Source organism: Rana temporaria, chromosome 1 (assembly GCF_905171775.1).
Source record: "Rana temporaria chromosome 1, aRanTem1.1, whole genome shotgun sequence".
Classification (NCBI taxonomy): Eukaryota; Metazoa; Chordata; class Amphibia; order Anura; family Ranidae; genus Rana; species Rana temporaria.
The window spans coordinates 575,389,020-575,677,377 of NC_053489.1; the positions used below are offsets into that span (position 1 = coordinate 575,389,020).

The 288,358-nt window shown below is 43.9% G+C and overlaps 2 protein-coding genes across 6 annotated transcripts; one reads left to right on the forward strand and one right to left on the reverse strand.

Moving 5' to 3' along the window:
• Positions 1–14,430: 14,430 nt before the first annotated feature.
• On the reverse strand, positions 14,431–42,141 carry EXOC1L (exocyst complex component 1 like). The gene is made up of 3 exons (XM_040334749.1): positions 41,489–42,141; positions 21,318–21,448; positions 14,431–15,082 (listed from the first exon to the last, which is right to left on the reverse strand). The coding sequence occupies exons 1-3, from the start codon at positions 41,607–41,609 to the stop codon at positions 14,819–14,821; spliced, it is 516 nt and encodes a 171-aa protein (XP_040190683.1). The 5' UTR covers positions 41,610–42,141; the 3' UTR covers positions 14,431–14,818.
• A 27,492-nt stretch (positions 42,142–69,633) lies between these two features.
• Positions 69,634–192,284, forward strand: LOC120922705. 5 transcript variants are annotated; one of them, XM_040334756.1, is made up of 18 exons: positions 69,634–69,725; positions 69,798–69,871; positions 76,816–76,927; positions 80,856–80,930; positions 84,664–84,752; positions 87,449–87,605; positions 91,542–91,622; positions 111,538–111,602; positions 118,966–119,043; positions 149,733–149,793; positions 150,446–150,593; positions 155,406–155,485; positions 160,214–160,277; positions 170,456–170,496; positions 174,603–174,665; positions 178,259–178,306; positions 190,811–191,054; positions 192,090–192,284. In XM_040334756.1, the coding sequence occupies exons 1-17, from the start codon at positions 69,696–69,698 to the stop codon at positions 191,027–191,029; spliced, it is 1,485 nt and encodes a 494-aa protein (XP_040190690.1). In that variant the 5' UTR covers positions 69,634–69,695; the 3' UTR covers positions 191,030–191,054; positions 192,090–192,284. The 5 variants fall into 5 exon arrangements, with proteins under 5 accessions (XP_040190690.1, XP_040190698.1, XP_040190684.1 ...); XM_040334764.1 differs by having other exon boundaries at positions 190,811–191,034; XM_040334750.1 differs by lacking the exon at positions 192,090–192,284 and having other exon boundaries at positions 190,811–191,090.
• The last annotated feature ends 96,074 nt before the right edge of the window (positions 192,285–288,358 follow it).

The window sequence follows — 288,358 nt, forward strand, 5'->3', positions numbered from 1 at the left end:
ATATTTACAAAAATGTGAGGGGTGTACTCACTTTTATAATATACTGTATATATATATATTTAAAAATGTATGTTTGGAAATCATGAAACAAGAATAATGTGTGCAAGTCAAGTAAACAACGTGCACATCGGTTTATTGAAAACCTGCAGCACATGGTCTTTGTTTCAACATTTTAATATGTTGGAGATGATAAGTATTATTTTTGATAATTTAAGTCAGGAAGCTGTGAACAGTCAGGAAGCGTTCAGGACATCCTCCTACACTGGAATGTTGTGTTCTCTATCTGCTTTTCTGTATTAGTAACGTCCTTGCAGTTTTGTAACAATCACAACTAGCAACAGTTAACAACAGTTATAATTAGCAATAATGGCATCTGGGCGGCTTCAGAACAAATTTCCGGTAAATAGAATAGTATTGAAGTGGAGCACTCTACATTTTTGTTTGTAAAAAGGCACATTTGTTGCTGGAGTTAGGTACTTTTTGTTTTTGGTACTTTTTGTACTGTTTGTACAACTATCTACAACCACCATAACTGTAAAATATCTGTACATTGGCTTTTGAAACAACATGTAAAATGCACCCCTTCCTGGGCTATCAGAAACCTCTTGAGGACGGCAGTCAATAAAAGCATTTTAAACAACTCTGCCATTAATAAAAAGCTGTCAGAGATAATGTGCAGGGGCCATATTCCCGTAGATTTCGGGCGGGCGTCGCGTAAGCCATTTACACTCCGCCGCCCCAACCTACAGGAGCTAAGTGCTGTATTCCCCAAACACTTGCTCCGTAGTTTGGGGCGGCGTAGTGTAATTGGCCCGGCGTATCCCCGCGTAACTCCAAGGGGGCGGCTTGTATTTAAATTAAGCGCGCCCCCATTTCGAGCGAACTGCGCATGAGCCGGGCTAAAAATAGCCCAGTGCGCATGCTCTAGTTCTCGGTGGAAAACGTCAATGACGCCGACGTGTGCGTCATTGACTTAAAGTCGTATTCAAGAACGACTTAGTAAAACGACGTACCCGACGGGAAAAGACGACGCGGACTCGACGCCATACTTAACATGGCATATATGGGACTGGCGTAAGGTTACCCCTCATATAGCAGGGGTAACCTTAAGCTTACGCAATCGACGTTAGCGACGGTTACGCGACGCGATTTCGTTCGGGAATCGGCGTATCAGGCTCATTTGCATAAACAAATGAGACCTGAACGCAAACGCCACCTAGCGGCCGGCGGCGAATTACATTTAGGATCCGACAGTGTAAGTGACTTACACTAGTCGAATCCTAGCCTAAATCCAGCGTATCATGTTTTGTGAAGGTCCCTGGTCTTACCCAAAGCAGCATCTAAGTTACACTGCTATACCTGAATTCTGGAAGGTTTGAAAGATAAAGGCTATAGCTTTACTACCCCTATGCTTCCTCACACACATACTTATTGGCCACTAATGCCCCGTACACCAGATCGGAATTTCTGATGGAAAAAGTCTATCTGACTTTTTCCATCGGAAATTCCGATCGTGTGTATGCCCCATCGCACTTTTTTCATTGGAAATTCTGAGGAATTCCGTCAGAGTTTAGATAAAGAACATGTTCTCTTTTACTTCAATGGAATTCCGTCGGAATTCCAATGTGATTTTGGCTGGTCAAAAGTTCTGACCGTGTGTACGGGGCATAAGAATAAAAAAGTATTAGGTAGATTAAGAGCGAGTTACGTATCAGTAGATACGCCGTCGTAACTCTGAATCTACGCCGGCGTTAATTTAAGTGTATTCTGGAAACCAGATACGCTTAAATTAGACTAAGATACGTAAGTCTCCTACGCCGTCGTATCTTTAAGTGTAATTTTTAGGCTGGCCGCTAGGTGGCGCTTCCGTTGAGTTCGACGTATAATATGTAAATGACTAGATACGCCGATTCACGAACGTACGCTTGCCTGTCGCAGTAAAGATACGCCGTTTCCGTAAGAGATACGCCGCGTAAAGATAAAGCTGCCCCTAGGAGGCGTAGTCAATGTTAAGTATGGCCGTCGTTCCCGCATCGAAATTTGAAAATTTTACGTCGTTTGCGTAAGTTGTCCATGAATGATGCTGGACGTAATTTACGTTCACGTCGAAACCAATACGTCCTTGCGGTGTACTTTGGAGCAATGCACACTGGGATATGTACACGGACGGTGCATGTGCCGTTTGTAAAAAACATCAATCACGTCGGGTCACGAGTAATTAACATAAAACACACCCCCCTTCTCATTTGAATTAGGCACGCTTACGCCGGCAGCATTTACGCTACGCCGCCGTAAGTTAGGAGGCAAGTACTTTGTGAATACAGTACTTGCCTCTCTGACTTAAGGCGGCGTACCGTAAATATGATACGCTATGCCGCCTTAAAGTTGCATCGGCGTCTTTAAATCTAGGTATATGTGTATAAGGCAGGAGGGAACAGGTGTACTTGTCCACTACATCCCCATTGTTTCCAATATCCGCTATGGCGGATGGGGCTTACCTATGGCTATGGTACAGAGGGATCAGGCAACATAAGTTTTCCTAAAAGATTTTTTAATTTATTTTATATATATATACTAGGCTGTATATATATATATATATATATATATATATATATATATATATATATAATACACTGCAACTAACCTGCCTGCCTAATCTAGCTTAATCTATCTCCATCCACACACTATACACGGGCACTATGTAAGAAGTCTTATATAGTGTGGAGTATGGACTTTGTCCCCCTGAGCCTGAGCCATGATTGGCCAAAGGCACCCTGCCTTTGGCCAATTGTGGCTCTCTTAACAGAGCATGCTGTGATTGGCCAAGCATACAGGTCAGGTGCATGATTTGGCCAATCATACAGCAATGCACTGTGATATCACAGTGCACTATGGGGCATTCCTCTGCGCTCAAATTTCCTGTGAATGCCCCATAATTTTCACTGTTCGGCGAACGGGCAAACACCCGATGTTTGAGTCAAACTTACGTTTGATTCGAACATCAAGCTCATCCTTATTGCCTTTACTCATGCTAAAGCTACTTCATGGTCCCCAGCCATGAACCTGTGGACTGTTCCAGTCTGCCTTTACTTGTACTAAATCTACTTCATGGTCCCTAGCTGCAAACCTGTTGATTTTTGAGTATCCCAAATCACCACACAGCCCCCTCCTCCATTACCAGTTCTGCAAGCAAATAAACTTTCAAAAGACATCCCCATGACCACATATGTCAAACATAAGGCCCATGAATCCCTGCACCCACTGATGGTGGGGAGAGAGAGAGAGAATACAATCTCCCTGAAAGACGAGGCAGAGACAATTATGCATGGAAGTACTAGAGCCAGGTGAGGCAGGAGAGATTAGAGATATGAGGACGTTTTAGGGGGGGGGGGCTGGTTGGAGCTGTGCATATCGTACCCCTAAACCCTGCACTCTGTACATAACAAACTCTTGAACTCAGCACTCTGCATGTAGAACGCCCCTGAACTCTGCACTCTAAATGTAGTGTACTCTTTAACTCTGCACTCTATACATTGCATTCCTGAACCCTGCACTCTGTACATAGCGCACCCATGAAATCTGCACTCTGTACATGGCTCACCCCTGCACTCTGTTCATAATACACTCCTGATTTCTGCACTCTGTACGTAGCGTAATCCTGAACTCTGCACTCAGTATGTAATGCACTCCTGAACCCTACATTCTGTACATAGAATCACTCCAGATACAACTGGCCCTTTGAGGGCAACCATACTGCTGATGCGGGCCGCAATAAAATTGAGTTTGACACCCCTGCTTTATACTGTTAAATAAGACATAGTGAATGGACTCTTGTTGGGAAAGCATTAATGCAGCATTCTCTGCATTAAGATAAAAAACCTTCTGTGTGAATCCCAAAATACCTAACCCTGATCTCGATTCAGAGCTGTGTCCCAGAGCAGCGACACTACTCTATCCTACCTCAATGGATTCAGTGAGAGCAGAGCGAGCTATTCTAAGATTATAACACAGAATAGTTTTTTGCTGTGTTGCCTTGGTTTCTTCCTATCCTTAATTAAAGGGGTTGTGAAGGAAATTTTTATTTCCCCTAAATAGCTTCCTTTACCTTAGTGCAGTCCTCCTTCACTTACCTCATCCTTCGATTTTGCTTTTAAATGTCCTTAGTTCTTCTGAGAAATCCTCACTTCCTGTTCTTCTGTCTGTAACTACACACCGTAATGCAAAGCTTTCTTCCTGGTGTGGAGAAAGCCTCTTGAGGGGGGAGGGGGTGAGCAGGAGAGTCAGGACGCCCACTAACACACAGCTCCTTTCTCTATCTATCTAAGTAGAGAGTGTCCTGACTTGCCTGCTCGCCCCTCCCCCCCAAGAGGCTTTCTCCACACTAGGGAGAAAGCCTCGCATTACAGTGTTGAGTTACAGACAGAAGAACAGGAAGTGATAATTTCTCAGAAGAAATAAGGACATTTAAAAGCAATATCGAAGGATGAGGTAAGTGAAGGAGGACTGCACAAAGGTAAAGGAAGCTATTGAGGGGGGGAATCCTTTACAACCCCTTTAAGGCTTATTACTGCTTACACACAAATCCTTTATTTTTTCAAAAACTACCTACTTCAAAGAATTATGTATTTTTATGTTGTCGTGTAAGCCACTCTAAAATGGCCTCTCCCCGTCGACCTACAATTTCTTTAAATGTATTTTCTTTGGTACATGTTCCCCAGGTGAGTGCCCAGCCCCCCACGCTCTTTCTTTGCCAATTCCTTGACTTTTAGCTTGGAAAATGGACATTATTGGAAACAAACATTTGATTCCAATTGATTTTAATGGGGTTTGGATTCTAGATCTGAACTTTAATAACATTTCTGAACATTCACAGAATGGAACCTGAGTATATTCTGCTACTCAGTTGAAGAGAGCTTCAGACTTGTTTTTACACAGGAGCCTTCTGTACTCTGATGCCCTGTACACACGATCGTTTTTTCCGTCGGCATAAACTCTGAAGGGTTTTTCCGAAGGAATTATGCTCAAGCTGTCTTGCATACACACGGACACACCAAATTCTGACCGTCCAAAACGCGGTGACGTACAACACTACGACAAGCCTAGAAAAATTAAGTTCAATGCTTTTGAGCATGCATCAACTTGTTTTCGAGCATGCATGTTCCATACAGAAATTTCCATACAGAGTCTGATGGGGCATACACACGGTCGGAATATCCGATGAAATAATTCCATCAGACTTTTTTCATCTGAAATTCCGATCGTGTGTACGAGGCATGAATCTGCCAGTGTCTGCCTGTTCAACTTGTGTCAAATGCAGCCAGATCTAGTGAATAATTAGTAAACAGCAGCTCCCAAATTTTTGATCTTTCTGAACATTTACATGTAGACCTTTCACACAGTTAAGGAACCCAGGTTATCATTTAAAATAATTCATTATATAGTTCTTCTGAAACAGGTTGCTGTGGTCCTGATCATGGGCATCCGCTGAACTTTTTTCAGGGGGGGCATCATTTTTAGGTCATCCATGCTCGGTCCCTTTTTGACAATGTCATTAAGGGGAGGGGCTTAGTCATTTGTGCGGGTACAGCATGGCTCTCAGGTTGGTACGGGTACAGCATGGCTCTCTGGTTGGTGCGAGTACAGCGTGGCTCTCTGGTTGGTGCGGGTACAGCGTGGCTCCTCTTAAGGGACTACACTTACCGCCCCTCTTAAGGGACTACATTTCCCATGATGCCCCCAGTCCCCAAAATCTTCTGATTGGCCCTCTGCTGTGGCCAATCATGGCAAGGAAAGCAGGAAGCAAGGCGGCGGCACGACAAATCTAATTAGAGACGCTCTCTCTCTCTCTTCTAGCTCCAGCTGACAGAGAGGAGGAGGGGGGCGATCGGGGGAGATATACAGTACAGCCAGCCCGCGGCTCTCCTCTTCCTGTCACAGCGCCGCTGCCGAGTCCTCTGGTAAATGGAGCAGTGGCACTGTGACAGGAAGAGGAGAGCCGCGGGCTGGCTGTACTGTATATCTCCCCCAATCGCTCCCCCTCTCTGTCAGCTGGAGCTAGAAGAGAGAGAGAGAGCGGCTCTAATTGGATTCGCCGTGCCGCCGCCTTGCTTCATGCCTACTGTTTTTCTCCCCGAGGATCATGGCACTGGTTTCTAGGGGGGGCAAGCGCCAATGGTCCTGGTTATCAGCAATGTATGCTTTCGGCACAGAAACGGCATGCTATCAGAGAAGAGTATTCAAGTTCAGCACAAAGTGAGTATTTAGCAGAACACAGGTTTCATATTCCTTATTAGGTGTTTAGGTAAGGATAGTGTTAAAAGTAGGATTCCCATTGGATCCTGAAAAGTGCCTGGAAATAACCCAGCAGATGGGGAGGGCATAGTTCCTGTGAGGAAGAGATGTGGTGCTAGTGCGCGAAGTGATATGTATGTTTTAATTTGGACCACTTTACCAGTTCATTGAAAAAATTGAGCTTGCCGGTGAAGCATACTTCCGCTTCTTGGCAAATCCCAGCTTGGAGCGAACTGCTCAGACTCCCTGCGAATGTTTATTTTCACAAATGGATTTTCTCTTCCTTATTGACATACACGTTAATCTTTCTTTGCAATTAACAGCACACACTGTAACCCCTATGTTGAAAACACATGCTCTTTACTTTTTATTTTTAGAGACTGCTGACAACTCACAGCTGTTGGAAGGCATTTCAGATCTATGCTGGTCCTGTCTGTTAGCGCTTTTAAAATGCATTATGATATAAAATTCATGAAGTGAGAGACATGGTAAAGTACTGAATATATGAACAGATAAATCATCTTGTCTAATTTACTGACAATTTGTTATATTGCTGCACTCAATTAACTCTTAACAGTTCATCTTGTTTAGGAGAATATAACCAGTAAGTAAAAATATATGCAGCATTTGTACAGTGTACATAAACAAATAATAACACTAGATACATCATTTCATTTTCCAAGTAAGTTATATTTGCTTATTTCTTTATGTACTATGTACATTCATGCACTTGGAGAATGCGCTCAGTAATCCAGGGCCCTGTGACAGACCCAACTGGGACAGGGGCTTTTGGAGGGGACTGCAGAGTAGTCTCTTGCCTACTGACTATAGGCCCTGGCTTTTGAAGGGTCTTTATTCTTTGGGAGGTGTGTGCCTGGGGGACCTTTGGAGTTGTTTTGCTTTGTATTCAGGTCCATGTCTCCCTGAAACACACAGACTCTGGGAACCTAGGACCTGAATACAGATTTGGGGCCTCTATGCCCAAACCAGCATTAACTGCTTCACCCCCCCAGACTCATAGCAGATGTTAACGAAATCAGCCCAAAACAGCCTGATACTGGCATCTCCTGCTATAATCTGTTTCCTAAGGTGTCTTTCTCCCACGTGTGCCTCCTATTTGTGAATTGCCATTGTTCATTGAGTCACCTATTGTTTCTGTCTGCCTGCTAATCCCCTTCGACATGTGACTGTCATTGTGTCCACTTTACCTTGTTACCAAACCATTGTGGGATGTTTATGTTAGCTGTTCATTAGATGTACTGTTAGATGTACAGATGACATTACTCAGGTTGCATTGTGTGGGAGAATGTGATCAAGCTCTTACCTGATTTTGTGTGAATTTACAATAAAGCCAGTTCCAGTTTGCACCTAAGCTAGTGTCATCTAGTTCTTGGGTGCAATATTCAGCTATAATACCTGGTTCCTGGTTTCAGAGTGGAGGAATCTGTATCTTGACAGAGGCACCCAGGCTGGGTGCCAGGCGATCCGGCACAGGCTCCACATAGCATTTGCGGCTTTTTTTAACCACTTGCCGACCGGCCACCGCCGTTATACGTCGACAAGTTGGCTCGGCTGGGCGAGAGCACGTAATATGACGTCCTCTCTCCCAGCCGCCACTAGGGGGCGCGCGCGATCGCCGCCGGGCACACGCGATCGCTCGGTACAGAGCGGGGAACGGGAGCTGTGTGTGTAAACACACAGCTCCCGGTCCTGTCAGCAGGGGAAATGCTGATCTTCGGTTCATACAATGTATGAACCGAGGATCAGTGTTTCCCCTAGTGAGGCCACCCCCCCCCCCACAGTAAGAACACACCCAGGCATACTTAACCCCTTCCCCGCCCCCTAGTGTTAACCCCTTCACTGCCAGTGGCATTTTTATAGTAATCCAATGCATTTTTATAGCACTGATCGCTATAAAAATGCCAATGGTCCCAAAAATGTGTCAAAAGTGTCCGAAGTGTCCGCCATAATGTCGCAGTACCGGAAAAAAAAATCGCTGATCGCCGCCATTACTAGTAAAAAAAATATAATAAAAATGACATAAAAATACCCCCTATTTTGTAAACGCTATAACTTTTGCGCAAACCAATCAATAAACGCTTATTGCGATTTTTTTTTACGAAAAATATGTAGAAGAAAACGTATCGGCCTAAACTGAGGAAAAAAAATGTTTTTTTATATATTTTTGGGGGATATTTATTATAGCAAAATGTAAAAAATATTCATTTTTTTCAAAATTGTCGTTCTATTTTTGTTTATAGCGCAAAAACTAAAAACCGCAGAGGTGATCAAATACCACCAAAAGAAAGCTCTATTTGTGGGAAAAAAGGACGCCAATTTTGTTTGGGAGCCACGTCGCACGACCGCGCAATTGTCTGTTAAAGCGACGCAGTCCCGAATCGCAAAAAGTACTCTGGTCTTTGGGCAGCAATATGGTCCGGGGGGTAAGTGGTTAAAGAACGCTTAAATTTGGTATACCGACTATTGGAAATTACAAATGGCTGGACACCATCCATCATTATTTTAGTATATCAGCGACCGTTAAAATGTTCCCTTATCAGTTTCTTGCTCCAATTTTAATATGCGGAACAATGTACCATATAGACATGTTCTTCTTTCTATCATTTTTTTATTTAATTCCAATAAATGTAAAATTTTTCTCTTTATGTGAGACCCATTTCTTTTCCTGTTTTGGCTATGGGACGGGATATGAAGAGAAATCTTCACAATGGAACATAGATGGCAAAAAGAAAGAAATCTAAAATGAGAAAAATGATTGCCTTTAGTTTTGCTTTATGTTTCTTTTTGTAAGGATGCATCTATCCACTCCATGCTGAACGCAAAGATTTGTTTATCCTAGAATAATATTATGAATGGAGGTTCACAGTAAATACATTTACACAGTATTGCCTTCTTGGCGACCATATAGACCCATCTTGATAAGCCTTCTTACCTTGAAGTTGAGTCAGTCAAGTTACACAAAGTAAGTTACAGCAAGGTAACTCATAAATAACATAATTTCAACCTTAAAGGGGTTGTAAAGGTTTGTTTTTTATTTTCTAAATAGGTTCCTTTAAGCTAGTGCATTGTTGGTTCACTTACCCTTTCCTTCGATTTCCCTTCTTTATGTTTTTTTTTCTTTGTCTGAATTTTCCACTTCCTGTACCTCCTCAGTAAGCTTGCCCGTATCATCTGAGCTGTTCTGGCTGGGGGGTTAGTCAGCGTGCTCGCCCCCTCCCTTGGGACTACATCCCTGCGGGGAGACGCTGTGTTTACATCATCTCCCCGTAGGGATGTAGTCACAAGGGAGGGGGCGAGCACGCTGAATCACCCCCAGCCAGAATGGCTCAGATGATGGGGGCAAGTTTACTGAGGAGGAACAGGAAGTGAGAAATTCAGACAAAAAAAAAAACATTTATAGCCGGATTCAGAAAGACTTACGACGGCGTATCAGTAGATACGCTGTCGTAAGTCCGAATGTGCGCCATCGTATCTTTGCGCGCATTCTTAAAATGAGATACGCCTCACTGTTGCTAAGATACGACCGACGTAAGTCTCCTACGCCATCCTATCTTATGTGCATATTTACGCTGGCCGCTAGGGGCGTGTAAGTGGATTTACGCGTCAAATATGTAAATGAGCAAGATACGCCGATTCACGAACGTACGTACGTACGTACGCCCATCGCAGTAAGCTACGCCGTTTACGTAAGACATACGCCGGCGTAAAGATAAATCACCAAAAAGATGGCGCAGCCCATGCAAGGTATGGACGACGGAACAGCCGTCGTATTTTACGTCGTTTACGTTGTTTGCGTAAGCGTACGTGAATGGGGCTGGGCGTAGGTTACGTTCACGTCGAAAGCATTGAGCCGACGTCGTTTCGTAGGGAGTATTTGCGACGTGATTCTGAGCATGCGCGCGCATGCGCTGTACGAACGGCCCTCATTTACATGGGTCACGGTTAATTTAAATGTAGCCCACCCACTACATGCCTACTTTGAATTAGGTGGGCTTACGCCGGCCCATTTGCGCTACGTCGACGTAATTTACGGAGCAAGTGCTTTGTGAATACTGTAGTTGCCTCACTATGTTACGTCGGCGTAGTGCAAATGGGATGCGCTACGCCGGCCAAAAGATACGCCATTGTATCTGAATCTGGCCCTTAGAAGGGAAATCAAAGGAAAAGGTAAGTGAACCAACAATGCTCTAGCTTAAAGGAACCAATTTAGAAAATAAAAAACAAACTTTTACATCCCCAAGAATCTGCAAGTTGGAATACTTATGGGCCATTAGTTATCACAAAGGAAGAATCAGAACTGAAGTTCTCTGAAGAAAATGTTATATCTTTAAAATGGGCCTACTGCAAAAGGTAATGTGGAAAGAGTCTCCTGAAAGTACAAATTTTGGAAATGATCGTCTATCTTCTCAAATCTTTATTTTGTTAACTGAAATTTGTTTATTCTCACAGATTATGTAAAAAAAAAAGAAAAAAAAAAGAAAAGTCGCTCACAGTAATTGTACTTAACAAGAAAAGTGCACAGAAATATTTAAAATAATGAATACATAAACATGACCCATTTGTTAATAAATGTTATATGTTTACATTTTTTATACAAAATCTTTTTGTGTTATCATCTTGAAGTTTACACATATTTACATTAGAAAAGACATCTTTCAGTATAGGATTTAACTACAGCTTAATACGTTTTTATTTCAAAGTGCTAAAACCATTGAAGTAACGAATGCAAATTTCTGACTGCTATGACCCACAAACATTGCTTTTTCCACTGTTCAATAAATGTAACATTTATATACATTTTTTTTTTTTTCACAAGAAGAAAATTTATATATGTATTTCTATCAAATCAAAGTATGATTAACAATGATCTGATCTGAGTATAATGCCCTGTACACACGATCAGTTCGTCTGATGAAAACGGTCCAATGGACCGTTTTCATCGGACGAACCGATGGTGTTTTGGGCCCCATCGTTTTTTTTCCCATCGGTGAAAAAACTTAGAACCTGTTTTGAAATGATCTGATGGTTAAAAAAACGATAGAAAAAAACGTGCGTCTGTGGGGAAATCCATCGGTCAAAAATCCACGCATGCTCAGAATCAAGTCGACGCATGCTCGAAAGCATTGAACTTTTTCTCTGCACGTCTTTGTGTTTTACGTCACTGCGTTGAACACGGTCGATTTTTTTTTTTTTTTTTTTTTTTATGATTTAAACCTTTTTTTATTTGAATACAAAATAATAATACATTATACAATTGTAGTAGTGCTTAATACTGTTATGGTACACAACTCAAATAAATCCACTAATCATGCAAATGCATACCGTCATATGTCCCCTCTAACCTGTGGGTACCTGTGGGTACCATCCAAAACACTACTGCAAAACTGGGAGAGGAAAAAATAAATAAATAAGTAAATAAGTAAATAAATAAAATAATATAGACATTAAAAAAAAAAAAAAAAGGAAAAGGGGGGAAAATCCGCCTACACTCTCTCCATTGTCCCGCATTCCCACTCTCCCCCCTCCCTGTTCAAATTACCATCTGTAATATCAATCCTTACCCCCCTCCTCCCCCCTCCCTAGAATCCAAAAAGGATTTCCAGGAGGTCCAGATTCTTAAATATCTTTCCTTTTGGTGTTGTGCTGTCTGTACTAATTCTTCTAATTTACTGATTTCTTTTACTTTGTTTACCCACATCTCTATTGTGGGTGGAGATGGTGACTTCCACTTCTTTGTTATGCACGCTTTTGCGGCATCTAATAGATGACCTAAGCTTGTCTCCCTATACGCTTTCTCTTGAATTTGATTCACGTGTAAAAGGTAAAATTCTGGGTCTTCCGGAATCTCATATTCTGAACAGGTCTGAAGTACCCTTTTAATCTCCAGCCAAAAGCTCCTTAACACGGTCGATTTTTAACTGATGGTGTGTAGGCAAGACTGATGAAAGTCAGCTTCATCCGATATCTGATGAAAAAATCCATCGGTCCGTTTTCATCAGATGAACCGATCGTGTGTACGTGGCATAACTTCTTCCAATATTCAATATGTTATGCTCTCTATGAACAGATATAATAATATCAATAGCTATCGTCTATTTCTCTCTAGCGTAAGTAATTCAACAATGGTACATGATATTTGAAGAAAAATGCTTAGATATTTTTGTGATCACTTTATACACAGGTACATTTTTGTAGGCAATTTAGTTGTGGAAAATCTGCAGTGATCATCAAGAAAATTAGACCTGTAAGTAATGCTGGCATTAAATGTGGGTTAATTATTTTTTTAATCAGTTGAGAAGGACAACTGTGATCTAAACTGTTCACTTCTAGTGTTGCACAAGCGATCATTATTTCTTTATACAAAAATTGGAATTTACAATCACTCCCTGTTCTTGCTATGCAGGGCTCAGTACCCGAGTGACTTATCATCTGGCCCATGCAGTGTCATAAGGATGGGGGCATGAAAAGTGAACATTTGTGTAGGGCCTTTGAGGGGCTGCAGCAGGGCATCCAGAAGCAGTGCAGGCTCTGGAATGCTGAAATGTGGCACAGGAGGGTGCAAAACTAATAAACAATCCATGCCATTACTTTGCTTTGCAGACCGTGGGCCGGATTCAGAAAAGAGATACGCCGGCGTATCTCCTGATACGCCGTCGTATCTCTGAGTCCGGCCGTCGTATCTATGCACCTGATTCATAGAATCAGGTTACGCATAGATGGGTTAGATTCAGATAGGTTACGCGGATCTAAAGATCCGCTCACCTACAGTATCTCATTTACGTTACGCATGCTCCAAATGACGTCGGCAACTCGTCATGCTTTCGTCGTGAACGTAAATTACATCCAGCCGTATTCACGAACAACTTACGCAAACGACGTAAAAAATTCAAAACTCGTGGCCGGAACGACGGCCATACTTAACATAGGATACGCCGCACATACCCCTCATATAGCAGGGGTAACTATACGCCGGAAAAAGCCGAACACAAACGACGTAAAAAAAAACGCCGGGCGGTCGTTCGTTTCTGAATCGGCGTAACTCCTCATTTGCATATTCCTCGCGTATACAAACGGAAGCGCCACCTAGCGGCCAGCGTGAGATTGCAGCCTAAGATCCGACGGTCTCCTCCCATCTCCTCCATGCCCACTAACCAGCTAAACACAATGGGGGCAAGATATTACATGTAGATTCATGAAGGCTTTGACTCCCTCTTTTTACTAAGCACATACACCCAATAGACACAGACTGGAGGGACACACCTGCAATTGGAAGAAATCCACCAACACCCTGTTATTGCCAAAATAATAAAGATTTGATTTCAAATACATATTTGTATGACAGATTAAAACAGTTTATTAATACAAAGTCTGTTTTTTATTTTGAACACGTGACCAGCAGTACTAGAAGCTCCTCCTGCTTATGTTTCCCTGCAGACAGGCTGGGAAAGAGCTGGGTCATGTGACAGCTGTATATCACTTAGGAAAAAAGGTATTTAGATTTTTTTTTATTAAAATAATCACAGTGCCATCATCCATATACAGAAAGAGAAGGGATAATGTAAATGAAACAGTGTACGTTTAGTATCACTTTAAATGTCATAACCAGGGGTCAAGTCCTGGGGAAAAAAGTGTGGAAACTCCCACCCAAGATCCACTCCCCCACCAAAAAAAAAAAAAAGGTTTACGCTCATATGCATAATTACTAAACCGCATGTTTTTATTTTTTTTCGATCCACTGTACCTTAGTAATCCTTTATGTTACTGGACGCTTCCTGTATATGGATTCATCGGGTAGTGTGCGGGTATTCCGTCACTTCCTCGATGCCGCAATGTCTCTTGGGAGCTTTTGTCATTGTTCCCAGGAGACATTGCGGAGGTCTGCCGCGAGTTATCACGGGATTTAGAAAGAAGGAAGTGACGGAATACCCCCACACTTCCTGATGAATCCATATACAGGAAGCGGCCAGTAACAAAGGATTACTAAAGTTCTCCTGCCCCTGACAGTGACTCGAGCTGGGCATCGCCGCTTAGTGAAGGATTGGCTCGGGCGGCTCGGCTGCTCTAGTCCTGCAAAGGGAAGGAGTTCCTGCTGTGAAAAAAGTGCAGGAACTCCGTTCCCGCAGGACTTGAGCCCTGGTCATAACATGTTAAACCCACTATGTATGTATGACACTTTTGGATACTTAGATTGTTGAAACTATGAATAATAGATTACCTTGTTAAATGTTTCTCATTTATATGACAACAGTCTGTCCGTCCATTTATTGATTCGTCCATCCAGTCAGGATGTGTATTGTTGTCTTTTTACTATTTCCCCAACATATTTTAGCACCTCAAACAAGGTCAGTAGCAGTTACCATTCAAAATAAACTCACTAAATCTTGAACCTTGATGGTACATGCTGAACTCTACCAAAGTTAATCAGTTAACAGACTTAGCTATACCCATGATACTTGACTTGACATGTATTTAGAAATACAACTTCATTATTTTACAACTCTACCATCTATGGAATAGGACATAAAGATAGACAAAGAAGATTAGAAGCATAAAAGCATATTCTCATAAGCACCAAGCAGTCCCCATTGTTTGAAGACCAGATCACTCCATCTTCTATATAGGAGGAGTCAAAATTAAACACTTTGATGTCCGTCTTGGTGTGCTGAGTGTTCAGTTTAATTACACTTCGAGCAAAGGCATATTTCGAGGCACAGCTGTAAGCTTCTACATTGCAGACTTCATCGAACATCATGTCAAAATGTGGGTTGTCCTAAAGTTTACAAAAATTAGAAATGTTACTGAAATAATTCATCCATCAGCTGGAGCACAAAAAAGCCATAGTTTAGGTGTGATTTCCCATATTTATACAAACAGTCAATTAAACGTAAAAGATACAATATACAACACTACACTCTCAACCTAATTCCTAGTTTAGAAATGCAGAATCTTTTGTGATCAATCATGCCACAATAAGCACAAGTGGCACAGGTGAAATTGACTTTCTTAACCTTCCGAGCGGTATTCCCGAGTCTGACTCTGGGTGAGATTTTTTTGCTAGGATCGGTAACCCCGAGTCAGACTTGGGCTTGCCTCGCAGCATCCATAGGCTTGGTTTACTTACCTTGTCCCTGGATCCAGCGATGCCACCGCGCTGTGTGAGCGAGCGGGACCGCGCTCGATTCACACAGTGCCTCTGTGTGCCGCCGATCTCCGTTCCCTGCAACGTTACGACGCACGGGAGCGGAGAACGGCACCAAATTCAAAAAGGTAAACAAACACAATACATACAGTATACTGTAATCTTATAGATTACAGTACTGTATGTAAAAAATACACACCCTCTTGTCCCTAGTGGTCTGCCCAGTGCCCTACATGTACTTTTATATAATAAAAACTGTTCTTTCTGCCTGCAAACTGTAGATTGTCCATAGAAACCAAAAGTGTCCCTTTATGTCAAAAATGGTTTTAGAGCAGCTAGAAAACAGCGATAATAAATTATAATCACTTGCAGAATTGTGCAATAGCGATTTGTGGGAAAATTCGTCATAAAAAAATAAAAGTAATGACAGCGACAATTCTGCAACTGAGCAAATTTCAGTGATTTTGAGTTGATTACATTATTGAATAATTTTTATTAGAATTATATTATTATTTGTTATAATTATTTATAATTATTTATATTATAATTTATAATTTTGTTTTTAAAAAAATGTCATACCCGGGATGCCTACTAGACTCTTGTTTGGTCAGATTTAAGTGAGTTATTCCTAAGAATTACAGGCCTCCAGTATAAAACGCCAAATTTCCTTGCAAATAATGGTACCGCTTTCAGCACCTTTTTTCTGAAATACTCATACCGTCAGGGAGGTTAAAGTTGGGGGAGGGGGGGAAGCAGGTACCTGTTTTTGATAGGTACCCTTCCCCAGGCCCTGATGACCTCATAGCAGCAAAGTCCCCCTTCCTCCTTCCCCCACTGCTGGGCCATTCACAAAGCGCAGCATGCTTTGCAGTAATGTGCAGTAGTGAACCGGCTGTGAAGCCACACCCAAGGGCCGTTTGAAAAATTGGCTAAGGTGCCGACATCGCCAGATTCATTGACAGGTATGTGTCCTAATATTAAAAGTTAGCAGCTACAGTATTTTTAGCTACTTACTTTTAATATTTTGGTAGGAGGGCTGGAGCTCCGCATTAATTTGTCAGTGTCCAATCTCCTGAAGACAGCCGCTTAACTTAATGTACCTGAATATTCATCCTCTGTCCTGTAAAGTATAATTAGGAAACATAAACTTTTTCATGATTGGATGATTGAAAAATAAACTATAAGGCCTCCTTCACATAGCCGTTTAGCTGCATACACTGGATTCCAGTGGCAAGAACCAGCAGATTCTTCTGAATCACAGGTGCATGCCAATAGCCTATATAAACGAATGACAGACTCACGGCGGCCGCTGCTGTTCGCACATAGTCACATACCAAAACATTTACCCGTGGTTAACAAATTTATGAGCCTGGACACAGGCTTGGACAACCATCCTAACTGCAGGTAACCATATGTAGACTGGGTAGACTACATAATAATTGTATGCAATATTTCCTATTTACTTGATTAATAACATTTTTTATTTTAGTCCTGGCCAAAATATTGAAATAAAAAAAAGATTTGTACAAAACCAATATACATTCCATTGAATGAACATAGCTTTATATTATTTAATAAACACATGTACATTAAAATTGCATTTTTTTTACTCTACAGTCCCTACATTTACAGTCCCCCAACATTTTTAAATCAAGTTTTTGTAGATACTGTACAGGTCTCAGTGTATTCCACAGATGGTGTAGCAAACTTGACACACTACATAACTGATAAGTTGTGCAGCATCAGGCCCCATACACACGAGAGGATTTATCCGCAGATACGGTCCAGCGGACCGTATCCGCGGATAAATCCTCTCGAGGATTTCAGAAGATTTCTATGCGATGGCGTGTACACACCATCGCATTGAAATCCGCGCTGAAATCCTCTGGCGATGACGTGTCGCGCCGTCGCCGCTATTATGACGCGGCGACGGGTGCGACGCTGTCATATAAGGAATTCCACGCATGCGTCAAATCATTACGACGCGTGCGGGGAATCCCTTTGGACGGATGGATCCGGTAAGTCTGTACAGACGAGCGGATCCATCCGTTGGAATGGATTCCAGCAGATGGATTTGTTGAGCATGTCAGCAAATATCCATCTGCTGGAAATCCATCCCAGGGGAGATTTATCCTCGGATAAATATCCGACGGAGTGTACACACCATAGAATCTATCCGCTGAAACCCATTTGATGGGATTTATCTGCGGATAGATTCTATCGTGTGTATGGGGCCTCAGAGGCAGATGCAGAGCAGTGACACTACAATGTAGAGCAGAAATGTGACATTTATATAAATATTCCAGCAAATGAAAAACCATACTTTTTTTTCATCATTAGACAAAATGGTATCGTGCCACAATAAGCACAAGTGGCACAGGTAAAATTGACTTTCTTAAAGCGGGACTAAACTCTCTCAATCAACATTAGCCATTTTTAATCCTTACAAAAAACACAATGGCCAAGACGCTAGATCAGGAAAAAGGAAACACTGGGGGTTATCCACAAAAGGGATACGCCGGCATATCTACTGATACGCCGTCATATCCCTGTTTCTATCTATGAAACTGATCCACAGAATCAGTTTACCATAGATAGGCAGAAGATCCGACATGTGTAATTGAATTACACTGTCGGATCTTAAGGATGCAATTCTAGGCCGGCCGCTAGGTGGCGAGGCCATTGCGGCTGGCCTAGAATATGCAAATGAACACTTACGGCGATCCACGAACGTTCCGACGGGCCCATCGCGCTAAATCTACATCGTTTACGTCGAGTTACGCCGTGTAAAAATAGGGCTAAGTCCTATTTGACTAAGCCCTATTAAGTATGGCCGTCGTTCCCGCGTCGAAATTTTAAAATCTACGGAGCGACGTCTGTTAGCGCAATGCACGTCAGGTAAGATACCCGATGGAGCATGCGCAGTACGTCCAGCGCGGGAGCGCGCCTAATTTAAATGGGACTCGCCCCATTAGATTCGGCACGCCTTGCGCCGGACACATTTAAGTTACACCGCCGCAAATTTCAAGGTAAGTGCTTTGTGGATCGGGCACTTAGGTAGAATTTTTGCGGCGGTGTAACTTAAATCGGAAGATTTAAGTTACGCAAGATATTTGTGGATCTGGCCCACTCTTTTTAAAGCTGGATTCACATATGGATGGCTGCAGTTTGCAGTCCGGAGTCCGGTGTGGTTTTGTTCAACGGTTCAGGTCTATTATGTATTATCAGTAACTAGCGCTAATAGCGGTGTGAGAAGCAATAAGCAGACAAAGCTGGTCCATTGCATGCTGCCTGCATGCTTGGGCTAGGGACAGATGGATTTCAGGAAGTAAATGCTACACGAATCAACTGCAATTACTCAAGATGACCACAGGTATAAATGCTGGGCTGGGGAGCATGCTTTGGTACCATGAGTTACTGCAATGCAGAGATGTGAAACTGGTCTAGCATAAGACAATTTCCATAGATTCATAAAGAGATGTCGAGTTGCATCTTGATATAGCGCGGTCATTTACCCTGTAGGATCTCGATGCGCTTACATACACATACTAGGGCCAACTTTAGACAGGATCTGATTAACCTACCAGCATGTCTTTAGATGTGAATTATATCTTTGTAAACAGTATCTTGCTTGCTGGTCACAAGGTGGGTTCTTGGTGAATTCGATGCATTTTGCAGGTCACTAGACCTGCTTTATCAGGAACTATTAAGGCTGTGTCACATAATTTTTCAACAGAGTTGAACTATCAACCAAGGGTTGGATGCCTCCACCTTACTAAAATCTTCTCCCTGGGAGGAAAGCATTTAAATCCCAACAAGAAAAGGGATCCCAACATCAATGAGTTCAAAGCGGCACAAGGCCAAAGCCTTGTAACATCACTCGATGTAGGTTACTGCATAAGCATGGATATTTAGGGCTCCAACCACAATTATTTCATCCTGTCTAAATGGGACTTTATATTAATCTATCCGATGTATCCAAAGAATGCAATGGGATTTAAGTTTCACACATCCTAGTAGCACTGCTCTATGATTCCCTATTGCTATAAAAAATATTCATGCTATGCCAGAAAGGAGCCATGTGTATTTCTGCATTCAATTGCTTTTTCTACACTTGATCTCAGTATCCCCTTCCAAATGGAGAGGCAGGGGGGAGATGACTGGATGGATCACAATTCCCTTAGTCTAAATGCTAAAAAGACAGAAATTCTCATCTCTGGATGTATTGATCCAGCTGTGTTTCTGGGAAAATGGCCCACGAGCCTTGGGCCGTGTCCTGTTCCAGTGAATCAAGTCCGCATCCTGGGGACAATTTTTGACTGTAATCTGAATTGGATACCCCAAGTCAATCAATGTATCCGCAACGCACTGTATTACATCAGGTGTCTGAGAAAGGCCAAGAATCTGTTTTCTCAGTACCACCGGAAAGTCTTGGTTCAATCTCTCGTCAACTCCCGGATTGACTTTAACAACATTGTGTATTTGGGTATGCCTCTAAAGTGGCTGAGGAAAATCCAGCTCATCCAGAACCAGGCCGCTAGACTAATCTCCGGCCTAAATAGGCGGGAGCATATAACCCCTACCCTGCGATCACTGCACTGGCTCACTGTGGTAGATCGCGTTGAGTTTAATGCTCTTTGTCTCGCCTATCGCGCTTATCATGGGACGGGCCCGCAATATCTGAATTCCTTGATAACGCGATATGCTCCTGCACGAGCACTCAGATCACTAACAGCTGGTCTTGTCACTTGCCCATCTGCCCGTTTGCTTACCTTTGGGGGCAGACGCTTTTCTGTGAGGGCAGCGGCTCTATGGAATAGTCTCCCTGTTTCCATTCGGTCTCTCCCCTCTATTATGTCCTTTCGTAAAAGGCTAAAAACTTGTTTTTTTCAGGAAAAGCAGGCAGAGTCATGTTAGTTCTCCCTATTGTTCCCTGGTGATCTGTTTTTTAGTTTTTTTTTGCTCTCCTTTTTTCTTTTCCTTCTATTTCTTTCCCTCCCTGACTTGATTTATCCATTTACAGTTATGTTTTCTGCGCTTAGACACTGCCCTGACGGGTCAGTATTTGGCGCATTATAAATCTATTAAATCAATCAATCAATCAATCACCTCCTCCATCTCTGGTGTCAGCGATGTAAGAAAACTTTATCAGATTGCTGCTGCTTACCTTAGAAGTACCAATAGTGCCAAGCGTTCATGAAAAGCGCAGGATGGCACACATGGCTCGGGGTGGTCAGATTGTGTCTGCACATCCAGCTGCCCTACTATATCTGTGGTTGCACTTGTAAAGTTTTTGTAAACCCTTACACATACCCAGTGAAGTGACTAGACTAAGTTAATACACAGAGATGAAACCAATCATAGTTGTACCTATTTCTCTGCAGCCATTTCTACATCGGATTAAAGTCCAGTATAAAAGTTCCTCCTTAAAGGGGATAGCAGAGAAAAGTTTATTCTTACATTGGTAGTCAGTAGAGGAGCCCCCCCTTACATTTGTGGTCAGTTGGGGAGGTGCCCACTTACATTGGTGGTCAGAGTGATGTTGAAACAGGAACTATGTAGACACCGTCAGGTAAAAAAAACAATTAACGTCTGCTCTCTGCTCAATGAACCCCTAGCGATCGCTGGAGGAACCCAAGGGTGCCATAGCATGCTGTTTGGTAAATTCTGATGCAGACACATAACATTTATCTCACAATGCATAACCTGGTGCACCAGCCTGAAAGATTCAATTTTAAAAGATGCACCCATTAGTGTATTTGTGAGAGTCATTGTACAGTTCATAGGCAAAGCTTCTGTTAACTGTTTTAATTTTTTTTTTTTACCCTGTAGTACTTCTTAAAAATGCAAAATTAAAACTGCTTACTGTTTCTGCTTCTTTCCCATCAATGAACTTGAGATCTCTGAGAAACCACATCTCAGCCACTTCATACTTCTCATCTAGACACGCTCGGTAGTGTTTAACCAAGGATATATGGACTTCTTCCTCTTTAGCCACTGAAAAACATGATTACATTGATGTTACACTGTGTTCTTGTAATTTTGGTGTATGTAATAACTGAAATGTCTCCATACTTCTTTGTTGCTATGTAAATTCTTAAGAAATAAATTGTTAATGAAATAGCTTGAAAGGCATTATTATGTTATTGTGTGTCATGAGGCGATGCATTACAGCAGCCCATTAATTTTACATGGACTAGTAGCTCATCACAACACACAAAATGTTGGAAATTACCTTTTACTGAACTTGGCTGTAGCCACTGCTCCATTTCTTGGTAGTGATGTGGACTTGTAATCATAGTAAACTGATAATAAGATAGCCTGAAGAACATTGTTACATTATTGTGTGTCATAGCTTTATGCGTTACAGCAACTATTAGAACCGTAATACCATGATTCATTAGCATTAGCAGGCATTGTAGTACCATGTGGTGAAATTTATTCTTCTACTTCTGACAGTTTCACTTTATAGAGATGGTTCCTCTGCACCCAGCAATAGCAAAAAAATTTGTTGTGCTAACCCACCTAAAAATTCCCTCTAAATGGAATATCGTAGGTGAAAATAAAAATATAATTATAAATGAATTGAGGCCAATTCAATAAGACATGAGTGAATAAACGAACTGTGAAGAAATAGGTCAATGAGGTCAATAAGGTCCAAAACTGAAATGATTCAATTGACACAAACAGCGATATCTTGAATGAGTGAATAGCATCAGAGGGAATTCCACCACCAAAAGACGATGTCATTTGTGTGACGAAACGTGCGTCGGGAGGAGTTGATGTGCTGACATCACCCCGTTCCAAGTCAGAGCGGACGGGTGTTCGCATAGCCGGCCGGCTATTATTATACATGCTGTTTTTACTTTGTTTTTTTACCATAAAAAAAATCCTACTGTTCTACGGATTAACACTATGCTGAGCCCCTTTGTTCATTACTGGATGGTAGAAAGAATCACTTCTGTTAAGCAGAAGAAAGCCAGCATAGTTATTTCAAAACAAGTTTCTAGCTATTATCAAGTTGATATAGTTCTCTGGTATAGAATTGTTTTCATAGGTGTGCGCAGCCTATTGCATTAGGGTGTGCACACCAAAGCTCAAACACACATGTGTTTGTAATATACCATATATGGCAGTGGGCAAGTCAGTAGGGCTTTTTCAGCAGGGCAGAGATCGGTGTCAGTAGTATCTTTATTTGTATTATTATTATTAGTTTTTTTACAATTTTATTTTTATTATTAGTTATTTTTTTTTAATATTAGTTTTTTTAGGAGCCCTGTTTGGGGGCTTTGGTGAAATATCAGTGGTCTAAACAGACCCCTGATGTCTATCTTTTGAGGCAGAGAAAGGGACTGAGGACAGAGATTCCCCAGTCCCTTTCTCTGCAGCCAGGCAGCAGGGGGAATCTGCATAGTACAGGGTGATTAGGGTGTGCCCAGGCACACCTTACACCCTATGTGTGCACGCCTATGATTGTATTTAATGTTGACAGAAGAAAGCAGCTTCTTTAACATGCATAACTAAAAAGCTGTAGCCATTTTGGCAAACACCTGGGGACCTTTATCCAACGTGCAACTAATCATTCCCTATAGCAAAAACATATTATTAAACATATTATTAATGGTAGCAGCCTCCTTCAGACTTGTCTGCTTCAGACTTGGCCAGCATGTCCTCCAGTAGTGATAAAGGGATTCACACTGACCAACAAGACTTACAGGCCACAACAGTCCATCTGGTGTACAGAGTATGACTTATCTTCAGCAAACGGCTGTATACTTCTTTTTCCTTCATCTTCTCCTGCTAAATCCAATTTTCACCCCACCTCTGTTAAAGAATGTATGGGCAGGAGGCAAAAAATGCACTCTTGCCAGGACAGAGCTGTAATTTGTGTTCTACAAGTTAGTGAAATTTAGCTCCCTCTGAAAATAGCTTGTACCATGACTTGGTGAAAGACCCCTAGTCACTAACACTTCAGTAAAGCCATTTCAACACATCACTGCCACATTTCCATCAAACTGCCAACTTCTTGCTGTGCCTACAGGGCCATATCACTGCCAACAAATGGAGCAGAAGCTAGAGCCAAGTTCTGTAAAGGTCCTTCTTCTATGTGTGCTCCAGCATCTCTCTGTTCTAAAATTTTGACACGGTAAAGGAGTCTTTTTTTCACTTTTTCTAAACTTCTAACTACAGAAAGAGTATATGGAAATCAAAACTTTAATGCAGCGTACACGCGATCGGAAATTCCGACAAGAAAAGTCCGATGTGAGCTTTTGTTTGGAAATTCCGACCGTGTGTATGCTCCATCGGACTTTTGCTGTCGGAATTTCCGCCAACAAAAGATTGAGAGCAGGTTCTCTATTTTTCCGACGGAAAAAGATCCTATCGGAAAATCCGCTCGTCTGTATGCAATTCCGACGCGCAAAAACACAAAACACGCATGCTTAGAATCATGCAGAAGAGCCAAACTGCCTATTGAACTTCATTGATCTCAGTTCATCGTACGTGTTTTACGTCACCACGTTCTTGATGATCGGAATTTCCGACAAGATTTGTGTGCAACACAAGTTTGAGCCAACATTCCGTCAGAAAAAATCCATGGTTTTCTTGTCGGAATTTCTGAACGTGTGTATGTGGCATTGGACAACCTTTTCTCCACTAAAAATAAATAAATAAAACACCTGAAAAACAAGATTTGTGGGATATATATTCTTCAGTAAAATTAATGTTATGTCACACCCACTAAAATTGGTGGCAAAGCAAATTCCGATTTGGTCGTCATCCTTAGCTATTCACCATTGCTCTAAACACCCTCTACTAAAATGTATTTCTTTATGTAGCGCCTGGTTTCTTTTCAGTACCGGTGCTATTTAAATTTAGAGGTAGATCAGAGTGTAGTTAAACTCTGATCCAAATTGTTATGTCTAAAACAGGGTCTCTGTTTCAGCTTGGCTGTGCTGTGGGCTCATTCTGTTGTACTGGGGTGTTCTTCCCACCCCAGTGCAGTAGGTGGCAGAAGTGGAGTCAAGGTTTGGGTGCTCTTCCCCAACAGCCAATCAGGAGGGTTGGGCCTCGCTGTGCATGCTGGGGGAGGGTATTTATGGGGCAGACGCCATTGGTTCGAGGTTCGTCTTCTTCGTCCAGTGTGGCACCCACCTTTAGGGTGGCCACATCACGGCGCCCTGGCGTTATGGCCTACCCGGTCGAGGCGTGCATGCCATTCGGTGTTCCTGGTTCTGGCGCATCTGAACAGCGACGGGGACCCATTGAGCGACTGGGTTCCCACCTTTGAGGATCCCAAGCGGTATTGCTGTTCGGTGGGGAGTCCGTCTGAGGAGCGCCAATGAGAGGCTGGTGGTCCAAAAGGATTTCTACAAACCACTGGGGATCAAGGTAGCCGGACACGGAAGGATTGATCACCTGTCAGTCGGTACCTGAGTGACATTAAGAAGGAGATCCAGGCGTAATTCACCTAAGGAGGATTGCCTCCGTAACTACAATCAGAGAGGGCCTGTGACAGAGGTGTCTCCCTAACGTTCACCAAGGAGGGTTTGTGGCAGAGACTTTTCCTCAGGTTCAAGTTCACCAAGGAGGGTCTGTGGCAGAGACTTTATCCTACAAATGTTCGAGTGATACTCCGGCTGCCAGGTCAGTGAGAGAGGCCTGTCCGGGTACACTAAACCCACTCAGGCAGGAGTGGTACGGAAAGTGTTGCATACGGGAACAGGACTGTTCCAAATACTATGCCTGAATCTGCTGTTCTTCTTCTTACAAACTCTATCCCTTTCATTACCAGTAGGGATGAGCCGAACACCCCCCCCCGTTCGGTTCACACCAGAACCTTTGATTGGACCGACCATTCGTGCGAACATTTAGAACCCCATTGACGTCTGTGGGACTCGAACGTTTGAATTCAAAAGTGCTCATTTTAAAGCCTAATATGCAAGTTATTGTCGTAAAACGTCTTTGAGAACCCGGGTCTTGCCCCAGGGAACATGTATCAATGGAAAAAAAGTTTTAAAAACAGTAGTTTTTTCTGGAGCAGTGATTTTAATGATGCTTAAAGTGAAAAAAAAAATATGAAAAATTCCTTTAAATATTGTACCTGCTGGGTGTCTATAGTATGCCTGTGAAGTGGCACGTGTTTAGAACTGTCCCTGCACAAAATGAGATTACTATAAGAAAAAAGTAATTTAAAACTGCATGTAATGTCTGGTCCCTGCAATATGGATGAAAATCATTGAGAAAAATAGCACAGACACAGACAGTACACACACCACGTAGCTTTAGGTGCACACTGCAGAGGACACGGGCAGTACACACCACGTAGTTTTAGGTGCACACTGCAGAGGACACGGGCAGTACACACACCACATAGCTTTAGGTGCACACTGCAGAGGACACAGGCAGTACACACCACGTAGCTTTAGGTGCACACTGCAGAGGACACAGGCAGTACACACCACGTAGCTTTAGGTGCACACTGCAGAGGACACGGGCAGTACACACACCACGCAGCTTTAGGTGCACACTGCAGAGGACACAGGCAGTACACACCACTTAGCTTTAGGTGCACACTGCAGAGGACAGGGGCAGTACACACACCAAGTAGCTTTAGGTGCACACTGCAGAGGACATGGGCAGTACACACACCACGTAGCTTTAGGTGCACACTGCAGAGGACACAGGCAGTACACATCACGTAGCTTTAGGTGCACACTGCAGAGGACACGGGCAGTACACACACCACGTAGCTTTAGGTGCACACTGCAGAGGACACGGGCAGTACACACCACGTAGCTTTAGGTGCACACTGCAGAGGACACAGGCAGTACACACCATGTAGCTTTAGGTGCACACTGCAGAGGACACAGGCAGTACACACCACGTAGCTTTAGGTGCACACTGCAGAGGACACAGGCAGTACACACCACGTAGCTTTAGGTGCATACTGCAGAGGACACAGGCAGTACACACCATGTAGCTTTAGGTGCACACTGCAGAGGACACAGGCAGTACACCACGTGAGAATACTGCAGCTAGCACAATCACCTGCCTGCCAGTAAATTAGGAAGTGCGGATGTAGCTAAACTATACAGTGTATAAATATATATACCCACAACACCTGGGATGCATATATATCCTCTACACACTGTAACTTTAACTGACTAGCCTGCCTGCTCTATCTACCTACTAAAAATGACACTCTCTCTCTCTCTCTGTCTTCTCTCTCTTAACCACCCAACACACTACACAAGGCCGACCTGCAGGTGGCCTTTTATAGTGTGGGGCATGTACTAAACCCCCTGAGCCATAATTGGCCAAAGCCACCCTGGCTTTGGCCAATTATGGCTCTCCATTTTTGAAAGCTGTAATTGGCCAAGCATGCGGGTCATAGTGCATGCTTGGCCAATCATCAGCCAGTAATGCACTGCGATTCCGCAGTGAATTATGGGCCGTGAAACGCCACTCAAATTTGGCGCGAACGGCCCAAAACATTCGTAATTCAAAGAAACATGAGTTCGACTCGAATACAAAGCTCATCCCTAATCACCAGTTCATTGTTTTTACCCGGCTGGGTAATAAAGAGCACAGAAAAGACACTTGTTGCGGACATTCTTTTACTATTGCTATATGCACCATTCACCCCTAGGAATTCGGAACAGCCACGAGGTAAATGTGCCACCCAAAACAACCAGCAGCTCCTCCGGGGGTAGTGCTACATTTAAATAGTGGTTTTGGCCCACATACACGCCTGCACACAGCAGACATATTGAAACAGTGGCTTAATTTTTCAGTCCATTTGCTAGTCACGACCAAAGGAATATAGTCACGACCAAAAGGCCACCTTGCATACCAAAATACATTTCAAAATAAACAACAGGTAAATGAAAAGTACCTAAAGGTGTAAGATGATTGAAGCCCAATACAACAGATTAGGGCCAGCTCAGAAATCAGTCCTGTTACTTGCAGATTCCAGCAGACAACATGAAATATTCTTAGCTGACTGGTCCCGGGGCATTAGCAATTTAGCTAAGCACTATTGCTTTTCTGACTTGTGCTGTCAATCTTTGTTTTGTATTACAATAAAACACACACCCCAATGCTAAATGCTAAACTGCAGACAACAAGCAATTACATAATTAAAATATACATCTATGAACATGGGCGTCCACTGAAATTTTTTCAAGGGGGGGCGCTTCGGCAGCGGCAATACATAGTCACATTTAACCCTGTCTTCGACCACTAGCTGGGGTTTAAACCCCCCCCCCCCCCCCCCAGCAGCCGAATAGGATGGATGGTGTCAGTAGGGCAGTGGGCGGTGTTAGAAGAGCAGTGGACGGTGTCAGTCGTTTTTTGATTTTGTTTTTTACAAGTTTATTTCTTTTTACATTTTTTACCAGTCTTTTGGGGGGCTTTTGTGAAATATCAGGGGACTAAACAGACCCCTGATAGCTCACTTTTGAAAAATAGAAAGGGACTGAGTGTGAATTCTCCAGTTCCTTTCTCTGAAGTATAATAAACATAGTAAATTGGAACAAATATACTCTCTGTGTACCAAACTTTTCCTGATTCCCTCAATCTCCATTACTGGTCCCCTGCATCTTCTGTGAAAGTTGTGACAGGCTGTGGTGGCACTCCATCATCCTCATTGTACAATACAGGGTTAATGTTCCTGTATGGTATGCAATGATGCTGAGGCTTTGGGTGGAGGAGGAGAGCAGTGCAGCTGGCTGGAACATGGAAGTAAAAGTGGTATTTTCCCCCCAGCAGTGCAAGGGTGGACTTTTCCCTTTCCTGGAGGTGGGCTGTATTCTGTATGTCTCTTTATACTTATGACAATGTCAGGAATATACTGGGACTTTTCAGGTTCTACATAGAAAGTATTCCACATTATTAAAAATAATAATTTTTGTTAAGATATGGTGTGTGTGGAATGCATCCATGTGGAGCCTGAAAAGTGCAGTCCACTCTGACTTCCAGAGGGGGGCAATTGACCCCCCTTGCCCTATGGAGCGGAGGCCCATGTCTATGAATTATTTTATAGGCTGAGGATTTGCAATTCTTTTTAGCTAGGTTTGTGAGTCAGATCCTTTTTTGTTATGCTGGATTCACACCTATGCATTTTTTGTGCTTTTTGCATTTTGCAGATTTGCACTACAGAACATTTAACATGGTTTCCTATGGAACACATTCTTTAGTACAAATCTGCAAAATGCAAAAAGCACAAAAAATGCATAGGTGTGAATCTAGCCTTAGATAGCAGAGCCCGGTCCCAGACCTCTTATCATGCTACACTGCAGTTTAGCACTGCTGTCTGGTGCAGAACCTTCCCCAGTCAGGGAGTGGACATTGAAAAAAAGCAGGATACTGCTGAGGTTATCCTCTGTTCTTCCCTTCTGTAAACATGTACACAGACCGCACTGCACACATTGACTCAAAATGCTGTCTCTTTGAATGGTGTTGTGAATAATAGAACAGATATAAAAAAACATTGAATTATTTATGCTGGTTTTGTGTAAAAAAAAATGCCGAAATAAAAGACACAAAAGAATGCAACTTCGTATTCAATAATAAATCAGTAAATAGGTTTATATTTTTTAAATGGAATGTGTCCACTTCTGAATTTGACCTGATATAAGCCTCTTTAAATTCCTCGTACAGCAAAACTCAGGCTGGGAGAGGGAGAAATAGAACAAGCAGTCAATCTTCAATTGTAATCATTTGGGGCCACAGGGGTTAATAAGGGCCTAGAAACCAATCATATGAACTCATAAAGAGTGCCGACTATGCCCCTCCTCCATTCTCAGAAGCTGTACAATGGCTTCCATGAATGAAAAGCAACCTATGAATGGATCTATAAATACTGTAGCTTCTATGAATTAAAAGCAATCTATGAGTGGAGGAGGCGGACCTTTCATTCATCACCCTCCTACATTCAGAGAGAGCTTTACATTTATGGAAGTTATTGTATAGCTTCTGTGCAGAGGCCACTCTCTAATTAGGCCAATTAAGCAGTCACCTTAGGCCTCGCCCCCACAGGGGCCTCGCGGCCGCCTAATTTGCCTAAAGTATTGGTTTAGAATTATTTGTCCCATTATGCATGTGAATGGGGCCTCATGTCTCAGATTTACCTAAGGCCTCACAAAGCCTAGAGCCGCCTCTGCTTCTGTGACTGCAGAAGAGGGGTGTAAAGGTCACTGATTGTCAGCACTCTTGATGAGTGCCTGTGACAGGTCCAGCAGCTCATATTAAAGGGGTTGAAAAACCTTGGTGTTTTTTCACCTTAATGCATCCAATGCATTACAGTGAAAAAACATCTTGCTGTCTCCAGCCCCCCTGAGCCCCCGTTTTACTTACCTGAGCCCCGAATTTCCGAGGTCGTGATCCTGCGCCGTTCTCTCCATGGCTGATCGGCTCCTCATTGGATAGATTGATAGCAGTGCAGTCATTGGCTCCTGCTGCTGTCAATCAAATCCAATGACGTGGCCACTGGGGGGGCAGGGCCGAGTCATACACTCGGCGGCACCGGAGAGTGCCCGCAAGGTAACCCCCTCGGGAGAGGGCTTCCCAGAGGGGGTTAGCTCTTGCAGGGAGGAGCTGAGACAGCTGCCGTGGGACCCCAGAAGAGGACATCCGGGGCCACTCTGTGCAAAACTTTTTGCACAGTGGAGGTAAGTATGACATGTTTGTTATTTAAAAAAAAATAAAGAATAACGAACCCATAGCATCACTTTAAGCCCCGCAGCACCAGAAAATTACAACTCTGGTGGTATGTACAGGGGAAGGTGGTTCCCTGTGGACTGAAGATTTCAACTTACAGAACAGCCACCAACACAAGTGACACTTCTCATTCAATGTAAGTCTTGTCTCTTGTGCCGATTTAAAAATGAATACAGTGCCTTGAAAATGTACACATTTTGCCATGTTACAACTAAAAACATAAATGTATTTTATTGGGAATTTATGTGATAGACCAACACAAAGTGGCACATAATTGTGAAGTGGAACAAAAATGATAAACGATTTTCATTTCTTTTACAAATAAATATGTGAAAAGTGTGGCGTGCATTTGTATTCAGCCCCCTTTACTCTGATACCAATAACTAAAATCTAGTGGAACCAATTGCCTTCAGAAGTCACCTAATTAGTAAATAGAGTCCACCTGTGTGTAATTGAATCTTAGTATAAATACAACTGTTCTGTGAAGCCCTCAAAGGTTTGTTAAAGAACCTTAGTAAACAAACAGCATCATGAAGGCCAAGAAACACACCAGACAGGTCAGGGATAAAGTTGTGGAGAAGTTTTAAGCAGGGTTAGGTTATAAAAAAATATCCCAAGCTTTGAACATCTCACGTAAGACTGTTCAATCCATCATCAGAAAATGGAAAGAGTATGGCACAACTGCAAACCTACCAAGACATGGCCGTCCACCTAAACTGAGGCTGGGCAAGGAGAGCATTGATCAGAGAAGCAGCCAAAAGGCCCATGGTAACTCTGGAGGACAAATATACAAAAGCCTGGGTGGGAGCCTGAGGAGGGGAAGGCTGATCCCAGGAAAGAGGTTACTATTGGCAAATAATGGGCTATACTCAGAATATGCGAATATATAAATAATTTATTATGGTACTACAAAACATGAATACAAATTAGTCTGCTGTAAAAGTAGACAACGTGGCAGAGCAAATATTTGGAATAGTATGCTACCGCATAGGCGGTATAGCTGATGGAAGACTCACGAACAGAAAACAAATAACAAACATATAACAATGAACCCAGACAGTCCGGACACAATAGCGTTACTTCTGTGGTGGTTCACCTGGGGGGGAGCCCCTGATCAAAATGGATCAATGTGGGACTATGGCAAGTTAGACTAATTGTTGGTGAGCAAACCACAGAGGTGACACTGCGGGGGGGGGAAGCAGGCTATGGTGAAGGTTGCCCTGAACATCTAAAATTGTTGCACATTTGTAAACAGCAATTCATGACTGGTACGATGGACATGGATAGTGCCCACCAATATGGTGAGTTGTGTCCTGTGTGGAAGATTATCCAAATCTGCCAGTAAAGTAAGTTCAGGGTATCAAAAGGACTAAGGAACTGTAGTTCTGCTGCTGCAGAATGATGGTCAAACCAGGCTGGTTATAAAAATGTATAGTCTTACTCTTAAAAACTTGTTATTAAGAGGAGCCAAGACAGTTCCTAAGAAAGTACACAGTTCCTGTATGGAGATTCCTGAATGAGCACATCTGTGCTTGTCAGACTAGACACCGTTTGAGAAGATAATCAGAATGGGCTTACCAGTTGCATGGATTGCAAGGTGGACTATGACCGAGCTCTTCAGGTTGCATGCAGGGGTTGTACTCAGTCCTCTGGTAGTCCTAGTATGTAGGAGGACATACCAATGAAGATGAGGCTCTCGGATAGGCAGGTGACTCCGTGGGTCTAATAGGCAGCTAATGCCGTGTGCTGTATCATATGCAGTTGTCTGCACCAGTGAGCACGGGGCCAGCAGATCTCCGGGAGAGTCCTTCAATCACGGATGCTACGCAAGTCAATTGCGAAACGCGTTGACGTCATCACGCTCAGACTCCAGACACTTTCGCATACCCCTCCTTCCAACTGGGGGCGGGTGTCGGAGGAAGCATCCGTGATTGAAGGACTCTCCCGGAGATCTGCTGGCCCCGTGCTCACTGGTGCAGACAACTGCATATGATACAGCACACGGCATTAGCTGCCTATTAGACCCACGAAGTCACCTGCCTATCCGAGAGCCTCATCTTCATTGGTATGTCCTCCTACATACTTGAGGTGAGGAAATAAAGGTAAGAAAAATTACGGGCATAACTAGAGAATACAAGTCAGAAAACATTGAAATAATTGATAGGAAACTCTGGGCCAGATTCAGGTAGAATCGCGGCGGCGTAACGTATCGTAGATACGTTACACCGCCGCAATTTTTCATCGCAAGTGCCCGATTCACCAAGCACTTGCGTAAGCCTGCGTAATTTAAAGGGGCGTGTGCCATTTAAATTAGGCGCGCTCCCGCACCGGACCTACTGCGCATGCTCCGTTTCGAAATTTTTGCCGTGCTTTGCGCGAACTGACGTTATTTTTTCGATCGGCGACGTGCGTAACGTACTTCTGTATTCCCGGACGTCTTACGCAAACGACGTGAAATTTTAAAATTCGACGCGGGAACGACGGCCATACTTTATACAGCACATACGTGTGCTGTGTAAAGTTAAGGCACCAAAAACGACGACTAACTTTGCGACGGGAAACTAGACTAGCGGCGACGTAGCGAACGCGAAAATCCGTTGTGGATCGCCGTAACTCCTAATTTGCATGCCCGACGCTGGTTTACGACGCAAACTCCCCCCAGAGGCGGCCGCGGTACTGCATCCTAAGATCCGAAAGTGTCAAACAATTACACCTCGGATCTTAGGGCTAACTATGCGTAGCTGATTCTATAAATCAGTCGCATAGATACTCTGAGAGATACGACGGAGTATCTCCGCTGTGAATCTGGCCCTCTGACTTTTAGGGTCTTCTTTTATTTCATTGGTATATGACGACCTGCTGATTTATATCTGTGAAATTTATGAGTTAGTTTGAATTTTTCTTTATAGTATTGGGGCTATACATGCTCTAATTTTATTATCCCACAATGTGCAAATCGATCATAATGACTGAATTGGAAAACAATCAAAAAATATATACCATCTCTTTTGATCAATTTAGACTTGTTTTAGATCGGATTCAATCAAAATGAGTTGATTAGCTAGGGTGGAAATATATTGATTGTATCGATCAATCATTATGAATTTGCACGGTAGAAACAAAGATACAATCAATGGCTTATGATTGCGTCTTCCAATTTTTGGTTTGAACCAACTTCATAGTGGGGGTTATTTACGAAAGGCAAATCCACTTTGCACTACAAGTGCAAACTACAAGTGTAAAGTTCACTGGAAATTGCACTGAAAGTGCACTTGGAAGTGCAGTCGCTGTAGATCCGAGGGGGAAATAAAAAACAGCATTTGAGCTTGCACATGATTGGATGATAAAATCAGATCTACCCCTCAGATTTACAGCGACTGAACTCCCAAGTGCACTTTCAGTGCAATTTCAAGTGCACTTTGCACTTGCAATGCAAAGTGGATTTGCCTTTCGTAAATAACCCCCAATATGTAGCATATCGGTCCTTTGGGTTGTCACCTTAAGATTGATTATTCCTAGAGTGATAAATTAGAAAAATAATTGATAATTTATCAAAGTATGTATTGCTACCATAAGGCTTTTATTACACAGGCTGCAAAGGAGCTGTAAAAACAGCTAACCTGAATATTTACTGCCACGCAACCAAAAATCTACCTTGGCTGTTAGAGGGGTTTGTAAAGCACAGCCAGAGCAAATTTAACTCAACATGTCAAGTTTTACAGACAAATTCAGTCAATGGGTCTACAATGCAACCGCAAGCCAAACACTTGGCCTGCAGCTCAGTATGCAAATGCAAAATCCTCATTCACAGGAGGCAGAATTAGGGCCCTTTCACACGGGCGGATCAGCAATGATCCGCCTCCGTGTGTCCGCTTTGCTCAGCGGGGATCCTCCGTAAAATCACAGCTGAGCCGTCGGCTGACAAAGCGGTCCCAGGACGGTCCCCTATGGGGGATCGGATGAACACGGACCGTATGTCCGTGTTCATCCGATCCTATCCGCCAGACGGAAGAAAAATAGGATTTTCTTCCGTCCGATTTTGCGGAGCTTTGCGGAGGCGGGTGATTACAGGTGTCAGCAGATGGTCATTCGCTGACACCCGCAATCACATAGGGACCAATGTATGTCCCGTTTTCATCCGCAACGGATGGATGAAAATGCGGACATACGGTCTGCACGTCTGAAAGGGGCCTTAATCTGCAATCCGCTGCCCTACCAGAGGGGAGGTCGAAACTGCTAGCCATGTAAACAAGGCCTAAAAGTACTTTAGGTCTTAGTGACAGTGTTAGGCCCTGTACACACGGTCGGTCCATCCGATGAGAACGGTCTGAAGGACCGTTTCCATTGGTTAACCGACAAACTAGACTGATTGTCTGATGTGCCTACACACCATCAGTTAAAAAAACGCTTGAGTCCAACGCGGTGACTTAAAACACAACGACGTGCAGAGAAAAATTAAGTTCAATGCTTCCAAGTATGCGTCGACTTGATTCTGAGCATGCGCAGGTTTTGAACCGATGCTTTTGCGTACTAACCATCGGTTTTGACCTATCGGTTAGGCGTCCATCGGTTCAAATTTAAAGCAAGTTTTTTTTTTTTGGACCGAAGGACAACTGACCGATGGTGCCCACACATGGTCGGTTTGGACCGATGAAACTGAACTTCAGTCCATTTTCATCGGTTTTGTCCGATCGTGTGTACAGGGCCTTAAAAACAAATGTTCATTGCCATGAACCCATCATAGAGCCTAACCCTAACCTCTAACATGGCCAAATGTACCCTACTCTAACCTGCACCCTATCAATGACCTAATTTTAAATACTCCTTGATCCTTCACTCCACATTTAGAGTTCTATTTGTAAGCCTAGGTTCACATTGGAGCGATTTGTCATGCGATTTAAGAGATTAAATCGCATGACAAGTCGCAGCCTATTGGCGGCAATGGCACTGTTCCAATCAGTGCGACACCGATTTTGTGGCGCCGCACCGATTTGCAAAAGTAGTTCCTGCACTACTTTTGCCGATTTCAGGTGCGATTTCTATAGACATCTGTGTATGAAGCCACACAAATGTCTATCAAGTAGCACCTGAAATCGCGCTGACCTTGCTACTTTGAAATTGCGCTACTTCAAGTAAAGTAGCGCGATTTCAAAGTAGCATCAGTGTGAACCAGGGCTCAAGGTGGAGAATAAGTCACTGCAATTTAAAATACATTAACCTAGAAGATTCACCTGCAAAGAATGTTTGCTGATTGTCAGATTCTCTGCTTTTAAAAATATGCTTCCTAAAGCAGAACTATGGCCTCCCATTAAGAAAAAAAATGTGCTGTAGCACCTAATGATAAGTTCATCTGCTTTTTCAATTGTCTCTTTACCTCCACAAATAACCATCAAGACTACCAATGAAGTGCGTCTAATGCAGCTTCTTGTGATGGTATGTCAACAATGAAGCACTTCTCCTGAATTTAAAGCAGAGTTGCTCTGAATTGAAGAGGGGATTCAAAAGTGTTGCAGGAGGTGTGGCTATCAGCGTTGTCACTGCTGATTCACAAGCTTGTAATTGTCAATCAGCACCTGATCACACCTAGTCCTGCCCATTGCTTTCGGAATTAATAGCACTGCCCCATTGCCAAAACTTTTATGAATTGTCGACAAGGAAGAGCATGTGAGACACAAATTCTATGGCTTGGTCAGGGGAGGTAAAATACGTTTTTTGTTTACTTTATGAGACTCGCATAGTAACTGAACTTTTTGTGTTTCAACTGTTTTACAGAAGCCATTTATTGTTCTTTAAACTTAACCTTTAACACAACCCTTAAAATGAATCATTAGAGAGTACCTTCACTCAAAAGGGGAAGGTCTGCTTTTCCACCTCCTCTACTACTCTGGACACATTTTTTTTGGGGAGGGGGGGGGAGGTGCCTGGTTTTAACAGGTGATCTGAACGGAAGTTGTCCCCCCCCTTGCCCGCAGCCTTCTGGGACACATCATAGGTCCCAGAAGGCTGCAGGACCATTCTTAAAACACAGTGTAGGTCCTGAATGCTCAGTGGGAAGCCAGCTGTGAAGCAACAAGGCATCACAGCTGATTTTTCACACTAAAAATGCTGATGCTGGGGACACGAAGACTGCAGAAGACTATGCGAGGACAGTGCTGGATCCCTGGACAGGTAAATGTCCTTTTTTTTAAAAAAACATTGCAGCTATAGTTTTTGTAACTGCTGAATTTTTTTGGGTGGGGGGACTGAAGATCCTCATTAACACATAACATTAACACTTATCCCAAATCCTCTCCTAACCTTAAAAGACAAGTTTGGAAATCACAAATAACAAATAATTATAGTCACCTAGCTAGCTGCAGCACCAATCCCAGGTGCAGTTGTCCCCTCCACCTCTATACCAATAATTGAGCGATCAAAGACCACTGATTGCTCAGTTCTCAGCAAATAGTCTGCAGAGAGCTGATGACTGTCAGTCAGTGGAGGTGGCCGGAGCTGCTTAATGAGAGTCTGAGCCAGTCCAGGCATGTGAGTGGATCTCGACTGTAAAATCAGGATCGATCCGCAGGTTTTTGGCCAAATATAGTTCACAGGAGTGCAGAACTAAGTGCAATCCTGTGACCCATATGAGAAATATAGCCAAAATAATTTTGGCCATACTTATCCTTTAAAGTATAACTAAAGCCTGCATTTTTTTATTTTAGATGTAGAGAATAGTGATATTTGTGTTCCATTCAAAAATGTGTCTTCTTTTCCTGTCCTGTAAATACAACAGAAATCTTTCTAAAGTTCACTTTAGACAACTGTCACTAGAACCTGTTGTGGTGACAATCCAAAATTTCAGAGTTTTCTTCACTTTTAGTCGTGGTGACAATGGTCACCAGAACCAATAGAAAGAATGGATCTCCAAACAGGCACAGAAATAAGCCCTCATTTCTCTGCCCAAAAGGATATATCGTATTTATTGGCATATAACACGCACAGGCATATATCACGCACCTTCATTTCATTGAGTGAAGTTTCAGGAAAGAAATCAAAATTTTAAGTAAAGAACTTGGAAGCAAAATAGGGGCCAGTGCCCATCAATGCAGCCTGATCAATCCCCTTCTGCAGCTTCACAATTGCCCATTAATGCAGCTTGATCAATGCCCATCTGCAGCCTCACCATTGCAGCTTGATTAATGGCCATCTGCAGCCTCTCCATTGCCATGAATGCAGGCTGAACAAAGCCCATCTCAGGGAGGGGGGCGGGATGAGCACCGTCAGATTACATACAGCGAGAATCGCCTGTTTACTCAGTGGCCTCTTTGATACAAAGTCTCACCTCCTGGACTGGCTTCTATGATAGACAGAACATTGGTGACAGGACTTCCTATTACAAAGGCCACTGAGTAAACAGAAAATTCTCGCTGTATGTAATCTGACGGCGCTCGTCCCGCCCCCCTCTCCGTTCCCTCCGAGGCAGCCCAAATTGCAGTATCGGCGTATAACACTCACACACTATTTGCAACCAATTTGCAGGCTGAAAAAGTGAGTGTTATATGCCAATAAATACAGTACTTTAATCTATCCCCCCCAGATCACCTGTGCAATTAGTGAACATTCGTAGAAGCTCCTCATCTTTAACTTAAGTTTACCAGGTTAGTTTGGTTCTCAAGGTTATGTTCTCCTCTTTTCCCGAAATTTTATTTTTTCATACATTTCAAAGACCAATTCATTCTTTATTTTGTTTTTATCTTACTTCTTATGGTCTAAAAAGCTACAACTTCAGGTTTACATTTAACACCTAGTTTAGCTTTCACTTTGCCAACAATTTCCAGCTCACTTGTCCAATTTTTCCTTCAAGATGTAATTTGTTGCAAAAGTTTATAGGTGGCCCATCAGTATTCAAGGCTTTTACAATGGTCAGCTGAGATGAAATCTCATACGTGTATGGTCAAAATCCACCACATTGTAATTACTGGATATACCTGTGGGTATAGAGCAAAAGTAACACAATGACAAGCACTACAAACAACAAGTATAACTGGAGCTCCATATATCATATAAGATACCATAGGAGGGTGTTATTAAAGGGCAGTGGGCCATTTACGTTAACGTTGAAACCAATGACGTCCTTGCGACGTCTTTTAGCGCAATGCACGTCGGGTAATTTGACGGACGGAGCATGCGCAGTACGTTCGGCGCGGGAACGCGCCTAATTTAAATGGTGCCCGCCCCATTTGAATTAGGCGGGCTTGCGCCGAGCGGATTTACGTTACACCGCCGCAAGTTTACAGGTAAGAGCTTTGTGAATCAGGCACTTACACTGTAAACCTGCGGCGGTGTAACGTAAATGGGATACGTTACGTCGCCGCAGCGTAACGTATTTGTACCTGAATCTGGCCCAGTGTTTTTAATTTCTCTTCTGTTTCACATTTCCCTGGTTGACTACATACCACACCCCAGGCTGCACTTTACCTCACTTTATGCATTTAAGAATTGGTCTATTCCTAAAATTTGCCATATTTGCTGTGTTCATAAAAATTTATTTAGTTTTTTTCTAAATTGTGCATTATATAAATATATGGTAAACAAAATCAATGTCTGTTTTCTCAGAGTAGACTACAAATAATAATAAGTATGGTAAATTATATGTAATGTAAAATAGATGACATTTTTAGTTCAGCAGGGATAGTGGCATTCCCTTGGCATCAGCAGGCATTCCTATAGACATATAATAAGTTATTATTATTATAATACAGGATTTATATAGCGCCAACAGTTTATGCAGCGCTTTACAACAAAAAGCAGATGCTTTTACCATACAAAAATGAATACAGTAGGAATCAGAGGTTTCTGCTCGTTAGAGCTTACAATCTAAGTTGCTATGTTAACCAATTTCTTGGCTTCTATAGAAAAAGAAAAACATACGTTTTTGTACTGACCTTTTAACCTTGACTTAGATAATGTGTTATTCATTCTTCAACTCTACTTGACAGAAACCATTACTGAATTAATTCTTGGCATACAATAACTCATTTATTGGAACTTGCAGTGAAAACTGGATTCATATAACATTTTATATTTATGTGAACTAAAAGGGAAATACTTAAAGTGTAACTAAAAGTAAACTTTTTTGACTTTTGAGTAGAGAGAGATTAGAACAGCTGTCAGGTTTTATTGCTGTCTGTGCCCCCGTTAGGGAGGTTCACTCTTTCTATTTGTCCCATTTATCTTCATCATGGAAAGTGAAAATTAAAAAATCCCAAATTTTGGGTTGACATTGGAACATTAATAGAGGGGAAATATTCAGAACACTAGTTCTGGTGACCCTGGTGACACACCGGGATTCCCTGTTTTTGGAGGAATTTCCTCTTATTTCCTGCTTCGGCTATGGGGCAGGAAGTAGAGGGAACACAGATGGAAAAAAAAATCTCCCCAATGTCTATTTTCACTACTCTATATATTTTCTATACATTTATTAGATTTACAAAAAAAATCTGATTTTTACAAAGCTTGAAATCAATAAAAATATAAAGCTTTGAAAAAATATTAACATTCTTTTGCTGTCTATATAAATAAAACTCTTTGTATTTTTTATAATGCTTGTTGAGTTATGTGATCACAAATGTGATTTTAAATTTATATTAAAAAAATATCTGGAAGTCACAAAACTTTGCAAAATAGGCTCCTATATCTAAAACACTCATTTTTAATGAGTACCCATGAAGAGTCAGAACCAACTGCACCTACTACATACACAGTTTGAAATTTTCACTGCAGTGGTTATCTGCCTACATACATAAGAACCAGTTGGTATTGAAGCTGGTAACCACATTTGTGCCATACCAAGGATTTTACATTGCCTTAGTGACTATAGGCAAATCCTATAGTCAGGTTTCACAGTGAATACATGGCACATTACTGTGATTTCTCATGTGATCTCTCATCACAAATAAACAAAAACTGTTTATTAGAGATGACTCAAAAAAAAAATTCTCACATTTTGGTGAAGAGTCAATTGGAAAAGCAGAGTTAAGTGATTTTGGTGTGTTTTTCGGGGTTTCAAAGGGCTTTAAATAGCTCCTGGGGGATATCTAAGCTTCTTTCAACTATCCCAGACTTGTCACTTGTTCTTGTGCCAGTCTCAGTCTCTCATCATCTTTTTTTTTTTTTTACTCTTTTTTATTCCATAGAGAGAAAACACAACAAAGTAAATAAAATAATCCTTAAAAAAAAATGTAAGTTATGGTACACAAAATAACAATGAAATACACAAACAATATGAACAATTCAAAGAACTTTAAATTAAATCAAATAAACTTTGCCAAAAGAACATAGCCTCTTAATAAAGAAAACAAATAGTAGATTATTTTTTCTCACAAATATAACCTGAGCAGCTCATGGACAAGGGGTAATGTCTGAGAAATCAGTAATTTTGTTGCATAATATTTTGCTTGTGCCTACTGTTTCAATGTGACAGCTAATGCTTCCATGAACCCAATGTATCCTTCAGGGCAAAGTGAAGATGTCAATGTGCTACAGCTATTATGCTCACCAATACTATATTGAATATACACACATTAATAATCATCCTTCTATGTAACATGGCTAACATGGATAACTAATCCCACCACTTAAACAAGACCAGGTGGCCATGCCTATAGAACTATAGGGTGGCCAGTCTATAGAACAACAACCGTAAATATAACTAGGAAACTGTAGTGGTTTTCTACATTTAGCAAATACTTTTTTAATCCCTCATTAAACTTTACCTCTCTCCCTGCTCTTTGCTCATTACCCCTACCTTGTTACTTAGATTTAGCATGGAGTTGAAATACCATTTCAAAACTGCCAATACTATTTAAAAAAAATTACTGTGTTTTAGGAGCTTGGAATTCAAATCAACCAACTTAGCTCATTAAAACCTGCTAGGTTTATATAGATGAATATAAAACTTCAGAACAATATGATTAACAAGAGCAGGAAAGATGATTTGCGTGATCTTCCCTCAGCTTTGTCTCTTCTTGTGTTAGCTCTTACAGTGCGTGAATTACACAGAAATAGGAATTAGGATATGTTTGCCTGGAAGACTGCCATCCTTGCAGACTAGTGCCTGGCGCAGTTCTGTAACACATACATGTGCCATGGCACACAAACTGGGAGATGTTAGTGCACTAAACCTACTGCAAATTCTCACTATTATAGTCAACAGCGTTGTTATTCTACCTCTTTACACAACAATAGTAATACAACTGTAAAACAGAAATATTATCCTACATGGAAAAATGGAATCACATATTACATGATGTACACTATTTATGAAATGTTCATTACCTGATGTGCACAAGTAAAACCTCTCCTTGTGTTTCGACCTTGTTTCAATGAACTCATATAAAGTGTGTCCTAGAGGCTTAAAAAGTTTCTTTGCCATGTCTTCTTTTAACAGTGACGACATGTCCACAATCTGATGACCCTTTGTAGATGAATGTCATCCACATACAGATGGGAGATCTTCTGTGTGTCCTTTCTGCGAGTTACTTCTTGGGCCTTCAAGTAAGAGATGAGCACCTTATCCACCTCTGCAAGTCTTCGCAGGACAGCTCACACAAGACTTGTTATATCCTCCGTACTTATGTTCTGGAATCCTTGGATCTCTAAGCGTTTGTACAGGTACTCATGTTCTCGCGTTTAGAGATGCACAGCAGTAATGTTATTGTCATTCAAAGAGTTTTTGTAAATTTGAAAATGAAAGAAAAGACAAGATGTTTAGGCTCCATTATAATAATCTGTTAACAGCTGTCCTGATGTATTGATTGAGCTCCTCTTCCATTAAGACTATTATTACAAGTAGCAAGTGACGGCACAGCCTCTCTGTTCTAGTGCTGAACACTTAACGCTTCCCACAAGTCTATACCCATGGCGTTGCCTTAGAAAAAGGAGCCAGACAATTCCCAGTTCAAAACCACTTTCTAAAACCATGCAGCATCCCCCCTACATTATCGCTAAGAGCACCACTTCATGAAAAGAGAGCTGTATTCATTTATATTCGTCAGTGCCTTGTACACGGGCCAAGAGTTATTTATTAAAAGTCACTCTCTTAATCAATTCACATTAACGGAGCACAAATCAGTGCACTATTTCTCTATATGCCTAAATTTCACAACTGCTGCTATTTATCTTCCCTCGTTGGTCTAGACTGATTTCCCAAAAATGGCCCTACCAATATGTTATAGCTAAGTTTCTTCAGAGTTTTCTGGTCATCAAAGGTTACAGACTGTCACCTAATCAAGAAACATAGGAAACATTTTAAGAAGCAATTTTGTACAAGTGTATATCCCCTTTATTAAAAAATTTGAAGATTTCTGAAATCCTTATTTATAAGCTAGATGTCGGCTGGAAGGTAAAATAGAAAACAAAAATCCACACATTAAAAACTTGTGTGAAACAGTGCTAAAGCCTAGTAGTTAAAACATAGCTCCAAATCAGGGACAGTTGGTCCCTGATTTCAAGGGACTGTCCCTGATTTGGAACAATGTCCCTCTGTGTCTCATTCCCCCTCATTTGTCCCTCATTTTGGTCTCATCTATACTTTTCATCAGATTTCTAAATTGCTGCATTTGTAAATTACAAAAGCCAATATAATGGAATAGTAGTGGTAAAAAAAAGCACTTGTGTGTTTAACCAATCTTGTTTTTTTGCACAATTCTTTAAGGGGGCATGGCAAGGGGTGTGTACTACGTCTGCATACTTTTGCTGATAGGTATCCCTCACTCCCATCTCAGAAACTTTGGAGGTATGGTTAAAACAAGTGGTGAATACCACACACACTTTCTGGAGTCCAGTAAATAATCAGAAAAAATAAAAATAACATCAATAAAAATGTATATGATAAGTAAATTCCAAAAATAGGTTTCTAAAAATAGAGCAGTCAATATATTTTATATATATATATATATATATATATATATATATATATATATATATATATATATATATATATATATAAAGTCAATGTTCAAGAAAGTTGCTGTACGGGGGTGTGAGCCCCTAAAATTAGTCTCTGGTACAAATGATGTGAATGGTGGCGAGGCGGCTTCAGGCATGGGCTGGGGACCTGAGAACTGTAAACATGAGAAAGGGAGAAATAAAAAGAGAGAGAAGCGCAAGGTCGATCCTAGTGGAACATATTTTTTTATTATAAAAGGCAATTCCAGTATAAAATGCACTCATATAGTGCTCAGTAGGTGGAAGCTATTTGGTCTGGCAAGATGACACACTGCCGTTTGAATCCCTGGGATGGAACGTCAAAGGCTACACATGCACCGTCTAGCAGCGGAATTTTCACCCTTGAGTACTTCAAAGTGGAGGTTCGGGGGTTCAGAGCTGTCACACAGGATGTGGTAGGCCAATCAGAATGCTTTTCGGAGGAAAGGCCACGCTTCCTTCATCAGCTCTAAATGTTTGGAAGTTAAAATAGGGCTTGCACAAGAGTGCCTGCTCTGTAACCAAATGGGCTGTATGGAAGGGTTCTTTGGGTGTAAAAAAAGGGTTTCAAATAGCCATTCCAACTGAGGTGATTTTTTTAAAGTGTATGTGTATCCAAAACAGAAAAAAGGAGAAAATACTGTGCTCCCTAGTAGTGATTAACCACTTACCCCCCGGACCATATTGCTGCCCAAAGACCAGAGTACTTTTTGCGATTCGGGACTGCGTCGCTTTAACTGACAATTGCGCGGTCGTGCGACGTGGCTCCCAAACAAAATTGGCGTCCTTTTTTTCCCACAAATAGAGCTTTCTTTTGGTGGTATTTGATCACCTCTGCGGTTTTTAGTTTTTGCGCTATAAACAAAAATAGAGCGACAATTTTGAAAAAAATGAATATTTTTTACATTTTGCTATAATAAATATCCCCCAAAAATATATAAAAAAAAATTTTTTTTCCTCAGTTTAGGCCGATACGTTTTCTTCTACATATTTTTCGTAACAAAAATCGCAATAAGCGTTTATTGATTGGTTTGCGCAAAAGTTATAGCGTTTACAAAATAGGGGGTATTTTTATGTCATTTTTATTATATTTTTTTTACTAGTAATGGCGGCGATCAGCGATTTTTTTTCGGTACTGCGACATTATGGCGGACACTTCGGACACTTTTGACACATTTTTGGGACCATTGGCATTTTTATAGCGATCAGTGCTATAAAAATGCATTGGATTACTATAAAAATGCCACTGGCACTGAAGGGGTTAACACTAGGGGGCGGGGAAGGGGTTAAGTATGCCTGGGTGTTTTCTTACTGTGGGGGGGGGGAGTGGCCTCACTAGGGGAAACACTGATCCTCGGTTCATACATTGTATGAACCGAAGATCAGCATTTCCCCTGCTGACAGGACCGGGAGCTGTGTGTTTACACACACAGCTCCCGGTCCCCGCTCTGTAACGAGCGACCGCGTGTGCCCGGCGGCGATCGCACCCGCCGGGCACACGCACAGGAGTCGGGGGCGAGCGGGGGGCGCGCGCGCGGGCCCCCGGCGGCGCACGCGCGCCCCCTAGTGGCGGCTGGGAGAGAGGACGTCATATTACGTGCTCTCGCCCAGCAGAGCCACCTTGTGGACGTATAACTGCGGTGCGCGGTCGGCAAGTGGTTAAACACAGTAAAACATATGTGTATAATGTGTATAATAATGTGTATAATATTGAAAATGCATCTAGCCTGACAATAAATGCAAAAATAAAAATATAAAGCAGCAGTGGAAAAATGTGCAACAACACAAATAATTAAACAAAAGAAAATACGAAAACTGCGCTATAAACCAACATGTAAATAAAAATTGTGGAAAATATCTTAAATATAAACAATATAGATACCACACTAAGTGCATAAGTGTGAAGATAAACCATATAGATTTATATCAGATGATATAGGAGTCCAATTGCCAACAACTGAATGGCAGCAAAAAGGAAAGTCCTGATATGTGTCAAACAAAAGTGAGTCCACAATAGCAGAAACGTGAAAAGAAGCCTATGATGACACCAATATCACACGTGCCCCTTCACCAGATGTACAAGCCTGCTTACCAGAATGCAGGCTATGTGGGCCTGGAAATCAAACACACTCTAGGCTGGCATTGGTCGTACGACAAGGAGATGAACACGGGTAATCCGAACGGATGCAGACCGATCACCTCAATCTCAGCGGCTGGAGGGTGGATGGAAGTAATCCGAACGAGTGGAAACGATCACTCACAACAGATGTCTCGTACAGTACCGAGGGAAGAACTACTCGCATAGCATAATATTGTATGCACAGTGTTTAATATAAAAAGAATCAGATATACTTACAAAAGCATCTGAATAAATCACTATTAAAAACAAAAGAGCCGGTCGGCAAGCGGACACCCGTCCTATGGGCGAAGACGTCAGCGTGTCAACCTCCCAACGATCGTTTTGTCTCACAAAGACGTCGTCACAGGGGATCAGGTGACGCACTGAGGCATCGCATATAAAGGAAACGACGGGAACCACACCTCGATGTGACTTTGAGACGACGGAACCACGACAATACGATTGAATAGAATCTCCAAATGGGGATAGCCATAATGGAGAGCTGTAAGACACAACAAATATATAAATCAACCAAATGAGGACTAGAGAATTTGGAATTACTAACTAAAATGTTGTTACACAGGCTCCCAGCCTATGTACCCATAGAGAGAGATATTGCTCCTCCACTGGTTAAATAGGAGAATGCAATTGGATGTTACTCCAAAGTCTTGTAAAAAGATTGCAAATTATATGTATACACCTAGAAATTATTAAGATGATATAATATTCCATAAGATGTAAAATATGGACACAAAAAAGAAAATACACCAAGTGTACATCGATAAGAGGAAAGATGTTAGAATAAAAAATAATTATTACATTATCAGTGGATAATAAATAAAAGAGCAATCACGAGTTATCAATGAATGCGTTAAGGTCAACCTCAACATTTAAGCCAAATGGAGTAAAACAGTTAATTTTATTTCTAGCCTGGATATACTACGCACCATTGAGTCGCCTCTCCAATGTGGAGCATATTTATCTATCCCTAGAAAAATGGTTTTATCATGGGCCTCCAAATAGTGCCGAGAGACTGGGTGTTTTGGAAAACCTGTAAGGATGTTAGTTATGTGCTTGTTTAGTCTCACACGTAAGGGTCGTTTAGTTCTGCCCACGTATTGAAGCCCGCAAGGACATTGGAGCAGATAGACAACTATTTCGGTGGAGCACGTTATGAAAGACTTTATTTCAAACTCAAGTCCAGTGCTAGAGGAGATAAATTTGTGAGTACGTCTGTGGTTGCATCCACTTAATGTACATACTCTACATTTTCTACATTGATAAAACCTTGTGATATACTTGAAAAAAAACTCTCTTTATAGGGGGGGATCCAAAATGTTTGGTGCCACTTTATTTCTAATAGATGGAGCTCCCTTAAAAATGACCTGTGGCCTATCTGGAAGTGCAGGTTTAAGAATTGGGTCATTAGTAAGGATGTGCCAATGTTTCCCTAAGAGTTTCTTGACACTAAAGTGTTGCACCGAATGGGTGGTTGTAAAAGGGACAATAGGTGCCCTGTTGATTCTCCATGGCCTTTCTGTAAATAAGTCCCTCCTATTAAGCAGAATGACTTCGCCCAATGTGTGCCTAAGGGAGTCCTCTGAATACCCCTTGTCTAGGAAACGCTTGAGCAATACATTGGCCTGATCTCGAAATTGTTAGAACAGTTCCTTTTTAGTCTAATGAACTGGCTTTTGGGTACAGACCTCAGCCAAGGTGTATGGTGGCAACTCCCAATAGGGATAAAATAATTCCTATCGGTACTTTTGAAAAAAGTAGAGGTGGTAAAGGCATTATTATTGATCTTAATTTTTAAATCCAAAAAATGTATCTCAGTTTGACTAGCCTCAAAACTTAGAATGATAACTCTGTTGTTATTGTTTAGATCTGCAATAAAGAGATCTAGTGCATCACGGTCGCCATCCCATAGGAGGAGGATGTCGTCGATGTATCTGCCCCACAACACCACCTCTGGTCGTTATTGGGCATAGACGACATCCTCCTCCCATAGAGCCATAAAAAGTCTGGCGAACCTTTTTATGGCTCTATGGGAGGAGGATGTCGTCTATGCCCAGAGGTGGTGTTGTGGGGCAGATACATTGACGACATCCTCCTCCTTTGGGATGGCGACCGTGACGCACTAGATCTCTTTATTGCAGATCTAAACAATAACAACAGAGGTATCATTCTAAGTTTTGAGGCTAGTCAAACTGAGATACATTTTTGGGATTTAAAAATTAAGATCAATAATAATGCCTTTACCACGTCTACTTTTTTTCATAAGTACCGATAGGAATTATTTTATCCCTATTGGGGACCTTGGCTGAGGTCTGTACCCAAAAGCCAGTTCATTAGACTAAAAAGGAACTGTTCTAACGATTTAGAATTTCGAGATCAGGCCAATGTATTGTTCAAGCGTTTCCTAGACAAGGGGTATTCAGAGGACTCCCTTAGACACACATTGGATGAATTCATTCTGCTCAATAGGAGGGACTTACTTACAGAAAGGCCATCGAGAATCAACAGGGCACCTATTGCCCCTTTTACAACCACCTATTCGGTGCAACACTTTAGTGTCAAGAAACTCTTAGGGAAACATTGGTACATCCTTACTAATGACCCAATTCTTAAACCTGCACTTCCAGATAGGCCACAGGTCATTTTTAAGGGAGCTCCATCTATTAGAAATTGAGTGGCACCAAACATTTTGGACCCCCCCCTATCGAGAGAGTTTTTTTCAAGTATATCACAGGGTTTTATCAATGTAGAAAATGTACATTAAGTGGATGCAACCACAGACGTACTCACAAATTTATCTCCTCTAGCACTGGACTTGAGTTTGAAATAAAGTCTTTCGTAATGTACTCCACAGTCGTCTATCTGTTCCAAAGCCCTTGCGGGCTTCAATACGTGGGCAGAACTAAGCGACCCTTTTGTGTGAGACTAAACGAGCACATAACTAACATTCTTACAGGTTTTTCAAAACACCCAGTCTCTCGGCACTATTTGGAGGCCCATGACAAAAACCCAGAAAAAAAGATCTTTCTAGGGATAGATAAATATGCTCCACATTGGAGAGGCGACTCAATGGTGCGTAGTATATCCAGGCCAGAAATAGCCTGGATCCACAAAATTAAGTGTTTTACTCCATTTGGCTTAAATGTTGAGGTTGACCTTAACGCATTCATTGATAACTCGTGATTGCTCTTTTATTTATTATCCACTGATAATGTAATAATTATTTTTTATTCTAACATCTTTCCTCTTATCGATGTACACTTGGTGTGACTTTGAGACTTCGCTACCAATCGTTTCACATATATTATGCATGAGCTTAGACTATATGCATTGTTACACATATTTTTATTCACGCATAATTTTTATTTATTTTTCATATTTTATGTTTCCATATTTTACATCTTATGGATTATTATATCATCTAATTTCTAGGTGTATACATATAATTTGCAATCTTTTTACGAGACTTTGGAGTAACATCCAATTGCATTCTCCTATTTAACCAGTGGAGGTGCAATATCTCTCTATATGGGCATCATAGGCTGTAACCACATTTTAGTTAGTAATTCCAAATTCTCTAGTCCTCATTTAGTTGATTTATATATTTTTTGTGTCTTACATTCCCATTTGGAGATTCTGTTCGATCGTATTGTCGTGGTTCCGTCATCTCAAAGTCACATCGAGGCGTGGTTCCCGTTGTTTACTTTATATGCGATGCGTCAGTGCGTCACCTGATCCCCTGTGACGACGTCTTTGTGAGACGAAACGATCATCGGGAGGATGACGCACTGACGTCTTTGCCCATAGGACGGGTATCCGCTTGCCGGCCGGCTCTTTGTTTTTAATAGTGATTTTATTCAGATGCTTTTGTAAGTATATCTGATTCTTTTTATATTAAACACTGTGCATACATTATGCTATGCGAGTATTTCTTCCCTCGGTACTGTACGGGACATCTGTTGTGAGTGAGGTGATCGTTTCCACTCGTTCGGATTACTTCCATCCACCCTCCAGCCTCTGAGATTGAGGTGATCGGTCTGCATCCGTTCAGATTACCCGTGTTCATCTCCCTGTCGTACGACCAATGCCAGCCTAGAGTGTGTTTGATCTCCAGACCCACATAGCATGCGTTCTGTTAAGCAGGCTTGTACATCTGGTGAAGGGGCACGTGTGATATTGGTGTCATCATAGGCTTCTTTTTACGTTTCTGCTATTGTGGACACACTTTTGTTTGACACATATCAGGACTTTCTTTTCCTTTTTGCTGCCATTCAGTTGTTGGCAATTGGACTCCTATATCATCTGATATAAAGCTATATGGTTTAGATTCACACTTATGCACTTAGTGTGGTATCTATATTGTTTATATTTAGGATATTTTCCACAGTTTTTATTTACATGTTGGTTTATAGCGCAGTTTTCGTATTTTCCTATATGTATCCAAAACCTTTTTGAGTTGGTATACAGAAGGAAAGTGTCATGGTCTTACCTCTTTGCAGGCTTCTCATCACTGACATGTGCTGGCGGCCATCTTGCTTCATGGGGTTCTTGTAACCTGCCTCACTCTGCGGCTCCTCCTTCCCACTGGGAGGAGCTGGCTGCTCTGCATATATATATGATGGCAGCTGCAGCATTTCCTTGCTTGGGCCTCTCGTCTGTTACCCCTTCAGTGATCGTGCTGCTTGTTCCTGGTTACCGACCCGGCTACGGACACTCCTTCTGGTTCCTGATCCCCGGCTTCGTTTCACCCCGTCTCTGGCTACAGACTCCGGCTTGGCTGATGTTCTTCCCTGGCTATCGACCCTGGCACTGTTGGACGACTCTTCTAGCGGTTACGATCGTCAGCGTGGACTTTGACCTTGCTGTTTGGTTTTCAATAAAAATCCTCTTATTCATTTATCTGTTTGGTACGTCTGATTCATGCTTCCATGACATTAGGCCCAAGCCATGAATCCTGACAGTGCAGGGCCATCCTCTCTACCCATGCTGGTTGCCAGACTTGATCAGCAGTATCACCTGCTGGGTCAGTTCGCTCAGGCGTTGCAAACCCTGCTTGCACGCACTGCTCATCTTGCTCCTGCTGCTGTTAGGCCAGTTGTCGCTCCTACTGCCGCTCCGGTTGTTGCGCCAGAGTCTACCCCGGCACCCGTTGTTGCGCCTGCGGTGTCTCGGGGTATGACCGGTTCTGCCCCCCTCCCACAGCGCATTGGGGTGAGCCAACTCAGTGCCGAGGCTTCCTTAACCAAGTGGGCATTTATTTCGAGTTGCTGCCGCATGCCTTCCCTACTGAGAGATCGAAGGTGGGCTTCCTGATCTCGCTGCTCTCGGACAAGGCCTTGGCCTGGGCAAGTCCTTTATGGGAGAACAATAATCCAGTGGTTGCCGAGTTTTCCGGTTTTGTTGCTTCTCTTCGGAGGACTTTCGATGTGCCGGCTCGCTCTGCCTCTGCTGCGAAGCTCCTCATGTCCATCAGACAGGGTTCACGATCGGTAGCCAAATACGCCATTGAGTTTCGTACCCTGGCAGCAGAGGTGGGCTGGAATAACGAGGCTCTGGTGGCTGCCTTCTCCCATGGTCTCTCTGACACCTTGAAAGATGAGATTGCGGCTAAAGACCTACCCATGGAGCTCGAGGCTCTCATTTCTTTCCTGATATTGATTGACACCAGACTCAGGGAGAGACCTTCCTTTAAGGAGAGCCTGCGGAGGCCTCCCAACAGATTGGCGCCTACGTTTGCTTTCCCACCCGTTCCTCCCTCTCCTCCCACGCCTCCTGGGGTTGACGTGTCTGGAGGTGAGCCCATGCAACTGGGGTTTGCTCGCCTGTCTGAGGGGGAGAGGGCACTTTGGAGACGTGAGGGTCGTTGCATGTACAGTGGGCATTCTCAGTTGTCATGTCCGAACCGTCCGGGAAACGCTCGCACCTGAGATCCTGTCGGGGACAGATCTTGGGTGGAGTTTCCTCGTCCCCGGGTTTTCCATGCTGAGAAACCACTGCTCACCGTTGTCCTTTCCTGGGCCGGGGGCTTGGTGACGGCCCAGGCGTTGGTGGATTCTGGTGCTGGTGGCTTTTTCATCAACAGTAGATTTGCTGCCGCAAACTCCATTCCTCTGCAGGTTCGAGCTTCTCCGCTGGTTCTTGAGGCGGCAGACCCCATTCAGCCGCTGCAGGTGACTCATGAGACCCTTCCAGTGGAGATAGCCATTGGGGCCATTCACAGGGAATCGGTCTGCCTTCAAGTCATTTCGTCTCCTCACTACTCGGTGGTCTTGGGGTACCCCTGGCTCCAGAGGCATAATCCGACTTTCGATTGGAGATCGGCCGAGATCCTCTCCTGGTCCCCACAGTGTGGGGCTAGTTGCATCCATGGGCCTGTCAAGGTGTTGTGTGCCTCCTCGGACTCTGTGTTGCCTTCTGAATATAGGGAGTACCTAGATGTATTCGATAAGGTGCGCGCGGGTGCTCTGCCTCAACGTCAGGGCGGATGCCTTATCACGTCAATTCTCCGACCTGTCCAGGGAGGATTCGATACCGACTTCAGTCATACCTCCAAATCAGATCCTGGCCGCCATCCGCACCAGCTTGACCTCTCCCCTTGGAGAGCATATTCTGGCGGCCCAATCCGGTGCTCCCTCTGGGAGACCCAATGGTAGATGTTTCGTGCCTGAGGAGTTGTGTACCCGGTTGTTGCGAACCAACCATAACTCCAAGACGGCGGGGCATCCTGGAAAGAATCAGCTGTCCTGGGCTGTCTCACGTTTGTTCTGGTGGCCTTCTCTACGGTCTGACATTGCCGCATATGTAGCAGCATGCTCTGTTTGTGCCCAGAATAAATCCCCCCGGCACCTTCCGTTGGGACTTCTACAGCCCATTCCCAATGGGGAGCGCCCATGGTCACACCTGGGGATGGACTTCATTGTGGACCTTCCGGTGTCCCGAGGCCATACGGTCATTCTCATGCTTGTGGATCGGTTCTCCAAAATGTGCCACTGTGTTCCATTCAAGAAGTTACCCACTGCACAGAAGTTGGCCACGGTTTTCGCCAGGGAGGTCTTCCGGTTGCACGGTTTGCCTAAAGAGATAGTTTCGGATCGAGGGAGTCAGTTTGTGTCCAGGTTCTGGCGTGCTTTTTGCTCTCAGTTGGGTATTCGACTCTCCTTCTCTTCGGCTTACCACCCTCAGTCCAATGGGGCCGCAGAGCGATCCAATCAAGCCCTAGAGCAATTCCTTCGTTGCCATGTCTCCGATCATCAGGACGATTGGGTTGACTTTCTGCCTTGGGCTGAGTTTGCCAGGAACACGGCGGTTAACTCTTCCTCTGGGATGTCTCCCTTCATGGCCAATTATGGATTCCAACCTGCCGTATTACCGGAGTCATTCTCTCCCCAAGATGTTCCGGCTGTGGAGAACCACCTTTCTGCCCTACGTGCTTCATGGGTACAGATCCAGAGGTCCCTCGGGGTCTCTGCGCAGCGCCAGAAGCTCCAGGCTGATCGCAGACGGTTGCCTGCTCCTTCCTACCAGGTCTGAGATCGTGTATGGTTGTCCACTCGCAATCTCAACCACCGAGTGCCTACTCCTAAGCTGGCTCCTCGCTTTGTTGGTCCCTTCCGTGTGCTCCGCAGGGTGAACCCAGTTGCCTATGCTCTCGTGCTTCCACCTGGTATGCGGGTTTCCAATGTGTTTCATGTTTCCCTGTTGAAACCACTAATATGCAATCGTTTCACCTCCTCGGTTCCTCGGCCTCGTCCGGTCCAGGTGGGCGATCATGAAGAGTATGAGGTGAGCAATATCCTGGACTCACGCTTGATCCGTGGCCGGTTGCAGTTCTTGGTCCACTGGCGTGGGTATGGTCCAGAGGAGCGTTCCTGGGTTCCTTCCGCAGATGTCCATGCTCCTGCCCTCCTCCGAGCCTTCCACGCGCGCTTTTACCAGAAACCGTATTTTGCGCCGCGGAGGAGGGGCCCTTGAGGGGGAGGTACTGTCATGGTCTTACCTCTTTGCAGGCTTCTCATCACTGACATGTGCTGGCGGCCATCTTGCTTCATGGGGTTCTTGTAACCTGCCTCACTCTGCGGCTCCTCCTTCCCACTGGGAGAAGCTGGCTGCTCTGCATATATATATGACGACAGCTGCAGCATTTCCTTGCTTAGGCCTCTCGTCTGTTACCCCTTCTGTGATCGTGCTTCTTGTTCCTGGTTACCGACCCGGATACGGACGTTCCTTCTGGTTCCTGATCCCTGGCTTTGTTTCACCCCGTCTCTGGCTACAGACTCCGACTTGGCTGACGTTCTTCCCTGGCTATCGACCCTGGCACTGTTGGACGACTCTTCTGGCGGTTACGATCGTCAGCGTGGACTTTGACCTTGCTGTTTGGTTTTCAATAAAGATCCTCTTATTCATTTATCTGTTTGGTACGTCTGATTCATGCTTCCATGACAGAAAGTATTACAATCCCTGTCAAGTTGATATTGCTTTCTGTGTACCTGCAGTAGGGCCCAGAAACAATAGTATGCATTGTTCCCGTTAGTATGCATTGTTCCCAAAAGTAATGCAGCTTCCCGTTTTTTTTGCGTCCTACCTAAATAATTAAGTACACTGTCCATGATACTTTTTTAATTAACAATAACATCCAAATTTTCCGGGAAAACATTCAGGGTGTTCCCCTTCTTCAAGGTTCAAACAGTACTAATACACAAAGTTTTAGCAGAATGATAATAAGATAATCTCTTATGCCTCGTACACACTGCCATGACAGCTTTGGTCGGGAAAACCGGCCGTGTGTATGCTTCTCGCAGTGTTTCCCATAGGAAAACTGCAGAGAAAAAAAACGCAGAGAATCGCGGCGGGAAAAAAAGAGGACAAGTTCAAATTTTTTTGCTTGCAGTTTTCCTGTAGGGAAAACTGCTATGGAGCATACACACGGCCTGTTTTGTACATCCAAACTCAAACATGGCAGTTTTCCCGTCGGGAAAACCGATCGTGTGTACGAGGCATAAGGGAAAAAAAGACACAGACAAACACACATAGCAATGGTAATTAAACTTGGACAGTTAGTAAAATAAGGCAGAGATGAAATGGGAGTGAGGAAAAGTCACAGACGTGAGAGTGGTTGTAATGGTATAACTGTTGGATAGTGATTTAGAAAACTGAGGTCCACATTTAGTCCATTATATTTTCTGTCTAATTGAATTATCATTTGTAGGTTTTTTTTCCTGAGTAGTTTTGAAGTTTCCTTTACAAAACCTGTCTTATGTGGTGTGGTCTGCTTGTGAGAAATGATGTTTCTGTGTAAATGCATTCTTGTTTGTAATTTCTGTCCTGTTTCACCTTTGTTGCATTTTTTTGCATTGGATGGACACAACATTGCTGAAGGTACAGCTCCATGATCCTGTAATACTGAAAGTTACTTTCTTCTGTGTGACCCTTTTTAATTATTTGATTTGGTTGGACAGTCTGCTGATTAGTTTCTGTTAAGGTTGGGTGGGTGCCTGAAAGCCAGCATTGGAGGTTGTAGGAATATTTCTTTCAGCCTTTCACCCTCTGCTATAATTGCTTGCAAATCTTTGATTATCTATCTTAATACATATTTCAGCCATCAATCAAACTAAAAATGCACTATTCAAGCCAGAAAGTGAAGTTTTCACATGAAGAACAACAATGATTTGGTAATAAGTGAAGATAGAGGGCGCTAAATACCATACACAATTAGCAATTAATTAGTGTAAAGTGCCAAACCAACTTGTCAGCCACCTGATTAAAAAATGGATGATAATTGTACAAACATGTGTAAAAAATATGTATGAATAAAATTAACTAACAATACAAATTAAAGTCCCAAAATATTGCAGACAGCGCTGCACATTTAGTGATAAATGTGATTCAATGTGATCAGATATAGAGAGTCTTTATAGTCCCAATAGTATAAAGAAGATTTTCCAATACTCTTCAGTTAAAGTGATCTTCTTAGAAGGAAAAAAGTGCCACCACCACACTTATAATCTTCAATTCCACCCAAGGTGCTTTGTAAATATAATGCTCTTACCAGAGCTTGTTGACCACTTTAGTGAAAAAGATAGTCATACAAGCTTGTGCAGGATTGTGCCTGCGCACATGAAGATATGGACAAACCGATAATAGATCCAGGAGCTCCAAATGGGATATATATGCAAAAAAGAAAGCCAGGAAGATGCCAATAGCGTGATAACGTTTTAATTAAAAAATCATTAAAAACATGGAAAACAGCCAAATGGCCTCTTACTTCAAAGGGTGCCCACCCGGCACTGAGGCTGTAGACCTGCTACCGCCAATCTGCGGCACACCCCAGTGAAGACGTTCTAACAACGAAACGTACGTCGGAGGCGGTCCTGGTCACGTGACGTCCCCCCGCTCTGTGGTGTCGACAGCGAGGTTCCTATGGTGGTGTGACGGCGGCAGCTTCCCCCCCTCGAGCCGTAATTTGAACCGCAGATTGGCGGTAGCAGGTCTACAGCCTCAGTGCCAGGTGGGCACCCTTTGAAGTAAGAGGCCATTTGGCTGTTTTCCATGTTTTTAATGATTTCTTAATTAAAACGTTATCATGCTATTGGCATCTTCCTGGCTTTCTTTTTTGCATATATATCCCATTTGCAGCTCCTGGATCTATTATCGGTTTGTCCATATCTTCATGTGCGCAGGCACAATCCTGCACAAGCTTGTATGACTATCTTTTTCACTAAAGTGGTCAACAAGCTTTGGTAAGAGCATTATATTTACAAAGCACCTTGGGTGGAATTGAAGATTATAAGTGTGGTGGTGGCACTTTTTTCCTTCTGAAGATCACTTTAACTGAAGAGTATTGGAAAATCTTCTTTATACTATTGGGACTATAAAGACTCTCTATATCTGATCACATTGAATCACATTTATCACTAAATGTGCAGCGCTGTCTGCAATATTTTGGGACTTTAATTTGTATTGTTAGTTAATTTTATTCATACATATTTTTTACACATGTTTGTACAATTATCATCCATTTTTTAATCAGGTGGCTGACAAGTTGGTTTGGCACTTTACACTAATTAATTGCTAATTGTGTATGGTATTTAGCGCCCTCTATCTTCACTTATCACGTTCACAATTTAGCATTGTCTATGAGGAGCAGCTCTTTGCTATTTTTTATGCATTCTTTAGGTAACTAGGCGCGGAATTTTCTGATATTTTACAATGATTTGGTAATGCAGCCAGGGCCGATCCTAGGGTCACAGACGCCTGGGTGCAGAAATATTTCTGGCGCCCCCACATGGCCGGAGTCATCTTACTAACTCCTCCCCTTTACAAATGTTTCTATGGCTACGACTCAAACACAGAGATGCTCCCCTAAGAAGTCTTCATTAGTGTCCCTCATCAGTGTCCCCCCCCAGCTGGTTTCCCCTATCAGAGCTCCCCCCAGCAGGTGTCCCCCATCAGAGCCCCCCCAGCAGGTGTCCCCCATTAGAGCCCCCCCAGCAGGTGTCCCCCATTAGAGCCCCCCACAGCAGGTGTCCCCCATCAGAGCCCCCCAAAGCCAGTGTCCCCATCAGAGCCCCCACTTCAGGTGTCCCCATAGATCAGTACTTGTCCAATAGATTCCTGTAGCTCGGGCACGCTGGGAGCAGAAGCACATTACAGGGGGCGGGGCATACGTGGCATCTTTGGTTATTTGGAGGGTGGCACTCGGAGGGCATTTCTGGGAGTGCATGGGATGATTGGCAGCAGCTCCGGCCAACCCAAAAGCCTCTCATCACACCGCCTATGGGAGAAGAGCCGACACACACAGAGGGGGCGGGGCAGACAGGAGACTGCTCCATGTACACCGGACAGAATTAATTAGTGGAGCCTAGTGCTGGAACGTGTCTGGACACAGACAAGGAGGAGGGAGGGGAGCACTTTGGAGCTTCGGCACCCCCACCTCTGAGGTGCCTGGGTGCGGAGCACCCCGTGCACCCTGTCTAGGATCGGCCCTGAATGCAGCTTCCCGTGTTGCCTCCCCAGCCTCAGCTTGCTCATTGGACAATTATCAGCATCACTACTGCTGTCCAATTTGTAGGGAGGTGATCCAGAAAGTAGCAGATTGATCTTCCTGGCTGTGTACAGTGGTCATCAACCCTGTCATGCAGGGCCCACTAACAGGCCAGGTTTGCAAGATAACTGAAATACATCACAGCTGATATCATTTGCTCCTCAGTGATTGCAGTATTCTAGACTGCTTCTCCCCAAGGTAAAACATAAAACCTGGCCTGTTAGTGGGCCCTGCAGGATAGGGTTGATGACCACTGGTGTAGCAGATGTGTGTAAATCAGAATACAAATACATTGTAAAACAGTAAAAACATTGATATTTTAGCTGTGGATTTATTTGCCTAGATTTCCACTTTAAGTGTAACATTTGCACCGTAAACTATCTTTTTGTTTAATATTTACAAAGACATAAATATTCGATGTTGTTGTACTAGTTCTGTTCTATTAAACACGTTTTTCTGGGAAGTAGCACTTTATGAGTGTGGAGTTATTTACGATACTGTCCCACAGCTTAGCTAAGTAAAGCTTTCTCCATTAATACATGCTGCTAGTGTATATTTAATGGACCAAGATAATATTCATTAGGCACAAGAGCGTGTATTTCTCTCACATCCCATTACTAAACTATCTTTATATATAATGGTCCTGTTGTATTCTTAGTAGAGGTGCGCAGTAAATACGTCTATGGAGCCAAGACACATCGCTTTCTGTGATCAGTTGTGTCTGCCAGACATAAAACACTTTTATTTTCCTACTTTTCCTGCCAAAAGTGTAGATGATGGTCATAAGTTAAGATATATGAACAATATTAGGTCCCTTCCACCCCTGATCAACCTCTGATTGGCACGAGCAAGAGCCAAAATCAATTTTACAAAGAAAGATTTGCTACCGACTGCTGATCTCACCTAAAAGTGGTTTTAGTTGGTTTTAAAGAAGCTCTGTTACCAACGTTAAAATGTTTTAGGCAAAAGCACAAAATATCATGTATTTGAAATCCTTACTGCCAGTGTTTTCTATTCACGTGCCACGTGCTTTTCAGCTTGCTGGACATATTGACCACTTCAGCTATGTCACAGACCTCTACTCTGCTGGGAGTGTCTAATTACTGTTTATACAAGCCCAGCTCCTGTGACCCTCCCTATATAACCTTTTATGTAGCTACTGGGGGAGGAGTAAATTAGAATCATTTTCCGGCATGAAAAAAACATTGTTTTTAAAAAATTTAATTTTAAATGATCGTGTGTGGGCTTCACATCATTTTTCAGGTTCTGAAAAACGAAAAAAAAAAAACATGCTGCATTTTTTAACGTTGTTTTAAACAATGTTGTTTTTCGGGTTGTAAAAAATGATCGTGTGTGGGCTAAAACGATGTTAAAAACCCGCGCATGCTCAGAAGCAAGTTATGAGACGGGACCGCTCGTTCTGGTAAAACTACCCTTCATAATGGAGTAAGCACATTCATCACGCTGTAACAGACAAAAAAGCGCGAATCGTCTTTTACTAACACAGAATCAGCTAAAGCAGCCCAAAGGCGAATGGAACTTTCCCTTTATAGTGCCGTCGTACATCACCGCGCTTTGCTAGATCATTTTTTAAAAACGATTGTGTGGGCAACGTCGTTTTAATGATGAAGTTGGAAAAACTTTGTTTTTTCAACATGCTGAAAAACAAAGTTTTTTTCATGCTGAAAAATGATCGTGTGTTTGCGGCATAAGTGTCACCCATAGCATGCGAGTCTGCTAGAGCTGCTGACATCACTTCCAAGATGACTACACCTGCAAACCTTTAGATCTGTAAATAAACAGAAAATGGTGTAAGGGGATTTTAAGTAGCAATGGAAGCAGCAATATTTAAGCTATGGCAGTTTGACAGGTGGATAATGAGTAGTTAGGAGAGCAGACCTTGCTCACAGTATTGCCAATTATAATGCTGGATATGGTCACTGATAACAGAGATAGGTGGCTGATAGTCTAGGTTTCTATGCATCTTGATGCTTGTGACAGACATTTGTAGCAGGGATATTATAACGGCTGCTGCTACTGCTGGACTGTGTTGCCCAAGAAAGCCCTGCCCACCACCCAACACACATAGAAAGAGAATGAGGGTATGTCAGGAAAGGTTTCACCTGCTGGTGGCACTGTCAGTTCCTTGGGCTGCAGTACTGGTGTCCACCAGTGGGTGTCTCCCAGCAGTCTGGAGACAACATCATCTCCTGCAATCAGGCATCACCTGAGACTGATTGCAGGAGGTGTATGTGTATATATACCTGGCTGATGATTGCTCTCATCGCCTTGGTATTGTCCTTGCGCCCTGATCTGTACCTGCGATCCTGTTATCTTGAACCTGTACCCGATCCTGAACCCGATCCTGTCCCTTCTGTTATCCTGTATCCCTGCCCTGCAGCCTGATCCCGTCCACCTGCTCCCTGTCCTGTCTTGCTCCTTTCCCCCATCTGCTGATCTCCTGCCTATGACCCTGGCCTGGCTACGTTTACGATTCCGGTATTCTCCTTCTATTGTTTGTTTAGTCTATTGTTGTTTGTGGGTCACCGTCCTGTTGTGGGTTTGTTGTAGCCTGTTTAGGAATTGGAGGTGTATGTGTAAATATTATCACTTATCTTAATAAAACTTCTTTATTTCACTTTACATACGTTTGGTTTCCTCTGTTTCAGTCCACACAGTTCTGGTCACACCTGTTACTGACAGAATACCAATGCCATCCCTGACCAGAAGTGGCTGCACAGAGGAGCCATTGTGGTTCTGTTGCTGCTGCTAAGATGCAGTCAGAAGTAATTGTTCACCTTGCCTCACTGGTTTTGGAGGATAATAATTATTGCCGTTTGGTATTAAAGGAGTGGGCCAGGGATCAGCTTTTAGAGTGAATCCATCTGCCCCATTCTCTGGTTGATCTGTTTACTGTTTGAAGACATTCAGGGCCTGATTCTGGTGTGTTCACAGCTAGCCTTGTCCAGTTTTCTAAAGGGCAATGACGATTTCTCTCCCCCCTTCAGTACTGATGAGGTGGAGTCTCTAGTGTGGCTTTTGGAGGATGACTTTGCTTACTTCTGTGAACACTACTCAGCTTGTTCCAAACAGGTGCCAATGGATTGTAATAACTCAGTGCAGTCCCTTATCAGACAGGCAGTGTTACGTACCTGGGTGTGAGCCTGATGCGTGGAGGAAGACCTCCCAAACAACCCCGGCTCGGAGACCACTGGAATGGGGACAGTGGTGGTAAGAGCGCGGTGGGGTACAGATGCCTGTTCCGATTGTTGCTGCTGGTGAGATGAGAACCAAGAGACAGGAAGCAGATGATGCAGGTCAGCAGCGCCGCGGATGCAGGTCAGCAGAGGCATGGATGCAGGTTAGCAGAGGCGTGGATGCAGGTTAGCAGCGCAACAGGTGAGTAGTCAGAGTCCAGGCCGGGTCTTGGCAACGGGTAATCAGGCAGGGAACAGAGCAAGGTCAACAAGCCGGAGTCAGGATTGGAGCAGGAAGCAAGGTCAGGAAGCTGGGTCATACACTTGGAACAGAATGCTACAACAGCAACAGGAGCTCAGGGAACAGATGCAGATCAAGCCGCGATGGGGCAGCATCCCCACAGTGTCTTTTATAGGCTGCTGGGCACCAAAAGGTGCGTCTAATGTGCGTGCATGCACGCGCAACGGCTGTTTAGGTACGTTGTTGGCGCATGCGCGCAGGAGCGCGCAACGGCTGCATAGCTGCGTGCAAGGTCCGTAGTTGGCGCATGCACGTAGGCGCGCACCGAGGGGACCGAACAGCTTGTAAATTGCATTTTGTTCAACCATTACTTCAAGCATGGTCTGATATATTGCATTCAGCCTCAGTCTGCTCACAACAATCTATTTCTACAAAACAGGAAAAGTACCACGCTTAGGACAGGGTTAAAAAAGAAGAACGGTTGCTGCCCCCCTAAAAAAGCTCCACAAAGGTGGGGTAGTGGCTCTACCTGGGGTACATAACAGTAGGGAATCCCACTAAAGTGACAGAAAATACTCTATATAAACATATATTGTAAAATGTGAACCCGTGACCTAAAGGGGATCATCCAGTGTAAAAATAATGATAATAGCTTCTATGAGCAGTGAGTCAATAGTAAGTGATAAAGCATGAATCTGAGCTAAAATATCTGTGCAATAGGAACCTCTGTAAACAGTGACCAAAAAGCTAAAAAAGTATAAACAGAAAATAATTGCAAAAAACAGTTGACCGGGCAACCAGCAAGAAAAAAAATAAAAAGAAAAAAAATAGTATAAAAATCGTCCAACCGATAATATGTGTATAAAAATGAATGTTCAGCAAACTTGATAACAACAGAAAAAACAAGAAAAATACTAGATTAATTGAATGAGTAGAAAAAAAAATCCTCATGACAAGTTCATTTTCCATGCAGTAATCCAAAGTGACTTGGTGTAGTATAAAGCAGGTAATCGGGTGACTTGTGTGCTCCCCCTCCTGGGTCCCCCCACACCAGATGCCACCACCCCTGCAGGGGTAAATGGCGTGTAGTATCTGGAGCTGCTGCAATCCTAAGGCTTCCCCTCGTCAGCTCACCTCCAGCCTTCTCGCTAGATGATATCCTGCGTTCCCGAAGCCTGAGCGAAGCTGGAATGATGGTAGCAATTCCTCAACAGTGAATCCTCATAGAAGGAAACAAGGGCCCCAATAGTGTAATACCAAAGTGTTTATTAAAAATATAAAAAAAAAATAAAAAAACAAGAGGTATCCCAGCATCAAAACATAGATAGCTGGTAATAACCCCAAAGAATACACAAAAAAAAAAATGTTGGTTAAGTAAGCGTGTCAGAGGCCGGGATAGGCAGCGTGCGTCCCAGCTGCGTTCCACCCGATCTCCTCACAACCCGGAAATGACGTAATGTGCTTAAGACTCCGCCTTAAGCTTTTCGTCAATGGACGTCGTCTGAGGCGGCCCAGAACCATACTGACACAGTTAGCTTTGAGTTTGTTTTCTATGCTTAGCCATGAATCAGCTATCAATTGGAAATTTACACTGTGCTTAGTTGAACCTGTAGATGGCAGTACACATCAGTTCATGCATCAGCATGATTCTACTATCAGAAAAGAAGAAACAACTTTTGGCTACTCATTTATTTGAAACATGACTAACAAAAAAATATTCTAATGAAAAGAAAGAAAATATATACAGTATGTATATATTTTTTTTAACCTTTAAATGACAAATGTGTTTTTTTCTGCAAAATGATACATATAACATACATATATTAAACACATTATAGTACCATACATACTAAATGTTCCCTTCGTTAAAGGTTGTATCTAATGACAAATGCAAAATATATCTAATACAGATACTGTGATCTCTCTTGTCTGCATAAATGTTGCAACATACTGGATGGATACATCTGTCTCATCCTCTTAAACAGTATTGTACCTTCATAAGAAACCATAAAAGTAACAAGTAAAGGTACAGGGGGGTCGGCAGAGCATGCACAGAATGATTGGTCTACAGTTGTTACTACCAAGATCATTCTGCACATGCACTGCCGTCACATGAATAGTAAAGAAAAAGTGTGGCGCTAACTCACATAATAAATAAAATCAATATACCAAATTAATCATGAACATAAGTGAGAAAATCCACATGAAAAAAAGTCCCATAATAATAAAGTTCATAAAAACAATATTAAAAAGAAATCTCAAAACAATCTTCACAGAGTAGTCCAGTCACTGTGATCCAAAGAAAAGTGCAGGAACAAATTAATCCTTCTAATCGTGCTCCACTTTAAACTGTGTGAGAAATACAAACTCACCAGAACTTTATAATAAATACGTCTTGCAGCAATATTATAATCTTTCAACCAGCACCCAGCAATGTTTATGGAGGCGATGACTCTTAACCACAAAAGTGTCTCCTTGACAATGGTCAAACATTAAGGCTCGGGAGAAACATATTGAGAATCATATTGTTATTAAAGGTAGGTACAAACAAATAGGTAAAAATGGGCACTTATGTAGCAATGTGGACTACAATCACATGTCCCTCTATTGCTCAGTGTTATCAACTGACATCATGTTTGTGAGCCAAGCTAAAGGGATTGTGGGATGTAGTAGTTCCACAGATTGATAATGTCTTTGCATGACCCTGAACCTGGACTACATATCCCAGAGATCTTTGCTGCCATCAGAAAGATTGCTGGGAGGAACTATATAAGAATCCAAAGCCCTGCCCGGTGCTCCCTTCCTACTAGGCCTGATGTGAGACGAAACTCTCCGTGCATGGGAGAGAGAGGTCGCTGCCTACCACGCGGTGTACAACATTCCAACCCGGGTGACAGGGGCCTAGCATTGCTTGCTGTTCGTCGGACATTCATCCAGCACTACTTCGGTTGCTTGCCAACCTGTGTTCCAAGCTTCACATCGGGAGATCGAAATGGCGGATCCGCTGCCCGTGTGTCGCTACAGGGGCTGCTGTCCGTAGGGCATTGAATCGGATTGGTTGTTGGCAAGAGGGCAGTCGCCTACCTTTACAAATCCTTTTCTCACGGTTTCTCCCATTTCAAGAAATATTATTGCTTGCTATTACACCTTATTGGATACAATTAACGAGCTCCTACATACCAGTGAAGACCATTAGGGTTAAAGGTTTATAGGCTGGTCGAGGTTTTCCCTTTAGAAGTTTGTCAGTATAACCATTTAACTTTGTTTATCCTTTCAGGTGCAAGCAGTACTCCACTGTACATGTGTCTATACTAGACTGTTTACCTGCAAATATCTTGACTTTTGTTATTGGGAGGTATTCCTTTGCCGAGTTGTGCTGTTGCCTAAAACTCAGCAGATCTATTACCTCCTCTTTGTGACAATATCTTCTTTGAACTGTCCTAGTAAACATGATCAGAATATCAAAATAAAAACTTTAAATAGATGCTGTGTGGTACTTCCAACCTGGAATTACTTGAGAGTTTTGGGGAATCCTGAGAAACCCTAACTCTCCTTTCTTACAAGTTTTGTGCCACTCGTCCTCTTACTAACCTTGCTATTCAGATGTTTCAATCTTGTGTAGCGCTGCCCCCTTGAGGGCTGCTTTGATTTACCTGTTCATCTGCACCACCCTGACCCTGTGAACACTCCAACCCACCTGACACTCTGGGTTCAGACATCTGCTTGCAAGCACCTTTAAATGACACTCCAACACAAGTCGAATAGATATGCTATTAGGTTTTACTGAAGTAAGAATATGTGTAAAAAAAAGGGGGTTATTGATCAACTGAGTCCTGGATAAACAGCCAAGACTGAGACAATAAATCACCTTGAAACAGCTTAATTACAGTTCAATAGCACAAAGAGAAATATATATATATATATATATATATATATATATATATATATATATATATATATATATATATATATATATACACAGTAAAAAAAACAATTAGAGAATCAACTGGAGGGGTTGTAAAGAAACCACAAATTAATGCAATATGATACCACCCTAAAGGGGAATCCCAGACCGGCCTATTCAACATTTAAATCCTAATGAGAGACCAGATAGAATAGGAAAATATGATAAGGGCTCTTTAACCTATAGCAACAGCAATGTCCAGAGTGCAGACCTGCAGTAGTCTTCATAGGCAGTTGGCGCTCATTAAATTATATCCAAAATATGGCACAGTGATGTGATGGTAGGCAGGACAGCTTAAACTGGCTAGTGATATTCCTTAGAGTAGTTCAGGATATGGATGTCTATGTACAGTGTCTTATGAAATGCAATAAAGTGTTTCCATGGGCAAGGTGTCAGTACACAGTTCAAGCAAGATAAACAAGTAAGAATTGTTAATGATGGGCAACTGCCCTCTCAATGACTGCAGAGCCGAATAGGAACTTGCTGAACAGCGGTCCTGGATTAGATATCCTTCTGGGAGACGAACGGAGGTGACCCACTAGCTGCTGGACATTGGCTGTCAATGGATCCGTCTGATGAGTTGGTGCCGTCGGGATGTCTCGTGAACAGCAAGCAGAGTTGGGTCCTTCAGGGCTGGGCTGGAGTCACTCGATCACCATGTGGTAGGCCGCAGTCCTCTCACCTAGCAGCAGAGAGGTGCTCACTCGATCAGGCCCAGGAAGAAGAGAGTGAAAGCGGATCTCCTGACCCTTTCCAGGTCTGTTCAATTTGCAGAGGGACCTCTGGGATGTGTAGTCCAGGAGTAATATCAAAGTGGCTGTTTAAGAGACCACTAGTCCCACAATCCTTTCTGCTTGGCTCAAAGATATGATGTCAGTCACTGAAGCCCAGCACTAGAGGGACATTGGAATAGATAAAGAATAACAGGGGTGGTTTGCGGAACAAGGAAACTGTAGTCCACTGTCGGCTACACTTGTGTGACCATGCCATCCTGTGGAAGTGGGTACTACTAACTGGGAAACTTCCAATCCCACCTGTGGATGATTGCCTTGAGTACTATATAGAGAAGTGTTCATCTTCAGCCAGATGCATGTGTAAAGATACCACTGAGGCTCTGTTCCAAGACTGCTGTGTTTATGGTTCTGTATTCCTATCTCTGGTAACCAACTAACTCAGTTTGTCTCTGACGTAAATTCTTTCCTACTGTCAATAACCTCTGCATGTTTTTAGACAATCCCTGTTATATCCTGTTGACCAGGGCTGAGCAAAAGAGCCACTTGTTCTGGGTACCATGCTGTGAGGGGCACAGCTGAAGTAGGAGTCTCCCCTTCCCTCTGTATCCCCAGGGCTTGTCCTGCATTGTTCTGGACTGAGCTGTCAAACCAACACTTTAGTCCTGCAAATTACACTGGGAGAACAATCTCTTCCTGTGTAATGAGTGGCACCAGTGGCGTCACTAGGGTTGGTGTCACCTGGTGCGGTAAAATATGGTGTCACCAACCCCCCCCCCCCCATAAAATGTTTCAAATATTTTTTACCCTACTGTTTGCTCTCTGTTCTCCTTTCTTCCCCTTTTCTCTCTCTCCCTATCCATCTTTCTTGTTCGTTCTATCCCTTCTTCTTTCTCTCCATTTTTCTTTGTCCCCTCCCCCCACCTCTCTTTCTCCAGAACCAGAATTCACATCTCAGGAGCCTATAGGCCAGGGGCGTACCTAGAGCATTTGGCACCCGGGGCGGATCCAATATCTGGCACCCTCCCACGTTAAAATGTAAAAACACCCCACTGTGCCCCCTGCATACCTCTGCATCCTTCAATATCTTTTTGTTACTACTGTGTACCCCTCTCCACATCTGCACCTCTGGACCCCTTTACATTACACAGCCCCCTGCATCACTGGACCCCTTTACATTACACAGCCCCCTGCATCACTGGACCCCCTTTACATTACACAGCCCCCTGCATCACTGGACCCCTTTACATTACACAGCACCCTGCACCTCTGGACCTCTTTACATTACACAGCCCCCTGCATCACTGGACCCCTTTAAAATTACACAGTACCCTGCATCACTGGACCCCTTTAAAATTACACAGCACCCTGCATCACTGGACCCCTTTACATCTCACAGCCCCCTTCACCTCTGGACCCTTTTACATTACACAGCACCCTGCACCTATGGGCCCCTTTATATTACACAGCACCCTGCACCACTTTACATCACATAGCCCCCTGCACCTCTGGACCCCTTTACCTTACACAGCGCCCTGCATCACTGGACCCCTTTTACATTACACAGCCGCCTGCACCTCTGCACCCCTTCACATCACATAGCCCCCTGCACCTCTGGACCCTTTTACACTACACAGCCCTCTGCACCCCTTTACATTACACAGCACCCTGCATCACTGGACCCCTTTACATTACACAGTACCCTGCATCACTGGCCCCCTTTACATCTCATAGCCCCCTGCATCTCTGGACCCTTTTACATTACACAGCACCCTGTATCACTGCACCCTTTTTACATTACACGGCCGCCTGCACCTCTGCACCCCTTTACATCACATAGCCCCCTGCACCTCTGGACCCTTTTACACTACACAGCCCTCTGCACCCCTTTACATTACACAGCACCCTGCATCACTGGCCCCCTTTACATCTCATAGCCCTCTGCACCTCTGGACCCTTTTACATTACACAGCCCCCTGCACCACTAGACCCCTTTACATCACATAGCCCCCTGCACCTCTGGACCCCTTTACATTACACAGCACCATGCATCACTGCACCCCTTTTACATTACACAGCCACCTGCACCTCTGGACCCCTGCATGTTACACAGACCCCCTTCAGTGCAGACACCCCCCCCCTTAGTGCAACCCCCCTCAGTGCAAATCCCCCCTCAGTGCAACCCCCCCTCAGTGCAAACCCCCTCGGTGCAACCCCCCAGTACAAAGCCCCCCCTTAGTACACCCCCCCCCCTCAGTGCCAATCCCCCTTAGTGAAAACCCCCTCAGTGCAAACACCCCCTTAGTACAACCCCCCCTCAGTGCAAACACCCCCCCTTCAGTGAAATCCCCCCAGGTGCAAACACCCCCCCTCCCCATTCAGTACCTCAGATCATCGCAGGCAGCGCCACGGCACATGGACAGAAGGTCCCCTCGGCCCCTCCCCCTCTGTACACAACAAACAGAGAGGACGGGGCTGTGCCTGTGTACTGACTGCCGAGCAACCCCCCTCCTCTTGTACCGTGGCGCTCGGCGCTCCGATTCCGCGGCGCTCATCGCTGCAGTCGCAGTGGGGGGGGGGGGAGCCGCCCCCCCCCCACATGTCAGCTAAAAAAATATATATATATATATTTTTTTTTTAAATCAGGATGGTGTCACCCCTCTAGCGGGTGTCACCCGGTGCGTGCCGCACCCCCCTAGCAACGCCTCTGAGTGGCACTCCGCTCAGCTGTCAGCGTGAAAGCAGCCCATATTGTATATAGAGCACAACCCAGCTGTCAGTCAATTTTACAGTTTTAAATTTTTGTTATTTTGCCAAACAACCTTGTCCCAGCACTGACAATGGGTATTAATGGCATAAACACATGGTCAATAGCAATGCAATCCAGTAGTGCTATAATTTCAATTGCTGCTATAAATTGCGCCAAATTGTAATGCAATGTAAGTAAAAAAAGTCATAACACCAACTGTTTATCAATGCATACCTCCCAACTTTTTGAGATAGGAATGAGGGACACCCATTAGCAAAATTATTTGTATCAAAATATTAATTAAACCCACAAGGGCTTTCTTTTTACCACATTTAAATTGGATTTAGACAATTTCCAATGCAACAATTTAGAAATTGTATGAAATGTTTAGCACTGTGAAACACTTTTTGACAGATACTGTGTAAATAGTGCATTGTATATACAACTATATAGATCAGATCAGGGACAAATGAGTAGGAAGGAGGTACAGAGGGCCTTTTTCCAAATCAGGGACAGTCCGTCAAAATCCGGGACAGTTGGGAGCTATGCGAATGGGCCCTTAGTTTTATATCACACCTGGAAACCACATTCGGCAAGCCTCTCACATTGTTTCTTCTTAATGGAACTACAAGGAGCCCATTGTCACATGCTTCTTCACCATGTAACCTGCCTCTCATGCTGCATTGTGAATGCATAAGGGCCCTTTCACACATACGGACAAACGGTCCGTTTATTACAAGTCTGTTTACGGACTTGTAATGTATCCCTATGGGATTGCAGACGTTAGCGGATGATGCATCCGCTAACGTCCGCAACCATCCGCCTCCGCAAAGATCCGCTTTTGTGGATGGAAGAAACCCTATTTTTCTTCCGTCCGGCGGAACGGATCGGATAAATATGGGCACACGGTCCGTATTCATCCGATTCCCCATAGGGGAGAGCGGAGGAGAGACAGGGTGGTCTCTGCACTGTGTGCGGGGACCGTCCTGTCCGCCGACAGCTCAGCGGGGATTAACGGAGGAATCCCTGCTGAGCCAAACGGGCTAACGGAGCGGATCAATTCGGATCCGCTCCGTGTGAAAGAGCCCTAAGGCTGTAATGGGCTGAGGGAAATTATAGAACCTGGGAACATGCAACCTTTATGAAAGCTTAATTTCTGCCTCATTCAATATAGGCTACCCCGGGGATTCAGGTAGTGGGAGATCCAGCTGGCAAAGATGTGTTCTCTGAATTTGTTTTAGCAAATCCCATTCATCTTAAACTGGAATGTTTCTTTAAACATGGAATCTAATCGATTGTAATTAGCTACAGCTTCTTTATTTTTGCTCATTTGTATTTGAATAAATACTGCATGAATGGACACAGTTATCATGTAAGCAGAAGTGTCACCCAGGCTACGCATACCATACGCCCGGTGAAGTAGAGAAATATGTCTCCTCCTCTATTCTGCTTTGCTAGCAACTCAGTGTTGTCCCAGGGAGGTGTACAGGCAAGCAGTATGACTGAAATTCAACATGTTAATAATAAGGTAACTATTATTATTTTCTCATGCTCATTGTGCTCTGATTCCATCTAACTTTATTGAAATTTATCCATGCAGACAAAGTGCCGAAGGTTTTACAGAGTAGCCACCAACATTAAACATGTGTGTGGGATGCTGCTGAGTGTTAAGAGGTAATGTTACAGATAGTGATGCTTGTCATTTCTAACAGTATGCCTTGATGTGTCATTTTATTCATTCCTGTTATAACATATGACAATTTAAACAATAGGGGCTGATCTGTTGTAGTATATAACCTTGGTAGCTGTGAGTTTAACAACAAGTCAGTCCATAGGTAATTATTCATAACAAAAATAGCTGTTTTAGTCAGTTGGCTTAAATTATTCTGCCACTGGTTCCATATGTAGCTGTCACTAGGGTACGTAATGTTACATTTTGAAGTTCTGTGCAAAAAGAATCTTTCATTTACAAATATTTTTTGAGGGCTTCATGCCTTTATCATTAATGTTTAATACATGGACACACAATGTTGAGTCTTCTTAGGGGTCCTTTGCTATTTCATTTTGAAACAGATTCTTGAAGGCTCAACTAAGCATTGTAAGGTGCAAATCAAGTGTAAAATGTAGGAGCAGCAAATCAAAATCCATTTTATAATGCCCTTGCTTCAGCCACTCTTATTGTCACAAACTACAGTAAACGGGAGTGAACCACAACTGCGGTTTAAGGAAGGGATTCAATGCACCTCCCTATGTTATGTGAGATTTCAGTACTGGGCCCCAGGCATCACTCCAATCAGAGAACAGGAGTTTGAGGGGTCACTACATCATCTCTCTCACATATAGGAATGCGTTGAGCTACTAAGGGCGGAGGTATTACAACATTCGTCCAACCGCTAGCATAGAAGATTACATCAACGATCCATGAGCACAACTGCATTAAAGATTCCAATGCACTTCTCTTATGTAAGTGATTATCAGTACGGGACCCCAGGCGTCACTCCAATCAGAGAACAGGAGTTTGGGGGTTCTCTACATCATATCACTTTAACATAAAGGAATGCATCGGGCTACTAAGGGAGCAGGTATGAAATACCTTTGAGCCTTAGCATGAAAAAGTTAGAGCGAACATGTTCAGCATTTTAGGGCGGAAGCTCGTATACAAGTAACAACGAATGTCAAGCACGTAGCATATGAAAATACTGTATGCAAGTAGCATTAACTTGTGAGAGGCAACTGCAGTTTAAATGTCTTTAAAGTGTATGTCCCTTTAAGATATTGCAGAATTATCAGCTGAAGGCATACTAAGTAAACTTAAACGGCAGCATACTATTAAATACAGCAGATACAAGGGTATAGTAATTTGAGTAATACTAGAGCAGTATTAGTACTTATCCGGTTTGTAGGGATGAATGTCTGCAGTAGGTTAGCAGCAGCCCTGGGATTCCGTAGTGCAGGGTGTCCAGTAGGAAGGTCTATTACAGTGTCCCAGCAATGGCAGTCTGTATTAGCTTCTTTTAGGCAAGCATCCAGGGTGGCATGGTTTTCAGGCTTAAGGGTTTCATGGTAGCCATAGTGCTTTAGTAGCCAAGCAGGCTACGGCCGACAATAATAGAACAGTGTGCAGTCTGCACACTGTTCTGTTTATAGGAGAAGGACAGCTGTAGTGCAAAAGGCACTAATTCGCGGTGACTTCCACGTTCCACGGTGGAACGCACGCGGCGCCGGCCGATGATGTCATCGCGCGGTCACCGTATGCGTTCCAGCGCGGAACGCAATACGCCGCTGAGAGCGCCTGTTACACTTATACACTACTAAACTACTTGAGAATTATTTGATATATATACATTAAGTAAGGAAAACTGTGTGACGATTGCCCCTGAATCCCCACAATGAAGTGCTTGTCACCAGAGCAGTGTATTGGTAGATTTGAGCATTGTCACATCACACGGAAGAGCCATGTATATCTCTGGGCAAGAATCTACTGGAACTAAAAGAACTAACAGTGGAATGTTGGGCTTTCTGGTTCACAGGAGTCAGGGCAGCATAGGAGCACAGGGAAAGGCAAGTACAAGCTCTACTTTTTACTGATATTCTGTTACTTTGCCTAGCACAGTACAGGATTACGTTGTAGCGGAGTGCTCAATTACTCACCATGCTCAGGTGCAGGGGCAGACCCCTTTAACTTGTTTTCCCACAACTCCCTGGGTTTCTGACAATGACTAGGAAAGGTATGTTTCTCAATTTCTCTACTACAACAGCTTGGAGAAGTCACACCTGATATGGAAGGGGTGCTCTGCAACCAAGTGAGCAGCCATCCATCAGAGCCTAATAGCACGCAGCTTCTCCTGAAGACACAGTGTAATGGCTTACCTTGGTTGGAGTCCATAGTGCATAGATGTATGCTCACCCTTGCAAATACACACAGCCCATGGTAACTAGGTAAAAGGCTATCTGGGCTGCGAATCTGAGCACGGGGGCTTGACAGGAAATGGGATCTGTATATGCAATACAAAAGAGGGACATTACCAAAGGATTGTCGAGGTGAAGCCGTAGTCAGGGGATTCGAGAAGTCAGAGTTAACGAGGAGCAGAACCAGGGTCAGAAGCCGGATTCAGTCTTGGAACACTGAAACTTGAAAACAAGAACACAGGAAAGCAGGAACCTTTGGCAATACAAGAGACAACGAACTGACACAGAGGTGAGGCAGTGTTTTATACCCAGCTGATTTGATTAACTACCAGGCTGAATAATGAGTCGAGGTGTGGCTCAGAGGCAATACAGCAGGACCAGTACACAGAAAGTCATGGGTTCACCTGGGGGGTGGCCATGGCTGGCCGTTTGAAGGGCACGCTAGAAACCGTGACACACAGCTAGTGTAGGGAACACCTCTCCAATTGCTATCATTTTATTCTAGTTCCAGTGGAGTGGCCCTGGGCTTTTGATCCCTCTAGCTGTTAATCTCTGTTACCAGAGTCAACCTGGTCAAGGCCGAATTAGGAGAATCATGGGCCTGGTGATCAGCATTTTGGTGGGCCTTTTATGTAAATAAATTCCAATTTTATTTCCATGCAGGCAAGTCTCAGGCTGTTGGTCCTCCCCCTCCCAGCTCCATCACACTCTGGAAAAGGTCTCTGGGAGCACTGGCAATCTCTGTGAGAGCAACAACCACTGTTGTGCAGCCTCTGGGAGCACTGACAATCTCTGCTCCCAGAGATTGTCTGACAAAGACTGCAGCTCTCACAGAGATTGCCAGTGTGCTCTCATAGAGACTACCTGACAGACACTAGTGCTCCCACCAAGTGCTCCCTGACAGAGACACCAGTGCTCCCCATGTTACAGAGACTGTCCCAGGTCACAGACACTGCCACATATGTCACATAGACTGCCGGAGCCACACACATGTTGCACTGCACCCCCCCCCAGGCCTCACTGACTAGAAGAGAGAAGCACCAATGCTGTATGAAGGTATAACTACCACTAGTACATGCCTGGCTGATGAGAACTTCTAGTGCTGTGTTAGGCAGGGTGGGCAGTCTTGACTGTCTTCCTCCTCCCTCAATGAATGAGTCCTGGGCAAGGCAGGCTATTCTGCAATTGGTGTGGTGGCTGGCTGATGTCACCAACAGGACCCACACCATTGCCCGTGCCAAGGCCAAAGTTAACAGCCTATGAATCGGTCGGCTCTGAAACTGCTCAGGCACACTTCAGTTTCGGGAATAAGGGGACTTTTTTACAGGTACTTTTCTCCTGTCTACAGAAATTTATGGACAGGAGAAAGTTGGAAATACTAATTGCTTTCCGTGCATGGTCAGTTCTTTTTAGGGAGCTTCTGAGCCTATATTAAGGTGGGGGTAGCACCTACATTCATCTGACACTGACCCCGGACTTCACTGAGAGTGATGCTGTTTATGAGAATTAGCACAAGTAGCTGTTTATGCTCTGAACTGTTTTGCTAAAGTAAACTATTTTCAGTTAGATTCTCCATTGCTTTACAGGCTTATAGAGACCATGCTCTGCAGACAGGTTACCTTAATTGAGCCACACAAACATTGCTTTTAAGAACTTGTGTTTTGCATTATGGCTTCTATCTTTACACCTTTTTTGTAAACTGCAAGTTCCATGTAGCACCACCCCCACATGGGCCACTTATATTAGTGGTTGTCTTTTTGTAATTTATTGCTTGTAGAACTTTTAACAGGAGAGGGGTTAGGGCATAGGATGCTCCAAAATTATTAGCAAATATTAGTTAAAGGACAATATTCTCCTAACATTGAATAGTCTATTTTCTCACAGCTAGGGACCATGAAGTGACCTTCTGACAGGCTAAGACCTCATGGCTGGGGACCATGAGGTAACTTCTAAACCGTAACAGAGGAACACCTGTTTTATGGCAAACACCAATATTCTGATAAGAACAGTTGAATGGCCAGTATTTTGAGACCCTATGAGAGCTGTCTCAGTCAAAAGCTTCCACTGGCACTTATATCCCAAAGGCATACAGTCACCAGGAATCAATCAAGTGTCATGACTCACAACTTCCCAGGACAGTTGCCTCTTGCAGCTTCCTCCAGGCAACACCCAGTGACAGAGACAATTATTTCTCCAGTTCAGATTCTATGTGGTAAAGTCATAATTCCAGCTCCAGATCATGTCCAGGTCCTCAGCCCTGCCACCTCCAAAATCAACAGCAGCTTGGTACTCTGCTCCAGGAAAAACAGCAACCTCTCCTGGGTTCCTGAAAATTCATCAGCTTCCCCAGCCACCATATGGGTACACCTCCCCAGGGAATTGCTAGGCCCTGATCAATATTCAGGCTGGTTATTTGAATTCTCCCTCCCTAAGTTCTAGAAACCTCTTCTAGAAGCAGGGGGAAGCAATCAAACTACAATGCCGTGTACACACAATCGTTTTTCGGCATGAAAAAAAAAGATGTTTTTAAAAACGTAATTTAAAATGATCGCGTGTGGCCTTCACATCATTTTTCGGCTTCTGAAAAACGATCGTGTGTGGGCAAAAACAAAGTTTTAAACCCGCGCATGCCCAAAAGCAAGTTATGAGACGGGAGCGCTCATTCAGGTAAAACTACCATTCATAATGGAGTAAGCACATTCATCACGCTGTAACAGACAAAAAAGCGCAAATCGCCTTTTACTAACAAGGAATCAGCTAAAAGCAGCCCAAAGGCGAATAGAACTTCCCCTTCAGAGTGCCGTCGTACGTGTTGTACGTCACTGCGCTTTGTTCATCTTTTTTCAAAAACGATGGTGGGTGGGCAACATCGTTTTTAATGATAAAGTTGGAAAAACTTTGTTTTTTGGACATGCTGAAAAACGTTGTTTTTTTCCATGCTGAAAAACGATCGTGTGTACGCGGTATAAGACTTTGAAAGCCTAAACAGACCAAAATAAATAATCACTATTCTCTTGATTACAGAAGCCAAACACTAGATTTACCTAGCATTCTACGCTAAGATGGTGCAACATACATTTAGTCTTTGTCTGGACATTTGGTCTATTACCCATCCTCTGAGGCCCCGTACACACGACCAGTTTCCTCGGCAGAATTCAGCTTCCGACCGAGTTTCTCGCTGAATTCTGCCGAGGAAACTGGTCGTGTGTACACTTTCGGCCGAGGAAGCCGACGAGGAGCTCGGCGAGGAAATAGAGAACATGTTCTCTATTTCCTCGTTGTTCTATGGGAGCTCTCGTCCCGCCGAGCTCCTCGGCGGCTTCAGTGCTGAACTGGCCGAGGAACTCGATGTGTTTGGCACGTCGAGTTCCTCGGCCGTGTGTACGAGGCCTGACAATGTTACGTTCTATTGCTAACAGACAGTTTGGGAAGAAAATAGTTTTTACATTTTCAAGCTTTGTTTAGCCACTTCCCGACGGCCGTACGACTTTGTATGGCCGCAGGGTGGCTCTACTTCTCTGGGAGGCCGTGTTTTTACGGCCGCCCCTTTTCGCGTTCCCCGCGCGCGCTCCCGAGCGCGCAGCGGGGAACTGCTGTGCTGGCCGTGTCCCTTGGACACAGCCAGTCACAGATCGCCGTGAACGGCCAATCGGAGCGGCCGTTTCCTAGGCGATCTGTGCGGCCAATGAGAGACGATCTCATATGTTTACATATGAGATCATCTCTCATTCCTGGCTCTCGCAGACAGCGGTGCTGTCAGGGGAGAGAGGAGACGGATCTGTGTCTCTTGTACATAGAGACACAGATCGGTCACCCCCCCCAGTCACCCCCCTTCCCCCACAGTTAGAACACACCCAGGATACACATTTAACCCCTTCCTCACCCCCTAGTGTTAACCCCTTCCCTGCCAGTCACATTTATACAGTAATTAGTGCATATTTATAGCACTGATTGCAGTATAAATGTGAATGGCGCCAAAAATGTGTCAAAAGTGTCCGATGTGTCCGCCATAACGTCGCAGTCCCAATAAAAATCGCAGATCGCCGCCATTTCTAGTAAAAAAAAATTTTTATACAGTAATTAGTGCATATTTATAGCACTGATTGCAGTATAAATGTGAATGGCGCCAAAAATGTGTCAAAAGTGTCCGATGTGTCCGCCATAACGTCGCAGTCCCAATAAAAATCGCAGATCGCCGCCATTTCTAGTAAAAAAAAAAAAATAATAATAATAATTCTGTCCCTTATTTTGTAGGCGCTATAACTTTTGCGCAAACCAGTCGCTTATTGCGATTTTTTTTTTTTTTTACTAAAAATATGTAGAATACGTATCGGCCTAGACTGAGGATAAAAAAAAAACGTAAAAAAAAAAAATTGAGCTATTTATTATAGCAACAAGTAAAAATATTTTTTTTTTTTTCAAAATTGTCGCTCTATTTTTGTTTATAGCGCAAAAAATAAAAACCGCAGAGGTGATCAAATACCACCAAAAGAAAGCTCTATTTGTGGGGAAAAAAGGACGTTAATTTTGTTTGGGAGCCACATCGCACGACCGCGCAATTGTCAGTTAAAGCGACGCAGTGCCGAATCGCAAAAAGTCCTCTGGTCAGGAAGGGGTTTAAGTGCCCAGTAAGGAAGTGGTTAGTTAAGCTTTATTGTCAAAGCTCCATCCTGTGAAGCTTTATTTATATTTTTCCCATACATTTACAGATATATAGGAAGGAACAGTGTTGTGGAATGGGCACTATTTCATCTTCAGATGCAGATCCAAAGCAGACGTGATCTGCTCTTCAACATCAGCAGCTTTTCAAAAAACAACATGGTATGTAGTAGGATGTTCTTTTAATCACACACATCATAATAAATAAGAAAAGCAAGCATGTATAATAGTATTTTAGGTCAGTTTGTGGTTGGCATTGGTCTTTCATGTTTACTAAAGTGTATTCAGCAAATACCGGTATATATTTTTTCAGTTTCCTGGTCGCCAATAATAAAATATGACAAAAGGGCCTACGACTCTCCAAGCTACATTTTGAATACTATCCCTAATACCCTTTCCCAACATTAGTAAACAATGTTGCAATGTAATTGCTTTTATGTGTTGTAAAAGCAGTGCTCAACTTTTACAAACATGCATTCTAATTGATCCAAAATGATATGCCATGTGTGTCATTTACTGTTTCATAAATAGCTCATTATTTAGCATGATTCACTTGGTTCTTCTAACATTTGTACAATCATACTAACATTTGTACGGAAGTATTGCATACAAAGTATAACATCGTATAATTGAATTCAGTAGTAACCCTTTCACACCCAAACCAAATCTAAATGTCTAAGCTCAATTTTACAATTTTGACATGTGTTAGTGAAAACGTACATATCATCACAACTACTTTGTGTATTCAGGTGGATTATACCTTGTTTTTTCGGGCAAATTGGGCTTTCATTTGGTAGTAAATAGTTATAGATATCTCCTGATTTTTTTTCATTATCAGAGGAAAACTGTCCCAAAATAGTAAAACAAAAAATATTTTTTAAACTTAGCTGTATATTTCTTGTTACTACCATAACCAACCACCAAAAAACAACCCAAAATACATTCTCCTGCTCCTGACTATCGCAACGATACCACATATGTGTATGTTATTTCTTTTTTTTATCCTAAGTACAGCTCAGTGCGCATTTTTTTGGTCCTACCTAAAACACAACTGCATTATTTGACACTGATGGTAATTAAAAAAAAATAATCCTGTGCAAAATATACTCACCCTGACCTTTGACCCTTACTTGACCCAAACACTAACCCTGGCACTGACCTAGATCAGGCAGGCAGGCAATCCGAGTGATGTTGGCGACAGGATGTCCGACAGCGAATAACAGAGCTAGCACGGCCCTCTAGGGGACTGCTGAGAATTATCTGCTCATCTGCATGGCCATGACCAGGTGAACCTTCCAACCCACCTGACACTCTGAGTTCAGACATCCTTGTGGCAATGTTCAACCAACTCAGTATAATTAGGTCCTGAAATATTTTACTTGAACCAAATAAGGGAAAGTTATTTCAAAGAGAGAGGTAATAAATCTGCTGAGCCGAGATAACAGCACCAACTCAGCAAACAAATTCCTCACAAAGACACAAGACAATGGTTCAGCAAAAACAATGTTATACATATATGTACTCTCCCTTTTAATCAGAAGTCACTTCCTAGTGGATGTTTCAGTTAACTACTTATGCTGTCACACTATGCTATCCTAATGAAGGGAGAGCGGGTCTACAAAGAATAATATAAGGACCTTCCTATAAGTAATGGCAAAAGAGTTCCATGTTGCAGATCTGACTTTCAGAGGTTCAGGCTCGCTCCTGAGCCAGATTGTGTGAATCTACTCACACACACAGCCTGGCTCTGCCCCGCTTCTTCCTCACATCGTTTTATTTACAGTAACATGAGCCAATGGCTCCCACTGCTGCCTCTGTGCCTGTGAGAGTGAGTGAGAGAAGACAAGAACTGATGCAGATGGGCACAGCACTGGATCGATACATGGCTCTGGTAAGTATTTAGGGAGGGTTGGGGGGAACAGCTAGTGGAAGGTTTTTTATCATAATGCAGGAAATGCATAAGATAAAAAAACTTTTTGGCTTTAGAACCACTTTAAGTTGTTTTAGAGGGCAACATTACATACAAAAAATTAAATAAAAGCATGCAGAATTAATATCTTCCGGACATCATCATCAAGAAAAGTCAATAGGTTTAGGGCAATTACATTTTTTTTGCAGAGTAAAAATTCTCTCTAATTGCAGGCAGTTTCCATTCTGTGTTCTCGATGTCAACCACACACAGCTCATGCCTCAGAGCATTCTCCACTACCCCTTAATATACCAGCAGCTAGTGAAATTGTTTTATCAGACAATGCTTTTTGGGGCAGTATTGGCAAAGAAAAACCAAAGCTGTAACTGTAGTCAAGTCACACAAAAACTGTTTTATATTGCAGGCAATTCATTAGATGTGGTGGCTGCATTCATTTTTTTTTCAGGCTAACAAAATTTTGAGGAAATGCCTGGTGATCTTGCCAGAAATGCGTGTTCTTGTTGCTTGTGAGTTGAAAAAACAGCAGAACAATGATGACTTTTTTTGTAAATTACTAATGCCATACACTTCCATACAGTGGAGATATGCAATGAAAGACATGTTTGAAGTCTAGCCAGAATGATAACCATGGCTTGCTGCATAGATACATCGGCGACCTAGGCACACCCTAATCATTATGTGTGGTGCCCAATTCTCCTACTTCTCGGGTTTTTGCCCCATGTTGGCCCCCCTGCTCTGCAGTGCTGCTGGCTTCCCTCCTCTCCTCTCCCCCTGGCTGCTGTGGGGGATGCTTCAGGATGGAGAGTAGGAGAAGGGGCTAGTAAATATTTAATTTGCCAGCCCCTTCCTTTTCTAAATAAACACAGTGAATACACTCGCTCACTGTGTCCATTCATAACGGAAGGATAGCCAGCTGTATTTAATATGCTTCAGTTTGTAAATGAATGGGATGGCACAGAGCACTTCCCATTCATTCACTGTCCAGTGCAGCTGAGGCTGCAGAGAAAGGCATGTGTGTTTAAGCTTTTTGGGTGCACACCCTAATGCAATAGGCTGCGCACACCTATGGCGGCGACCACATCTAAGGAGTGGTGAGCTACAATGTATTATGTTTCTTTGAGTTGAAATATACTTTAAATCTTAAGTTAAAAAAAATATATTTAATCAGCACAAGGGACAATACTTACATTAAATGAAGTGTCCCTTGTGCTGAGGGCTGGTTTCCTAGGTAAAATCTTCCATCCTCTGCCCCCCCCCCCCCCACCATACCCCCACAATGGTAAACTTCCAGTGCTGTGGGGGTTAATACAAGCCACTGGGCCTGCATATGCACTCATCAAAAGTGCTGACTTTCCAATTGCTCCACCCTTCAAAGAAATTGTACTATAACTTCCAGCAATGAAAAGTGCTCTATATATGAAGGATGTTTTGGATAAATGAAAGGTTGGCCTCCTTCATTCATAGAACTCTTTTCATTGTTGGAAGCTATAGTATAGCTTCTATGAATGGAGTAGGAGGGTGGAAAGGGCGGGCATAGTCTGCACTCTTGTCTAGTGTTTATGTCAGATTGAGCGGCTCATATTAACCCCTGCAAAACCAGATTACATGAATAGATTTTTTTTTCATTCAGCTTGTGGGCTAAATAAAAATATCCAACTGATTCCTCCATCCATGTTAAACAGACAGTGCAGAGAATATTGTATTCTGACAGCCGGTTTCCAGCAGCTGTCAGCATACCGTTGTCACTACCAAAAAGATTGGCTGCAGTCACTGGTCAGGCAAGAATTATCCACCAAGCGGGCAGTAGGGTATTGTCAGGGCCAGTTTTACATTATAGATGGACTGACTTTGTGCATGGAAAAAGACTACCCCTAGCATGTCTATGTATGTGTGTATGAAAACGGATCTTTTAGCAATCATTTCATGTATAGAATGTGTCAGCATGTACAGCATGAGATACTGAAAAGAGTAAATTGCAGAGTAAAAATAACTGACAGAAATGCACTCATACTGTAAATGCATATTGTTTTTTGTTAAAAGCGTTGTACCTATTTTAACCACATACCCTTATACTATAGTATGCTAGCTATTTGAAATATTGCTGGTGGCTATGGAGATACTTACAGTAAACATAACTGCAATGACTTCCTTCTTTTTCAGAGAAAAGATTTTGAAAAGCTAAAGAGCCTGTTATCTATTTGTCCGAAGCAAAGAACTCCAGAAATCCTGAGACAGGTATCATAAAAGCCCTGTGTTTGTTCTCTAATATTGATTTAGTATTATAAGTGCTGCTGTTGAGAATTAATTACTCACACTCCATCCATCCATGACTGCAACTGACTCAATAGACTGAGCTTATCATCAGCTGACCTGCGTTCCTGCGCTGACACACTGAACCTGTCTAAACAAATAGCAGTGCGGGTGCTAGGCGTTATTGACACACGCCTCCTGTTCACCTAAACAGCTCTACATGAGAGATGACAACTGGCCACACGCTGTATTCCGTGCATTGTTGTATGAACCAAGGAAGTAAAGCGCAATGGCGGCATGGTCTGCAAGTAAACAATAGAGTCTAAACATTCAGAAATAACTCTCTTAACCCTTTCATGATGGAAATCCTAATGCCTGCTTTGCAACTTTGGCATGTGTTAGTAAAACTGCAAATATCATCACTACTACTTAAAGTGTTACTAAACCCACAACAGTAAAATCAGTCTGTATGTGCAGTAAAGCATGCTTGGTATAAACAGTGTGGAACCTACAGAGTTAATCATCCGCATTGTGTAAAAAAGCTACTACTCTACTCTGATCCTCCCCTTCTTCCACTGTCCACAATCCATCTCCTGATAGTGTAGAGCCTTAGGGGCACTCTGCATATGCTCAATTTGGTGTGTTTGGTCCAGACAGAGAGTCAGGGGTCTTGCAGCTTCATAAAGTAGTCAGAGGAGAATGAAAACACCTCCTCCAAGCTTTAACCAGTGCTCAGCCAGACATTAATGGAAGTCACAAGACTGCTATATACTGCTGATGAGAAAAGGTATGTAGCAGTAAATATTTACTAAAACTATTGCAGTTCCACGTTCTGTGTACTGTGGGAGACCAGATATAGTGAATGCAGGGTCCTGGGTTTAGTATATCACTGTATCCAAGGTTATAACGTTTTATTTTAGGATAAATTGTGCTTTCATTTAGTGAAAAATGGTAATGAATATCTCCTGACTTTTTTTTTTTTTTTTAATAACAAAGGAAAATTTGCCTAAAATAAAATACGTTTAAAAAATAAAATAAAAATGTAGCTATATATTGTTTGACATTATCTTGACACACCACCAAAAAACAAACAAAACAAAACTCCTCTACTCTTGATGTTTGCAGCAATAGTGCACATTTTGAGTTGTATTTAAAGCGGGGGTTCACCCTTAGAGGGCACTTTTCCCCCTTAGATTCCTGCTCGTTATTACTAGGGGAATCGGCTATTTATTTTAAAATATGTGCAGTACTTACCCGTTTACGAGACGCATCCTCTCCGTCGCTTCCGGGTATGGGCTTCGGGAATGGGCGTTCCTTCTTGATTGACAGGCTTCCGAGAGGCTTCCGACGGTCGCATCCATCGCGTCACGATTTTCCGAAAGAAGCCGAACGTCGGTGCGCAGGCGCAGTATAGAGCCGCACCGACGTTCGGCTTCTTTCGGCTACGAGTGACGCGATGGATGCGACCGTCGGAAGCCTCTCGGAAGACTGTCAATCAAATAGGAACGCCCGCTCCCGAAGACCCATACCCGGAAGCGACGGAAGAAGATGCAGCTCGAAAACGGGTAAGTACTGCACATATTTTAATATAAATAGCCGATTCCCCTAGACCAAACGAGCAGGAAGCTAAGGGGAGATTTTTTTTTTTTAAAAAAATGGGTGAACTCCCGCTTTAAGCACACTAACGTTGACATTAAATATATTTCTTTTAACCCTACGTAAAACATATTGACCTTGACCTTTGATCCTGACTGTGAACATGATCCTGAAAGTTTGCCAGATCTAGCCCTGATCAAGCAAATATATCTTTATTATTATAATAATTATTATAATTATTATTATAATATTTTTTTATTTCTACACCCAGACTTTGTTTTAAATTCTTCTCCTGTGGCTTAGGATAGGTTCGCATTTGTGTGAGTGTGAAAGTGCATGTAAATCACCCACATTCCCACACACACGCTTACACACAAAATACGGTGCTTTAGGGAAATGTGCAGGGGTGCCTTTAACTTTTAATGGCACCCCCACGTACTTGCACATGGAAATGCATGATGCCAAAGTACCAATGGGTTTCTGCATGGCTGTGTTTTGATGCAGGAAACATAGACACAACATAGAGTTAAGTTCTGTAAAAAAAATATTTTGGTACAATCATATGGGCAAGAGGGCAGTACGGTGGTTAAGTGGTTAGCATTCTGCCTAGCAGCACTTGGATCGCCGTTCGAATCCCAACCATGACACTACCTGCCTGGAGTTTGCATGTTTTCCCTGTGCCTGCGTGGGGTGGCTACATGGGTTTTCTTCGGGTACTCGGGTTTCCTCCCACATTCCAAAAACATGCTGGTAGATAATCGGCCCTAGTATGTGTATGTATGAATGTGGGTTCAGGATCTTAGATTGTAAGCTCCTTGAGGACTGGGACTGATGTGAATGTACAATATATATGTAAAGCATTGCATACCTTGGCAGCGCTGTATAAGTACCTGTAATAAATAAATAAAATAAAAAATGTACAGGCACCTAGAGAGAAGGATTTTCAGTTTGCTGCCAGAAGAAAATAGAGCCAGTATTAATGCTTCTCCAGCATTCAGGAAAAGGTTTGTATTTTTATCAATGAATATAAGGCTTCCTTCTCAGCCAATAAAAGGAAGCATTGTGCTTAATAAAATGCAAGCCTTCTGAATGTTTTTGAAGCATTCAGGCTCCGTCTATTTTGTTCTACCAATTTTTGATGCTTATACACTTTCAGGGGGCAAAAAACAATATAGCCTGTTTAATGTCATCCACGAAAATGTCTGTATCTAATGTTTGATAAATGTTTGAACCTGAGATATAGAGTTGTAGAAATTTTAAGGATTGCAGATATGATTGTATGTATCATTTTTGGATTTCTTAAATGTAGTTGTGTGCATGTGTTGGCAAAAGTCACAAAATCAATCTGATATTATTTATCATTTGAGACAAACAGCTTTTTATAATGTATCATTATGCAGAATTCAACCAACATCTCTCCAGAGTTTGAAATTATAAAAAACAAATTTATTCTGAAAACATGAAAGCTTGAAAGAACAAGATATTGCCTGGTTTAGGGGACTACAGTTAGACCAAAAAAACGTTGGTAAATTAAGATGGTAGATATTTCTTAACATGCTGAAAAAAAAGGATACCCACCCTTATATAAAATTAGAATTTCTGTTCCAGATAAAAGATATTTTAAACATGCTTGCTTCAAAGATCAAGCATATTCTGGTGTAAATTATGGCTGGAACATAGATGTTGACATCTTTTTCTTTTTTTGAGAGGAAAAAATATTATTTTGTGCAAAAACACAAGCAGGTTCATGGCTATTCACTTTTCATATTTGTATTGAAGTGTGTTTTGCAAAGAATTCCTTTTCTGCAAATCCAACATTTCTGACAGTGGTATATACAGATTACCATTTCCTTGATATATGCCAGGGTTTGGAAAAATATATTCTTAATGCTCCTGACAACAAATCAGATTTTTTTCCTTAGTGCAATATGGAACAATGACAGCAAAAAAACTGTTTGCTTATGGAACCAACTGTATGCCTCTGAAACAATTGTTCTAGTTAAAGACCCTATAATAAAACATTCCTTACATCTTGCTGTGATTAGTTAGGGAACTCAAGGAATTACTTTAATCAAGAATGCCGGAATGATATGTTGAAAGTAAAGAAATTTTGTTTTTACAGATTCAGTTTTGTCTGAAGAAAAATCGAGCCTTTCAAGGTCTTCAGGACAAGACGCAACTGGAGCTTTGTCAGTATGCCATATATCAAGCGTAAGTGTATTACATTATTTCTGTCTCCTCTGGCAGCCGATGATCAGCTGTTCGATGTCCTGGGTTATGGATGGGCCCTTGTGTTCTCATATACAGTATAGGATTGCTGGTCTTGCATTGTACGTGATGATATCAGAGAGTTGCGACAAGTCGGGCAGTGAAGAAAAGTGGTTTAGGGGACTCGTCTTACAGCATGAAGAAAACCTGCAGAAGTAAGGTATAGGATAAATGCAAATGTAACGTTTTTTTCAGATTTATCCTGCTGGCTGGATATGAAAATTAAAAATACAATGTTTTAAAATGTATTTGTGGTCCTGGCCAAAATAAAATATATATGCATTTTTTTTATTAAACTACATATTTATAGTCTTTCTGAAAATGTGGGTTTTTTGATCCAAAGTAATAGATAAAATATTATTTTTAATTACTAAATGTATACAGATGACATTCTGTATTTTACTGTGCCTTTGATGAAGATATTGCTTCACTACCTGGGCTTATATAGTTTGTTTTCTTAACTTACACAGTTCAGAGCTGACTGGACTGGATGGCAGTATTTGCCCTCTGTGTTGGTGTTCTACTGGAGGAACAGGGAAGACACTCATTTACCTTTTCAGCCATCTGTCAAAGTGACACCTGGAGTTACTGACAGCTAAATAAACCCACAATCACTGTGCGTGGTATGAGGAAGTCCTCCGTCAGTTTCATCCTGAGACATTACATGGCCTATGGCTTGCATGACAGCCACAAAAGCAGGGCTTTTTTTCTCAAACAATAGGTGCTGTAACTCAACCATGTCCCCCCCAAAATTTCTCCCCCCACACAAACCCTCCAAATCACATCAAATAGTGGGTGTGGTCAGATTTCACAAACAGTAGAAGAGTCTCAAAGGGGCATTAAATGCCAGGATTGTATTACATACAGAGTGCAGAGATTATGGGGGTTACACACAGAGTGCAGAACTGTCACTTGTAAACACAAAAAACAGACTTCTGTGTTTACAAGTGATTGAGTGGTGAGCAGGCACCAAAGGGTCTGAGCCAGAGGTGGTGGAACTGAGTTCCACCAAGTTCCCCCTGAAAAAAAGCCCTCCACAAAAGAAATCAGTAATGGAGCACTCCCCTCCAACAACAAGCAACTGTCAATAACTGTGGGTGCCACTTAAAGGACCTGCGTTGATGGGCTTTTGTTCGGTTCAAATGGGGTTTGCATCTAAATGGGTTTTGCACTCTTAAGCCCCGTACATACGGTCGGACCTTTGTCCGACCAAAATCACATCGGAATTCCGACGGAATTCCATCGGAGTAAAAGAGAACATGTACTCTATCTAAACTCCGATGGAATTCATCAGAATTTGCAATGGAATTACTCCGATGGGGCATACACACACGGTCGGAATTTCCGATGGAAAAAGTCCATCAGACTTTTCCCAACGGAAATTCCGATCCTGTGTACGGGGCTTTAGGGATTGCAAAACCTGCTAGAAGCAGGTCTAAGCCAGAAGGATGTCAACTGCAAGACAAAACACCTCTCATTGAATTCTAATCTCAGCAACATCTAAAACTAATGTCATCTACTCAAACTCAAAGTCTGTTGACATAGAGACCTAAAAGGTGGAACGTGTCAATGACTCCGGGGTCTGCACTGGTAGAGATCTGAATAGATGGAGATGCTTGATGCACACATGTACATACACAAGTCTTTGTGGAACTCTCTTCTGTATAGTTGCTGACCTTTTATTATTTTTACTGATATTCTTTACTTCTTACACCTCACAATATTGAGAAATCTGTTTCGTCAGAAGAGCAGCCGCACTGTTAGTGCTTTCAATCTGTGCACTCTACATTCTGTCTTTGCTATGTTATGAATTGAATCAGTCTCTGAAATAGGTGGCCCCATAGACATTTATTGCAACAAATAATCTCATTTACAAAGTAGCAAAATGCTGAAAGTGCATGGAACTGAATCATTGAGCTGTACCACTGCACTCCTACAGCAATCTTTGGAGAGCCACATTTGCACTGCAAGAACTGCAGGAACATGCAATTAAAAAAAAATGAAACTTACCCCCAACTGCCTTTTCCACAGATATTTATTTGCGATAGCTTATCTAAATATTCACAAATGATTTTAGGAGGTTCTTAAACTTTAAGCATATCCTAAGAGCCCGTTCACACAGGGGCGACTTGGGATCCAAATTGAAATCCCCCCAAGTCGCGCTGTTGAGAAAATCAATGGAAGTGAATGGAGCCATCTTAATGTACACTACTGAAGTCGCTCCGACTTCAGAAAAATTTCCTGTACTACTTCAATCCGACTTCTAGGCGGCTTGTAACCATTGATTTCAATGGAGGTCGCCTCCAAAGTCGGATTGTGTCTTAACTGAAGCAACAATACAGGAAGAGAAAATTGTTTTCTCAGGCAAAACCCTCCCTCCCCTAGAGCTGATTGTTGTTTGATTGGCCACTGGAAAGTCGCCTGTCCTGGAGGCCTTGTAAGTTGCCCCAAGTCGCGCTGTGGTGCGCGCTCAGATTGTGTCCACGTTGCCTTGCAAAGTCGCGGCCAGATTCGTGTTGCCCCTGTGTGAACCAGCTCTAAAAGTGTCCCCTTTTTTAGGAGGTTTGCCTGATTCTGAACTGGAGAATAATTAAAAAATACAGCATGTAACATCAGTTATATAATCTTTGTGTTTTTAGGTATGAATCAAAAACATTAGTTATCAGAAAAGGCCACATACCACGTGAATGTTATATAATATTATCTGGACGTTTAGCTGCAGTCACGGAAGACACAAAATCAAGAAGACAAAGCACAACTTTGTTATATGAAGTAGAAGAAGGAGATATTGTGGGGGTAACTATTCGGATATTTTGGGGCTCATATTGTAAAGAAGGAAGAACAAATAGAGCTAAATACTCTCCAGGGAATTTTTTTTTTAAGGGGCGTACGTAAGACCACAAGAAATTACTCTGCTTGGTCAGGGCTTCCACTCCAACTATTATTCTGTATATTGGTCCTTTATGCATTCATGCCACCTTTCACACACAGGAGTGATGGTGGGGTTAAAGAACAATGTGTGTTTTTTCTTTATCGTACACCATGGGACACAGAGATTAAATCTTTACATAATGGGTTATATGCTCACCAGAGGTGATTGGACACTGGCACAACCAATCAGAGTCAGTTCCCCTCCATATAGCCCCTCCCATCCGGGAAGTACCTCAGTTTTTTCGCCAGTGTCTTAGGTGTAGGACGTGTAAGGAAGTGCTAAGGAAAGCTCTGCTAAAACAGACCCTTCGGGGCTAAGGAAAAATTAAGTTCAATGCTTCCGAGCATGCGTCGACTTGATTCTGAGCATGCGTGGGTTTTTTCTCCGTCGGAGTTGCACACAGACTGTAGGCATTTCCTATCGTTTTTTTTCCATCGTAAAAAAATAAAACATGTTCTATTTCTAAACACCGACGGGAAAAAAGTCAGATGGGGCCCACACACGATCGGAATTTCTGACGAAAAAAGTCCATCCGACTTTTTTCATCGGAAATTCCGATCGTGTGTACGCGGCATTAGAAGGAATTTTCCTTGCAATGCGATAACGTTGCATCTACAGTACAGAAAGTGAAGGAAAAAAAACACACATTGGGCCAAAGCCTCAAAAGGGATACGCAGGCGGAACTGCTGTTCAGCCTGCGTATCCCTGTGCCTATCTTTGGAACTGATCCTCAGAAGCAGTTTTCCAAAGATAGGCAGAAGATCCGACATCTGTAAGAGACTTACACTGTCGGATCTTAGGATGCAGTACCGCATCCGCCGCTGGGGGCATTTAGAGTCGAAATGCCGCTTTGCGTATGCAAATGAGGACTTACGGAGATCCACAAAGCTTTTCAGCTTTGTGTTTTCTGTGTAAGTTTACGTTTGCATACGTAAAATTAGTTCTGCTTTTACAAAGTGTAAACTAGTAACACCTTGTAAAAACAGATCTTTTTTTCGATCGCCACGTTTTTTTTAAAATTTTGAATTTTTTTTCCCGGCGCGTAACTTTTTTTTTACCCGACGCAACTTTATTGTCCCGTCGCAATCCACAAAGCCCGACGTAACGTAATTTCGCGCGCTGCCCGTCGGGAAAATTACGTCACGAGCATGCGCAGTACGGCCGGCGCGGGAGCGCGCCTCATTTAAATTGTCATCGCCCCCTGCAGAAGAGGACCGCCTTGCGCCGGAGACATTTAAGTTACACGGCCTGAAATTTCTAGATAAGTGCTTTGTGGATCGGGCACTTAGGTAGAAATTTTAAGTCAGTGTAACTTAAATGGGAAAAGTTAAGTTAGGCAGGAATTTTGAGGATTTGGCCCCTTGTTCTTTAACCCGTCCCTACTCTACTCTATTCAAAATAAAAGAAAACACTTTGGGGCAGATCCTCAAAGAAATTACACCGGCGTATCTGTTGATACGCCGCGTAATTTCAAATTTTGCGCGTCGTACCTTTGTTTTGGTATCCACAAAACAAGATACGACGGCATCTGTGTTAGATCCGACAGGCGTACACCTTAGTACGCCGTCGGATCTTAGATGCAATTTTTCTGCGGCCGCTAGGTGGCGTTCCCGTCGTATTCCGCGTTGAGTATGTAAATTAGCTATTTCCGACGATCCACGAACGTACGAGCGGCCGTCGCATTTTTTTACGTCGTTTACGTTCGGCTTTTTCCGGCGTATAGTTAAAGCTGCTATCTGGTGGCGTACTCAATGTTAAGTATGGGCGTCGTTCCCACGTATAATTTTGAAAATTTTACGTTGTTTGCGTAAGTCGTCCGTGAATGGGGCTGGACGCAATTTACGTCCACGTCAAAACCAATGATGTCCTTGCGACGTCATTTAGAGCAATGCACGCCGGGAAATTTTAGGGACGGGGCACGCGCAGTTCGTTCGGCGCGGGGACGCGCTTAATTTAAATGAAACACGCCCCCTACCTGCCCAATTAGAATTCCGCGCCCTTACGCCGCGAGAGATACACTACGTCGCCGTAACTTACGGCGCAAATTCGTTGAGGATTTAAACCAACTCAAAGTAAGTTACAGCGGCATAGCGTATCTGACATCTGCGCCGGGCGCGGCGTAGGTATGTAAATCTACCCCTTTGGCTTTAGTTATGCTTAAAAATAATATATTGCTCAGCTCACCTTAGCAGCCTGCAACTGGCTGTATTTTCTTCACAGTTACCAAACCTAGAAAACAGAACACAGGATCTTTCCAGAATCACTGAGGACACCATGTAATATGTAATGCTTTCTGTTTAGCCCCTCAATATGATAACACTAGGACACATATAGTGTATGAACTGGTATGCCTACCAGTTAAAGGTTTGAAATGCATAGATTAAAAAATTATGCAAATCTGTGAAATGTAATTTTTTTTGGAATGCATACATACAATCTGACGAGACACATAATATACTGTATATACCATGAGTCTTGATTGTGATTAGATTCTGGAACTGCATGATTCATCACTAATCCAAATGCCAAAATTCAAGAGAATCAAAAAGTTATACATTTGTGATTCTCCTGATTCAATCATTGCTGGGTTTGCCTCAAAGGTGGCACTTGACCTAGTGGTTTGAATATTAAGAAATAAAAAAAGGCTTATGTACAGTAGTGATGCAAAGAATGAATAATCACAGTATAAAAATACTGCACTTGATTGAAATGAGAAAAGATTGTAGACCGTGTAGGCAGCAGACTGAACAAAAAAAAAACACTGAACTGGTTCCCCCATCCACACAATAGAGTGGGATGTGTGAATCCTTCCCGCTGGGCTATTGTATTCTGAAGGCTGGGTTGAACAAAAAAAAACCTGACCTGCTCCGGTCGAGCCGCTGTATTAACGATCCAATGTTAGCACAGTGACCTCCCCTGCTGTTCTATTGAGGGGACCCCCGCCAGAACACTTTGGTCAGTGCTCTTTGACATTGGCTGAGAGCACCAATCGGGAGCCAGTTAGCTGCTGGTTTTCCAGCATGCTCGTCCGTCAGAAGCTAGCCAAACGGATGGCTTCTGTCAGATCGGCTGCCTTACACATGGCCAAACGTCGGTCGGCTTTTATTGAACTGGCCAATGTCGCCTGACATTCAGCCTATATGTACTAGGCTTGACAGTGGGACTCCTCCATTGTCAGAATACACTGTAATGCCACGTACACACGATCAGAAATTGGCTCAAACTTGTGTTGCATACACACGGTCACACAAATCTTGTCCGAAATTCCGACCGTCAAGAACGCAGTGACGTACAACACGTACAAAGAGCCAAGATCAATGAAGTTCAATAGGCAGTTCGGCTCTTCTGCTTGATTCTGAGCATGCATGTTTTTTTGCACGTCGAAATTGCATACAGACAAGCAGATTTTCCGATAGAAACTTTTTCCGTCGGAAAAATAGAGAACCTGCTCTCAATCTTTTGTTGGTGGAAATTCCGACAGAAAATGTCCGATGGAGCCTACACACGGTCGGAATTTTTGACGAAAAAGCTCACATCAGACTTTTCTTGTCGGAATTTCCGATCGTGTGTACGCGGCATTAGAGTGGCTTTTCCCCACAGGTCAGTTCAGCAGAAGTTGATTAACAGATTAACTTCTGTTGAGTGGCAATAGCCACACATGAATCAAAATCCGGCTGGTCCTTGTCGAACCGACAGAATCTTGATCCATCTATGGCCAACTTTAGTGTTGAAACATTAGCATGTATAGTGATGAACATGTAAGCAATCATTTTATACATTTTTCTTTTATCTCTTGGCAGGATATTGGGCTTGTCACCGGTGAGAGACTAATCTCCTTTGTATGTAAATCCGATGTAGAACTTCTAATAATTGACAAGGAGGTATAATAATCACAAATGTTGCAAGTGTGTCTTAATTTTTCAGTGTGGAGGTGGATTCACTGTGTTTTTATTGAATAGATAAACTCATAATAGGCAAATGAACAACTAACAATTATCTGAAATCTATTTTTATTTTTACACATGCCCTTGGGCAAAAGACATCAGGCTAAGAATGGGAGGTTTACTTCTGTGTAGGATTGCCACTTGTCCGGGATTCACCTGGACAGTCCAGGTTTTGAATCGTGTATCCAGGTTTAAGTCCACCTGAAACCCGGACACATTTTTCAGACAGGAATGTGACTCTGAACAGGGCCTGACATGAGGGTGAGAGGGCACTATGTGTGTCGCATTACTATTCTCTTTAGATTGCCCAAAGGTGTCCCAGGTCTGTTACAGTCCTATAGTATTTACTAAAACAAAACAAAAATGTACTGTTCGCCATTAAAGAGTTCAGGTTCGGCTTGAAGAAAAAGTGGCAACCCTAGTTCTGTTAGGCCGCGTACAGACGAGCGGACCTGTCCGATGAAAACGGTCCGCAGACCGTTTTCATCAGACATGTCCGCTCGGAGATTTTGGTCTGATGGTTGTACACACCATCAAACCAAAATCCCCGGGGACAGAATACGCAGTGACGTGACGGCGACGATGACGCGGCTACGTGCGCGAACCCGGAAGTTCAATGCTTCCACGCATGCGTCGAATCACTTCGATGTCATGCGCGGGTTCTCGGGCCAGCGGACATGTCCGATGAGTCATACTGACCATCGGACATGTCCGGCGGACATGGTTCCAGCGGACATGTTTCTTAGCATGCTAAGAAACAGTTGTCCGCTGGAAACCTGTCCGGTCGGCCGGAAAATTGTCCGGTCGGCCCTACACACGACCAAACATGTCCGCGGGAACTGGTCCGACGGACCAGTTTCAGCGGACATGTTCGGTCGTGTGTACGAGGCCTAAGTCAACCAGGCTGTACTGTATTGTATTCCACTGCTACATGTTTTATGCTGGCTTTACACAGTCTGAACAGGCTGAATGGAAAAATATAACAGATTCTTCCAAGAATACTATACAGTGGTCTGAATGAGCTGAAAGAAAAATATAACTGATGCCGCCATCCATGCTATATAGCCCAGATGGAAGAATCTGCCGCTGCAACTATTATATTCTGACAGCCGGCCATAGCAGCTATCATATCACCTGAACAGTGGGTGCATCTGCATCTGTTTGGCCAACAATTTTCCATCCAACTCCTTGGATTTTTTTAAATCCACAGGTGTTTGGTGGAAATAGGGCCACCCACAGAGTGAATTTCTATCTGTTCATTAGGAAATTAGGTGTAAATTTGCATAGTATATGCATATTGGGACAAGAAACTGAAAGGAAGAGTGTTTATACAGCTTAACCACTTGTCCACCGGGCCTATTTTGGCACTTCTCTCCTTCATATACAGTAGAAATCACATTTTTTTTTTGCTAGAAAATTTATCAGAACCCCCAAACATTATATATTTTTTTTATCAGAAACCCTAGGGAATAAAATGGCGGTCATTGCAACTTTTTTCTCGCACCGTATTTGCGCAATAATTTTTCAAATGCCTTTTTTTGGGGAAAAAAAAAACAGTTTTATGAATTAAAAAATAACAAAACAGTAAAGTTAGCCCAATTTTTTTGTATAATGTGAAAGATGATGTTACGCCGAGTAAATAGATACCTAACATGTCACGGTTTAAAACCATCTGGTCACCAGTCATCTTCGGCCACCGATGGCATGGGAGAGCCCGGAGAAGCTCCGAATGGTGGCGGGAGGGGGGGGCGTCCCCTCCCGCTGCCTATAAGAACAATCAAGCACTGGAACTGTCGCTTTGATCATTCTTATCGTGCAGAGAATCGCCGGCTGAAGACAGTGATATCTGAATGATGCCTGTAGCTGCAGGTATCATTCAGATATCACCGCACAAAGTCGAGGACGTCATATGATGTCCTCGGTTGTCAAGTGGTTTAGAGAGAAGAAGGTGGACCTCAGCATTGTAATTATGATCATTCACAATGCAGTTATCAAGCAGGTGATACGAATAGCTCAAAGATGAAATATCAGTGTCATATTTTGGCAATGCAATGTGGTGGGACTTTGTGAATCATAAGACTAGCTTAAAAGGGCAGCACAGTGGTGCAGTGAGTAGCACTTTCGCCTAGCAGCAAAAGGTTCGCTGGTTCGAATCCCAACCACGACACCATCTGCCTGGAGTTTGCATGTTCTCCCTGTGTCTGCGTGGGTTTCCTCCGGGTACTCAGGTTTCCTCCCACACTCCAAAGACATGCTGGTTAGGTAAATTGGATCTCATCCAAATTGGCCCAGTATATATGTATATGTGTGTATGACTGTGTGTCCCTAGCGTGTCATGATCCTACGGGGTAAAAATGACCGCACCAACCAAGCAGATACTGGCTGGAAAAAGCACCCAGAGGCGATTCAGTTCGCATGCGTTGCGCTATACAAGTCATTCATTCATTCAAAAGAATTACAAATATTTTAGCTGTTAAAACAGGTGAAATATATATATTTCCTTGTCAAAAGATTTTATTGTGTGTACAATAATAAGCATAACATACATGTTAATGAACAAGTATAAAGAAGTAGAAGTAGAAGTACTGTATGAAGAAGATAATCTTTTGTAGATACAAAAGAGAAAAATAAAAATACAAAGCATAACATGAGTTACGAAATATACTTGAATGAAATGACGAAGAGATTTTAAATATGATATAATATAGTTAAGATAATCAGCCACTCATATATTGACAGTTGTGGGTAAGCAAAGTAAGAGAATCATTACAAAAATTGAAAATAATGGGTCTAAGTAACTCAATAGTCAAAACAAAGATAGGAAAGAGAAAGGGAGAAAGAAATGAGGATATAGAAAAGAGAGAAGAAAGGAAGAAGAGAGGTTCACCAGATTACTCCTAGCTTTGTGAGAACTAGCCAGAACTGAGAGTGTCCATCTTCATCAGCTACCATGGCAGATGGACAGATTCATCTACAGACGATGTGAAAAATTCAACCCAAGGGTGCCATATTTTTTCAAATTTTGGAATAAGATTATTATCTACAGCAGCCACCTTAGAGTGAATCATGAAATTATTCATTCTATTTTTGGTCTCAGTCACCACCAACGAGGCTTAGCGGCAGTAAGGAGCTGGGTCAAAAGCTTAAACTGTAGATAAGTCACATATACCAGTTTTAAGGTAAGCAGTGCCATGGAAGGGTCAGGGTGAATTGTTTTTTTGAACATTTCAGAAGCTATATCAAATATTTATTTCCAAAAGGTTTGGGCGATCGGACAGGCCCACCAGACATGGATTTTCTGTGCCCAAATCCGAACAACCGCAAAAGCAAAGAGCTGAGTAGTTTGGAGTGAATTTTGCAATTGTAGTTCGTACAAGATACCAACGGTTTCAAACTTTATAATTAGTTTCAATCGCTAAAATTTTAGGTGAGGACGTTTTAGCGGCCAGCCAAATATTTGACCATTCTGTATCGTTAAGTGTTCGTCCCAGATCCTCCTCCAATGTCCGAGTATAAAATGGTTTGTCCGAATTGGGTTTAACCAGCAATTGGGAGTAGAAGGAGGATATTTGTTTTTTGGCATCAGGATCCTTTATGCATATGGCTTCAAAGTTAGTGAATTGGTATAGAGGTGTGTCTGTAATTGTGCAAGGTGTGAAAAAGTTTTTGATTTGGAGATACCGGAATATTTCCGATTAAGGTATTCCGAAAGTCTCACACATTTCTTCAAAAGGGATAATATTGGAGGATGTGATGAATTTGTAATGTCTCGAAATTTCCATGGAGTTTCATATATTAAATGATTTAAGGGAGACCCGTGCTGGGTAAAAAGAAATATATATATTTCAACTATGCATTTATCTTGGCATTTTATTTAGATTTACTACTAAAATGAAAACTGGACAGTTAGAACAGTAAGATCTCATCTATAAATGTTTTTTTGACTGATAATATACCATTGGGCAAAATATTCTAAAAGGTAAAACTGATTAAGTATATCAAGTAACATGATTCATCGATAAGATGGAGTCTTGTGTCTGTAATTATGTTTGGAACCAAACACATTTCTCAGGGAAGAAACCAAAGTAATTATTCATGGTTTGTTAGAGTTTAGGGTCAGGAAATATAAAGCGAATATTGACCCTTATATTACCAAGAATTTGCATGGTTTCTATAGACTCCAGGTTGTCTCCAATGGCCTCTCAGGGGTTCATTTTCCCTGTTAACTGTAATTGACACATTTAAGATTTTTTAATAAATTAAGAGTAATAATATTATGTAAAGTTTAGCAATTAAGGGCAGGCAATCAGAATTCCTGTTTCAATGATCTGATTTCTATAATGTGAAATCCAGTTGGCCTCTATGGCTTTTTGTGCTGCATAACTTTCTAGCAGACCTCACCTTAATATGCCCAGGTACAGTATGCAGAAAATAAAGTATGCACTATGAAATATAAAATATATACATGGCATTGATATGCTTTTGTTTGACATGTTGCCACTGGGGGCAACCAGATGCAGGTATGTACCTAGAGGTGCCTGCACCGCCTTTCAAACCTTCGTCATAGCTTGACTGTCTCGTCCTGCATGTCTATAATGGCCAGTGGAACATTGCTTCATAGTAATGTAACAATCTGCCACATGTATATAATTAGTAGCACATCAGACGAAGGGAGGAAGTCTGACAAGCTCTGTTTATTAAAGCCAGTGTGCACCTTGAAATCAGGTTGACAAAAAATTGGGAACGTTTTCTGCAATAGAAGACGTATCATAGTTACCTCTTCAGCAGGTTTTTCTCCTACCAATGCTCTGATCCAGCGCTGTACCCTCCGTTATTTTCTTCAGCATTCAACACTAGCGTTGCACCAGTACCGATACCAGGCATTTACATGAGTACTTGCAAATGCTCTGATACTAAAACTGATACCCTTTTTCTCAAATAACGTTTTATTGAATAGATGAAGAAAAAAATAGGTTGCATACAGTATACAGGAACATATGTCACAGCATGAGGGTAAACAGTAATATAAGGCACGCATCTGCCTGTATGGTATGAATTTAAGTGATAAGTGACACAGGTCTTTTTCATGAGTCTAGGCAATAACTAACACAAAGCTGAAGGCGAAAATACCATAACACATCAATATGCCTACATGTACTGCAAAACGTCGAGCATGGAAGGGGCCTCAGGGGTACCCCCAGAAGAGAGGAAGAAGAAAAGAAAGGGTGGAAAAGAAATAGAGGGGGGTAGAGGTAAGAAGAGGGAGGGGTCATCGAGTTAGCTCATTTACCTGATCACGGTGGGTCCTCCCGGAGACGCCAAGGTGCCCAACCTGTCCTGTATCCTGGCCGTCATTCTCTCCATCAGCTCCACGTCTTTAATTCTAGCGTACAGGGCCCCCGGGTCAGGGGGAGAGCATTTTTTCCAATTTAGAGCTACAAGGCATCGGGCAGCTGTGAGGATATGGCGTGTTAGCTTTCTACAAGGCAGCGAGGTTCTCAGTGGAGACAGGCCCAGGAGGAAGAATTTGGGGGACATGGGGATCTGTGTGTCCAGGAGGCGGCCCAACAGTTGTTGCACCTCAGTCCAGTAGGGGACAATCAGCGGGCAGTTCCAGTAAATATGGAAAAGGGAGCCTCTGTCTCCCTGACACCTCCAACACCGGTCGGAGCTAGCAGGGTATATAGAATGAAGCACATCGGGGGTCATATACCAAAACAGGAGAACCTTATATGTATTTTCCTTGTATAATGTGCACAGTGAACTCTTTGCTGCCTGAGACCAAATAGTCCGCCATTGCTCTATGGGTATAAAACTGATACCTTTTATGCGATTCCATTGCGACTTGCATTAACTTCTGTTAAATGAAGTCGCAGGCCGCAATGAAATTCAAGGTCCAGATCGCACAGATCTGTGGCTTTGAAATTGCGCTGAAGTAGTGTGATTTCAAAGCTGCACTGGTGTGAACCAGGGCTTACAGTTTTCCTGGGCTTTGAAATTGTGCTAAAGTAGCGCAATTTCAAACCTGCACTTGTGTGAACTAGGGCTTAGCTCTGGTTCACACCAGTGCGGCTTTGAAAACGGGCTACGTCAGCAAGATTTTAGGCTGCATTCACACCTATGCAGTTTTAGTGCTTTTTGCATTTTGCAGATTTGCAACACAGTCCATGTTATATGGTTTCCTATGGAACACAATCTGTAGTGCAAATCTGCAAAATGCAAAAAGCACCAAAATGCATAGGTGTGAATCCAGCCTTATATTTCCTTTAACAACCAGCTATAAACAGGTTGAAAAAAAAACGCAAAATGCAAATTGTGGCAAAATCGCGGCAAAATGCGTTTTGGATGCAGGTCCATTGAATCCTATTGCATGCAAAACACTGCTTTTTGCTGGAAAAAAAGTCCCTGACCCTTTCCAAAAACGCAGAGGCACAAAAAAGCATTGATGTAAACATGTTCCATAGGAAACCATGTTGAAAAATTGAATGGAGCCTTAAGGGTCACTAAAGGATTTTTTTTTTTTTTAGCTAAATAGCTTCCTTTACCTTACTGCAGTCCTGGTTTCATGTCCTCATTGTTGGTTTTTACTCTGATGTTGCTGTAATTCTTTTCTGTTCTGGACACTTCCTGGTTGTCTGTTTCCTGATGACCACAGTACTGGGAGATTCTAGTTTCATTTTCCAAACCATCATTTCTCTATGGCTCTGTACATGCACAGAGGCAGGATAACATGCAAAAACGAAACTAGATGCAAAAAGGAAACTAGATGCAAAAACAAAACTAGAGGTACATTATATGATTGATTTTTTATCTATTTTTAACCAATTTTAAAAGGAATCAGTTAACTATTATGTCTCTATATCCTGTAAACAGTCATTTCAGCAAAACAAAACATTTCCTTTACAACTCCTTTAAAGCTGCAGAAGAGCTGTTCTTCATACTTATAAAAAAAAACTGTAAAAAAATGTCATTAGTTTAAAACATTAAAAATAGGTATCTGTAATTGGTATTGGCGAGTACTTGAAAAAAGTATCGGTACTCGTACTCGGTCTTAACCACTAGCCGACCGCCCACCGCCGTTATACGTCGGCAAGTTGGCTCAGCTGGGCGAGAGCACGTAGTATGACGTCCTCTCTCCCAGCCGCCACTAGGGGCGCGCGCGCGCCCCCCGCTCGCCCCCGACTCCCGTGCGTGTGCCCGGCGGGCGCGATCGCCGCCGGGCACACGCGAACGCTCGTTACAGAGCGGGGACCGGGAGCTGTGTGTGTAAACACACAGCTCCCGGTCCTGTCAGCAGGGGAAATGCTGATCTTCGGTTCATACAATGTATGAACCGAGGATCAGTGTTTCCCCTAGTGAGGCCACCCCCCCCCCACAGTAAGAACACACCCAGGCATACTTAACCCCTTCCCCGCCCCCTAGTGTTAACCCCTTCACTGCCAGTGGCATTTTTATAGTAATCCAATGCATTTTTATAGCACTGATCGCTATAAAAATGCCAATGGTCCCAAAAATGTGTCAAAAGTGTCCGAAGTGTCCGCCATAATGTCGCCATACCGAAAAAAAAATCGCTGATCGCCGCCATTACTAGTAAAAAAAATATAATAAAAATGACATAAAAATACCCCCTATTTTGTAAACGCTATAACTTTTGCGCAAACCAATCAATAAACGCTTATTGCGATTTTTTTTAATGAAAAATATGTAGAAGAAAACGTATCGGCCTAAACTGAGGAAAAAAATTTTTTTTTTATATATTTTTGGGGGATATTTATTATAGCAAAATGTAAAAAATATTATTTTTTTTCAAAATTGTCTCTCTATTTTTGTTTATAGCGCAAAAACTAAAAACCGCAGAAGTGATCAAATACCACCAAAAGAAAGCTCTATTTGTGGGAAAAAAAGGACGCCAATTTTGTTTGGGAGCCACGTCGCACGACCGCGCAATTGTCTGTTAAAGCGACGCAGTCCCGAATCGCAAAAAGTACTCTGGTCTTTGGGCAGCAATATGGACCGGGGGTTAAGTGGTTAAAAAACTGATATCGGTGCATCCCTATTCAACACTTTTGGGAATAATAGATGTCCCCTGGTGCTTGCTGTGGTTTAGTACTTCAAACCCTACATGACAATAAACAGTAGTGTGGTTGGCAGATGGAACCAGTATGGGACACATAAATCTAACACCAGAAGTCATTGATAAAGGCAGCAGTGCTGGAATTTTAGTAGAGTACGAGATATGGACCACTGGAACAGTTATAATACTTCTTCTCTTGCTGTGACCTTTCATCCATATTTTTATTAACCTGGCAAAGATTGCTTTAAGAAGTCTTACCCATGCATTTTTCTTATTCCTTCCGTTCACCTTCCTTAATTAATATCTGCTAATTATGCTAAGTACTGTACATTTTACAGATACCATAAGAAAGGCATTAGCTTCATATTTACCAAATAATTGTACCCGCTTTTAGCACCCATGTTAAATTAATAATTTTATTATGTACTCAGAACACACTTTAAAGGACATCTGCCATTACAGAACTATGGGGGTAATCCACAAAGATCCGGCGTAACGTAAATTTTCCCATTTAAGTTACACTGCCTTAAAATTTCTACCTAAGTGCCCGATCCACGAAGCACTTACCTAGAAATTTTGGGCTGTGTAACTTAAATTCCGCCGGCGCAAGGCGTTCCTCTTTTCATGGGGGCGATTCCCATTTAAATTAGGCGCGCTCCCGCGCCGGCCGTACTGCGCATGCTTGTGACGTCATTTTCCCGACGTGCATAGCGCGAAATTACGTTACGCCGAGCTTTGTGGATCGCGACGGGTCAATAAAGTTGCGTCGGGAAAAAAAAAAGATACAGCGAAAAAAAAAAAAATTCAAAACAAAAAAAAAATTGCGTCGCTGGACAGAAGGGTCTGCTTTTACATGGTGTAAACAGTTTACACTTTGTAAAAGCAGCCCTAATTTGGCGTTTGCAAACTAAAACTTACGGAGAAAAAACGAAGCTGAAAAGCTTTGTGGATCTCCGTAAGTGCTAATTTGCATACCCGAGGTGGCATTTCGACACAAAATGCCCCCAGCGGCGGATGCGGTACTGCATCCTAAGATCCGGCAGTGTAAGTCCCTTACACATGTCGGATCTTCTGCCTAACTATGGAAAACTGATTCTGTGGATCAGTTCCATAGTTAGAAACAGGGATACGCAGGCACAGAGCTTTTTTTCTCAGAAAATAGGTGCAGGAACTCAACCACCACCCCGTTCAGATTTCACAAACAGTAGTTGGGTCTTAAAGGGGCATTAAATACCAGGATTGCATTACATACAGAGTGCAGAGTTCAGGGGGGTTACACACAGAGTGCAGAGCTGTCACTTGTAAACACAGAAACCAGACTTCTATGTTTACAAGTGATTGTGGTGAGCGGGCACCAAAGGGTCTGAGCCAAAGGTGGTGGAACTGAGTTCCCCCAAGTTCCCCCTGAAAAAAAGCCCTGCGCAGGCGTAACAGCAGTTACGCCGGCGTATCCCTTTTAAGGATCTGGCCCTATGAACACTACAATTTCTGACCAGCCCTTCTAAAAATGCCAGTATTTTCCCTGATCTGCATGCTCGTTCATGGTCAGTAACTCAGTCTTGTTGAAGCCAATGAACCAGCAAAACTGTGTAAGGCAGAGCCACCCATTGGCTGCATCTACCTAAGTGAAAATAAATGTAAGGACTATAACTATGGGATGGAGCCCCAAAACCATTAAAGTGACCCTGTTGCCATACTTTTTTTTTTAAAGCACCCTGCCATAAAAATTCAATCATACTTACCTCTCTGGTGAGAATTAACTGATCATTGTTCTGCTGAAATACAGGATACTGAACAATCTTCTGCTTTGGATGCACTTTTCTCTGCATGCTGCCGGTCAATCTCTGCATGTATGGTTCTACCTCTTGTCCAGGGGAGGGCTGGCAGCCTTAGGCCTGGGGGGCAAGTCCAGTCAAGTGGCCCATTGAACCGCTGAATCAGCTCACCATCCATGGCCAATCTGATTTTTCAATGCAGCCTCACCAGTGCCCATCAGTGCAGCCAAATCCAGTGTCCATCAATGCAGCCTGATCACTGGGGCAGGTTACTTGGGGTGTATGGGGGGGAGATGGGGGTCAGCTAGAGGTGTCAGGGTCTCCAACCTCAGTGATCTCAGTTTAGCAGGTCCTTGCAAGCCACGGCCTCCTGGGGGGGGGGTAATGCTCCTGGTCCTGGGGTCAAGTTGCAGCCAGCGCCCAGCCCTGCAGCCCTGCGTCCCAATTCCCTGGCATGCCCTGCCTCTGCCTGCTTCCAAGAATTCAGTCCCAGGAAGTTGTAGTTTCCTCTGCTCTGCTCTGTTTTCCACCCACCGGGAGCTTTAAGCGTGGACTACAACTCCTGGTATGCAACAGCTAGTGGTTGACCCAACTTCCAAGACCAGAATAAAAAATAAAATGGTAGCGGGCATTTTGAACATAAGTTAGGGCGGCCTGGGAGGCAATTGCCACCCTGCCCCCCTGCCCAGCCCTTCCCTGCTCTTGTCCCATATGTCATTAGTGTATCCTGTAATGATGTAGGTACCACTGGGATTAACCATTACACGTGGTGGGGGACCTGGTATCTGACCCAGAAAACTGTAAGATGCAGAAAATGCTTAGGGTAGCTTTTAGGAGGATGAAATCAGCTAACTCCAGAGAGGTACATATTAATTGTTATTTATTGCAGGATGCTATGAAAAAGTATGGAGACAGGATAACTTTAAGAGACTACCCCACCCCTCCAATCTCCACCTCAAATGAAACTCCACTACTGATACTAAACACTAATGGCTTTTATAGTGGACACAGAGATGGTTCCAAATGATGAATACATTTATTTTATTCAAATGTATTTGCCAAATTCTATTGCTACCTAGATGAATCACAGTGTAGCCAGGCAGTTCTGAGATTTATGAGTTTCTGGGCCCATAACAGTTGTATATTCTACTGAACAAGAGTTTAATGTTATCTTTTAATTCCTAGTGTATTCTGTTTTAACCACTTCAGCCCCAGAAGGATTTACCCCCTTCATGACCAGGCCATTTTGTGCGATATGGCACTGGGTCAATTTAACTGACAATGGCGCTGTCGTGCGACGTTGTACCCAGACCAAATTGACGTCCTTTCTTCCTCACAGATAGAGCGTTCTTTTGGTGTGGGTTTTTTTTTTGCGCTATAAAAAAAAATAGCGACATCTTTGAAAAAAAATAAATGTTTTACTTTTTGCTATAATACATATACAAAAATAAATAAATCAAAAAGTACATTTATTTATCAGTTTAGGCCGATATATATTCTTCTACATATTTTTGGTAAAAAAAAAATTGCAATAGGTGTATGTTGATTGGTTTGCGCAAAATGTATTGTGTCTACAAACTATGGGATAGATTTAGGGACTTTTATTTTTATTATTTTCTTGTTTTTACTAGTAATGGCGGCTATCTGCGATTTTTAGTGGGACTGCAACATTGTCAGCGGACGCATCTGACCCCGAATGACAATTTTTGGGGACCAGTAACATGATTACATTGATCAGTGCTATAAAAATGCACAGATCAATGTAAAAATGGAACTGGCAGGAAAGGAGTTAACACTAGAGGGTGATCAAGGGGTTAAATGTGTTCCCTCAGCGTGTTCTAACTGTAGGGGGGATAGAATCACTGGGACATGATAGAGATCACTGTTCCCGATCACTGGGAACAGTAGATCTCTGACATGTCCCCTGTCAGAACTGAGATTCGCCTTGTTTACAAAGGCAGATACCCGTTCTGCCTCTGTGTTAGGCGATCGCGGGTCCTTGGAAGACATCGAATCTGCCCGACCTGTGTAGCCAGAGAGAGAGAGCGCAGTGGGACCTGCCTGCCTGTAATTGCGCCTGTGTGAGCCGCCGTACAGGTATGGCGGTTCATGCAGGAGAGCTAGTGGTTAAGAAAGTAAAATGTTGGGGGTGTTTTGTCAAATTTTCAAAAAAAATCTGCGCTAAAATTAAAACAGAGGCCATCATTGCTGATTTTTTTTTTAGAAACCACTAGTTCTCCAGTAGCTCCAAAGCTGACGTGGAGGAATAATACAGCTCTGGCTTCACTATCTGCAAACTTGTTCTAGGTCATTGGTTTAAAAGCTGTGTGCCAGACATCTATCATTTTCATAAGAAGGCCAAAAATGACTGCCCATCTCAAAACAGGTTTCATTTCATCGTTCCCTGTAAGAAAAAAAAGAAAGAAAAAAAAATGGCATATCTGGTTATAGTAAGAAGTTAATTGTGAGACAGTCCATAACAGCAAATGGGCTAGGCAACTGTCCCTGATTTAGAGGGACTGTCCCTGATTTGGAACAAAGTCCCTCTGTCCCTCTTGCCTCTTCGTTTGTCCCTAATTCTGGTTAGATCTATATAGTTGTATATAAAATGCACTTTTTGTCTTTTAAAAAGTGTTTCCCAATGCCAAACCTTTCCAATTTCTAAATTGCTGCATTTGTAAATGTTAAAAGCCAATATAAAAGAAATAGTATTTTTTTTGTGTTCAATTCTCCTTTAAGGGGGGATGTCCTATGCCTACCTACTTTTTCTAATAATTGTCCCTTGTTCCCATCTCAAAATGTTGGGAGGTATGGCTTAGGGTGTATATCTTTCTACTGCATTCTGTCGTTTCAGGTTTTATTTTATGCTAGTGCTACTGCACGATTCACTGTGAAATTAGTATTTAAGGTATCTATGTGTTAATGCTTAAAACAATGAATCATGCATTGTTAATCAGTTCCTGCAGTTAAAGTGGAATGTAATGAATGTTGTGGTGAATCCCATATTGAATGTACCGGTAACTGCTGCCAATTTCCCGACAATAAAATTTACTTATGCATTTTTTAATAGTGTCTTTTTAAATGCAGCAATTTGGGTGCTACCTTACTAAATATAACTTGTTATATTTAAAACAACAAGCTTATTTAAAGTGAACCTGTCAACCTGTAGGCAGGTGTAGTCTACTTTCTCCAATGCAGGTGGCGCTTGTCTCCAGTGCAGGTGGACGGAGAAGTTGAGAGGAACCTAGTTTCCCTATGGTTTCCTCGGTTACAGGAAGGCAGCTATCCCATTGGATGCTGGCACCCTATGTAACTCTCGCGACCATCTTGGGTCAGGCAGAGTCTATTTAAGACCCTGGTTCCTGGGTTTGGCACACATTTTGCGAGTGGTTAGAGTGGGTACAGGTCACCCATCTGTCAGGGTCAGTGCTTCAAGGAAAGGTTCTGGAGGAGTAGGGAAAGTGTAGGAACACGCCAACCTTCCTGGAAGCCTCCCCGTTTGGGTGCAGACAGGCCAGGCTGCATTCCGCCCCCCATGACAGATGCTTTCGCTATTGCCACTTTGCTGTTCCAACTTGTGAAAGCTTGTGTTGCTTTCCTGCTGGGCTGATTGTTTTTGCTGTACTTTCGCTACAATATTCTTTTGAAATTGCACCTATAGTCTGTGTGTTTTCTTGCACCGCATCACACTGCACTTCCCACATTTGGCGGCAGTGGGTAGGAAATTACCCTTTTTGCTGCAGTTTAAATAGTCCAATAACTCCCTTGCTTGGTGGGAGGAGAGGCAAAAGAGTGTTGCGTGTATGTATTAGGTTCCCGCTCAGCTGATCACAAAGCTGGTCATCAACTCCTTGGTAGATGACACCCGCGGAACAGTGATGGTGCTACCAGAAGAGAAACGGTCCCGACCTGGAACAAATCGTAGCACACCTGGAGAGCCTCTTCAGAGACAAGATGACAGTTCCTGAGTTAAGGTAGAGATGCTTTATCAGTAGGAAACAGGAGGACAAAAGCCTCACCCACTTTGTGGTAGCACTACAAAGTCTGTGGAAGGGCCCAGAAAAGAAGGATGTTGTCATGAATATGCATCAAGTCTGTCTGCCTACCTGATCTCCATGTGTTCATTAGAGGCAGATCCTGTTCTGGTCTCCCTTCTTATCACTTCCTCTTCCTGTATGGCTCCACCCTAGTCCATCCCAGGAAGCCTATATTAACCTTTGCTCTACAGGTCTGCAGTGCTGTTCAACAGTGTTCCTATGCTTAGTTCCTGTCTGCAGTGTAATTTCTAGTTCCTGTTTGCAGAGTGCTACGATCATCTTCCGTGTACCGTTTTGGCTTGTCCCCGACTTCCTTGTCTGCCTGTGCCCCTGACTATTTGCATGTTCCACGGTTATCCTTGTCTGCCTGTTGCCCTGACCTCGGCCTGTCCATCACCACTGCTTGTCCTACTGGCTGCTTCCCCCTTCTCCCTGCGGAGTGTGACTTGAGGAATCTCGGGGATGCGACCTGGACCCAGTTGCGGCCAAGACCATCCCTACCATCAAGGGCTCTGGTGAATACAAAACTGGGTCTTAGACTCCGCGCCCTGGGTGATCTTAGGTTCACGCTTCGTCTCTGCTAGCAGCAGTCGGCCATAGGATTCACCACCCTGTGGTGCATCCCTGACCCCTACGGGGTGCACTTGTCACCTGGCTACGGGTGACCTGACAGATGTACACGGCTGATCCGATATAACCTTTTCAGGCAAACTACTGAATGATCAGTTTGTAGTGGGCATGAAGGCCGGGCAAGTCAGGCGAGCCCTACAGGACTGAATTAAAGTGCAACCCACCCTCTCATGTATCGATACCGTAGTTTATACGGTTGTGCGGGAACAGAGAGAGATGGAAGCAACCATGGTGGTGATGAAAAAGCAGGAACTGCTACACCTGAAAGAGGAGGCCTTGACCCTTTGTTGACCATATAGATGGCTATAAGGGAGCTCACTCAGAACATGGCGTCCTTGAAGAGATGTCCACATTTAAACAGGATTCAGCACATTCCTCTAGGTGTAAGAATCCATTGCGAAGAGACCGGATGTAAGAGAAGTCCGGCTAAGAGGCGCGCATCTGTGCACAAGCACGGGCACACCAGTGTGTGCACAAAGAGGGACTTGTATTGGCGCATGTATGGGCTTCAAGTAACCTTATTTAAACAGAACACTGACACATGAACATTGCTGAGTGGTCTTTCAGCTAGTGCCTGTTACCTGATCTGTTCCAGTTTCCTGTATCTTGACCGGCTTCACCTGAACCTACTCCTTGACCTCCACCTGCCTACCTGACCCCGGCTTGTGTCTGACACTGCCTCTGCCTGATGTCTCTGTACCTTGCTGCCTGACTGTGTACCGAACCCTGCCTGTGTCCCATTTCTGCCTCTGCCTTTCATTTCGGTACCTGCTCTGTCCGGCTGTTGATGACCTTGTCTACGCCTCCATCTGCTGACTCAGCGATACAGAGCTCCTGTTCTCAGAGTCTGCCCAGCGCTCTCATTGGTTCCTGCCAAGACTCAGCCAGTGTCATCTATTACATCGGCCCTCATGCCACTCTGTGTCCGTCACTCCCTGTCATCACTACCAGGGGTGTCATACAGGAGGTGCAAGAGAAGCCCCCTCTCCTGCTTGATCTCCATCAGGTACGTGACACCGGAAGTGCTGGCGGTGTGGTCGCTTTGGACATGTAGCCCGGAACTGTGGTCAGCCTTAAATCATAAGCTCCCATAGGCTGCTGTTAAACTAGTGGCTTTCGGGGCAAGGGGATGGCCCATGGGACCGTCCATCAGCACAAAGTCCCATCAGATATAAGGCTATGGTCGTGCCAAGTCCAGTGGTGAATGTCCTTGTCAATGGGCAGGAGGTCCCTTCCCTAATCAACATGGAATTGTAGGTCACTATCATGAAGTACGAGCTCAATGCCCAGCAATTTGGGAGGCGGGACCAGCTGGACCCTTCTTGGCTGTCCCTCAAGGCAGTTAACAACCTGCCCATCCTGGTGGAAGGTGCTACTTGAGTGAAGATTCAGATAGACGATCAGGTGGTGGAGTGAGTGGGGGTCATAGTGACTCACAGCCCAGAGAGCTCAGCAGTACCTGTCATTCCGGGCACGAACACTTGAAAGACTTGCGAACTACACCGCTTGCGGTCCAAGTTCAAGTATTCAGTCCGGTGGGCTGTGGTTTGAGAGCTACCTGGCTCAATGTGATCCTGGCCTATGAGTGCTACCAAAAGGCAGTGTAAAAGCAGCCTGAGCAAGTAGGGGTTATCCATACACCCCCCAAACAAATTTTACTCCTGGTACCCCACAAGAGGTAGTGTCAGGTCTGCCCATTGGGGCTCACAAGAAATTGCAAGGGGCCACGGTCATGGTGGAGCTTGTTAAAGACCTAGCAATACCAGGGGAGAGGTTGGTCACCCGCACCTTATCTAAGGTCAACAAGGGGACGGTTTTAGTTCAGCCTATCGATCTGGGAACTTCTTCGATCCCCTTCCCTAACCACAACACCATAGCATACCTCTATATGGTGCCCCGCTACTGCAATTCGGAGGCCCAGACCAGAGTGGAAGCAGTCTACGCCCCATTGCAGGAAGCAATGACCTCCTTGAATGAGCTGCAATATAAATCACTGCTGCAACAGCTGGCCATTCATTTCCAAGACTTTTCCAGACCACAGCAATGACTATTTCATCCACTGCTAGAGATACAGCTACTGGCCTTTGCCACTAGCCTGGAGGACCACGGCTGCACAGAGGCTATTGACTACCTGATTCATGTGGGAGGTGCACCACCCATCCGAAAGCAGTACCATCATATTCCCCAAACCCTGTGCCCAGCGATCAAGGACTTGATCCGCAACATTCTACAGAATGGGGTAATTAGGGAAAACCGTAGCCCATGGGCTTCTCCCGTTGTCCTGGTATGAAAAAAAGAAGGGAGTCTGTGACATTTTGTGAATTACTGAAAGCTAAATGCCTGTACCCAATGGACAACTACCCATTACCCAGGGTGGAGGAGTCACATTAGGATTGGGTCAAGCCAAGTTTTTCTCTACCTATGACACTAGCAAGTCCTAGTGAAGGACCATGACCACGAAAAGACTGCCTTTATCATGCCCTATTCCCATGTATTTGCATGCCCTTTCGACTGAGCAGTCCCCCCCCCCCCCGTACTTTCCAATGCCTGATGAAGAGATGCTTGGGATATTTCAATTTTGAAACTGTGTTAGTCTATCTAGATGATATTATAATTTTCTCCAAAATATTTGAGGACCATGTCTAACAACATGAGCAGGTGTCCACCCATTTAACTCAGTATGGGTTGAAGCTTTGCTGGAGTTCAACTTTAACAGAGGCAGATACTTACAAGGTAAGTATCATTTGACTTATGCTTTTCTCTCCATTGGTTTTCTTTAACAGATAAAATAAAAGCACAGAAACACAAGGTGAAGAGAAGTAAATGTTAAAACAGTATTAATGGCCAAAATATGTTTAAATATTCTAACTAGACAATTTTGGTAGATCATAAAATCAATAATGGCATGCAATGCCAAGCTGCGGTTTCCAAAGCGAGCAAAGTCCTTTCTTGTATTAATAGAGGTATGGACTCCAGAGAGAGAGATATAATGTTGCCCCTGTACAAATCATTAGTAAGACCTCATCTGGAATATGCAGTTCAGTTTTGGGCCCCAGTTCTCAAAACGGATATTGGGTAACTGGAGAAAGTGCAGAGAAAGGCAACCAAACTGATGAGAGGCATGGAGGAGCTCAGCTATGAGGAAAGATTAGTGGAACTGAATTTATTCACTCCTGAGAAGAGGAGATTGAGGGGGGGGGGGGGGATATAATCAACATGTACAAATATATAAGGGGTCCATATAGTGAACTTGGTGTTGAGTTATTCACTTTACAGTCAACACTAAGGACAAGGGGGGCACTCTTTACATCTAGAGGAAAAGAGATTTCACCTCCAAATACGGAAAGGTTTCTTCACAGTAAGAGCTGTGAAAATGTGGAATAGACTCATTGCAGAGGTGTTTCTGGCCAGCTTAGTAGATTGCTTTAAGAAAGGCCTGGATTATTTCCCAAATGTACATAATATAACTGGGTACTAACATTTATAGGCAAAGTTGATCCAGGGTAAATCCGATTGCCTCTCGGGGGATCAGGAAGGAATTTTTTCCCCTGCTGTAGCAAATTGGATCATGCTTTGCTGTTTTTTTTTGCCTTCCCCTGGATCAACTGTGGGTATGGAGTTGGGTATATGGCATTGTATGATATTATTATTTTATTTTTTTATGGTTGAACTGGGTGGACTTGTGTCTTTTTTCAACCTGACTGACTAACTAACTGTTCAGTGATTCACACATTGCATAGCCAGAATGGTGAAACAACTATTTACAGTTGCATCTTCCTTGGGTCACCTACCTCTAGCTATCACTGAATAGGTATCTGCTGTACAGTGGGATAGCAATATCAAGTCAGATTTTTTTAAACATCTTCCATTTTAACCCCTTACTGCCCGCCGCACGACTATATACGTCCGCAAAATGGCACGGACAGGCAGAAGGGCGTATATATACGTCCTTGCCTTCTAGCGGGTGGGGGGTCCGATCGGGACCCCCCCCCCCGCTGTGTGCGGCGGGCGGATTCCCTCGGGGAGCGATCGCGCGATCGCTCCCCAGAGCTGAAGAACGGGGAGAGCCGTATGTAAACACGGCTTCCCCGTGCTTCACTGTGGCGGCGTATCGATCGAGTGATCCTTTTTATAAGGGAGACTCGATCGATGACGTCAGTCCTACAGCCACACCCCCCTACAGTTTTAAACACACACTAGGTGAACCCTAACTCCTACAGCGCCCCCTGTGGTTAACTCCCAAACTGCAACTGTAATTTTCACAATAAACGATGCAATTTAAATTCATTTTTTGCTGTGAAAATGACAATGGTCCCAAAAATGCGTCAAAATTGTCTGAAGTGTCCGCCATAATGTCGCAGTCACGAAAAAAATCGCTGATCGCCGCCAATAGTAGTAAAAAAAAAAAATTAATAAAAATGCCATAAAACTATCTCCTATTTTGTAAACGCTATAAATTTTGCGCAAACCAATCGATAAACGCTTATTGCGATTTTTTTTAACAAAAATAGGTAGAAGAATAAGTATCGGCCTAAACTGAGGAAATTTTTTTTTTTTATATATGTTTTTGGGGGATATTTATTATAGCAAAAAGTAAAAAATATTGCATTTTTTTCAAAATTGTCGCTCTATTTTTGTTTATAGCGCAAAAAATAAAAATCGCAGAGGTGATCAAATACCACCAAAAGAAAGCTCTATTTGTGGGGAAAAAAGGACGCCAATTTTGTTTGGGAGCCACGTCACACGACCGCGCAATTGTCTGTTAAAGCGACGCAGTGCCGAATCGCAAAACCTGGCCTGGGCATTTAGCTGCAAAATGGTCCGGGGCTTAAGTGGTTAATGAATACACTAATAGACTATTTTAAGAAAAGTGGCCACAGACTGGTTTTCATTTTAAATACTTGCCACATGTGCCTGGCTGTTATGGACATAAGGGCCTAATAAGAAAGATTTTGTTGGGGTGGGGTGGGTCAGATCTCTGAAATTGCATTCAGGTTATGTTAAGGGGTCAGTGCTTAAAATAATAAAGTGTGCAATTTGGCATTATCAGGAAATAAATGATTAATTTCACCTTTTCAAGTACACCTGAATGCATCCATATTTTGCACTGTCTGAGTCTTTTTGGCTACTACTGCAGTATTGTAGACGCACAGTGCACCTTTTCCTTGATTATGTCACAAACTGATCAACTTTAAAAGCACTTACAGACATTTTTGTGCTATTGGAAAGGTTTCTGCTGTTCCCAAGTACTTTTTTATTTACTTGATTATTCATAATTAATGATGTGATGTAATGTTTGCATTTTTTAACTCTGATTTTTTTATTCTGCCCTTCAGGCATTCAATAAGATCCTCGCTGCAAAAGTACAAGAGGAATACCTGAGCTTATGTAATTTCTTAAGGTAATTTAAAACCACAAGAAAAGTATGGTGTGAATGTCATTTCAGGGTGTAATTTTCCATGTAATACAATCTAAATATCAGTAAATTCTAAATATTTCAGTATTATTCTGCTGTGTTATATTCATTTTCTATTAGAATGTGCATGATGGCTAGTTATTGAGCAAAATGCATGTTGATACTTAACCACGAGAGGGCACAAGAGTGTTTAAGACTGACTTATAACTAAAATGAATATGTCTATAGAACGAGCCAACATGAGGAATGTAGGATAAATGCTGCTTAAATGCTTTTAAACTAGACAGGTTGTGTTTCATTGAAAAGTCTTCCATTAATTGTATGTGTTATGGCTACTGTAATGCACATACTATTCCAATGCTATATCTTGGCCTAGGCCAACAAGGCCCAGGCCTAGGGCAGCGCTTTGCAGGGGGGCAGCATGAAAAGAGCCCCTGCTGGCTACACTTTTAGACAAAGACAAGACAAATCGATCTGATGGTATAAAGCGGCCACACTGGTGCCACTGTGATAGGGATGTTGCAGACACAAGGGACACCGATATGGTCACCTATACCTGGTAGGTAGATAGTAGGATTCTCCTGCAATCCTTTGCTTGTGTCAGTTGTACATATTAAGGAATCTTAAAGGAGTTGAAAAGGAAAATGTTTTTTCATCTATGCATTAAGGTGAAAAACCTTCAGAGTATCCCGGCCCCCCCGTTATACTTACCTGACCCCTCGAAACTTCCGCGCTTGGTCCTGGCATCCTCTTCGCCGCTCAGCCTGGCTGCTGATTGGCTAGAGCGGATGGATTGAAAGCAGCGCAGCTATTGGCTGGCACTGCTGTCAATCACATCCAGTGACACGGCGTGCCGAGGGGCGGGGCCGAGTGATACAGCGAGCCGCTATGGCCACTCGCTGTATCACAGGAGCGCGCCCGCAAGGACTACAAACATTGCAAGCTCTCTCGCGTAAACGTGTGTAGTTCGTGCAGGGAGAACCAGAGACAGCCACCGAGGGACCCCAGAAGACGTGGATCGGGGCCAATCTGTGCAAAACGAGCTGTACAGTGGAGGTAAGTATAACATGTTTGTTATTTTATTTTTTTTTAATTTTTTGGTTTGCAACCTTTTTCATTTTATTTCTGTTTATTACTGATGAGAAAAATAAACAAATGGATTTATTTGTTCCTGCCACCAGTCCTTTTTTTTGCTCACTGCCTGGACCACATACCTTCATTACTGTGCTATATGTTTTCTGCTGAACCACTTGCATGGTTATAGCCTCTTAGTCTTCCATAATTTTAGCAGAAATTTATGCTTAATGTATAACTATAGGCAACACTTTTTTGGATTGAGTGAGGGATGTTTATAGCCCCTGTTAAAAAAAATGTTTTTGCCATCCGTTCATTTCCCTTAATTTCCTGACCCATAGCCAAACAGGAAGTGAGAGGAAATCTCTGCAGATTAAGGTAATCTCCCCCCCCCCAAGGCCCTCAGAACTAGTGTCCCCACTGGAAAATATCAGGGCAGGTCTTAAACAGGAAGGGGTGTGACCTTGTCAGGAAGGGGTGGATCATATTTAAACTAGGGGTTGCATGAGTTTAGTCAGACCTAGGGCAGCACAAAACCTAAATACCCCACTGGGTATAGGAGGAGCTATTTGGGGTGTTCTGAGGGCCCTGACCAATCCCCAACAGATTGATTGGCAGGCAGAAGGCCCCCTCAAATACTCTGGGTCAGCCCAGCAGGGGGAGTTGGATTTTGGGTTAAAGATGGAGATGGATTTTTAGGCTATCTTTGAGAGTAGCTCCCTAGTCTGAGGAGATGGGTGAACTCAGGCCTGGGTTTGGGTGCAGAAAGGACCCTTCTCATGAGACACAGAGGGATCCTGACCAGGAGGCACGGGAGCAAGGAAAGGACAGCAGGAGAACACTGCCAGGGAAATCTCCAGGGAGAAAGACAGCCAAGAGGGCTGGTGAGTGTTGTAGTCAGAAGACTGAGAGGCATGCCTGAAGGGACTGAATGCAAGCAGTCTGGGATGGATGCAGAGTCAGTCTGGAAGGACTGTGAAGAAGTAGCCAGGAGGGCTAGTGAAAGAGGCAGCTGCATCCAGGTGGCTGGCAGTGCCTGAAGAAGTGGTACTGGGAACAGTACACACAGGAAAGGACAACTAGCACCAAAAACCTCTAATTTTGCTACACCAAAGGGGCCTGTGGTCCCTGCATGCAAAGGGCATTTGCTATGGTCTGAATATGCTCTTGTCAGACCATCATCAAAGTGATAGCTTTTCCTGGGAGTTGCAGTTCTGCAAGCAAATCTGTGCTAGAGGTAGAAGAGAAGGACTGTTATTATACTGGATCTATATAGTTGTGTCCGTGAAGAGTTTCTACTGATCAAGGGGGCATCCCATAATAACCCTTTGCCATCCAAGTTCAATTCCCCTAAATAAAAAACAAACAAAAAACAAAGCTGCAAAGACTGCTTCTTGCCTCAGGAGTAGGGTGACCACATTTCCAAACTACAATTCAGGGACACATTCCTTTCCCAAAAATCAGCTTATGCTGTAACGAATCACAGCACAGTGATTGGACACAAGAGGTGGGATTTATGATTTCTCCAATCACAATCAGGGGGCGGGGATTGTGCTCCTCAGGGCATTCCCGGCCAGGACAAGTACTGTCAGTGAGTAAAGTGGTGATGTGGCGGCCTTTTTTGGGGGGTATCAGATTGGTCCGGGGGGGTAGCTGTGTCAGTTTCATTCCGGGACACTGTATTGTCCTGGAATAAATGTGCCCGGGACAGACCTGCAAAATGCAGGACTGTCCCGGGCAATCCAGGACATGTGGTCACCCTACGTCAGGAGTGATTGAGAAATGAATGTGCCTGGCTGTGCAGGGTGGGAGATAACCAACATTCACCAGTGGCTCCTGCGAGGTTAGCGCTACACTAGTGATACTACTGCAGATCTCCTAAAACATTTTCTTAGTCATACATGGTCCAAAACACTCTTCCCTGAATGCAAGATTTGGGCGTTTCAGTTTTAAGTCACTGTAACCTTCTCCAGTAAACAAAGATAAACACCCACATGTTTATGGACACATTGGATTTAATAGAGCTGCATTCAGAGCTAAAGAAATAAATGCGTTGTAGGTGTCCATACGCATACAGCCTTATTGTTGAAGCCTTTTTGTCAGAGAAGTATTTCTATATTTGTGTATTGAGCTGTTCGGCTGAAGTTGCTTTTTAACTGAAATGGCTTATTACATACCATCCTGAGAATATTTCTGTTTTGACGGTAAAAAATAATCAATGCTAAAGGGGGTATTGATTTTAAAATCCTCCGTAAAGTATTTCCTACACCACTGATTTAGATCATATTAAAGTTTTTGGAAAATAAGCACTGAGCTACAGGGTTTTTCACTTTCATAATAGGTGGTGTTAAAGTTTGTATCTAATATATATTTAATAGAATTTCCTCAAAGCAATTTCTGTATGATTAAATTCCTCTGACTACTAGTGGAAAATGTCTGTTTATGAATGAACACTAGGTGGCAATCAAATTTCCTTTGCAGGCTGGTGGTGTAAAGGGAACATGTAACATGGCAGATATCTACCTAATATTAGCATATAAATCCTAAGGGACTAATGAGGATAAGGACAGAAACAATGCTATTTACCTGCAAATCTGTATAAAATATAGACACGTAACACGTAACCTCTAAATTTGTGTTATTTTATGCTTGAAAGAATTACTCCAGACAAATCTGATTTTAGCATTATGTTTCTATGAAGTGACTGATCTCTTCTATTACAGCTCCGTAAAAGAGCAAAGCAATATAGAATTGTTGTAATAAAAAAAAAAATCATATTAAAACACGTATCGGTTACCCACAGAGAGCACAATGGAGTTTTCTAATCCAATAGTAAATTTTATTTCTCAAAAATATCATCATCAGACAATATTTAAAATGAAGTTTCTTAAAAAAAAAAAAAAAAGCAGTTATGGTAAAATGTTGTGTGTGATGGGTTATTACTAATGATTAAAGTGGTTCTAAAGCCAACACCTTTTTTTCTTATTGCAGTCCTTGCATTAAGGTAAAAAATGTTTAGGTAGCATTATGCCCACTCACCACACCTTATACTTACTTCACTTGATCCAGCACTGTGCTGCTCTGCCCAATTTCACAGGCTTTGCTGATGCAGTGGGAGCCATTGGCTCCTGCTGTTGTCAGTCAGCTCCGAGCAATGCCACCTGTGCCTATGGATGCAGGCAGAATGGCTCAGAACCGAGCCCCGTAGGTGTGCCCCCATAGCAAGCCGATTGCTATAGGGCCACACCAAGAAGAGGAAGAACCTGGAGCGCCCGAGAAGAGTAGGTCTTGGGCCATTCTGCGCAACTCTATTGCACATAGCAGGTAAGTATAAACCTGTTTGTTACTGTATTAAAAAATGAGTTTAGAATCACTTTTAAAGTAGATGCAAGCCCTTACTAAATTAAATGTAGTTTGCTAAAACACTGTGGGGGTTATTTACAAAAGGCAAATCCACTTTGCAATACAAGTGAAAAGTGCACTTGAAATTGCACTGAAAGTACACTAAGGCCGGGTACACACGGACAAACATGTATGGTGAAAGCGGTCCGTCGGACCGTTTCCACCATACATGTCTGCCAGAGGGCTTCTGTACGATGGTTGTACACACCATCGTACAGAAGTCCGCGCGTAAACAATACGCGGGGCGTGTCCGCGGTGTCGCCGCGTCGATGACGCGGTGTCGCCGCGACAATGACGCGGCGACGTGGGCGGCCCGCCTTTAAAATGCTTCCACGCATGCGTCGAAGTCATTCGACGCATGCGAGGGACGGCGGGCGCCTGGACATGTACGGTAGGTCTGTACTGACGACCGTACATGTCCGAGCGGGCTGAATTCCAGCGGACTGTTTTAAAACAAGTCCAGGAATATTTGTCTGCTGGGAAAAGGCCCGGCGGGCAAATGTTTGCTGGAATTCGGCCCGCTCGCGCCCACACACGACCAAACATGTCTGCTGAAACTGGCCTGCGGGCCAGTTTCAGCAGACATGTTTGCTCGTGAGTATGGGGCCTTAGAAGTGCAGTCACTGTAGATCCGAGGGGTACATGCAAGGAAAATAAAAAACAGCATTTTAGCTTGCACATGATTGGATGATAAAATCAGCAGAGCCTCCCCTCATTTCAGAGCTTCCCCTCAGATTTACAGCGACTGCACTTCCAAGTGCACTTTCAGTGCAATTTCAAGTGCACTTTGCACTTGTAGTGCAAAGTGGATATGCCTTTCATAAATAACCCCCTGTGTATTATAAACATTCCCAATTTAAAAAAATAAAATGCTGTTTTCCTTTTTTAATCTGTTGCATCTCAGGGCTGATCTCTTTTCTGCCACTTTCTGTCTATTTGTGGATCGTGGCTGCCTAATATATGTGAAATGGCCATGTCAGCAGCTGCGTACATTTGCAGGAGATAGCTTGTGTAGCACTACCCCCGGAGGAGCTGCTGGTTTGTTTTGGGTGGCACATTTACCTTGTGGCTCTCCGAATTCCTAGGGGTGTATGGTGCATATAGCAGCAGTAAAGGAATGTCCGCAACAGGTGTCTTTTTCTGTGCTCTTTATTACCCAGCCGGGTAAAAACAATAAACTGGTAATGAAAGGATAGAGTTGAAGGAAGAAGGGGAACAGCAGATTCAGGCGTAGTATTTGGAAACAGTCCTGCTCCCGTATGTAACACTTTCTGCACCACTCCTGCCTGAGTGGGTTTAGAGTAACCGGACAGGCCTTTCTCACTGACCTGGCAGCCGGAGTATCACTCAAACCTTTAATTTGAGGAAAAGTCTCTGCCACAGACCCTCCTGGTATGGACTCAGGGAGAAACCTCTGCCACAGGCCCCCACTGATTTCAATTACGGAGACAATCCTCCTTGAAGAATTACGCCTGGATCTCCTTCTTATTGTCGCCCAGGTACCAACTGACAGGTGATTAATCCTTCAGTGTCCGACTACCTTGATCCCCGATGGTTTGTCGAAATCCTTTTGGATCGCCAGCCTTTCATTTGCTCTCCGCAGATGGACTCCCCACCTTAAAGCTATACCGCTTGGGATCTTCAAGAATTGGCAACCCAGTCGATTACTGGGTCCCCGACGCTGCACAAATGCTACGGACCAACATAGTCCTGGAACCAGAAACACCGCGTGGCACACACGCCCGGCCAGGTAGGCCATAACGCCAGGGGCGCCGTGATGTGGCCACCCTAAAGGTGGGTGCCACACTGGACAAAGAAGACCCAGACTCAATGGCGTCTGTCCCATAAATACCCTCTCCCAGAATTCCCAGCGAAGAAACGCCCTCCTGATTGGCTGCTGGGAAAAAGCACCCAAGTCTCGGCTCCACTGCTGCCACCTATCGTCCTGGGGTGGAACATCGCCCCAGTAACGACAGAATGAGCCCACAGCACAGCAAAGCTGAGACAGAGACCCTGTTTTAAACATAACAATTTGGATCAGAGTCTACTAATACTCTGATCACCCTCTAAATTTCAATATCACTGGTACTTGGAAGTAGCCAGGCGCTACACTGCCATAAAATAGCAATCATGTGCAAGCAGTTTATTTTAATTTTTTCCTTGCATTATTGGGTATTATTTTCACAGTGAAACCTCACCACATTCACTGAGCTCTGAGTAAAGTTCTCCTACAAGGTGCAACCTCCTTTGCAAAGTAAACAGCCTTTTTGCCTTTAGTAAATCAACACCATAATTTTTTATCAAAATACCATCAACTTCATTACCTTTTGTAGTAAGTAGGAGTATCAGCAGTACCCCATGGAAAGAGGGTCATACTTTAAATAAATCAAATACGGTACATTTGAATTTGCTCATCGTCCCGTTTGCTTAGATGCATGGTCAAATGTTCTAGGGTGCAATGCCTAATATGTACATGTGTGATGTGTCAACTCGCATCGTGGTACATGCACTGCTGCAAATGCCCATCCATTTATTTTAGATCCTCAATGTGCATCCACACACCAAAATATGCAAGTGACCCAATTTTTTTTTAACACAGCAGAGGTGTCTACAGGTGTGTACTGGTGCATTGAGGGGTGAAGGACAAAAAAATAATGCATGCCCCAAAAATGCATATGTAACTTGCATTAGTGTGTATTGAATGGCAGTCTGAACCATATGAATTACCGTAACTACAATGGCCATGAAGACCTGCTTTGACTAATTGAAAAAGATGTGTATGTTTGTGAAAATCTTGTCATAACAACCTATGAGCAGAAATATAGAAGCTGCAAATGTTGTCCTTGAAAGTAATATTGTTTTTATTTTTTAGGAATCTGCCATTGCTTTCTTCGTGGCCTTTGGAGAAAATAAACCTTCTTGCTCATTGCTCTCTGCGGAGAAATCACAGGTAAGATATGACAATGCGAAAATGTTTTTCTCATCTATCAGTCTTTTGTACATGAGACATGTTTGAAACAAATGAAAACATTATACATGCTCTGTGTATTTTTGTCTTACACTTACAACTGAATAAAAGAGCTAACATCCATTTATTATAGCTACAAATTGTTGCAAATGTCAGCAGGAGGCATTGCATTAAAATGTTTGAAGAAGGGAAGACCACAATTATCAGCCATGAATGCCTAGTGCACAGAACCCCCAGAAGAAATAAAAGGCTGTGGGGTTGATTTACTAAAGATCCTCCTTTTCCGAGGCCCCCCATCGGTGCTCCTCCCCTTTATCAAGAGCCGCTTTCCATGGGGGCACTTGTGTGGGCTGGCTTCCGAGTCCTGCTGCTGCATCCACTGACAAAGACAGCAGGACTCAGCCTCGCCGCTGGCTCCTGTGTCACTGGATTTGATTGACAGCAGCAGGACCCAATGGCTCCTGCTGCTATGAATGTATATAATGAGGACCCGAGAGAGCGGCTGGAGCTGGTGGGCTCTTGCTCATCACTGGAATGATTGGGTTCAGGTAAAAAAAGGGGGGTTCTGAGGGACAGCTGCAGCACAGAAGGTTTTTCACCTTAATGCATATAATGCATTAAGGTGAAAAGCCATTGAGACTTTACAAATACTTTGAGGTCCAATAGAAAAGTTGACTCCAGGAAGTAAGTATTTTCTCACTTTTATAAATTATTACTCCAGGTATACTACCATAGGCGTGCGCACAGGGTGTGCCAGGTGTGCCCAGGCACACCCTAATTATCCTGTGCAGCACAGATTCCCCCTACTGCCCTCCCCTCCCACCACGCTGCTGACTTCCCTCTTCTCCTCTCCAGTTGACTGTTGCTGCGGAGATGTTTAGGATGAGTGGGGGAAGGGGCCGGTAAATATGTAATTTACCGACCCCTTCCCTTTCTGAATGAACATTGTGAGTGATCGGTAATGTGTGTTTGAGCTTTGGGGTGCACACCCTAATGCAATAGGCTGCACACACCTATGTATACTACACTATATCTGTTACACAGCAACGATGAAGTACCAGAGAAAATTGAACAGTGTTTGGATCAAGTAAGCAACAAATTTGGCAAACTGCAGTGTGTATTGCGCACATAAAATGGAACTGAATATACAAGTGATAACACACATGTAATGCTCAGAAAGCATTGCATAATATTTCAAACAATTGTACCATACAACCCAGAACAAAATGGGGTTGCAGAAAAAATTAACCATACCATGTGAGAGTGGAAGAACCATGCTGTTTGATGCAGATATGCCAACTACATACTGTGAGGAGGCGATTATGACCACATGCTATCTCTAAAATCAACTACCAGTAAAATCAACTGAGAAAACTCCATATGAACTATGAAAGGGAAAAGACCCAAATTTGAACCATCTAAACATGTTTGGAAGCAAAGCCTATGTGCACAGCCCAAAAGAAAAATGTACAAAGTGGGATGCTTGCACAAAGGAAGGTGTACTTGTAGGGTACAGAATTCTACATCGAGACACAAACAAGGTAACCATCAGTAGAAGTATAATTGTCAATGACACTTCAGTGTGTTCAAAATTCCATGAACCAACACAAACACTTCAAACTGAGGAAAATTCGACATCGGTGTCACATGAAGATAAGCAAGAATGTGACACATAGATAGAAATTAATGCAGACAAGCCAAACACTGCAAAACAAGAAACCAGGCCACAAGAGACTTCAATCAAGAAATCCATCGGAAGCAATAAAGGCATCCTAGCTGAACGCCTGTCTTATGTTGCTCGCGTAGCATTAATACCAGAGACAAATTCATGGGATGAGATGCAAAGACTTCCAACTCATGACAAACAAAAGTGGATCCCAGCACTTGACAAAACCACTTACAAGAAACAGATTTATAGAAGTAAAAAGGGGAGTTTTGGGACTATAAATGAGGCTGGGACCTTGTGCATCCCAGCCTCCATCCCGGCTCAATATCTAAAAGAAGGGGGGGAAGAGGCGGGACTTTATATGAAGCACACAGAAACAAATAATTGGGTAAGAAAAAGGACAGCCTTTAAATAGTTTCAATGGTCATATAAATGTCATTTTTCATTTTAATGCATTCTGCTATACAATGATATGTTTTTCTTAAAACATTTCACTCAAACCAAATATTACACAATTAATTGATATTTCAATAGAAGAATTTCATATATTTACAAAAACAAGGAATAGTTGACACAATTAATACTTGTACAGATTATTGACACACTGATAATATCTTAATAAAAATAAGAGAAAATTAGATTTATTAAAAGAACATCCATGGAAAATTGAGTAAGTATATATACATATCGGTAGTTATTAGCTCTACGCGTTTCAGGGCCTTAAAGTCACTCATCAGGAGAAAAACCGTAGTGATCATCAATAGAAAAAGAGGGACAATCATAGTAAAAGTGTTATGAATTTATGTAAGGTAAAATGTTGAAATAGGAGGAGCCCCCCCATATGTACATTTAGTCTATGGACTTATGGATGCATCCGCACAGTGATGGTACAGCAGTGGAAATCACAGACCAGCCAGGTATGTCACCTCCAGGAGCTGAGGAGGCTCGCAGGGCGACAACGGCCCCACAGAAGTAGAACTGAGTTCTGAAATGGGATTAATATAAGGAGTCGTTTTTGAGTGGGGGCGGTGGAATACAGAATTGTATTGTGTTCAACATCTACTGTACATCAGTATTTAGTATAGCTATATTCTTCAGCTTTTCTCTGTATATAAAAGTTCCTATTTCCTGTCTGCAGTTAAGCAGCAAAGCCCATGTGAACTGTGCACTGTCAGTCTGTTCTGTAGGGCTATAGACAGAATTTCTAACATTTATAGTGACTCCTGAGAAAAGATTTGCTTATAATACTGATGCTTAGTTTTTTTTATCTTTTATATTTGACTTACACAAAACTTCAACAAAAGTTCATATCATTATTCAAAATTCTCAGATACTAAGAAAGTTGAAGACATTTAGAGTAGAAACCTAAATCACTCATAAGGCAACAAAGCAGATGCTTCCCCCATCTGCCCCAAGTTGCAGCCAGATGAATTGTTAGTGAATTAGGTAAAACTGTATTTACTTTGATTCCCCAATCATGTACAGGGAAAATAAAACAAACAAAAAAGAATAATATAAGCACTTGATTGAATATAAGCAGTTAACACAGCTTTACCTTAAACTATAACATTCACCTGCAGAATAAGCATGCGTTTTATAAAGTGAACCATCAATTTAGGTTAACGGCCTCTATTCCTTTGATAAACAACCACATTGCATTAACAGAGGCAGATTCAGTATACTATGGGCTCCTGGGCAGTATTTAATCCATGGGCCAATCAGTTTAATGCTACAAAGGGATCAGTGTGTACAGGTATTTTGAGTTTGGATCTTATGCAGTTGTATACTGCGCTTTAAGATGGTGGCAGATTGCATATATGACTATGGCAGATGTAGCGCTACCCTTATAGGAGCCGCTAAGTAGATTGCCTGGATACATTTTCCCAATAGTTTCCTTGCAGAAAACACATACAGTTCCAATCACTCTTCAGGCACAGAAACCAGTATAGGGGTATGCTTTTTATGGATGCTTTGAACATTGAACTTGGATAGGTAGTGGGTAATAGGATACTCCAATAACTCTTAGTAACTATTTGAGGACACTAAACTTTCTCTTGTAGAACTTTGAGCCAAGCCCTATACGTATAAGTAAACGATAGACTGAGCTTTGTAGTAGCAACTTGAGAAGAAGAGTCTTCCTCTGTGTACAGTCCAAAGTTCTTTCACTAAGAATTAAATAGACTAAGCTCTTCATGACACAGGACACAATGGGGTTTATTTACTAAACGCAAATCCACTTTGCACTACAAGTGCAAAGTGCACTTGAAATTGCACTGAAAGTGCACTTGGAAGTGCAATCGCTGTAGATCCGAGAAGGACAAGAAAATAAAAAACAGCATTTTAGCTTGTACATGATTGGATGATAAAATCAGAAGAGCTTACCCTCATTTCAGATCTACCCCTCAGATTTACAGCGACTGCACTTCCAATGCAATTTCAAGTGCACTTTGCATTTGTAGTGCAAGGTGGATTTGCCTTTTGTAAATAACCCCCAATGTCCACTTTACACCCAATGACTAGCACAAGAGGGATGGAAAACAGTACTAAGTCTCTAGGATCTCTCTAACCAGTCTGTACTCACAAATATCCCTGGAAATATTGGTTGCCTTTTTCCAGTATCCTCCAGACACTTTTCCCCCATGATACCAGACTAGATCCTTAGATGACAGCCCCTCAGTCAGTTTTCAGCAGCATAGACCTCCAGGTAGCAACACTGAGGCCTCGACAACCTTCAGGCACATGGCAGAATGGTCTAGAAGGCTATAAGCCCCCCTAGGCTGCAATCTCCTCCTCAGGGAAAAAGACAAGGTTGTTATCTGTCAAAGAGTATTTATTCAGAGTCACCATATGGACACCTTTCCCCAGGGATTGGCCAAGGCTGTATGAATATTTAGCTGCTGATTAGACTTTCCTGTCCATTAAACTCAAGTACATTTCTGAACCAGCCAAGGGGAAGCAGTCAATCCTGTAGCCACTGAAACATAGAACATGCCAGAACAATCAACACAGCCACACTGATTACAGTGAGCCAAAAAAAAAGATGTTTAACTACGAACAAAATACAGCTCCAACAGATATAGTGAGCAAGAACTAAATGTACCTGATCCTAGCACCTGCCCAGGAAGGTGCTGTACAGATAATATAAAAACAATGCTTACTGGGTAGCATACAATTGGTGCAAGTGTTGACCTCCTGCTAAAAAAAGTCTCATATTGACTTACTATGAATAAATAGTATTTCATCTTCAAAATCTTTAATATACTGTAGCTTCTTTGGTCCCGCAGTTCTAGAAAAATCCACACAATCGCGGACAAAAGCAATATATAACTATGTCTGCCACTATACACTTTCTCACACAGTCACAGTGGGCCTCAGCATTTAGCAAAGTGCTTAAACAAGTCTGCATTGTCCGATAACAAAAAAATAGATTTAAATCTCATTCTCCAGTATTAGTGTTAGTCATGGAACAACACAAGAAGCTCTTATATCAAACTATTTGATAACTGGAAATTAATAGGAGAAATGTAAACATTTTAGGGTTTTGATCCATCCACCAATATGTCTGTCAGTGGAGTGTGGAAATGGAAGAGTATAGGAAATCTATTGACTCTTTGGGCTGGCTGTTACAGTAATGTATACAGGTTTTTAAATCATATGACAAGCGTCTATCAATGTATGTTTAATGATAGTGTTTCAAGCAAGATTACTGTATTGAGAATGGAAATACAGTTATTCAATTTATTCCTTTCCTCTATGGCAAAAACATGCTTTTAATGACACATTGGAGAGTCCTAGGTTTCCCGCTAAGTCTAATTAGCAACCTAAATGTATTAAGAACAGAAGGGCTAGCATTGGTTCTCCAGACACCAAATATAAATTCTAATGTCTAATTATATGTAAAATCAAATGTAAACAGAGCTGTTCTCAATTTGTAATTTCGCTGCATTTCCTTTTAATGAACACTGTTATCAATGTCCATTTAAATCTGTCAGTTGCGTGCAGTTCCATACTGAATTATTCAGATAATTTTCCTCTTGTGTTGGCACTTGCCACTATTTATCTGCCTATTATATCTGCACAATTAACATGGACAGAAAATCTGTATGAAGTTAAGCCCAGTGGAGCTTAAAAATAACAGACTCACTTAATGTGAAACTCAACTTTTCGATAGAAATCAATTTATCTTTACTTAGCTAAAATTACCTTGCCACTAACATGTGTAGTATATAGCTAGTCATGTGGTATATACTAACCTTTATAAAGTGGCATTGGTAAGAGAATACTAGATATGGTAATAAGGAGGATGGCAAAGGCTGGAGGTGACAGGTGTTGTTCACTTGGTAAGAAATGGTTAGGGTGGAGTAGTAAGCAGTTTTGAAGAAGTGGGGTTTCTTGTACTCTGTGAAATGTGAAATGTGGTAGGAAGTATGAAGATACATTTCAGAGAATGAGGACAGCTCTAGAAGAACCTTTTAAGTGCATTGGATGAAGCTATTAATGAGGAAGACACAGTAAGATCAATAGAAAAGAACAAAGACCCGTCTCAAATGTAGGTTAGAAACATAGGTAGGAAACATATTGAAATGTTTTTTAAAGGCAAAGAATAATTACCTGAATTTTATACTCAGATGTCTAATGAGAAGCCATTGACAAGATTGTCAGAAAGGGGTATCAGAGGAACAGTGGTGTGAAGGGATCAATAGATTAAAGAAGTGAGGGTCATTTTAGTGAAATACTATGTAGCACTGACCCCCGAAGGAGCTGCTGGTTTGTTTTTTGGGCGGCATGTTACAACTCCGCCATCTAGGGTAGTTGATGAGAGCCATAGTAATGGAATGTCCACACAATAGGTGTCTTTTTCTTGTGCTTTTATTTACCCAACAAGGTAGAAACAATAAAACTTGCAGTAAAGAGTAAAGATGCAGTAGGAGGAGAAACAGCAGATTCAGGCATAACAATAAGGAAACGGTCCTGCTTCCAACAACACTTTGTTTTCTTCGCCACTCCCGCCAGAGTGGGTTTAGTGTACCTGGACAGGCCTCTCTCACTGACCTGGCAGCCAGAGTATCACTCGGAACTTTAAGGGAAGAAAGTCTCTGCCACAGACCATCCCCAGAATTTAGATCACAGAGACAATCCTCCTTGATAGACTTTGTGCCTGGATCTCTTTCAGGTAGTTTGCAGCTAGGTTACCGACGGATAGGTGACCAACGTCCAGCCTTTCAGTGTCCGGTTACCTTGATCCCCGATGGATTGTCGAGACCCTATTGGATTGCCAGCCCCTCTTGGCTCTCCTCAGGCGGACTCCCCACCGATCAGCCTCCTCTCAAAGGAACAACGCTTGGGATCTTCTCAGGATTGGGGACCCAGTCGATCACTGGGGCCCAGCCACGACTCGAACGTTCCGAACCAACGTAGTCCCGGAACCAGGAGCACCGCGTGGCACGCGCACCCCGGCCAGGTAGGCCATAATGCTGGGGCGCCGTGGTGCAGTCACCCTAAAGGTGGGTGCCGCACTGGGAAAGAACCCCACCTCAATGGTATCTGTACCAGAAGTACCCTCTCCCAGCATGCCCAGCGAGAACACTCCCCCCTAATTGGCTGCTGGCAAAAGGCACCTGTCGTCCTGGGGTGGGATAACACCCCAACAACAACAGAATGAGCCCACAGTACAGCCAAGCTGAAACAGAGACCCCACCTAAACATTGCAATTGAAATCAAAGTCCTTACACTCTGATTACCCCTTAAATTTCGACAGCACCGGTTATCGTGAAAGTAACCCGGCGCTACAACTAGATAAAAGAATACTGCTTAATTAAGATGAGAAATTATGAGGCATTAGGATTCTTAGGGGTTTAGTGGTCACTTGGGATGTATTTTGGAGATACAGTATTGTACGAATAGAAGAGGCTGAACTTTGAGGTGTTCTGGATGGCAGGGAAATGGCTGGGTTAAGTTAACAATTTGTAGAGGGTAGCTGAAGTGAGAAATAATACCGCTCAGAAAACTACTGATCCCCTGGCTTTGCTTCCGTCCCACCAAGCCAAAAGGGTGCTGGCTATGCACAGGTGCATTGGATGAAAAGAGGTCCTGGACTGCCGCACTCCTTAAAACAATATCTTTATTCAGCAAGTGAAATCAAAAAACAAAAAACAACCAACAATGTTGCAGTCAAAAAGAAGTGACTGACATGTTTCACTACGTGTGATGCTTACTCTGAGCTACGAGTAAGCATCACACGATGTGAAACATGTCAGCCATCCTTTTCCTTTTGTTCACTTCTTTTTGACTGCAACATTGTTGGTTGTTTTTTGTTTTGTTTTTTGGATTTCACTTGCTGAATAAAGATATCGTTTTAAGGAGTGCGGCAGTCCAGGACCTCTTTTCATCTAATTTGTAGAGGGTACTGGAGAAAAGTATAAAGGAACAATCCAATAAATGTAAGGGGTATCATTGTTTTAAATGTCAAATGAGTGGAGGATTTGTAGTAGCAGAGAGGTAAACAGTTTCAAATGCAGAGAAGGGCTCTAGGAGAAGAGGAAAAGTTGACTATAAACTAGGCTCTGAGAAAGCCATCCCACACTTTAGAGAGATTTAGCAGAATGAGAGACAACAAACAAACTAAAGAAGTTCCAGAGGCACGTCAGATGGGGGGAAACGAGTCTGTTATATGACAAAATGTTTAAGCAGTTGAGAAGCATACAAGCAAAGAAAATGGGGTGATAGCTAGAGAGTAAATCAAGAGGATCTTCAGTATAGACAGTACGATTTGGGGCTTTAAAGACTAATGCTCTGTACACACGGGCGAGAATCCTGACGGAAAAAAAAACATAGTTTTTCTCGACGGGATTCTTGTCAAGCTTGATGGGATTCTTGTCTAGCTTACCTTGCATACACACTGTCAAGCCAAAATCTCGTTGTTCTAAAACGCGGTGACGTACAACACGTACAACGGCAGTATTAAGGGGAAGTTTGATTCCAATGGCGCCACCCCTTGGGCTGCTTTTGCTAATCTCGTGTTACTGCGCGTTAGTAAAAGTTTGGTGAGAGATGATTCGCGCTTTTCAGCCTCGTGCTTTTCAGTCCGTTACAGCGTGACGAATGTGCTTTCTCCATTACGAACTCTAGTTTTACCAGAAGGAGCGCTCCCGTCTCATACTTGATTCTGAGCATGCGCAGTTTTTTAAGCATACACATGACCGGTTTTCTCTCCGTAAAACAGTCTGACGAGAATCATAAGGAGAAAATTGAGAATCCCGACGAGAAAATAGAGAGCAGGTTCTCTATTTTTCTCGTCGAGGTTCCTGGCAGTTTTCTCGACAAAAAAACATACACACGGACGGTTTTCTCAGCAAAAAGCTCTGCCAGCAGGTTTCTTGCTGTTTCTGGCCAAGAAAACCGTGCGTGTGTATGAGTCTTAAAGGTAAGACACCTGTTGAGAAAAAAAGATTAAATTGTTCAGTTAGCACAGTTGTCATAGTGGAGGAGTAGGCATGGAGTAGATTGGTGGGGATTTGGGCAAGTGCACAGTCAATGGAAGAAGAGGAGAGCACACCAGCGGTTTCTGTTGTACCACCTATCTGTCTTTCTACTGCCTTACCGGCCCATTTCCTTCATCTCTTATAGTCTAATTTCTTCGACACCTTTGTCTTTTGATGTCTACTTGCATCTTTGTCGCTTTGAATTTTTCAATAAACTTTTGTAAAAGAAAAGGAGAGGGCAGTAGACTCTGGCGGACGGGAGGGGGTCGAGGCATCCGGGCGGCCCGCGACCTCCGGGGCCGGGGCCTGGACACGCTCTCCCCTCCCCGCCGGGGTGCTCTGGGCATCATCGGTCCGTGGCGTGAGGCTCCTGTGGAACTTTAATCCAGATATAGGTGTTAAAAAGAATACATACCGTATGTATTGCCACAAGTACCCATCATAGTGTCAGACATAATACTACTGTAATGCTACCCCTGTAGGAGCCTCTGAATGGTTTGTGTCCCTCTGCCCTGCACCAGTGATGACCCGTCCTCACCTGGACTCGAGTAACACAACACATCTAGAACTTTTTAGAATGGTCTTTATTAAAAAGAGTAAAGCAAGTGGTTAGGCAAAGAAGTACAATGCAGTGTCAAAACAATTTAAAGTGTGATATTTGGCACAACAATGTCCTCGCTATTAGAAAAGAGGCCCTGTCTATTCCTACTCCACTGGCCAGTGGGACAGTACAGTTCTGTTGGCATTGAGGCCTTTATCCTATGGGGGAACGCCAAGAGGCCTCTTACCACTGATGGACTTGGTCCCTCCTTCAGTAGCTGTGGATCTCCTGATGGAGCACTCCCTCAGTAAAGCAGAAAACCCACTGGCAGCAGCAGTAGCATGTGGTCAGACAATACATCAGCCCAGTCCATGCAGCACAGAAACAGTCTCTCTTTGGGCAGCAGTAAAAGCAGCCACGTGGCTGGGGCTTTCAGAAGCTGCAGCACCAGACCCACAGTCTCTCCTGACAGCAGCAGACAATCTCTTTAGGCAGCAACAGCGCAGTCTGCAGCTGTAGGACAAGTAAAGTCCATGGCCCGGATTCACAGACAGCGGCGCACATTTATGCTGCCGTAGCGCATATTCTATACGCTACGCCGACGCAGCGCAGAGAGGCAAGCATGGAATTCACAAAGCACTTCCTCCCAAAACTGCGCTGGGTTTCCTAGGCGTGAGCCGGCATAGGTGGAAGTGGGTGTGAGCCATGCAAATGAGGCGTGACCCCATGCAAATGATGGGCCGAGCGCCAGACAGATACGTATAACGAACGGCGCATGCGCCGTCCCATGGACGCATCTCAGTGCGCATGCTCACAATCACGTCGGAACAACTGCCTAAGATACGCCGGATCACTGCCTACGGCGTGAACGTAACCTACGCCTAGTCATATTCACGTCCAACGTAAACTATGTAAAATACGCAGGCTTGTGTTCCCTGGTGCAGCCCTATGCATGGATGCTGCTGAGTTACACCTCCTTTATGGGGCATAACTTTACGCCGTACGTACAACTTACACGCACCAGTCATAGCCTGTGTCGGGCGCAAGTACGATCGTGAATCGGCGTATCTCTCTCATTTGCATATTTGAATAGAAAATCAATGGGAGCGCCACATGCATCCAGCGTAAATATGCGCCCACTCTACGCCGGCGTAGGCAAGTTACGTTGGTGGAATGAAGCCTGTTTTTAGGCATATCTTAGTTTTGTGGACACGGCGCATAGATACGATGGCGCATATTTGCACTTGCGCGGCGTATCTCGAGATACGTCGGCACAAGTGCTTTGTGAATCCGGGCCCATGTATTTTTTGCACACTCATCACAGAAGTAGCACAGCAACCACATGCTCTTGCAACAAAGTCCTTTGTAGCTCTGGCTCACAGCAACACAGTCTCTTGCAGCGAACCCCATGCCTTCTCCCCAGCCTGACAACTAACAGCAGCAAAGTTCCTTCAATCCCGAGTCCTCTCCTCGGGCTTGCAGCAATTCATGCAGCTCTGTGCCTAACTTCCTGATCTCCTGCTGTGGGTCTTGGCAGCGCACCCCCACTCACTAGGCTCTCTGTCCTTTGTTCCATGGCACCATAAGTCAGTTGGCCAACCAGTAGATAATTACAAACCCCTGAGTCCCTCCAGGCTAATCTTGTTCCATCCTTACCCTGGTTTAAGGGACAGGCATTCCTCTTCAGTGTCCCTAGTCTAGTTTCCCTCTTCCTGTTTTATCAATCTCAGACATGGAGGGAGGTAAGCTCAGTGTGAGGCAGAGAGCAACATTCTGCTGAGCTGCATAAAGGGTCCCCTGGAAAACCACATGCAGTTTATGTAAAAAATTAAGGTAGACTAGTGAGATGAAAAATGTATATTAAATTGCGCTAAGATCAACTAATTGTGTGATGAAGTGCATCAGCAGTGACTGGGGATGGAGATCCTAATGCTAAACATAGAGTTACCAATTCATGTTAGTAATACATTAGTCCCATTCACACTGAGATCATGGATCAGCTCAGCGGCACACTCCCACACCACACAGGCACTGTGTCTCGGGTGATCAGACTGATAATCACTTGCAATGATGCCACCAAAAGTCAAGGATCAAGTCAGGGTGTGCGTTCCGCCAGCACTCAGATGCTCACAAGGTATATGCAGGAAAAAAGGAGAAAACCAACATAGCATAATACTGCATGAGCGAAGAAACAGCAAAAATGCAGTGATAGCACTCACAAATCCTCAGGCCCCATACACACCATAGAATCTATCCGCAGATAAATCCCATCGAATGGGTTTCAGCGGATAGATTCTATGGTGTGTACACTCCGGCGGATATTTATCCGCGGATATTTCCGAATTCCAGCAGATAGATATTTGTCGACATGCACAGAATATCTATCCGCTGGAATCGGATCCCACGGATGGATCCGCTGGTCTGTACAGACTCACCGGATCCATCCGTCCAAAGGGATTCCCCGCACGCGTCGTAATGATTTGACGCATGCGTGGAATTCCTTATATGACAGCGTCGCGCACGTCGCCGCGTCATAATCGCGGCGACGGCGCGACACGTCATCGCCAGAGGATTTCGGCGCGGATTTCAATGCGATGGTGAGTACACTCCATCGCATTAAAATCTGCTAAAATCCTCGAGAGGATTTATCCGCGGAAACGGTCCGCTGGACCGTATCCGCGGATAAATCCTCCCGTGTGTATGGGGCCTCAGGCTATAAACGATGTGTATGCTGCTCAGTACATTCAGGTTCCTCATTCGGCACATCCGTGCGTCCCGTCACTGAAGCTCCACCCCATGACTTGTGAGATGCAGGCTTTCTCAAAATTGCAATAGGATGGAGCTTCAAGTTTTGGATATCTGGGTCCATGTTAGGGTTGCCACCTCATCCCTTTAAGCCCGAACAAATATAAATTACACAGATTCTGAGGCTAATTTACTGCAGATAAAGCACCATGTGAGTTTAATTGCCACCTTAATCAGCCACAGAACCTGTGTAATTAATATGTGTTTGGTTTTAAAGGGATGAGGTGGCAACCCTAGTCCATGTTGTGGCTCTGAATGTTATTACTTAGTTTTGGGGTGAGTCTATAGGGATCCTAATTACCACCAATAAAGTTTACTCTAAAATGAACAGTTCTGAGCAATGATTTCAAACTTCTATTAAAAACTTCAGCTGTGAGAACTTCCTGCCAGAATCCCGGATTTTCCCCACGCTACACAATCTCACTCCTCCTGCTGTAATGTGATCATCAGTATTGGTTGACCTAAACCTCTAAATTAGAGCTACAGTAAATCTTTTTATTTAGGGAAATATGGTCAACGATAATAAAATGTCTGCTTTGGCCTTATTAAAATTCTGTATCTGCTGCAGAGCTACCACAGACGTCTTGTATGGATCGCATGCCAATGGGGATGGGGTCTTCCATATTGATTGACTTGAGCCTTCTGCAATATGTAGACATGCTTTCTAGTCAGTTTTAACAGTTTCCTTTTGATACCTGCCAGTTATTATCTTCACATCATTGTATTGATTGACAGTAAGAGCATGAATTGATTAGTGGTTAGAGTTGTTAAAAAAATGTCAATAGAATTCAGGACCTCTAGCAAATGTGTGGCCATTCATGAAACTGATTAATGCAGGCTGATTGTTTTTTATAACCCTAAGGAATGCATAACTTAAAGTTTATAAAGTACGTTTTTAGTTCTGGATAAAGTAGGGAAGGATTAGAACCCCTGTCGGGGTTTCGCTGCTATACCCTTGCTTACTATTAGACATGTGCACACAAATATTTCGTTTCGTAATATCGTTTTCGTCCAAAAAAAAAATTTATTTAGTTACTCCCGATATTCGTTTTTATTTATTTAGTTTTTCGTTAAAAAAATGCATTCGTCCGAAAATCCAAATTAAGGTCTAATCTGTCATTGAAGGCTTATGGTGTCTGTCGAATGTTCTAAAAAAAAAAAAAAAAAAAAAGATTCGACAGAATCTTTAAAAAAAAAAATGTTGACTCTTCATGTCTCTCTATGTCGAATCTTTTCTCTCTATGTCGAATCTGTCATTGAAGGCTTTTGGTGTCTGTCGAATAGGGTTTTTTCGGGAGCAGTGAATTTAATAATGCTAAAAGTGAAACAATAAAAGTGAAATATTACTTAAAATTTCGTACCTAGGGGGGGGTGTAAAGTTAGCATGTGAAATAGCGCATGTTTCCAGTACTTAGACCTGTCCCTGCACAAAGTGTCATTTCTGAAAGGAAAAAAAGTCTTTTAAAACCGGCTTTGCGGCTGGGCAATTGTCGGCTCTGGCAATTCAGAGCGAATCCATTCATAAAAAAAATAAATAAATAGCGTGGGGGTACCCCCAAATTCTATTACCAGGCCCTTCAGGTCTGTAATGGATATTAAGGGGAATGCCGCCGTCAATTTAAAAAAAAATGACGTGGGGTTCCCCCCAAATGTCCATTCCAGACCCTTCAGGTCTGGTGTGGATTTTAGGGGAACTCCGCCCCAAATTTAAAAAAAAATGGCGTGGAGTTCCCCCCAAAAATTCACACCAGACCCCTTATCCGAGCACGTTAACCCATGTTGATGGGGACAAGGGCCTCATCCCCACAACCCTTGCCCGGTGGTTGTGGGGGTCTGCGGGCGGGGGCTTATCAGAATCTGGAAGACCCCTTTAACAAAGGGGACCCCCAGATCCTGCCCCCCCTATGTGAATTGGTAATGGGGTACATTGTACCCCTACCATTTCATGAAGCAAGTGTAAATAGTTAAAAAAAACACACACCTAGAAAAAAGTCCTTTATTAATTAAAAAAAAAGAAAAAAAATCCAGCGGTGACACTCGTTCCCGGCTTCCTGCTCCAACATTGTCTGTATCCAGCAATGTCTGTATCCAGCGATGGGTGCGGATGATCTCCTGTCCAGCGATGAGAAGATCCATCCATCCAGAGCGCAGCATCGCCGACATCCTCTCACCGCTGGACACAGCCCAGCGAATGAGCTGCTGAAGCTGTGACATTTCTTATATACCCACCCGTCACGTGACCCCGCACCCTCTGACGCACCCTCTGCTACGTCACTGGGGAAGCCCAGCAAGGGGGAAGACTGGGCTTCCCCAGTGACGTAGCAGAGGGTGCGTCAGAGGGTGTGGGGTCACGTGACGGGTGGCCCGCCTCCCCTATATAAGATATGTCACAGCTTCAGCCGCTCATTCGCTGGGCTGTGTCCAGCGGTGAGAGGATGTCGGCGATGCTGCGCTCTGGATGGATGGATCTTCTCATCGCTGGACAGGAGATCACCCGCACCCGTCGCTGGATACAGACATCGCTGGATACAGACAACGTTGGAGCAGGAAGTGTAACTATTTACACTTGCTTCGTGAAATGGTAGGGGTACAATGTACCCCATTACCAATTCACATAGGGGGGGGGCAGGATCTGGGGGTCCCCTTTGTTAAAGGGGTCTTCCAGATTCTGATAAGCCCCCGCCCGCAGACCCCCACAACCACCGGGCAAGGGTTGTGGGGATGAGGCCCTTGTCCCCATCAACATGGGGACATCCTCCCCATGTTGAGGGCATGTGGCCTGGTATGGTTCAGGAGAGGGGGGGGGGCCGCACTCTGTCCCCCCTCTTTTCTGCGGCCGGCCAGGTTAACGTGCTCAGATAAGGGGTCTGGTGTGAATTTTTGGGGGAACTCCACGCCATTTTTTTTCAAATTTGGGGTGGAGTTCCCCTTAAAATCCACACCAGACCTGAAGGGTCTGGAATGGATATTTGGGGGGAACCCCACGTCATTTTTTTTTAAATTGACCGCGGGGTTCCCCTTAATATCCATTCCAGACCTGAAGGGCCTGGTAATGGAATTTGGGGGACCCCCACGCTATATTTTTTTTTTTTATGAATGGATTCGCTCTGAATTGCCAGAGCCTACAATTCATTATAGCCGCAAAGCCGGTTTTAAAAGACTTTTTTTCCTTTCAGAAATGACACTTGTGCAGGGACAGTTCTAAGTACTGGAAACATGCGCTATTTCACATGCTAACTTTACACCCCCCCTAGGTACGAAATTTAAAGTAATATTTCACTTTTATTGTTTCACTTTTAGCATTATTAAATTCACTGCTACCGAAAAAACGGCCGTTTTTAAAACTTTTTTTTGCATTGATACATGTCCCCTGGGACAGGACCCAGGTCGATATAATCTTAAAAAAAAAAAAAAAATTGACTCTTAGTCTTCATGTCTCTCTATGTCGAATCTTTTCTCTCTATTTAGAATCTTTTCTCTCTATGTAGAACACTATTGGACTAATAGTTAAGGTTAGGCACAATCGACCACAAAACGAAAACGAAAATAAAGCATTTTTTATGTCGGATCTTTCGGTTTTCGTATTCTGTGCTTTCGTTATCGTTTGTTAAAACGATAACGAAAATACCTGAAATTCGGACGAAAATGCATTCGGACGAAAACGAATGCACATGTCTACTTACTATCAGGGTGCCAATAGTTTCGTAGGACAGGGAAATATCTGGAGCAGAAACACAGACAGAATTTTTAAGTAGGGAATGGCCTGAACACTTTAATCAGACAATATTTTTTCTGAAGATAAAGCGGTTAAAATAATTATTGAACACCAATATAGAAACGAAAAAAATTCGAGCTAACCAAAATAATATGTGATAGTGTAGGTACGTTAATACCGAAGGCAGCAATAAACAGTGTATATACACATAAATAGCATAGAAAAATAAAAAACTGCGCCAACTCTAATAACCAGCCCGTGATGCTGGAACAATAATCAATATGAAAATATGTGCAAAATAAGTGAATAAGTCCATATAAAGTGTCCAAATAAAAAGGGCACCAAAATGAGTAACAAAATTCTGGCACTTCAGTTCAGATAACACCACGGTGAGGGTAATACTTGATCAGTGAAGCCACCACCACACAAACAGCCTCTTACCAGATGGCTAAAAGGGAATAGCCATAAAAAAGGTGCACCACTCTCTCGGGGATCCTGATCGTTATTTATCCAGGGAAGGTGTCTCCAGAGGGGAAGCGTCTGCTATCCAACGAATCAGCCAAAGCAGAGTGACAATCTGTCCACTCGGGGGGGATCACGTGGTCCCGTTAACCCAAGAATGAAAGAATGGACCAATAGTGTGATACCGTATGAGGGATTTTAATATTAAAATCCCTCATACGGTATCACACTATTGGTCCATTCTTTTAATATTAAAATCCCTCATACGGTATCACACTATTGGTCCATTCTTTCATTCTTGGGTTAACGGGACCACGTGATCCCCCCCGAGTGGACAGGTTGTCACTCTGCTTTGGCTGATTCGTTGGATAGCAGACGCTTCCCCTCTGGAGACACCTTCCCTGGATAAATAACGATCAGGATCCCCGAGAGAGTGGTGCACCTTTTTTATGGCTATTCCCTTTTAGCCATCTGGTAAGAGGCTGTTTGTGTGGTGGTGGCTTCACTGATCAAGTATTACCCTCACCGTGGTGTTATCTGAACTGAAGTGCCAGAATTTTGTTACTCATTTTGGTGCCCTTTTTATTTGGACACTTTATATGGACTTATTCACTTATTTTGCACATATTTTCATATTGATTATTGTTCCAGCATCACGGGCTGGTTATTAGAGTTGGCGCAGTTTTTTATTTTTCTAAATTATTGAACACGTCATAATTTTTCTAGGTAAATATATTACTAAAGGAGCTATTGAAACTAAAAGTTCACCACATGTGGATAACAACCCACGCAATCCATACATACAAAGAAACCAAAAAAAAAAATAAGATCAAAAATAAGTTATGTGTAATAAAAATGACACAGGGAAAAAGTATTGAACACGCTACAGTAACTGAAATTTATTTAATACTTCATGCAAAATCCTTTGTTGATAACAACAGTTTCAAGACACCTCCTGTATGGAGAAACTAGTTGCATGCATTGCTCAGGTGTGATTTTGGCCCATTCTTCCACACAAAAAGTCTTCAAATCTTGAAGGTTCTGTAGGCCTCTTCTATAAACTCTTTTTTTTTTTTTTTTTTTTTAAATTTCATTCTTTATTTGTCTTTTTTTTCTTATACACATTTGATTATTTAAACAAATCTTTCATAACAAAAAAGTTCCAAGAACCAACATCATTTCTTATTTGTTACTTAATCTTAGTGTACGATACAACTGTTATAAAAGTTAAGAATATACATTGATTATCTTATTTATATGAAGGGAAAGGAAAACAACATCCAGTAGAAAGGAACAAAAATGAGGGATGGGGGGAAAAAAAAAAGAAAAAAAAAAAAAAGAGAAAAAGATAAAATGCTCAGATCATCCCCATTACAGGGAACTGTTCTTATACCTGTTCACGGTGTGGTTGGTACCTAATATTTTCGTTCTTAACTTTATATACCTGGACCCTCCCCCCATTTTCCTCTCTCCCCTGGTGAGGTTTCAAAGCCAGCCCCAACTTTCCTAAATGACACATGTCTGGCTTTATTTTTAGGAGTTGTTTTATTTCTACCTCATCCCAGTTGTATTTCTTACCCACTAGAGGGGCAGGTCCTTCTCTTCCAACCAAGGTCTCCACATCTCCTCAAACTCCTTAAGGTTACCTCTTTTTGTATAAACTGCTCTTTCTTTACATATCGTCTCATTTACTGCTCCCACCCATTCCCTTATTGTTGGAGGTGTTGTCGCCTGCCATCTTAACATTATTAATTTCCTGGCTTGGAACAGACATCTCAGTAATACTACTGTGGTGCTTTTCTTCTCGTTCCCTTTCCTTCTATATCCTAGTACACATAGTGTGGCTTCTGCCTCCAGAGGTATACCAAATGTCTCCCCTATGACATTTATCACTCCCTCCCAATAACGAAACAACTTTGGGCATCGCCACACCATGTGTACTAGGTCTCCAGTCCCCTGGCATCTAGGACATTTGTCATCTGTTCTTCTCCCAAAGTTGAACAGACGTTTAGGTGTATAATAAGCTCGATTCACCAGCATCAGATGGGAGACCTTCTGTGGGGGTGAGACCGAAACTTTCGGCCCCATCTCCAAAACCCTCCGCCATTGATCCTGTGTCATTTCCCCCAGATCCTCCTCCCATTTCTCTTTTGTTTTTAGAAGATGCCGGCCCATATTAGCCTTTTTACCCATCTGTTTGTATAATTCAGAGATGAGTCCCTTAGTTGGTCCTACCTTGCCTAGTTCTTGGAAAAGGGGCATTTCACACCACACTAGCGTTTGTGTCCTAAACTGGGCTTCAAGGGCATGCCCCACCTGTATATAAGTGAAAAATGAATATTGAGGTATCTTAAATTCCTCTCTTAAATCCTGAAATTTCCTATATTTATCCTCTTTATACAGTTGTTTCAACCTTTTAATACCGTTTATTTCCCATGCTCTGACCTTTCCTATCTGGAGGACTTCCTTCAATTTGTTGTTATTCCACAGTGGGGAGAGTTCAGAAAACCCGGTATAGCCCATCAATTTTTTAACCGATTTCCATATTTTGGTTATAATTTTTGTTGTTGGATTCCTATATCTAAAGGAATCAGCCTCTAGTGCTTCAAAGATAGTGTCGTGAGAGACCCCATTCATCATTATCATCCCATTAGGGGTACCTCCTCCTGGGATATTACCTCCCCCTATTTGTTGCAGTTGTGCAGAAAAATAATAGATCTCGGGTTGGGGCACTGCAAGTCCTCCCTCCCCCACCGGGAGCTGCAATGTGCGAAGACGTATCCTGGCCTGTCCCCCTTTCCAAATTAGCTCCCTAAAGAGAGATTCAATTTTATTGAACCATTTTTTACCAATCCATATTGGGGAATTGTGCATTACATATAAAAGTTGTGGTTGCCAAATCATTTTGATTAAGCTACACCTACCCGCCACTGACAGATGGAGACGTTTCCAAATATAAATTTTTTGTTTGAACTTAGCAAGTAGGGGGATGAGATTTTTATGAATGTATTGATTAGGGTTTTTCGTCACCAATATCCCCAGATATCTCATTGTATCCACCACTGTTAACTGTGGCAGTCCTCGTATCGCCGTTTCTCCAAGTGGATCTATCGGCAGTAGCTCGGACTTCCCCCAGTTTATTTCTAATCCCGAAAAACTCCCGAACTCCTCCACCAAGCTCATTGCTTTTGTCAGAGATTGTTCCGTGTCTCCCAGGAAGAGCAGGATGTCATCGGCATAAAGCGCGATTTTTTCTTCTCCCGTTATTCTCTGGAATCCGGATATCTCGATATTTGACCTAATAGCAATTGCCAGAGGTTCCATCGCTAGGGCGAAGAGCAGGGGTGACAAAGGGCACCCCTGTCTCGTCCCCCTCTCGAGGACAATTTTTTTTGAGAATTCATTATTTATTTTTAACTTAGCACTAGGATTATCATAGAGCATTTTTATCCACCCTGAAAATATCGGGCCAAACCCAAATTTATCCAGCACCCTCCAAATATACCCCCATTCTACGCTGTCAAAGGCTTTGGTCACATCCAGTGACAATACGGCCCTTGCTCCCTCATTCTGTGTTGGGGTTTGTAAATTTAGAAATGTCCTCCTGATGTTCATACTGGTAGATCTATTAGCTATAAACCCCGTCTGATCTGGGTGAATTAATTTTGAAATAACCCTGTTAAGCCTTGTTGCCAAGACCTTTGCTATAATTTTAGCGTCAGAGCACAGAAGGGATATAGGTCTATATGCCACAGGGTCCAGTGGATCTTTCCCATCTTTTGGTATAATTATAACCGTTGCTTCCAGCATTGAAGCAGGGAGTTTACCTTCTACAGCCGCTCCATTTAATGTTTTTATAAGCTCGGGTAACAATATATCTCCATAATATTTGTACATTTCCACTGGGAGCCCATCTGGTCCTGGCGACTTTTGGTTCGCCATACCTGCTACTGCCAACTGTAACTCCCCAAGTGTTATTGGGTTTTCTAATTCTTCCCTTTCTAATTGGGTTATAAGCGGGATTTCTAGTCTCTCCAGGAAGTCCTCCATTTCTTTCTCCATTCCCCTCTTTTGTGTAGTGTACAATTTTTGATAGTATGCCCAAAAAATCTGCACTATCTCTGGGGTGTCCGAAGTTATGGCGCCACTTATTAATCTGATGGACCGAACGCCGGAGGAGGAAGAGTTAGATTTTACCACCTGCGCCAGCATCCTTCCAACACCTTCCCCTTCTGCAAATGAGGATTGTCGCAGGAAAAGTCGTCTGGTCTCTACTTCCCTTGTAATTACCGATTTATACACTTGTTGTTTTTCAAGCCATATTTTCTTTCCCTTCGGCGTTGGGTCCCCCACATAGTTATTTTCTGCCTCTAATACCTCTCTACGGGATTTTTCCTCCGCCTCTCTTGCTTTTTTATTAAATTTTGCTATCTGCTGAATCAGGACACCTCGAAGGTACGCCTTCAGGGTGTCCCATAATATCCCAGTGCCCGTGGTGCCTTCATTGATATCTACAAATTCCTTCAGTTTGGGCAGAACTTCATCCGACTTCTTTATTAACTCACACCAGTGTGCATTAATTTTCCAATCTCTCTGAGTTTTTTGTCCACCTTGATTTAGGGTAAGAACCATAGGAGAGTGATCAGACACTCCTCTTGGCAAATATATTACTTTTCCCACCATCTGTAATGCTAAATAATTCCCCAGGGCCATATCAATCCTGGAGAGTGTAGAGTGCGTACTTGAGTAACAAGAATATTGTTGAATCCCCGGATTCCTCACTCTCCACAAGTCTAACAGACCAACTTCTTCCAAAAATTGACCCAGGCGGCTATTTTTCATGAGGTCTGGGACCAACGGTGTGGGAAACCTATCAACTCTTCGGTCCAAGACCTCATTGAAATCTCCTGCCACCAACACCGGTATCTCTTCCTTCCCCAATATGAATTCATTTAATCTGAGCATAATATCAATCCTAAAGGGCGGGGGGACATATATATTTGCTATTATATACATTTTATTGTTTATTATACAATGCAGAAAAATAAATCGACCATATTCGTCTATGCTGACCTGTCTGCAGGAAAATCCCACTCCAGCTCTCACCAGAATACTCACTCCTCTAGAATATGTGGAGTGCACTGAGTGGTACTGGGTAGGGTATTTTTTACTCTGTAGTAGGTAACTTGTATTTTTCATTAAATGGGTTTCCTGCAGACACATCAGCCCTATTCCATGTTTTTCCAGCGTGGCAAAGACCCAGGCCTCTAACATTCCATGAGCTTAAGTTTAACATTTTACTTTACATATAGCAACCAAGGATATACCATAGGGGAACAGAGGCATCCATCCCAAAACATAATTTATATAACTATTCTTTACCCTAATTATCTTTGTGTGTAAATAGTCCTTACTAATTTTACCGTGTCTGTTAGAACTTGTGAGCTAACATCCCCGAAAAATGTATGTGCTATTTTAGTGTTATTTCCATGTAGGTTTTCAAACTTTATTTTCCCATACAAAATTTATACCCCTTGTGAAATACTTTGCCATTTTCCCATTTTCCCATTCCTTTGTGCATTATCATTACCTTCTATACTTTTCTTTGGTTCGTGTTTTACATATATTTTACTTATTGCAGTGAACATTTTTTCCCTGTGTATCATGTACTTATCTTCCCTTCCCCTCCCACCCTTCCTCCCTCTCCCCCCCCTCCCTCCCTTCACCCCCCCTCCGCACCTACCCAGGTGTTCCCCTAAGGGGTTTCCTATGGCCGTTTCCCATATCATCCTTTCCTCTCTTAACACACCTTCATTCACTCCCCCCTTCCCCCCCGCTCCCCACTTCTCCCACCCCTCCTCATTCACAATCCTCCCTTCTCTATTCAACTCTTGACCAATTCCTCTCATTCGTTTAAGTGTGCACCCTTCCTCCCACCTCCCCCCCCACTATCCGTGCGAGTTACAAATTAAACCCCTTACTCCTAGCTCCCCCCTCCCTCCTTTAATTGCGTTTCCATCCATAATGCTGCATCTTCAGGTTTATCAAAAAATAATGTCATTCCCAGCGCAACCACCCGTAGCCGCGCTGGGTATAATAAGGCATATGAAAGTTTAGCCCTCTGCATTTTCCGTTTAACCTCCAGAAACCCCGCCCTCCTCTTCTGTAACTGGGGAGAGAAATCAGGATAAAATGAAACTTTAGAGCCTTCAAAAAAAACCTCTCCCATTTCTCTACTCTTTCTCAATAGGGACTCTTTATCACGGTAATTCAAAAATTTTAGTAGCATTGATCTTGGACGCCCCCCGGTGGGGGGAGGCTTAAAGGGGACTCTATGCGCTCTTTCTATTGTAAATGCTTGTGAGAAGCTTTCTCTACCAAATAATTTTACAAACCAGTTTTCCAAAAATTCTATTGGTCTAGCCCCCTCACATTTCTCCGGTAGCCCCACCAGCCTGACATTGTCCCTCCGGAGTCTATTTTCTATTTCATCCATTTTTTCTTCTAATGTCTCCACTTGGGACTTCATGTTCTTAACATCTTGTTTGAGAGGGTGCATTTCATCCTCCATTTGTGAGATCCTCCCCTCTGCCTCTGATATCCTTTCGTTAGTTTTCCTTAATTCCTGTCCCACTGAGACCAGTTCTTCCTTGACACTTTTCATTTGATCACACAGTTCTCCCAGTGCCTTTTTACATTCATTCACCACTAGGAATACATCTTTTATTGTGGGAACATCTTCTGACCTAGGGGTTACTTTTGGATCCATAACTATGGGCGCTGTGTTCTTGTTAACTGAAGTTTTACTTACTGCCGCTGCCGCTGTTTGGCCTTGGCTTCGTCTCTCTGTGTTTATTTTGGCAGAGGCCTGGGATATTGAGCCATTTTTAATGGGGGTCTGCTCTGATGAAAGAACATATTTTTCTAATTTGGCTGCTGCTACAGCAGCTACCCCCACCTTGTCTTTTGCTGACCTTAATGCTTGCGGCCCAGACATTATAGAGAGAAAAAAACTTCTGTTTTTTTTTTTTAAAGGAGAGAAAAAACAAACAAAAAACAAAAAAAAGAAAAACAAAAATAAATTGACCATTAATGCTCAATCTCCAGCTGATCCTGATCCTGATGAGCAATATATAGTCACATTGAGACCAGTGGTGGATAATAGATCAATAACTCTGTATTTCAAATGTATAGTGAAGAAGTCCCTTTTATCCTCGATACAATGTGCAGTATGCGTACTCTCACTTTACTTCACTTTACTTCATTGTGCAGCTGAATTCGTTTAGGTTTAGGATTATAGTCAGTCCATACATCAATGCACATCACAGCACAGTACAGCACCATTAATTCATTTAAAACCAGCGAAAGTCCAGCAACTCATGTAGGGCCTCCATAAATAGCAGTAAAGCTGATCAATGGCGCAGTATTTAATTGTTTGAAAGTGCTAGACAACAAGTCCAAAAGCAGGATATCACACCAGCTGTGCGCCAGGGGCCATAAATAGTAAATGATCAATAGCCCTGCTTCACGAGTGTAAAGTGGAGAAGTCTCAGTTATCCTCAATGCAGTGTACAATGTATATACTCTCACTTCACTTTACTTCATTTTACTTCACTGAGCAGTTACTTCATTAGGTATATAGCCAAACCATGTCTCAATGCACAGCGCAGCACAGCACTATTAGTACATTTGGCATATATCCAGTCCAGACAGCATACCACAGTACAGGTCCGTTCAAGGCACAATGTAATCCAAACGTCACTGTTTGTACAAGATTTTACTCACTTTTATGCAGTTTTTGCAAGGTTTCCCCACTGCTTCTCCTCCTTTAAACAGGGCTGTGAGGCTTTAATGTAGCGATACAGGGGGGGAGTGAGTCCTCCTTATTAACCCGGTTCAGCACTGCAGAGTAAGGCAGACCCCCTGGCTATCTCCCGTGCCTCCCCGAGCCTCCTACAGCCAGGAAACGCCGATCCACGCTGGGACTGACACGGCCGGTCACATGGGCTGGTCAGCTGACCACCGTCCTCCAATCACGCGACCAGCTCGCCTGCTGCAGCTACGCCTCCACCCCGGGTCTCCTCCGCTCTCTCCCCGGCTCCAGAAGCTCCCCAGACGGGACGGATGGAACGAGCAGGTAAAAAAAAGCCCCCCCCGCAGGGCACAGGACATCAAAAGCTCCCGACCAGCGATGCAGGTAAACCGCCTCTGTCAGAAAGGCTATGGTGTAGATACGGCGTGGTAGCAAAAAATAAGTTCAGCAGGTAAGGGGACCAGACTCCAGCTATTTAGGCAATTTAAGCAGCGCTCCCAGCATGGCCATTTCATATGCCTGTAGGGGGGGAGAGATACATGGGAGGTTTAGGCACACACCTCTCCACTTCTCACATCTCTACCTCACTCACTCTCCACACTCCACGCTCCACACTCCTACATCCGGCCACACCCCTCTCCAATGATGCACCCTCTTCTATAAACTCTGATCTTTATTTATTTCCATAGATTTTCTATTGGATTCAATTTAGGTGATTGGCTGGGCCATTCTAGTAGCTTTATTTTCTCTCTTTAAAACCAATTGAAAGTTTCCTTGGCTTTGCTGAAATGACCACCCTCGTTTCATCTTCCTCATCCTAGAAGATGGCAGCAGATTTCTATAAAGACATTTTTCCATTCATCCTTCCTTCAATCATATGAAGTTGCTAGTACCGTATGCTGAAAAACAGCCCCACACCATGATATTCCCACCTCCAAACTTCACTGTTGGTATGGGGGTGTTTTTGGGGTGATGTGCAGGCAATTTGACCTCAAAATATGGTGTGTACTATGGCATCCAAAGTTCAATTTTGGTCTCATCTGACCAGACTATATTCTCCCAGTATTTCACAGGCTTGTCTAAATGTTGTGCAGCAAACGTTAAACAAGCTTCAACATGCTTTTTCTTCAGCAATGGAGTCTTGTTGGGTGAGCGTGTATACAGGCCATGGCAGTTGCGTGAAATATTAATTGTTTTCTTTGAAAAAATTATACCTGCTAATTCCAGGTCTTACTGTAGCTCTCCACAAGTGGTCCTTGGCTCTTGGACAACTCTTCTGATAATTATTTTTACTCCTCTGGCTGAAATCTTGTGAGGAGCACCTGGTAGTGGCAGGTTTATGATAAAATTATGTTCTTTTCACTTCTAGATTATGGCTGCAACAGTGCTCACGGGAACATTCACAAGTTTAGAAACCCATCTGTAACCAAGTATGTTTTGCAACAATAAAGTTGCAAAGGTCTTGAGAGAGCTCTTTGCTTTTACTCATCATGAGATGTTTCTTGAGTAACACCTTGGTAAAGAGACATCTTTTTATAAGCCATTGGTTAAGACTGAACCAGCTGATATTAATTTACACTGAGAAGAGGCAGGATTGCTTTCTAATTACTGATAGATATCAGCTGGTGTTTTTTTTATTTTGTATGCCCTTTTGCACCTTCCAAATGTGAATGGAGCTGTTCACATTTGAAAAATGTGCTGTAAAAATGAAGCGACATGTCGAGTCTGGTAGGAGTTGAAGCTTGTCAGGGCGTTCCATCCAAGTTTATAAACGTGCCTTTAGCGTATATACATAAATACATCAAAAACGTACGTTAACACTATAGGCGTGATGGTCTCCGATACGTTACGCCGCCGTAAATTGGGGCGCAGGTTCCATATTCAGAAAGAACTTGTGCCCTAATTACGGTGGCGCAACGTATGTGCTCCGGCGTAAGCCCGCCTAATTCAAATTTGGACACGCGGCCGTGTTTTATTCAAATTTAGTGTGACCCCACATATTTGACGTTTTTTTCGAACGGCGCATGCGCCATTCGTAAAAGAATCCCAGTGCGCATGTTAGAAATTCCGCCGCAAATCATCAATGCTTTAGACGTGAACGTAACTTATGTACAGCCCTATTCGCGAACGACTTACGCAAGCGACGTAAAAATTTCAAAATTCGACGCGGGAACGACGTCCATACTTAACATTGTGTACGCCTCATATAGCAGGAGCAACCTTACGCCGGAAAAAGCCTAACGTAAACGACGTAAAAAAATGCGCCGGGCGTACGTACGTTTGTGAATCGGCATATCTACCTAATTAGCATATTCCTCACGTAAATCGACAGAAGCGCCACCTAGCGGCCAGCGTAAAATTTCAACTAAGATACGACGGTGTAAGAGACTTTGGCCGGTCGGATCTTAGTCAAATCTATGCGTAACTGATTCTAAGAATCAGGCGCATAGATATGACACCGCAACTCAGAGATACGACGGCTTTTTTTGGAGATACGCCGTCGTATCTCGTACCTGAATCTAGCCCAGTGTTAGTATTTTTTAGAAAGTGTGAACTTAGCCTAATCCCGGAGGGGAAGTCAAGTTCCATGGCTACCAATTGGCTTCTCACTCTTATCACTTTTGTATAGTTAGATAGAGAAAACATTCAGCACCCAAAATGTATTACAGTTTTTGATCTACTGCCAGTTTAAGGCAGATTTGGTCTGATGATTTCTCTGAGGCACAATAGTGCATGTTTCTTCACATTTCCTCAACAAATAGAATTAGCAGTGCCTCATTTCCTCAGCATTTTAACATTTACACAAAACTGCCTGCATGTGTATTTCTCAAACCTTGGTAACCATGAATGATAAGCCTAGATTGCATTAACAATAAAATAAAAAACAACAACATTTAAATGGATGTTTATCTAAATTTATTACAGGTACTTTATTTTGACCTATGTCAGAAATTAACGGTGATCATTGCAAGCCTTGTATTGCTAAAAGAATGACTACTGATAAATTGAATTAAGAACAACAAAATTAAATCTAGTCATTGTAGGCGATTATATTTAGGATTTTCACATAGTTTCATTGCAGATTTAGTCCAGTTCATCAAAATATAACCATACACAAACAAGGTAACACAGTACAAATGGAGAAAAACAAGGTATCTCCAGCATGCTATATTCTATTAATCAAAATGTATTTCCTGTAATGTTTGTCTGTTTCTGAGAATCTATTTATAGGTAAACTTGTGTTCCACAAAGTACTGAGGTTCTGATTAGTTTTTCAGATTTTTTGGCAATCTCTGACATCACGGTAACATCAGCAATATATAATTCTGTTGCCTCTTATGATTTGGGAGGACTCATGTATATGACTGTTGCAGGGGGTTGATTTACTAAGACTTTAGTAAACCAGCAGCAGCAAAGAAGATAGGAATGAGCCATGAGCTCAGATGATTAAAGGGATTGTAAAGGCAGAAGTTTTTTTTTTAACTTAATGCAGTCTATGCATTAAGATAAAAAGCCTTCTGCATGCAGCAGCCCCCCTCAGCCCCCCTAACACTTACCTGAGGTCCTTTTCTGTCCAACGATATCCACGAATGTCTCAGCTGTCCGAGATTCTCCTTTCTGATTGGCTGAGACACATAAGCGGCGCCACTGGCTCCCGCTGCTGTCAATCAGCCAATCATAGGTGAGAGAGAGGGAGGGCCGGGGGCAATGTGTCTGAATAGACACAGGGAGCTGTGACTCAGCTTGGGTGCCCCCATAGCAAGCTGTTTGCTGTGGGGGCACTGAACAGGAGGGAGGGGCCATAATCCCAGAAGAGACAAGACTTTACAATCACTTTAAACTGCCTATTGATCCTACCCAGTGTATTCTAAGCTCATTTTGGATAGTGGGGCAACTTGGGTTGAAGATAATCTTTGCAGAAAATATATTGTATTTATGGTACAGTATGTACCCAGTTTACAAAGTTTAATAATTGTCGTAGGCTAGAAATAATTGAAATATAATGTGTAAATGAATATTCAAATTTAAATTTTGAACATAGATACACTTTAAACTTAAGTGTATGAGCAAGGGGAATTCCTACATGCTTAAAGCCTATGTGTAATACAAATGTAGCGCCTGGTTACTTAAAAAAGTACCGGTGCTAGTTAAATTTAGAGAGGGATCAGAGTGTTAACTGACTCTAATCCAATTATTATGTTCAAAACTGGTCTCTGTCTCAGCTTGTCTGTGCTGTGGGCTGTCTATTGTTACTGGGGTGTATTTCCTACCCCAGGACAGTGGGTGGCAGTAGTGGAGTCGAGGTTTGGGTGCTCTTCCCCAGCAGCCAATCAGGAAGGAGTTTCCTCGCTGTGTATGCTGGGGGAGGGTATTTATGGGGCAGACGCCATTAGTCTGGGTTCTTCTTCGGAGTGCGGCACCCACCTTTAGGGTGACTGCGCATCACAGTGCCCCGGCTTAATGGCCTTCCAGGCTGGGGTGCTCGTGCCATGCGCTGTTCCTGGTTCCGGGACCATGTTGGTCCGGAACATTTGAGCTGTGGCGGGGAGCCCAGTGGTCGACTGGGTTTCCAATCCTGAAGATCCCAAGCGAGATAGCTGTTTGGTGGGGACTCCACCTGAGGAGAGCCAATGAGAGGCTGGCTATCCGATAGGGTCTCGACAAACCACCGGGGATCAAGGTAGCCGGACACTGAGAGGCTGGTCACCTGTCAGTTGGTACCTGAAAACTATCTGAAGGACATCCAGGCACAATTCTATCGAGGAGAATCATCTCCGTAATCACAATCACAGAGAGGGCTTGTGGCAGAGACTTTTCCCTGAGTCCATTTCAGGAGGGTCTGTGGCAGAGACTTTTCCTTCAAGTTCGAGCGAAACCCTGGCTGCCAGGTCAGTGACAGTGGGCCTGTCCAGGTATGCTATACCCACTCTGGCTAGAGTGGCGGAGAATACAAAGCATTGTTGGAAGCAGGACTGTTTCCCTATTGTTGCGCCTGAGTCTGCTATTTCTTCTTCTACTTCACCTCTACTCTTCATCACAAGTTTTAATGTTTTTTTACCCGGCTGGGTAATAAAGAGCACAGCAAAAGACACCTGTCGTGGACGTTCCGTTACTGCTATATGCACCATACACCCCTAGGACGGCGGAAAAGCCACAAGGTAACGTGACAAAACAAACCAGCAGCTCCTCTGGGGGTAGTGCTACACAAAATAAGTACAACAGGCATTACTTACATTCTGTGGGATGTTTCCCATTGCGCTTCAGTCTTCTCGTTCAGTAGCAATCTTCCTCCTTCAAAATATTTGAATTTTTTTACTCTAAAAACTTTCGCCACCATTATTCCATGTCTCACCTACCTGCTCCTGTCTTACTCAATAGACTTTGAATGATAGTAATCACTTTTGTTGGGTTCTTTGTTTCCCCTAATCTGCCTAAAGACCTCCACTTCAGCTCTAAGTGCCAAAAACATGTTGGGATGACAGCCTTGTTCAATACAGCAGAGGCTTATTGACTGATTTGAGGTGTGGAAGGAGAATATGTGAAATGAATATAAAAACGAATTTTAGAACTGTATAAGTCAATGCAATAAAAGATAATTGGTGATTAGTTAGAGTGTAACTATAGAATTTTTTTTTTCATCTTGGATAGAGTAGAGAGGGTTATAACCCCTGTCAGTTTTTTTTGTCATCCCATAGGGGAGATTTCCCTTAACTTCCGGTCCCATAGCCAAAACAAGAAGTGAGAGGAAGTCTCTCCAACGTGAGAAAATCCTAGGGTATCACCAAGGTCACCAGAACTAGTGTCCTTATTGGAAAATGTCCCCTCTATTACTGCTCTGATGTCAACCCCAAATTTGTAATGTATTTTTTACTTTCGCATTTGACGATAACAGTAAACAGGACCAATAGAGAGGTTGAATCCCCCTAACAGGGGCACAGACAGCAAAAACTGTTATAATCCCACTTCACTCTATCCAAAAGAAAAAAAAAGTTCTGCCTTTAGTTACACCTTAATATTGATTTTTGAAATTTGCCCCTTTCACTGTATTTTATCCTGGTTATTTTCATTGTACAATAAGTACATTAAATAAATTAGATATTAAATTCTACATTGCAGCATGCATTAGAAACAAGTACACTACATCCTGTTTTACTAAGTCTGTGTCTTTATTTTCTTTCTTTCTGCAGAGCCGGAACAACTGTTGTTTTAGATAGCACCAAATCATCATTTTTAGTATTGATTAAATCTGTAAGTACTTGCGTGAAAAAACATAACATTTTACATAAAATAACAGCACATTAAATGAAACGTCTACTCTATTTATAAAAGTTAATTGAGGTTTTCTGACTTTCTCGGCCTGAAGGGCATAAATTGTTAATGCCTAGTACACATTATCCATTGTACTTACCGTCCAAAGTTAGTACAGCCGCCTCCCCTGCTGAGCTATTGTGTTCTCATAAGGGGACTGCCCCGCCCAACGGAACACACCAGTCAGTGTTCACAGCCATTGGCTGCCAGTGCTGATTGGATGCCACTGAAAAAGAATTGGCTTTACTGCATGGAGGTCTTCACCCCGAATAAAAAACGTGCCCTTCTGTTACAAGTCCTTGGGTTGCTTCCAAGCACTGTAATCATAAGACTATATATCTGTTGTGTAGTGGTTTAACAATTTCCACTTTTCTCTATGTTACCTGAAATCTATAAATTGAATAACATACGATTGAACTAAAAACCTTGCCCACATTTGCGAAACAGCTTTATTTCCATTAACATTTAAGTGCTTTTAGGTGCATTTTTGCATTGTACTGTAGTTGATATAATTTAATTTTAAAACGTAAAAACTCTGCTAAATAGATATAGCTGAAACCCTAATATTTAAGATTTTCTGTTCTTGTTCTAGGGAAAGTGTCAGATAGCTGTTCATCTTACTCCGGATAGACCAAATACTGCAGCTGGAACTTCCAGAAATTATTACTCAATTGTAAGCCGGCTTCCTACAGTTCCATTCTTGCTTGAGAAATCAGACAGCTCTTCATATCTACTGGAAAGTAAGATTTACTTAGTGACAAAGCATAGGCTTAATGTAGATCTGAAAGTTCAAAAAGACAGTCCACATAATAATGGGATACTGAGCTAACATTGGTTCCACCAAGGGCAATTATCTTACTAGTTTCCTATAATACTCCCCTGGAGATCTGGCTTGTTTTCCCTTGCCTACAATTTTAATTTTCCTTACTCACTTTTTTCCAAGCACCAACATTCTTAAGCTTAGGTGTCTATTTATAAATAATAAGTAATCTCTGATGGTGACATTAAGTTTGCTTGTAAAACTGGTTCTGACATTTGTGCAACAAATGTAACTAAGTATGTAACTACGTCATCCAGGACCAAGAACCCAGTTTTCCGCTCCAGCTAACTTCAGGTGTAAATAGCCAGCAGATAATTTAAGCAACTGGTGCCCATTGCTGGAATAATTTTTGTACTGTACGGTACAATGTTTTTCTTGAAGCCTGGTACGCAGGATTTTAGGAATTTCTAAAAAGTTGGATTACTGTATTTGCTGGCGTATAAGACTACCTTTTATACTTAAAAATACTGGCCAAAAAGAAGGGGTCGTCTTATACGCCGCGTCAGCTGCTCGAATGCCTGCTGGATGTGCGGTTATACTCTATGTAGCTTCAATTACATATAGTATATACCGCTTATCCAATCCCAGTGAGCGATGTATTCAAATGAATGCAGAGCCTGCTCGGATTGGAGTAACAACCTCTGCCAATCCGAGCAGGCTACATACAGTAGCCTGCTCGGATTGGCTTTGAGAGTCAGAGAGGCGTGGGCTGATGATGTTACAGCCTCTGCCAATCCAAGAATACATCGCTCACCGTGATTGGCTCCAGCAAGAAGGAAGAAGAATATGGCTCCAGCTCCAGCAAGAATGAAGATCAATTTGGTTCCAGAGGGAAGAAATATAAAGCGTCGGAAGCCTTGGAAGCCTCGGAAGGGGGGTCATCTTATACCATGAGTACAGGCAAAAAATCTTAATCTGTAAAATTAGGGGGTCGGTCGCCTTATACACCAGCAAATACGGTATACTGCTGGAGGTTGGGACAATGGCAAACCTAAATTGTTATAACTCAACCTCTAACCATTATGTTTCAGTTTTACAAGCAAGTAGTAGCATGGAAGATCTATGTCCTTCAATAGACTTCAAGAAAAAGATTTTAACGTGAGTACAAGACCAACTGGTCAACAGCAGAAGGCTTAGGCAGCACATACATCGATCACTTTTTTTTGTTCAACCTGTGGGTTGAACAAAACAAAATCTGATTCCCACACATTCAAGGTGGATGGGGGAATCCTTTCCACTGTGGTATTGTATTCTCATGTTGGGGAGACTTCCCTGTCATTGGAATACACTGATCTTTGTTGCCGGCTACAACCAGTGGCACTGATAGTTTCGGAAAAACCCTACAGAATTTTGGTCCGTGTATGGTCGGCTTTAGGCTGAACACTCCTAATCCTGGACTTCAGTAAAGGGGGAGGCCATGGTGAGGTAGTGTGTTACCCGATCGGACAACCAGTCACATAAAGCGATACACATGAATGTGAGAGCCTTCACAACATAAAATATAGATAGATAGATAGATCTATCTATATTTAAGGAACGAATACAGAATTCTCCTGAAGAAGAGGGTAAGGTGATCAACACCCACACAAAAGGGTATGCAGGGATGTACCGCAACCAAAACAAGACCATTAGGATCAGAGGGATGAGTAGGACTCTTTCCAACAACACCAATAGATGTTTCTGGGATGTGATATCCACACTGCAAACCTGCTAAGCAGTTACTAAATATATGATTCTTGGGATCATCCATCTACCTCTGTAAGAGCAAAATCTCCTCTGCTGAGGAGTGAGACTTGATCAGCTCCTACAAAAAACTCCAGACTTAAATTAATACTGTTGAGGAAATCTCCCAGTGATAGTGCATCCATGCTTTATCATATTTATACGGTACAAAAACCCTCACTTTTCAATATTGGGATCATCAGCTGCAGTCACGAATGACACAAACATTGCTATCCAGCGTAGGTCATTTTGAGCTGTTGTAGGGAAAGTTATCAAACCTTTCTGGGGGTGAAGGTCTTACAGCATGCAGATGATGTCCAGAAGAGGTCAGGAGAGGAAACAGATGAGCAAAAGGATCCCCAGATGACTCAGGAACTGTCTGTCCTGGAGAACCAGGCTCAAGGGACAGGCAATAGGATACTTCTGTTAGTGAAAAGGAAAGGAACCATCCCCTCCCGGGTCAGGGTTAGATGAATAGTATCTGGGACCTCTTGGTCTGTAGAGACCTGCTAAGTGCCTTGCCCAAATTCCAGACTCTGTAACAAAGAGGTAAAGGCAGAAAGTAACCGAAAGACCACATAAGAAGAGGGAACAGTGCTCATTAGGAATTCCCAAACAGTCACGCAATCTCTGAAAGAGGTAAACAGGTAAACACCTGCTACACATAAGGATAGGGTCAAAGTTCCACAGGTAGTGGACTATCTTAGCGAGTACTTGAGGTACTTCTAGCTGCACTAGAAGGCTATATAATATTACCACTGCTAGAAAGCTTGCAAATAATAGAATCATCAGTTTTGTTTGAGCTTCTAGAATCCAAAACATTGACTCGCTTTAGGAGAGATCCCCTGAATGTTCCCCAGTGGGGATTTCAGAAAAACAAAAAAAACATCTCAGTATTATGAATAGGGCCAGAACTTTTAAAGAACACAAAATGTTCTTACTAGGAAAGTGAACCATAAGGACTGATGTTGACCCTGGGGACCTTGTAGGTTAGTAAATCCCTCAGGAAAGGGGAGTGAAACAAGGGGTGTAACCAGTGCTTTAACTGGGCCGGAACGCGGCGGTACTCAGTACCGCCACTTCCAAAAATGGCCCTGGAGAGTACCAGCACCTCTCCGTGCGCCCAGTACGTGGGTTTCCCGTACCGGAACGCAGCCCCAGGCCAGGAATATGATGATCAGTGGCGGAACTACCGCCATAGCGACCCACGCGGGCGCTATGGGGCCTGCAGCCGAGTGGGGCCCGCTGATGGGGAGGCAGATCGGTGCGCTTTGACAGTTACAGAACCGATGCTGTGTATCTCTCCCTCCTGTCGGCATCATTTCTGTAACTGTCACAGCGCACCGATCTGCCTCCCTGTTCTAGCCACATGTGATCCTCCTATAGGTGCCTGGTCTCCCCCCAGCGCTGCCTGCTTTCCTCTCCCTAAAAGCTGGGGGACACTGAGAGCGGGGGAGGGCTTTCCTGTCTTAATGCACAGGCACTTCTGTGAACTGCCCAGGGGTCCTAGGTGCATGGGGGGCCTTTGAAGTTTCCTCCCAGCAGGTTCGGGCAGCAGTGGTAACAGGTCTCCTCACGTTGGCTTTACAGGTCAGTTCTGGCTGTGTCTGCAATGCTCTCTCTCTCTCCCTGGCATCTTCCTCCTATCCTCAGCCACTATCTGGCCGGCCGTCCTGCTCCCTGTCGTCCTCACACAGATCCATTCATCTTTGCCTGTCACACTGCTCCTCTCAGATGGTTGTTATCTCTCCTCCTCCCTTCCCTGACTTTTCCCTGCAGACACTTTACCTTCACACATATGTGTGTGTGTGTGTCCCAGGATCTACAAACATTACAAATGTCTGGAACAGTGGCGGCTGGTGCTCAAAATTGGGGGGGAGGGGCGCAAAAAAAAAAAAATTTAAGCCTCACTGTGCCCATCACATGCAACCACTGTGCCATGCCACCAAATGCAGCCACTGTGCCATCAATTGTCACCACTGTGCCATGCCATCAAACAGCAAATGTGCCATCAATTGTCACCACTGTGCCATGCCATCAAACGCAGCCACTGTGCCATCAAACGCAGCCACTGTGCCATCAATTGTCACCACTGTGCCATGCCATCAAACAGCAACTGTGCCATCAATTGTCACCACTGTGCCATGCCATCAAACGCAGCTACTGTGCCATCAAACGCAGCCACTGTGCCATCAATTGTCACCACTGTGCCATGCCATCAAACGCAGTCACTGTGCCATGCCATCAAACGCAGCCACTGTTCCATCAATTGTCACCACTGTGCCATGCCATCAAATGCAGCCACTGTGCCCCTCAATTGTTGCCACTGTGCCCATTGTCACCACTGTGCCCCATGATGCCACTGTGCCAATTGTCACCTCTGTGCCCTTTGTCGCCACTGTGCCCATTGTCGCCCCTTTCCCTGTAAAAAGCACTTACCTGAATTTAGCATTTATGTTCAGTAGCTCTTTCTACAGTAGCTCTTTTTCAGGGTACTTTCTAAGGGTATTTTCATGTTCAGTATTGGGGGGGGGGGGGGGGAGCACCGGCGCCTAATAGAGTACCGGCACCTCTTTTGGCCCACTTAAAGCACTGGGTGTAACTGTCCTCTGTTCATCATTTTAAACTGAATGGATTGTTTTACAAGGTAGGGGTTCGCATATACTTTAATGTTTTATATTGCCAGTGTCCCAACCTCCTGTTGGTGGCAGTTTAAGAATGTTTAAGAAGTGCTAAACTGTGAATTGTGTTCCTCAATGGACAATTAAAAATTTGTTGTAATACTATCTCAAGTTTTTTCTATACATGTTGGAAATCAAGACTGCCCGACATATTTATAGTTATTAGTTGGTACACAGTATATATGATTTTGTGCTTAACATGATACATTTAATTAATTGATTGTCTTCTTAACACAGTATGTTTTTAAGAGTGTGTTGTGGTATATTTGTTGACGCACGTATGCTTATGATTTTGTTTTAACCTATGGTTACATGTGTCTTTTGTACAGGGCCCGTTTTGCCCAGATCATCATACTCAGCCTGCTACCGGACAGTGGCTAGTCCAATGCATATAAGACCTAGGCCCCAGGTAATAAAGTGCTTCTTAAGCTACAAACATGTGTCTGTCCTTTAAGGAGACCCTGTCACCTAGGCTATTCAGGACAAAGTGGCAGACTCTCGTTAAAGCCTACCTCTCAATCCAGTTATATTCACCTTCACAGTGCTATCCCACCACCCCTTTCTTCACAATATTCATCTTGAAATACCTGGTGGTGTCAGAACCTACAGGGAGTGATGGTGTCACCCCTTTTGTCATGTGACAGCTTCTGAAATCTAGCAATTTCCTGATAGGTTTGAGCGTTGCACCAACGGTGGAGGTCACATACTGCTCTGTACCTGAAGTACCAGGTTTTTGTGGTGTCTGTAGCAGAAGAAACGGCAGCTACAGGGTGCTTCTGAAGTGAGTATAGCTTGGTTGTAGGCTGTGACTTTGCTCTTTGTGACCTGCTTATACATGTAGTGCTGCTCTAAGCAAATAAAGGAGGATATATATTGTCCTTCTGGTGCTCAGGAATGGGGTGCCGATAAGCCACGCCCTCTGACATGTTTTTCCCCACCTGCCGGGGCTTAGTCATATAACTATGCCCCGGTGGGTGGGGCATAACATGCAGGAGGGCGTGGCTTGTGGAGTGGTGTAAGGCTGAGGCTATCTTACACATGCTAACAACATAGACCGTAAAGGGGGAGACGTGTTTTTTTTAAGCATACTGCACACTACTGGATGGTGATTTTTCGTTTACTGCTCAGATGCCACAAAAAAAATAGGTTACAATATGCCAGATGACACCTTTACAGGCCTCATCTGACTTTTTTGTGATATTGGCACAGTATAGGCTTTTTTCTGGCAACTCGACCATACAGCTTATTTTTGTCATATTGTGCTCCTTAAAACAACTACACCATCTTTTCCCAGAGCAGCCCGTATTTCTCCTGAGGTTACCTGTGGTTTTTTCTTTGTATCCCAAGCAATTCTTCTAGCATTTGTGGCTGCAATCTTTCATGGTCTACCTGACCTTGGCTTGGTATCAAGAGATCCCAAATTTTCCATTTCTTAAAGCGGGAGTTCACCCGAAAAACAATTTTTAACATTAGATTGAGGCTCGTTTTGTGAAGGGGAATTGGGTGTTTTTTTTTAAATCGAAGCAGTACTTACCGTTTTAGAGATAGATCTTCTCCGCCGCTTCCGGGTATGGTCTTCGGGACTGGGCGTTCCTATTTGATTGACAGGCTTCCGACAGGCTTCTGACTGTCGCATACATCGCGTTACGAGTAGACGAAAGAAACTGAACGTCGGTGCGGCTCTATACGGCGCCTGCGCACCGACGTTCGGCTACTTTCGTAAAATCGTGACGCGCTGTATGCGACCGTCAGAAGCCTGTCGGAAGCCTGTCAATCAAATAGGAACGCCCAGTCCCGCAGCCCATACCCGGAAGCGGCGGAGAAGATCTATCTCTAATACGTTAAGTACTGCTTCGATTTATAAAAAAACACCCGATTCCCCTTCACAAAACGAGCCTCAATCTAATGTTAAAAATTGAGTTTTTGGGTCAACCTCCACTTTAATAAGTGATTAAACAGTACTGACTGGCATATTCAAGGCTGTGGATATCTTTTAATATCATTCTCCATCGTTATAAAGTTTTACCTTGTTATGCAGATCTTTTGACAGTTCTTTTCTGCTTCCCATGGCTCAGTATCCACATGAGAGCTAACAAACTTGTTGGCAATTTATACACAGACACTAATTGCAATTTAAAAAGCCACAAATGAGGGAAATAAATCTTTAATGTCTGTACCACAGCCAAACATTCCAGGGTATGTAAACTTTTGATCAGGGCCATTTGGGTGATTTCTATTTTCATTATGATTTAAAATGGAGCCAAACAACTATGTGATAATATGATTACTATCCTTAAAAATAAGTTTTTGGCAGGATCATTCATATTTTTATTATCAATGACAAAATTTCACGATTTCTGCCAGGGTATGCAAACTTTAGTGATACTAAATCTTATCTTTTTTTTATTACAATAAAAAATAGGTTTATACTTACCTGCTCTGTGCAACAATATTTCACACAACGGTCCCTTACCTCCACTTTAGCGGTCCCCCACTGGTGCTGTTCGCATCTTCTTCATGTGGGTGTGCTTATAAGAAGCCATGCAGGCACGCTCCGGAACTAGGCTGTGTACATCCAAAGACACACAAAGAATGTCTCTGACAATTTTTTACAGGGAAGCAATTAGAAAATTAAAACAAAACATAGTGAGGCTGTTTTACTAAAGGGTTTGAGAATTTTCACATAAATTGTTTGAATGTTTCATTTAATTATCCAATCTTGTGCAGATGAAAAATTTAATATTTAAAACAAATCTTCTCAAACTCTTTAGTAAATCAGTCTCACAATTAATAGGATATCATGATAAGTATTTTTGTCCATAGTTTGTAAATATACTTATGTATACATGAGAGCAGACAATACCAGGGGTGCTGTTAGAAATGATGGGGCCCCATATAGCCTACATGATGGGGCCCCCATCATGTTGACCTCACCCCTGTCCCGCCCCCTGACCCTGGCTTGAAACAAAATGTTTGTTTACACATGCGTGAGGGGCCATGTGCGTTCGCAATTGCGCATAAGCACGAAGGAGCTGGGGCAGTTTAAATGTATTTTTATTTTATTAAAAATAATAAAAAATTACACTGTACAATTTACATTGTATCTTTAATTTTATCTCAATTAATGCTGCAGTGAAGAATATCACCCTTCAAATCCAACGAGGTCCTCGTACGTCGCTGGACAGGAAGTGGTCAAAGGGGATTGGTTTGGGAGGTGGTACAAATGCAGCTCCACAGCACATGTTTACTGCTCCCCCAACTAAAGTGAAAAGTAACATCTCACCGTCTTATGATCATCAGCATTACAATAATCATCACAGGCAGCAGAGTAAGCAGGTGCTATATCATGAGTCTGTGCCACATGGCTGTTATTTGCTGACTTTGTGAACTTATGGCTGTGCTGTATGTAACGGACTGTAACACAGCAAAGCCATGACAAAGTCAGCACCCTCAGCAGCTATGTGGCACAGAGCCACGATAGAGCCCCTGCTTACTGTGCTGCCTGTGATGATTATGGTAATACCGATAACAGCCTACTGTGCTGTGAATTATATCAAAGGACACAGTGAGGATTCTATGCTCTATTCTCCACTGACTGTGTCCAGTGCAGCCACGTTCTCTTTCAAATGTTCCCTGTCAGCCGCCTGCCACCTCGTATCTCAGCACCTGAGAACTGGAGGCAGGTTCCGGGCACGGGACGGAGATAGGCTGGGACTAATTGAGTAGTGAGGCGGCATTATGTACATATGTCCTAAAAATTAAGAAATGTTACCTCCTCTGCACTCACCTGGGCCCCTCTGTTGTCCTGATGGGGCCCATTGAAATTATATAACCGTGCTCCATTAACAAGTAGGAGTGGGGTAGAAGTTTAGCAAGCACGATTTTTTATTTTATTTTTTATTTTATTTATATATTTTTTTTATATATATATTTATATTTTTTATTTTATTTAATACAGCAATGAACTGTAATACTGCCCAGGCCCCACTGTGTAGCTGATGGGGCCGAGCTCTGTACAACAGGGCCGGTTGTACTGCCCTATCAGTGGCCCTTCTCATTACATATACAGACTTTTCTTCCTGTACTGTCTGTACTGTGTACAAATGCATAGGGTAGAAAGTGACATAGCACGAAAATTAAACTCAGCTTTATAAACCTGCAATATAAGGGAAAATTTTACATTTATTTTAATTTCTATGATCCATTCTGCAAGAAAAAGACCTGAGCTAGATGCCTTAAAGTGATTGCAAAGTCTCCTTTTAAAGATAAATAGAAAGTAACAAACATGTTCTCTGTGCAGTTGGTTTTTCACAGGGCAGCCTGGATCCTCCTCTTCTCAGGTCCCTCTTCGCTGCTCCTGGCCCCTTCCTCCTGTTGAGTGCTCCCACAGCATGCAGCATGCTACCTGAGCCAAGCTGCAGCTCCATGTGTCCATTTAAACACAAGCCCTGACCCAGCCCCGCCCCTATCTCCCCTGATTGGCTAACTGACTTTTATTGACAGCCACAGGAGCAAATGGCTCTGCTGCTGTGTCTCAGACAATCAGGAGAGTCCTGGGTGACTAAGACACTTGTGGACATCGCTGGAGAGAGACCGGGCTCAGGTAAGTAATAAGGGGGTGCTGGGAGGCTGCTACACACAGAAGGTTTTTTCTTAATGCATAGAATGCATTAAGATAAAGAACCGCCTGCCTTTACAATTTCTTTAATTAATAAGGCAATATACTGCATGCATTTGTACACAGTACAGACAGCACAGGAACCAAAGTCTGTATATGTAATGAGAAGGGCCACTGATAGGGCAGTACAACCGGCAATACCCTGGACTTTTATGGCAATCAAGTATTAGAGAATAGGACCCAAAAAATAATAGGAAATTGTTATACTTTTGCATAAAAACGATCAGTTCCTTGAATGTAATCCTAGTCTGGTGGATAAATGAAGGAAACCCGGCTGCTAGGTAGTTACACCAGTCATAATAGCACTGCTCAGTGATAAATCACAAGACCTAATGAAGTTAAACTGACAGTACATCTTAGCCTGCGTATAACTGCCAGTATTCTAGTAACAACTGCCTTAAGAAGTCTATTTTTGCTGTGACAAATGTCCATCATTTTCTCCTGTTCAATGTTTTGCAGACTGCAGGACCATCAACCTTTTCATTAGGAAACAGGAGCAATCTCTGTGATTCAGACTATACAGGTAATCAATCTGTAAGGGAAACTAAGTTAAATAGATAGCAAAATGTTACAATAGCGATTGTTTTTTTTTTTGCGCTTGTTATTTACAGGCTGTTGACATGTTGTGTAATGGCAGTAACGTCATAGAATTGGGAGTGAGTCATGAGGATGTCACCCATGTAATTTCACATTACATTATTAGGGATGTAGGATTAACAACACAAACACTATTGCAGTAATGTTTCATTGTGTGCCATTGGCAATGGTTAGTACGGTCAGTTTAGTTGAGCCTGGTTTGAAATAAAATGGATGCTAAAAGGAATGAACCAGGCATGCCATTGTCAATGTAAAACCAGCATTAATATAATAAATAGAGGATTCACAACATAGAGTCTCACATGCTCACCCCCCGCGCTTCAACGCATTTCACCCCACTAAGGGCTTAATCATGGAGATCAGTATTTATTTATTATAGTAAAGCTGTTTTTTTATTGGTGACATCAGTGTGTGGCCAGTTCATCTCTACTTGACAAGCGGCACAGATGGGCAGGGATGTTCTCCTGGACATGCATCTGATTGGAATTGGTGGTACAAGAAAAGAGGCCAGGTTGGAGTGGCATAGCTACTATTGATTCCACAATGGATGTTGGGTCACAGAAGAGGAGTAAGATTCAATAAGATTTACCCAGCAAATGGCAGGACAAATCTGGCAGGTGAACTGTTATGTTAAAACATGCCAAGATGAATCTTCATAGAACCGTGGCAGCTATTTTTCACCTTTGGGTGAATCTGTTTTGGACAAATCCTGTTAAATAATAGGAATCCATTCAGTCATTCACTGATACTTGCTATCCGTGGTGCTGAAACTGTGAATAAGAACAGTTTCAACAATACTGTCAGGCAGGCATGTAGATCTGGTATTCCCATAACATGGGAGAGGTCTGCATGCAGAACCCTAACACTGAAAGGCGCCAGCCTCTTTGGCACCCCCAGTGCCCAGAAGGGGGTGTTTGGAAGTAAGTGCTAATGTCACACCTACCATGGACCTAGGTGGTTGTCCCTTCCTCAATGTGAACTGGTTTTTGGGGCCCTTTTACCCACTCTACACAAAAATTACTTTACTATCCTCTAACGAATATTTATCTTTCAAGGTTCCAACGATCTCTAAAGGTGTCCCACTGTGTCCAATCCAGAGTCAGCAACTAAAAAGAATGCAGAGCACAGCCTCTGTTGCTCAAAATCCTCTCTGCTTAAACCCTAATCCCATGAAGAATTTCCTGCACTGGGTATGATTTTAAATGCCTCAGGAATTTTTTAGGAAGGGGTTCCCTAAGGCTTCACTGAATTCTGTGTTCCGAATTCATATGTCCTTAAACACATTGGCCCGGATTCACATACAGCGGCGCATAGTTATGCCGGCGTAGCGTATCGAATCTACGCTACGCCGACGTAGCGCAGAGCGGCGAGCACAGTATTCACAAAGCACTTGCTCCCAAATCTACGCTGGGTTCCCTCGGCGTAACTCGTCGTAAGTGGCAGTGGGCGTGAGCCATGCTAATGAGGCGTGACCCCATGTAAATGATGGGCCGAGCGCCATCAAGATACGAATAACGAATGGCGCATGTGCCGGCTCATGGACCTTTTCCAGTGCGCATGCTCAAAATCATGTCGGAACGAACGCCTAAGATACGTTAAATCACTGCCTACGACGTGAACGTAACCTACGCCCATCCCTATTCATGTACTACTACGTAAACGACGTAAAATACGACGGCTGTTCCCTGGTCCATACCTTTTGCATGAGTTGCGCCTCATAGATGGGGAATAACTATACGCCGGACGTAAGCCTTACGTAAACCGCGTATATTAATGCACCGGGCGCAAGTACATTCGTGAATCGGCGTATCTCACTCATTTGCATATTCAAATCGTAAATCAATGGGAGCGCCCCTTGCGGCCAGCGTAAATATGCGCCCACGATACGACGGCGTAGGAAACTTACGTCGGTCGGATGAAGCCTAGTTTCAGGCGTATCTTGCTTTCAGAGTCAGGCGCATAGATACGACGGCGCATATGTGCACTTACGCGGCGTATCTTGATATACGTCGGCGTAAGTGCTACGTGAATCCGGGCCATACTGTACAGCACTAAAATGTGAATACTGCTCCACAGACTCTCCGAAACTTGCTGACTGGTTTAAATGCACTCAGGAAGTTGAAGAAATGAGAGAGCTCATATGTATAGCTCATGTTAACCCTTCCATGTTAACTCACACCTGGGCCTGCTGGCCGCATTACCAAGAATCTGCATCCAACACATGGTGAACTCTACTTTCCCATTAACCATATCCGAGAGAGACGGAGGATGCTCAGCTCAACCTATCCCCACCTACAGTAGGTGAACCCGATTTTGTGTCAATCTCGCTCTCTTTCTCGGCGAGATTGAGCACCTACGAGCCCCATCGCGGGAGCCAGCGCCGAGCTGGCTTGCCGCGATGGAGACAGAGCCGTCATAGAAGCGACGGGAGATCCGACTTGGATTCCCGCCAATTCTACACGTGTGCGGCGTTTGCTATGAATCCTGAGGGGGAAGTCCCCGCCGGATTTTAAATAAAAATCCGGCATGGGTCCCCCCCTCAGGAGCATACCGGGCCCTTAGGTCTGTTATGGGTTGTAAGGAGAGCCCCCCTACGCCGAAAAAAACGGCGTAGGGGGTCCCCCTACGATCCATACCAGACCCGTATCCAAAGCACGCTACCCGGCCAGCCAGGAAGGGAGTGGGGACGAGCGAGCGCCCCCCCCCCCTCCTGAGCCGTACCAGGCTGCATGCCCTCAACATGGGGGGGTTGGGTGCTCTGGGGCAGGGGGGCGCACTGCGGCCCCCCCACCTCAGAGCACCCTGTCCCCATGTTGATGAGGACAGGGCCCCTTCCCGACAACCCTGGCCGTTGGTTGTCGGGGTATGCGGGCGGGAGGCTTATCGGAATCTGGGAGCCCCCTTTAATAAGGGGTCCCCCAGATACCGGCCCCCCACCCTAAGTGAATGAGTATGGGGTACATCGTACCCCTACCCATTCACCTGCAAGAAAAGTGGTAAAAACACAAATAAACCACACAGTGTATTAAAATATTTTATTAGTCTGCTCCGGAGGCCGCCCCCTGTCTTCTTTATTAGCTCTTTTACCAGGGGGGGCTTCTTCTTTGACGTCTTCGGGTGGGTGGGGGCCGCCGTCTGGTTCTCTTCCACCGCCGGGGGGGGGTGGCTTTTAAAAAAGCCCCCACCCCCCCGGCGGGTTTCCTCCGGCGTCTTCGGCGGGGCTCTTCTTCTTACGCTATCCCGACGGGTCTTCTCCGCTATCCGGGGGGTCTCGCCGCTCTCCGCTGTTGACTCGTCGCACCCCGGTTCTTCGTCTCGCAGTCCGGTCCCTTCTTCCGTGCTGTACGTCTTCTTCCGTGCTGTGAGTTCTTCTTCCGCGCTGTGACGTCATGTTCTTCACTTCTCTTCTTCTCCCGATGTTGACTCGCCGGTCCTCCTCGCTGAAATGACGGATGCGCGCCTTGCATCGGACCTATATAGGCCTCACAGTCCCATCATGCTCTGTACCTACCCATGTGATACCTACCCACATGGGTACTGTAGGTATCACATGGGTAGGTACAGAGCATGATGGGACTGTGAGGCCTATATAGGTCCGATGCAAGGCGCGCATCCGTCATTTCAGCGAGGAGGACCGGCGAGTCAACATCGGGAGAAGAAGAGAAGTGAAGAACATGACGTCACAGCGCGGAAGAAGAACTCACAGCACGGAAGAAGACGTACAGCACGGAAGAAGGGACCGGACTGCGAGACGAAGAACCGGGGTGCGACGAGTCAACAGCGGAGAGCGGCGAGACCCCCCGGATAGCGGAGAAGACCCGTCGGGATAGCGTAAGAAGAAGAGCCCCGCCGAAGACGCCGGAGGAAACCCGCCGGGGGGGTGGGGGCTTTTTTAAAAGCCACCCCCCCCCGGCGGTGGAAGAGAACCAGACGGCGGCCCCCACCCACCCGAAGACGTCAAAGAAGAAGCCCCCCCTGGTAAAAGAGCTAATAAAGAAGACAGGGGGCGGCCTCCGGAGCAGACTAATAAAATATTTTAATACACTGTGTGGTTTATTTGTGTTTTTACCACTTTTCTTGCAGGTGAATGGGTAGGGGTACGATGTACCCCATACTCATTCACTTAGGGTGGGGGGGCCGGTATCTGGGGGCCCCCTTATTAAAGGGGGCTCCCAGATTCCGATAAGCCTCCCGCCCGCATACCCCGACAACCAACGGCCAGGGTTGTCGGGAAGGGGCCCTGTCCTCATCAACATGGGGACAGGGTGCTCTGAGGTGGGGGGGCCACAGTGCGCCCCCCTGCCCCAGAGCACCCAACCCCCCCATGTTGAGGGCATGCAGCCTGGTACGGCTCAGGAGGGGGGGGCGCTCGCTCGTCCCCACTCCCTTCCTGGCTGGCCGGGTAGCGTGCTTTGGATACGGGTCTGGTATGGATCGTAGGGGGACCCCCTACGCCGTTTTTTTCGGCGTAGGGGGGCTCTCCTTACAACCCATAACAGACCTAAGGGCCCGGTATGCTCCTGAGGGGGGACCCATGCTGGATTTTTATTTAAAATCCGGCGGGGACTTCCCCCTCAGGATTCATAGCAAACGCCGCACACGTGTAGAATTGGCGGGAATCCAAGTCGGATCTCCCGTCGCTTCTATGACGCGCTTGCTGGGATGTGCTGTCACTATTCCAGTGAGTGCAAGATGTCGGCGAGATCTCGGCACCATGTCGCCGAGTATCAGCGCGACGCTGTCGTGCTAAAAGAACAATATCACAAACACCTACTGTAATCCAACTCCATCCCTTTTATCCTATGGCCTCCCCGCCTTTTCTTTTCTTTATTCCTCCTCTCTGTGGTGGAACAGTAAATGTAAAATGATAACATTTTGTTAAACATGGCTTCATTAAAATAAAATAATCTGGTTGCTATGGACAATATCACCAGTCTGTTATAAAGGACACATTTTCTGGACATAGTTGCCTTCCCTTGACACATTCCGATAGCTCACAAGGTTCTAGAAATACTATATTAATTGCATAAAAGAGCTTATAAAACACTCTTAACAGCGATCCATATTTCGGTGCAGTGTGCTTTCCGAGGGATAGATACCACAGGCAAAGGCAAGGTTAATGATGTGAAACAATGATCTCAGAGCTTCTGTTTATCTCAGCTCCTCCAGCTGCCTCATATTGTAGTCACAGAGGGCAAGACCCTTTCCTTTTTTATAATTCGTTAACTGGAGTGCTGACTAGATGTGCATCTAGAGATAAAAACATTCCCACACATGTCTTCATCATATTCACAATTAGATTTGAAGGTTAGTTTAGAATTATTCTAGGTTTGTATATTAATTTTGCAGGAAATTAATCCTAACATAACTTCAGCCAAACCTTTTTTTTGTTAGTTTTGAAAAGGGTGAGACAGTTATTATCCTTATTATTATTATTATTTTTTTGCTTTGTCTCAGTTGAGGAAATTTGTCCTAACCTCCTGATTCTGGTGGCCAATTATCATAGGGTGGAAAGCAATGGGCATGCAGATGGCAGTACAAATCCTAAAGCGGTTCCATGCTTTCACCCTTATTAAAAAAAAAAAATAATGTTTTGTCCAGAGACCACTTTTAAAGAATACATGCTAATGTTAATGCTTTTGGTCTGGGCCACAATCTGCCTTTTTTTTACACTGTCACCAGTTCTAGTTAGATTAGAGGCTCTGGGGAAGAGGCAAACTGATGCTATGTCATGTCTGATGGCTCTTTTTTTTTTATATGTATGGGCTTATGTTTGTTCTTATTTTCTTGATATGATGTTTTGTATGTAATAACAAAAACCTTTGTACCATGAAATGTATGTATCTACATGATATGTCGTGACACATCCAGGGAACTACCGTTTAAATGACAATTTTTCTAAATGATTCTTTTTTTCTTTATCCTTTCTTACTGGTCTGGTGCTTCCTATGGTTTGGGCTTGTTTAGTACTTTTTGAATAGGCCCCTATTTTATATATTAACTATTATATTTTACAGTACTGCATGTTATTTGAACAAAAATCCAGTGAAGAAGCAGGTAATAGCAAAATTAACCTCAGGGAGGGACGAGGTTCCTCTTGAATAAGTGTATATTATTGCTGAGCTAACTTATTAATAGCTCTTTTTTTAAGACACAATAGGTATTTTATTTTTATTTGGTGATACAAAGCAGCTTTGCAAATATAAATGCCTATCTCAGCCTTCTGTTACAACCAATGCAAAGTAAACATTGCATTGGTTGTATTCAACTTGCCTACAGTTTAAAGCCTCATACACACAATCAGATTTTCTGCGGACAAAGCGTAGGACTTTTGTCCGAAGGGCGTTGGCCAGGGCGTTTTATTGCATACAAACAGAAAAGAATTGTCGGCCAACAAACACAAAACTACGTGTTTTTTCAGCTCTTTAGCACCACCCTTTGGGCAACTTCTGCTAATGTTGTGTTATGGTGAGCATTGCTTCTGAGCATGCGTGTTTGTACTTTGGCATTTTTTCCGAAGGTAAATATGAGGATAAGGAGTGATCAGCGCTACAGTGAAATAAGGTAAAAAGCAAAAAATGGCTGGGATAGCCGACACTCTGTGAGCTAGGTGATACAGGGATAGGCTATGATAGCAAACCTCAAAAGGTCCAACCTAATACCTGTCGGATGGGCCACAGCGGCCAAATCCTAAGTGATATATATAAAAAAAATGAATAAAATATCAAACAAATAAGAGCAATCTAATATTGCAAGGGATCATAATATGGATACAAATAATAAAAAAGGGGGGGGGGTGCATAAATGACACAGATAGCTGCAGAGTCTATATGGTGCTCTGTTGAAATGGTTGAGAAATGTGAAGAATCTAGTAATCTTCTACATGCAGTGTCTCCCTCCAGCTGTAGTTTTACATTGCCCTTACCTTCATCCAGTAATGTAATCGCATAGAGGGCAAGTGGTTTCCTTCTCTGTCGGCTTCACTTCTCTGGTCCTGTTCTTAGCTGGATCCCACTGATGTCCCAGATGAAAAATCCGTCCTCGGGAAGGTGGTCCTCGGGTCTGTGAATCTCAAGTGTGATAGGGAAATAGTACCACAATGGTGAAGCACGTTCCGGTTGAAGTAAAATATATTTATTTAGGGATGTAGTACATGCAAAGCAATGCAGTGCACAGTTTAAAATCGGCGAAGGACTTGTGCATACATGCTCAGATAATCCGACAACACACATTTGTTGGCGGACAATTTCAAAGCATGCTATCCCACATTTGTTGGCGGAAAGTCGGACAACAATTGTCTGATGGAGCATACAAACGGTCAGATTTTCCGACAACATCCTGTCATTAGACATGTGCATTAGTTTTTGTCCAAATGCATTTCCGTCCGAATTGCAGGTATTTTCGTTATCGTTTTAACAAATGATAACGAAAGCACAGAAAACGAAAAACAAAAGATCTGACATAAACAAATGCTTTATTTTTGTTTGCGTTGCGGTCGAATGTGCCTAACCTTAAGGGCTCTTTCACACGGAGCGGACCGTTTCTGGGTCCGCTCCGTGTGTCTCCGTCGGCTCATCGGGGATCCCCGCTGAGCTGTCGGCGGATAGGGCGGTCCCCGCACACAGTGCAGAGACCGCCCTGTCTCAGCTCCGCTCTGCCCTATGGGGAACCGGATGGAGACGGACCGTCTGTCCGTCTGCATCAGTTCTGTTCCGCCGGACGGAAGAAAAATAGGGTTTTCTTCCGTCCGAAAACTGGATCCCGACGGACGCGGACGTTAGCGGATGCTCCATCCGCTAACGGACGCGATCCCATAGGGATGTATTACAAGCCCGTTAACGGACTTGTAATAATGGACAGGCGGAGCGGACGTCTGAAAGGGGCCTAACTCTATTATTCCAATATTATTCTACATAAAGAGAAAAGATTTGACATAGAGAGAAAAGATTCGACATTATAGAGACATGAAGAAGAGTCGACATAGAAAGAAAAGATTCGACATAGAGAGAAAAGATTCGACATAGAGAGACATGAAGATTCGACATAGAGAGACATGAAGTCAAATTTTTTTTTTTAAAGATTCTGTCGAATCTTCTTTTTTTTTTTTCTTCTTAGAACATTCGACAGACACCATAAGCCTTCAATGACAGATTCGACTTTAATTGTGCCTAACCTTAACTCTATTAGTCCAATATTATTCTACATAAAGAGAAAAGATTTGACATAGAGAGAAAAGATTCGACATAGAGAGACATGAAGATTCGACATAGAGAGACATGAAGAGTCGATTTTTTTTTTTTTTTTTTAAAGATTCTGTCGAATCTTCTTTTCTTTCTTTTTTTTCTTCTTCTTCTTCTTCTTAGAACATTCGACAGACACCATAAGCCTTCAATGACAAATTCGACCTTAATTGTGCCTAACCTTAACTCTATTAGTCCAATATTATTCTACATAAAGAGAAAAGATTTGACATAGAGAGAAAAGATTCAACATAGAGAGACATGAAGATTCGATGTAGAGAGACATGAAGGTTCGACATAGAGAGACATGAAGATTCGACATAGAGAGACATGAAGATTCAACATAGAGAGACATGAAGATTCGACATAGAGAGACATGAAGATTCGACATAGAGAGACATGAAGAGTCGACAGACACCATAAGCCTTCAATGACAGATTCATTTGGATTTTCGGACGAATGCATTTTTTTCTTCCAAAAAACGAAATAAATAAAAACGAATTTCGGGAGCAACTAAATACATTTATTTTTCGGACGAAAACGAAATTACGAAACAAAATATTTCAGTGTGCAGATGTTTACCTGTCATCACACAATTCCCGTTGGATTATCCGATCGTGTGTACGAGGCTTTACAGGACAAGAACAACAAGGGAGGCATGCTTATTAAACAGATAAAAATGGCTTTAAATCAGGGGTCTCCAAAGTGCAGAGACCGCCCTGTCTCAGCTCCGCTCTGCCCTATGGGGAACCGGATGCAGACGGACCGTCTGTCCGTCTGCATCAGTTCCGTTCCGCCGGACGGAAGAAAAATAGGGTTTTCTTCCGTCCGAAAACTGGATCCCGACGGACGCGGATGTTAGCGGATGCTCCATCCGCTAACGGACGCGATCCCATAGGGATGTATTACAAGTCCGTTAACGGACTTGTAATAACGGACAGGCGGAGCGGACATCTGAAAGGGGCCTAACTCTATTAGTCCAATATTATTCTACATAAAGAGAAAAGATTTGACATAGAGAGAAAAGATTTGACATTATAGAGACATGAAGAAGAGTCGACATAGAGAGAAAAGATTCGACATAGAGAGAAAAGATTCGACATAGAGAGACATGAAGATTCGACATAGAGAGACATGAAGTCAAAAAATTTTTTTTAAAGATTCTGTCGAATCTTCTTTTTTTTTTTTCTTCTTAGAACATTCGACAGACACCATAAGCCTTCAATGACAGATTCGACTTTAATTGTGCCTAACCTTAACTCTATTAGTCCAATATTATTCTACATAAAGAGAAAAGATTTGACATAGAGAGAAAAGATTCGACATAGAGAGACATGAAGATTCGACATAGAGAGACATGACATGTGCACATGTCTACCTGTCATCACACAATTCCCGTCGGATTATCCGATCGTGTGTACGAGGCTTTACAGGACAAGAACAACAAGGGAGGCATGCTTATTAAACAGATAAAAATGGCTTTAAATCAGGGGTCTTCAAAATACGGCCCTCCAGTTGTTCAGGAACTACAATTCCCATCATGCCTAGTCATGTCTGTGAATGTCAGATTTTTACAATGTCTCATGGGAAGTGTAGTTCCACCACAGCTGGAGGGCCATAGTTTGGAGATCCCTGCTTTAAATCATTGGCATAAGAAAGTTTGCTCATAGTAAGTGACATCGGGGGACTGCAAGAAGTTGCTATTTTGTAACAATCCATTAACTTTACCTTGACTTGATATTTGTACATCCTTGACATAATGGAACTGCTACTACCATAGACAGGACTGAAAGTAAAAAACAATTGTCAATAGAACTGGATTAGTAAAACAGTGAAATTAAAATGATGTTCTGTTCCTGCACAGACAAAAGACAGGATGACAAAGGAAGATGCAGCCAGCAAGTTGTAAGTCATATTTTACAGTTCTGTACTGGTCTGTTGTATTCACTGCTTATTGTTGTCTCATTCTCATTTGCCTTCATTGTGTTCAAGACTAAATATTAACATTTTAATTAAAACCGCATATAAGCTCTAACATTTTTGGATAATCTCAAAAATGAATATAATTTTTTTTAAATCTACAGCTTTAATTAAAATTATTCCTGATAATCCTTTTATGTTCAGGCCCTTGCCCGTATAGAGTGGCCACATTCTATCCTTGTCTTACAATTCTGTTCCTCCACTGACATCTTGTCATGGGGCTCCTGATAGAGGCTAAAAGTGGCCATTTCAACATTCACTAGGGAGGCATGGTCCACTTTTATCCCTGTTACAAAAAATGCCCCGAGAAATGTCATGCAGTAAATGCTGAATGAATGAATGACTTGTATAGCACTACACATGCAAACTGAATCGCCTCTAGGCGCTTTTTGCAGCCAGTGTCTTCCTGGCTGGTGCAGTCATTTACCCCGTAGGATCTTGACACGCTTGGGACACACATATATATACTGGGCCAGTTTGGCCAGGATCCAATTAACCTACCAGCATGTCTTTGGAGTGTGGGAGGAAACTGGAGTACCTGGAGAAAACCCACGCAGACACAGGGAGAACATGCAAACTCTAAGCAGATGGTGTCGTGGTCGGGATTGGAACCTGCGACCCTTTTGCTGCTAGGTGAAAGTGCTAACCACTACACCACTGTGCTGCCCAAATGCTGGAGAGAGTTCATGTAGATTGGAAGTAGCAAAACAAAAAAAAAGATTAGCAACACTGAGATGCAAAAAGGATGAAAAAAAGCTGAAAACCAGTGTGAAAAAAAATGTTTATAATACACTGTGCTTTATTAAATGAATGCCATCTATTTAGTGTTTGCATCAATCACCAGTCAGAGTAGTGATTTCCTCACTTGTGCATAAGTAAAAAGAACAAATGGCTACCACTGTAATCCCTTAGAAACGAGTGTCATGGGTTTACCCACTATTAAATATTTATTTGTAATATACTGATTTATATAAATATTAAAAAATAAATAAAACAAACAAATTGCATTGCGCTGACACTGTCCTAAACTGAAGCACAATTCCCTTCTTTTGTGGATATATAATGAAATAAGACATGGAAATACTTTCTATTCTATGAAAGCTTCACTGTGCTGCAATTAGGTTGGAGAGCTTTAAAAAAAGTTTTGTCCCTTCTCAGCATAACCTGTATGGTTTTACTGTCTCTTTGGGTCCCACACCCTACTCCATAGAAGCCACAATGTTTTCCATACACTGCACTGATGTCCAAAAAGCTTGAAATGGCAGTATAATAGGCTATATTTGCACTATATATACCAGTGGTTCTGAATATGCATCTGGCTGATGGGGCCCAATATTCTAAAATGAGAAGCGTTCCTCCTATTTTACTATATGTAATACAAAGAGGCATGTTTATGTATTTTTCTTTCATTCCCCACTCCTGTATTAAGTTAAAATTCTTGTCAAGTTCCCGCTTCAGCATTTTCTTTAGCTTCCTCCTCACTCCAGTGCCACCAGCCCCCTTGAGGCAGAACAACACTCACATTACTCTGCGCACCTCCTGTGAGCACAGGTTGTCATTTACACACCCTGTGGGTGGTGCATCATCACACAGCCTGCCTAACTAGTACTTCAGATCTGAGCAGTGCCAACATAATGGCTTCATTACATATTCTGATCCTGCAGCTGGTTTTATATTAAGAGTAATTTAAAAGGATTGCACTGTCTGAAGTACAGACAGATACCAGAGGAAGAATCTTCAAATAGAAAAGTATCTCTGGCCAAACCCTGTTTTTCTTTATTATGTCATTTAGTTTTAAGTTTCCATTGCTGTCTGTATCCCTACTAAAGAGATCGGCCTTCTCTACTTGCCATGGTGACCATTGTTACCATTGACCATTGATACAGAGGCAAAAACGTATTCGGAATTCACAATTTAATGATTATAGACAAAACTGAGCTAAATTTGGGGGGGGGGGGGGTGAAATAAGGCAAGTTAAAAAAAGCTTAACAGGGGGTTTAGCTTTGCCTTCTCGACCCAAATATATTTTGGTTAGGAATACACTTTATTATAAAATACATTCATAATAATAATTGCACAATATCACCAGACTCAGAACACTTTGTAAAACGAACAGCCAACCGGGTTTTCTTGTCAGCAGCACTGCTGCTATTGCCCTGGTCCTTCAGACGCAGCTCTCTGGCTCTCCTGGCTCACTCAGCCTCTGCTGCAGGACCTTGTTGCATGGCCCCCACCTCTGGCCTCAGCTAAGCCACACCTGTTCATGCACATGGCCTGCAAGTCTCCAGCAAGACCTGGACACAGGATTGAAGGCTTCATCACACCCAAGACACTTTGAAGCCTTTATGCTCCAAGCCATGATCTGGGATTACAAAACCCAGAGAAAGCTGTAAACACATTAGTATGAGCCCTGTGTCCTTCCCATAACCATTTTCACAGTGGCAGGGCCTCACACTCACATACTGCCCCCCTTTGTTTTGATCCGGAGGGCAGAACACCTGCATCACTCATTTCAGTTGGGACACCTCTTTGAGTACTGTCAGTCATATAGGCCCAACTTTTTTTCCAGGTGTGCGTCCAGGTATGCCCTACCTTAGCAGGGTCTCACTGTTTTTTGCAGTAAGCTTATCCCATTTCTCACAGGGTTCCTGGGCTTCCCTGACACTGGTGCAAGCTTTACTCAACAGTGGTGGTTTACACATTTTAATTGTCACAAAAAACAATCTAGTCAGTACTCTCTTTGTGGTCTACGGCCAGAATCTCCATTGTTGCTGCATCTAATCTGGGCCCTTCTGAGGTGCACCTCGGATTGCACCAGCAGAAATGCTCCACATCACCACATCTGTCAGAGAGACTTCTCTTACATGTCTGTCATTTGTGATTTCTTGGACAGTTCATCTAAGCCCCTTCCATATGAACACAGCTTGTCCGACTGCAGTGGAGACACCCAGGTGTACAGCGAATGTGTTTATACAACTTCAAGTATCTCCTGTAACACATTAGTCATCTTAATACATCCCAATCTAAACAAAAGACCTTTCCAGGGACTTATTCTCCTATTAGGGGCATGCAGGGGCTCATTTACTGATATTTGAAAGGTTGAGACATTTAAAGACATATTTATAGCCGTCATCACATCCTGGTGCTCCTTAAAAGCAATGTCAGATGCATATCTCTTGCTTATCCCCTCTACTTCAGCAGCAGTGAGCCACTGCAAGTAATGACGTTAAGTAGGCCATAGATGAGATTTTTTTCATTCAAGCAGTGGGTTTAAAAAAAAAAAGAAAGAAAAAAAGGCTTGATTCCTCCAGTCATGCACTCAATAAATAATACTTCAGCAGGAAAGATTCCCTCATCCACCTTGGGTGTGTGGATGAGGAAATTCCCCCTGCTGAGGTATTGTAGTCTAAAAGCGAGGAGACTGCCCGCCATGCGAATGCATAGCTGCCAGCTATAGTCTAAGGTTTTGATCAAGCGGGGAAAGTCCGACAGGCTGGTTAAACGAATAAACAAATAGCCCCCTTTTTTGCAAGTAAACAAATAGCTTGATTTACCTGCTTGTTGGCAAGCAGTACAGCATTATGTGAGCATTATGTCTGGGTTCATCCCTAAGCACTTCCCCAGGCTCCCTTCCTCCCTTCCTCCCCGGTAAAAAGAGTTGATTGTACCTTTGTAGCGAATCACAAGGTTTGAGGCTGAAGCAGTGGTTGATTTGTGTCATACATTTGCAAACACAGCAAAGCACACGTTTCTGTTATCTCTGAGCCAGCATCTTTGTCCAGGAAGTACATGCTCATCCTGGCAAAAGATGGCACCGCCCATTTGGTTGGAGACAAAATCAAATGAACACATTGTCAGGGGGAGTGTTGAGATCTTTGTGGGACAAAAGTATTAGGTAATAAATGCCCATATTTTTACACAATACTTAGTATGGATGCACTTACATAAAAAAATTGGGCCTGCTTCCAGTTTCATATTTTTTACTGTTTTATCATGTCAAGTAATGGAATTTGTTTATTGTGGTCTTATAGATGTGTACTACAACATCAGCTCGCTTTATCACTGTTGGAACTCTGGAACAGGGGGGCATTTTTGTGAGTAATGTTGTTTTATAAATGTTGATACTTTTGTAACATCCCGATGTGCAAAAGATTGTGTTTCACTGCATAATTTGTGTACTTTCTATAATGTCTACATAATACTTTTACATATATTATATTTTACATCTCTGCTGCTTAGTTGGAAATATGTTTAACCTCTTTCTGACTGGGTCACGCAAATATACTGCAGCACAATGGTTCTCCTGGGTGAAATCCCGTACGGGTACGTCTTAACCGGTTTAGCCACCAGAGGGCGCGCATGCCCGCTGTACGGCGGGGGACCCGGTGAGTGTGGGCGGTGGGCATGATCGCCACAGGCCACATACGTTCACGTGCATGAGCGCCAGCATTGGGATTTGTGTGTGTAAACACACAAATCCCTGTGCTGTCAGTGGAGAGGAACCATATGGTTTCTTCCTACTTTGTGGGATGGAAACTTTTCTCCAAAGGTAGAACTTGTGCCATTGAGGACCCAAAGAACCCAAGGAACACTTTAAGCATCCAATCAAAGTGTACAGGGGCTGGTGAAAAATCAGCACGATGCCAGAGGTACTTATCAATGTCCCAGTGCAGAGACCCTTTCCAATTTCTCCTAAAATCAGAATGGTTCCACATGTACCATGGATCTCTTTCTTCTTGTGACTTTTCAGGAAGCATTGGATAAGCTCCATAACCCCTTCCATAATCTGGGCATGGTTTATAGTCCTCCAATGGCAAATTATATTTCTTAGCTGCAGCCGCCCTTTCTTCAGCTGTATTGGGATAGGGTCCAGGCATAAGATGATATAAGATCATGAGCTGATCTCACACTGGCATAGGGCTCCAACCAGCCAGGTCCGCCCCTCCGCCCAGTGGTGGGTACCCGGGAAGCGCTGCGGGCCATAAAAGCCAATAACCCGGCCCTGAATGCTGCCATGATTACTAGTCCCAATTTTTTATATATTTTTAAGGACAAAAACAACTCAATTTCTATTTACATTTTTTTTAAGCCCAGCCTGCAGGCAAAAGTAGAAATACTTACCTCACCTATGCCACTGAACTCTGATGTCTTATATATGAGATACGTTTCCTGCAAAGTGTTCACTCACACTTCCAGGAGTGTCAAAAGTCTGATTCCTGCTGTGCTCTCTGTACCTTCTGCCTTTACTACAGTGTGCTATAGTTACATAGGGGTCGGAAAATGAAACCACAGAGTGCAGGGCTGGGTTGCAGGCATCCAATGCTCCTTAAAAGGGTTGAACGAAGTGGATTTTTCAACAAATTTAGAAGAAAGCAAGGTTTCATAGTACAGCTGGCAGAAAAGGTACCACATCTAAAGGGATGAATACACAGCAACTTCAGCACTAGTATTGGCACAGAACTAAATAACTGAAGTCTTCTGCCTCTCTTTTTATCTTTGTACAACATCAATCTTATTAAAGCAGTTGTATACCCACTGATTTATTTTTTTAACCTGTAAGGCAAAAGGCATAATGAGCTAGTATGCACCGCATACTAGCTCATTATGAAATACTTACCTTAGAACGAGGCGTCACAGCTGATCCCAGTCCATGTCGAGGGAGCGGACATTTTCCCTCTGTGTCTTTCGGGTATCGCGGCTCCGGCGCTGTGAGTGGCCGGAGTCGCGATGACGTCTGCCGGGCTTTCAGCCAAGAAACTCAGGAGCGCATGCTCATTGCAAGGGGAATATCTCCAAAACCATACAGGTTTAGGAGATATTCTTTTTACCTACAGGTAAGCCTTATTATAGGCTTACCTGTAGGTAAAAGCAAAAAAAAAAAAAAAGGGTATACAACCGCTTTAACATTTCATAGCAAAGTAGCCTCCCTGGCGGTATGATTATGTCAGATTTTTGAATCTCAGAGCGGTACATTGAAATTTTAGCGTTTTATATTATAGGCCTGTAATTTATAGTAATAACACACTTAAATCTGTCCAAACAAGAGTCTAGCAGACATCCCAGGTATGATAAAGTTCGAAACACAAAATCATAAATTATAATATAATATATAACTATAAATAATGTTAAAAATTATAATATAATAATAAAATGAATTTCCCCATGATTCACTATCGCTCAATTTGACAAGTGTTCTAATTTACTATCACTGTTTTCTAGTTGGTCCAAAACCATTTTGACGTAAAGGGACACTTTTTGGTTGCAATCGACAATCACAAGTTTCCAGGCAGAAAGAACAGTGTATATAATAGAAAAGTGCATGCAGGGCACTGGACAAAGCACTAGGGAAAAAAAGGGAGGTGAAATGATTTGATACAGTAATGTAATCTGTAATATTACAGTGTACTGTATGTGTTTGTGTATGTTTTTTGTACTTTTTGAATTTGCCGCTGGGCTCCACCCACCATGCGTCACGACTCTTGCAGGGAATGGAGCCTGGAACACAGAGCATTGGGCAGATGATCCAGCGGAGGACACAGCAGGGAGACATCGCAGGATCCTGGTGACAAGGTAAGTACTGTAGGCTGTACAAGGATTCTGCAATGCAATTCACGAGTGTGGCTCAGGGTTACAGCTAATGGTACTGTAATGGTACTGTAATTTTACCCTGAGCCACACTCAGGAATACCGTCCAAGAGGGTTATTGATTTATCTGATTTATGTTTATTTACCTGTTATTGGTGCCCACACCTTAGTGACAATAAAATGGCTGATAAACTCTCTTCCTAACAAGGAAAGGGCCGACCAAACAGCTGCATTGCCCAAAGTGTGAACCTATGCTTGAACTATAATCATTTAAGTATTTACATATTCCTAACATGCAGTAAAAGAGCTTTACACAAGCCCTTACTGACCTCTGTAGCTAATTGTACTATGGAAAAGTAATCTCAAAATTGTCAATATCAAACTCTTCCCCACATCTCATTATATTTACAAGCATCGATGTAATGTTTACTATAGAAATATACCTGATGAAAAAATACAGGCAACATTATAAAACGATCAAATAAATTATATTTTTTATCAATTTGCTATATGCTATTATCATTTACATTGTACAAAGATTAGCTCCTCATTTAAGCATCATTTTAGCTTGTCTCGGCTACTCAGGAGTCAGGAATAATTTGGCAGTCTGGCTTCTTTCTTAAAAAACATTTAGAGTATATTTTTTACTTTTAAAATGTTTAAACCCCAGCTTGAGCCAAAACTTTTCTTTGATTTGGATACATTTGGGAAGAGTCAGTGCTACTGTCTTGTTTTACCTGCTCACTGTCACCTTGTTTGGGAGAGTTTACCTCACTGCCAAGAAATGAGGGGACTGGCTGTCACTGAAAGAGGCACAAGAAACACTATAACAAAGCTAAAGTATGTTTCGGGAAGTCCCCCCATAGACGATAGGGTTTAAAAAAAAAACAGAGACAGGTTCTGTCTACTTCTAAAAAAATAAGTTTTGGCTGGGGTTTGGTAACTGTATGTATGCCAATGCACATAAACATTCTCCAAAGTAAATCTTTGTAGTATTTCCAAACTATAATATAGAGGACAAATAAAGTTTATTTTATGCCATATGTGTTGATCAAATACACAGTTATTAATAAATACAATATACTTGTCTTCCATGTCATAGGGACTAGCAGAAACAGTAAACAAGACCTCAAACCTAAACTTTAGCCTGGTAAGTAAAAAAAAAAATTCCCCTCCTTGCAGGAACATATTATTTTATTAATCATATTATACCTGTGTCTATAGGTGCCAAAGACAAAGGCAACATTTGGCCATATGTTTTTTTTTTTGCCATCATCAGTAGTATACGATCATCTGATATACGCTGTCACAGTTTCTGCATTAGTTCCAGTTCAACAAGAAAATGTTCTATGAATCCTAGCAAAGGGTATTTCCCAGTTATCAGAATTTAGCCTTAATATCTTGAAGTGCCTTATTTAAAATATTAATTTAAATACTAAACAGTACCTTAGAGGGGGAAGAGTTTCCATTGTCATTGATGCCCCTTTAGGTGCCTATATTGTGCTACTGAGAATAGAGACCAGTATAAACCATCTATATTAACAATTCTCAACTTTGCTTAACATGATAACATAAATGCTTCTTACCCATCACACCAATGTCAATATATTGCACCTTAAAAATCCTTAGATGTAGTGGCTTCATTTGATCCTTTGAATAACAACTTCCTCTCCTATGGTGGCTGCGCTTACTCCACTGTATCTGTGGAGGAATCCAGGGTTGGCCCACAGGCTGGACTTTAAGCGGAGCTCCACCCAAAAGAGGAAGCTCCACTTGTTACACCCTTCCCCCCATACACTGTCACATTTGACACTTTTTTTGAGGGGGGGGGAGTGACTACCTAGTTTTGACAGTTACCCTCTCCCACTTCTGGGTAAGATCGCAGATTTACATGCATTTCTGTCCCCTCCTCCTTCCCCCAATGCCTTCTGGAACACACCCGGAAGATGTTAGGACCACTAAGAAAGCGCAGTGAAACTTGCGCATGCGCAGTAGGAGTAGCCTGCCGGTTTCCCTTACTTACAGTGCAGGTGTCTGCACCCAAAACAGAATGCTGAATCAGTTTGAGGTCCTGACATTGCGGGATCCCTGGACAGGTAAGTGTATTAAAATTTAACAGCTACAGTATTTGTAGCTTCTGACTTTTATTTTTTATTTTTTTTATTTTCAGACTGGAGCTCCTCTTTAAAACATGTTTTCCTCTCTTTCCTCTCTATAACTTTGAGGTAGGGGTTTTAGTAGTTTAGTTCTTTTCTAGTCTACCAGGACCCATTAAAATATTTGCAAGACAGACTATGAAGTGATAACATGCAATGCATTTAATGTGTCTCCCATGAATAATTGGGTCCGGCTCAGAGAAAGTCTCCAAGTTGCAAAATGCCCATGTGTAATTTTAATAATCAAACATCCAATTGCTTGCTTGTTATAGCCACCTTGAAGGGCAGAATTTTGTTTAATGGTATTACTCAAGGTATTTTCTTTGACTTTAAAGATTTAATAAAGCCCCCAAAAAATTGGAAAATGTGTTAGGATATTTGTGTAGATTATGTTATTGTTTTGGATAATGTATGCTTTTTATGTAGTTTGAATTAAAAAATCTGGATTTGCATTGAATAGCAGAAAATTATATTCCACTATTCATCATATGTCAGCTTACCAGTTCTGAGATGGGGTGTCTGCATTTGGTCTTTTTTACTCTAAATAAATTTTCTGCAAGTAAACCATATACGTTCTTGATCCTGCCAAAAACCTAGTGTCCTTGTCACTTCCGGTGTGTATCAAGCTGAATCACAAATATTATCAGCTTTCCAAGCTGTCTTTTGTCAACTACCAAATCATCCCCACTTTTTATAAAATGGGGATGATGGGAAGGAGAGATGTTTGTATTTTATAGTGATAACCTTGCACCTCTATAGATATAGTATGGCGAATGAGAGTTGTCACCATAGAAGAAGTAGTCTGGCAGGATCACTGGGTGAAAATAAAGGGAAACATATATATAATTTTTTGGTGGCCCTGTCCTAGGGTCCAGCAACCCTAGATATGGGTATACCACTTAATTAGAACTGTATTACTCCAGGACCTATATAAAGACTCAAGGGAATCCCTACTGAAAATATGAGAAGAAACTTGTCACAACTGTTTTACAGCTACCAAACAGGCAATCTTGGAGGCTGTCTACCTTAAACTATCAGGAGGTTTTGCAGAGAGCTTTGGCTCCTTTTGCCAATACAAAAAAAACGACTACTACTTTAGGTCTTACATTATAAATTCCCAGACATTTGGTCGCCTTGGATAGCTTACATGCACTTAACTGGCCTACAGGAAACACTTTTATTTTTATAAGCATATTCATGTTTTTTTCTTTTCTCTTCTGTTTTTTTTTGTAGCAAACTGTTTAAAATTAAGTGCAAATGCTGGTTTCCCTTGCATCTTGCCTGTATTTATGTAAATACATTTTCTATTCATATTTCACCAATAGTTCAGTCCTAACTTTTGTAGGCAATCGGTTATCAGAGTTATATATTGGGATTATTTGAATGTGTTCCTTAGTGAATCTGTACTCATACTGTATAAGTGACCATGGCATGCACATCTGCTCCTTGTATGCATGTTCACAGTGTGTGTTCATTTTTGTTACGACAAGGAGAGAGGCGCCTCTGGGTATAGACGTTTTACAACTTTAATAGCACAACAATTAAGCAACTCAAATTTGAGAAGTAAACAGGCACATCAGGATGTGGTCCCAGCAAGGGATGAAGTCCATCGGTAGACGATCCACTTCCTTTAATCCAAAGCAGGGGAGCGTTGTATACACAGTATCCACCGCTGGTGTCGAAAAGCCGGCTGCGGTGGAGAAACTCAAATGAGGCATGAAGCGCAGGTGGAAGAAGGGCGAGGAAGGGTGATGTCTATGTGATGCGTTTCATGAGCATGCACGCTGCGGGTGCTATAGCAAGCCGCACTCCTTTCTTAAGCTAATGAGACCATGGAAATCGTTATTAAGAGTGTACGCAGGGAGGAGGGGGGGGGGGTTAGGGGTGGGGGAGGCCAATTAGGAAATACCAGCAAAATGAAAGGAGGTAAATGATCAATGGGTAAGTATCAATATGAAAAAATTGGTACACAAACACATAGATTAAAAATGATGGGTCAGTTATAGTGTGACATAATAGTAACTAATAAAACAGGGTAATTGATAAAAACATGGTAATTAGTAAATACGTGACAATCTAGCATATCTTAATTATATGCTAGATTGTCACGTATTTACTAATTACCATGTTTTTATTAATTACCCTGTTTTACTAAAAACCAATGAATTAATTAAACATTTATAATAAAGGTAATAAAATTACCAATCAATCAAATGATGTTACTTCATCAAATTCACGTGTGTCCATTAATATATCAAAAAATGGTAGTGTTTTAAAGGGATAAAATAAAATAATATAAAAAGTATCCATATTGACCAGGAACATATAATTAATTACAGACTAAATGAGGTGTAGTCCATCATAATACCAAAAATTACAAATACATATGTGTATACACATATACCAACTAAAGATATATACACATACATAAAGGATGACATAAAGGATGATGGGTGGATAATAATGAATAGTAATTCAGGCATGATACTGTGCTAGGGACTGAAGTCCCAGGGGCCAGTGTTGGATTGAACAAGAAGGGGACTCTCATTCCCCAGAGTTGGCACCTGGTATGGACAGAGAAGGGGCTCTAAACTTTGCAGCCACCAATACTTACAAAATAGTTACCACCACCCCCATGGGACAAGGACCTGAAGAAAAAATAAATAATTAAAGGTATAGTAAGGGATAAAATTGATGTGGTTAAAAGGCAAATGATATGAGCTGTATATATATATATATATATATATATATATATATATATATATATAACTGTTTATTTATATGTCCAGAGTATATAGCAGTGTTGCCAACCGTCTGTATTTTTTCACCCCCGTTCATAAATGTCCGTGGTTGCGGGAATGTGCCAGTAAAAATAGCCGAGATCGGTTCGGCTTGGAACTGCGCATTGAGATTGGAGGCAGGGGGTGATGGTGGCTGCTGTGGCACCGCAGAGGGGGATGGAGGCAGGGGGCAATGGAGGCAGGGGGAGATTGGAGGCAGGGGGTGTTAGTGGCAGGGGGTGATTGGAGGCAGGGGGTGTTGGTGTCACCGCAGAGGGGGATGGTGGCACAGCAGAGGGTAGGGGATGGAGACGGGGATGGTGGTGGCACAGCAGAGGGGGATGGAGGTAGGGGGAGATTGGAGGCAGGGGGAGATTGGAGGCAGAGGGAGATTGTGGCACCGCAGAGGGTGGTGAAGGCAGGGGGTGTTGATGGCAGAGGGGGATGGAGGCAGGAGGTGATGTGACTAAATAATTTGCCCTTATTATATCAAAAATAACAAAAATATTTTTTTTACCTTAATATCTAACTTAAATCACATTGCTATTTGCCTAGCGTACTTGTTTGTAGCCTAAATACTGAAATTTGCACCTAAAAATGTAATTTAGTAACTTTTGCGAAATGCCAGTAAAAACGTGGCTGTGCCAGTAAATTTCAATCTGGTAGGTTGGCAACACTGGTATATAGTTACATAGTTAGTTGAAAAAATACATAATTCTATCCAGTTCAACAAAAAAAAAATGTAAATACAATTCCATATACACAATCCTTCACCCACAGTTGATCCAGAGGAAGGCGAAAAAACCCAGCAAAGAATGCTCCAATCTATTACAGCAGTGGAAAAAATTCCTTCCCGATCGCCCAAGAGGCAATAGGATTTTACCCCGGATCAACTTTACCTATAACTGTTAGTATCCAGTTATATTATGTACATTTAGGAAAGAATCCATGTCTTTTTTAAAGCAATCTACTGAGCTTGCCAGAACCACCTCTAGAGGGAGTCTATTCCACATTTTCACAGTTCTTACTGTGAAGCAACCTTTCCGTATTTGGATATGAAATCTTTTTTCCTTTAGATGTAAAGAGTGCCCCCTTGTCCTCCGTATAGACCACTTATGTATTTGTACATGTTGATCATATCCCCCCTTAATCTCCTCTTCTCAAGAGGGAATCAATTCAGTTCCTCTAATATTTAATCATAGCTGAGCTCCTCCATGCCTCTTATCAGTTTGGTTGCTCTTCTCTGCACTCTCACAGTTCCCCGATATCCTTTTTGAGAACTGGAGCCCAAAACTGAACTGCATATTCCAGGTGAGGTCTTACTAATAATTTGTACAGTGGAAAAATGATATCTCTCTCTCTGGAGTTCATACCTCTCTTAATACAAGAAACTTTGCTTGCTTTGGAAACCACGGCTTGGCATTGCATGTTATTATTGAGTTTATGATCTACCAAAACCCTCAGGTCCTTCTCCACTTTGTATTCCCCCAGTAGTACTCCCCCTAGCATGTATGATGCATGCATATTCTTAGCCCCCAGTGCATAACTTTACATTTATCAACATTAAACCTCATTTGCCACTTAGTTGCCCAATTAGACAGAGCATTGAGGTTTGTTTGGAAATTGGAGACATCCTGTAAGGACGTGATTCCACTGCATAGCTTGGTGTCATCTGCAAAGACAGAAATGTTACTTTTAATCCCAGATCCAATATCATTTATAAAGATATTTAAAAGTAAGGGTCCCAACACTGAACCTTGGGGTACACCACTGATAACCTTAGACCATTCAGAGTCATTAACACCAGTGTTGTAAGTAACGGCATTTAAATAAACGCTGTTACCTAACGCAGCCCCTTTTGAGGGTAACTAGTAATCTACCAGATTACTATTCCCCTCTCGGCAACGCCATTCCCATTACTTGGGCGGCGTTACCGTAATTCCATTTACCGCGTGCGGGGGGCAGAGGGACTATTCATTGTCCCTGAATGAAACAATGACTGGCTTCCACAGTGTCGCTGTAAAAAAATATTGCAAAATTCACTGGTTGCTATGGCACGCCCCGCTTGGTGTGTAGCAACCAGTGACGTCACACGCAGAGACTGAGAGCAGAGGGAGGCGGCCGACCGAGGAAACAGTGCTGCCTGAACTGTGCTCTCCGACTCGACTCTACCCACGACCCACCTCCTCTCCTCCTCCGGCCGCGGCAGCAGCAGCGGAGAGAGCAGCATCACCACCTGTCACTCACGTCAGTGACTCCAAGTCCTCCGACTCCGACCAGACCTCCAGTCAACCTCGCGGGCGGCGGCATTCTGCAGTGCCCTAGATCCACCGGCTCGGATCAGCTGTCTCCGGTTCGTCCCGCCCGCAGGCCACAGTGCATTTCAGGCTGCAGCCTGGGTATGCGTGACATCCGACCTCCTCCAGGCTCCTCCTCCTCCCGCCCGAGCAGTCTGACTGCCTGCCTGTGCCCAGACCAGGGAAGGAACCAAGAAGAGAAGACCAGCGCTGGCTGAAGTCTGCCTCACCAGACCAGAGTGACAGTCTAGATTAAAAGGTTAGCAAAGCAAATTAAACTGGTGATGATCAGGTGACAAACGGCAGCTTCTGATGGGGCACAGTGTCACAGTCGCAGCAACAATTGATGGGCACACACACACTGGCACTGGCAGCATTTGATCATGGGGCACAGTAGCAGCAATTGATTGGCACACTGACACTCTGATGGGGCACAGTAGCGGCAATTGATTGGCACACTGGCACTCTGATGGGGCACAGTGGCGGAAATTGATGGGCACACTCACACTGGCACTGGCAGCATTTGATCATGGGGTACAGTAGCGGCAATTGATTGGCACACTGGCATTCTGATGGGGCACAGTGGCAGCATCTGATGTGGCACAGTAGTGGCAATTAATGGGACCACTGGCAGCATTTGATGGGGCACACTGGTGGCAATTGATGGGCACAGTGTCAGAAATTGATGGGTACAGTGGCTGCGTTTGATGGCACAGTAGCAGCATCTGATGGGGCACAGTAACAACAATTGATTGGCACACTAGCACTCTGATGGGGCACAGTAGTGGCAATTGATTTGCACACTGGCATGCACGCGCCTGGAGTCTCCCGCCCGCCTGCAGTGTGTCACGAGTCTGGCTCAGCTCAGCCGTCAGCCGCCGACATCTCCCCCACGGAGACTCCGCTCCGGATATCAAAGTCAGCCAGCTCAGCAGTGCACCAACCGTGGCCCTGCGCATAGCGTGGAAGAGAGAGAGAGACATAGTCCAGACAGTAAGAGCAGCGCAGGTGAGGACCGGCATCATGCATGTGTAGATTGGAACTTGGAAGTGTCTGGGAGTGGGGGGGGGGAGCGGCCTAGTCTAGGGCTGGGGCTGGGGCTGGGGCATGTTGTGGAGGTGGAGTGTGATGAATCTGATATTGTACAGTATTGCTAGGCATGTGGAGCGGAGGTGGAGTGTGATGATATTGATATTGTACAGTATTGCTGGGCATGTGGAGTGTGATGATGATGATATTGTACAGTATTGCTGGGCTGCCCACCAGCAATACTGTACAATATCATTCATCACACTCCACCTCCACATGCCCAGCAATACTGTACAATATCATCACACTCCAACGTAATTGCATTGTAGAATATTAAAAAAAAAAGTCACAGTTACTTTGTTGAGTAACTAATTACTTTTTCGGAGAAGTAATTTGTAACTGTAATTAATTACTTTTTTAAAGTAAGATGAGCAACACTGATTAACACTACTGTCTGTCTTTTAGACAGTTTTCTATCCATTTACAAACTGATATTTCCAAGCCTGTACAATTTCCCTTGCACATGAGCCGTGTGTGGGGGAACTGTATCGAATGCTTTTGCAAAATCCAAGTATACCACGCCCACAGCCACGCCTCTGTCCAAGGTTTTACTTACCTCCTCATAAAAAGAAATCAGGATTGTCTGACAACTTCTGTCTTTCATGAATTCATGCTGTCTGTTACTTAAAATATTTTTTTCCAGCGAGAACTTGTCTATGTGGTCTTTTACTAAACTCTCCAGTATCTTCCCAACTATAGAAGCTAAACTAACAGGTCTATAGTTACTTTGATCCCTTTTTAAATATCGGCACCACACTGGCTCTGTGCCAATCCAGTGCTACCATTCCAGTCATTAACGAGTACCTAAATATTAGAAACAATGGCCTTGAAAGGACAGAGCTTAATTCTTTTAGGATCCGTGGGTGGATGCCATCTGGTCTAGGTGCTTTATCCATCTTTATTCTGTCTATATATTTCTGGACTATATTACTTTTGAGCCATTGTGGATTTGGGGCTGTGTCACTACCACCCCCATTATGGAGATGAGCTCCCCCATGCTCCTTTGTATACACAGAGCTGAAAAAAGTATTTAATAAACTTGCCTTCTCTTTGTCCCCAGAAAAGCTGATTTTCTTCTTTATTCGAATGACTATGACTATGTAACTATGCAACTAAATACCCCCCCCCCCCTTTTCCCTATGAATTATTTAAAAAGTCTGTAACAATTATCTTTCCCTCAAAATGTGCTGCCATGGGTTTTCATTGCAGACTCTCATGTAACCACAAACCTAAGCTTTGTTCACATGAGCTCAGCTTAAAGACAATGAGAACTGTCATCCAGCCAATTAGCATCTCTTGAACTCTGATCCCCTTTGTCTGAGAGCATTTTCTGTAGGATAAGTATTGTACTGTACTGTATTTCCTTTATAATTCATTATTTTACGAAGTACAATTATCAGAATGGGTCTAATATAGAATATACGGATATAGGTCTAATTTAGCAAATCACTTTTAAATGCCTCATAAAGCGCCATTATCAAAAATTATGTAAAGGATGCATAGTGGCCATAAGTTCCACAGAGATCACATGAATTAGAAACAGGTTCAGTGAATAAAAGTAACATTACTCCTTTTATTAGGATTATATAATAATATCTTTACACATTGCTGAGAATTCATCTTGCTCTTGAGGATTTTATCACTTTGCATATTCAGTAATGACATAAATAAAATGTACTAAACTCTGTTGAACTTTTCTCTATAAATCAAACGGAGGTGATTCAGCAATAAGACTTTTTAACAAGCTCATTTAATATTATATCTATGACCGGAAAGCTACAAATGCATTCAGACTAAGTCTACATATTTTAATTGTCATATTTATAAATAATGAGGTCCCTTGGGGCTTATTTCTAGTAACAATTAGTGCGCAGTGAACGACCAATTCTCCCGCACGCCCTGCCTGCCATTTCAGCTCTTACATCTAAAGGTTATCTAAGAAGAACTTTCTGATTTCAGTTGATAGAAGAATAACTGTGTGGTAAAGACCTATGTTTTAATTATTTGAGCTGTATAATTCACAGCATTTCACTCATGTGCTGTAAGCAAATCTGTACATGTCCTAACCTTCTTAGTGGCCTATAATTAGAAAACCAGAAAGCATGAAATAAACATTTAGTGTAATTAAGAGTTACATTGAGGATGTGAGGGCAAACTTTAAGTCTTGCGCAAAAATAACAAAAAGTTACAGAACTCTGCTGACCTTAACATTACTCCATTGTGCTTCAGAAAAAAACAATAAATCTTAAGGGTTGATTTGCTAAAGGCAAATATATTGTTCACTTAGCAATAGATTTTTTCCCTTAGCTTACTGAAAATGTACTTTAAAAAAATAATAGCCGATCACATGCCAAAGAAAAAAAATATATATATTTTTACACACACATGATTGATTGATGAGCAGAGCTTTACCTCATTCACTAAGTTAGGAGAAATTTCTCATACAAAGCTTGCCTTTAGTAAATTAACCCTATTGTGTAAAATAAATAAATAATATTAATATAGCTGAGCAGGTCTGGATCAAAATAAAAAAAGAGCCCTTCTCTGACATGCGATCAGGAGCTTTACTTCCTGCGCTCTCCTGGAAATGCACCCAGGAGGGAACCCAGTAGTCTTATAGCAGGGCAGACATAGATGACCACTCTATGGTTTAGGAAGCCAACTAATTTATATAATTTTTATTATGTCATGTTTAGAATGAGCCTGCTAGAGATTAAAGTGGTTGTTAACCCACTAAGTAAAATTTACACCATCCTATAAAAAAATGAAGCTATATACCTGTTTTCAGAGGGCCGATAGGTGCTCATGTGACCCGCTGCCTCTTTTCTCTCTCGGCCTGACAGCTGCAGTGGGTGGGGCTGATGATCTTCCAGTGACCTCAGTCAGGAGGAGAGGAGGAGATAGGCGGTGGGTCATGTGAGTGCAAATTGGCGTTCCAAAAACAGGTATATAGCTGCATGTAATCTACCCTGTAAGGCACAGATACAGGGCAGATTACATTAATAAACAGAGAGGATGGTGTAAAAATTGAACAGTAATTTCAGCAGCAGGAGGGGAGGGGGCGAGCATGGACACAGAGCCGACAGGCAGGAAGGGGAGGGCGGAGAGGACGGAGGAGAGCACACAGGAGGACAGAGGAGAGTTGCAGATGACAGAGGCACGTAAACTTACCACGGTGTCAGGGCTCAGCAGCCATAATATACCGTGGTCAGTTTACAAAGGGGGAGCAGAGCATAACCAGGCAGTATCAGCCAGATATTTCAGGTGATACAGGAGGCCAAGTTACACAGGAATTTTTTTTTATTTTAATTTTTTATGTTAACAAACACGTTAACTCTGGAAATTAAAAATAATTCCCTTTCCCACTCCACCTATCTCTATAAAATCTTTATTATTATTATTATTTTTTAATGTAACTAAAACCATGGGCAGGTGACAGGCTTCCTCCAAAGTCTTCTTTCTTTCGGTCTGCAGTGTGGGACTGTACTTCTTGTAGTGCCCAACTCACCTTGGTGGCATGGACACTGCACATTGGTCCCAAAGTAGTTTATCAATCAGTCCTCAAAGTGCTTTGCAGTCTTAGGCTGGCCATACATGGTGCAAATTTCCGTGGTTGCAGGAAAGAAATTGGCACAGGCAGTGCTGACAGGGGAATCAGCCGTTGTCTTCTCCAGGCGGGGGGCAGGGGTGGGTGGAGAAGCTGTCCCCGTTGGAAGAAGACAGTGAAGCGAAGCGAATCCGGCAGGCTGATTGTTGATCGATCAACTTGGTACATTCAGCATGCCCATTAATGGTTAAAATCTCGGCTGGTTCTTGCTGAACTGGGCGGGATTCAAACCGTGTATGGCTTGCTTTAAGCATACTACACCTTAGGCTACTAAAAATAGCACCTGTAAAGTGCCTGAAAACTGCCTCACCTGCAGCCCCAGTGTGAAAGCACGAGTGCTTTCACACTGGAGAGGTGTGCTTGCAGGAACGAGAAAAAAAGTCCTGCAAGCAGCATCTTTGGGGCGGTGCGGGAGCGGTGTATACACCACTCCTAAACCATCCTGCCTATTGAAATCAATGGGCAGCACTGACGAAGCGCCTGCAAAGCGCTTTGGCAGCAGAGCTTTGCAGGTGCTTTTAACCCTTTTCGGGGGGATTAAAAGTGCACCGCAAGCGGCAGCAAAGTGCTGCGTGAACAGCGGTAAAGCGCTACTTCATCGCTACTGTTCCCGCCATCTCAGTGTGGAAGTGCCCTTACAGTCTAATTGCACAATCTCCTTTAGATCCACCAACAAGTAGGCAGTACAAGGGCATGCCTGATTGGATTCAGAGTGATTGGATGGATTAGGTAGGGACTTATAGTATATCGTTTTTGTAGATCTAAGGTTCATTGTATAGAGAATGTATGGTCAGATTGTAACATATACAGTATAATGACCCTTACAGTGGCAGCTTTGTGATGTCAGAACATAAGGGGTGGCAACAAGCCTAGTCTGTTTTGGCCAGCGGTCTCCAAACTGCAGCTCGGGGGCCAGATGAGGCCTTTCGCTTGCCTTTATCTGGCCCTTGGGGCACAGTTCCATCCAATGACACCAATGATGGGGCATAATTCCCGGTCACTGACACCAACAATTCAGTATTATTCCTCCCACTGACACCATTAAAAGGGCACAATTTCTTCCACTGACACCAACAACGGGGAAAAATTCCTCCCACTAATATCAACGATGGGACAGAATACCTTCTATTCACACCCACCATGGGGCGCAATTCTTTCTTCCACTGACACCAAAAACAGGACGAAATTCCTCTCACTAATATCAACAATGGGGCAGAATACCTTACATTGACACTAAACATTGGGGACTACTCCTCCAACTGACTTCAACATTGGGGAACTACTCATCCCACTGTCAAAGATAGGACATTTTTTACTCCCACACTGGATGCCAGGCCATTTCCTACCCCCATTGGTTACAGTCTGCCCCTCTGTCTGAAGCACAGTAAACTGTTTTTTTGTTTAGAAAGGTCTGAGACCCCTGCTATTGGGGACCACCAGTCGCCATAGGGAAAAGAGGTGCCTTTCATGGTCACTTTAGAGTGGCTTTCGGTAAGTAGTTCAGGATCTTTTTTTTTTTTGTTACATGAAAAGTTGGGAGTTTTTCCTAATGTGAAGCTATGATAGAAAAAAACTGTGACCTGGAGATGACCATAATGCTTGGGCCCTCTGACCTAGAGTCCTATGTTCTAGTCATTGGACATAGTGGAAAATGGCTATTATCACTACATTTATTCATCTATTGTCCTTGTTTCTTGCTGAATTTATTTTATGTTTCATTGGCAGATAAGTGAAGGATCTGAATGCATTTTTATACCTGCCAAGCTGTTTCTGTCAGAAGCCCCAAACAAGTCTTGGCAGGTGGCAAAGGAACTGGTGAAAAGTTACCCCTCTGAGAAGAAGATCAGGGAATGCTATACCACTCTCCAAAACTGGAATGTCTACAAGAAGAAGATTATAGGGAAGCAACAACATGGCTTCAAAAAATATAATTCTGGGAGATAAATGCAGTACTTGCCTTTTGTATATTGTATGTATGAACAACAAACATATATAGAACTGTAAAGATCTTGTGCAGAGATGTAAAGACAGAAAGAAAAAATATTTAAATGTCTTATAAAAGGGCTTTGTATCAGCTGTAGTGAAGTGATAAATCTAATCTTATCCAAACCAATGACATAAATAGCAAGGTGGTGACATTCTTGTTTTTTTTTTTGTCTTCCAGCTAATCAAATTTTGCTCATTATATACCTTAAAATGTTGTAGACAAACTGCATACCCTTCACCAAGTAGTAATTTGAGGATCAGAATTACAATACTTGAGTTTGAAACTTTACATAGCCAGCATTGGCAAAGCCCATATTTCTAAACTGACACATATGCATTAAATTTAAATTTGAAATATCCTACTTGAAGCTTAAAGCAGAAGTTCAGTCATTTTTTCATCTATTAAATCTTCTGCCCTTGTTGTTTTAACTTTGGATAGTAAAGCATGTTTTTTCTGCCAGTAAATACCTTATTCAGCCCACTTCCTCTTTCATGTCTGGTAAAAAGCCTAGGCTTATGACATCATGCACAGCTCTTTCTCATTCTCGTGAGAGTTTGCCAGGAAGGGAGGGGGGTTGAGTCATAAGAGGGCCAATGAGAGCTACAGAGCTGAATGTGTGCTTCTTTGTGTCTGTGTAAATCCAGGAAGTGAATAGGCAGCAGCTTCAGCTGCCCACAATTAAAATGGTTGCAGCCAGACTCAGTGGAGGGAGATTTCTGCAGCGTATTTGGCAAGTAGAGAATCACAGTATATATAAAATAATATGCAAAGTGGTTGGAGAGAAGCTTCAGAATGGTAAAGATGTTTTAATTACAAATTATGTGAGCAGACTGCAGTTACTCTTTAAGTAAGACATTTACCCAGATAGTTGAATATTGTTTTAAAAATTAACAACCACAAAAAACAATTCTATACGACAAAAAATAAAAGTGTATCTAAATTCAAAAACAAAAATGCATTATTATGTTATAACTTACCAGTTCTTAAATGAATTGGCTGAATTTGTTTTCTTTTCAGGGCTTTTGTTTCTTTATTTTTACCTGGTGATCCTGTGAAAATACACTTTCAGAGTACGCTCACTCCTCCATTGTATCTATGGAGGAAGGCTGGACTTCAAACATGATATAAAACTCAGTAATATCCAAACTGAAAAGTAGCGCTGTGTAATACTTTGTTGTGAACACAATAAATAGTGCCAAGTCTCAACAAGAATCTATGCATTACTTGCTGTGAAATGAAACAATGTTGTAGATACAATGTAACAATGATAAGGGTCAAAAAATCTTTAACAATATTAAGCACCCAGTGTGATAAAATCAACAGAAATAAGTCAATTTAAAGGGATTGTAAAGGTAAAAATAATTCCCCTAAATAGCTTCCTTTACCTTAGTGCAGTCCTCCTTCACTTACCTCATCCTTCCATTTTGCTTTTAAATGTCCTTATTTCTTCTGACCCCCTCCCCCTTGAGGGGGTGAGCAGGAGAGTCAGGACGCTCTCTACGTTGCACATAGAGAAAGGAGCTGTGTGTTAGTGGGTGTCCTGTTTCTCCTGCTCGCCCCCTCCCCCTCAAGGGAGGGGGCGAGCACGACACTCCACACCATGGAGAAAGCCTCACATTACTGAGTGGAGTTACAGACAGAAGAACAGGAGGTGAGGATTTCTCAGAAGAAATAAGGACATTTAAAAGCAAAATGAAAGGATGAGGTAAGTGAAGGAGGACTGCACTAAGGTAAAGGAAGCTATTTAGGGGATTTTTTTTTACCTTTACAACCCCTTTAACCTCCCTGGCAGTATGATTCTTTTATATTTTAGGTGCTGAAAGCGGTACAATTATTTTGCATGGAAATTTGGCATTTTATATTGTAGGCCTGTAATTCTTAGGAATAACTCACTTAAATCTGTCCAAACAAGAATCTAGTAGACATCCCGGGTATGATAAAGTTTGAAACACAAAATCATAAATTATAATATAATAAATAACTATAAATAATTATAACAAATAATAAAATCAAAAACACTGAAATGTTCTCAGTTGCAGAATTGTTGCTGTCATTACTTTCAGTGTTTGATGACGAATTTCCCCACAAACCGCTATCGCTCAATTCTGCAAGTGATTCTTATTTATTATCGCTGTTTTCTAGCTGGTCTAAAAGCACTTTTGACATAAAGGGACACTTTTTGGTTGCTATGGACAATCTCCAGTTTCCAGGCAGAAAGAACAGTTTTTATTTTATAAAAGTACATACAGGACACTGGGCAGACAACTAGGGACAAAGGGGGGGTGTAATTATTTTATACAGTACTGTAATCTTGGAAGTGCAGTTGCTGTAGATCCGAGGGGGACATGCAAGGAAAATAAAAAACGTAATTTTAGCTTGCACATGATTGGATGATAAAATCAGCAGAACTTCCCCTCATTTCACATCTACCCCTCAGATTTACAGCAAGTGCACTTTCAGTGCAATTTCAAGTGCACTTTGCACTTGTAGTGCAAAGTGGATTTGCCTTTCGTAAAAAAAAAACATAGTAAAAAAATCATTACTCTGTCATGGTTCATGCCCTATAAAGTCATTAAAAACAACTTTTGCTTGAAGTGACTGCCACTAATAAATGATCCAGCAGAGTGAAAACCTGAAAACAAGACCAAATTAATCTATTGATCTTTGGAGGGGTCCGTGTGTGTGTCTTGTTATTTGCTCACCTAAAGAACTCACATGGATAGTATGTGAATGAGGCTTTCTCAGCAGTGAGGCAGTATCAAGGGATGTTATGTTCCTCCAAGGAGAGCTCCATGCCTGCTGTGCAGTCATCATCTGAATGGTGAATCACTGACATGTTCATTTCACAAGATGTCATTTCTCCTAATTAGCCAAATATTGTACTATAAAGTCATGAGACTCATTTCCCATGTTTATAGAGTCATTTGTAATCTCTTCAGACTTCCAGCCAATTTAGTTGTCAATTTATATTGTGCTGCACAGCTAATATTAACGTAGAAGATTAACTACAAAAAATGAAGACTGCATAAACATTTTAAAGTTTTACAGTTACACGTCCTAATTAATATCATCATTAAAGTATATGTAAACCCAGCCACAAAAATCTCAATATCTTAAAAGAGTAGTACATTGTCCAGATTTATCACCTTAATGTATTCTATGCATAATAGTTACAAACCTTGTGTACAATAAAAAAAAAACTTCTGTGCTACAGCAGCCCCCCAGAGCTCCCTTTTATCTTACCTGAACCCGAGACCCAGCCACTGTCTTGGGTCCTCGTTGGACAGATTGATAGCAGCAGGAGCCATTGGCTCCCACTGCTCTCAATCAAATCCAGTGACATGGGAGTCGGGCGGGGCAAGGTCCTGCTGTCTGTGTCAATGGACGCAGCAGCAGGACTATGGAGTTCTGAGTTCTGAGTCTTCCAAGCAGCCATGTGACATATTTTCGATGTTGCAATAAGTTGTCTGAGCAAACAAATATGTCATCTAGAGACAGCACTATGCACATGTCCAGAAGGTCTCCAAAGACATCATTCACAAGACTTTGAAAGGTTGCTAGAGCATTGCAGGATCCCAATGTCTATTTTTTCATCAAAAGAGGACAGACTCAATTTTTGAGGTACAGGGACAGGTGCTGTGGAACATGATAGACATTCAGCTTGTCTCTCTCTTAATCTACGATCTATAGTGATAGAACGTTGTATGATATCGTTAAGAGATTGGGGAAGATCTTCTCTAGCCAACTCATCCTTGAGTGGTTCGGAAAGGCTCAGACGGAAATGGTTACGGAGAGTAACATCTTTCCACTCAGTCTCGAGAGCCCACCTCTGAAATTCCGCAATGAAGTCCTCAACTAGTCCTCTAACCTGTTTGAGATTCCTAATAGCATTCTCAGCGGTGAGTTGCTTATTGAAGTCATCATAAAGCAAGGACATAGAAAAAAAAATTGTGGACAAGAATTTAGGATTGGGTGCTCTTTTTCTAGATAGGTATCTGTCCAAGCACGTGGTTCTCCACTTAACCAGGATATAAGGGTAAGCACTTTGACCCTGTCATTGGGGAAGGTAGGATGGCGTAATTCAAACATTAATTTACATGCATTAATGAATTATCTGTAGGTCTTTCGATCACCAGTAAATAGTACAGGTGGATTGACCTTAGGTTCAGGAGCAAGACGAGGTGGATTTGGATTCTGAGCAACTAATTCTTGCAGGGTTTGGTTCTCCAACTGCAGGGTTTGTACAGTTTGAGCAAGTGCATCTAGCCTTTGAGTAAGGGGGACAACATGGTTAGCAAGTTCCGCTGAGTTAATTTTAAGGTCCTATTATTCTGTCACAAACTAGTGAACGAGAGTTAACCACAACTGCGGTTAGCGAAGATTTCAATGCAGCTCTCTATGTTATGGGACATTTCAGTATTGGACTCCAGGCATCACTCCAATCAAAGAACAGGAGTTTGGGGGTTCTGTACATCATATCACTTTCACATAAAAGAATGCGTTGAGCTACTAAGGGTGGATGTATTACAACATGCGTCCAACCCCTAGTGTTGAAAGATTGTGATAAGCGTGAATGAGCACAACTGCATTAAAGATTCCAATGCACTTCTCTATGCAAGTGATTATCAGTACTGGACCCCAGGCGTCACTCCAATCAACGAACAGGAGTTTGGGGGTTCTCTACATCATATCACTTTACATAAAGGAATGCATTGGGCTACTAAGGATGTATCTATAAAATAGCTTTGATCCTTAGCATGAAAAAGTTAGATGGAACATGTTCATTATTTTTGGGCAGAAAGCCGTATACATATAACAACACATGTCAAGCACGTAGCATATGAAAATACTGTATGCAAGTAGCATTGGCGTAGAGAGGCAATTATAGCTCAGATGGTTTCAGAGTATATGTCCCTTTAAGATATTGCAGCGCTCAGCTGAAGACACACTAAATAATCCCAAGCAGCAGCGTAGCATTAAAATAGCCATTTTTAAATACAGTACTTGGAAAGGCTATATGTGAAGCAAGCAATTCTAGAACAATGAATGTAACGTAGTAATAGTATTTATCCGCTTGCAGGGGATAAGTGCTCTCCAGTAACAGAGTATTGCAGCAGCAATGGGATTCTTTTATGGAGGGTCTTCTGAAGGAAGATCTGTGTAGGGTGTCTCCAGCTTAGGGATTGATGGTACCTGTAGTTAATTTGTAGCCAGGCCGGCTACGGCCGACAATAATAGGACAGAGTATACTATGCACGCTGTCCTGTTTATAGGAGGCAGGCATATGTAGTGCATAAGCACTGATTCGAGCGCACTTCTGCGTTCCACGCTGGAACACACGCGGCGCCGGGTGATGACGTCACCCGAGGCCGAGGGCTTTCACACTGGAGCGGTGCTGCTAGCCACATCTTTGGAGCGGAGAGAGGAGCGGTGTGTTTACTGCTCCTCCACCGCTCCTTCCCATTGAAAGCAATGGGAAACCGTGGCTATACCGCCAGCAATGCGCCTCTTTTTTTTGTATTTCATTTTATTTTGCTATAGAGTATAGGCTTTTTTTATGAGGTGGTATTTTGTGGTTTACTTTTATTTTGGGAGTATATTGTTTTTAGTTTTTATTGATAGGGCCCTTTTTAGGTCCGTTTTGGCCTAATATCCCTGGCTATACAATCATAAAAGCCCTAGCCTCTGCTCTTTGACTCTAGTTAACGGTGAATTAAACCTGCAAATCACTATTTAGCAGCACTGTGATGTAACCAAGGATGAAAAGAGTAAAAAAAATACTTTATAAAAAATAAGGCCACCGCAGTTTTATTTTATAATGCACAGCGTTTTAGCAAACTAAGCCCTCGTTCACACCGGTGCGAATTGTCATGCGATTTGACAGTTCCAAATTGCATCCTATTGTAGGCAATAGAATGGTTCAAATTGCAGCAACTCATGTCGCAGCGACTTTGAAAAAGATTTCTTCACTATTGTTTGTTGATTTTATTGCAGCGTGCATAGTCTTCTGTTGTATGAAGTCGCAAGCCACAATGAAATCGGCAGTGCAAATTGCACAGATGTGTAGCTTTGGTCACCAATAGGGCACAAAGAAAACATATTGCTTTCTATGTGCTCTGTTCACGCCACAATGCTGGTGTTATGTGCAGTGCTTTGCATTGCAGAAAAATGGACACCACAATGCTCGGTAGGCACACATCTTCCCTCAGTCATTGTTAGACCCCCCATACACACTACTAGATTTTCTGCAGATTTTTGTCTTCAGATTTACCAAAACCATGTAGTGCAAGGGCCAGCCTAATCGTATACAAATTTAAACTCTATTTTATATGGGCACTCTTCTGTTCTAATCTACCTCTGCTTGGGCAAAAGGAAAAACAAGTAATCAATAGAATACATGCCAGTGAATAATAACACCCCTCCCCCCATAAAATCATGTGGTTACTGTCACAATTTTTTGCAGCACAAAATAAAAAATAAAAATGTAACCATGTCCTGTACTTCCTGAATGAACAGTAAGAATACACTTTATTTTGTCACTAAAGTACTAACCTTTTCATTTAAAGGCCAGAACTGTGAAATAACAAAATTATGCATCTCATGAATAGGTCACCTCCGTTAAAATAGCCCAGTTGTTTGAAGCATGGAGTAAAACACATACAATAAAAATTGTGGATGACAGTGTGCACTACATATTAGGAGAGAAGCATGATTACTTCCAGCGGACGCAATTTAAAGAGACTGTTGAGAAAACTTGAGATTTACAAAAACGACTTCAATTTAAATTAATTATGCAGCTTTAATATAAAAGCATTTGGAATATTTTACAGGTGTACCTACCCTTCAGCTTTTAAAGGTATAAGAAGCATACAGAAGCCATAGGGCCTGATTCCCAAAAGAGATACGCAGGCGCAACTGCTGTTCAGTCTGTGCCTAACTTTGGAAACGATCCTCAAAAGGCTTTTTCCAAAGTTAGGCAGAAAATCTGACATGTGTAAGACACTTACACGGTCAGATCTTAGGATGCAGTACCGCATCCGCCGCTGGGGGCATTTCTCATTGAAATGCAGCTTTGAGTATGCAAATGAGGACTTAAGCAGATCCACAACGCTTTTCAGCACTGTGATTTCTGCGTAAGTTCCGATTTGCTTGCGCAAAACTAGGGCTAGTTTTACAATGTGGAAAATTAGTCACACCTTGTAAAGGCCCATTCAAGCGACAGCATTTGGTATGCATTCCTGAGGGAGAACTCCACGGCAATTTGTAAATTCAAAACCGGCATGGGTTCCCCCCCCAGGAGCATACCAGGCCCTTAGGTCTGGTATGGGTTGTAAGGAGACCCCCCCTACGCCGAAAATTTGACGTAGGGGGTCCCCCTACAATCCATACCAGACCCGTATCCAAAGCACGCTACCCGGCCGGTCAGGAAAGGGAGTGGGGACGAGCGAGCCCCCCCCCCTCCTGAGCCGTGCCAGGCCGCATGCCCTCAACATGGGGGGGTTGGGTGCTCTGGGGCAGGGGGGCGCACTGCGGGCCCCCCCACCCCAGAGCACCCTGTCCCCATGTTGATGAGGACAGGACCTCTTCCCGACAACCCTTGCCGTTGGTTGTCGGGGTCTGCGGGCGGGGGCTTATCGGAATCTGGGAGTCCCCTCAAATAAGGGGGCCTCCAGATACCGGCCCCCTACCCTAAGTGAATGGATATGGGGTACATCGTACCCCTACCCATTCACCTGGAGGCAAAAAGTAAAAGTTATTAAACACACAACACAAGGGTTTTTAAAATAATTTATTAGTCTGCTCCGGAGGCCCCCCCTGTCTTCTTTATTAGCTCTAATACCAGGGGGGGCTTCTTCTTCCACTCTCCGGGGGTCTTCTCCGCTCTCCGGGGGGGGTTTCTTCTTCCGCTCTCCGGGGGGGGGGTCTTCTCCGCTCTCCGGGGGTCTTCTCCGCTCTCCGGGGGTCTTCTTCTATCTTCGCCGCTCTCTGCTGTTGACTCGGCGCACCCCGGTTCTTCTGCAGCTGTCCGGTGCCTTCTTCTTCAGCGCTGGCTGCCTGCTATCTTCGTGTGTTAGCTCAATTACTAACAGGCAGCCAGCGCTGTCTTCTGTGACGTCAGGTTCTTCTTCTCCCTTCTTCCGCTGTTGACACGTCGCCTCTTCTCACTGCAATGATGGAAGCGCGCCTTGCATCCCATTTATATAGGCATCACCGTCCCATCATGCTCCGGTAGGTACCCACGTGGTGGGTGCCTACCCACGTGCACCCACCACGTGGGTACCAAGGCGCGCTTCCATCATTGCAGTGAGAAGAGGCGACGTGTCAACATCGGAAGAAGGGAGAAGAAGAACATGACGTCACAGAAGACCGCGCTGGCTGCCTGTTAGTAATTGAGCTAACACACGAAGATAGCAGGCAGCCAGCGCTGAAGAAGAAGGCACCGGACAGCTGCAGAAGAACCGGGGTGCGCCGAGTCAACAGCGGAGAGCGGCGAAGATAGAAGAAGACCCCTGGAGAGCGGAGAAGACCCCCGGAGAGCGGAGAAGACCCCCCCCGGAGAGCGGAAGAAGAAACCCCCCCCGGAGAGCGGAGAAGACCCCCGGAGAGTGGAAGAAGAAGCCCCCCCTGGTATTAGAGCTAATAAAGAAGACAGGGGGGGCCTCCGGAGCAGACTAATAAATTATTTTAAAAACCCTTGTGTTGTGTGTTTAATAACTTTTACTTTTTGCCTCCAGGTGAATGGGTAGGGGTACGATGTACCCCATATCCATTCACTTAGGGTGGGGGGCCGGTATCTGGGGGCCCCCTTATTAAAGGGGACTCCCAGATTCCGATAAGCCCCCGCCCGCAGACCCCGACAACCAACGGCAAGGGTTGTCGGGAAGAGGTCCTGTCCTCATCAACATGGGGACAGGGTGCTCTGGGGTGGGGGGGCCAGCAGTGCGCCCCCCTGCCCCAGAGCACCCAACCCCCTCATGTTGAGGGCATGCGGCCTGGCACGGCTCAGGAGGGGGGGGGGCGCTCGCTCGTCCCCACTCCCTTTCCTGACCGGCCGGGTAGCGTGCTTTGGATACGGGTCTGGTATGGATTGTAGGGGGACCCCCTACGCCGAAAATTCGACGTAGGGGGTCCCCCTACAATCCATACCAGACCCGTATCCAAAGCACGCTACCCGGCCGGTCAGGAAAGGGGGTCTCCTTACAACCCATACCAGACCTAAGGGCCTGGTATGCTCCTGGGGGGGGAACCCATGCCGGTTTTTTCTTTGAAAATTGGCATGGAGTTCTCCCTCTCAGGAATGCATGCCGAGCGACGCTGACAATTTTTCTTTTTTGTTTTTGTTTTCCCGGCGCTTTTTTTTTTTTTCACCCGTCGCAACTTTAGTGTCCCGTCGCAATCCACAAAGCCCGCGGTAAATTACGTTCGCGCGCTGCACGTCGGGAAAATTACGTCACACGCATGCGCAGTACGGCCGGCGCGGGAGCGCGCCTCATTTAAATTTTAAACGCCCCCCGGAGAGGAGGACCGCCTTGCGACGGAGGCACTTAAGTTACACGGCGTGTAATTTCTAGGTAAGTGCTTTGTGGATCAGGCACTTAGGTAGAAATTTTAAGTCAGTGTAACTTAACTGCTGAAAGTTAGTCAGCTTTTTTGGGAATTTGGCCCATAGTGTACTTCTGCTGAGCTTCTGTTTTTATTCAGGCTTTGCTACAGTGCACAACATTTCATTTCACTTTTCTCATATACTGGTCTTTCAAAGTAACAGATATATTCATTTAATGATTGAATAAAAGATTTAGCGCACTATTACACTTTGAATTAGTAACTAATACATTTTTATAAGGTCTATACATTAGGCCAAAGGGAAGGACAGTTTAGGAGGAATAAGGGATAACATGATTTGGTTTCAAAAGAGGGACTGTCCTTCCCAATAAGGGGCCATTGAGAGGTATATGGATTATTTTCTATAAAATTAACTGTATAGCTTTGCAGAGAAAAACTCTGAGCTACTGTAGTGTACAAGATGATACCAAATATGCCCATGTCTTAATTGATAATCCCTGCACCCTCTTAAAGCGGAGTTCCACCCAAAAATGTAACTTCTGCTTTTCAGAAACCCCCCTCCGGTGTCACATTTGGCACCTGTCAGGGGGGAGCAGCTACCTCTAATACAGGTATTTTGCTCCCACTTACGGGCATAGATAGCCGAGCCACGCGCGGCTATCTACGCCACGTCCTGCGCCTTCTCTGTCCCCCCTGCTGTCTTCTGGGAGACACAAAGGTCCCAGAAGATGGCAGGGACCAGTATGATCGTGCAGCGTGAGTCGCGCAAGCACAGTAGGGAACCAGGAAGTAAAGCCGCAAGGCTTCACTTCCCGATTCCCTTACCGAAGATGGCGGCGGCAGCACCCGAGAGCCGAAGGATGGGTGAGGACATCGCGGGCGCCGAAGACAGGACTTATTTTAAAAGTCAGCAGCTGCGGTATTTGACTTAAAAAATAAAAAATCATCGGAACTCCGCTTTAAGGTAAAAAGACTATTTCTCACCAATACTATTGCTATTTAATATATGATGGAGGCACTACAGACTACCTCAGGCAGATGCACCAGCACTGATTGGTCAGAACATGGCACCTATAAATAGGTACAAACGCAGAACAAATTGGATACAGACAAAGATAGGTAGCAAGATCAAGGTATGCAAGCGCATGGAGAATGTGCGGGAATAGCTCAAGAGGGTGTGCAACAGGTTGAGCTGTAACTGTCCTTATAGTCCATAATAAAAAGAAAGTCTATACAAAAAAAGCAAATGTTGTGGGGCACTGATGGCTGCTGTCCTCAGAGTTGAGCCAGCTGTGTATAAATACAAGAAAGAAGAATGGGGGATGTCACATCACCAGGAGAGGAAGAGATGGCTGGGATGATCAGGCTACGTGCTTAGAGCTCCCTGCTATTTCCAGTAGGCCTTCAGAAGGAGCAGGGAGCTCCGAGCGTGTAGCCTGATCCTACCAGCCATCTCTTCCTCTTCTGTTAACTTTGCATCCACCAGTGCGTTCTACGCTGGTCTGCTTGGAGGATCTCCTAGGCAGCTCCTGCAGGACAGAGATGAGTAGCGGACACTACACTATGCGATAAGCATGCTTATTCTTTTATTCTTGTGAGTGTATTTAACCTTTATAAATAAATAAATCCTATTGTTTTATGCTGCAGTTAGGTGGCACTTCCCCCCTTTCTTCTTTCTTAGACAAAGATAGGTAGATGAGTTTAATGGATAGTTCCAACACTAGGTAAATTAGGTAACTCGGTGACTTTAACGTGTAGGAGAGGGTGGACGGAGGACCTGGGGGTTATTAATGGTGAAACATGGGACACATGTTTACAAGCTGGTCCTCTTACTTCAGTTTTGCAGTCACATAGGTTGTCTCACCTGTTCTTGCTACATAGGGCCTACCGCACACCTATTCAACTGTTTCGTTGGGGAAGAAGAGATTCTTCTCTATGTCCCAAACACTGCGGGGAGGAAGGATCGCTTATCCATCTGATGTGGCGCTTTTCCAAGCTGCACCGGTTGTGGGGTAATGTTACTGAGGTAATTTCCTCTGTGTTCCAAGTTAGGGTCCCTTTGGACCCCCTTATTTGTATATTGGGTGCAGTAAATGAAGAAATGTACCCTCATCCAGTTAATATTGCAGTGATCAGACTCTTGTACCTAGCACGTTTGTTTGAAGGGTATACTACATAAGTACTGTACTTTAGGCACAAGAATTTGAATGATGGTGGGAAGTGGTTCAGATTATGTGGGCAGACTGTGGGGTGCAGGGTTTAAGTTGTGGCCCGTTGGCCTCGTGTGTGGTTGTGTTGGGGTGAGGCTATTCTTGCCTTCCCAGCACTATCTATTCTTTTCTTTCTGAATGTATGTGTGTTGTTTATAATTTTGGTACCACTACTGTATTCTACAGGATATACAGGTTTTGTTTTTATGTTTTTTGTGATTTTTTTATGACGATCTGTATTCTGTATTTTATTTTGTTGGCACAATAAAACATCTTTCTGATTTAAAAAATTACTGTATTTGCTGGCGTATAAGACTATCTATTACACTTAAAAAAACTGGCCAAAAAGTCGTCTTATACGCCGGGTCAGCTGTTTGGATGCCTGCTGGATGTGCGGTAATACTGTATGTAGCTTCGGCTACATACAGTATATAACGCTTAGCCAATCCCGGTGAGCGATGTATTCAAATGAATACAGAGCCTGCTCGGATTGGAGTAACAACCTCTGCCAATCCGAGCAGGCTACATACACAGTAGCCTGCTTGGATTGGCTTTGGAGAGTCAGAGAGGCGTGAGAATACATTGCTTGCCATGATTGGCTCCAGAAGGAAGAAATATAAAGCGTCGGAAGGGGGGTCATCTTATACGGTGAGTACAGGCAAGAAATCTTAAAAAACTGTAAAATTAGGGGGTCGTCTTATACGCCCCGTCGCCTTAAACACCTGCAAATACGGTAGGTACATTTTTGACTTTGAAGCTGGGTTCACACTATTGCAAACCCGCATCCAATTCGCATGTCAGGACATCTATCTATAGAGCAGGTTCACACATCTCTGGAGCGGCTCCGGTGAGAATTGCACAGGAGTCCTAGGCATCTATTGGTCCATTTCAGGTCCAAATTCAGCCAAAAATTTGTGCTGAAATTGGACCTGAAATGGTGAACGGGGATGCACCGGACCCCTGCTGTGAGCCACTCCTTGCTGCAGTGTGCAAGAGTCTAATGTTTCCTGGAGAGCATTAGCAATTCACTGACTGATCTTACTTGTTTTCTTGAACTTGTTCTCTAATAAACCATATTAAAATCCCACGTGTTCATTATTTAAACATAATTATAAAAGTAAAGCATCACACTTATTTTCACATTAGGGTATTTAAAAAACAACAACTTATTAAGCACTTATTTCTAAACAGCGGAGCTCTAATTAGTGTGGGCGTACTATTCTATTTTCAATTATGAAGATAATGAACAGACAGATCATCTAGGTGGTATTGCCATGAGAATCTAAATTCTGTATAGTGTAGAACTGAAACACTTCTTGATTTTTTCTTTGTTGGTGGTCAAAGTTCATAATAAAAGTGAGTATCGGTTGTGTTTTCTGATTTACAATGTTTGAAGATCATCAATCAAAATAGATCACCACTACAGTTCTCTACTGATTTTGTCCAAATTACATGTTCTTTGTATTACTTGTCTTTTGTGTTCAACATTTTAACTTTGACAACATCAATCTTTAAAACAAGACAACCCTATGAAACGTAATGGTATGGAAACGTAATATATATTCTACTATACATGATGAATCGTAATGAATATTTTAAAAGTCTGTTCTTGTATAATGGGACCTTGGAATGCAAAAGTGTTCCTCCTTGAAAGCTGTTACACAGTGGGGGGTCTTCTTCCCTGTCTTACAGCTCCAGACGGCTCCATTGTTCTGTGTCTGGCTATTGTGTACATTGATTGCCCCATGGGGCTTCCGTCTCATTACACATAACAGTCCCTCCATTCAAGCTATCAGACCAATCCCTGCTGACTAATTTTCAAGTCCTCATTTGCATGGCTAAGGAGGACCTGAAGGAGGACTACATGTACTTTACAATTGATCAATAGAAAAGCGATTGTTGGGGCAGGATTCCAAATTCTGTTTAAAAGTGTGTTGTGTACTTCCAATAAAGGTCTTCCTGTTTGAACTTACATACAGCCTGCCTGGTGTTTGTTCTAATGGATTACGAACGGCACATAGCTGTAGTTCGGATCCCGAAACCTTGGATGACCGAACCATCAGACGTTGCGATCTGCAAGCTGACTCACTAGTAGCAGAGGAGTGTCGGGAGAGCGGAAGCGAGCGAGCAAGGGTCTCGTTACACTTGTCTTTTGTGTTCAACATTTTAACTTTGACAACATCAATCTTTTGATTTAAAACAAGACAACCCTATGAAACTGTGAAGGATGCTTTAAACTCTCCCTGCTAAGTAATATTGTGTGTGTGTTAAGTGTAACAGGCTTTTGAAATGTTAATGACCCTTCCTCAGCCAGTCCTATTTCAAAGGGTAATTGTGTGTGTGAAGGAGCCCTGTGTTTACTGTTTACTGTGATTAGAAGTGACTCATGTTAATTATTCTGATTGCTTCATTGTGGTAATTATCCCTTCTATATGCGGGGCCAAGCTGTCTAGATAATGTATTCTGTACAACTAGTAATTACCTTCACTGATGTCATTATCTAAAGAAAATGTGTTTTCAGGTCGGCTCCAAAATGTCTGCCTATGATGTGTATGGGAGCCCCCACTGTGTGTGAGAAGGGGGTGGAGATTTCATTGTTCCTTGATTGAGGATTTAGCTTGAAAACTGTATATATACCAGCAGCAACCTGCCATTAAAGTGTCTTGTTCCAGCAGTAAGCGCTGACTCATGTGTGGCTTATTATGGCTATTCCAGGATGGGATGTTCTTTTATGGGGAGAAGGGAAGACTTTGACGGGGATATCATTCTAATACCGTCACAAATGGTTGGCAGCAGCAGGATTTTCCCTTCTACTCTCCTTTACACCCGGATTCCAAGCAGACACTGGGAACAGTGAATGGAAGCCTGGTACACCCTGCTTAAAAGAAATACATTGAAAGAACTACTGGAAGTTCGTGGAAGGATTGCTAGCAACAAAACCAAGCGGGTCATCATAGCAGAATTAATGGAGCTAGACCAGGAGAACGTGATTGCAGCAACGCCAGCAGTACAAGAGATGGAGACACCAGTGATTCAGGAGGAGGAATCACCAGCCAACAAAGTAATGAGAGAGAAGCTAGCATGGTTCGGTCCGAACCCAACGGCGGATGTAGTGCTGAGAGTGATGGACCTGTTAGCGGAGGAGGCTAAACAAATAAGAGACAAACAAATAAGAGACGCAGAGCTACAGGAGGCTAAAGAAATAAGAGACGTAGAACTACAGTTAAAACTGGCAGCAGTCCAACAAGCAGCCGCACATTCTCCAAACAGTGAGTACAGCACAGCAGACACAAGGAAGATTCTGTTTAGCGCTTTTAAAGCTTTTGATGAAAAAAAACACTGTGAAATTGATAACTACCTGGCAGATTTTGAGCGACAATGTAACCTGCACCGAATAGCTAGAGGAGAGTGGGTTGCAATATTGTCAGGCAAACTGTCAGGCAAAGCTTCTGATGCTTTCCGGACCGTGCCAGATCAAGATATCCATAGCTACGCCAGGGTTAAAGAAGTGCTCCTGGCTCGTTATGCAGTAACCCCAGAGTGCCACCGACAGAAGTTCAGGGACTCACGCAAAACCACGAAAGACTCTTACGCAGAATGGGCATGCCAGTTGTCCCTGTCGGCCTCTAACTGGGTTAACAGCAGCCAGGCCACCACCGCAGAGGACATTTTGCAACTAATGCTCATGGAGCAATTTTACAATCACATCCAGACGGATGTCAAAGACTGGGTGAGAGATCGCAGGCCCATGACTCTACCAGAGGCCGCGAAGTTGGCGGATGAATATGCTGATACTCGCAAGACAAACCAGGTCACACCACGGGTACAACCTCCACGACCAACGGCACCTTCACACCCACCAGCCGCTAGATACCAACCTCCTAACAGACCGGTGACATCTAGCCCTCGCTATCCACGCCAGGAGGACAACGAACAACGCTCCTTCCGGTGCAAACAGCTGGGTCACTTCAAGCAGAATTGCCCCATGAATGACAACACCAGGTCAAATTGGTCTCAACCTGGGTACCGCCCACCAGCAGCAGCCCATTGTGTAGACTCGGCTTGGGATCCCCAGGAGCTGGGTCAGGAAGAACCATTGGGCACACCTTATGAAGCCCTCATGGTACAATCTGTTATTACGGACAACAGGGAACACCATTGTTAGCTGGTCATGGGCGACAGCCATGAGCCGGAGGGGCCCTGGAGGGAGCTGGGCAGAAAGAGGCACCGCCGGCCACCCTCCAAGAAGAAGAGGTCCTGGAAGCCGTATAACAAGCTGACCTGGGAGGAAAAGAAGCGACTGGAGGAGAGGGCGTCCCAGATGCGGGCCGAGATGTTCGCCAAGGGCCCACCGGTGGCCCCTTACACCACCACCCAGTTCCTGATGATGAAGGACCACGTGGAAAGCCTGCAGGACATGAGCAAGCAGGAGCTGATCCGTGAGTACATGGAGCTGGAGGAGTGCATAAGCCGCATGGAGGAGGAGAACAACCACCTGAGGTCACAGCAGGCTGACCCCCCAGGCTCCATGAACTGGAGAGGGAGCTGGAGAAGCTCAAAGAGGAGAACCGGCGGCTGCGGAGGGAGCAGGGTGTGGCTGACCCCATGGGGCACTGATTCCCACCCCCCGGACTCTGAGCACCAGTGCTACAGCATTTCAACAAATATAATTTTTTTTATGAATCTCCTGTGATTGTCACTTAAGAGCCATAACCTGCCCCTCCCATAGCGGGACACCTATACGGTGGTGGCGCACAGACCCATTAGCCGTCTTCACACTGACTTCTGGTGACTCTGCAGATCGCACAAAGACTTGGGGACTGACCGGCGTGTTATCTGACTACCCGGTGGCATACCTGAGTCTGAAGCAGTTGCCAAGGGAGGTCAGTCACGCCAAACGGAGTTAACCTTGGACTAAAAGCTCTGAACCCGTCAACCCTACTGGACCAGGGAAGGTCCAACCAGGTTGCCGGAGCAGGGAGAAAAAGGGGGGCCATTGTGAAGGATGCTTCAGTTTAAATTCTCCCTGCTAAGTAATATTGTGTGTGTGTTAAGTGTAACAGGCTTTTGAAATGTTAATGACCCTTCCTCAGCCAGTCCTATTTCAAAGGGTAATTGTGTGTGTGAAGGAGCCCTGTGTTTACTGTTTACTGTGATTAGAAGTGACTCATGTTAATTATTCTGATTGCTTCATTGTGGTAATTATCCCTTCTATATGCGGGGCCAAGCTGTCTAGATAATGTATTCTGTACAACTGGTAATTACCTTCACTGATGTCATTATCTAAAGAAAATGTGTTTTCAGGTCGGCTCCGAAATGTCTGCCTATGATCTGTATGGGAGCCCCCACTGTGTGTGAGAAGGGGGTGGAGATTTCATTGTTCCTTGATTGAGGATTTAGCTTGAAAACTGTATATATACCAGCAGCAAGCTGCCATTAAAGTGTCTTGTTCCAGCAGTAAGCGCTGACTCATGTGTGGCTTATTATGGCGATTCCAGGATGGGATGTTCTTTTATGGGGAGAAGGGAAGACTTTGACGGGGATATCATTCTAATACCGTCACAGAAACGTAATGGTATGGAAACGTAATATATATTCTACTATACATGATGAATCGTAATGAATATTTTAAAAGTCTGTTCTTGTATAATGGGACAAGGCAGTAAATAAATATGACATATGTAAGAGGATGGTAATTGGGACCAGATGATAACCTTCATTCTTGGTTCACATCAGGGGAAATAGTTTTGAAAGCCATTTGAATAATTCATTTTTATATGAATCTCATATAATGCCTTGTACACACGTACGGGATTCCCAGCGGTAAAAATTCTGCCAGGAATCCCGAGGGGAAAACCGAGAACCTGCTTGGTAACTTTCCCCCTGTACACACGAGAGGTTATCCCGTTGGGAAAACTGTGGTGAAAGCTTTGGCCGGGAATCCGGTCCGTGTGTTTGCTCCATCGCAGTTTTTGCCATAAGAAAACTCTTGGGGAAAAAAGACCACCGGGAATCCCGGCGGGAAAAAAGAGAACATGTTCTCTTTTTTTCCTCGCAGGTTTCCTGTCGGGAAAACTGCGATGGAGCATACACACGGCCGGGATTCCCGACCAAAATCTCTCATGGCAGTTTTCCAGCCGGGAAAACCGGTCGTGTGTACTAGGCATTATACTGTCTTTCTCTTTCAATGGATATGACACTTGTTGTCAAGTTTTTACAATTCACTTAAACTTGTCCTATTGATTACTTTACATCTTGACTGTACTACTAGAAGCCATCTCCATTTTACATCAATTTACCATGAAAGTTTTGAAAGCCATTTGAATAATTCATTTTTATATGAATCTCATATAATGCCTTGTACACACGTACGGGATTCCCAGCGGTAAAAATTCCGCCAGGAATCCCGAGGGGAAAACCGAGAACCTGCTTGGTAACTTTCCCCCTGTACACACGTTGGGAAAACTGTGGTGAAAGCTTTGGCCGGGAATCCCGTCCGTGTGTTTGCTCCATTGCAGTTTTTCCCATAAGAAAACTCTTGGGAAAAAAGACCACCGGGAATCCCGGCGGGAAAAAAGAGAACATGTTCTCTTTTTTTCCCCGCAGGTTTCCTGTCGGGAAAACTGCGATGGAGCATACACACGGCCGGGATTCCCGACCAAAAGCTCTCTACCATGAATACCAGGAAAGCATGTCAGGCATATGCTTTCTCTTCACATTTCTTCCCAAAGACATCTCGGAGGGTACATTTCTTTACTTCCATATCATGAGGTCGTTTGTTCAAGTCAGCTGAGACCTCAGGCTTTCCTTTTACCAATTGCCACCTTACAGAAATAACACAGACTTTACCACACTCATAACATTCACATATATTGCCTCTATCTTTCTCTTTCTCTCTTCTACCCCTCTCTTTTTCTTTGTTGTACCATGGGTATATATGGTAGTTTTGCTACATACTATGATTTTTTTAACCTCTTTTATACAGGTTCTTTTATGGTACTTTGGACTTACAGGATATCCACACAGTAGGCCCCGTACACACGATAGAATCCATCCGCTGAAAAATCCCAGCAAATGGGTTTCAGCGGATAGATCCTATGGATCTGTTTCCGCGGATATTTCTCCCCTGAGATGGATTCCAGCAGATCGAATATTTGCTGACATGCCAAACAAATCCATCTGCTGGAATCCATCCCAACGGATGGATCCGCTGGTCTGTATAGACTCACCGGATCCATCCGTCCGAAGCGATCCCCCGCATGCGTCGTAATGATTCGACGCATGCGTGGAATTCCTTATATGACAGCGTCGCGCACGTCGCCGCGTCATAATCGCGGCGACGGCGCGACACGTCATCGCCAGAGGATTTCGGCACGGATTTCAATGCGATGGTGTGTACACGCCATCGCATAGAAATCCTCGAGAGGATTTATCCGTGGAAACGGTCCGCTGGACCGTATCCGCGGATAAATCCTCCCGTGTGTATGGGGCCGTAGAGTTATGCAGGGAATAAACTTGAACTTTTTTTTCTGTTCAAAATTGTTATTGGGTTTACAAAGAAGAATTACACAGTACAATACCCGCCATATTGTGGGGATATAGCTTGGTATGGGAGATACAAGCATTTTCATCAAGTGAACAACAGAGGGGTGTGCAAAGCATTATGTTAAGAGTTTTTTGCTGTGATTGGGTTGTAATGAAAAACTCAAAATAAACCATGGAGACATGGATGGATGGGGAGTTTCTTTTTAAACCTTCGACAGCAGGTTGTGGCGTCTTGCGCATGGGCAACGTGTTGGTGTACACTGTAAAATTCAGGCTTTTATTGCACCTTAGAAACCCAGGTGCTGCGTACAGCCACCCATTGAAATTAAAGACTCTGCAGGGATGTATGTGGGTATACATCAGTACTGTCATACGTTCACATATAATATATAGATGTATTCCTAGAAAGCAAAAATATGCAAATATACGTATGTGAAAAAGGCTTCTCTAATTTGCCATCTTAAGCCTGATAAATCCAGTGCCACCATAATTTGCCCAGACCAGAGGCATGGCAAAAAAAAGGCTTATTTTTCTCTGAAAGAGCTAGAAATCTATTACATTTGAAAAAAAAATTTGATTATTTAAAAATGAAATGATTATTAGTGAATGGTTTCCTGTAAACATGTATCTGTAACCACAATTTGCTGAAAGATTTGAATTCAATCTACATTCTCCAGGTGCAAGTTTTAACAGAAAGAACCCCAAGACTGACTGATATTCTAATGTTAACTGCAAATGGAATTTTCCATGGAAAATACAAGTAAAGTAACTTGCCACATGTATATTCCACACACGCAGCTGAAAGACAACGAAAGCGCGGCAAAGAATCACATCTCCTGCATCCAGGTTAATTATATCTCTAAACATGTGAAATGTCACATTCTTTGTGCTGCTGGGTTTACCCAAACAACAATTAGCTGCTCTCCTTACTGTGTATCTTGGGAGTTCATGGCAAAGTTTTATAGTTTCAACTTGGTACACAGCAAGTCCCCTGGGTGTTGTAGAACCTTCTCATTATCTAGGATTCCAGGGCTATGCATCATCTGAGCAGTACAACACAGAACCACACTAAAGGGTGACTAACTCTCTGCCACAATTACTTTCCCAACAGGTACTGACAGTCATGGAGCAATATTTCCCGGTCTCATTTGCTTTGTCTCATGGATACTGACGTGTGTTGTATATGCATTATTTTCTTAGAAATATTATTTGTAACAGATCTTCAAGTTTTTGGACAATTAACTTGACAATTTACTTTTTTCAATACGATTGAATGTATTATTATTATTACATGTCACAGTGTCATAAAAAGTATAGGAAACAATATTTGAATAGTTATTTTTTTTATATTGCAGAGACAGAACAATGATAAATGTTTCAGCAGTCGTAATACTATATTACCTTTACATTTCCCCTGAGTATTCTTTCTGCACATTATGGAATAGTGTATTACTGAGGCAACAACAGTGTTGAAGGCATACACGTTTGTGTCTGAGTAGTTACAATATCAGTTCCTGGCACAGGATGGATTGGGAATCTTAATTAAATAGCGCGTCTGGTGACTTAGAGAGGAAGATGTGAATCACCAATGTAGACTAGTCATGGAATTGAGAGAGGTCATGGTGGAAGTAAAGCTTGCCATACATGATTTGATTGTACAATCTACAACAAGCATGTAGTGCAAGGGTCTGCCTTAATGAATATTGAATGATTGTATAGTTTAGGTAGGTCCTCGTAATACATAGTTTTGGTAAATCTACAGTTTATTGTACAAAGATTGTACAATCAGAACATAATGTGTAGGCTGACCAATGTTCCACTATATAATAAGCAGTATGCACAGAAGGGACAAACTATTGCCACCTTCTTGCCCAATGCAGCCCGATGACTGATAGCCCATTATTTCTGGATAGGGAAGGTACCCATGCCAAGATAGGCACAACCCCTTCCACACCATATACTGTATACCTTCCACCATTCTGTCAGGGTACTAGCTCCATCTCTGACAGATTCTCGCACATGCCCAGTAGAATGACATTTCGGCGCATGCCTGTGCGTGGTTTGCGCGCACGCATGCGCGGTACGGCAGCGCGCCGTGTGCGTGGAAGCGCGCACGTGCACGTATGCGGCAACCCTGGGGCCAATCAGAGGCCGGACATTCCTATTTAAACCAGCAGCCTTCCCTGAACAGGTTGCTGGTTTGTCTTCAGCTCCTATGTGTTTACCTGTTGCCGTACCTGCCTGTTTTGACCCGGAATTCCTGACGACTCTCCTCTCACCCGGAACCTCTGACCCTTTGGCTAACGTTACCTGGATTGCTGTTGTCTCCTGCCCCTTGACCTCGGCTTGCTCTCATGGACTCCCTCTGAACTCTCCTGCCCTTGACCCTCAGCTTGTGACTCGGATTTGCCCTCATCTCCTGTGGACCCTACCAGACTCACCTACCAGTTCCTGCCTGACCAACGCTTGTCTCCAGTCTTCTGCACCTGCCCTGCTTCTGTCAGCTGCACCAAGTCTTCCTGCCAGCTCCCGGCGCCGGTGCCTCCTTGTGCCGTCCCTCCTCTGTCCCAACTCCAGGGAGTGGTCTGCACAGGGTCGCAAAGGTGAGCCGCCCTCAGCATCTCGGTCTCGGTGAGTACAGGTTCTGACAGTACAAACCAGCCAGATGTCTGAGACCGACAGGGCGCGCTCACCCTTTGAGACGCTGTGCCAACAGGTCTCCGCCTTAACAGAGGCAGTCCAGAAGCTTCAGGAAGGCTACCTCCAGATTGATGGCCGCCTCCAACAACTGGCCGGTTCCCCAGGTCCATCCACTGCGGCCCTAGCCTCTTCACCCGGACCTTCTGCTGCCCAAGCTCCTGCAAGCCCTGCCATGATGGGGAGTAATCCCGAACCCCGGGTCTCCATGCCCGAGCGATTCTCAGGCGACCGCCGGAAATATCGGGCTTTCAAGAATGCCTGTTCCCTTTACCTGGCCTTGCAACCTAGAACTTTTGCGACCGAAGCTGTTAAGGTTGGATTCATAATCTCTCTCCTTTCTGAGGAGCCTCAAGCATGGGCACACTCCTTAATGGAACAACGCAGTCCAATACTTGACTCTATGGACACCTTCTTCACCCACATGGGGAAATTATACGACGACCCCCTACGTGCAGCCACCGCAGAGGGTACTCTGCACAGCTTAAATCAAGGGAGACGGCCGGTGGAAGACTACACCGCCGAATTTAGAAAGTGGTCTGCTGACACAGGCTGGAATGAGTTGGCCCTCAGGTACCAATACCGCCAGGGCCTCTCTGAGAACCTAAAGGATGAGCTTGCAAGGTCGGCACCCCCTGCCTCTCTGGAGGATTTAATCCAAACCGCCACTCAGCTGGATAGGCGCCTTCGAGAACGTCGTTCGGAGAGGTTCCAGTCCAACCGGCCTAACTGGGTTCCACCAAGATATGCTCCAGTACCTCCGCCTCACCCAGCCCCACCAAACACCTCATTACCCGACCCAGAGCCGATGCAGCTTGGTATAGTACGGGCCCCCCTGACTCCAGAAGAAAGACTCCGGAGGCGTCAATCTAACCTCTGTCTGTACTGCGGAGCCGCCGGACACTTTTTGCGCACTTGCCCAGTAAGGCCTTGTAAGTCGAAACCTCCATCTGCTATCAATTTCCCTGTTACCAGTTTGCCTCAGACTTATGTTATCCTCTTTCTTTCCCTACAGCTCCCGGAAGGGGCAACACGTCTGCCGGCGATAATTGATTCCGGGGCCTGCAGCTGCTTCTTGGACTCATCCTTGGCCCAAAAGCTGCGTATCCCCTGCCGTACCAAGGATTTTCAGCTGCAAGTTCATCTGGCTGATGGCTCTCTTCCCCGTTCCGGATTGATTACCCAGGAAACCCTTCCTCTTTGTGCCATCTCAGATTCTGGGCACCGGGAGTTCCTCTGTTTGGACTTGATCCCGTCCCCCATGTTCCCTATCATTCTGGGTCTCCCTTGGCTACAAGTTCATCTGCCCTGCATTGATTGGCTCAAGAAAGAAGTCAGCTTCCCTTCCACCTACTGTTCCCAGCACTGTCTCGCACCCGCTCCAGTCGCCTGCTCCACGCTAGCTACTCCACCTGAAGACCTACAGCATGTTCCTCCAGCCTACCTAGACTTCAAGGATGTCTTTGACAAAAAACAAGCCGATTGTCTCCCACCACATCGGTCATATGACTGCCCCATTGACCTCTTGCCCGGATCTGAAATTCCCTTTGGGCGCATATTCCCCTTGTCAGAGACTGAGTTGAAGACCCTCAAGGTCTATATTGAAGAAAATTTAAGTAAGAAGTTCATCCGTCCCTCCTCCTCGCCAGCGGGGGCGGGGATCTTCTTTGTCGAGAAAAAAGATGGATCGCTTAGACCCTGCATTGATTATAGGGAGTTAAACAAAATTACCATCAAGAACCGGTACCCGCTGCCTCTAATCCCCGAGCTCTTTCAAAGGTTCCGATCAGCTCAGGTTTTTTCTAAATTGGACCTCCGGGGCGCCTACAATTTGGTCCGAATAAGGGCAGGAGATGAGTGGAAGACTGCGTTCAGGTCCAGATTCGGGCACTTCGAGTATCTGGTCATGCCCTTTGGGCTCTGTAATGCGCCCGCCACCTTCCAGCATCTAGTCAATGACATTTTTCGACAATTTTTAGATGACTTCCTCGTAGTCTACTTGGACGATATTCTCATCTTTTCAGCCACAAAAGAATTACATCGGCAACATGTCAGGCAGGTTCTCACCATCTTGAGACAACACCGGCTTTATCTCAAATCAGAAAAATGCGAGTTCGAAAAGACATCAGTGCAATTTTTAGGATTTATCATTTCTGTGCATGGGGTAGCCATGGATCCCCAGAAAATCAGTGCTATTCAGGAGTGGGCACCTCCAACAGACAAAAAGGGCGTTCAGCGCTTCATTGGCTTCGCCAATTTTTATAGACGATTCATCATCGGTTTTTCATCAATTGTTTCTCCCATCACCAAGTTGACCCGCCAGGGGCACCGCTTCCAGTGGCCACAAGAGGCTCAGGAGGCCTTTATCAAACTCAAAATGGCCTTTACCTCGGCACCTGTACTTTGTCATCCGGATTCTACGTTACCTTTTGTTCTAGAAGTGGACGCTTCGGAATCTGCTACAGGCGCTATTCTTTCCCAGAGACAGGGACCGAAGTCGCTTCTTCACCCAGTAGCCTACGCCTCTCGGAAACTAAGTCCTCCTGAGCGCAATTACGACGTAGGCGATAGAGAACTACTGGCCATAAAATTTGCACTGGAGGAGTGGAGGTACCTGCTGGAGGGGGCAGCGCATCCCATTATCATTTTCACTGACCACAGGAACCTGGAATACTTACGGTCTGCAAAACGCCTTAGGCCCAGACAAGCCCGTTGGGCTCTTTTTTTTGCTCGCTTCAATTTCCATATTACCTATCGTCCTGGCGCAAAAAATGGAAAAGCTGATGCCCTCTCCAGGATGTTTCCAGAGACGCCCGATACTTCCGAGCCCAGCACGATCCTGTCACCTCAAAATTTTTTGCTTCTCCCTCAAACAGATTTGTTGACTGCTCTAAAGACCGCATGCCAACGGTGCCCTGATCATGAGGTTTCCTCCTTGGAGAAAAAGGACGACCTGCTGTGGTCTCGTGGGAAGATTTTTGTTCCAACAGAGGCAAGACAGTTAATCCTCAGCACCTTCCATGATCGTAAATTGGCTGGCCATTTTGGTACCCGTAAAACTTCCGAACTGATCTCTCGCTCCTTCTGGTGGCCTAAATGGAGGTCCGACTGCAAGGATTATGTCTCTTCCTGCATTCGCTGCCAGCGGAGTAAGGGGCCAAACACGAAGACCTGGGGGCTGCTGAAACCCCTTCCTATCCCAGAACGGCCCTGGATTGACATCTCCATGGACTTTATTGTCGATTTGCCTCCTTCAGCCGGGTTTACCACGATCCTAGTCGTGGTGGACCGTCTGTCCAAGATGGCGCATTTTTTGCCCATGGTGGGTACGCCCTCCGCGGCAGACACAGCCAAAATCTTTTTTAAAGAGATTATCAAGCTCCATGGAGTGCCCAAAAGCATAGTATCTGACAGAGGTACTCAATTCACATCCAAATTTTGGAAGGAACTTTGCAGAGCTTTGGAAGTGAAGATCTGTCTGTCCTCGGCCTATCACCCTCAAAGTAATGGCCAGACAGAGCGCACTAATCAAACGCTAGAACAGTATCTACGATGCTTTTGCTCAGTCTCCCAAGACGATTGGTCCTCCTTGTTATCTACAGCCGAGTTCGCTTACAATAATTCCATACATTCTTCCACAAACCAAACCCCGTTCTGGGCTAACTTCGGTTTCCACCCTTCCTTTTTGCCGGACTCCATCCCGGAAACATCTGTGCCAGCGGTCCAGGAACGTGTGACCTGCATCCAGCAAAACTTTCAGAAGTTACAGGAAAGCATGCAGCAAGCTCAGCAGGACTATAAGAGGTTCCATGACAAGGGGAGGAAGGATTGCCCTGTCTTCAAAGTGGGTGAGAAGGTCTGGCTATCCGCCATCAACCTCAAGTTACCTATTCCCTCTCGGAAGCTGGGTCCAAGGTTCATCGGGCCATTTGAGATCAGGCGAGAAATCAACCCAGTAGCTTTTGAGTTGGCTTTACCCAGGTCCTACAAGATCCACCCTGTGTTTCACGCCTCTCTGCTTAAGCCCGTTGTGTCTGACCCCTTCAACGGTAGAGAAGAACTGCCACCTCCACCAGTGGAGATTGAGGGTGAAAAAGAATTTGAGGTGGAGGCTATCTTGAGCTGCAGGAAAAGAGGAAGGCAGTTGCAATACCTTATAAAGTGGAAGGGATATCCCCCTGAAGATAACTCTTGGGAGCCTTCCCGGAATCTCCATGCCCCTCGCCTGATTCGGGCCTTTCACCTGGAACACCCGGAGTTAATTACCAGTTTGGGCGTCCGGAGTCCGCCCCTTGGGGGGGGGCACTGTCAGGGTACTAGCTCCATCTCTGACAGATTCTCGCACATGCCCAGTAGAATGACATTTCGGCGCATGCCTGTGCGTGGTTTGCGCGCACGCATGCGCGGTACGGCAGCGCGCCGTGTGCGTGGAAGCGCGCACGTGCACGTATGCGGCAACCCTGGGGCCAATCAGAGGCCGGACATTCCTATTTAAACCAGCAGCCTTCCCTGAACAGGTTGCTGGTTTGTCTTCAGCTCCTATGTGTTTACCTGTTGCCGTACCTGCCTGTTTTGACCCGGAATTCCTGACGACTCTCCTCTCACCCGGAACCTCTGACCCTTTGGCTAACGTTACCTGGATTGCTGTTGTCTCCTGCCCCTTGACCTCGGCTTGCTCTCATGGACTCCCTCTGAACTCTCCTGCCCTTGACCCTCAGCTTGTGACTCGGATTTGCCCTCATCTCCTGTGGACCCTACCAGACTCACCTACCAGTTCCTGCCTGACCAACGCTTGTCTCCAGTCTTCTGCACCTGCCCTGCTTCTGTCAGCTGCACCAAGTCTTCCTGCCAGCTCCCGGCGCCGGTGCCTCCTTGTGCCGTCCCTCCTCTGTCCCAACTCCAGGGAGTGGTCTGCACAGGGTCGCAAAGGTGAGCCGCCCTCAGCATCTCGGTCTCGGTGAGTACAGGTTCTGACACATTCCGACCTTCACGAACCAGAGATTTGATTTGATCAACAGACTGAGCCCCCCGCCAAGCTTCCCTGGTATGATATCTGACCAGACTAGGACAGTATCTGGAAAGGCTGACCTCAAGCGCAGGAAATCCCACTTAATGTCTCGAATGAGTTCCCTGGATGCCCTGATACTGAGGTCATTGCCCCCAACATGCAGTAGCAATACATCAGGGGGCCTGTCCGTTCTAGTGTACCACTGAATTTACGGTAGCACTCGTGACCATAGCATAACCCGTATCCCTACCCATTGTACCGTAGCTTCCCCCAGGGAGAAACCTAGCTGCCAGAGCCCTCTTAGCCCCCCAGTGAACATACAATTAACCTAGGATCCACATCAAGCACACAGGGCCTGAAAAACAGAAAAAGAACATAGACAAACCAAGACCCAATACACCACACACACAGAACCCACATATTTCCCACCAGACCGGTAAAGACACCCACAGAAACAACCAAACAGACAACACCAGACAAGATATATCACCCCATTAGCCACTGGACCCTATTGATGATGGGATCTACACCCCCTGCCAACCTTAACCTCTCTGGCGGTATTCCCAAGTCTGGCTCGAGATTAATTTTACATACCAAAAGAGGTAACCCCTGGATCCTGCAATGTCTCCCCGCTGTGTGTGCGAGCTGTCATCTCACTCGATTCACACACTGGTGACTGCCGAGTGCCGGGTTCCGTTCCCGAGCGGCGCAAAGCAACGGGGGCCGAGTTCGGCGCTAAATTCAAAAAATGAAAAACACAGTATAGATACAGTATACTGTAATCTTACAATCTTACAGATTACAGTACTGTATCAATAAATTACACATCCCCTTTGTCCCTAGTGGTCTGTACAGTGTCCTGCATGCAGTTTTATATTATAAAATCTCTTCTTTCTTCCTGGAAACTGGAGATTGTCCATAGCAACCAAAAAGTGTCCGTTTACGTCAAAAGTGGTTTTAGACCAGCTAGAAAACAGCAATAATAAATTAGAATCACTTGCAGAATTGAGCGATAGCGATTTGTGGGGAAATTTATCATCAAACACTAACACGAAAGTAATGACAGCGACAATTTCAGTGTTTTTGATTTGATTACATTATTCAATCATTTTTATTATAATTACAATATTATTTGTTATAATTATGTAGCGGGGTCATCCTGACAGAATATAATGACAGGCCTGGATTCCCGCTGGAACTTTATTCACGCTTGTAAATATGTAAGATACCTTTAAGAAGTTATGCATTGTGGGACTGCAAGTAGCGGGAGATATGGACTCCATTGACTCTTAGGAGAAACAGACTACACATCCCACAATGCCCTGAGTTATCGGAACATGTGACACCTCCGCACAGACTGATGGGGGAGCTTACTTAAAGTGGAGGTTCACCCTATAAAACATTTCTAACATTATATCCAGCCCAGTCCTGCAAATAAAATAACACTGACCTTTTTTTTTTTCCCCCTGTAGATATCGTTTAGCCATAGCCTTCACCGCGGCTTCCGGGTAGGGAATCCCGCGGGAGTGGGCGTTCCTATTGACATGCCAATCAATTGGCATGCTAAACGATGGCGCACACAGCGCGTCACGACTTCCCGAAGGAAGCTCGGGTCGGCTTGGCTCTATTCGGCGCCTGCGGACCGGCACCGAATAGAGCCGACCCGAGCTTCTTTCGGGAAGTCGTGATGCGCTGTGTGCGCCGTCGTTTAGCATGCCAATTGATTGGCATGTCAATAGGAACTTAGCTGAAACTTAGAGGCCCTCTCTATTTCATAGTTGTTTATGCAGAAGTGACTGACGCTGACAAGCGATCAGTTCATCCACGTCGTTGTTCAAGATACTTTGTCTAGTTAACGTTCTTTTATCGTTTGCCACTTGCAGATTATAAACCTAATGTGCACCAACCGGCCGCAACGTGGACTTTAGTCTCGAGACGTTCTTCAGCTGTTCTGCAGATTTGCCCGCTAGAGGGAGCTCACGAGCATAGACTGCCTACATTAGCTTAGCTGAATGGTACCATTCTTTAGCTTAGATCTTGTCATTATTATTACTTACTGATTCCCGCAAGGGCCCTTGCAGAATCATATCGTGTCATTGCATAACTGTTGTTTTCTTGTGGTTTAAACCTATGTTTGCTCTTCCTAGTCTACGTAAAGTAAACTCATTCTCTTTGGTTTAAATATATTGACTATGTGAAGTGTATTATTCTCATCTGGAGGGACCATCCCTAAAAGCAGGTAATATTGTTGTTACATTGTCATTGCATGTTGCATGCCCTGCTATTGTGACCCCAGCCAAGCAGAGGTCACAATACACTCACCAGACTTTGGATGTGTCAAGGGAAGGTTCGAGCCAGTTAAATAGGGGTGAGCCAAGTAAAGAGAGTAGATCCCAAAAAATTAACGGCTACTGAGGGGGTAGCGCTACAATTATTTATAGTTATTTATTATAAATTATGATTTTGTGTTTAAAACCTTATCATACCCGGGAGGTCTACTAGACTCTTGTTTGGACAGATTTAAGTGAATTATTCCTAGGAATTACAGGCCTACAACATAAAAACGCAAAATTTCCATGCAAAATAATGGTACTGCTTTCAGCACCAAAAATCTGAAAGAATCATACTGCCAGGTTAAAGAAGATGAGGGTGTACATACAACCGAAAGCGATGAGATTCCCAATGACCAATGCGCTGAAGGATCTGGTCGCTCAAACCCCAACCTCTGTGGCTGCCCCAATCTTGAACGAATGTCACGGTCTGGAGTCAGGCTCAGAGGCCAGTAGCTATAGCAGCAGAACAGGTCACCCTGGCTGATGACACGGGGTCACCTGAGGTGCGGAATCTAAGCGCTAACCGGTATTCACCAGAGCTTCTGAAGGTGAAGATGGATTTTGCTGCGTGTTAGCGCCAGGTCGCGGTCCTCAGGATTGCCCCACCAGGAGGTGAGAAAGCCGGGGTACAATAGCAGATAAGCAGGTGAGGATCAAACAGAAGCGTAGTCGATAACAAGCCAAGGGGTCGGTAATAAGTATTTGTAGGTTGGGATCAGGCAGAAGCGTAGTCGATAACAAGCCAAGTGGTCGGTAACGAGCAGTAGCAAATATGGACGGCAGCAGGGAAGACAGGAGCGAGATATAGGCTGGAGATAGCACAATATTCTGGCAAGGAGGAAGTGCAGAGACATGGCTTATATCAGGAAGTTCGTGAGAGGAGCAAGGGGTTCAAGGTTCAAGACAATCAAGACACAAGGCAGGAATGTTCAATGGATCAGATGGGTTTGTCCAGCAGATCAGACAGGGAGCTGTCCAGCATCCCAGATAGCTCAGTGAGAAGGTTCACTGCCAGACATAGCTGAGGTCCCAGGTTCAAATCCAGGTCCTGACAGTACTCCCCTCCTCCCAGGACGTCCACTGGACGTCTTAGGGCCTGGTTTGTGAGGGAACCTCTGGTGGAATTCTCTTGTTAATCTAGGAGCATGAACGTTCTGCTCAGGCTCCCAAGAATTTTCTTCTGTCCCGTATCCTTCCCATTGAACCAGATATTGCAATTTGTTCCTATAGATCCTGGAATCAAGAATTTTCTCCACCACGTATTCTTCCTCACCCTGTACCTCAACAGGTGGAGGGGGTGGAAGTGTTCTTCCAGAAAAAGTATTTTCGTGAAAAGGTTTAAGTAGCGAAATGTGAAACACAGGGTGAATCTTCATACTTGCTGGAAGTTTTAGGCGAAAGGCAACTGGGTTGATCTGGGCCAAGATCTGGAAAGGTCCCACAAACTTTTGTCCCAACTTTGCAGATGGAACATGAACCTTCAGATTTTTAGTAGATAACCAAACTTGATCACCCACATGAAAAGTAGGAAGTGCTCTGCGATGTCTATCTGCAGCCTTCTTGTAACTTTCCTGAGCTTCCCTCAAAGTCTCGATCAATTTTCCCTGGATCTCCTGTAAAGCAGTTAATCTGTTGGTAACAGCAGGAATTGGAGTTGAGATAGGGAGATCAGGGATAAAAGCTGGATGAAGCCCGGTATTTAGGAAAAAAGGGGTCTGAGAGGTGGAGCTATGTTTAGAATTGTTATAAGCAAACTCCGCTGTAGGAAGATAGTCCACCCAGTCATCCTGAAGATAACTAACAAAACATCGGAGGTACTGCTCTAACGTTTGATTGGTCCTCTCGGTCTGACCATTAGACTGAGGATGAAAAGCAGAAGATAGATTAATTGTTACTCCTAAAGCTGAGCAAAAGCTTTTCCAAAATTTTGAAGTGAACTGTACTCCTCGGTCAGAAACTACATCTTCTGGAATTCCATGTAGTCTAAAGACTTCTCGAACCATCAACTCTGCAGTTTGTTCTGCAGAGGGTACCCCCTTCACTGGTATGAAGTGAGCCATCTTAGTGAAGCGGTCAATAACAACCAAGATAGTGGTCATTTCTTTAGAGGGGGGTAAATCAACCACAAAGTCCATAGAAATTGATCCCCATGGTCTTGATGGGACAGGGAGTGGCTGGAGCAACCCCAAAGGAGAAGCTCGGGGTGTCTTATTGCGAGCACAGACCAGGCACGAGGCTACATAACTTTTGACATCTCTTTTGTACCCAGGCCACCAAAAGGAACGGGATAAAAGTTCCTCCGTCTTAGAAACTCCAAAATGTCCAGCAAGTTTGGAGTCATGAACCAACTTGAGGACTTCAACCCGAGCAACTTCAGGTACATAGAGGCGATGTGCTTGAGTCCAGAAGCCATTCTTGTAATCAAGGATGATGTTCATAGGAGGATCTTTGAGGAGTGGGTCATTCTCATACCCTTCCTTGAGAAGACTCAAGAATGCTTTAGAACTTGTGACACCTAGAAAGTTCTTTTGAGGCAGGACTGTGTATTCAGAGTTGTCTTCCTGGAGAGGCCCAGACAACATTCGTGATAAGGCATCAGCCTTACCATTCCTTGACCCAGGTCGATATGAGATAATAAAATTGAACCTGGAAAAGAATAATGACCAACGTGCTTGTCTAGAAGACAATCTCTTGGCAGAACGAATGAATTCCAGATTCTTATGATCAGTGAGAACGGTTACAGGATGCTTAGCGCCTTCCAGCAAATGCCTCCATTCAGAAAATGCTTCTTTAATTGCTAGCAACTCCTTATTCCCAATGTCATAATTTCTTTCGGCTGAAGACATTACACGAGAAAAGTAAGCACAAGGATGTAGCTGCATCTTTTCACCATGTCGTTGGGAGAGGATAGCTCCCACGGCAGAGTTTGAAGCATCCACTTCCACTATAAAAGGTAATTCAGGATTGGGATGTACCAATACTGGTGCAGAAGTAAAAAGAGTTTTTAACTTTCCAAAAGCAGCCTGTGCCTCAGATGACCACACAAAGGGCACCCCTTTCTTTGTTAGCTGGGTAATTGGAGCTATCACCTTAGAGAAGTTCCTTATAAATTTTCGGTAAAAGTTGGCAAACCCGACAAATCGTTGGATTTCCTTAATGTTTCCGGGGGCAGGCCAATCTACCACTGCTTTAATCTTCTCAGGATCCATGCCCACACCATCTGGAGAAATAATATACCCTAAGAACTGGATCTGGGTTTGTTCAAACTCACATTTCTCCAATTTGATGTAAAGTCGATTCTGCCTTAATCTTTCAAAGACAATGCAAACATGCTTGCGATGCTCTTCCAGGTTATCAGAAAAGATAAGGATGTCATCCAGATAAGCAATGACAAATTGGTCCAACAGATCTCGAAAAACATAATTTATGAAGTGCTGAAAGGTCGCAGGGGCATTGCAGAGACCAAAAGGCATGACCAAGGACTCAAAATGCCCATATCTGGTTCTAAAGGCGGTTTTCCATTCATCTCCTGAACGAATACGGACCAGGTTATATGCCCCCCGTAGGTAAAGTTTTGTAAACACTTTGGCAGAACGAAGTCTTTCCAACATTTCCGAGATCAAGGGGAGAGGATAACGGTTTTTAATTGTGACCTTATTCATGTGCCTGTAATCAATGCATGGACGCAAGGTGGAGTCTTTCTTTTCAACAAAGAATAGAGCTGCTCCTGCAGGAGATGTTGAGTGTCTAATAAAACCCTTTACTAAATTTTCATCAAGCCACTCCCTGAGCACTTTTAATTCAGGTTCTGAGAGATTAAAAAGGCGGCCAAAAGGTATTTCGGCCCCTGGAAGCAGCTCAATGGGGCAATCGTATGGGCGATGAGGAGGTAATTGATCTGCATTTTTCTTATCACAGACATCCCGGAATGCATGGTATTGTGGAGGCAAGTCGTCATATGACTGGGTAGTTACCACACCAACTTGCAATTCCTTGACCAGCGGAGAACTTGTTTGATAAGATTCCCTACAGTGTTCCTTGCAGTGGGAGGATGTGAAATCTATGGTCCGTGCTCCCCAGTTGATAGAGGGATTGTGAGTGGAGAACCACGGAATGCCCAAAATGATGGGAAATTTGGGTGATGTGATCAACTGAAAGCTGATGGTCTCACGATGATCCGCCTCAAACTGGATTACCAAAGGAACGGTTTTATGGGTAACAGGTCCTGAGGATAAGGGTGAACCATCAACTGTCTCCATCTCAATAGGAGAAGATGTATTTATGGCTTGAATGTTATTGTGGTGGGCAAACTCTATATCCATAAAGTTTCCTCCAGCCCCAGAGTCCAGCATAGCAGAGCAGGGGATTTCACGGCCCTCAGAAATTAGCTTAATGGGCATGACAAAATGAGTTAATAAAGAATTAACCTTATTTGCTTCCTGAATTAAAGGAGAGACGGACTGAGAAATTGAGTTTATTTGTTCAGATACTGTAATATCTGTTGCTGCAATTGTTCTTTTAAATTTATTGGGACAATTAACTGCGTAATGTCCGGAGTCTCCACAATAAAGACATAAGTTCTCTGAACGTCGTCTTTCTTTCTCCTGAGTAGTAATAGATCTTTTAAGAGCATCCACCTGCATAGGTTCAGGAGTGTCAGAATCAGGAGTAAATCTTGAAACCTTAGGAGGATACTGAGTAGTAGAAAAACGCATGCCACCATTACTGCCTAAGATTCCCAGTCTCTCCTTTCTCCTTTCAGTAAGTCTTTGATCAATTTGAATACACAATTTAATAAAAGCCTCAAGGTCGTCAGGACTTTCTACTCTGGCAAGCTCATCTTTTACTTGTTCCGCGAGTCCTTGACGGAACTGACTCTTTTGTGCTGCTGGATTCCAATTGGTATCTGAGATCCAGCGTCGAAATTCAGTTGTGTACTCTGCAACAGAGCGTCTACCCTGCCGTAAATTGTGCAATTTTGCCTCAGCAGTAGTGCAGCGGTTAGGATCATCGAAAACTTGGTTCATCGCAGTCACAAAAGAATTGAAATCATCCAGGACGACATCATCTTTCTCCACATAAGGGGAGGCCCAGGCTAAAGCTTCCTCAGTCAGGAGGTTGATAATAAACAGCACCTTTTTCCTGTCCGAAGTAAATGCAGCAGGTTGCATCTGAAAGTATATGCGACATTGATTAAGGAACCCTCTATAATGGCGGCGGTCTCCGTTAAACTTAAGTGGTAGGGGCATTCGTGTATTAGTATCTACGGCAGCAGTGTCTCGAGCACGAAAGTCACGCAATTGTTTATTCATATCAAGGATTTCCTCTTGTAGTGCTTTCACTTCAATTTGTAACTCAGAACATTTTTCCTGGTAGTTAACAGCAAACGTCTGCAACTCAGCGATTTGCACCCTGAGAGGAGCTACAGCAGCTGCTACAACGGCCTCCATGTTTTGGGCCAGAATATTCTGTCACGGTCTGGAGTCAGGCTCAGAGGCCAGTAGCTATAGCAGCAGAACAGGTCACCCTGGCTGATGACACGGGGTCACCTGAGGTGCGGAATCTAAGCGCTAACCGGTATTCACCAGAGCTTCTGAAGGTGAAGATGGATTTTGCTGCGTGTTAGCGCCAGGTCGCGGTCCTCAGGATTGCCCCACCAGGAGGTGAGAAAGCCGGGGTACAATAGCAGATAAGCAGGTGAGGATCAAACAGAAGCGTAGTCGATAACAAGCCAAGGGGTCGGTAATAAGTATTTGTAGGTTGGGATCAGGCAGAAGCGTAGTCGATAACAAGCCAAGTGGTCGGTAACGAGCAGTAGCAAATATGGACGGCAGCAGGGAAGACAGGAGCGAGATATAGGCTGGAGATAGCACAATATTCTGGCAAGGAGGAAGTGCAGAGACATGGCTTATATCAGGAAGTTCGTGAGAGGAGCAAGGGGTTCAAGGTTCAAGACAATCAAGACACAAGGCAGGAATGTTCAATGGATCAGATGGGTTTGTCCAGCAGATCAGACAGGGAGCTGTCCAGCATCCCAGATAGCTCAGTGAGAAGGTTCACTGCCAGACATAGCTGAGGTCCCAGGTTCAAATCCAGGTCCTGACAACGAATGTGAAGAATAGTCCCTCAGAGAGAACCCTCCCACGCCAAGCATTTTTTGAACACAGACACCAACTGGTACCAAGACAACGCTGACCCATCCTTGTGGATCAAAAAGAGGCCAGGCGCAGCAGGCCATAACCCTACCCAAGCCCTAATAACTACAACCGGGCAAATAGCAAAGCCTGCCACTACACCAAGTACCACCCTGGTCCCTTTTCCTATCTAATCAGTTTTTGACTTGTGAATAATCAGCATAGCAGTGTCGCCCCATACTGATACATCCGAGACATCCAAACCCCCGACCACCGACTTGGAAGGGCCGAACAATTTCCCTAACCGCAATGCCCATAACAAAGCCAAAACAAAAGCCGAACTGAAAAGCTGTACCCCAAAAAGGAGAATAACAGACACTGGGCAGCACCCTCTACAAAACACTTCCAACATACCCAAAGACACTGGTCGGCAAGAATCAGGCCTACCTCAACCATTTCTGTAACCCTGCAAAGCCTTCCGAACTATAAAAGCCTTTGTGACATCCTCCACCCCACCCAATTTAAACAAAAAGGCCAGTCCTGCCATCTTACTGTTCACTGAAACGACAGACACCCCCTCCTTGCAGTTCTTACCTAGAAAATACAACAACGCATGCAGCCTTTCCTTGTTGCTGGAACAACCCCCCAACACTACTTACCAGCTAGTGCCTATCTAGCCAAAGCTGCTCCCAGCCCGAAATCCAAAATTGGGCTCACGCTGTGGGTCAAATCGGGGGCTGAAGCTCGCAGGAGGCAGAGACCTCCTCGCACATGGTGAAGAAGAAGCAGGAGAAGCAGGTCCCTGCCCCGACCCCTGAAGTAATGCAGACAGCTAAAAGTTCAGCCACTGCGGGCCACTAGCCAAGGCAGCTGAGCGCAGCTGCCCCAGGAGTCTATCCAGATTCTCCATGCTGATCGCAACACAGAAAGAAAAACTTTCTGTGATGTTGCCTCTTCTCCTGCTGACCCCCTAATGAAACTAACCCCTGCCCCCCCAGAAATAATCAGTACCCAGGCTGCACCTACTATGCCTGCCATTACCCAGTGAAAGCCACCCACACCCCTTAAACTGCACATTAGAAGTAACTGACTGGTGCAACCTACCCAGCGACCCCCCAGTCATGTGGGCCCTGCACCCAAGTTCCCTTTGTTCCGGGACTGTTCTTGAAGTCAATGCAGTACAGATCATGCACCGTTAGCTTTTTCATGACCACAGGAGTCGGGAAAGTGATAGCCAAATCTGGAATTGACTGGAGGTAATACACATAGTTTCCTTGTTTAGTCAAGAGAGAAGATCAGTGAACATCCATCCGTTGTTAAGCCACCAGAAAGCCCATCATTAACTAAACAAATTTAAACACAGCCGGGTGCTAGAACTGTGCTTGGATTTCCATTCTACCAGCTGCTGCTTTTAAATGATGCTGGTGGACAAGTGGTTAAACAGCCAACTATCTTAGGATCAAATTTACATACACAACCAAATGTGTCAGAGGAATGGCCCTTCCTTCCACTCCTTGGCTGCTCTGACCATATGGGTGTACAGAGTCTCAATGTGCTCTCTCTTTTGAATACCAATAGCGCCTTGTAATAGCAGGGTCATGAGTGCCCCCTGTATTAAATGTTTACAACAAAGACTTTATTTAAATTGTAAAAATCAAATAAAACAAAATGAAACATAATTTAAAAAAATATATACAGTACATTTAAATAAACTTGACCTAACACCATTTTAGTTTACCTTTAAAATACATTTTATTTTCCACAAGGAAATATGCTGGAGTTGACCTCAAACTATAAATTTAAGCCCTCTAGAGCAGCCTAAATAAACGAGGGTTCTGTAAAACCATAGGGTTCCTCCAAAGGTTGCCAGGGGTTCCATGGGCAATGAGCAATGTCTTCCTCTCAGATAAGTAACCACGAACATCAGTGATCTTTTTAGCTATTTGTAAGAAGGAATTCTTCCCACTGACCACAAATGTAAGGAGGACTCTTACCACTGACCATCACAGTAAAGTACTGTGAACTGTAGATATATTAATTATTGCCAGGGGTTCCCTGAAAACCAGACAATTTTTTTTAAAAAAAAGCCTGCGCTAGAGGATACGTTTTTTTGCAAATATGTCAGAACTCGTAGGATATAAATTCCACCTAATCTGAGCATCACAAGACACACTCAGCTGCACCTGCTCGTTGGTTACATATCTCTTGCTATTATAAAGTGTCTACATTTCCCAAAACTCTTAATTTACTTTTTATAGCCTGAAGTGTTTAATCTGCAAATTCAACTAATTATTCTTCAGGGATAGCTAAAGACTACATAAATGGCACTTAGTAAAAAATGAAAATTGTAATTGTATTTGGAAAAAAAAAACCCCAATATTGCATTGTTTGCTTCAACTGTTCACTACATACATCTGTTCAGTGACCCAGCAATGTCCTGCACATGTAATGCATCCAGGCCCTGAATGGGAGCCTGGTAATTTTTGCATTTTAAAAGGAGGGCTGAAAAAAGGGGGGGCTGGTCTATTTGTACACAAAAAAACACACTTCATCCTAAAGTAATATTAAACCATCAGGGTTTTTTTTAAAGCTCATTTGGCTGTACTTCTTCTCCTTTGTATCACATGAGTGAAGTTCGGGATCCGCCCACATGCCTGGACCAGCACCTTGCTCAGCCTTTCAGCGAGCCGCTAAGAGCCTGAGCCGGCTGCTCCTGCCCCCTCCACAGCCCATCGCTCCAGTGAGTGCAGGGGGGCAGAGAAGAAAGCGGTCACTGACAGTCACCAGCTCTCTGCTTAGGGAGCTGGGAGAACCGAGTGATCGATGGTGTTTGATCATTCAGTTCTCAGTGTTAGAGCTGGCAAGAGACATATGCAGCATCGGGCCGATGCTGCATCTCCCTAGGTAAGTATGGATCAGAAGAAAAAAAAAACATACTTCTCTATTACCATGAATTCCAATGTCCCTAGTTCACACCAGTGCAGTATGTTCCAGTGCAGTCAACAACAGTAGAATATGCTGCATTTTTTTCAGTATCATGCTCCATCAGGTCAAAAGAGGGGCCCAGGAGGTGCGAGCATTGCAGGAACGTTTTAATCATTTTCAGGGTGTAAGTATATACCCTGTTTCACATACCTGATCCAAGGCCGATATGCAGGGAGGGGCTCCCCTTGCGGGTAAGTGCAGTATAGCTCTGAAAGTGGAACAGTGGGTATAGTGCCCAAAGAAGCACAGATTGCCAGCAAGGTCTGGATGACTGGGGGATCGCTGAGAAGGGACTAAGATGAATGTCTCTAGGAACTCCAACTGTGCTTAAGTCAATCTGTTCACTCAGGATGCAGTAGAAGAAGCCAGGCCGAGGTTCAAACAAAGGTGACCAAGCAGTAAGCAGGGCACAGTCCATGAAGCAAGCCAGGGTCGTACACAGGTGATCAGGCAGTAAACAGGAGCACAGTCCGTGAAGCAAGCCGGGGTCATACACAGGTGGTCAAGCCATAAGCAAGAGCAAAGTCCGTGAAGCAAGCTGGGGTCATGCACAGGTGATCAAGCAGGTGGAAGGTCAGTAGAACAAGCCAAGGGATATGCCAGCAGAAGAGATCAAGCAGGTCTGGAACAACCCGGGTCACAACGGGAAATCCAAGAAACAGACACAGAGGTTCGGGAGTACAGGGAAGCTGACGACAATCCAGCAATCTGAGAGAGACAGCAGCAGCCTTTTATAGATCAACAAGAGATCCCATCTGTCACGTTATGCGTGCGCCATTGCGCATGTGCATACGCCAATTAGCACCATATCGCATATGCCGATTCGCCAAACCAGTGCTCCTGTGGCGCCTGTCTCTGTCACTAGCAAGATTGGCAGTTCTTCCATGGCCATTTCACTGACATCCCATGGCATAACCTGCTCTGCTAAATTATAGTTCTGGCCGACTGCTTTCCCTGGTGGAGTGATCTTATGTACCTGCTCCACTCCCTCAGGACAGGTGCTGAGAATGGTGTGAGGCTGCTGACACTGACAGGGAGCAGCGACACGAATCCTGGTGGCAGCAGTGCAGCACACAGTGAGTGACAAATTAGTATTTGGTTAGGGTCCGTAGAATCCTCACTGTGGCTTATGATCATCAACATGAGGATAATCGCACAGCAGACTATCTATAGCTCTGTCACATGGCTGTTAGGGTACTGACTATTTATGGCTGTACTGTATGTCCAGACTTCAGCACAGTACAGCGATAACAAAGTCGCACCTAACAGCCATGTGACAGAACCATAGATCACCTGCTGTGCTGTGTGATTATTCTAATGCTGATGTCCATAAGACACAGTAAGATTCTTTGTTACATTTTAACCACTTAAAGGGGTTGTAAAGACAAAAATATTTTCCTCTTAAATTAAAGTCTGACAGTAGCTGATAAAGTAAAAAGTAATGTTTTGCATTATAACTAGTTTGATACCTGTTGAAATCGAGCTGTTTTATTCACCTCCAGCACTCCTGAATCGTTATTCTCACTAACTTCCTGGTTTGCGGTGTGCATTCATTCTTGCTACATCACGGCCTAATGGGAACTAGAGTTCCCATTAGGCGTAGCCTCCATGCCTGTGAGGGATAAGAGAGCATCTTCACGCAGGGCTGTAGTTATAGGGAGGGGGTGAGCACATTCTGCTTTCTACCATGCAAAACGGCTCAGATGCTGGTGGAAAGCAAGAAGAGGAGTGACAGGAAATGGCATTTTCAAACCTGGATTACTGTATTTTGGAGGTCAAAAGGAAAAACGAGGTAAGTGATATTTAAATGCTCTAGCTTACAGCAATCAGTTGATCTAATAAAAAACGAACCTTTAGTGTTCCTTTAACCCAGTGTTTCTTAAAGGGACACTAAAGGAATTTTTTTTTTTAGCTAAATAGCTTCCTTTACCTTGCTGCAGTCCTGGTTTCATGTCCTCATTGTTCGTTTTTGCTTTGATGTTGCTGTAAATCCTCTCTGTTTTGGACACTTCCTGGTTGCCTGTTTCCTGATAACCACAGTACTGGGAGATTTCTCACGGTGGTCACTAAATCAAGGAGGTGTGATTACTGTGTGTAAAACGAAACTGGATTGGTGCTGAGGAGTTTTAGACAAAGTATCACTGCTCTCTATTGGCTGACTGCCCTCTAGTGGCTCTCTGTACATCAGAGAACCAGCAAACAACAGCAAAAACGAAACTACACTGCAGGCACATTATATGATTGTTTTTTTTATCAATTTTTAATCATTTTTAAAAGGAATCAGTTAACTATTATGTCTCTATGCCCTGTAAACAGTCATTTCAGCTAAAAAAAAAATTTCCTTTAGTGACCCTTTAATTCCAGTCCTCAGGCCCCCCCAACAGGTCAGGTTTTCAGGATTTCCCTCAGATGAAAAGGCTGTGGTGATTACTAAGGCAGTGAAACTGATCAAATCACCTGTGCAAAATAATGGAAATCCTGAAAACCTGACCTGTTGGGGGGGCCTGAGGACTGGAATTGATAAACACTGCTTTAACCCCTGGACCATATTGCTGCCCAAAGACTAGAGCACTTGTTGCGTTTCGGGACTGTGTCACTTTAACTGACAATTGCCCGGTCGTGCGACGTGGCTCCCAAACAAAATTGGCGTCCTTTTTTTCCCACAAATAGAGCTTTCTTTTGGTGGTATTTGATCACCTCTGCGGTTTTTATTTTTTGCGCTCTAAACAAAAATAGAGCAACAATTTTGAAAAAAAAAGAATATTTTTTACTTTTTGCTGTAATAAATATCCCCCAAAAATATATAAAAAAACTATTTTTTTCTCAGTTTAGGCCGATATGTATTCTTCCACATATTTTTCGTAAAAAAAAAATCACAATAAGCGTTTATTGATTGGTTTGCGCAAAAGTTATAGCGTTTACAAAATAGGGGGTATTTTTATGGCATTTTTATTAATATTTTTTTTTTACTAGTAATGGTGGCGATCAGCGATTTTTTTTTGGTACTGCGACATTATGGCGGACACTTCGGACACTTTTGACACATTTTTGGGACCATTGGCATTTTTATAGCGATCAGTGCTATAAAAATGAATTGGATTACTATAAAAATACCACTGGCAGTGAAGGGGTTAACACTAGGGGGCGGGGAAGGGGTTAAGTATGTTCCCTGGGTGTGTTCTTACTGTGGGGGGGTGGCCTCACCAGGGGAAATCACTGATCTTCTGTTCATACGTTGTATGAACAGAGGATCAGCATTTCCCCCCCTGACAGGACCGGGAGCTGTGTGTTTACACACACAGCTCCCGGTCCCCGCTCTGTAACGAGCAACGGGCACGCGCACGGGACTCGGGGGCGAGCGGGGGGGCAGGCGCCACTAGTGGCCTGCGAGAGAGCTGACGTAGAGCTACGGGCTCTCGCACAGGGGAGCCAACCTGCTGCCGTAAAACGACGGTGGCAGGTCGGCAAGTAGTTAAGAACCTTTCCCCCAGGTTTTCCAATTAGGGCTGCCTGTCAGTTTTTTTCATATGGACCTAATTGAAAGTGCTATGTAGGTCTACCTCCATGTTCGTTCAGGTCCAGAACAAAAAATGGAAAAGGACTGCATCTTATTCTGTTTTTCCATTAACAGACCAGAGTCAGTTTACATCTGGTCACACATTAAGCCATCACAATACCACCCCTGTCCACTGTATGATGCATGCGGACACAAACTGAACAGGCGGGGTCAGGGGAGGGACCAGGGGCAGGATCAAAGGGTGGGGTCGAGGGCTGGTTTGAAAGGGGCCCTATGATTTCTTGAAGCGGCCCTGGAAGCAGCACTAAGAGCATGAGCCAGCAGCATTCAAAGTTGTAAAGTGCTTGGGCAAGAAATAGTTTACTGGGCAATGTTTATTTTATTGTGTTCAATGTGTCAAAGGGTTTGTAAAGGAATTTTTTTTTTTTAAATAACAAACATGTCATACTTACCTCCACTGTGCAGTTCGTTTTGCACAGAGTGCCCCCGATCCATGTCTTCTGGGGTCCCTCAGCGGCTGTCTCGGTCCTCCCCGCAATTAGTCACCACAGTTATGCGAGAGCTTGCATGGTGGTCACCAATTGCGGGCGCACTCCCGTGATACAGCGAACGGCCATAGCCGCTCGCTGTATCACTCGGCCCCGCCCCTGAGCGTGCCGTGTCACTGGATGTGATTGACAGCAGCGCCAGCCAATGGCTGCGCTGCTCTCAATCCATCTGCGCTAGCCAATCAGCGGCCAGGCTGAGCGGCGAAGAGAATATCGGGGCTGCGCGGGACTTTTCGAGGGGTCAGGTAAGTATAACAGGGCTCAGGGGGGGGGGCCGGCAACACCAGATGTTTTTTCACCTTAACCACTTAAGACCCGGACCTTTAGGCAGCTAAAGGACCTGGCCAGTTTTTGCGATTCGGCACTGCGTCGCTTTAACTGACAATTGCGCAATCGTGCGACATGGCTCCCAAACAAAATTGGCATCCATTTTTTCCCACAAATAGAGCTTTCATTTGGAGGTATTTGATCACCTCTATGGTTTTTATTTTTTGCACTATAAACAAAAATAGAACGACAATTTTGAAAAAAATGCTATATTTTTTACTTTTTGCTATAATAAATATCCCCCAAAAATATATAAAAAAAAAAATGTCCTCAGTTTAGGCCGATACGTATTCTTCTACCTATTTTTGGTAAAAAAATATCGCAATAAGTGTTTATCGATTGGTTTGCGCTATAGCGTTTACAATATAGGGGATAGTTTTATTGCATTTTTATTAATTTTTTTTCGTGACTGCAACATTATGGCGGACACTTCGGACAATTTTGACACATTTTTGGGACCATTGTCATTTTCACAGCAAAAAATGCATTAAAAAAGGCCCATTATCTTCTATGGGTACGCATCTGATTCGCACGTGTTCATTTCTCTTCAGGATTTCTCTCATTCAGCTCAATACACTTCCCCCCTCCCCCTCCCCTCTCCCAGGTCTCCAAATTCGCATCTAAAACTGAGCTGATCTGCTGAACAGTTTTCTTATCTCTCTGCAGAGATAAGAGAGCTGAAATTCGCACCGCACTAGTGTGAATCCGGCCTAAAGGATAAAATGCTAATGGTCTAATACAATTTTAGCTATAGTCCCCAAATATATATATATATATATATATATATATATATATATATATATATATATATATATATATATATATATACATATATATACATACTATTGTTTTAGAACCCCAAAATGGATTTATTTTTAGAACTCTCCCAGGTCAATACCATTTATTACTACCTAGGGATCCCAAAAATGTATTATGGGGCCTTATTGTAGAACATGCACTCAGCCCTTGTCCTCATTAAAAATCGAGCAGTGGATGTTAATTAGAATTGGGGGGGGGTCAACTAGCACTGAGCCCTGCCCTCTCTAAATTATGCTGTGTCGTGTCTCCTTACTTCTAATGTTTAGTACACAGAGTTCAGACCTGCTACCTGCTTTTTAGGGCGCAAAGTTGATTTACTAAAACTGGAGAGTGCAAAATATGGTGCAGCTGTGCATGGTAGACAATCAGCTTCTAACTTCAGCTTGTTCAATTGAGCTTTGGCAAAAATACCTGGAGCTGCAGAGCTGCACCAGATTTTGCACTCTAGTTTTAATAGATGGACCCCTTTGTGTTGTGAATGATTGGACTGAAATGCCCTTCCATTCACCAAAACACAAGCTGACAATAGCTCACACCAGCTACTGCACTTGTTTGAGACAGCTTAGGCCCCTTTCACATTGAGGAGTTTTTCAGGCGGTAAAGCGCTAAAAATAGCGCTGCTATCCCGCCTGAAAAACTCCTGCCCAGCTACCTCAATGTGAAAGCCGAAGGGCTTTCACACTGAGGTGATGCGCTGGCGGGAGACAAAAAAATCTCCTGTCAGCAGCATCTTTGGAGCGGTGAGAGGAGCGGCGTGTATACCGCTCCTTCACCGCTCCTTCCCATTGAAAACAATGGGAACCGCGGCAATACCGCCCGCAATGCGCCTCTATATAGGCGCATTGCGGGCGGTATTAACCCTTTATCGGCCGATAGCGGGGGTTAATACCGCACCGCTAGCGGCTGATTTCCACGGCAATCCCGGCGGTATAGCGCCGCTATTTTTAGCGGCGTTATACCGCCACCGCAGCTCCCGCCCCAGTCTGAAAGGGGCCTTAGTGTAGTAGCCAGTGTATGATGTTGTCAGCTTGTGTCAGCTAGTGAATGAAATCGCTCTTCTCCAGCTGTAATCGTTCACAACACAAACTGACAGTTTATTTTCTTTCTGAGCCCTGAAAAACTTGCAGCGGGTATTAAGTCTGGACTAAACTAACAAAAGAAAAAATGTAAAAGGTGTAAAAAATATATATTATTAAATAAACAATAATAATAAAAATATATGTGTTAAAGCACCCTTGTACACACCCCAATTAAAATGCACAGTGTAGGGCGAGCAAGTGTATGTAAACATAAATTGCACAACACATGATGTGAAACATTTTTGTGAGTGTAGGAGTGACTGAAACAATTCCATGGTGGCCACAACTCTCAGTTAAACTCTAAACTGACAATCTGTAAAGGCTTTTGAAGTGCTGCCTATGGAAAATTGTGGGTACCATAGTTTTTTTGTGAGTTTTTTTTTTGGTGTGTTCAATTTTATTTTTTAGGGTTTGAAATTCTTGGTATCCAATTACTTGACAGAACCTCATCTTTTATATTTTTACTTAAAAATGGTTATAATATTGTTTGTGTGCACTAAAATTAATTCCCTGGAAATATGTCAGGAGGCTACCCAGAACAATTTTCGCTTGTACCCTACATGTTCAGCAAAAGTGGCGGTAAACAGGTAGGGACCAGTGGCGGCTGGTGCTCAATATTTGGGGGGGCAGCAAACAAACCCCCCCTCACTTTTACCGCTGACACCCAACTCCCCCCCTGTGGGAGATGGACAGGAAGGCGGCCTTACCTTAGGAGATGATGAAGATCGAGGACGAGGGGTAGGGCTGCTGCTCCTCGCTCCAGCCGAGGGCTTCTCCTCCTAGACAAACAGGCGTTGCTTCTCCTCCCGGCCAAACAGGAAGTGGGTTCTGAGACCCGATTGGCCAGGAGTCCTGAGACTCCTGGCCAATCGGGTTTTAGGACCCGCTTCCTGTATGGCCAGGAGGAGAATCAGAAAGACAATAGCGAATATTATTTCACTATTGTCACACAACTGGGTGGGCTCAGGGCGCAGTGCTCTACACCCCGAGCCCACCCTTTAAGCCAATTAGACCCTCAGGCTCTAATCATGTGCTTCCAAAAAAAAAAAAAACAACAACATTGAAATCCATGCACCCGGCACCCTGCATGGAGATTAGGGCCCCCATTTCTGTGTGTGTCTACATATATATGACCCCCGCACATTGATATCCCTGCCAGCACAGTGAAAAAGAAGTGCTTCTCTTATGGCAGAGCCGGTAAGAGAGAGATCTTTCCTATCTTGCCACTGGCACACAGAGCGATAATGCTAATGCACATGGGATGATTAAGGTGTTTCCAGGCTCTTCAAACTTTTTAAACTGAAGGCCAGTTTACTGTTTTTCAGACTTGGGGGGGCATGAGTAGAACATGCTCTGGTGTCAGTGTGACTAAACATTGCCCTATCATTGGTATTAGTAGGAGGAATAGTGCTCCATTGATGCTATCAGAGGTATAAATAATGCTCTGTCAGTGGGAGGAATTGTGGCCCCTTCATAGGCGTGCGCACAAAGTGTGTCAGATGCAGATTCACCCTGTTGAGACTCCTGATATTTCACCAAAGCCTCCTAATGGGGCTACTAAAAAAATTGTAAAAAAAATAAAATAAAAAATAAAATAATAAAAAAACAAACTACTGACACCGTCCACTGCCCTACTGACACTGTCAGTATATATAAACATGCACACACATGCATATGTTTTGAGCTTTGGTGTGCACACCCTAATGCAATAAGCTATGTACACCTATGGCCCCGTTGTTAATGTCAACGGGAGCAATAGTGTCCCAAGGGCCAGATTCAGACAGGGGCACATCCAACCCTCAGGCTGCAGTTTGGAGATCACTGATTAACCCCATCAGTTTAATATGTCACTGCCCTTAGAATGTCCAAGACTTGAGAACCTGATGGAGAAAGTGAAGCACTTGCCCTAAACCCAGCATAGGTAGGTTACTGAACTGAAATGAATAAAAATAAGTAAATGATCCTGCGAAAGTGTTGCTAAATCTGAGCCACAAGACCAATTTAAACTGCCTATCTGTAATATAAATCTGCATTTGGGGGTTTCCATGAGCAAACATACATTTCTAACAACATCATACTGTGCACTTGATAAACTTTACCAAAGACTCGCATCTAACCAGCACATTATCCATTTCCAAGGAGTGAGTTAGAAGAGAACACATTTCACATAAAAATGTCTGATTGAGTTTTTTTTCTCTCAGCGGGATTCATGTTCGTGTTAATTTAATTCCCAGCTTGATGCCAATGCATGATATATTGTGGACTTTTAATACTGGAACAAAAATAATTGTTGAAAAAGTGTTTTTTTCTCTCTCAGGTATTTCTGACTGTGAAGTGGTATTGTTTGGTCATTTTTATAAGACTTTTAATTTTAGTTTTGTCATTATTTAAATGCTATACTCCACAGAAGACACTGGGGGCCATTTATCAAAACTGTCTTATTGTTTGTAGCTGTTAATCTGTCTCTTTTATTTTAAGGCAAGTTAGGGACACTTGTTTTCTGTACGCAATATGCGTAATAAATTTGCCACTGCTGAAAATAAACATATTTGCAAGTGTCTAAGCTCCTAAGCAAGTTTTGCAACAGTTTAAACAGTTAAATCTTATTGCAGAACAAAAATAGGTGTAGAGTCAATATTTGGCCACACTATCGTGCAAAAATAAAAAGGTCACTTTTATGACGACCCAAAGATTAATTCTGTAATTTTTGCATAAAAAATGCACGTGATTTGATACACAATTGCATTAATAATGAATTCATTAAATAATAATAATAATAATAATAATAATTGCCCCTCCGCTATATTTTATGGTCATTTTCACTTTCGACAACGAGCTTCTAAGGCTGGTGCTACACTGCACTAAAAATTAGACATTTATTTGCCTATATTTCTGAGGACCCATTTCCATATTTTTCAGGAAAGATGTCCAAAGGCTTTTTTTTCCCCCCAGTCAAACAACAAGGTCTGAGAGGCTTGCCTTTGGAAAGAGAAACAGTAAACCACAAATTACAATCCCTATGCTCAACTACTTTAAAAAAAATTGGCCCAGATTCACGTAGGAGATACGACGGCGTATCTCCAGATACGCCGTCGTATCTCTGAGACTGAGTCGTCGTATCTTGGCGCCTGATTCAAAGAATCAGATACGCCAGAATTTGTATAAGATACGACCAGCGTAAGTCTCCTACGCCGTCGTATCTTAACTGCATATTTACGCTGGCCGCTAGGGGCGTGTACGCTGATTTACGCCTAGAAATATCTAAATTAGCTAGATACGCCGATTCACGAACGTACGCCCGGCCTTCGCAGTCCAGATACGCCGTTTGCGTAAGGCTTTTCCCGGCGTAAAGTTACCCCTGCTCTATGAGGCGTAGATGAGGCGTACCAATGTTAGGTTTGGACGTCGGAACAGCGTCGAATTTTTCACGTTTTACGTCGTTTGCGTAAGTCGTTTGCGAATAGGGCTGGGCGTTATTTACGTTCACGTTGAAAGCATTGGCTTTTTGCGGGTTAATTTGGAGCATGCGCACTGGGATATTTTCATGGACGACGCGTGCTCCGTTCGTAAAAAGCTTCATTTACGTGGGGTCACATTAAATTTACATAACATACGCCCACATCTTACACATTTGAATTAGGCGGGCTTACGCCCGCCTATTTACGCTACGCCGCCGCAACTTTGCTTTGTGAATACAGCACTTGCCTGTCAAATTTGCGGAGGCGTAACGTAAATAGGATACGTTACGCCTGCACAAAGATGCGCTTCCTACGTGAATCTGGGCCACTATCACTATGGTAATTTAGCAACTAAATCTATCCTCTTTTTCACATCATTTTAAAGTTTAACTTCAGCCCTCTGATTTCACTGCACACTGTAACTTATCACAATATACACTACACTACTATGGAAAAATTGTAGGCAGGTGTGAAAAAATGCAAAAATGTAAGAATACTTTTAGATATAAAAATCATTTATATTTTATAATAGTTTATTTTTTCAATATAATTTAATTAAAGGTAAATGAATAGACAAGAGATCTAAATTAAATCAATAGTTGGTGTGACCTTTGTCTTTAAAACAGCATCAATTCTTCTAGGTACACTTGCACAGTTTTTGAAGGAACTCAGCAGGTAGGTTGTTCCAAACATCTTGGAAAACTAACCACAGTTCTTCTGTAGGCTGCCTCAAATCCTTCTGTCTCTTCATGTAATTCCAGACAGGTTTGATGATGCTGAGATCAGGGTTCTGTGGGGGCCAAACCATCACTTCTAGGTCTCTTTGTTCTACTTTATGCTGAAGAAATAGTTTCTAATGACAATGGCTATATGTTTGGGGTCATTGTCCTGCTGCAGAATACATTTGGGGCCAATCACTTGCCTCCCTAAAGGTAAGACATGATGTATAATTATCTGCCTGTGTTTCTCAGCATTGAGGACACCATGGATCCTGATGGCATCTCCAACTCCATTTGCAGAAATGCAAACCTCAACTTCCAAGGATCGCCCACCATGCATCACTGTTGCCTACAGAAATCCATTCAGTGAACAAAATGCCTCCTTCTGGGGACAATGTCTCCTTGAAACAGCCCAGAATAGCCCGCGTTGGCTACAGTAGAGATTACAAGGTCTTATGTTACTCTAATTGTTAGGAGACTTCCTTTTTCATTTCTCCAATCTCGACCTTGTCAGGACCATTAAGGCAAGTACTCACCGAGGCCGAGATGCTGAGGGCGGCTCACCTTTGCGACCCTGTGCAGACCACTCCCTGGAGTTAGAACAGAGGAGGGACGGCACAAGGAGGCACCTGTGCCGGGAACTGGTAGGCAGACTTGGTGCAGCTGACGAAAACAGGGCAGGTGCAGAGGACTGGAGACAGTCGTTGATCAGGCAGGTAAGTCCAGAAGGGACCAACAGGAAACAAAGGCAAATCCGGGTCACAGGCCGTGGGTCAGGAGTTGGAGAGATCAGAGGAAGTCCGTGAGAGCAAGCCAAGGTCAAGGGGCAGGAGACAACAGCAAATCCGATAAGCAGGCAGGGGTCAAGTGTAGGAGATGGCAGAGAATCGTCAAGGTCCAATCCGGGTCAAGCAGGTCTGGGTATACAGGTTTCCAAGGTTCTCTCACAGGATAAAGCTGACAACGAACCAGCCACTAGCAGAGGGGAAGGGGCTGGCTTAAATAGGCCGCACTGGCCACTGATTGGTCCACAGAAAGTACAGGTTCAGCACCAGGCTCAAATGGATAGCAAGCAAAGTAATACTTGAGCAGTGGCTCAGAGGCAAAGAGCTGGACTCACAATGGACAGGTCCCAGGTTCAATTCCACCCAGAGCCAACTGGGGAAATGTGACCGTAAAGGGCAGTGCCCTGACAGTGCCCCCCCCTAGGGGCGGACTCCGGACGCCCAAACTGTCCACTAGTTCCGGATGCTCCTGATGGATCAAACAGGGAGCATGTAGATCTTTACTTTTTCTTTTTTGGCTTTTTTGATCCTGAAGTTCTGGTAGGGGGCGCCCTCCTTGCTTGTAAGGCCTGTTCAAATATAACCAGATCCTGTTTACGGACCATAGTACCATCCGAGGCATACGTGCAGTCTGGAGGGAGAACTTCAACTGGGGACACAGAAACTGAGGACATAAGAACTGGGACTGGGGACACTGGGACTGAAGACACTGGGACTGAAGACACTGGGACTGAAGACACTGGAACTAAAGATACTGGAACTAAAGATACTGGAACTAAAGATACTGGAACTGAAGACACTGGGACTGAAGACACTGGAACTGAAGACACTGGAACTGAAGACACTGGAACTGAAGACACTGGGACTGAAGACACTGGGACTGAAGACACTGGGACTGAAGACACTGGGACTGAAGACACTGGGACTGAAGACACTGGAACTGAAGACACTGGAACTGAAGACACTGGGACTGAAGACACTGGGACTGAAGACACAGGGAGCATGTAGATCTTTACTTTTTCTTTTTTGGCTTTTTTGATCCTGAAGTTCTGGTAGGGGGCGCCCTCCTTGCTTGTAAGGCCTGTTCAAATATAACCAGATCCTGTTTACGGACCATAGTACCATCCGAGGCATACGTGCAGTCTGGAGGGAGAACTTCAACTGGGGACACAGAAACTGAGGACATAAGAACTGGGACTGGGGACACTGGGACTGAAGACACTGGGACTGAAGACACTGGGACTGAAGACACTGGGACTGAAGACACTGGGACTGAAGACACTGGAACTAAAGATACTGGAACTGAAGATACTGGAACTGAAGACACTGGAACTGAAGACACTGGGACTGAAGACACTGGGACTGAAGACACTGGGACTGAAGACACTGGGACTGAAGACACTGGGACTGAAGACACTGGAACTGAAGACACTGGGACTGAAGACACTGGGACTGAAGACACTGGAACTGAAGACACAGAAACTGGGGACACTGGAAAGGTAGGTACAGATTCTGAGGCATAGAAAAAACTTCCAATAGTACCCACTTGAAGAAGCTTTGGCCGAGGTGGGCGAGTTGGGCAAAGCGATATAAGGTGCCCGCTAGCACCACAATAAAAGCAAAGTCCATGGGCTCTTCTCCGCTCTCTTTCTGCCATAGATAGGCTGGACCGGATGACCCCGATCTGCATAGGTTCTTCCTCCTCCAAGGTAGGCGTGTGAGCATCCACAGAGATATCAAGACCTTGTGATGGGGAAGCTTCCTGGCTGGGCACATACAGGGTTTCATAATCTGGCACACACTGGGCTGGCTGGAGGTCATAACCGTACTGGGGCTTCCTATCCTTGGGTACCCGTAGGCCTCGTGAATTAAGAGCAGACCTGGGAGTGCTGGTCCTCTTGGAAGCAGGGATATATGAGTCCAGAGCAGACATGAACGTCTCCCAGCTGTCCAAGACTGGACTCTTTTCCTGCAACAGCAGATGAGCCCACGATTTGATCTGCCCTGTTAGCAAATTGATGGAGGCTCGAACCTTAATATAATCCGTGGCATAGGTCCTAGGTCTGAGGGTGAACAACAGCTCACAATCGGTTCGAAAGCACAGGAAGGATGCACGGTTCCCATCGAATTTTTCTGGCATAAGAACAAATGGCTCATAATATACAGGTTCCGGGGCTGGGCGTGTTGTCTCTTTAAATTTTTGGACCTCCTGTTGTAATTCCTGAATAATATGGTTCAGGCTGGAGACTTGCAGAGCCAGGGAGGAGAGCATCTTGTATAAGTCTGCGGACTCCATAACATTAGTTAGTCCATTATGCAAGGGTTTACCTTCTTGCAAGTTTTGAACGGCAACCGTCAAAACAGACACCTGTTGACACAGGTTTTCAAGGGGTGAGCATGCCCTGTCGGCCTCAGACATAATGGCTGGTTCGTACTGTCAGGACCATTAAGGCAAGTACTCACCGAGGCCGAGATGCTGAGGGCGGCTCACCTTTGCGACCCTGTGCAGACCACTCCCTGGAGTTAGAACAGAGGAGGGACGGCACAAGGAGGCACCTGTGCCGGGAACTGGTAGGCAGACTTGGTGCAGCTGACGAAAACAGGGCAGGTGCAGAGGACTGGAGACAGTCGTTGATCAGGCAGGTAAGTCCCGAAGGGACCAACAGGAAACAAAGGCAAATCCGGGTCACAGGCCGTGGGTCAGGAGTTGGAGAGATCAGAGGAAGTCCGTAAGAGCAAGCCAAGGTCAAGGGGCAGGAGACAACAGCAAATCCGATAAGCAGGCAGGGGTCAAGTGTAGGAGATGGCAGAGAATCGTCAAGGTCCAATCCGGGTCAAGCAGGACTGGGTATACAGGTTTCCAAGGTTCTCTCACAGGATAAAGCTGACAACGAACCAGCCACTAGCAGAGGGGAAGGGGCTGGCTTAAAAAGGCCGCACTGGCCACTGATTGGTCCACAGAAAGTACAGGTTCAGCACCAGGCTCAAATGGATAGCAAGCAAAGTAATACTTGAGCAGTGGCTCAGAGGCAAAGAGCTGGACTCACAATGGACAGGTCCCAGGTTCAATTCCACCCAGAGCCAACTGGGGAAATGTGACCGTAAAGGGCAGTGCCCTGACAGACCTCCACATATTCTCTTAAGTTCCTTTGGCAGAACGGTTCACTGTTCCAAGGTCCATGGCATTACCCTGATCTGCATCTTGAAGCTTTAAGGTCTGGGTTCAAATGCATAGGATCATATTAAATATGCAATTGCCAAGGGGACTTTGTGGCTTTTGTGGGCACATGTCCCCATCTTTTCAGCTCATCAGCAATTCCCACGCCTTGTTATAGGGCCAATTCACCATCAATGTGGGGTCCTGCTCCTTGACTGCTCATCAGCACCTTGAATATTCATCAGGATGCTGGACGCAGTATTAACCTTATTGCATTCCCATAACGTTTTCATTTTTGGATCCTAAGAGGACTTACTGTTGAAAGAATAGTCAGGTCATGCTCCAACAAGCAAAATTACATCAACCTCCATATATTCTGATGATTTGGATGGCTCCAGAACCATCAGAGCTCATAACTTAGACCAGCTTATCATTCAGGATATCTGGGTGGTTCTGCACACAACTCAGAACAATGTGCTTTTTGCGGCCAAAAATAGAAATCATGTAGATCATGTGTGCAGTTCACTCTGCCTGGCTTACACATATCCAGACCAGGTGGAGGTCTGGAACTTGGTTAGTCCACCTTTGAGGGGGGAGAAATGTGACAGACCCAACCAGGACAGAGGCTTTTGGAAGGGACTGCGGGGTAGCCTCTTGCCTACTGACTATGAGTCCTGGCATTTGAGGAATCTACGAGAATTCAGGAAGATTTCCTGCTATATAATGCAAGATGACATTTCAGACAGTCTGGGGTGAACACTCCATGACTAATCAAGGCTTGTCTAAGTGCCTAGCTGTTAATTAGCTTACTGTTTAATTAGGTCACTGTTAGCTGTTAATTGGATTGCTTTTTGAAGTTTGCATTGTTCATGTGGTGACTGCCCCTATTTTTGAAGTGTATAAAAAAAACTGTATTTCTCTTCAATAAAGTTGTTCCTGTTTGCACCTGTAATAGAAGCTAAGTTGGAACCAGAAGGCCATTACATGTTAATGCTCATAATTAAGAGCAAGGGCTCAATAGAGAAGTGGCATTGGCATGCATGCGCAAATGCAGTAGCGTATGCCCAAGAAGAATCGGGCATATGCACATGCGCGTGAGCATGCACACAATGGCACCAAACGGCCTATTTAAGCTTAACTGTGGCATGAACAGATTGTTGAGTGGTCTTCAGCTTGTTCTTGTTTACCTGTGCCTTGACCTGGTATATCTGCCTACCCGTACTTGACCCGGCTTGCCCTTGACCTATCCCTGGATTCCCACCTGCCTATTGTGATCTCGGCTTGTACTCGGACTCTGCTTTGCTCTTGTGATTCTGTGCCCTGCTTCCTGACCTTGTATCAACTACGGCCTGTATCCTGACTCTGCTTCTGTCTTATGTTCCTGTACCTTCACTGCCTGGCTGTTTATGACCTTTTGGCTTGTGTCCTGACTACGCTCCTGCCTACTGATCAAGCTATACTGTGTTCCAGTTCCTGCCTGGTGATCTACAGTCATCTGTTTCCTGCAATTCTCAGCTGGAGCTGCCTGTTATAACGCCCTCATGCCACTCTATGTCCTCACACCTCCTGTCATCACTACCAGGGGTGTTGGGCAAGAGGTGCAAGAGAAACCACCTCTACAGCTCAATCTCCACCAGGTACGTGACAGCACCTAAGCTAGTGTCGTTTAGCTCTTGGGTGCAATTCCCAGTTATAATTCCTTGTTCCTGTGTTCCAGCGGCAAGAAAGCAGTTCTCTGATGGAGATACCCAGTCAGTGTGTCAGGAGTCCATCACGGTTTCTATGCAGAGCTGCACCAGATTTTGCATGCTTGAGTATTAGTAAATCAACCTCAAAATGCCTTAGCCAGAAGTGTCTAAACTGGTTCCTACTGCAGGAGGTATTCCAGGATGTGTGTTGCAGGTAGAAAACTCTGGAGGTTATCTTCCTGGCCTCCAAGTCACAATAGACAGGCAGACAGGGGACCTCTGCTGGGAGCAGTGAATGCTCTGGTGACTCCATGGGATAAGTACCTATTAATCAATGCTATTCTGCATTTGTCTCACAGGTTGGCGGATGAGGGTATTCCTTGTTGTTGTTATAGCTAACCCAGATGGATGTGGTACGCTAACCTGATAAGGTGCCAGATAGTTGCTATGGGAGCTCTACCAAATCAAAATCCTTTGTTCCCAAGGACCTATTTGCTATCCGGCTTCATGGTTGCTGGCTTTAATGGCTTTAACAGCATGTTAGTTCAAGCTAAAGTTCCGAAAGACCCTGTCAGCCACTATTTTGTTTAGCAAAGGTTTGGGTTCTCTTTCTTACAGTATCCACAGGTTTAGCGAAATATGGGGAGGGCCATTTCTCATAACCCTCCCAAAAGAGGGCTGCACAAGCAAATCAATCAAACAGGCAGAAGGCTGGTGTAGAGTCTGAAAAAGAAAAAGCTAGCGGTCAAGCCAGGAAATATGCTCCTCTGGAACTGGGATGCAGAAGGGCAAATGTGGCCAAATGAGTTAAAGTTAGGCAGAGGACAGTTACAAAAAGGTGAGCAAAAAACATTGCAAAGCAAATTAAACTGAATTACACTAGAGGTAAAACTTAAGACTGGAATGCAGCTGAAACTGTAAGGCTGCGTACACACGATCAGTTAAACCGATGAGAACGGTCTGATGGACCAGTTTCATCGGTCCAAACCGATCGTGTGTGGGCGCCATTGGTTATTTATCCATCGGTTAAAAAAAAGTCAACTTGTTTTAAATTTAACCGATGGATTCCTAACCGATAGAAAAAAAACGATCGTTAGTAGGCACGACCATCGGCTAAAAATCCACGCATGCTCAGAATCAAGTCGACGCATGCTTGGAAGCATTGAACTTCGTTTTTTTCAGCACGTCGTTGTGTTTTACGTCACCGCGTTCTGACACGATCGTTTTTTTAACTGATGGTGTGTAGGCACGACTGACCATCAGTCAGCTTCATCAGTTAACCGATGAAACCGGTCCATCAGACCATTTTCATCGGATGGACCGATCGTGTGTACAGGGCTTTACTTGAACAGAGTGATGGAAAATGCTGAGATTCAAATTGGTGACAAGAAGAGCTCTGAAGTGCACAGTGTGGCGATGATGCAATAACTGCACATCACAGGAATTGTGATCTGGAATACAAGAATGGCCTTGCAGTCGGTGCTGAATTGTGTATGAGAAAAGAGGTTTATGGACCAGCACATGGCAGTGGAGTTCTGGAAACTGTTCCTTTTATTGTGCACCCCATTACAGGATTGTCTCCACGCATCACCTAGGCTTACATATGTGTAGCACTACCCCCTCAGGAGCCGCTGGTTGTTTTGGGATCGGCGTATTAAGTTACCTCTATATGTTGTCTAGGGGTGAAGGTAGTGAGTAGAGCAATAAGCGAATGTCCAGTTCGTAGATAAGGTTTTCTGAATGCTTTATTTCTTGGCCCAACATGACAGAAAAGGTTGATGAAGTAAAGGAACTTTGCGGTATCAGTCTTGGATAAAAGGAAAAGCAATCCTGCTCTCAGTAATAGTACAGTTCGTCGCCACTCCAGCCAGAGTGGGTGAAGTGCCTCCGGACAGACCCCTGCCACAGGCCTGGCAGCCGAAGTGCCACTTTAAGGTTGCTGGGAGGAACAGGCCTCTGCCACAGACCTGGCTCTAGTGGGGCCTCTGCCACAGGCCTAGAACTTGGATGAGCTAAATGGTTGAGCAAATCCTCCCAGTAAATTGTGCTAGGGTCACCGGTTGACAGTGGAAGTGTACCTGTCAATGTTCCGGTCACCAGATCCCCGATGGTTCGTTCAAGCCTTTTTGGATAACGTGCCTCCGGGTTCTCCTCAAGCCGATCCCCCACCGAATGGCACACAGCCTGGGATCTCCTCAGTAGAAGGGGGACCCAGTAAGTCACTGGGGCCCCTGGATAGTGTCAGGTGCTCCAGGCCAGAAGGGCCCAGAGTCTGGAACTCCGCTTAGCGCGTGACCCCAGGCCAGGTAGGCCATAGTGGTGGGGCCCGCGATGTGCGCACTCCCTAAAGGTGGGTGCCGCACCTGGAACCAGGAACCCGCCAAGAACCCCGAACAACGGCTTCTGTCACAGAAATACTCCTCACCAGCATGCCCCGCGAGGGAAAACTCCTCCAATTGGCTGCTAGGAAGAAGCGGCTCCGCCTGGACCTCTCTGGCGCCACCTGCCGCCCAGAGATGTAACTGTATCCCTGGAATGCAGTCTGACCCACAGAACAATCCAGATTTGGCGACAGCCAAATTTAACACAATTAGGAATGAGAGCAACTTATCACTCTCATTCTCTCACTAACTTTAGCGTAGTGCCCTTACTGAAAGTAAAGGGGGCGCTACATATGTATAATGAGATTTTTTAAACCAATCTGTCAGCATGTACTTGAGTAGTGGACTCCCAGGAATTTTCTTCTGGGCTATATTCCAGCCATTAATCAAGTATTGTACATTTCTATGATAGTATAATTATATCTGTTAAACATTTAATTCCCCAACTACATTTTTGGCAGAAAATTCATATCCTTTGCATTCTATGAGTACATAGAAAGAATCGAGAACCACTTGCCTGCTATAATTTATTTGATTTGTAGTGACATTTCTGTATGGTAATTATTCGCAGGAGACCCTAATTATCCATGGTACTCATGAGCCCAGTGAAAAAGATAATGAGAGGAAAATGTGAGGTGTTTACAACCTAAACCTAAAGCTTTTCCAGTTATTACTTAGCTTTGTATCCCTGAGGCCTAGCCAAATGTATGAAAGTCGCTGCTTCTCTGAGCTTGCACTGGGTTTTGCTTATTAAGTCTCAGCTTGTAAAGAGAAACCATAATAGTGTCAGTGTTCCAGCATTTGGATTGCAGATATTAATATTGTTAACGCGCATATCACACTCACTCTGAAAACATCACTTTATAAATGTAAAAACACTAATTACATTAAATGATTAAAGGCACGGCTGCGCTAAGTGTACAAATCAACACATCGCTGCAGCAAGAAGTGAAGAGGCCATATTGAGGGTTTGGAGTTGAGGAATGTGACCATGTTACAACATATTTTTTTTTACGTTAAAAGATAAAAAAAATTCACCACTTGTTTTGACCCCACCACCTAAACACTTACCGGCCTAGTCTCATGATCCAGCACTGTTCCAGCTGCAGCTCTTCTCTGTTCTGTACCCGCTCTTACATGAGAGTCTGAGAGCAGGAGGAGCCATAGGATCCTGCCCCGCCCCCTTGTCACAGGATTTACCTGACAGCAGCGGGAGGGAGCCGATGACTCCCACTGCTCTCAGCAAAGCCTATGAGAGTGGGGAGAAGAGGAGAGAGCCACTGCAGATCGGGCTCAAGTATGTATAAGGGGGGCTACCCCCATGGGGGTTGCCATCTGGGGCCCTGGGGACCTCTGGGCCCTTTAATAATTTTTTTTTTTTATAAAAATAAATTACAAAAAAAAGGGGGTTGCCATCCGGGACCTCTGGGCCCTTTAATAAAAAATAAAATATATATATATACAAAATAAACATTTATAAAAAAAAAAGGGGGGGTTGCCATCCAGGGCCCTGGGGACCTCTGGGCCCTTTAATAAAAAAATATATATATATAAAAAAAGAAATAAAAAGAAAAAAAAAGAAATAAAATAATATAAAAAAAAAGTTTTTTTTATAAAACAAAAGGGGGGTTGCCATCCGGGGCCCTGGGGACCTCTGGGTCCTTTAATAATAATAATAATAATAATAATAATAATAAAATTTATATTATATATAAAAAATAAAAGAAATAAAGAAATATATATAAAAAAAGGGGGGTTGTCATCCGGGGCCCTGGGGAACTACGGGCCCCTGGGGACCCCTAGACCTCTAAAAAAAAAATTGGCCCTTTAATAAAAAATAAAATAAAAATATATTAAAAAAATATATATTTTGGGCCAGATTCTCATACATTCGCGCTGCTCCTGGGCAGCGGAATATATGAGATCTACGTTACACCGCCGCAGGTCTACAGGTTTACATCCTGATTCTCAGAACACTTACCTGTAAACTTGCGGCGGTGTAGCGTTAGATTGCTCGTCGCAAGCCCGCCCAATTCAAATGGGGCGGGCACCATTTAAATTAGGCGCGCTCCCGCGCCGAGCGTACTGCGCATGCTCCGTCGGGTAAATTACCCGACGTGCATTGCGCTAAATGACGTCGCCCCGACGTCATTTGCCTAGATGTATACGTAAATGGCGTCCAGCGCCATTCACGGACATCTTACGCAAACGACGTAATTTTTATTGAATTCGACGCGGGAACGACGGCCATCGTTAACATTGGTTGCGCCTGCTAATTAGCAGGGGCAACCTTACGCGTCGGGTACGCTACGCAAACGACGTTAATTCGCTGCGTCGACCTCGCGTATGTTCGGGAATCGCCGTACTTACCTCATTTGCATAGACGACGGGGAAAAGCGACGATGCGACACCTAGCGGCGGGAAAAAAAAATACATTTAAGATCTGACAGCGTAACAGCCTTACGCATGTCAGATCTAATGGGTACCTATGCGCAACTGATTCTGAGAATCAGTCGCATAGATACCCGGGGCCAGATGAGGTGTTACGACGGCGCTAATGGTGTTGCGCCGTCGTAACGCCTTTGAGAATCTGGCCCTTTATATTTAAAAATAAATAAAAAAAGGGGGGTTGAATATTCATCCTTGCTCCTGGTCTGATCACAATATTGTCACCCTTAGCACGAAATTCATAGGCCTCTCCCCCACCCCCTATTCTTGGAGATTGAATGAATCCCTTCTAACAGACCCTAACCACCAACAAGGAATTGATACAGAGATTAAAGAATATTTTTCCCTGAATGACACTCCTGAAACTTCTGCAGCCACACTCTGGTCAGCTCATAAAGCAGTAATTAGAGGCCACTTGATTAGACGCGCAGCCCAACGTAACATAAATAATGTTGAAAAAATCATCTCCCTCACGAAAGACCTCCATAACCTATACAAAGTCCATACACGTTCACATGACCCTGCTGTCTTTAAAACCATCTCTCTTAAACGCAACGAGCTTGACACATTGCTTTCCCTTAAAGCAGAAAAGTCACTCAGATGGTCGAAAGCTAGGTTTCTTCTCTCCAGCAACTCATACTCAGCAATGTTCGCCCGCAAACTTAATCAATCCCTCAAACCGTCACATATCTACAAACTCAAGAATAACAGGAACCAAGTCGTCACACACCCAAAAGAAGTACTTTCGATATTCACAAAATTTTACTCTGACCTTCTCTCTGCCCCAAACCCCTCCCCACCCTCTCTACCATCCACGTGGTTGAACAATCTTCCCTTCCCTAAACTCAATCAAACACAAATAGACAACCTTAACATGCCATGCTCAGACGAAGAACTAGAACAAATTATCAAAACACTTAAGAGAAACTCCGCCCCAGGCCCAGATGGATTCTCATCACTTTATTACAAACAATATTCTCAGATCCTAGTCCCACACTTGAAGAAACTTTTTAATTGCGTCTTAAAAGGCGATCACTTCCCAGACGAGATGCTACTTGCCAACATGTCCTTGATCCCAAAACCCAACAAAGACCATACACTCCCCCAAAATTACAGACCAATCTCTGTCATAAATAATGACCTTAAAATATTCAGCAGACTCCTAGCTAACAGACTTTCCTCTATTATCCCTACTCTCATTTCCCCCTTCCAATCAGGCTTCATCCCCGGAAGACAAATCACAGATAACATCAGGCTAGTCACAAATATAGTCCAGGATGCCAAGTTACATTCCAACCCTGTTTTGTTACTCAGCCTTGATATAAACAAAGCCTTCGACAGTGTACATTGGCCATTCTTGGACAGTGTTCTACATAAATATGGCTTCACTGGCGAATTCTTACACGCATTTCATGCACTCTACCATAATCCCTCCACCAGAATACGTCTCCCGGGTTGTAACTCTGAGTTTTTTAAAGTAGGCAAAGGTACTAGACAGGGCTGTCCCCTTTCCCCTTTACTTTTTGCACTAGCAATTGAACCACTTTCCACAGCAATCCTCACCAACCCAGATATTAAAGGTTACTCATCTGGACCCGATACATATAAACTAAGCATGTATGCAGATGACATGCTACTCTTCCTCACACAACCGGTTAATACACTTCCTAAACTTCTACAAACCCTCAACAATTTTGCATCCGTTTCAGGCCTCACAGTCAACGTCTCAAAATCAATAGGCATGCCCATCAACATCCCCCCACTGGAATTAGACTCCATACGCTCCTCCTTCGAATTTTCTTACACCCCAGACTCTCTTCCATACCTAGGTATTTATCTCACCCCTAATCTTGATGACCTAGCAAGTAAAAACTACATCCCGATGATTCAAAAATTAAGGGCGACACTTAAAATGTGGAAATCTTTTAAGATCTCTTTCCTCGGTAAAATCACAGCGATTAAAATGACACTCCTCCCAAAATTACTTTATCTATTTAGAGCACTCCCCATTAGAATTAATAAATCCCTTATCACCAAATTCCAATCTGATATTAACAAATTTGTTTGGTCGGACTCTCATCCCCGTTCTCCTAGACAAGTCTTGCACAACTCTCAGAGATCTGGCGGCCTCGGCCTCCCAGACCTTTGGTTATACTACCTTTCAGCAAGATGGACCCAAACAGCACAATGGCACATCCCGCATTCCAAGATCCCATGGATAGCTTTCGAGAAATCCTCAATATCCCCATTCACCATCTCGGGTATTCTCTGGGGAAATAAAATCTCAATTCCATCCCTAAACTCCCGTAACCAAATTGTAGCACATTCTTATCACTTATGGAAGCTCCATAATGGAAAATATAACCTCATCTCTAAATCCCCACCGTTTGCTACATTTTTAGGAGACCCAAAATTCAAACAAAACTCTCCAATAGACCTTTCATGGTGGAAGACTAAAAACCTCACTACACTTAACAAATTTATTATAGGTACGAACTTCATCCCCTTCTCCACCCTGAAAGCTAAATATCAGATTCCGGACTCGGAATTCGACAATTTCATCCTTATTAAACAATTTTTCGAAACTCACTTCAAAACCACAAACACCCAATCCCCCTCTCATTTTGAAAAACTCTGTCGCGATTCCCCCAGGAAGAAAGGTTTCATCTCAGAACTTTATTTCATCATGTCTAACAACACAGAGCCCAATAAATTATCATATATGCTAAAATGGGAACAAGACCTTAACTTTACGTACTCCCCATTAAACTGGGACAACTGTATAACCAATTTACACAAATGCACCAAATCTATTGCAATCAAGGAAACAGCCCTAAAAGTGTTTATCAGATGGTATTATACCCCGACCAAACTCCACGCCATTTTTCCCTCAATCTCCTCCTCATGCTTTAGAGGATGCGATGAATCGGGTTCTTTCCCCCACATTTTCTGGTCTTGCGATAAGGTCAAGAATGTTTGGTTACAGCTTGAAAGCTTTGCCTCCAAAATTTCAGATAAACCAATCACCCTTACAATACATAACTGTTTACTTTTCTCCCCCATCACGGACCTTTCCACATGCCATATGAGACTCATCCATACAATATGTGTAGCCATACACTGGCTGATTGCATCTCAATGGAAATCTCCAATAATACTCCTAAATCCACTCAAACACAGGATTAACGAGATAAATTTGATGGAAAAAATCTCACATACGCTACAAAACACCATGCACATTTTCAACAATAAATGGTCCCCCTGGTCTGAATATTCACCTCTCTTTTTTAATACAAACTAATTCCTTTATTATACCACATTCCTTTTAACATGGCTTCCCTCAATATTCTTTCAAGATCCTCCATGGTTTTTTCCCATCTCTAAGAAAAGCCTGTTAACCCCAATTGCTTTGCTGTGTCATATTATATTTCTGTTTCTGATAAGAACTTACCGCAACTTTTATAATTATGCTGTATTTTTATATATATCCAACTATGTACCGCTCTCTATCTTTTGCAATAAAAGTTTGTAAACAAAAAAAAAAAGGGGGGTTGCCATCTGGGGCCCTGGGGGCCTCCGGGCCCCTGGGGATCTGTAAAAAAATTGTCCCTTTGATAAAAAATAAAAATATATTAAATTATTATTTTTTATTTAAAAATAAATAAAAAAAGGGGGGTTGCCATCTGGGGCCCTGGGGGCTTCCGGGCCCCTGGGGGCCTCCGGACCCCTAAAAAAAAAAGGGGGTTGCTTTGAGCCCCCAACAGTGACAGGGCCCTGGGCAGCTGCCCCATTTGCCCTGTGGTAAAGACGGCCCTGGCTCCACACACATCAATGTAGGTGAAAAATGACCTGTTTGCAACATTTTTAAAACAAACTATGAAACAGTTTTTTTTTGTTTTTATTTTAAAATTTTCTGTCTTTTTTTGTTTTTAAATAAAAAAGCCAGCAGTGATTAAATGGCACCAAAAGACAGGTCTATTTGTGTGAAAAAAAAAATGATAAAAATGTTATTCGGGTAGTGTTGCATGACCGCAGAATTGTCATTCAAAGTCCGACAGCGCTGATAGCTGTTAATTGGCTTGGGCAGGAAGGGGGTTTAAATGCCCAGTAAGCAAGTGGCTAAGAGAGAAACATTTTTAATTTAACTACTTGCCGACCAGCCGCCATCATTCTACGGTGGTAGGTCGGCTCTCCTGGGCGAGAGCCCGTAGCTCTACGTCGGCTCTTTGAGCGGCCACTAGGGGCCCCCCGCTCGCCCCCGACTCCCGTGCGTGTGCCCGGCGGGCTCGATCGCCGCCGGGCACCCGCGATTGCTCGTTACAGAGCGGGGACCGGGAGCTGTGTGTGTAAACACACAGCTCCCGGTCCTGTCAGGGGGGAAATGCTGATCTTCTGTTCATACAATGTATGAACAGAGGATCAGTGTTTCCCCTAGTGAGGCCACCCCCCCCCCCACAGTAAGAACACACCCAGGGAACATACTTAACCCCTTCCCCGCCCCCTAGTGTTAACCCCTTCACTGCCAGTGGCATTTTTATAGTAATCCAATGCATTTTTATAGCACTGATCGCTATAAAAATGCCAATGGACCCAAAAATGTGTCAAAAGTGTCCGAAGTGTCCGCCATAATGTCGCAGTACCGAGGAAAAAAAATCGCTGATCGCCGCCATTACTAGTAAAAAAAATATATTAATAAAAATGCCATAAAAATACCCCCTATTTTGTAAACGCTATAACTTTTGCGCAAACCAATCAATAAAAATATGAAAAATATGTAGAAGAATACGTATCGTCCTAAACTGAGGAAAAAAATGTTTTTTTATATATTTTTGGGGGATATTTATTACAGCAAAAAGTAAAAAATATTTTTTTTTTTCAAAATTGTCGCTCTATTTTTGTTTATAGCGCAAAAAATAAAAACCGCAGAGGTGATCAAATACCACCAAAAGAAAGCTCTATTTGTGGGAAAAAAAGGACGCCAATTTTGTTTGGGAGCCACGCAATTGTCAGTTAAAGCGGCGCAGTCCCGAATCGCAAAAAGTGCTCTGGTCTTTGGGCAGCAATATGGTCCGGGGGTTAAGTGGTTAAATATTTTTTAGGGATGATGCTGCATCTGTACCCCGGCGCCTCTAACACTGAGAACCGAGTGATCAAATACCACTGACCGCTTGGTTCTCACAGCTCCATGAGCAGAGAGCTGTGACTGTAATGCCGCGTACACACGATCGTTTTTCGGCATGTAAAAAACAACGTTTAAAAAAAAAAATTCATTTAAAATGATCATGTGTGGGCTTCACATAATTTTTCGAGTTCTGAAAAACGACAAAAAAAAATCGAACATGCTGCATTTTTTAACGCCGTTTTAAACTATGTTGTTTTTCGGGTTGTAAAAAATGATTGTGTGTGGGCTTAAACGACGTGAAAAACCTGTGCATGCTCAGTAGCAAGTTATGAGACGAGAGCGCTCGTTCTGGAGTAAGCACAGTCATCACGCTGTAAAAGACAGGAAAGCGTGAATCGTCTTTTACTAACACAAAATCAGCTAAAGCAGCCTCAAGGGTGGTGTCATCCGCATGGAACTTCCCCTTTATAGTGTCGTCGTACGTGTTGTACGTCACCGCGCTTTGCTAGAGCATTTTTTTTCCACGATCGTGTGTGGACAACGTTGTTTTAATGATGAAGTTTAAAAAAAACGTTGTTTTTTCTAGAGGCTGAAAAATGTAGTCTTTTACATGCCGAAAAACGATCGTGTGTACGCGGCATAAGTCACAGCTCTCTGTTTTGACCCCCTCCTTACTCACTGGAGCGCTGGGCTGTGGAGGGGGCAGGGGCAGCCGGCTCAGCCTCTCATCGGTTCGTTGAGAGGCTGAGCTGGGTGTCGGTCCAGTAATCTGGCGGATCGCGACTCCGTGGTCATGATGGTGCGGAGCCTGGACCGTCTTCTATGACGTCAGCAGAGAGCGGACTTCAGCTTGCTCTCTGCTCAAAACGGATCATAACTGGTTGTTAAGGAGCGGACTGGGAAGCCGATGACCCTTTGGGTCTGGTATGGATTTGGAGGCGAACCCCATGCCAAAATAAAAAAATGGCGTGGGGGTCCCCAAGGTACATACCAGACCCTCATCCAAGCATACAGCTGTCAGGTCAGGAAAGGGAGGGGGATTATCGAGCGCCCCCCTCTTGAACAAGAGCTTCTTCTCCACAACCCTGACCAGCGGTGTCAGGGTCTGTGGGCAGAGGGCTTATCGGAATCTAGAAGCCCCCTTTACCAAGGCAGTCCCTAGATCCTGCCCCCCCCAATGTAAATGAGTAGGGGATACATAGTAACCCCCGCCTATTCACCATAAAAATGGGAAGAAGCGAGTAGAAACACTACACAAGTTTTTGACAAGTCTTTTATATAAAAAAAAACAATGGTCCCGGTGTAGATCCATCATTAATCACGATGCCTGCCACATCACGACTCGAAAAAAAAAAAAAGCTCTGCTTGCATTTGAAGGTTCCCCCTGACTGCCTGATCTGCCGTCTGACAGTTACTAAATATGTAAGGGGCGGGGCCACCCATTGATGTCACCTGGTGGCACCACCCTCCTGTGACATCATTGACTGGTGCATGCTGGGCCACCAATGTCATTTACCCTGTCAGGCGGTGTGAGCAGTCAGATGGTTGGAGCCTTCAGGCGATTTAGTTTTCATTTGTAGCGCTATACAAGTTACTCACTCACTCTTCAGCGCAAGTGGAGCTTTTTTATTTTCTTGGGTCCAGAGGGCGGGCGTCATGGTTGAAGATGGATCTACACCAAGGGACATTGTTTTTATATTTTTTAATAAAAGGACTTGACAAAAACTTGTGTAGTGTATTTACACTTTTTTGGTGAATGGGTAGGTACACATCCACATGGGGGTCAGGATCTGGGGGCCCCCCTTGTTAAAAGGGGCTTCCAAATTCCAAATAAGCCCCCCGCCCACAGACCGCTACAACCAGGGCCGGCCTTAGGTGTTCAGGCGTCATGTGTGAGCTAATCCTGTGGCGCCCCCCCCCCCAGACTGCTACACAATACACTACCCACAGACCACTACACAATACACACACTGACCGCTACACAATACACACACAGACCACTACACACTGACACTACAGCATTGGTGCATTTTACTATAGAGGCATTGGTGGACTACAAGGTCCAGCATTTTACTATAGGAGTCATTGGTGTACTACAAGGCCCAGCATTTTAGTCCCACCAATGCCTCCTATAGTAAAATGCTGGGCCTTGTAGTCCACCAATGCCTCCTATAGTAAAATGCTGGGCCTTGTAGTCCACCAGGACTCCCTTTCCCTTGTGGGTGGGTGGGAGAGAGGAGAAGGTGAGGGGGTGAGAAAGAGGGGGGAGAAAGAGGGGGTTGGGTGAGTTGGTGGGGGGTGAGGATGAGAGAGAGAGAGAGAGAGAGAGAGAGAGGGGGGGGGATTAGAGAAAGAGTGGTGGTGGGAGAGAGGTGGTGAGCGAGGGGCTAAGTGAGAGAGAGGGGGGAGAGAGGGGGTGACTCAGAGGAGGGGGGGTGAGACAGAGCAGAGGAGGGGGGTGAGACAGAGCAGAGGAGGGGTGTAAGCTGACACAGAGGAGGTGGGTGACACAGAAGAAGGGGGTAAGCTGACACAGAGGAAGGGGGGTAAGCTGACACAGAGCAGAGGAGGGGGGGATGACACAGAGCAGAGGAGGGGGGATGACACAGAGCAGAGGAGGGGGGGTGACACAGAGCAGAGGAGGGGGGGTGACACCGAGCAGAGGAGGGGGGGGTGACACAGAGCAGAGGAGGGGGGGATGACACAGAGCAGAGGAGGGGGGGTGACACAGAGCAGAGGAGGGTGCAGGGGTGACACAGAGCAGAGGAGGGTGCGGGGGTGACACAGAGCAGAGGAGGGTGCGGGGGTGACACAGAGCAGAGGAGGGTGCAGGGGGTGACACAGAGCAGAGGAGGGTGCGGGGGTGATATAGAGCAGAGGAGGGTGCGGGGTGACACAGAGCAGAGGAGGGTGCGGGGGTGACACAGAGCAGAGGAGGGGGGTGACACAGAGCAAAGGAGGGTGCGGGGGGGTGACACAGAGGAGGGAGGGTGACACAGAGCAGAGGAGGGTGGGGGGGTGACACAGAGCAGAGGAGGGGGGCGACACAGAGCAGAGGAGGGTGCGGGGGGGTGACACAGAGCAGAGGAGGGGGGGAGACACAGAGCAAAGGAGGGTGCGGGGGGTGACACAGAGGAGGGAGGGTGACACGGAGCAGAGGAGGGTGCGGGGGGTGACACAGAGCAGAGGAGGGGGGGTGACACAGAGCAGAGGAGGGGGGAGTGACACAGAGAAGAGGGGGGGAGTGACACAGAGCAGAGCTCCTTGGAACTTAAAGCGGGAGTTCACCCATTTATGAAAAAAATTTTTTTCTCCCATAAGGTTCCTGCTCGTTCGGTCTAGGGGAATCGGCTATTTGTAGTAAAATATGAGCTGTACTTACCCGTTTTCGAGCTGCATCTTCTTCCGTCGCTTCCGGGTATGGGTCTTCGGGAGCGGGCGTTCCTTCTTGATTGACAGCCTTCCGAGAGGCTTCCGACGGTCGCATCCATCGCGTCACTCGTAGCCGAAAGAAGCCGAACGTCGGTGCGGCTCTATACTGCGCCTGCGCACCGACGTTCGGCTTCTTTCGGGAAATCGTGACGCGATGGATGCGACCGTCGGAAGCCTCTCGGAAGACTGTCAATCAAGAAGGAACGCCCATTCCCGAAGCCCATACCCGGAAGCGACGGAGAGGATGCATCTCGTAAACGGGTAAGTACTGCACATATTTTAAAATAAATAGCCGATTCCCCTAGTAAAAACGAGCAGGAATCTAAGGGGCAAAAGTGCCCTCTAAGGGTGAACTCCCGCTTTAAGATGACACCTAACCTGCTCCTCTTCAGAAAAAAACTAAAGACGGAACTGTTCATCCAGGCCTATGGATAAATTTATATTCTTTTCCCTCTCACAGTCCGCCCCCTCATTGAAGGGGCCACTTGCCTCTCTAATAACTATGATGTCTTCTACCCCTCCTCTAGTATCCCCACTGTTCCTTTTTTCTTTTATATTTTTTTTCTCATACACTTCACGGCTCTTTCCTCTTGCTCCCCTAAGGGCTGGATACCCTTTCCTTTCACCGCCCTCTCTTCTCTTTTCTCTCTCTTCTTCACCACGGATTGATTCGAAGTTACATCTCACCAGCGGCGCTTAGACGCTCACTTCACAGTGGGCATTTGGCGCCTAATTAAGCTCAAAAATCAATCAATCAATCAGAGGAGGGGGGAGTGACAGAGCAGAGGAGGGGGAGACACACATTGTGAGGCAGGACTCCGGGAGCAAGCAGGTACGATTATCGATTGGAATCCACAGTGCAGCCCTGCCCACGCCTCCACACATGACCAGCGCCAGCTCCGCAGGGCCATTCACAGACCCCCATGTCTGCTTCCCGGCCGCCCCGCACACCGCCCGTTCGGCCAATCACAGGGCACCCACTGGCTCAGAGCGCATCGCTGTGATAGCGGGTACGGGATCATGCGCGCCGCCCATCTAGGCCACAGGACGATGGAATGTGTACCCGGGCACATGTATCAGTACAGGTGGCAACCCTATGCACGGCGCCCCTGTTGCCCATGGCGCCCTGTGCGGAGGCACAGCCCGCACACCCCAAAGGCCGGCCCTGGCTACAACCACTGGCCAGGGTTGTGGAGAAGAGGCTCTTGTCCCCATCTCCTGCCCCAAAGCACCCCCCCACCATGTTGAGGGCATGTGACCTGGTATAGTTTAGAAGGGGGAGGGCCGCTCACTCGTCCCCTCCCTTTCCTGACCTGGTGGGCTGCATGCTCGAATAAGAGTCTGGTATGGATTTTTGGGGGACCCCACGCTCTGAGTTGTTAAGGATGCAGGAGGAGGCTTTTTGGCCCACTCCTTAACAACCAGCTATACACAAGTCATTAAAGAGGAAAAAAATCATGAAAACCACATAAAAGGTGCATGCACCCCAACCACATAGATGTGAACCTCGGGTTAAGGTTCTAGTTCAGATACTTCCTGTTTTAGGGTGTCTTTCTCCCAATTGTGCTCTTGTGATGTTAGCCTGGTGTCTGGAATTAGGTAGTAATTTTACCAGACATTGCTTCAGTTGGTAATATACAAACCTTGGTCATGACACTTTCCTCTGCACCAGGAATGTGTTCTCCTTCAGCAATGTGAGGTCTGAGCTCCCTGCATCCACTAGGTCCTTCCCAGTTCCCTGTCCTCCTCTTCTTCCTGGTCCATTTGACCATTTTCTTTGCCCCTTGGGTGTTTAGTGATAGAACTCCCATATTTGTGCGCTGAGGTTACATTATATGGTACCTAAAAAAGCTGCGCTGCAAATGTGAGAAAATATCAACGTGACAGTCAAATATAAATGGGTGCTGCATGCACAAACCACTAATGTAATCTGAAATAAACCAATGAATAGTGCAAAGTCCATATGAATGGATGAATCGTAGAGAAAATCAAAAGAAGGCAGAAATTTCTCCAAATGGGTGAAAAGTATCCTGGCCGTATCCCGTGAATCTGTAAGACAGATGAAAGTGTCCTCCACCAGTATATCCTAGCTGCTTACCAGATAAATGAAATAATCAAGCATGTAGCCAAGTAAAACCACCGAGACAGTTTCCAGGATCTCCAAGGTACGTTTTTCAATTTCACAGATCAGACCACTCAATCCACATCCTCCGGAAGCAGAGGATGTGGATTGAGTGGTCTGATCTGTGAAATTGAAAAACGTACCTTGGAGATCCTGGAAACTGTCTCGGTGGTTTTACTTGGCTACATGCTTGATTATTTCATTTATCTGGTAAGCAGCTAGGATATACTGGTGGAGGACACTTTCATCTGTCTTACAGATTCACGGGATACGGCCAGGATACTTTTCACCCATTTGGAGAAATTTCTGCCTTCTTTTGATTTTCTCTACGATTCATCCATTCATATGGACTTTTCACTATTCATTGGTTTATTTCAGATTACATTAGTGGTTTGTGCATGCAGCACCCATTTATATTTGACTGTCATGTTGATATTTTCTCACATTTGCAGCGCAGCTTTTTTCTATACCATTTGTATTTATGTCCATCTAACATATGAGTTGCAGCAGCTTGTTTTTTGTTTTTCACAGTTATTTTAATTGTATTATTATTTTTATGTGTTTCACTCATTTGTGGATGGTTTCATACCATTTATGTTTGAATTGACCAGCGCAGTATTTATTCCTATATACATTATATGGTACCTGGCTCCACTGTATTGTACTGCTGTCAGTGTAATCAGTGTACCATTTTAAAAACTTTGCTCGCAGATAAGTAAAATCATTTTTTTTTACTTTTGCATTTAAATAAAAACAAACAGTAATAGCAATTAGAAGTAACATTCTAAAGAATGCATTCATCATACTTTCACGCTTTCACATAGTCATGCCTTCCTGTCCCCCCCACCAAAAAAACTCTAGTTTAGGAAAGGTGGATAAATACATCAAAATATATGTGGAATTGCAGCACATTCCTGTGCAAATTACATGCGGTGTCACTAGGGTGCGATTTTAGCCGTGGATTAACTCATATCGCACCGCATTCGCACCAAACTGGTGCAGGACCCTTTTTTGTCTTCACCAGAATCGGATCACATGGGTGTTCTCCTGCACCCCTTTCGGTCAACCTTCCCCTTCTTTTTGCTGCTGGGCCCCCCTGGTCCCCTCTCGCAGCACTGTTGGCTTCTCCTCCTCTCCCTCCCACGGGCTGCTTCAGAGTACAGGAGAGGTTTTCGGGATGGAGAGTGGGTGTGGGGCTGGTAAATATATTATATTTACTGGTCCCTTCCTTTTCTGAATAAACACAGTGAGTGATCAGTACCTATCACTCACTGGGTGTTATTTACGAAAGGCAAATCCATTTTGCAAACTACAAGTGCAAAGTACACTTGAAATTGCACTGAAAGTGCACTTGGAAGTGCAGTCGCTGTAAATCTGAGGGGTAGATCTGAAATGAGGGGAAGCTCTGCTGATTTTATTATCCAATCATGTGCAAGCTAAAATGCTGTTTTTTATTTTCCTTGCATGTCCCCCTCAGATCTACAGCGCCTGCACTTCCAAGTGCAATTTCAAGTGCACTTTGCACTTGCATACCTCCCAACATTTGATGGGATGAGAATGAGGGACACCTACTAGAAAACGTATGTAGGCATAAGACACGCCCCCTGTCACACCCCCTTAAAGGACAATTAATAAAAAAAAGTTAATTCAATTCACAAGTGCTTTTTTACCACTACTATTCCTTTATATTTTCCAATTTAGAAATTGGATGAAAGGTTTAGCACTGAGAAACACTTTTTGAAAGCTTAAAAGTGCATTTTATATTCAACTATATAGATCAGACCAAAATGGGGGACACATGAGGGGGAAAGAGGGACATTGCTCCAAATCAGGGACTGTCCCTCAAAATCAGGGACAGTTGGGAGCTATGCAATTGTAGTGCAATGTGGATTTGCCTTTCATAAATAACCCTCATTGTGTTCATTCATAACTGAAGCATAGTAAACTTTGTTTAGCATGTTTCAGTTTGTGAATGAACAGGAAGCTCAGTAAAGTAAAGAGAAATCCCTATTCATTTATTTTGTGCAGCTGAGACTGCAGGGAGAGAGATTGAAAACTTTGTCTGTTAAGACCCCTGATATTTTACAAACCCCCAGCCCCCCCCCCCCACCAATAGGTCTGTTAAAAATATATATCTTTAAATTTAGCAGGAATGTTGTAAGTTAGGTTTTGTTAAAGTCCACTAATCATGATTTTAGTATATTTGTAGCAAAAATATTATTTCGATTTTTTTTTTTGGGGGGGGGGGGATTTAGGGGGCCCTGTGATTTCTGTCAGTGGCCCTGACTGTACATCCACTTGCAAGAGACACGGCCCTCCCCAGGCATATGATTTATTATGCACTGTGTGCACAAGGCCTAAGCATTTAAAATATTTATTTTATTCTGTGCTTTTACCTATGTTTTTAGATGTTTTGTTTCATTGTACAGAAAGTTAATACAGCCTTCAGATTTTCTAGACAAGCAACCTACAGTATTTCACTTTGATATGGAAAATTATCTGTCAAATGTTTCCTTTTTCTGTTTAATTACTTCTGACTTTTTTAAAAGTCCTGAAATGGTCAAAATTCTTAGTTAATTAGTTTAATTAAAGACTGTAAATGTCATCTTACATGGGAATTCCATGGCAGTTCTCTAATTTGTGTTTTGCTTGACTTACTGCCATTGCGACCTTAGAAATTGCCCTGGATCGTGTAGTGAAAGAACTATCACAGCAAAGGCCAACAAGCTAAAACATTAGCATATTTTTTTTTATGCAAGTAATGATAAATTATAATCCAATAAGATTCTATATTTATGCATATCATAAAATGTACAGTACATACAATCGTGGCAACCCTCTCCTCAATTTACAGATGTGTGGACACATACCAGATATTGGAAATGGCAAATTAAGCTAAAAATGTTTGTGCAGCATATAATAATTTAAGAAAAAGCAATATAACATTTGAAAACGTATGTATAAACTGCAATTAAAAAGTGCAGCACTCAAAACGTTGAACCATCTAAAATATAAATTCGTAGTCCATATATATATATATATATATATATATATATATATATATATATATATATATATAAAAGATGTTTGATAGTGACAGTTCATAAGAATATTAACATGTCTCCACCAGGTGACATATAGGTTTTATGAACTCTTCAACAAGATTCCTTAGTGTGTCCAACCACCAATCCAATGCACTCACCAGAACATATGGCTGCACAAATTATAACCAGCAACTGGGCTTATTGGCATCATTCAAAAACCAACAATATGACCTTGAAGATTGTCTTTTTAAGAAGATGACCCTCTAGCAATGACAATGGCTAGACTGTTTCACCATTAAAACCAACAGATCGATGGCAGGAATATGTGGAACAGATGCTCCCCAAAAACAGTGGGCCTGTATTTGAACCCAGAATCACTGTTGTGTCAGGCAATGTCTCTTTTTGCTGAACTATCTGGAATGCTGGACAGCTCCCTGGACAATTCCTTGAATGATCCTGTCTTGAACCGTGTTTCTCTTGAACCCTGAACTCTTTGCTCCTCCCATGAACTTCCTGATTTAAGCCATATCTCTGCACTTCCTGTTTGCCAGATTACTGTCCAGCCAGTATCTCGCTCCTGTCTTCGCTCCTAATGTCTATATTTTGCTACCACTCGTTATCAACCCTTGGCTTGTTCCTCGACTATGCTTCTGCCTGATCCCAACTTGTAACTACTCGTTTATGACCTTTTGGTCGGGAATCCTGGCCGTGTGTATGTCCATTGCAGTGGTTTTTAACTTCCGGGTTAAAAACCACCGGAAATCCCGGCGGGAAAAAAGAGAGCTGGTTTTCTTTTTTTCCCGGCAGTTTTCCTATCAGGAAAACACACAGCCGGTTTTCCCAGCCAAAAGCTCTCATGGCTTAACATTTACGTTAACTACAGTACTGCACCTTCCTCTCCCACACTTTGCAGTAATGCACCGTACACACGATCCGAATATTGAACGACAGATCGTACGACTTTTTTCTCTTAATAGTCATAAGTAGAAATTAAATGGTTATTAAAGTCACGAAAATTCTCGTACAACAGAAAAACAAATCGAAAGTGATGTCACGTGTTGTAATGTATTTGTATTGTTTTTTTTTTGGACGAGAACTGTACTGACTAAACGAAAATCGTATGGTATGATATTGTACGAGAAAATTTTTCGTACATGTCAGATAAAATAATATCGGATGAACGGTTATGATCGGCTCTTGAAAGCTCTGTACTAACGATCTGATTATCATACGATTCTTCCTCGGACGACATTTTTCGTACGTTTTTCGGATCGTGTGTACAGGCCATAAGGATATTGCAAAAGCCAATAATAAAACAAATTGAAGTACTATTTTAAACATGTAGTAATGTTTCATGCATACCTGAAAAAATAAGGGACATTGACATCTGCCTACAGTACTGCTTCAAATAGCAAGTGCAACAGATGTTTTAATTACAGTCATTATTTCATTAATATAACATTTAACAGCTACTCCCGAGTCCTCACTTACTGTGAAATTCTGTTTCAGCAATCTTTACCTTTTTGTAAATGTTTCTATAAGTATCTCAAGGGAAGCACAAGCAAAGATCAAACAATAAAAAAGACAATAGTATTTTAAGTAACGTGTAACTTCAGATTTATAGCCTTCATATATTGCTGTAGACATTATTTTGGAGCTGATATTGCCATTGCCCCTTCAGTGCTATTTGTACACTTCTATAAAATACTCAAAGATTTCTTCATCTAAGTCAACTTTGTACTGTTGTACAGCACATAACATACTGTTTTTTAAATGTTTTTTATTTGTTAGAAAGTAGTGGAAATTACATTAAAATTAGAAAAGTAGTGGAAATTACATTAAAATGAGAAAAGAATTAGGGGTGCAGGAAGAAGAAAAGAAGAATTAGAGAAAAAAAGGAAACCAAGAAAAATGCCAAATGGGTTGGTGATTAGGGTCCTAGGAACTGAATAAGGTCTAGGGTAGGAGGAATGAAAAGCAGGAGAGTAAGAAGGCTAAATTTTTCCCAAATTTCAATGGATTTGAATAATATGATTCATTATATACAATATATTGCCAAAAGTATTGTGACACCTGCCTTTACGAGCACATGAACTTTAATGGCATCCCAGTCTTAGTCCATAGGGTTCAATATTGAGTTGGCTCACCCTTTGCAGCTATAACAGCTTCAACTCTTCTAGGAAGGCTGTCCACAAGGGCTAGGAGTGTGTCTATGGGAATGTTTGACCATTCTTCCAGAAACACATGTGTAATGTCAGGCACTGATGTGGAGGAGAAGGCCTGGCTCGCAGTCTCCACTCTCATTCATCCCAAAGGTGTTCTATTGGGTTAAGGTCAGGACTCTGTGTAGGCCAGTCAAGTTCCTCCACCCCAAACTTGCACACCCATGTCTTTACGGACCTTGCTTTGTGCACTGGTGCACAGTCATGTTGGAACAGGAAAGGGCCATCCCCAAACTGTTCCCACAAAATTGGGAACATGAAATTGTCCAAAATGTCTTTGTATGCTGACGCCTTTAAGAGTTCCCTTCACTGGAACTAAGGGGCCAAGCCCAACCCCTGAAAAACAACCCCACACAGAAATCCCCCCTACATCAAATGATTTGGACCGGTGGCCCAATACTTTTTGCAATATAGTGTGGATGAGAAAGTTTGGGGTGGAGGAACTTGACTGGCCTGCACAGAGTACTGACCTCAACTCTAAAGAAAACCTTTGGGATGAATTAAAGTGGAGAATGCGAGCCAGGCCTTCTTGTCCAACATGAGTGCCTGACCTCACAAATGCACTTCTGGAATACTGGTCAAACATTCCCATAGACACTCCTAAATATTGTGGACAGCCTAGCCAGAAGAGTTGAAGCTGTTATAGCTGCAAAAGGGTGGGCCAACTCAATATTTAACCCTACAGACTAAGACTGGAAATATAGAGTTTATCATTTATCTTATACCTCTACATAGGAAATCAATTATTTCCAATACAACTGTGTAGAATAAAATAATCTATAAGTTTTCTTTAACCATATGGGTTATAGGATTTATTCTTTCAAACCAAAGATGTGGATTTGTTTATCTACAGTAGGTAGCAATTAGGGTTGTCCCGATACTAGTATCGGTATAGGGACCGATACCGAGCATTTGCACGAGTACTTGTACTCGCGCAAATGCTCCCGATGCCTGATCCGATACCTGCCCTGGGAGAGAGAGATGCAGTGTGTAATGCCTGTGTCTCTGTATAATGCCCAGACGGTAGCCATCCAGTGTATAAAAGCCACGCCTTCTCCTCGTCTGTGATAGGGGAACACTCCCAGCAAGTGAGTCAGTGTTCTGCCTATCACGGACACCCTCTCATCCTCATCCCATGGACGAGGATGAGAGGATGTCAGTGATAGGCAGAAACTAACTCACTTGCTGGGAGTGTTCACCTATCACAGAAGAGGAGGAGGCGCAGCTTTTATTGGGAGGAGTCTTTCTGTGACACCTGGAGACCATGGCTCAACTTCGTTTTCACTGATGTCTATCTGCAGGAGGTATTGCAACATGACTGATTTTTCTAGAACTGTTGCAAGGCTTTTTCTTTCTTTGTATGCGTTTCCTTTTCTCTGTTTCCATCCATGGCTGGCTGCCGTCTGAGAATTATACAGAGACACAGGCATTACACACTGCATCCCTCTCTCCCAGGTATCTGATCAGGCAATCGCCTTCTTCATGTAGTTTAAATTAACAATCTGTACTGTAACCACAAATGAATCAGTCCATATTCTCTCACACAAGTTTTTTTGATTATTATATCACAGTAGAGCACAACTGCTTGTATGAAGTATGCCAACAAGTGCCCACAATATTACTTCCTTTTTCTCTGTCCTGCTATCAGGGCTGGACTGGAACAAAAATTTGGCCCTGGACTTCATCCAGACCGGCCCACTTTAATTCAATAAAATGCTGCCCCCCCCCCCAAAAAATCACGCCCACCAAAAGGCCCCTACATCCATTATTGTATATCATGAGAGGGTGAGAGAGAGGGGAATGAGAGAGAGAGAGAGAGAGAGAGGGAGGGTTGAGAGAAAGGGGGTGAGAGGGGGTGGGTGAGAGAGGGGGGTGAGTGTAAGAAAAAGAGAGTGAGTGTAAAAGAGAGGGGGTGAGTGTAAGACCCCTTTTTACACTGAGGCGTTTTTTAGGCACTTTTGGGCTAAAAATAGCACATATAAAGCGACTGAAAAACGCTTCTGCTGCAGTCCCAGTGTGAAAGCCTGAGTGCTTTCACACTGGGGTAGTGCCAGGGCGTTAGAAAAAGTCCTCCAAGCAGCATCTCTGTTTTAAAAAACGGCCCACTGAGCCATCGGCCCACCGGGAAACTCCCTGTAGTCCCTATGGCCAGTCCATCCCTGCCTGCTATTATGGCTGCAGACTGGCATCTTTTATCAAAGGACTTCTAAACTGAGACAACAGGTTTAAGGTCTTAATTGATCAGCCAGCAATCCACCTATTCCTTTTAATTTCAGTGCCGTTTGTCAGTGCCAGCCATCAATGCGTCACTGTCACATGACATTAAAAAAAGTATCGGTATTGGAGAGTACTTGAAAAAAGTATCGGTACTTGTACTCGGTCTCAAAAAAGTGGTATCGGGACAACCCTAGTAGCAATACAGATTGAAAAGTTTAAAGTGCTGTGCAGTAGAAAGAAGGGTCATCTAAGCTTGTATAATCAGTAGATCCCTGTGAAATATTTCAGACATCCTTGCAGAATTGTCTGTTAAAAATTAGTTTTGGTAAAACTAAAACATGATGAACACACCAAGTCTTCTTTCCTACATCACCTGCTTAGCCAAAAAAAAAAAACTGAAAGTCCCCCAACCCTGAAAACGCACATATACTAACGGAAAAATCATATGGGTGCACCTACATATAAAATGTATAAGGGTTGAGGGGTGAGCTGTGTATGGTATGCAGCATTGAGGGGTGATCTGTGTATGGGGGAATTGAGGGATGATCTGTGTACGGTGTGCAGGATTGAGGGGTGATCTGTGTATGGAGTGTAGTGTAGCGCTAACCCCCAAGGAGCCGCTGGTTGATTTGGGATCGGCCTATTAAGTTACCCTGGCGTTGTCTAGGGGTGTAATTGCAGAGACAAACAGTGAGCGAAGGTCCAGACAGTGAATAAAGGGTTTTTTCAATGCTTTATTTTCCAGGCCAACATCAACATCAATGTCACGGTCTGGGGTCAGGCTCAGAGGCCAGTAGCTATAGCAGCTGAGCAGGTCACCCTGGCTGATGACACGGGGTCACCTGAGGTGCGGAATCTAAGCGCTAACCGGTATTCACCAGAGCTCCTGAAGGTGGAGATGGATTTTGCTGCGTGTTAGCGCCAGGTCGCGGTCCTCAGGATTGCCCCACCAGGAGGTGAGAAAGCCGGGGTACAATAGCAGATAAGCAGGTAAGGATCAAACAGAAGCGTGGTCGGTAAACAAGCCAAAAGGTCGGTAATGAGTATTTGTAGATTGGGATCAGGCAGAAGCGTAGTCGATAACAAGCCAAGGGTCGATAACGAGTATTTGTAGGTTGGGATCAGGCAGAAGCGTAGTCGATAACAAGCCAAGGGTCGATAACGAGCAGTAGCAAATATGGACGGCAGCAGAGAAGACAGGAGCGAGATACAGGCTGGAGATAGCACAATATTCTGGCAAGGAGGAAGTGCAGAGACATGGCTTATATCAGGAAGTTGGTGGGAGGAGCAAGGGGTTCAAGGTTCAAGACAATCAAGACACAAGGCAGGAATGTTCAATGGATCAGATGGGTTTGTCCAGCAGATCAGACAGGGAGCTATCCAGCATCCCAGATAGCTCAGTGAGAAGGTTCACTGCCAGACACAGCTGAGGTCCCAGGTTCGAATCCAGGTCCTGACAATCAATTGGGAAGGACAAAGTTGATGAATAGAGAGAGAGGAAGAACCTTGCAGTATCAGGCCTGGATATTAAATAGAACAGTTAGTACTGCTCTGCATAGTACCAATTTGTAACTCATCGCCACTCCAACTGAGTGGGTAAAGTGCCCCCCGGACAGACCCTTTTTTACAGGCCTGGCAGCCGAGATGTCACTTAGGATTTCTGGGAGGAACGGGCCTCTCTCACAGACCCGGCTCGGGCCTCTGCCACAGGCCAATTACAATAACTGAGCTAGATAGATATATGGAGCGAATCCTCCCAGTAGATTTCTGCATCGGTCACCAGATGACAGCAAACATACCTGTCAGTACTCTGGTCACCGGATCCCCAATTGGTTTGTCCAGGCTCTGTTGGACGACCTGCCTCCGTGTCCTCCTCAAATCGACTCCCCAATCGAACAGCACCCAGCCTGGGATTCTTTCAATAGAATTGCGAACCCAGACAAAATTGACTGGGGTCCCCTTGTACCTCCGAATGAGGTTCCAAGTGGTCTGCAACTATGGCCAGGTGGGCCACGCCGGCGGGGTCCATGGATGCACGCACCCTGAAGGTGGATGCCGCACCTGGAACGGGGACCCTGCAAAGATTTTAGAACACATGACACCTGTCACAGATATACTCCTCTCCAGCACGCCCCTTGAGGGAAAAACTCCTGATTGGATGCTGGAGAAACTTACTCTGCCAGAACCCCTCTGGCGCCAACTGCTGGCCTGCATCCCTGGACCACAGTCTGACCCAGTGGACATTTCTGGAATGACAGAAGTCCCAAAATTTAAACAAATAGTGAATGGGAGCAAGGTAACTCTCCCACTCCCCACTAACTTTAGCGTAGTGCCCATACTGAAAGTAAGGGGGCGCTACAGTAGGATTTAGGGGTGATCTGTGCATTGAGTGCAGGGTTTAGGGGGGGGGATCCGTGTACATGCAAGTACCCTCCTTCCCAAGTACAGAGCTCGCCTCTCCCCAGATTAGTTTGGAGCCCACCCTCCATCAATACACATTCCTCTGGCATCAACTCCCTTTCTTCCCCCTTTCAGTAGTGAGCATTCTAATCACCCAACTAACATCAGAGATAGGCTGCAGAAGAGAAGCTGTAACTCACTGCATGTCCTTGGAGCAGCTCCTGCCTGTGTACAACCCCCACCCCTTCCCCCCTCCCCTCTCTGCTTTTACATAGAGATAGATAGACAATGTGTTTTGTAGAGCAGAGAGGGTTCTAAACGGCTGTCAGGAGGAAAGCGCTGTCACTTGTAAATACAGCAGCGCTTCTGTATTTACAAGTGACAGTAGAGAGGATTTTTTCACCCATGTGTTGCCGCGGCGCCCAGGGCTTCTGTTAGAAATCATGGTGGCCCCGTACAGCCTACCTGACAGGGTCCCCCTATAAAAATATCAAAATATTGTTGCTAACAATACGCCACAAAAATCATTTTTAGCATACACAAGCACAAAACGTATACACTTACAGGGGAACAGGAGGGTACAGTGCGGGGGGGGGGGGGAGACGGGGGGGAACAGTACAAGGGAGGCAGGAGGGCACAGTACAGCAGTTAGGAGGGTACAGTACAGGGGGCACAGTAGGAGAAGGACAATACAGTACAGCAGGAGGGCACAGTATGGTGGGGTTAGGCAGATACGGTACAGGGGGAGGGTAGGTGGACATAGTACAGGGGGTACAGTATAGGGGCAGTAATGTAGAATACTGATATGGTCTCTTGAAGCAGAGCTGTGCAGGGAAGCTGATGTCACAGATCCTATCTATTCTGGCAGGCTGTCACTGGGCTAAATATACAACAGGAATGACAACTGCCTCTTCCTTCACCATCTGAGTTTTTGTCTCTCTTCTGGTGCTTTGCAGGGGTTAAAGAAGGATCCCGAGGTGGAGCATCTTACTGCTGCTGCTTGTGCGGGTGGGATGTGTACTGCGCCAATCACATGGGATGAATAGGAGAAGAGGGTCAGCAGAGATTGGCGCAGTACACAGTACACATCTCACCCACACAAGCAGCATTAGTAAGATGCTCCACCTTGGGGTTCTTCCTTAAACCTTGAAAAAAATGGGTTGGGAATGAGAACCATGGGGTAAGGGAGAAAGAGGAAGGGGGGGTAAAAGTGGGGGTGGGTATGAGATGGGGTATGGGTAGAGAAGAACTGAAATGAGACTGGGGAAATCCTGGTCTGTATAGGGATTAAAAAAAGAAGGAGGATTTGTGCTGGCCTCTATTCCAGCTTTGGCTGTGCTGTGTGTGTACATTGTCGTTGTCTGGGGAGTTGGTCCCACCCCAGACCGACAAGGTAGTGTGGATAATTCTCCTCGGTAGCCAATCAGGAGGGTTGATCGCCTCGCTGTGCATGCTGGGGAGGGGTATTTAGGGGGCAGACGCCATTGGTTTGTGGTCGTCTTTGCCGCCATCCACCTGGGCAGTCGTCCCAGCACCCCCGTGTGTGGCCCTCCTGGTGTTTGTACACGTGTTCCTGGCTCCGGGACCAAGTTGGTCCGAAGCAAATAATCTACCTTGTAGGCTCAGTGGGTAGACTGGGTCTGCAATTTACAAGTGGTCCTGTGCTGTCCGTCCCGAGGGAGGAAGCCAACTGATAAAGAACCTGTCTGGGGAAATACCGACTACTACTTTTACCATTTTTACCCCGTTGGGTAATAAGGCACAGAAAAAGATATCTACAGTGTGGACATTGACTTTCTTACAGCTCTCATCCAGTTCCCTAGACTGCGGAGAATTAGAGGTAACGTGCCACCCAAATCAAACCAGCAGCTCCTTCGGGGGTAGTGCTACACATATATGACCCTGGCACATTGATCTCCCTGCCAGCACAGCCAAAGAGAAGTATCTCCCCTCTGCTACACAGAGCGATAATGCTAATATATACTAGGTCAGGGGTGCCCAAACTTTTGAAGAGCGGGGGCCACTTAAGTGACTTGGTAACCGGTCGCGGCCCACAATAAGCGGAGCGGAGCGGATGGACAGCAGCCCACAATACTCTATAGAGCCCACTCAAGTCTTCTTTTTAGCAGATCAGATTGAAGGTAGGCGTTTGTAAACAAACACCAGTCTATTTACATCTGCCACTCCTTAGAGGTGAATGGAGGGTCCGATTGGGTCAGACTGATCATGTAAATGAGGCCTAAGGCTGTTTTCACACTGATGCACTGTTTACCCGCACCATGGGTTCACCTGTGGCTTTCCTGCAGGTTAGATGCACTTTGCCATAGAGTAGTAATAAACTTACCTTTAATAACAGTATTCTATTCTATTCTATTCCATTCCATCCCATCCCAGAGCAGGAGGTCACGGGCCACATCAGAGGGTTCCACAGGCCACATGTGGCCCCCGGGCCACTGGTTGGGCACCCCTGCACTAGGTGATAAGAGTGTGCCTAGGCACAAATGGCACACGCTGTGAGCTTGCTTATGTATACTATATGGAATTACATTTTTTCACACCTGTCGAAGTATGTATATACAGTATATATAAGTGGTGTGTTTTATTGGAAATCAAGGAGTTTATACAAGGTGGCCAGGCAGCAGATGTAGACGGACGTGTGTTCAGAGAGCTCCGCCGAATCTCCGCTACATTATCCTGGGAACTCACTTATTTTCCGCTGAACTTTGCTCCACGATCGCCAGAAGGTCCCCCGTCACTACCCTGAGCCTGCCTTTACTGATTTGTCCCACGATGTCGGCTCCGAGGAAGCAAAACCAGCCCCGGCCTACAGATCTCGTGGCGCAAGATGGCGCCGCGGAACAGCGTACGGCCAGAGATAGACACAGAGCAGGGGCGGAAAAACTATTCTCCAGGGTACTTACCTCGGATGCAGCTCCTTCGGTCAGCACTCCTGAACACATGCCCCAGGATGGCTTGGAGGCGGATGACACCGTCCCGCTGGAGGATCCGACCGGACCTACCTTCCCCTGGGACGCAGTGAGTACTCCAGAAGGGGCCCCTGATAGGCCTAAGGCCCGAACGAGTCCTAATGCGGATGCAGAGCCCACACTAAGGGACATTTTTGCGGTGGTCACCTCAAATAACCTGTCTATAACAGCGCTCTCTGCTGAGCTTAAGGGACTTAAGACAGAGATCACATTCTTGCGGCAGGATAACCAGAAGCTTAGGGAGAGAACGGCAGCCATAGAGGGGCGGGTGAGCTCTATAGAGGACGACATGGCGCCCATGCAACGTGACCTAACCTACAACAGCCATCTGCTAGCTCAACATTCCTCACGTTTAGAAGATTTAGAAAACAGAATGAGGAGGTCTAACGTAAGGGCGATAGGGTTCCCTGAGAAGATTGAGGGCAAGAACCCAGTGGACTTTATTGAGAAGTGGTTATGTCAGGCCTTTGGCAAGGAGGCCTTCTCCCCCATGTTTACGGTGGAACGGGCCCATAGAGTCCCCGCTAGGCCTCCCGCACCAGGGGCCCCCCCTCGGCCTTTTCTCTTCAAGCTCCTTAATTACAAGGACAGGGATGCGGTGCTGCGCCTGGCCAGAATGAACCCGGATGCACTGAAGCTTGAGAACACCAGAGTTTCGATGTTCCCGGATTTTTCGGCTGATCTGCAGAAGCAACGAGCTAAATTTATGGATGTCAAGCGCAGGCTCCGAGACCTGGACCTGAAGTACGCAATGCTATACCCTGCCCGCCTACGACTGGAAGTGCATGGAGCCGTTCAATTCTTCGATTCCCCCTCAGCGGCTGCACAGTGGCTAGATAGGGAAGAACACTCGCTACGTGAGATCCGAAATAGGCGACAGGCTCATATGTAGAGCTGAGTTCACTTGATCCATATTATGGATATATGTTCCACGGTACTTTCTCAAGGTGGAACACTCTGTTGCCATGTTGGCATCTTTGGATTTACTACGGTCTATTTACCGCTGTTGCACGAGAAGTATTTAAGACACTGTGGTGCGCTTCCACTGTTGCCCCCACGATGGCCCAGCATTGGCCTAGAACAGATTATTACTTTGCTCGTTTGACCATGTTGGTCAGTTCTTGTTACCACAACTTTGATGAAGCTACCACCTGTCCGATAATGCCTGCAATTTTTATTTTTTATTATCATAATTTTTTTGCCCTACTGTCCTTTTTGTTTTTGTCTCTAATACCATCTCAGCTCACCGAACATATCAGAAGAATTGAACTAGTACATGCCCGGCGACGAGAAATGTCGCCCATTGAAGTTCTTTGCCTGCTATACCCTCAGGATCTACCTCCTCGAACTGCCTACTTACTGCTCCTATTATTTGGGTATTTATGCTCTGTAATATCCTGGTTTAATCTCAGATTTGTTTTTCTCTTATGGCTAAGGTAACTAGATTCATGTCCTGGAACGTTAGGGGATTGGGGAGCCCAGTTAAGCGTTTAGCGGTGACACGTACGATTAAACGGCTCGGGGCAGACGTGGTCTGCCTGCAGGAGACTCACTTCTCCCCGACCTCCACACCACAGTTTGGGGCTCGACAGTTCTGTCACCAGTACCACGCCACCGGTTCAGTGTACTCGAGAGGAGTGAGCATCCTTATTAAGCGGGATACACAGTTTTCACCTTTAGATGTTAAAACCGACCCGGAGGGCCGTTTTGTATTTATTTTATGCTCCCTCTATGGGACTAAGTGTATATTAGCCGGTCTATATATCCCCCCCCCGTACTCATCTAGCATACTTAAGGTGCTGGCTGATTATGTGGCCAAATACCCAGGGGTACCTGCAATGGTCCTGGGGGACTTTAACAATTACTTAGATTACACAAAGGATAAACTGGCCTCACGTCTTGCTGGGCTGGGGGGGGGGCCTACGGGCCCTACTCCCTTTGCCCGCCTTCTGATAGAAATGGGCCTTACTGACGTCTGGAGGGTGCGTAACCCGGAGGCAAAAGTATATTCGTGCCAATCGGCATCGGTTGGAGGCTTGTCGAGAATTGATATGGTACTTGGTACTAACATGATGTTGCCCTTGGTCCTGTCCTCCCAATATCATCCCAGGCAAATTTCCGATCATTCCCCGATCACAGTAGACGTTAAATTAGGGGCCGTCAGGGGAAATTGTCTATGGAAACTTAATCCCTTCTGGCTGTCTCTCATACCGGACCCTGATCCAATCCCGGCATTGTTGAAGGAGTTTTTTATTTATAATATGGACTCTGCGGGACTGGGTACGGTGTGGGAGGCGGCCAAGGCATTTTTACGTGGCCAATTTATTAGGGTCATTTCCCAGATCAAAACTAAAACCAAAGAATGGGAAAAGTTCGTGTTAGCTGAAGCCCAAAGGCTGGAAGCTGCCTATATAGAGAATCCTAATGATTCTACTAAGAGATCCTGGTTGGCTTCCCAGTCATTGTTAGAGCAGCTTTCCCTACAACTGGCAGAAAACAAAAGGTTCTTTTTACAGCAATCACACTTTGAAGAAGGGGAGAATACAGGGCACATGCTGGCGATGCTGGCCAAGTCTCAGCAGCCCAACTCACATATATTGGCAATTCAGGACGCGAGGGGGAGCACGTGTTACTCCACCCGATCTATCCTAGACACGTTTTCTAATTTTTTTCAGGATGTATATACGTCTAAGGTACAGCCTACCCAGGGGGAGCTTTCTTCCTTTCTGGATAGGTATCCCATTCCTAAGTTGTCCCCATCCGACGCGGCGCTCTTGAACGCCCCGTTGACTGAGGATGAACTATTGGAAGCCTTGGCACATGCACAAAACGGCAAGGCACCGGGAGCGGATGGTCTGCCTGCTGAGGTTTTTAAGAGATATTCAGAACAGCTTCTACCAATGCTCCTGAAAGTCTATAACTGTGCCCTTGAAACCGGTGTGCTCCCCCCCTCTATGAGTGAGGCTATCATAGTAGTAATATTGAAACCTGGCAAAGATGCAATGTCACCGGATGCATATAGGCCGATCTCCTTATTAACGTTCGACATTAAATTACTTGCAAGGGTTCTCGCTAACAGATTGTCCAAGTGCATCCAACAGGTGGTGCACAGGGATCAATCAGGATTCATCCCAACCAGGTCTACTGCCCAGAATCTGCGCAGACTGTTTCTCAATTTGCAGGTGCCAGTTGACAATCCCGGAGATCGGGCCATTTTTTCGCTGGACGCAGCTAAAGCGTTTGATAGCGTTGAATGGCCCTATCTCTGGGAGGTCCTGGAGAGATTTGGAGTGGGTAGTACATTTATTAAGTGGGTTCAACTATTGTATAGCGCCCCAATGGCCAGGATGCGGGTAAATGGCGAGCTTTCCGAACCATTTCGACTTTTTCGAGGCACGCGGCAGGGGTGCCCTCTGTCACCCCTGTTGTTTGCCTTGGCCCTAGAACCACTGGCCATACATATTAGAGCCACACGAGATATAGTAGGCTTTTGCAGAGGACCTAGGCAGGACATAGTCTCCTTATACGCGGATGACACCCTAATATATCTTGGGGACATGGGTCCCTCACTGAGCAAGGTGATGTCCCTGATTGCCGCCTTCGGGCAGTTGTCAGGGTTTAGTATAAATTGGAATAAGTCGGTGCTTCTACCGCTTGACCCCCTGACACATCGGTTACCCGAGTGTGCTAGAGATATACAATTAGTGGAGGAATTCAAATATCTAGGCATCCAGGTTACGGCTGACCCGAACCAATATCTCCAGCTTAATTTGGCCCCACTCTTACGAAAGTTTCGGGCAAAGTGCTCAGCCTGGCTTAAGTTACCTCTTTCAGTTACGGGAAGGACTAACTTGGTCAAGATGATTTGGGCCCCGCAGCTGCTTTACATATTTCATAACGCCCCGATATGGATCCCCCATATGTGGTTTGCTCAAATAGATGCCCAATTCAGGAGTCTGATATGGGGCAACAAGGTGGCTCGTATCGGTCTCTCCTCTTTACAGCTAGCTAAGGATCAGGGTGGTGTGGCGGTTCCTCACGCTAGATATTACTTTGTGGCCTCGCAGCTTCAGCACCTCGGGGGCTGGGGTGGCGAGGACGCAGAAGATCCTATCCGCTTGTTGGTGACGCCTGGTGACTCGGAGCTGACCGCGCTTTCCCATTTAGAGGCAGGACTTACGCACATTTCGAGCTCGTTGCCCACTGTTAAGCTATTGAATTCGGTATGGAAGTACACCAGGACGTTGCTACGCATAACAGGTATATGTTCATTTACACCAATATGGAACAACAAATACTTGACTGAACTCTTTAAACTTAAGGACTTTCGGTCTTGGGAGTTGGCAGGCATACGATACATTCCACAGCTATATAGAGGAGCAATTTTTAAATCATTTACAGATCTTAGAGAGGAATTTGCACTAAATAGATCCCAATTCTATCGTTATCTACAACTGAGGCATGCGATACAAGCTGAAACTAGGCTTTCACAACTTAGACTTTCAACTCACCCCTTAATGGCAGAGGTATTTATGAACAAGGACAGGAAGGGTATGATCTCTAATGTGTATAAGATATTGCTTGACTGCACACATGACGCCTCCTCCCTACCGTGTAGGAGGGGTTGGGAGAGGGATTTAGGTCCAATAGACGGAGAAACTTGGGAGCTGTGTCTTACCTCAGCCCCATTGGTTTCTGTATCGGCGTCTCGCAGACTTTCTCACTTGTTTATGCTTCATAGGGTGTACAGGACCCCAGTACGCTTGCATAGATGGGGGTGTCGGGACTCTCCCCTTTGTCCAAAATGTAGTGCACAAGAAGGGGATTTGCTACATATGCTGTGGAAATGTCCAAAATTATTCCGTTATTGGAACTTTGTTGTTACCACCATTTCCCAGGCATATCAAGTGCCAATCCCGCAAGATCCGATTATATGTTTGCTCGGGGCTCTGGAGATTCCATCGCTCTCGCCTAATGGCCACACTGCAATACTCCGCCTGCTATACATAGCTAGAACGGCGATTGCGAGGCTCTGGATATCTCCTAGGGTACCGACAAACAAGCAATGGACGGATGATGTTAATAGATTGCTGATCAGGGAAAAAATTACATACCAACATAGAAATGCGTCACGAAAATTTTATTCTATGTGGCAACCCTGGCTCAATGTGCCGGGACTAGGGCCCCCACAACTCATTATGGATAGATTGTTGATGGGGTAATCCCTTACCGCATTGAACCTATGAAAATCTATGGTAGTTTGGAGTCCACTAAGATCTGGGTTTGTGCCCCCCCCTCCCTCATTCGTTTACCCCCTCCCCCGACATCCTCCCTTCCCTGGCCTTTACCTTTTGCAGTCAGGCCTCACTGTATATGTTTTAGGTGGTAGTGCTAATTGATCTTGGGTAAAATTTAGAAGGGAAAAAAAAAAAAAAAAAAAAAAAAAAAAAAAAAAAAAAAAAAAATGGGGGGAGACAGACAAGTTGGTATTGGTATCACCCAGGTCGTGCTTAGTTCCGCCCCAGAAGGGCACTGTTTATATATGTTTCGTACTTCTATATATGTTGATGTGAAAAAATCAATACAGGATGTTTAATTGCAATTTTTATCTGGCACGAGGAGCGGGTTGTTTTGCTGGGTGGAATTCTCCGTGTATCTCTTTCGTGGGGAAATGTCTCTCTCCCTTATGATGGAAATGTTAAAATGTTTATACTGGTATCCAGAAATATGTATAACAGTGTATTGTGTAATGTGTGATTTACATTGTCTATACCAATAAACATCTTTTGATTTAAAAAAAAAAAAAGGAGTTTATACAAAACCCTAGACATTTTTGTTCCCCAATATAGGTATCTAGTATAAGTACATCTTTTTCCGCTAGCAGCATTGTACGCTGGAATTAGGAGGGATAATCCTTTGTTTTCTTTTGCGACACACCTTTAGGTCACAAGTGATTAGATGTATTTAAAGTCATTATATAGAATTTATAGCACCTTCACTTATCTACATCACTCATTTCTACAGTATTTGCGCTGTATTTAATGGCTTCCTAACTCAACCTGCTAATAGCTAGAAGACTGTTGTAGTCCATCACTTGCAGGTTCAGATATTTCACACTCCCCAATAGACTGGAATCGCTGCAGGGAAGGAACATCGCTCACTTTGCAATACAGTTAGTTACTACTCATTTTAATTTACTGTAACTGCTGCCATCTCTGCTGCTCACTGACAAGTCATTACAAATCTACACAAATAGTATAATTACAGAGAAATGTGAAAACGAAAAAGCAATGTAATAGCAAAAGCATATTTTTTTAGGTTTATTAAACAGATGCTAATTCCACAATCAGTTCTATCTGCTGGTATTTATGGACATGATCCAGATCTGCCTAAAATCTAGTGTAGCACTACCCCCATAGGAGCTGCTAGGGTATTGCCCAAGTATTCCCCAATTCTGTGGCAGAAGGTATTTCTGCAGCCAGGTACACACACTTCAGCTTGGAGACAAAGGCCAGTCTAGGGGCGTTTGTATTTTATTTTAGAGGAACTTGGATTGGGTTAGGAGGTTGCAGTAGCATACTCCAAAACAAAACTATTCACAACAAAAGCTGAGGACTCTAGCTGATCTAAAATGGCGCTCTAGGTGAAGTACCCTGCCAGCAGCAGATGGTAGACTTCTGTTTAGCAGTGCAGAAGTAAAGAAGTTTGAGTAAGGTCCCTTACAGTAAGTGGCAGGTAGACAGAGCTCTTCAGATTACTATCCAGTGTTTTCTTTAGCTGGACCCTTATTTGACTAGAGAACAGCATAGGGGGGGTTAACAGAACTAGTCCCTGAGATCCCACAGGTGTCTGTACTCATAGGCCATGGTAGAGCAACCAGTAGCCTCTCTTAGTGATACCAGATGGATCCTCAGCAAACTTCCCCCTCAGTCAGCTTAGAAGAACCAGGGCCACTTTTCCATTCCAGTTTCATGACCTTAGGTCGCCCACCTGGGGCCGCATGGCAGCAGGTGCCAGGGGAGGCAAGCCTGCCTCACCCCCCGCTGGTGCAATCCACTATGGAAAGGACCCAGAGCTCATGTGTTCTTCGAATATTAATTGCCAGCCTCAGTATGCTCAGGTACACCTTCCCTGTAATTGTCCAGAGCTGCATACATATTCTTGCTGTCTATTTGCCTAGCTCCCACATATGTTCTGGAAAGCTTCACTGGTTTCCAGAAGGAAGGAGAAGCCCAGGCAAACTTAAAGTGTAAAAAAAAAACTAACACCTGCAAGATAAAGGTATAATGAGCTAGTATGCATAGCATACTAGCTCATTATGTAATACTCACCTGGGATTGAAGCCCCCACTGCAGTTCCCAACACAGCCTTGGTTGGCGACATGTTGTCCTGGAGTTACTTCCAGGTATCGCTGCTCTGGCGCTGTGATTGTCCGGAGCTGTGATGACGTCACTCCTGCGCATTCGCGTGGGACCCGTCATTCATGGCATGACCTCCTTTAGAAACGGCACAATTGCCGTTTCTAAAGTGCACCTGTGCCGTTGTGTATGGTGCAAGCACCGTAGACATCAGCGCACATCTCTATTGTAAATATCTCCTACACCTTGGAGGTTTAGGAGATATTTCCAGCACCTACAGGTGATCCTTAATCTAGGCTTACCTATAGGTAAAATTAACAGCACCAGAACATAATGCGCAGTCCTGACTATTAAAATGCAACACTCTGTTAGGCAGAGGAGCAAATTATACTAACCTAACTATTTACATCCTAGCACCTATACTAGGTGGGAGCAAATAAGTAGATGGTCATTTAATAAAATAGAAAGATAAAGCACATCGGCTCCTAGTCCAATACTGTTTATTGTTTAGAGATTAAAAAAAAAATAACACTAAACACTTACATTTAGTACAGATAAGAAGCGTGTCTGTGTAAAGTTGTAATAGCTCTCTTGAGTGCAGTGCTCCAGGCTGACTCCAGGTCAGAATGACTGTAAGGGCTTACCTTGGTTGGAGTCCATAATGCAGAGTTGTATGCTCACCCTTGCAAATACACACAGACCACGGTAACAAAGTAAGAAGCTACCCGGGCTGCGAGTCTGTGCACGGGGGCTTGACAGGGATTTGCCAAAGGATAGTCGAAGTTAAGCCGTGGTCAGGGATTCCAGGATTCAGAATAAACGATAAACATAGCCAGGGTCAGAAGCCGGAGTCAGTCTTGTAGCTGAAACAAAATACAGGAACCTTTGGCAATGACAGAACAATGAACTCCTGCTGTGAGAGAGCAAAGGGGCGTGGCCTCTATCCAGCCAGGACTTATCTGGGCAGAGCGCAGCACTCGCACATCTCTACCAACAAAGCTGAGGACTTTTTAAACCTTCAACCCTCCCCTGTGCAAGACTTTTAAATCACCTGAAATCCAGCTGAAATCGTCGCTGTACATCAGCCGAGCCTCCCCCTCTGGCAGCCATCTTGGAGGCGGGGCTTAGGTCACGTGACCCTGCTGTGAGAGAGCAAAGGGGCGTGGCCTCTATCCAGCCAGGACTTATCTGGGCAGAGCGCAGCACTCGCACATCTCTACCAACAAAGCTGAGGACTTTTTAAACCTTCAACCCTCCCCTGTGCAAGACTTTTAAATCACCTGAAATCCAGCTGAAATCGTCGCTGTACATCAGCCGAGCCTCCCCCTCTGGCAGCCATCTTGGAGGCGGGGCTTAGGTCACGTGACCCTGCTGTGAGAGAGCAAAGGGGCGTGGCCTCTATCCAGCCAGGACTTATCTGGGCAGAGTGCAGCACTCGCGCAGCTCCGGCCCCTACCATCACTGACCGGCCACATTTACATCGGGAAAGACAGAAAAAACTGGTTAAGTCCTACTCAATTGAGTCTATTCAGGCCGTATATGTAAATGCCCGATCCGCAGTAAAGCACTGCGATGAAATTCACAATGTGCTGCTAATTTCTGGTGCTCATATAATGGGAGTTACAGAAACCTGGTTCCAGCACAGCTCAAAATCAATCTATGATGAATTATTACCCAGCAACTATAGCATCATGACCAAGAATAGACAAACTAAAAAAGGTGGAGGCATATGCATTATTCACGACACTAATTTGATTTGCCAAGAAATTTCCTCTTCTCCCTATAATACATTTGAACATCTAGCAGCGAAATGCTTAGTGAATGATAACGCAACATTCACATTCGCAATCATCTATAGGCCTCCTGGCCCTCTGGCCCAATTTCTCTCTGATTTTGCCGATTTCTCTATGCAACTTTCATTGATTTCCAATAATGTAGTGATTCAGGGTGACCTAAACCTGTGGCTAGACGATGTACGGAACCAGGACGCTCAAGATCTCCTGGATGACATGCAGGCTTTACATTTCACCCAGCATATCAAGGAACCCACTCATATCAAGGGCCACACTTTAGATGCCCTTTTCCTATATGGTCTTTCCATTTCAAAAGTGATGATACAAAAAATTGTGTGGTCAGATCATTTTTTGACTTCGTATGTTCTTCCCGACTTTGCTCTCAAAAGAATACGGACGGGTAATAACATGCGTAAGTCAATCCCATTTCGAAAACTTAAGCCTGTGAACTGTGATGAATTCAAGAACTGCTATATTAAAACCGACAACGAGATTGAGGAGAATAAGCTTGTTGACGATCTCGAAGAAGGTGTTCTCCAATTAGAGAGTGCCTTGGACGATTTTGAATCTAGACTCAAAAAATCATTGAACGAAGTGGCGCCCTTTCAGGTGGCTAACAACCGACCGAGATTACAGAAATCCCAACCGTGGTATTCATCTAGCCTCCTCCCTCTCAAAAAAAAGAGACGGTTCTTGGAGCGAAAATGGCTAAAATCTCAATGCAATCTGGACAAACAAGGCTACCGCATACATTGCAGAGGTTATGCCAAGGCAGTAAAAAGGCTAAAAAGAACATATTATAATACCAAAATTAGCGTTGCCCCTAATCAAACGGGAGAACTGTTCGCCATAGTCCGGGAGATTTTTGAGCCAAAAAGATTACACTCCAAGATTATGGCATCCCCACAACTGTGTAATGATATCCACCAGTCTTTAATTTCAAAAGTGGAGAAAATCCGTGCTCGATCCTCCTTAGCACCCCCCTGTGCAACATCAAAAGCCAAAACCACCCCGGAAAAACTACAGAAATTTCACCTAGTGTCAGAGGAGGAAATCAGAGCTATCATCTCAAAACTGAAACCAACCAGTTATCCTGATGACCCCTGCCCTGCCTGGTTCATTCAGAAGCATGTAGACACTCTGGTTATTGACATCTGCAGAGTAATTAATTTGTCCCTCCGCTTGGGTATAGTGCCTTCTAGATTCAAGAGAGCAATCATACTCCCATTATTGAAAAAAGTGTGCCAGGAACCCACGATACTTACCAACTACCGCCCCATTTCTCTACTGCCTTTTCTATCTAAGGTCCTGGAGCAGGTTGTGTTTACCCAGCTGCAGGAGCAGTTTGAGTCACACGGTCTGTTCCATGACTGTCAGTCGGGATTTCGACCCGGTCGCGGTACGGAGATGTCTGCCCTAGATATGAGGGAACGTCAGCTCGGTGTCCGCGATGCGGGGGGGTCCGCAGCCTTGGTGCTGCTGGACCTCTCTGCGGCGTTTGACACCATTGACCATTCTATCCTTCTCTCTAGAATGCAATCCTTATTTGGCTGTGAGGACGCAGTGTTAAATTGGATTAGATCCTTCCTGTCCGAAAGAACACACTCCATAAAAATGGAGTCGTACCTCTCAAATACCCAGTCATTGACCTGCGGGGTACCTCAGGGCTCTGCCCTTTCTCCCTTATTCTTTAACTGCTACATGCGCCCACTTGCCGACCTCATTACCAGCTATGGTCTAGGCTGCCAGATCTATGCGGATGACACACAGATCTTGGCAGACCTTGCAAGTGGACCAAATATGCCTGAGCAGCTGAATAAGGGATTATCTAACATCCAACAATGGATGGACTCAAACAGGCTAGGCCTTAACGCCGACAAAACTGAGCTTTTGCTGATCGGCCCACAGGCCAACTCTACCTATTTTCCTGCCTGGCCATCCTCGTTTGGCCCTGCCCCAACTCCAGCTAAGCAGGTAAAAAATCTGGGTATCATTTTTGATGCTGAACTAAGCTTCGTACCTCACGCAAAATATTGCATAAAATCAGCCAACTATCATCTGCAATTATTACGGAAAATTAAGAATCTTTTCACTCAGCACAACCGTATGATCTTAGTTCATGGACTTATCCACTCTAGGTTAGATTGTTCTAATGTTTTCTTTCTAGGGCTCCCACAGAAGTGGATAAAACGATTGCAGATTACACAGAATCATGCTGCAAGACTAGTCACAAACTGCCCAAGCCGGAATCACATCTCCCCGGTGCTTAAGAATCTACACTGGCTCCCGATAGCAAAACGGGTTGAGTTAAAGGCACTCTGTCTGGTGTTTCGGGCCTATTGGCAACTAGGTCCGATGTACTTATCGAATATGACACAACACTACTGTCCACCCAGAGAGCTTCGCTCGACTGACGCCCTGTTAGCAATTATTAAATCTAGTCGATCAGCTTCAAAAGGTGGCCGCCGGCTCCAAACACTGGGGAACTCTCTTTGGAACCAGCTCCCTCATCAGCTCCGAGCATCCTCCTCCTTGATGGCCTTCCTTAAGGGCTTGAAAACACTTCTTTTTTCACAAGCCTACAGATAGAGACTTGGCCTTCCAAGCCCTTAGCAGGACTCTGCCTTAATCCCAGGCTGCGGTCCATAGTCAGGGAGTAGGGATAGGCTTTTTGTGCCCTGACACCCCCCCCCCCTTCTTTTTATATTTCTGTTTATTTCTTGTCTGTTTTCCTCTTTTTTACTTAGATGTCCTAGTTTCTTCCTTTTGCTCTTGGGAACTGGATACCCCCAGCTTGTTGGTAAGCGCTTAGACGCGAGTTTCACAACTCGCATTCGGCGCTCTATAAGTATTTATTCCAATCCAATCCAATCCAACTGACAAATCCCTCAGAGTGAGGCAGTGTTTTATACCCTAGTTGATTGGGTAACCTGCCTCAGCTGGACCAGGAGAGACAGGTGCAGATTGCAAGGAGATCCAGAGAAAGGCGATCAGCACATCATTCAGAACCAGGCTTAGCTGGGAAGCAAGCAGAATATCAAACAGAGGAGTGGCTCAGAAATAAGTAACCGAAGCATCAACAGAGAGGTCCCAGGTTCAATACGACCCACAGCCACTTGGGGCACGACCACGTCTCGCTGTCTACTTGGCACGGTAGGGACCGTGACAGTCCCCCCCCCCTTAAAAAGCTTCCTCTGGCCATGGGCAGGAGTTTCCTCATAGTTACTTTACCACTCTTATGCAGATGATACACAACTGTATTTTTGAATCTGCAACAAAAAGGATCATCATCTCGGTCTAGAGAAATGCCTCTCTTTGATAGAAGACTGGATGACAAAGAGTTATCTTAAACTCAACAGTTCGAAAACAGAACTTCTCCTGTTTCACGCCAGTCGAAAAAACCAACTTGCAACAAGTTGGACACCCCCCCCCATTCTGGGCAAAATCATCACCCCTAGCGCCAAAGTCAAAAGTCTCGGAGTCATCTTTGACACCTACATGACAATGGATGCACAAATAGGGTCAGTAGTCAGCGGATCGCATCATCTGCTGCGCCTACTACGCAGACTTATTCCTTTTATTCCCAAAGAAGACATAGCAGTCGTGGTGGGAACAATTGTCAACTCCAGACTGGACTATGCAAATGCCCTCTATCTGGGACTCCCAAAGTACCAAATCACCCGCCTGCAAGTCGTTCAAAATACGGTCGCCAGACTTGTGACTGGGATAAAACCCTAGGAATCAATCTCACCCTCACTGAGAAGCCTTCACTGGTTGCCAGTAAAAGACAGAATTGCTTTTAAAGCACTCTGTCTGACGCATAAGTGTATTCAAGGAAATGCCCCCCAATATCAATGCGAAAAACTAAAAGCTCACAACCCCAATCGCGTTCTGCGATCCACTAACCAAAATCTACTCCAGATACCCAAAGCCAGATTCAAGTCCAAAGGAGAAAGAAGATTTGCGGTCCAAGGTCCCAGACTATGGAACGCTTTACTAACCAGCATTCGGTTGGAGGAGAACCACTTGGCATTTAGAAGAAAGATCAAAACCCATCTCTTTTGATGACAAAGGAGAAATGGACAACGAGCGCCCAGAGGTGATTTAGTTTGCATGTGCTGCGCTATATAAGTTTTTCACTCACTCACTCATAGGCATAGTCTTTAAAGTCCAAACCACCCTCCTCACCAGAGTAGCCAAGCATGTCGTCATCAGACAGGAGAAATGTTTTGCCATAGGCATCCATGCCATACATACAGTTCTCATTAAACCCATGGGGAAACAAGGCACCAACAACAGAGCCAGACGACTTTTTGTTTTTCCCTTTGGTCTTTGTTGTCCTTGGAGTTCTAGAAGGGGGTGCATTCGCCACTTGCAAAGCTTGTTCAAACATTACTAGATCCTGCTTACGAACCATGGTACCATTCGAGGCATATGTACAGTCAGGTGGAAGAACTTCACTTGGGGACACAGGCAATGGAACCTCAATTGGGGACTCAGAAATTGAAACTTCAGTTGGGGACAGAGGAGCCGAAACTTCAATTGGGGACACAAGAGCCGAAACTTCAATTGGGGGACACAGGAGCCGAAACTTCAATTGGGGGACACAGGAGCCGAAACTTCAACTTGGAAGGTAGGTACATCAGACTGAAAATCAGGCACAGCAAGCTGAAGAACAGGTGCATCGGACTGGACAGTAGTAACTGGAATGTCAAACTGGGGCAAAGGAACTTCAAGCTGCATAGCAGGCAGAGATTCTGGGGTAGCAGGAAGGCTCCCAATAGTACCCACCTGAAGAACCTTTGGCCGAGGTGGGCAAGTTGGGCAGAGAGATATAAAGTGCCCTCTTACACTACAGTAAAAACAAAGTCCATTGCCTCTCCTCCGCTCTCTTTCTACCTTAGATAGCTTGGACCGGACGGCCCTGATCTCCATCGGTTCCACATCTTCCAAGGTAGGTGTGTGTGCATACACAGGAGCGTCAAGGCTTTGTGGTGTTAGAGCTTCATGGCTGGGCACATACATAGCTTGGCACATACTGGGCTGGCTTGGTGTTGTGTCTGTACAGAGTATTTCTGTCCCTGGATACCCGTACCCGTGCTACGTGAACAGAGAGCAGATTTGGGAGCACTGGTTTTCTTGGAAAAAGGAATGTGAGAGTCCAGAGCAAACATGAAGGTTTCCCAG

Coding starts and splice junctions, on each gene's coding strand:
- EXOC1L (XM_040334749.1), bottom strand. CDS start 41,609: ATGTCGTCACTGTTAAAAGAAGACATGGCAAAGAAACTTTTTAAGCCT. Junction 21,449..41,488: donor GTTTTACTTGTGCACATCAG/GTAATGAACATT, acceptor CATGTTTTTCAG/TGGCTAAAGAGGAAGAAGTC. Junction 15,083..21,317: donor ATGGGAAAGAAGCAGAAACA/GTAAGCAGTTTT, acceptor TGTAAACTTTAG/GACAACCCACATTTTGACAT.
- LOC120922705 (XM_040334756.1), top strand. CDS start 69,696: ATGACTGAAATTCAACATGTTAATAATAAG. Junction 69,872..76,815: donor ATGCTGCTGAGTGTTAAGAG/GTAATGTTACAG, acceptor ATACATTTACAG/ATATATAGGAAGGAACAGTG. Junction 160,278..170,455: donor CTGTGATTCAGACTATACAG/GTAATCAATCTG, acceptor GTTCCTGCACAG/ACAAAAGACAGGATGACAAA.